General features: G+C 41.0%; 65 protein-coding genes and 3 non-coding genes across 68 annotated transcripts; 40 read left to right on the top strand and 28 right to left on the bottom strand.

Moving 5' to 3' along the window:
• Positions 1-30209: 30209 nt before the first annotated feature.
• BDB00DRAFT_784433 (uncharacterized protein) lies at positions 30210-31408 on the bottom strand (the record flags this gene model as incomplete). The annotated part of the gene is made up of 2 exons (XM_053120462.1): positions 30210-30450; positions 31335-31408. 2 exons carry the CDS (start codon positions 31406-31408, stop codon positions 30210-30212), a joined length of 315 nt encoding a protein of 104 aa, XP_052984199.1.
• A 12497-nt stretch (positions 31409-43905) lies between these two features.
• On the top strand, positions 43906-44711 carry BDB00DRAFT_802665 (40S ribosomal protein S20). Its single transcript, XM_053121966.1, has 3 exons — positions 43906-44033; positions 44145-44250; positions 44331-44711. The coding sequence occupies exons 1-3, from the start codon at positions 44022-44024 to the stop codon at positions 44579-44581; spliced, it is 369 nt and encodes a 122-aa protein (XP_052984198.1). The 5' UTR covers positions 43906-44021; the 3' UTR covers positions 44582-44711.
• A 221-nt stretch (positions 44712-44932) lies between these two features.
• On the top strand, positions 44933-48318 carry BDB00DRAFT_868059 (uncharacterized protein; the record flags this gene model as incomplete). Its single annotated transcript, XM_053126416.1, has 14 exons — positions 44933-44937; positions 45009-45108; positions 45180-45257; positions 45356-45685; positions 45787-45903; positions 45995-46118; positions 46196-46292; positions 46387-46878; positions 46969-47140; positions 47238-47423; positions 47495-47587; positions 47650-47793; positions 47881-48024; positions 48106-48318. The coding sequence occupies 14 exons, from the start codon at positions 44933-44935 to the stop codon at positions 48316-48318; spliced, it is 2295 nt and encodes a 764-aa protein (XP_052984197.1).
• A 310-nt stretch (positions 48319-48628) lies between these two features.
• BDB00DRAFT_916628 (tRNA synthetases class I (C) catalytic domain-containing protein) lies at positions 48629-52102 on the top strand (the record flags this gene model as incomplete). Its single annotated transcript, XM_053128708.1, has 12 exons — positions 48629-48739; positions 48828-48916; positions 49008-49104; positions 49172-49423; positions 49515-49640; positions 49723-49812; positions 49902-50579; positions 50662-50789; positions 50852-51032; positions 51105-51155; positions 51221-51383; positions 51459-52102. 12 exons carry the CDS (start codon positions 48629-48631, stop codon positions 51809-51811), a joined length of 2319 nt encoding a protein of 772 aa, XP_052984196.1. The 3' UTR covers positions 51812-52102.
• Positions 52103-52699: 597 nt separating this feature from the next.
• BDB00DRAFT_755863 (uncharacterized protein) lies at positions 52700-53665 on the bottom strand (the record flags this gene model as incomplete). Its single annotated transcript, XM_053118862.1, has 3 exons — positions 52700-52822; positions 53048-53322; positions 53539-53665. Coding segments are annotated over 3 exons (525 nt in total), but the record flags the coding sequence as incomplete, so codon positions are not given.
• Positions 53666-55159: 1494 nt separating this feature from the next.
• On the top strand, positions 55160-57910 carry BDB00DRAFT_802639 (acetyl-coenzyme A transporter 1-domain-containing protein). Its single transcript, XM_053121965.1, has 7 exons — positions 55160-55771; positions 55854-56443; positions 56592-56670; positions 56763-56962; positions 57050-57265; positions 57360-57471; positions 57574-57910. The coding sequence occupies exons 1-7, from the start codon at positions 55417-55419 to the stop codon at positions 57768-57770; spliced, it is 1749 nt and encodes a 582-aa protein (XP_052984194.1). The 5' UTR covers positions 55160-55416; the 3' UTR covers positions 57771-57910.
• Positions 57911-60722: 2812 nt separating this feature from the next.
• On the top strand, positions 60723-62894 carry BDB00DRAFT_925603 (uncharacterized protein). Its single transcript, XM_053128810.1, has 2 exons — positions 60723-62504; positions 62595-62894. The coding sequence occupies exons 1-2, from the start codon at positions 60755-60757 to the stop codon at positions 62600-62602; spliced, it is 1758 nt and encodes a 585-aa protein (XP_052984193.1). The 5' UTR covers positions 60723-60754; the 3' UTR covers positions 62603-62894.
• BDB00DRAFT_802633 (uncharacterized protein) lies at positions 62692-63170 on the bottom strand (the record flags this gene model as incomplete). Its single annotated transcript, XM_053121964.1, has 3 exons — positions 62692-62758; positions 62781-62884; positions 63012-63170. The coding sequence occupies 3 exons, from the start codon at positions 63168-63170 to the stop codon at positions 62692-62694; spliced, it is 330 nt and encodes a 109-aa protein (XP_052984192.1).
• Positions 62976-63877, top strand: BDB00DRAFT_802628 (uncharacterized protein). The gene is given in 2 exon segments (XM_053121963.1): positions 62976-63329; positions 63342-63877. 1 exon segment carries the CDS (start codon positions 63437-63439, stop codon positions 63794-63796), a length of 360 nt encoding a protein of 119 aa, XP_052984191.1. The 5' UTR covers positions 62976-63329; positions 63342-63436; the 3' UTR covers positions 63797-63877.
• A 1461-nt stretch (positions 63878-65338) lies between these two features.
• On the top strand, positions 65339-65867 carry BDB00DRAFT_868053 (uncharacterized protein; the record flags this gene model as incomplete). Its single annotated transcript, XM_053126415.1, has 2 exons — positions 65339-65480; positions 65728-65867. The coding sequence occupies 2 exons, from the start codon at positions 65339-65341 to the stop codon at positions 65865-65867; spliced, it is 282 nt and encodes a 93-aa protein (XP_052984190.1).
• A 2787-nt stretch (positions 65868-68654) lies between these two features.
• Positions 68655-69497, top strand: BDB00DRAFT_546572 (uncharacterized protein). Its single transcript, XM_053117806.1, has 3 exons — positions 68655-68931; positions 69032-69143; positions 69211-69497. The coding sequence occupies exons 1-3, from the start codon at positions 68775-68777 to the stop codon at positions 69326-69328; spliced, it is 387 nt and encodes a 128-aa protein (XP_052984189.1). The 5' UTR covers positions 68655-68774; the 3' UTR covers positions 69329-69497.
• Positions 69498-70083: 586 nt separating this feature from the next.
• On the bottom strand, positions 70084-70347 carry BDB00DRAFT_755933 (Bromodomain-containing protein; the record flags this gene model as incomplete). Its single annotated transcript, XM_053118870.1, has 1 exon — positions 70084-70347. A coding segment is annotated over one exon (264 nt), but the record flags the coding sequence as incomplete, so codon positions are not given.
• An 854-nt stretch (positions 70348-71201) lies between these two features.
• BDB00DRAFT_755757 (uncharacterized protein) lies at positions 71202-71351 on the top strand (the record flags this gene model as incomplete). The annotated part of the gene is made up of 1 exon (XM_053118854.1): positions 71202-71351. A coding segment is annotated over one exon (150 nt), but the record flags the coding sequence as incomplete, so codon positions are not given.
• A 4845-nt stretch (positions 71352-76196) lies between these two features.
• Positions 76197-76269, top strand: BDB00DRAFT_t11. The gene has a single exon. It is a non-coding gene; the product is annotated as a tRNA-Thr (tRNA).
• A 3509-nt stretch (positions 76270-79778) lies between these two features.
• BDB00DRAFT_802586 (uncharacterized protein) lies at positions 79779-80179 on the top strand. Its single transcript, XM_053121962.1, has 3 exons — positions 79779-79877; positions 79935-79937; positions 80061-80179. Exons 1-3 carry the CDS (start codon positions 79827-79829, stop codon positions 80172-80174), a joined length of 168 nt encoding a protein of 55 aa, XP_052984186.1. The 5' UTR covers positions 79779-79826; the 3' UTR covers positions 80175-80179.
• An 18301-nt stretch (positions 80180-98480) lies between these two features.
• Positions 98481-100488, bottom strand: BDB00DRAFT_802552 (argininosuccinate synthase). Its single transcript, XM_053121961.1, has 3 exons — positions 100188-100488; positions 99767-100025; positions 98481-99650 (listed from the first exon to the last, which is right to left on the bottom strand). The coding sequence occupies exons 1-3, from the start codon at positions 100374-100376 to the stop codon at positions 98860-98862; spliced, it is 1239 nt and encodes a 412-aa protein (XP_052984185.1). The 5' UTR covers positions 100377-100488; the 3' UTR covers positions 98481-98859.
• Positions 100326-102186, top strand: BDB00DRAFT_802548 (uncharacterized protein). Its single transcript, XM_053121960.1, has 7 exons — positions 100326-100434; positions 100537-100773; positions 100851-100958; positions 101031-101275; positions 101351-101428; positions 101498-101782; positions 101873-102186. The coding sequence occupies exons 2-6, from the start codon at positions 100707-100709 to the stop codon at positions 101735-101737; spliced, it is 738 nt and encodes a 245-aa protein (XP_052984184.1). The 5' UTR covers positions 100326-100434; positions 100537-100706; the 3' UTR covers positions 101738-101782; positions 101873-102186.
• Positions 102187-102190: 4 nt separating this feature from the next.
• BDB00DRAFT_546158 (putative ubiquitin-conjugating enzyme E2-16 kDa) lies at positions 102191-103839 on the top strand. The gene is made up of 7 exons (XM_053117805.1): positions 102191-102469; positions 102821-102916; positions 103002-103079; positions 103155-103260; positions 103338-103472; positions 103554-103613; positions 103709-103839. Exons 1-6 carry the CDS (start codon positions 102446-102448, stop codon positions 103556-103558), a joined length of 444 nt encoding a protein of 147 aa, XP_052984183.1. The 5' UTR covers positions 102191-102445; the 3' UTR covers positions 103559-103613; positions 103709-103839.
• A 186-nt stretch (positions 103840-104025) lies between these two features.
• BDB00DRAFT_868044 (uncharacterized protein) lies at positions 104026-105351 on the bottom strand (the record flags this gene model as incomplete). Its single annotated transcript, XM_053126414.1, has 4 exons — positions 104026-104841; positions 104904-105073; positions 105133-105216; positions 105297-105351. 4 exons carry the CDS (start codon positions 105349-105351, stop codon positions 104026-104028), a joined length of 1125 nt encoding a protein of 374 aa, XP_052984182.1.
• A 610-nt stretch (positions 105352-105961) lies between these two features.
• BDB00DRAFT_868043 (PMCA-type calcium-translocating P-type ATPase) lies at positions 105962-109355 on the top strand (the record flags this gene model as incomplete). Its single annotated transcript, XM_053126413.1, has 3 exons — positions 105962-106250; positions 106321-106414; positions 106520-109355. The coding sequence occupies 3 exons, from the start codon at positions 105962-105964 to the stop codon at positions 109353-109355; spliced, it is 3219 nt and encodes a 1072-aa protein (XP_052984181.1).
• Positions 109356-109724: 369 nt separating this feature from the next.
• BDB00DRAFT_925596 (uncharacterized protein) lies at positions 109725-111360 on the bottom strand. The gene is made up of 3 exons (XM_053128809.1): positions 111240-111360; positions 110645-111159; positions 109725-110561 (listed from the first exon to the last, which is right to left on the bottom strand). The coding sequence occupies exons 1-3, from the start codon at positions 111295-111297 to the stop codon at positions 109899-109901; spliced, it is 1236 nt and encodes a 411-aa protein (XP_052984180.1). The 5' UTR covers positions 111298-111360; the 3' UTR covers positions 109725-109898.
• A 414-nt stretch (positions 111361-111774) lies between these two features.
• BDB00DRAFT_802537 (uncharacterized protein) lies at positions 111775-112630 on the top strand. Its single transcript, XM_053121959.1, has one exon. It carries the CDS (start codon positions 111819-111821, stop codon positions 112479-112481), a length of 663 nt encoding a protein of 220 aa, XP_052984179.1. The 5' UTR covers positions 111775-111818; the 3' UTR covers positions 112482-112630.
• A 49-nt stretch (positions 112631-112679) lies between these two features.
• BDB00DRAFT_868040 (Dolichyl-diphosphooligosaccharide--protein glycosyltransferase subunit Swp1) lies at positions 112680-113199 on the top strand (the record flags this gene model as incomplete). Its single annotated transcript, XM_053126412.1, has 2 exons — positions 112680-112868; positions 112945-113199. The coding sequence occupies 2 exons, from the start codon at positions 112680-112682 to the stop codon at positions 113197-113199; spliced, it is 444 nt and encodes a 147-aa protein (XP_052984178.1).
• A 51-nt stretch (positions 113200-113250) lies between these two features.
• On the bottom strand, positions 113251-118426 carry BDB00DRAFT_802533 (uncharacterized protein). Its single transcript, XM_053121958.1, has 22 exons — positions 118096-118426; positions 118008-118029; positions 117670-117908; positions 117421-117523; positions 117228-117341; positions 116849-117140; positions 116580-116781; positions 116374-116478; positions 116326-116329; positions 116140-116237; positions 116012-116049; positions 115914-115934; positions 115792-115833; positions 115306-115716; positions 114994-115219; positions 114862-114891; positions 114637-114789; positions 114376-114578; positions 114215-114294; positions 114010-114125; positions 113672-113926; positions 113251-113549 (listed from the first exon to the last, which is right to left on the bottom strand). The coding sequence occupies exons 1-22, from the start codon at positions 118354-118356 to the stop codon at positions 113406-113408; spliced, it is 3159 nt and encodes a 1052-aa protein (XP_052984177.1). The 5' UTR covers positions 118357-118426; the 3' UTR covers positions 113251-113405.
• An 859-nt stretch (positions 118427-119285) lies between these two features.
• BDB00DRAFT_756069 (glycine cleavage system H protein) lies at positions 119286-119931 on the bottom strand (the record flags this gene model as incomplete). Its single annotated transcript, XM_053118878.1, has 4 exons — positions 119286-119386; positions 119458-119589; positions 119703-119763; positions 119851-119931. Coding segments are annotated over 4 exons (375 nt in total), but the record flags the coding sequence as incomplete, so codon positions are not given.
• Positions 119932-121209: 1278 nt separating this feature from the next.
• Positions 121210-124414, bottom strand: BDB00DRAFT_802503 (uncharacterized protein). Its single transcript, XM_053121957.1, has 12 exons — positions 124090-124414; positions 123812-123970; positions 123664-123738; positions 123320-123559; positions 123047-123205; positions 122804-122857; positions 122533-122694; positions 122346-122414; positions 122037-122207; positions 121860-121919; positions 121544-121783; positions 121210-121433 (listed from the first exon to the last, which is right to left on the bottom strand). Exons 1-12 carry the CDS (start codon positions 124277-124279, stop codon positions 121306-121308), a joined length of 1707 nt encoding a protein of 568 aa, XP_052984175.1. The 5' UTR covers positions 124280-124414; the 3' UTR covers positions 121210-121305.
• Positions 124415-127210: 2796 nt separating this feature from the next.
• Positions 127211-128077, top strand: BDB00DRAFT_545621 (uncharacterized protein). The gene is made up of 4 exons (XM_053117804.1): positions 127211-127319; positions 127383-127558; positions 127763-127892; positions 127981-128077. The coding sequence occupies exons 2-3, from the start codon at positions 127398-127400 to the stop codon at positions 127860-127862; spliced, it is 261 nt and encodes an 86-aa protein (XP_052984174.1). The 5' UTR covers positions 127211-127319; positions 127383-127397; the 3' UTR covers positions 127863-127892; positions 127981-128077.
• A 171-nt stretch (positions 128078-128248) lies between these two features.
• BDB00DRAFT_802491 (uncharacterized protein) lies at positions 128249-129116 on the bottom strand. The gene is made up of 4 exons (XM_053121956.1): positions 128901-129116; positions 128723-128783; positions 128493-128644; positions 128249-128406 (listed from the first exon to the last, which is right to left on the bottom strand). Exons 1-3 carry the CDS (start codon positions 129000-129002, stop codon positions 128574-128576), a joined length of 234 nt encoding a protein of 77 aa, XP_052984173.1. The 5' UTR covers positions 129003-129116; the 3' UTR covers positions 128249-128406; positions 128493-128573.
• A 4237-nt stretch (positions 129117-133353) lies between these two features.
• BDB00DRAFT_935960 (uncharacterized protein) lies at positions 133354-134703 on the bottom strand (the record flags this gene model as incomplete). Its single annotated transcript, XM_053129211.1, has 5 exons — positions 134428-134703; positions 133898-133918; positions 133762-133828; positions 133560-133671; positions 133354-133423 (listed from the first exon to the last, which is right to left on the bottom strand). The coding sequence occupies exons 1-5, from the start codon at positions 134533-134535 to the stop codon at positions 133354-133356; spliced, it is 378 nt and encodes a 125-aa protein (XP_052984172.1). The 5' UTR covers positions 134536-134703.
• A 5579-nt stretch (positions 134704-140282) lies between these two features.
• BDB00DRAFT_t12 lies at positions 140283-140364 on the top strand. Its single transcript has one exon. It is a non-coding gene; the product is annotated as a tRNA-Ser (tRNA).
• A 2473-nt stretch (positions 140365-142837) lies between these two features.
• BDB00DRAFT_756003 (uncharacterized protein) lies at positions 142838-143244 on the top strand (the record flags this gene model as incomplete). Its single annotated transcript, XM_053118873.1, has 2 exons — positions 142838-142950; positions 143115-143244. 2 exons carry the CDS (start codon positions 142838-142840, stop codon positions 143242-143244), a joined length of 243 nt encoding a protein of 80 aa, XP_052984171.1.
• Positions 143245-143642: 398 nt separating this feature from the next.
• Positions 143643-144557, bottom strand: BDB00DRAFT_755754 (CDK-activating kinase assembly factor MAT1-domain-containing protein; the record flags this gene model as incomplete). Its single annotated transcript, XM_053118853.1, has 4 exons — positions 143643-143769; positions 143849-144096; positions 144210-144350; positions 144441-144557. 4 exons carry the CDS (start codon positions 144555-144557, stop codon positions 143643-143645), a joined length of 633 nt encoding a protein of 210 aa, XP_052984170.1.
• BDB00DRAFT_802454 (uncharacterized protein) lies at positions 144440-145410 on the bottom strand. The gene is made up of 4 exons (XM_053121955.1): positions 145188-145410; positions 145005-145093; positions 144655-144921; positions 144440-144563 (listed from the first exon to the last, which is right to left on the bottom strand). The coding sequence occupies exons 1-3, from the start codon at positions 145260-145262 to the stop codon at positions 144729-144731; spliced, it is 357 nt and encodes a 118-aa protein (XP_052984169.1). The 5' UTR covers positions 145263-145410; the 3' UTR covers positions 144440-144563; positions 144655-144728.
• Positions 145411-150617: 5207 nt separating this feature from the next.
• BDB00DRAFT_868029 (C2H2 type zinc-finger-domain-containing protein) lies at positions 150618-152376 on the bottom strand (the record flags this gene model as incomplete). The annotated part of the gene is made up of 6 exons (XM_053126411.1): positions 150618-150884; positions 150954-151154; positions 151301-151736; positions 151875-151941; positions 152032-152111; positions 152246-152376. 6 exons carry the CDS (start codon positions 152374-152376, stop codon positions 150618-150620), a joined length of 1182 nt encoding a protein of 393 aa, XP_052984168.1.
• On the top strand, positions 152252-153300 carry BDB00DRAFT_545082 (uncharacterized protein). Its single transcript, XM_053117802.1, has 3 exons — positions 152252-152299; positions 152365-153054; positions 153170-153300. Exons 2-3 carry the CDS (start codon positions 152428-152430, stop codon positions 153200-153202), a joined length of 660 nt encoding a protein of 219 aa, XP_052984167.1. The 5' UTR covers positions 152252-152299; positions 152365-152427; the 3' UTR covers positions 153203-153300.
• A 1184-nt stretch (positions 153301-154484) lies between these two features.
• On the top strand, positions 154485-155225 carry BDB00DRAFT_802419 (uncharacterized protein). The gene has a single exon (XM_053121954.1). The coding sequence runs from the start codon at positions 154776-154778 to the stop codon at positions 155178-155180; it is 405 nt and encodes a 134-aa protein (XP_052984166.1). The 5' UTR covers positions 154485-154775; the 3' UTR covers positions 155181-155225.
• Positions 155226-155601: 376 nt separating this feature from the next.
• On the top strand, positions 155602-161295 carry BDB00DRAFT_802417 (armadillo-type protein). The gene is made up of 13 exons (XM_053121953.1): positions 155602-155904; positions 156008-156145; positions 156260-156438; positions 156563-156833; positions 156912-157195; positions 157281-157471; positions 157558-157762; positions 157841-158341; positions 158413-158908; positions 159020-160212; positions 160325-160537; positions 160645-160885; positions 160964-161295. Exons 1-13 carry the CDS (start codon positions 155775-155777, stop codon positions 161200-161202), a joined length of 4281 nt encoding a protein of 1426 aa, XP_052984165.1. The 5' UTR covers positions 155602-155774; the 3' UTR covers positions 161203-161295.
• A 1486-nt stretch (positions 161296-162781) lies between these two features.
• On the top strand, positions 162782-163578 carry BDB00DRAFT_802413 (uncharacterized protein). The gene has a single exon (XM_053121952.1). It carries the CDS (start codon positions 162926-162928, stop codon positions 163391-163393), a length of 468 nt encoding a protein of 155 aa, XP_052984164.1. The 5' UTR covers positions 162782-162925; the 3' UTR covers positions 163394-163578.
• Positions 163579-163667: 89 nt separating this feature from the next.
• Positions 163668-165254, top strand: BDB00DRAFT_802410 (uncharacterized protein). Its single transcript, XM_053121951.1, has 2 exons — positions 163668-164050; positions 164178-165254. The coding sequence occupies exons 1-2, from the start codon at positions 163690-163692 to the stop codon at positions 164825-164827; spliced, it is 1011 nt and encodes a 336-aa protein (XP_052984163.1). The 5' UTR covers positions 163668-163689; the 3' UTR covers positions 164828-165254.
• Positions 165255-166386: 1132 nt separating this feature from the next.
• On the bottom strand, positions 166387-168480 carry BDB00DRAFT_544875 (uncharacterized protein). Its single transcript, XM_053117801.1, has 4 exons — positions 168303-168480; positions 168159-168209; positions 167931-168084; positions 166387-167858 (listed from the first exon to the last, which is right to left on the bottom strand). Exons 1-4 carry the CDS (start codon positions 168312-168314, stop codon positions 166861-166863), a joined length of 1215 nt encoding a protein of 404 aa, XP_052984162.1. The 5' UTR covers positions 168315-168480; the 3' UTR covers positions 166387-166860.
• On the bottom strand, positions 168477-171297 carry BDB00DRAFT_755999 (white collar one B; the record flags this gene model as incomplete). Its single annotated transcript, XM_053118872.1, has 6 exons — positions 168477-168620; positions 168692-169890; positions 170027-170092; positions 170244-170367; positions 170443-170743; positions 170942-171297. 6 exons carry the CDS (start codon positions 171295-171297, stop codon positions 168477-168479), a joined length of 2190 nt encoding a protein of 729 aa, XP_052984161.1.
• Positions 171298-173398: 2101 nt separating this feature from the next.
• Positions 173399-173794, top strand: BDB00DRAFT_752036 (Sec62/63 complex, subunit Sec66; the record flags this gene model as incomplete). Its single annotated transcript, XM_053118636.1, has 1 exon — positions 173399-173794. A coding segment is annotated over one exon (396 nt), but the record flags the coding sequence as incomplete, so codon positions are not given.
• BDB00DRAFT_544871 (uncharacterized protein) lies at positions 173574-174351 on the top strand. The gene has a single exon (XM_053117800.1). It carries the CDS (start codon positions 173808-173810, stop codon positions 174270-174272), a length of 465 nt encoding a protein of 154 aa, XP_052984159.1. The 5' UTR covers positions 173574-173807; the 3' UTR covers positions 174273-174351.
• Positions 174352-174789: 438 nt separating this feature from the next.
• Positions 174790-176290, top strand: BDB00DRAFT_755909 (uncharacterized protein; the record flags this gene model as incomplete). Its single annotated transcript, XM_053118866.1, has 6 exons — positions 174790-175057; positions 175155-175233; positions 175327-175522; positions 175614-175625; positions 175713-175940; positions 176027-176290. The coding sequence occupies 6 exons, from the start codon at positions 174790-174792 to the stop codon at positions 176288-176290; spliced, it is 1047 nt and encodes a 348-aa protein (XP_052984158.1).
• Positions 176291-180181: 3891 nt separating this feature from the next.
• Positions 180182-181691, bottom strand: BDB00DRAFT_925577 (uncharacterized protein). Its single transcript, XM_053128808.1, has 4 exons — positions 181473-181691; positions 181258-181394; positions 180799-181051; positions 180182-180732 (listed from the first exon to the last, which is right to left on the bottom strand). Exons 1-4 carry the CDS (start codon positions 181588-181590, stop codon positions 180569-180571), a joined length of 672 nt encoding a protein of 223 aa, XP_052984157.1. The 5' UTR covers positions 181591-181691; the 3' UTR covers positions 180182-180568.
• A 9002-nt stretch (positions 181692-190693) lies between these two features.
• BDB00DRAFT_544737 (uncharacterized protein) lies at positions 190694-192229 on the top strand. Its single transcript, XM_053117799.1, has one exon. The coding sequence runs from the start codon at positions 190794-190796 to the stop codon at positions 192174-192176; it is 1383 nt and encodes a 460-aa protein (XP_052984156.1). The 5' UTR covers positions 190694-190793; the 3' UTR covers positions 192177-192229.
• Positions 192230-195026: 2797 nt separating this feature from the next.
• On the top strand, positions 195027-195108 carry BDB00DRAFT_t13. The gene has a single exon. It is a non-coding gene; the product is annotated as a tRNA-Ser (tRNA).
• A 1041-nt stretch (positions 195109-196149) lies between these two features.
• On the bottom strand, positions 196150-201381 carry BDB00DRAFT_755731 (uncharacterized protein; the record flags this gene model as incomplete). Its single annotated transcript, XM_053118849.1, has 19 exons — positions 196150-196300; positions 196364-196545; positions 196613-196729; positions 196791-196859; positions 196937-197271; positions 197337-197444; positions 197513-197762; positions 197844-197999; positions 198074-198231; positions 198316-198429; positions 198509-198620; positions 198684-198856; positions 198922-198950; positions 199032-199315; positions 199400-200455; positions 200536-200738; positions 200808-200967; positions 201085-201204; positions 201286-201381. The coding sequence occupies 19 exons, from the start codon at positions 201379-201381 to the stop codon at positions 196150-196152; spliced, it is 3873 nt and encodes a 1290-aa protein (XP_052984155.1).
• A 772-nt stretch (positions 201382-202153) lies between these two features.
• On the bottom strand, positions 202154-203695 carry BDB00DRAFT_925573 (uncharacterized protein; the record flags this gene model as incomplete). The annotated part of the gene is made up of 2 exons (XM_053128807.1): positions 202154-203191; positions 203288-203695. 2 exons carry the CDS (start codon positions 203693-203695, stop codon positions 202154-202156), a joined length of 1446 nt encoding a protein of 481 aa, XP_052984154.1.
• A 529-nt stretch (positions 203696-204224) lies between these two features.
• On the top strand, positions 204225-208126 carry BDB00DRAFT_802379 (P-loop containing nucleoside triphosphate hydrolase protein). The gene is made up of 8 exons (XM_053121950.1): positions 204225-205057; positions 205138-205347; positions 205429-206525; positions 206586-206928; positions 207015-207343; positions 207410-207676; positions 207745-207923; positions 208004-208126. Exons 1-8 carry the CDS (start codon positions 204330-204332, stop codon positions 208064-208066), a joined length of 3216 nt encoding a protein of 1071 aa, XP_052984153.1. The 5' UTR covers positions 204225-204329; the 3' UTR covers positions 208067-208126.
• On the bottom strand, positions 208127-210798 carry BDB00DRAFT_950921 (isomerising glucosamine-fructose-6-phosphate aminotransferase). The gene is made up of 8 exons (XM_053129580.1): positions 210758-210798; positions 210593-210690; positions 210396-210529; positions 209827-210259; positions 209556-209765; positions 209205-209491; positions 208754-209130; positions 208127-208679 (listed from the first exon to the last, which is right to left on the bottom strand). Exons 1-8 carry the CDS (start codon positions 210772-210774, stop codon positions 208160-208162), a joined length of 2076 nt encoding a protein of 691 aa, XP_052984152.1. The 5' UTR covers positions 210775-210798; the 3' UTR covers positions 208127-208159.
• Positions 210799-212199: 1401 nt separating this feature from the next.
• BDB00DRAFT_802371 (uncharacterized protein) lies at positions 212200-215756 on the top strand. Its single transcript, XM_053121949.1, has 10 exons — positions 212200-212985; positions 213064-213148; positions 213218-213264; positions 213345-213352; positions 213420-213768; positions 213846-213945; positions 214009-214164; positions 214228-214306; positions 214366-215280; positions 215391-215756. The coding sequence occupies exons 1-10, from the start codon at positions 212361-212363 to the stop codon at positions 215625-215627; spliced, it is 2601 nt and encodes an 866-aa protein (XP_052984151.1). The 5' UTR covers positions 212200-212360; the 3' UTR covers positions 215628-215756.
• A 1148-nt stretch (positions 215757-216904) lies between these two features.
• Positions 216905-218751, bottom strand: BDB00DRAFT_802369 (transmembrane amino acid transporter protein-domain-containing protein). The gene is made up of 3 exons (XM_053121948.1): positions 218494-218751; positions 217871-218397; positions 216905-217772 (listed from the first exon to the last, which is right to left on the bottom strand). Exons 1-3 carry the CDS (start codon positions 218694-218696, stop codon positions 217162-217164), a joined length of 1341 nt encoding a protein of 446 aa, XP_052984150.1. The 5' UTR covers positions 218697-218751; the 3' UTR covers positions 216905-217161.
• Positions 218752-219294: 543 nt separating this feature from the next.
• Positions 219295-222776, top strand: BDB00DRAFT_868009 (histidine kinase-like ATPase; the record flags this gene model as incomplete). Its single annotated transcript, XM_053126410.1, has 16 exons — positions 219295-219344; positions 219420-219472; positions 219566-219688; positions 219757-219858; positions 219947-220032; positions 220119-220199; positions 220262-220405; positions 220536-220589; positions 220664-220744; positions 220839-220854; positions 220933-220979; positions 221138-221162; positions 221228-221322; positions 221427-221626; positions 221747-222613; positions 222695-222776. The coding sequence occupies 16 exons, from the start codon at positions 219295-219297 to the stop codon at positions 222774-222776; spliced, it is 2106 nt and encodes a 701-aa protein (XP_052984149.1).
• A 1292-nt stretch (positions 222777-224068) lies between these two features.
• Positions 224069-227246, bottom strand: BDB00DRAFT_755929 (glycine dehydrogenase; the record flags this gene model as incomplete). The annotated part of the gene is made up of 3 exons (XM_053118868.1): positions 224069-226303; positions 226413-226739; positions 226878-227246. 3 exons carry the CDS (start codon positions 227244-227246, stop codon positions 224069-224071), a joined length of 2931 nt encoding a protein of 976 aa, XP_052984148.1.
• A 505-nt stretch (positions 227247-227751) lies between these two features.
• BDB00DRAFT_802346 (uncharacterized protein) lies at positions 227752-228156 on the top strand. The gene has a single exon (XM_053121947.1). The coding sequence runs from the start codon at positions 227780-227782 to the stop codon at positions 227948-227950; it is 171 nt and encodes a 56-aa protein (XP_052984147.1). The 5' UTR covers positions 227752-227779; the 3' UTR covers positions 227951-228156.
• A 4016-nt stretch (positions 228157-232172) lies between these two features.
• Positions 232173-234190, top strand: BDB00DRAFT_969480 (uncharacterized protein). The gene is made up of 6 exons (XM_053129835.1): positions 232173-232382; positions 232468-232657; positions 232753-232790; positions 232894-233131; positions 233234-233404; positions 233503-234190. Exons 1-6 carry the CDS (start codon positions 232202-232204, stop codon positions 234179-234181), a joined length of 1497 nt encoding a protein of 498 aa, XP_052984146.1. The 5' UTR covers positions 232173-232201; the 3' UTR covers positions 234182-234190.
• Positions 234191-236139: 1949 nt separating this feature from the next.
• Positions 236140-238485, top strand: BDB00DRAFT_784395 (cytochrome P450; the record flags this gene model as incomplete). The annotated part of the gene is made up of 9 exons (XM_053120461.1): positions 236140-236283; positions 236364-236473; positions 236639-236790; positions 236880-236935; positions 237016-237294; positions 237374-237463; positions 237546-237974; positions 238077-238186; positions 238290-238485. 9 exons carry the CDS (start codon positions 236140-236142, stop codon positions 238483-238485), a joined length of 1566 nt encoding a protein of 521 aa, XP_052984145.1.
• Positions 238486-238611: 126 nt separating this feature from the next.
• On the top strand, positions 238612-241006 carry BDB00DRAFT_802333 (uncharacterized protein). Its single transcript, XM_053121946.1, has 4 exons — positions 238612-239460; positions 239550-239804; positions 239868-240576; positions 240645-241006. Exons 1-4 carry the CDS (start codon positions 239098-239100, stop codon positions 240974-240976), a joined length of 1659 nt encoding a protein of 552 aa, XP_052984144.1. The 5' UTR covers positions 238612-239097; the 3' UTR covers positions 240977-241006.
• On the bottom strand, positions 241007-241696 carry BDB00DRAFT_802328 (NifU-like N terminal domain-containing protein). The gene is made up of 3 exons (XM_053121945.1): positions 241603-241696; positions 241169-241475; positions 241007-241085 (listed from the first exon to the last, which is right to left on the bottom strand). The coding sequence occupies exons 1-3, from the start codon at positions 241660-241662 to the stop codon at positions 241024-241026; spliced, it is 429 nt and encodes a 142-aa protein (XP_052984143.1). The 5' UTR covers positions 241663-241696; the 3' UTR covers positions 241007-241023.
• A 562-nt stretch (positions 241697-242258) lies between these two features.
• Positions 242259-244444, bottom strand: BDB00DRAFT_784392 (uncharacterized protein; the record flags this gene model as incomplete). Its single annotated transcript, XM_053120460.1, has 4 exons — positions 242259-242335; positions 242687-242970; positions 243243-243856; positions 244103-244444. 4 exons carry the CDS (start codon positions 244442-244444, stop codon positions 242259-242261), a joined length of 1317 nt encoding a protein of 438 aa, XP_052984142.1.
• Positions 244445-244875: 431 nt separating this feature from the next.
• Positions 244876-245679, top strand: BDB00DRAFT_802323 (uncharacterized protein). The gene is made up of 2 exons (XM_053121944.1): positions 244876-245398; positions 245534-245679. The coding sequence occupies exon 1, from the start codon at positions 244952-244954 to the stop codon at positions 245252-245254; it is 303 nt and encodes a 100-aa protein (XP_052984141.1). The 5' UTR covers positions 244876-244951; the 3' UTR covers positions 245255-245398; positions 245534-245679.
• A 4111-nt stretch (positions 245680-249790) lies between these two features.
• Positions 249791-251438, bottom strand: BDB00DRAFT_784391 (uncharacterized protein; the record flags this gene model as incomplete). The annotated part of the gene is made up of 5 exons (XM_053120459.1): positions 249791-250443; positions 250529-250627; positions 250718-250937; positions 251054-251143; positions 251430-251438. The coding sequence occupies 5 exons, from the start codon at positions 251436-251438 to the stop codon at positions 249791-249793; spliced, it is 1071 nt and encodes a 356-aa protein (XP_052984140.1).
• A 628-nt stretch (positions 251439-252066) lies between these two features.
• Positions 252067-252950, top strand: BDB00DRAFT_543799 (uncharacterized protein). Its single transcript, XM_053117798.1, has one exon. It carries the CDS (start codon positions 252177-252179, stop codon positions 252630-252632), a length of 456 nt encoding a protein of 151 aa, XP_052984139.1. The 5' UTR covers positions 252067-252176; the 3' UTR covers positions 252633-252950.
• A 365-nt stretch (positions 252951-253315) lies between these two features.
• Positions 253316-253713, bottom strand: BDB00DRAFT_751860 (RlpA-like double-psi beta-barrel-protein domain-containing protein-containing protein; the record flags this gene model as incomplete). Its single annotated transcript, XM_053118634.1, has 2 exons — positions 253316-253424; positions 253520-253713. Coding segments are annotated over 2 exons (303 nt in total), but the record flags the coding sequence as incomplete, so codon positions are not given.
• A 935-nt stretch (positions 253714-254648) lies between these two features.
• BDB00DRAFT_802312 (uncharacterized protein) lies at positions 254649-255263 on the bottom strand. The gene has a single exon (XM_053121943.1). The coding sequence runs from the start codon at positions 255218-255220 to the stop codon at positions 254798-254800; it is 423 nt and encodes a 140-aa protein (XP_052984137.1). The 5' UTR covers positions 255221-255263; the 3' UTR covers positions 254649-254797.
• Positions 255264-259528: 4265 nt separating this feature from the next.
• On the top strand, positions 259529-260420 carry BDB00DRAFT_755665 (snare associated Golgi protein-domain-containing protein; the record flags this gene model as incomplete). The annotated part of the gene is made up of 3 exons (XM_053118848.1): positions 259529-259798; positions 259862-259906; positions 259971-260420. 3 exons carry the CDS (start codon positions 259529-259531, stop codon positions 260418-260420), a joined length of 765 nt encoding a protein of 254 aa, XP_052984136.1.
• A 176-nt stretch (positions 260421-260596) lies between these two features.
• Positions 260597-264335, top strand: BDB00DRAFT_867998 (uncharacterized protein; the record flags this gene model as incomplete). Its single annotated transcript, XM_053126409.1, has 10 exons — positions 260597-260692; positions 260772-260873; positions 260968-261009; positions 261092-261377; positions 261462-261862; positions 261932-262592; positions 262665-263438; positions 263498-263836; positions 263899-263975; positions 264045-264335. The coding sequence occupies 10 exons, from the start codon at positions 260597-260599 to the stop codon at positions 264333-264335; spliced, it is 3069 nt and encodes a 1022-aa protein (XP_052984135.1).
• Positions 264336-268782: the final 4447 nt, after the last annotated feature.

Below are 268782 nucleotides of genomic sequence, written 5' to 3'. Positions count from 1 at the left end.
AAGATCAGCATACATTTATCCGTTATGCACATAATAGTGGTCAGGATGATATTAAAAAATATACACCGATGGATAAAACAGTAGAGGAACTACAAGAATTAGCTGATACATAAGAATATATGAAGAAACAAGAAGAAAAACATAATAGTAATAATACACAGAACAATAAACAACATAAACCGCCTCAACAAAATAATAGAGGATGGTCAACTGTAAAGGTACCACCATCAGTAGATTGTAGGCATTGGGAAGATGTGTTTAATGATATAAAATGTGATGATGTTGTAAATGATACTACTGATTGGGAAAACTACCAGAAGATATAGAGAAACATAAATACATAGATGTAAGTACATTTGAATCAGAGAAAAGCAGTGACTGCAACATACCAAATAATGTACCAAAACGTAAAAAGAAAAGAAGACACATTAAAAACAAACGGAGAAACCAGCAAATAGTAGAAGAAATACAGCCAAAAGAATATTTTAAAAAGCATAAGGATATAAAACAGGCTATAATAGATGATCTAGATATAACAAAAGAAACTGACGTCAAAAATAAATCAACAGATACTAATATAAGTATAAGTATAACTAGGGATCCGCACGGTTCGGTTCGGTTCGGTTCTTGAAGGGAACCGAACCGAATCGTCTAAAGCAAGAACCGAACCGACTAGAGCCGACTAGAACCGACTAGAACCGACGAGAACCGTAGAACCGAAGAATCGAACCGAAGAGCCAAACCCTTCATATATATAAAAAAGGCAAGATCCGGTATCTTTAAATGAAAGCTGATGTGTGTGTTCAAATGTCGCGGTATACTTGAATACTGCAGTAAAAAAGAATAGTTTATTATTGTACATTGAACAGCGATCTCAAAATGAATAAGAGAAACAGAATGTAAACATTCTTATACGATGTGGGTCATTGCATGGTTAAAAGATTGAAGCACAGTTTTTACAAAAAAAAGTGGAGCTTATAGTACTTACTTAGAGCGACTTAGTATTACTAGTACAATATGTTATCGTAACATTGGAGGAATTGAACCACAACCGGCAGTACATACAGCTGCTGTGTCTCTACGTGTGTATAGTGTATAGTGTCTCATAAAAGGCAAAGGGTGAATGGGTAAGATAATTCTGTTATGAGCCCCAGAATGCGCAATCTCAAACGGAATGCACAAACTTGATAAAACTGATCGAGAAGCCATGATAAATCTAGTAAAGTAGTACGTCATAGAGAAAAATGCATTGTGGGTAGCAAAGTAGAGGAACAAGTAATGATGTGCGTCATGGACGGAGAAAGCAAGCTGCCGTCAGAAGAAGTGTTTTTTAATTTTTTTCTCTTCTCTTCTTTACTATTTTTCACTCCCTACTGCTTTTGCAGGTTTCAATAAAGTATGGCTTGCAAATACACTACTTCGTGGTCTTTTCGAAATAACATTGTTCGTAACTTCCATTATAGCCTACTTTATACTAATTACCAAAATCGCTGATTGCAATCTTCTGCCTCTCGGTTCTTCGGTTCTAAGTATACAGAACCGGTTCGGTTCCGGTTCGGTTCTTGGTAGATACCGAACCGTATTTTCTCGGTTTCGGTTCGGTTCGGTTCCGGTTCTACGGTTCTGATACGGATCCCTAAGTATAACTAATGAATGCATAAAACATAAATATAATTGGGCAAGTAAACGAAAGGTTGATGCGGTCAGTTTCAATATGAGATTTTTTAATAAGCAAATAAGTAAGATATTAATTTAGAGCTGAATACCATGTGTGGCTATATATTCATGTAGCATTTCCTGGGATTAAACTTATCAACTGTTAACCAACTATTATCCTTTACACTATATCTAACCTACTTAACCTCAAATATGTACTTATTATCAGTATACACATGTCCTATAATCTTCTCAATTTCATATGAATTACTATGTTCTATATTTCTCTGTTCTCTTTGATTTTTTCTCTTGCGTTTAGATGTATTATTTTCAGTTTCGTCCTCACTATCTATAGTCATATCTATTGATTGATTAATGTTAAGCTGTAGAAATTTCTGCTGCCATGTCAACCATTTCGTTATATTCAGTATTCACTTTTTGCTCATTTGAAAATACTAAGTCAAGTTTGTTTTTCTTACTTGGGAATTCAAAATCTTTTCCATACCATAATTTATGATGTGGTTGTACCTCTATATTATACTTATTTACAAATCGCCATATATTAGTAAGAATACAAGCAACATGAAACTGAATATTATAATATCTTATATCGGTTATTTGCAATGCTGCACGATTATTATTAAGTCGTTCAAATTTAGAGCCTAACATAGAGAACTGTGCTTCTATTGCTGAGTGAAATGATCCAAACTTGTTATTAAAGTATGTCTCATTGATTGTTAACTTTTGTCCTGGTTCTTTTCTTATGGGATGTAAAAAATTACGATCATAAAAACTATATACAGCATCTGTCGCATTATCTTTAAACTTTTGTATAAATAAGTTATATCCACCATCCATTCCTAAACAATCTGCCTCACTTAATTTTTTATATAGTTTCATATAATAAACATAGTACCATCATTTCTGATAGCACATTTTTCAGATACTGAAACATGTGTAATTATTTCATTCATATCCTGTATAACTTGTGTACGTACAGCTGGCCTTTTTAATATATATGAATATAATTGTGAATGTGACTCATTTGGTTTATTATACTTTATTTTACTATCATGTCCATCAATAAATAGTGTAACATTCTTAAAACCATCTGGATTGTTTATTATTGTTGATAGAATGCGAATACGTGGTGATGAGAACATACTATCTAGATCTTGTTTTACCTTTTTATTCAATTCATTATAGTTAGTAATCCAGAACCGCTTATATAAATCATAAAATGTTGCATATGGCATAACAGTATGCATATCCTTTCCTGATATACCTGATACCATATGATATAATAATGCAAGTCCTTTTTCAATCTTGCGGTATGGCCCTGGATATTCAATATTTCCATATAAAACTGTAAGAAAATAAAATACAGGTATAAATCCAAATCTATTAAGTAATACATCCTTTATATCATTTATTGTATTATTCTTCATATCTTTAATAGCTGTTCTATGATTAAATCTATGTTGCATTTCAGGCCAAGATTTATCAAGAAAAGTCCATTTATTATCAATTAAATTTTTAATTTCAATATCGAGTTGTTCAGTGTGTTGTGTTATGTTCATTTTTATTTGTTGTTATATACTTTAAACAATCACTCTTTTTTTCTCATGGGAGGCTACCGATATAAATAAAAAAATTCAATTTTTATTATTTTTATTGTAAATCATTAATTAATTCAGCCACTGATGGTTATACCGGTCATAGCAATTTATTATCTATATTACAGCTAGTAGATTATAATTGCTTAGACAACTAATAGTAGGACGCCACAATAGCAGACGTCAAACTACTAAGACAAAACTCAAATCAAGGAAAAGGAAACCTGAGCTGGGGGAAGTTGCTGTGGCAATTCTTAGCGCGCACAGAACGCGAGTAAGCAGCTCCACCACTACTCCTACTACCTCCTTTGCCGCCGCCGCAAGCTCCACTACTACTTCGACCTCATCCGCAGATATTCCAGAAAAACTGAGCGTAGAGGATAAGAAGAAAGTCGCAGATCTGTACGCGTCTTTCCAGAAGAACAAGATGTGGAAGTTGAAGAGTGGGAAGTTTGTTGATGAGCAAATGGCGAAGTTGGTAATGAAAGCCGAATTCGAACAGTAAGTCTACACGGCAATCAATGACTGTACACCGGATTGATATTAATCTCTGTCTTGTATGTCCTTTGAAAGTCCTGTTCACTCAGTGATCTTTGATCCTTCGGACATCGCGTAGAAAGAATATTTTGACGACGATGAACTCAAGGAAATCCGCGGATTTCGTGCTCCAAAGGTGCCATCTCTGAGCATTGTTGAACCTTAAAAAAATTCGTAAGTTCTTAACTTACGAAGTGCTTCTTTTTATGGTTCTTTTCAAAGAAGAAAAAGGTTATGAATTCTCAACCAAAATTTTAATTTTGGGTATTGCAGAATTCACAGATAATTGTTTTTCCATAATAAAATTTTCTAATTTTTTGTCTTGGCAAAAACTATTATCCAAAAAAAATGATTATTTTTTTCAAAGAAATTAAAAATCAATTAATTAATTTTAATTTCGAAATGATATATCTTTTTAAAAAATTAACTTTAAAGATTTTTATTTATTAATGATGCTCTCTACCTGCAGAACTTGAAGAATTCGCTGTATCATTTAGAGAAAAAGTGAGGAAATTTTGTCACAGTACCCCGAATCAGAATATTGAATTAACCTTTTTCCTTTTCTCTTGCTTTTGCTAGAACAACTTGCGTGATATTTACGATTATGCCAACTCGTACAAAGTCGACTTACAGCAGGCAGACCTTTGTTGGATACGGTTATCAATAATGCTGTCCGTGCGTTTACTGTTCCACAAATATTTTGACAAAGAGCATTCAGAGTCTGATCTCCTGAAGTGTGCATGGGAGTTTTTAGACAGCTGCTTTGATGCATCTGAGTTTATTACTGCTATCAGGTATATATAAAAACATCTGGACTAAAAATAATCAGGAAGACATATTCAAAACAATCAATAGTGGGGGAAAGGCCAGCAAAGCGACATCAAAAGCTCAGAACCAAGAGCACTTAATTGTTTCCGTGGAAGCCACTTCACGTAAAAAAAGTTGGCACAAAAGTTGACCTTTTGTACAAAGCACCGCTGATGGAGTTGGGCGCCATCGAAGTTGGTGCATTTAATGATCGAAGCAGCACTAAATCAATTATGGAGTTGGGCATGAAATGCCTGGAAAACATTGAAGGATATACTAGTCGATCTTGAGTGCACCAACTTCACTCAGCTACGTAACATGTGGACTTGTGGCTACATCCTTTCTGGCGCATATGCATTACCAACTGTTTTTATATAAAAACTATTGGTAATAAATTTTTTGTTGGTAACAAAAATTTAAAATGGTTATAAATTAAATTTTATCTTAAATAAGAAATAAACCTATCAATAATGAATTCAGAATATATAAATAATTTAAATGTAATAATGTTGCAGAGTTATCACCATTAGTATTTGCTAATAAATAAATTTCAAACTCAATTACTTTTTTTTATAAAATTGAATTTTATTTTTATATAAAAATAGATTATTCAAAAGAAAAAGAAAATGGTTGCATTAAATGAATATCTTCCTATCAACCACATTAATCTTAGAATCAATTTATGTAACGAAATTGATACATTTATTGATTCAGAATTCAATCATTTTGTTGAAGAAAATATTTTTAAAAAAATTCAAAAAAATTTAAAAAATAAAATAAAATCTCTTTTTTCAAATGATCACTTCTTAGATTTGTCTATGAATCATGGTTTTTGTAGCCATAAATTTAAAAAAGGAAAACGTAATGGACAGTTTTGTGGGAAGAAAATCAAGACAAATTTACCTGATGGTAAAAAGGATTTTCGTTGCTGTTAACATAGTAAGCTACATATTCCAAAAAAAAAGCTATTAGTAGTTAATGATAGTGTTAAAAATATAGAGATAAAAGAGCTGTATATAAAGCCTGAAAAAAAACAGAAAAAAAATTAAAAAAAAAGAAAACCTATAAAAATTACTATTAGTAATCCTTTATTCTTATGCTTTAATAATATTCTTCCACAATTTTTTTATATAATTTTAATATATATTATGTTCTTATTATAGTATGCCTAGACTATTCCTTTCAATATATGCATTTACTAATTCTTTTTGGTTAAACATATTAATAGATAACCAGCTATTATCATTATTACTATATCCAACCCATTTTACCTGAAATAAATATACATTCTTTTCTTTTTTATGTCCAATAATACTTTCTATTTCATATGATACAGTTGAACGCTGTTTTCCTTTTACATTTCTTCTTCTTTTTCTAGTACGTTCATTAAAATTAGGAATATCATTATCATTTTCACTATTTTCTAAATCATCTAATTCACTATTATTATCATCTATAACCATTTCATTATTATTTGATAATGTCATATTTGATAAATTATTTTGTAGTTGTACCATTCTATCAAGCTTATCCTTATTTTGTTTATTATTACTAACAACTATGTCAATTAATTTTTTTTCAATAGGAAAATCAAAATCAGGACTATGCCATATTTTATGATGTGGTAAAATAGGTATATTAAATACTTCTACAAACTTTGTAATATTTTTTAATAAACAGGCAACATGGAACTGAAGATTATAATATTTAATATTATCCATCTTTACAATTGATTTATTATTATTAAAACAATAAAATTTATTTCCAATTTTAGAAAATTGATCTCCGATTTTACTTCTAAAGCTTCCAAATGTATTATTAAAATGTTCTTCAGTAATAGTTAAATTTTCATTTATATTTTTACGAATTGGATATACAAAGTTATCATTACTAAAATCATATCCTTTTTCTGTAGCAAGTTCAGTAAACTGTGTTATGAACAAAGTATATCTACCATCAATAGCTAAAGTATCATTTTGATTCATTTTATTATAAAGTTTCATATTTAAAAACATGCTACCATCAGAACTATCTACATAGAACTCACTTTTTGATATAAAAATTATCATATCATTAATATCAGCTACAAATTGTGTGTGTACACCATTCTTTTTAAATTTATATGAATATAAACTTGATCTATCTAAATCCGTATCTGTATAATTAATTCATGAATCATGACTATCCAAAATAAGTGTTACATGTTTAAATAAATCTGGATTATATTTTCTTGCAGACAAAACACGTAATTTTATATTTGAAAACATATACATTAATGAATCATTTACTATTTTATTAATTCTTTTATAATTCTCTTCATTCATCCAAAATTTTTTATAAAATGTATGAAATGTACTTTGAGGTAAATATTTTTCAATTTCATCTCTAGAAATACCAGAAACTAAATGATATAATAAAAATAAGCCCTTTTTTAATTCAAAATAAGGAGCTGGATACTCTTTATTTGTGTATAGTACAACTAAGAAAAAAAATATAGCTGTATAACCTAATGTTTTTAATAATATATCTTTAATTTTTCAAATAAATTTAATATGTTTTATTTGTGTTCTATGTTTGAATTTATTATGCACAATAGGCCAATTCCATTCAAGAAATGTCCAATAATTAGTAATAATAGTATTTACTTCCTCTGTAATTAATGTTGTATAATCTATTTGCTCCATTTTTTATTTATATTATAAAATTCAATTTAGATATAACAAATTAATAGTTCTTTAATAAAACAAATATTAATTTATAACCAATAAGGTAATGCAGTACCCACTCTGGTAGGTACAAACTAGTAGTGTAGCGAAATTCAAATAAGGTAGTTAAGGTCTGTTGCCTAGTTTGTTGGATAATATACTTACATACATCTCTTCGAAACAAAATTGATAGGCCTGTATATGCAGTTTCTAATTGCCGATTGTCCAGAAGGATATGTATGCAGACTGACCAAGCTTGAGGACTGGGCACCATAGAGGCTCAATCACTGGGTGTGTAGGCTATTATCAAGTGGTCAAAAACAGCTTGATAATAGCTTGATAATAGCTTGCTATGTAGTTATCACGTTGTTTTTGAACAGCTTGATAATTATGCAGAAACAGCTTCGATTGTTATTATCAAGCTGTTTTTCACCACTTGATAATTTGCTCATGCATGTACGCGGAAATGGGGGTTTTTGATATTATGTATGCAGTAGTGGTTGGGTTCTATATCACATTACATATGAATTGGGTACTAGGTTCAGTCAAATTCGCAACAGAGTTCTGCATCGCATATTTTAATGTACTTCTTTACATGCATACTGATCAGAGTAGCAAGGCAATTGGTTGTATAATTATTTTTTGGATCGTGAAATTACGTGTTATGGTTGCTCGAAACCAGTTTTATTATTAAAAATTGATTGACGATTTTTATAAATAAAAACATGCTATGGAGATGAAAGTAAGCAAAAATTTCTATTCTAAAGGGAAGTGCTATATTGGTTGGTGTGCTGGGGCAGCATTGGCACGGCAACAAAGAATTGCTAATCTACAGCAAGGCGATTCGCAAAATTAGAGGGCCAAATCGTAAGAGGAGAACTCAGTAGCAATGTCTAAGAGGCGAGATACATAAAGAAAAAAAAAGTAGTTGTTAAACCGGTGAAATCAGCAGTAGAAAAGAAACGAAGATAGAAAGAAAGCATACTTACAGATAGCGCTACTTGTGTGGCAACAGTCAGGTGCAAACAAAGACTCTGAATAAGAAGATATAAATGCTAACAGCTTCAGACAATTGAAAGCGTGGGCAAATATAATATAAGAGACTATTAGTATCTGAACCTCTCAACCATCAGAAAAGACTGTAAAAAGAGGAGAGAGAGCTTACACCGTTTCCTTGTAACTCAGTGATGATGTCTTGAGATTCATAAAGAATGCAGTTAGTGATTGAAAGAACATCATCGGTACAAAGTTGAAAGTATGTGAAAGATAGAAAATGACCATGTTATATAGATTCTTACCATAGAAAAAGAAGATTCATGGTTGGTGATAAAATACGACGTGGAAGTATGAAAAGAAGAAAAAAGGGAAAAGAAGAGACAAAATAACCAAATTATGCAGTCAGGGAAAATATATCAATTTAAAAAAAAAGTCATTTAGGCAAGTTCCTGCTGTTCACAACTCCATCATCACCACCCTGCATAGGATCATTGTGTATCCCTATAAAAACGTCCCCCAATAAATTAATCCCAATAGAACTTACCTTATCCACACCTTCAATCCGCACTACTACATAGTAAGCGTAATTAAGTAGCGTTGACCATATAGTTATTGAGTGCCGTATACTGAAATACTGTGTAGATGCCCATAATAGGAGAACGCAATGCTGCCAGACAGCAACGCATCGAAGAACGTCGGGTTGCTGTTGAGCGGGAAAATTCCGCCAATGCCATGTTGGCCATGGAAGATCGTATAAGAACGCTGGAGGCACATAGCGCCACGCAAGAGCACCAACTGCAGGCTATGGCAAACGTAGTTGCTCGACAGGCGCAGGTGCAACAACAAGCAGCAACACAAGTTGCGGATAGCCTAGCTGTGGTCAGTACTCATGGCCAAGGCGCGCAAATGACCCGTGCACCGCAGGTTTCTGTAAGAAAGTTAATAACATCTTTTTAATATGGAAGTAATTAGCATGATATCCTGATATAATCATATAAAGGATGCGATACGCCATCATCACAACGTTTTGAAACAGGAAGGCTTTCGTTGGAACGAAGGTTTTCGAAGCACCCATAACCGTAGCGTTCGTGCCAGTATCATCGAGTACGTACTAGGCCTCGGCCAGTTTGAAATCACGTATGATGAACTGGCCAAAAAGGTGTACACATACTTTGACAATGCGCGCACGTGTAATCGTCAGTCAGCTGAGCGTGCAGCACGAAGAAAGGTGATCAACCGCCGCAATGGTCGTCGTCATATGGTAATAGATATAGTATGTATGCTGCTAGTATTTGTCTCATGATATATGTTGAGTAGAAGTTCAAGCGACGTCTCGCAGTCTTCCGACGGCATCAGGTCCAGTTGGAGGCGTCCTACGCAGGAGGGGAGGCATTACTCCAAGTTGAGTTTATGTCTGAAGAAGAGACGGACGGTGAATACACTGGTGAAGTAGGGAAGCGCGTTGTGGTCCGTAAGCAGCAATGGCGCAATGAAAGGGTATGTATTTTGGAATGGTTCGTCGTGGCTTCTTTGACAGAGATCTTGACAAACTGTTTGCAGGCCAATTTGTTTTTACAGCATCTCGATGCGAACAGTCCTGCTACTGAGGCCAACAAGTTGACGAGAGTGGACGGTGTTGATCCTGTTGCCTTGCCTGACAGCGCTCGTGAGAAGCTGGCCGGTTGGGTAAAAGATGTTTAAAAAAATAAAAAGAATAAAATGGTCGCATGGCTGTATGCCGTGTGGGTTTGGGGTGGGCACAAACACAGTGATTTTGCAATTGGGGGTAAGCAAAGAAACGCGGGACAGATTGGTTGGGGTACTGATGGTACACTTATTTTTCAGCCACTTCGAAAAAAAAAAACAGGGTTTCCCTTTTCACCTTTCATATTATCCACGCGTTGTTTTCTTACACTTACTCACATTCGCACCATCAAACTGATCACTTGCAAATGCTGGTAAAAAGGCTACTTGCTCTTCCCATCCGCAGCCCCTGGAAACAGATCATAGTCGTACTTTGTATGGAAAGCGTATGTCAAGAAGAATTTTTAAAACGAAAAAGATGAGAAATAGAGAAAAAGCAGTGAGTGAGATGATTACGCTAACATTTTCTTTGGCAAAGGGATAACAACTGTTCTTGCGTTTGCGCTTGACTGTGCGCCGAGTTTTACGACAGCGATTTGTCCATACAAACGATGAACCGGTAGAATGCAATCCCACGCTGGAGCTCGAAACCGACTACGCCAAGTTTCAATAAAAGAGTCTGAGAATCGTTGGCCGTCGTTGTCTCCGTGGATGCCGTACCAACGGACGTACGCAAAAATATGCTCGGTCTGCTGACCGTGAACTAGCTGCTTATGGCGAAAGAAAAACTGGATTTCGCAAGGCCAAGCCATTACTTCCCCACGGTCGTCAGCATGGAAGAGAACCTGCGCATATGCACCCCATCGCGATCGCGCCTCGGTACTGCGGTAAGTCTGTCCCATCATTGTTATCGTCTTGATTTTCCAGTATTGATCACTGACAAAACCTTGCCCATCACCAGCTTGGTTATGACGACGGAAAGGCACACCATATGCTACTTGGTAGAATTCGAACAAGAAATCATACAGTTGAGCAGGCATATATGCTATCCGTCCGTAATCCAAAGGATATGCGTCTGGCGGTAGCGGCTCGCTTCCTGTGACAGAAGTGACTCTAACATCGGTAGACAAAGCCAGAAACGCATGGACATCGAACTGATGCTGCATAACATTGACGGCTTGTGGGATCGGCTGCACAAGGTCCAGAAAAGCATTCAAAAAGCTGAAATGGTGTTGGCGATTTTCGAAGAGGGCTTCAAACGATCGGACAAAATCGCGAGCTCCGGTCTTCTGCAAGAACTTCTTCATGAACGTCACCTCAAAAGCATCCTTCTGGTTGGTATCAATCTCCTTTAGATACCCGTTGTACCGTTCAAAAGAAAAGAGCCAGTAAGCATACAAGGGTCCAAAATCTTCAATCGTTGCGTCCAAATGCATGTGGAGGTGCATGTTAGGTGTGACTTCCTCCGCGCCGTACAGTCGCTCAAAACCGGTGCAAAACTGCTGGAGCAGAGTGCTTGCTTTTGCAATTTCGTCCATAGTTATTGACGGCTTAACCAACAAACGACATGCGTCCACGAATATCAACCAGTTTTGCAGATACATACGCGGGAGATGGCCATCGAGCACCAAAGGCGAGTACACGATGCACCACGATTTCCAATCGTCGGCGGTCATGAACGAGAATTCACTTTCGATTTTACGCTTCAAGGTAACATAATCGGGCGGGAGGACGATGCCGTTTGCGAGCACTTGCATTTGCTCCAAGTCGGCTCTTGTGAGCAGTTCTCGATCGATCCATATTTTGGTCATCCGCTTTGTCGTGCCAAGGAACAGATTGTGCATTGGATCGATGATCGTGCAACGGACTGGATCAAAGTAGTGAAGTCGGTGAAGCTCGGACCATCGTGTACCATTCTCACGTTCAAGCGACCGCCTTGCCGTCATCGTCGGCGCAGCACGCCACTGCTCAGCACAGGCTCTATTTCCCTCGTACGTCCTCAATGCCCAGTTGTCGACGTCGAATCCCGAGTAATCGATGTTGGTCGTGGCCGGAAAAACATTGAATCGACGATCGCATTTATGGCAGGCACAAAGGCTGGCATGAGACGTGAAGCCGCTTGTTTTCCGTGCAGCAGGGATATCACAAGCATTGATGAGCAAGGCCAAGCGGACCAATGTCCCTTGTCGGTGCTCACACGTCCTGATCAATTTGCCATTGTACCATTCCAACAATTCATCAACTAATGGACGGAGAAAATGATTCATGTCAGATGTACTTGCTTCTCGTGGGCCCGGCATAACACCAACGAGAATGGCGTTTTCAGTTTTGAAGCGCTCGGACCGGGGAAGATTGTTGACAGATAAGTAAATGGCACCGCATGAGTATGTTGAGTTTAGGAATGGGCCGAACCAGTCTACATTCAACGTCAACAACAGGGAGTGAAGCTGCTCAACAAACGGTCTGCCATCACCGTCTCGAAACTCTCGCCACATATCACCATCAAAGATGTCAAAAAATGTGTCTGCAACTCGTCTGCGGTTTCGCCATTCCTCGATCTTTGCTTCAAATCCTGGTCGCATAAAAAGCCTCTCGATACTCGCAGATAAGGGCTGGTACGCATACACCTTTATGGGAACCCTTCGATTGCCACTGATCTTGAACAATGCATTGCCGCACAAATTACCATAACGGATGTCATCGTTGGTGCATGTTGTCGGGCAGTCAGGGTCAGATAAAAGGTACAGGCTATGACAACGAGAGCAGCACACATAAATGCGTAATCGGTGGGTCAGCGCAGAGAAGCCAGTAAGGCGACAGAGAGTTGCAAGTGAGCCAGGAATGGAAACATTGGGTTGCAGATCACCAAGAAGTAGAATACAAAAGTCAATGATCGTGCACGACAGATGCTCCGAGACGAAGTGTAATTGGAACAACACAAGGAAAAGAATGACAAAGATGAACGGATGCGGATAAGTATGAAGCTGAGGGACGGTAGGAGGAGGAGGAGGAGGATCAAGGTAAGTGTCTTTTTTTCGGAAAAAAAGCATTAATTTCTGTCATTTCGTACAATAAAACCGTTCTTTGCAAAACCAACCTTGTTCGATATTGCCATTTCCAATGTTGGCTTCATCATCGCCATACTCAACATCGTCAGCATTGACAACAAGATCTTCGTCGAGATCTCTCTCGGAATCGTCTGTTTCTTCAAGCGAGAACACATTGTCCTCGGCAGAAAAAGGTGTGAAACGGCGGCCTGCAACGGTATCTATTTACTCAAAGATAGTAAATCGTCTATCCCCATGTTTATTGCATTTACACATCATCGTCATACCAGGGGAGGAGGGAGAATCATCGATCATGTCTATATCCATATCGAGATTGTCACCTAGAGGTGATGAGGATGACGATGGATTTTCTTGCGGTAAAGTGCTCTCAATATCGGCAACGATAGCACTCACTGTATATACAGCACATAATAATGAGACTTATGACATTTCAATACTATGAGACGATTCTGTTAAAGTACCATTGTGCGAGTGCCTGTCTCTGGCTTGGTCAAAATCGCGGTTTCGGTGATATTCGCGTATTCTGCGGCTCACCATTAGATAGCCTCCACCAGCCGAAGAACACCGCGTGCAAAGACACGCAACAAAAGGTTCGTTGCGATCACGCTGCATTATGAAAAAAAATGAAATGAAGACAAATGAGCGAGGAGCCAGTACCAGCACTGAACCGCTTATATTCTTTCAAGTGCACCCTTAAGTTTTTCCCTAGTATTTTTTCTAGTTGTTACTATAGTCATTGTCCTGCACTTTTCCCCCATGTGGGTTTGCTATCTTTGACATTATGCACCGACAATAATGCATCAGGGGATCTAGTTGCTTTTTTGCTTTTGTTTTCTGCTGTCTCCATAGTTTGTGTATATGCAAAAAATTAAGGAGATAGATTAAAATCATATATGGTCATTGCATAGCCGCGTAGTATTGATGCATGGCAATCCTCATCCCCCAGAAAAAGGATGATGAAGGGACTGTGTATGAAGAAATATTTTTGAGGGGGACTATCTTTTTGAGGGGGACTATCTTGAGGAAGCTAATGCCTTCATAAAGGATGCAGTGACATTCACTATATGATTTTATGCATCAACTTTTTTTTTCCCAATTGCATATCAGGTTGCTTTGTAAACTTTTGCACAGAACTACCGAATGTGGCAGCTGCAGGTGCCATAAGGTACATATCTGTTTTTTTATTTAATCTTGCCCCTTGCCAGATAATTATCAAGCTGTTTTTGAAGAACTTGATAATTCGTTTTTCGCGCAGTGAATCCATAACAATTAATTTTACTATAAACAGTAAATAAATTTTAGTTATTCCTTTCACAGTCAAGCTAAGCTGTGTCCAGGTGTTCCTTGCTTAGAGGAGGGATTTGCTCACTATCGTTGCGCTACTTAGAGTGATTTAGACTTAATGATTGAGAATAATCATCTTAGCTAAGAATTATTTAGGGTTTGAGAAATTAACCAGCCTCTAATCTGTTTCAAACTCAACCTGGGTAAAATGAAATGAGGGGAAACGCTCAGGCCCTGTTCCCACAGCAGCAAAATAGGCTTATGTACACAGTGAGTTTCTGCCGCACCCTTGCTATTTCCTGTACATTAGCCTACAAGCTTCTTGTCACGAGTGAAACAGCCATACTACTACATCTTGACATTGGCTTTGTACTGCTTAACTTCTATTATGTCTTGACTTGAATTGAAAATCTTAAGTACTCAAATATTCTGCTCTGCTACACTTAATATATTATCTACTTCAACTTTTATTATATCTTAGTTGACTAAAACTATGTCCAGGTTGACTGTTATTATGTCCAGGTTGTCTATTATTCATGTTTAGATTGATTATTATTCTTGTCCAGAATAATTTTCATTCATGTATAGATCGATTTTTATTTTGTCCAGATTGATTTTACTCATGTCCAGATCGATTTATATTCATGTCCAGGTCGATTTATATTCATGTCTAGATCGTTTTATATTCATGTCCAGATCGATCTTTATTCATGTCTAGGGGGGATAACTCTTAGAGTTATGATTTTAGTGAAATTATAAATATGTAAAAAATTATAAGTAATATAATTTTTAAGTGTTTATAATAAATCATGAAATTAATTTTTTTTAATTAAAAAAATAATTTCTTAAACACTATAAGATTTTCAACCAATAGGGTTAATCTTAACCATTATGTTTAAAACACTCTAAGTGGTGCAACGGTAGTGAGCAAACCCCCCTCTTCTAGGCTAGAACTTTAGTTCGACGCCCGGAGTGAATGAAATGAACGGAGCTTGACTAGAATAGAATAATAATATCATAAAATTTGTTATTCATAACAAAATTTATAGATATTGTTCATTCGCCCAGCTCGATTTTTATTCATGTCCAGCTTGATTTTCATTCATGTCTAGATCGATTTTCATTCATGTCCAGCCCAATTTTCATTCATGTCCAGCTCGATTTTCATTCATGTCCAGATCATTTATTATTCATGTCTAGATTAACTTTTATTCATGTCCACTTAGATTAACATTCATGTCCACTCTGCCTAAAATTAAATCCCTTCTGCCTAAATAAAAGTTCAAACGTCCGCTAGGAGATGAAAAATCCTGTATAATATTTCAATATGTACAGAAAACCTATGTATGGCTTTATCTGTAACTGTTGCGGGTTGATCGTCAAGGGTGAGTTCGCTATCGACTTTTCTTTTTTTCGCGTTCGTCTTTTTGGTATGGTAGAAGGAATGGCTTAGAATTGGTTGGATGGTTGATGGATGAAACGATCCGTGCTATCGGTTTGTCTTTGTTACTGCAGCAACTCTAGTTTCTTCCATTATACTTTTGTGGGCCCACGCTAATTCCAGCAAATAAAAAAAGTCACAAACAAAATTCTCTCCGCAAGTGGGGTATGGTGCCCAGTTCTCAAGCTTGGTCAGTCTGCATACATATCCTTCTGGACAATCGGCAATTAGAAACTGCATATAAAGGCCTATCAATTTTGTTTCGAAGAGATGTATGTAAGCATATTATCCAACAAACTAGGCAACAGACCTTAACCACCTTATTTGAATTTCACTACACCACTAGTTTGTACCTACCAGAAAGGATGTAGCCACAAGTCCACATGTTACGTAGCTGAGTGAAGTCGGTGCACTCAAGATCGACCAGTATATCCTTCAATGTTTTCCAGGCATTTCATACCCAACTCCATAATTGATTTAGTGCTGCTTCGATCATTAAACGCACCAACTTCGATGGCGCCCAACTCCATCAGCGGTGCTTTGTACAAAAGGTCAACTTTTGTGCCAACTTTTTTACGTGAAGTGGCTTCCACGGAACCAATTAAGTGCTCTTGGTTCTGAGCTTTTGATGTCGCTTTGCTGGCCTTTCCCCCACTATTGATTGTTTTGAATATGTCTTCCTGATTATTTTTAGTCCAGATGTTTTTATATATACCTGATAGCAGTAATAAACTCAGATGCATCAAAGCAGCTGTCTAAAAACTCCCATGCACACTTCAGGAGATCAGACTCTGAATGCTCTTTGTCAAAATATTTGTGGAACAGTAAACACATGGACAGCATTATTGATAACCGTATCCAACAAAGGTCTGCCTGCTGTAAGTCGACTTTGTACGAGTTGGCATGATCGTAAATATCACACAAGTTGTTCTAGCAAAAGCAAGAGAAAAGGAAAAAGGTTAATTCAATATTCTGATTCAGGGTACTGTGACAAAATTTCCTCACTTTTTCTCCAAATAATACAGCGAATTCTTCAAGTTCTGCAGGTAGAGAGCATCATTAATAAATAAAAATCTTTAAAGTTAATTTTTTAAAAAGATATATCATTTCGAAATTAAAATTAATTAATTAATTTATAATTTCTTTGAAAAAAATAATTATTTTTTTCGGATAATAGTTTTTGCCAAGATAAAAAATTAAAGATTTTTTTATGGAAAAACAATTATCTGTGAATTCTGCAATACCTAAAATTAAAATTTTGGTTGAGAATTCAGAACCTTTTTCTTCTTTGAAAAAGAACCATAAAAAGAAGCACTTCGTAAGTTAAGAACTTACGAATTTTTTAAAGGTTCAACAATGCTCAGAGATGGCACCTTTGGAGCACGAAATCCGCGGATTTCCTTGAGTTCATTGTCGTCAAAATATTCTTTCTACGCGATGTCCGAGGGATCAAAGATTACTAAGTGAATAGGACTTTCAAAGGACATACAAGACAGAGATTAATATCAATCCGGTGTACAATCATTGATCGTCGTGTAGACTTACTGTTCGAATTCAGCTTTCGTTACCAACTTCGCCATTTGCTCCTCGACAAACTTCCCACTCTTCAACTTCCACATCTTGTTCTTCTGGATAGACGCGTACAGATCTGCGACTTTCTTCTTATCCTCTACACTCAGTTTTTCTGGAATATCTGCGGATGAGGTCGAAGTAGTAGTGGAGCTTGTGGCAGCGGCAAAGGAGGTAGTAGGAGTAGTGGTGGAGCTGCTTACTCGCGTTCTATGCGCGCTAAGAATTGCCACAGCAACTTCCCCCCAGCTCAGGTTTCCTTTTCACTTGATTTGAGTTTTGTATTAGTAGTTTGGCGTCCTACTATTAGTTGTCTAACCAATTATAATCTACTAGCTGTAATATAGATAATAGAATTACTATGATCGGTATAACCATCAGTGGCTGAATTAATTATTGATTTACAATAAAAATAATAAAAATTGAATTTTTTTATTTATATTGGTAGCCTCCCACAAGAAAAAAAAGAGCGATTGTTTAAAGTATATAACAACAAATAAAAATGAAGATGGATATTCTTAATTGAGCAAATAAAAAATAAATGAAATATTTTTTTTCATCCATAAATATAATATTGGTTTCTTGATGTTACATATATTTATAATCATAACAAAAAATTTAAAATAACTATAAATATGTAAAAAAGTTTTGGATAAACAAATATCCCAAAATATCCGTCGAACATAATACAACACAACACACTAAACAACTCGATATTGAAATTAAAAATTTAATTGATAATAAATGGACTTTTCTTGATAAATCTTGGCCTGAAATGCAACATAGATTTAATCATAGAACAGCTATTAAAGATATGAAGAGTAATACAATAAATGATATAAAGGATGTATTACTTAATAGATTTGGATTTATACCTGTATTTTATTTTCTTACAGTTTTATATGGAAATATTGAATATCCAGGGCCATACCGCGAGATTGAAAAAGGACTTGCATTATTATATCATATAGTATCAGGTGTATCAGGAAAGGATATGCATACTATTATGCCATATGCAACATTTTATGACTTATATAAGCGGTTCTGGATTACTAACTATAATGAATTGAATAAAAAGGTAAAATAAGATCTAGATAGTATGTTCTCATCACCACGTATTCGCATTCTATCAGCAATAATAAACAATCCAGATGGTTTTAAGCATGTTACACTATTTATTGATGAACATGATAGTAAAATAAAGTATAATAAACCAAATGAGTCACATTCACAATTATATTCATATAAATTAAAAAGGCCAGCTAGACGTACACAAGTTATACAGGATATGAATGAAATAATTACACATGTTTCAGTATCTGAAAAATGGGCTATCAGAAATGATGGTACTATGTTTATTAATATGAAACTATATAAAAAAATAAGTGAGGCAGATTGTTTAGGAATGGATGGTAGATATAGATTATTTATACAAAAGTTTAAAGATAATACGACAGATGCTGTATATAGTTTTTATGATCGTAATTTTTTACATCCCATAAGAAAAGAACCAGGACAAAAGTTAACAATCAATGAGACATACGTTATAACAAGTTTGGATCATTTCGCTCAGCAATAGAAGTACAGTTCTCTATGTTAGGCTCTAAATTTGAACGATTTAATAATAATCGTGCAGCACTGCAAATAACTGATATAAGATATTATAGTATTCAGTTTCGTGTTGCTTGTATTCTTACTAATATATGGCGATTTGTAAATAAGTATAATATAGAGGTACAACCACATCATAAATTATGGTATGGAAAAGATTGTGAATTCCTAAGTAAGAAAAACAAACTTGACTTAGTATTTTCAGATGAGCAAAAAGTGAATACTGAATATAACGAAATGGTTGACATGCAGCAGAAATTTCTACAGCTTAACATTAATCAATCAATAGATATGGCTATAGATAGTGAGGACGAAACTGAAAATAATACATCTAAACGCAAGAGAAAAAATCAAAGAGAACAGAGAAATATAGAACATAGTAATTCATATGAAATTGAGAAGATTGTAGGACATGTGTATACTGATAATAAGTATATATTTGAGGTTAAGTAGGTTGGATATAGTGTAAAGGATAATAGTTGGTTAACAGTTGAAAAGTTTAATTCCAGAGATTGAGAGGGACGTTGAAAGCACAAAGTTTGCCCTTCTAGGTATGCATCAATAACCACTTGGGAGATCAAGCGGCATTTATCCACAAGAGAGCCCCCTTAGAGGACTGAAAGATAGATGAAAAAGAGTAAACGGCACACAGGCAAAGAGTTGCAAGAAAATGGTTTCACTGACTGCATATGTAAACCACATTGCGTCAAATCACGTTTGTAACGTGTGACTGCGAAGCGTCATAAATAGTAAAAATCAAATTACGATCCAAACACGCAGCATTGTTCACAGACACCATTGGTAACTAACAGCAACAGTGACATCACCATGGAAACAGCAAATCCTCTGCTTCAAAGTAAGCGTATTCGGGCCTTAGCATTCCTACTCAACTAATCCATTTGTAAAGATGCACTGAATTACTTAGAAGCGAACACCAATGCTACACTACAGTCCTATGTTAAACAGAACTGCTCGTTTATTGCCGAGTACAGTGATATTGAAGAGGACTATCAGAGCAAATGGAGCAATTGCTTTCGACAAGCCTGCGAATAAAAAACGTTGAGTTTGTGAGTAAAAGCTCGCGTTCCTTACAACAAACAAAGGGGACCGGCCATAGTTATGATGATTTTAATGCAATCTAGTAACCCTAGATAGCTTATTAGCTAAGATATGTCAGGATAGCCAAATTAATTTTTATTGAAATAATTCATGCACGAATGTCTTGGCATGCATATATTTAAATTTTTGAAAAAAATAAAAATTGAATTTTTTGTAAATATAAAAATAATACCACAGAATATAAAGCAAAATATATTTGTTATATTTCTTATCTTTATTACTTCAACAATCGACATGAACCAACTCAACCTTCTCGCATTCTTAGCCATTATGGCTGAATTTGTTCCTATTTTAGGAGTTATATTGACGCTCTTAATTGAAAGAGCAGAACACCTTGCTGAAAACCATCAGCATATTGAGTATGAGCCTCTTGTCACACAACTGAGGTCAGAACTCGAAAAAGACCTTACACAGGCTAAAGTAGATAAAAAACTAAAGATAATGCACGCAATAAAATAATTAGAAGAATCCGAGAATATGTGAGTTCCTCAAATCCTCAAATCCTCAAATCCTCAAATCCTCAATTTTCCGATGCAATGTTAGAGGGTAACACCTCTGGTGTAGATTCCTTGCAGGGCGGCAAAGAATTCCGATTCCAAAATACTAAAGGCTGTTCACATATATTTATAAGGACTTCCATTTAACAAAAGAGCAAATCATGGAATGCTTTATAAAACATGAACGTATTGGTTATCGAATTGAAAAGGCAATTGCATGTGATGAAATTGCACCAGAAACCAATGAGAAACATGTACACATATGGATACAAATGGATGAGCGGTTCGACACAAAAACAGCACGTAAATTCTTTACTATTGATGGTGTTAGTCCAAATATTAAACCAGGTGGTAATCCACAAAAGTCTATTAGCTATTGTATGAAAGGAAAAGATTATATTTGTTATGATATGGATCTAAATTATGAAATTAGAACCAGAAAAATGCACCAACAGTTACTTGGATATCAGTTAATTACTAAGCAGCTTAATATGTGGAAGGCTACTGAAATATATCCAGAATTGCTATAGAAATATGATACTGTAAAATCAAATTTAAATTCTTACTTTCATGATGCAGATATGGAAAATAACCCTGGAAATAAATTACATATGTGGTCTATGTTTGGTATTGAAACAATGTTTGGTGGTAAAAATAAGATACCACAATACTGGATTGTAGGTCCATCAAATGTAGGTAAGACATATAACATTGATGTATTAGAACAAGGTGGTCATCGAGCATATCTAATGAATAAAGAAAATGATTAGTCAGATTATAAGGATGATGATTATGATTTTATGTATAATGAAGAAACAGAAACCAAATGTTAGAAGGAACACAGTTAAAACTTAATGGCAAATTCACAAAGTCAATAACTAAAAAGAAAAATATGCCAATAATACTGAATAGTAACTATATGCCGCACATGTTATACAAAAACAAATCAGTATATGAGTTAGAGCCAACGCTCAATCGTTTATATATTATCTATGTTGATAAGAACCGTAAAGGTCATATAATATGGAATCCATACACAATGAAGGTGAAGGATTATGAAAATAAATTCATGTATTATGAAAACATGGATATATATGAGGACTTATACAAAGGTGAATTCGAAACGAATACCAAGATCAGCATACATTTATCCGTTATGCACATAATAGTGGTCAGGATGATATTAAAAAATATACACCGATGGATAAAACAGTAGAGGAACTATAAGAATTAGCTGATACAGAAGAATATATGAAGGAACAAGAAGAAAAACATAATAGTAATAATACACAGAACAATAAACAACATAAACCGCCTCAACAAAATAATAGAGGATGGTCAACTGTAAAGGTACCACCATCAGCAGATTGTAGGCATTGGTAAGATGTGTTTAATGATATAAAATGTGATGATGTTGAAAATGATACTACTGATTGGGAAAACCCACCAGGAGATATAGAGAAACATAAATATATAGATGTAAGTACATTTGAATCAGAGAAAAGCAGTGACTGCAACATACCAAATAATATACCAAAACGTAAAAAGAAAAGAAGACACATTAAAAACAAATGGAGAAACCAGCAATTGGTAGAAGAAATACAGCCAAAAGAATATTTTAAAAAGCATAAGAATATAAAACAGGCTATGATAGATGATATAGATATAACAAAAGAAACTGACGTCAAAAATAAATCAACACATACTAATATAAGTACAAGTATAACTAATGAATGCATAAAACATAAATATAATTGGGCAAGTAAACGAAAGGTTTGATGCGGTCAGTTTCAATATGAGATTTTTTAATAAGCAAATAAGTAAGATATTAGTTTAGAGCTGAATACCATGTGTGGCCATATATTCATGTAGCATTTCTGGGGAATTAAACTTTTCAACTGTTAACCAACTATTATCCTTTACACTATATCCAACCTACTTAACCTCAAATATATACTTATTATCAGTATACACATGTCCTACAATCTTCTCAATTTCATATGAATTACTATGTTCTATATTTCTCTGTTCTCTTTGATTTTTTCTCTTGCGTTTAGATGTATTATTTTCAGTTTCGTCCTCACTATCTATAGCCATATCTATTGATTGATTAATGTTAAGCTGTAGAAATTTCTGCTGCATGTCAACCATTTCGTTATATTCAGTATTCACTTTTTGCTCATCTGAAAATACTAAGTCAAGTTTGTTTTTCTTACTTGGGAATTCACAATCTTTTCCATACCATAATTTATGATGTGGTTGTACCTCTATATTATACTTATTTACAAATCGCCATATATTAGTAAGAATACAAGCAACACGAAACTGAATACTATAATATCTTATATCGGTTATTTGCAGTGCTGCACGATTATTATTAAATCGTTCAAATTTAGAGCCTAACATAGAGAACTGTGCTTCTATTGCTGAGCGAAATGATCCAAACTTGTTATAACGTATGTCTCATTGATTGTTAACTTTTGTCCTGGTTCTTTTCTTATAGGATGTAAAAAATTACGATCATAAAAACTATATACAGCATCTGTCGCATTATCTTTAAACTTTTGTATAAATAATTTATATCTACCATCCATTCCTAAACAATCTGCCTCACTTATTTTTTTATATAGTTTCATATTAATAAACATAGTACCATCATTTCTGATAGCCCATTTTTCAGATACTGAAACATGTGTAATTATTTCATTCATATCCTGTATAAGTTGTGTACGTCTAGCTGGCCTTTTTAATTTATATGAATATAATTGTGAATGTGACTCATTTGGTTTATTATACTTTATTTTACTATCATGTTCATCAATAAATAGTGTAACATGCTTAAAACCATCTGGATTGTTTATTATTGCTGATAGAATGCGAATACGTGGTGATGAGAACATACTATCTAGATCTTATTTTACCTTTTTATTCAATTCATTATAGTTAGTAATCCAGAACCGCTTATATAAGTCATAAAATGTTGCATATGGCATAATAGTATGCATATCCTTTCCTGATACACCTGATACTATATGATATAATAATGCAAGTCCTTTTTCAATCTCGCGGTATGGCCCTGGATATTCAATATTTCCATATAAAACTGTAAGAAAATAAAATACAGGTATAAATCCAAATCTATTAAGTAATACATCCTTTATATCATTTATTGTATTACTCTTCATATCTTTAATAGCTGTTCTATGATTAAATCTATGTTGCATTTCAGGCCAAGATTTATCAAGAAAAGTCCATTTATTATCAATTAAATTTTTAATTTCAATATCGAGTTGTTTAGTGTGTTGTGTTGTATTATGTTCGACGGATATTTTGGGATATTTGTTTATCCAAAACTTTTTTACATATTTATAGTTATTTTAAATTTTTTGTTATGATTATAAATATATGTAACATCAAGAAACCAATATTATATTTATGGATGAAAAAAAATATTTCATTTATTTTTTATTTGCTCAATTAAGAATATCCATCTTCATTTTTATTTGTTGTTATATACTTTAAACAATCGCTCTTTTTTTTCTTGTGGGAGGCTACCAATATAAATAAAAAAATTCAATTTTTATTATTTTTATTGTAAATCAATAATTAATTCAGCCACTGATGGTTATACCGATCATAGTAATTCTATTATCTATATTACAGCTAGTAGATTATAATTGGTTAGACAACTAATAGTAGGACGCCAAACTACTAATACAAAACTCAAATCAAGTGAAAAGGAAACCTGAGCTGGGGGGAAGTTGCTGTGGCAATTCTTAGCGCGCATAGAACGCGAGTAAGCAGCTCCACCACTACTCCTACTACCTCCTTTGCCGCTGCCACAAGCTCCACTACTACTTCGACCTCATCCGCAGATATTCCAGAAAAACTGAGTGTAGAGGATAAGAAGAAAGTCGCAGATCTGTACGCGTCTATCCAGAAGAACAAGATGTGGAAGTTGAAGAGTGGGAAGTTTGTCGAGGAGCAAATGGCGAAGTTGGTAACGAAAGCTGAATTCGAACAGTAAGTCTACACGACGATCAATGATTGTACACCGGATTGATATTAATCTCTGTCTTGTATGTCCTTTGAAAGTCCTATTCACTTAGTAATCTTTGATCCCTCGGACATCGCGTAGAAAGAATATTTTGACGACAATGAACTCAAGGAAATCCGCGGATTTCGTGCTCCAAAGGTGCCATCTCTGAGCATTGTTGAACCTTTAAAAAATTCGTAAGTTCTTAACTTACGAAGTGCTTCTTTTTATGGTTCTTTTTCAAAGAAGAAAAAGGTTCTGAATTCTCAACTAAAATTTTAATTTTAGGTATTGCAGAATTCACAGATAATTGTTTTTCCATAAAAAAATCTTTAATTTTTTGTCTTGGCAAAAACTATTATCCAAAAAAAATGATTATTTTTTTCAAAGAAATTAAAAATCAATTAATTAATTTTAATTTCGAAATGATATATCTTTTTAAAAAATTAACTTTAAAGATTTTTATTTATTAATGATGCTCTCTACCTGCAGAACTTGAAGAATTCGCTGTATCATTTGGAGAAAAAGTGAGGAAATTTTGTCACAGTACCCCGAATCAGAATATTGAATTAACCTTTTTCCTTTTCTCTTGCTTTTGCTAGAACAACTTACGTGATATTTACGATTATGCCAACTCGTACAAAGTCGACTTACAGCAGGCAGACCTTTGTTGGATACGGTTATCAATAATGCTGTCCGTGCATTTACTGTTCCACAAATATTTTGACAAAGAGCATTCAGAGTCTGATCTCCTGAAGTGTGCATGGGAGTTTTTAGACAGCTGCTTTGATGCATCTGAGTTTATTACTGCTATCAGGTATATATAAAAACATCTGGACTAAAAATAATCAGGAAGACATATTCAAAACAATCAATAGTGGGGGAAAGGCCAGCAAAGCGACATCAAAAGCTCAGAACAAGAGCACTTAATTGGTTCCGTGGAAGCCACTTCACGTAAAAAAGTTGGCACAAAAGTTGACCTTTTGTACAAAGCACGCTGATGGAGTTGGGCGCCATCGAAGTTGGTGCTTTAATGATCGAAGCAGCACTAAATCAATTATGGAGTTGGGCATGAAATGCCTGGAAAACATTGAAGGATAACTGGTCGATCTTGAGTGCACCAACTTCACTCAGCTACGTAACATGTGGACTTATGGCTACATCCTTTCTGGCGCATATGCATTACCAACTGTTTTTATATAAAAACTATTGGTAATAAATTTTTTGTTGTAACAAAAATTTAAAATGGTTATAAATTAAATTTTATCTTAAAAAGAAATAAACCTATCAATAATGAATTCAGAATATATAAATAATTTAAATGTAATAATGTTGCAGAGTTATCACCATTAGTATTTGCTAATAAATAAATTTCAAACTCAATTACTTTTTTTTATAAAATTGAATTTTATTTTTATATAAAAATAGATCATTCAAAAGAAAAAGAAAATGGTTGCGTTAAATGAATATCTTCCTATCAACCACATTAATCTTAGAATCAACTTATGTAACGAAATTGATACATTTATTGATTCAGAATTCAATCATTTTGTTGAAGAAAATATTTTAAAAAAATTCAAAAAAATTTAAAAAATAAAATAAAATCTCTTTTTTCAAATGATCACTTCTTAGATTTGTCTATGAATCATGGTTTTTGTAGCTATAAATTTAAAAAAGGAAAACGTAATGGACAGTTTTGTGGGAAGAAAATCAAGACAAATTTACCTGATGGTAAAAAGGATTTTCGTTGCTGTCAATATAGTAAGCTACATATTCCAAAAAAAAAGCTATTAGTAGTTAATGATAGTGTTAAAAATATAGAGATAAAAGAGCTGTATATAAAGCCTGAAAAAAAACAGAAAAAAAAATTAAAAAAAAAGAAAACCTATAAAAATTACTATTAGTAATCCTTTATTCTTATGCTTTAATAATATTCTTCCACAATTTTTTTATATAATTTTAATATATATTATGTTCTTATTATAGTATGCCTAGACTATTCCTTTCAATATATGCATTTACTAATTCTTTTTGGTTAAACATATTAATAGATAACCAGCTATTATCATTATTACTATATCCAACCCATTTTACCTGAAATAAATATACATTCTTTTCTTTTTTATGTCCAATAATACTTTCTATGTCATATGATACAGTTGAACGCTGTTTTCCTTTTACATTTCTTCTTCTTTTTCTAGTACGTTCATTAAAATTAGGAATATCATTATCATTTTCACTATTTTCTAAATCATCTAATTCACTATTATTATCATCTATAACCATTTCATTATTATTTGATAATGTCATATTTGATAAATTATTTTGTAGTTGTACCATTCTATCAAGCTTATCCTTATTTTGTTTATTATTACTAACAACTATGTCAATTAATTTTTTTTCAATAGGAAAATCAAAATCAGGACTATGCCATATTTTATGATATGGTGAAATAGGTATATTAAATACTTCTACAAACTTTGTAATATTTTTTAATAAACAGGCAACATGGAACTGAAGATTATAATATTTAATATTATCCATCTTTACAATTGATTTATTATTATTAAAACAATAAAATTTATTTCCAATTTTAGAAAATTGATTTCCGATTTTATTTCTAAAGCTTCTAAATGTATTATTAAAATGTTCTTCAGTAATAGTTAAATCTTTATTTATATTTTTACGAATTGGATATACAAAGTTATCATTACTAAAATCATATCCTTTTTCTGTAGCAAGTTCAGTAAACTGTGTTATGAACAAAGTATATCTACCATCAATAGCTAAAGTATCATTTTGATTCATTTTATTATAAAGTTTCATATTTAAAAACATGCTACCATCAGAACTATCTACACAGAATTCACTTTTTGATATAAAAATTATCATATCATTAATATCAGCTACAAATTGTGTGTGTACACCATTCTTTTTAAATTTATATGAATATAAACTTGATCTATCTAAATCCGTATCTGTATAATTAATTCGTGAATCATGACTATCCAAAATAAGTGTTACATATTTAAATAAATCTGGATTATATTTTCTTGTAGACAAAACACGTAATTTTATATTTGAAAACATATATATTAATGAATCATTTACTATTTTATTAATTCTTTTATAATTCTCTTCATTCATCCAAAATTTTTTATAAAATGTATGACATATACTTTGAGGTAAATATTTTTCAATTTCATCTCTAGAAATACCCGAAACTAAATGATATAATAAAAATAAGCCTTTTTTTAATTCAAAATAAGGAGCTGGATACTCTTTATTTGTGTATAGTACAACTAAGAAAAAAATACAGCTGTATAACCTAATTTTTTTAATAATATATCTTTAATTTTTCAAATAAATTTAATATGTTTTATTTGTGTTCTATGTTTGAATTTATTATGCATAATAGGCCAATTCCATTCAAGAAATGTCCAATAATTAGTAATAATAGTATTTACTTCCTCTGTAATTAATGTTGTATAATCTATTTGCTCCATTTTTTATTTATATTATAAAATTCAATTTAGATATAAAAAATTAATAGTTCTTTAATAAAACAAATATTAATTTATAACCAATAAGGTAATGCAGTACCCACTCTGGTAGGTACAAACTAGTAGTGTAGCGAAATTCAAATAAGGTAGTTAAGGTCTGTTGCCTAGTTTGTTGGATAATATACTTACATACATCTCTTCGAAACAAAATTGATAGGCCTGTATATGCAGTTTCTAATTGCCGATTGTCCAGAAGGATATGTATGCAGACTGACCAAGCTTGAGGACTGGGCACCATAGAGGCTCAATCCATAACAATTAATTTTACTATAAACAGTAAATAAATTTTAGTTATTCCTTTCATAGTCAAGCTAAGCTGTGTCCAGGTGTTCCTTGCTTAGAGGAGGGATTTGCTCACTATTGTTGCGCTACTTAGAGTGATTTAGACTTAATGATTGAGAATAATCATCTTAGCTAAGAATTATTTAGGGTTTGAGAAATTAACCAGCCTCTAATCTGTTTCAAACTCAACCTGGGTAAAAGAAATGAGGGGAAACGCTCAGGCCCTGTTCCCACAGCAGCAAAATAGGCTTATGTGCACAGTGAGTTTCTGCCGCACCCTTGCTATTTCCTGTACATCAGCCTACAAGCTTCTTGTCACGAGTGAAACAGCCATACTACTACATCTTGACATTGGCTTTGTACTGCTTAACTTCTATTATGTCTTGACTTGAATTGAAAATCTTAAGTACTCAAATATTCTGCTCTGCTACACTTAATATATTATCTACTTCAACTTTTATTATATCTTAGTTGACTAAAACTATGTCTAGGTTGACTGTTATTATGTCCAGGTTGTCTATTATTCATGTTTAGATTGATTATTATTCTTGTCCAGAATAATTTTCATTCATGTATAGATCGATTTTTATTTTGTCCAGATTGATTTTACTCATGTCCAGATCGATTTATATTCATGTCCAGGTCGATTTATATTCATATCTAGATCGTTTTATATTCATGTCCAGATCGATCTTTATTCATGTCTAGGGGGGATAACTCTTAGAGTTATGATTTTAGTGAAATTATAAATATGTAAAAAATTATAAGTAATATAATTTTTAAGTGTTTATAATAAATCATGAAATTAATTTTTTTTAATTAAAAAAATAATTTCTTAAACACTATAAGATTTTCAACCAATAGGGTTAATCTTAACCATTATGTTTAAAACACTCTAAGTGGTGCAACGGTAGTGAGCAAACCCCCCTCTTCTAGGCTAGAACTTTAGTTCGACGCCCGGAGTAATGAAATGAACGGAGCTTGACTAGAATAGAATAATATCATAAAATTTGTTATTCATAACAAAATTTATAGATATTGTTCATTCGCCCAGCTCGATTTTTATTCATGTCCAGCTTGATTTTCATTCATGTCTAGATCGATTTTCATTCATGTCCAGCCCAATTTTCACTCATGTCCAGCTCGATTTTCATTCATGTCCAGATCATTTATTATTCATGTCTAGATTAACTTTTATTCATGTCTACTTAGATTAACATTCATGTCCACTCTGCCTAAAATTAAATCCCTTCTGCCTAAATAAAAGTTCAAACGTCCGCTAGGAGATGAAAAATCCTGTATAATATTCAATATGTACAGAAAACCATGTATGGCTTTATCTGTAACTGTTGCGGGTTGATCGTCAAGGGTGAGTTCGCTATCGACTTTTCTTTTTTTCGCGTTCGTCTTTTTGGTATGGTAGAAGGAATGGCTTAGAATTGGTTGGATGGTTGATGGATGAAACGATCCGTGCTTTCGGTTTGTCTTTGTTACTGCAGCAACTCTAGTTTCTTCCATTATACTTTTGCGGGCCCACGCTAATTCCAGCAAATAAAAAAAGTCACAAACAAAATTCTTTCCGCAAGTGGGGTATGGTGCCCAGTTCTCAAGCTTGGTCAGTCTGCATACATATCCTTCTGGACAATCGGCAATTAGAAACTGCATATAAAGGCCTATCAATTTTGTTTCGAAGAGATGTATGTAAGCATATTATCCAACAAACTAGGCAACAGACCTTAACCACCTTATTTGAATTTCACTACACCACTAGTTTGTACCTACCAGAAAGGATGTAGCCACAAGTCCACATGTTATGTAGCTGAGTGAAGTTGGTGCACTCAAGATCGACCAGTATATCCTTCAATGTTTTCCAGGCATTTCATGCCCAACTCCATAATTGATTTAGTGCTGCTTCGATCATTAAACGCACCAACTTCGATGGCGCCCAACTCCATCAGCGGTGCTTTGTACAAAAGGTCAACTTTTGTGCCAACTTTTTTACGTGAAGTGGCTTCCACGGAACCAATTAAGTGCTCTTGGTTCTGAGCTTTTGATGTCGCTTTGCTGGCCTTTCCCCCACTATTGATTGTTTTGAATATGTCTTCCTGATTATTTTTAGTCCAGATGTTTTTATATATACCTGATAGCAGTAATAAACTCAGATGCATCAAAGCAGCTGTCTAAAAACTCCCATGCACACTTCAGGAGATCAGACTCTGAATGCTCTTTGTCAAAATATTTGTGGAACAGTAAACGCATGGACAGCATTATTGATAACCGTATCCAACAAAGGTCTGCCTGCTATAAGTCGACTTTGTACGAGTTGGCATGATCGTAAATATCACACAAGTTGTTCTAGCAAAAGCAAGAGAAAAGGAAAAAGGTTAATTCAATATTCTGATTCAGGGTACTGTGACAAAATTTCCTCACTTTTTCTCCAAATAATACAGCGAATTCTTCAAGTTCTGCAGGTAGAGAGCATCATTAATAAATAAAAATCTTTAAAGTTAATTTTTTAAAAAGATATATCATTTCGAAATTAAAATTAATTAATTAATTTTAATTTCTTTGAAAAAAATAATCATTTTTTTCGGATAATAGTTTTTGCCAAGACAAAAAATTAAAAATTTTTTATGGAAAAACAATTATCTGTGAATTCTGCAATACCAAAATTAAAATTTTGGTTGAGAATTCATAACCTTTTTCTTCTTTGAAAAGAACCATAAAAAGAAGCACTTCGTAAGTTAAGAACTTACGAATTTTTTAAGGTTCAACAATGCTCAGAGATGGCACCTTTGGAGCACGAAATCCGCGGATTTCCTTGAGTTCATCGTCGTCAAAATATTCTTTCTACGCGATGTCCGAGGGATCAAAGATTACAAGTGAACAGGACTTTCAAAGGACATACAAGACAGAGATTAATATCAATCTGGTGTACATCATTGATTGCCGTGTAGACTTACTGTTCGAATTCGGCTTTCGTTACCAACTTCGCCATTTGCTCCTCGACAAACTTCCCACTCTTCAACTTCCACATCTTGTTCTTCTGGAAAGACGCGTACAGATCTGCGACTTTCTTCTTATCCTCTACGCTCAGTTTTTCTGGAATATCTGCGGATGAGGTTGAAGTAGTAGTGGAGCTTGCGGCGCGGCAAAGGAGGTAGTAGGAGTAGTGGTGGAGCTGCTTACTCGCGTTCTGTGCACGCTAAGAATTGCCACAGCAACTTCCCCCAGCTCAGGTTTCCTTTTGCTTGATTTGAGTTTTGTATTAGTAGTTTGGCGTCCTACTATTAGTTGTCTAACCAATTATAATCTACTAGCTGTAATGTAGATAATAGAATTACTATGATCGGTATAACCATCAGTGGCTGAATTAATTATGATTTACAATAAAAATAATAAAAATTGAATTTTTTTATTTATATCGGTAGCCTCCCATGAGAAAAAAAAGAGCGATTGTTTAAAGTATATAACAAAAATAAAAATGAAGATGGATATTCTTAATTGAGCAAATAAAAAATAAATGAAATATTTTTTTTCATCCATAAATATAATATTGGTTTCTTGATGTTACATATATTTATAATCATAACAAAAAATTTAAAATAACTATAAATATGTAAAAAAGTTTTGGATAAACAAATATCCCAAAATATCCGTCGAACATAATACAACACAACACACTAAACAACTCGATATTGAAATTAAAAATTTAATTGATAATAAATGGACTTTTCTTGATAAATCTTGGCCTGAAATGCAACATAGATTTAATCATAGAACAGCTATTAAAGATATGAAGAGTAATACAATAAATGATATAAAGGATGTATTACTTAATAGATTTGGATTTATACCTGTATTTTATTTTCTTACAGTTTTATATGGAAATATTGAATATCCAGGGCCATACCGCGAGATTGAAAAAGGACTTGCATTATTATATCATATAGTATCAGGTGTATCAGGAAAGGATATGCATACTATTATGCCATATGCAACATTTTATGACTTATATAAGCGGTTCTGGATTACTAACTATAATGAATTGAATAAAAAGGTAAAATAAGATCTAGATAGTATGTTCTCATCACCACGTATTCGCATTCTATCAGCAATAATAAACAATCCAGATGGTTTTAAGCATGTTACACTATTTATTGATGAACATGATAGTAAAATAAAGTATAATAAACCAAATGAGTCACATTCACAATTATATTCATATAAATTAAAAAGGCCAGCTAGACGTACACAACTTATACAGGATATGAATGAAATAATTACACATGTTTCAGTATCTGAAAAATGGGCTATCAGAAATGATGGTACTATGTTTATTAATATGAAACTATATAAAAAAATAAGTGAGGCAGATTGTTTAGGAATGGATGGTAGATATAAATTATTTATACAAAAGTTTAAAGATAATGCGACAGATGCTGTATATAGTTTTTATGATCGTAATTTTTTACATCCTATAAGAAAAGAACCAGGACAAAAGTTAACAATCAATGAGACATACGTTATAACAAGTTTGGATCATTTCGCTCAGCAATAGAAGCACAGTTCTCTATGTTAGGCTCTAAATTTGAACGATTTAATAATAATCGTGCAGCACTGCAAATAACTGATATAAGATATTATAGTATTCAGTTTCGTGTTGCTTGTATTCTTACTAATATATGGCGATTTGTAAATAAGTATAATATAGAGGTACAACCACATCATAAATTATGGTATGGAAAAGATTGTGAATTCCCAAGTAAGAAAAACAAACTTGACTTAGTATTTTCAGATGAGCAAAAAGTGAATACTGAATATAACGAAATGGTTGACATGCAGCAGAAATTTCTACAGCTTAACATTAATCAATCAATAGATATGGCTATAGATAGTGAGGACGAAACTGAAAATAATACATCTAAACGCAAGAGAAAAAATCAAAGAGAACAGAGAAATATAGAACATAGTAATTCATATGAAATTGAGAAGATTGTAGGACATGTGTATACTGATAATAAGTATATATTTGAGGTTAAGTAGGTTGGATATAGTGTAAAGGATAATAGTTGGTTAACAGTTGAAAAGTTTAATTCCAGAGATTGAGAGGGACGTTGAAAGCACAAAGTTTGCCCTTCTAGGTATGCATCAATAACCACTTGGGAGATCAAGCGGCATTTATCCACAAGAGAGCCCCCTTAGAGGACTGAAAGATAGATGAAAAAGAGTAAACGGCACACAGGCAAAGAGTTACAAGAAAATGGTTTCACTGACTGCATATGTAAACCACATTGCGTCAAATCACGTTTGTAACGTGTGACTGCGAAGCGTCATAAATAGTAAAAATCAAATTACGATCCAAACACGCAGCATTGTTCACAGACACCATTGGTAACTAACAGCAACAGTGACATCACCATGGAAACAGCAAATCCTCTGCTTCAAAGTAAGCGTATTCGGGCCTTAGCATTCCTACTCAACTAATCCATTTGTAAAGATGCACTGAATTACTTAGAAGCGAACACCAATGCTACACTACAGTCCTATGTTAAACAGAACTGCTCGTTTATTGCCGAGTACAGTGATATTGAAGAGGACTATCAGAGCAAATGGAGCAATTGCTTTCGACAAGCCTGCAGAATGAAAAAACGTTGAGTTTGTGAGTAAAAGCTCGCGTTCCTTACAACAAACAAAGGGGACCGGCCATAGTTATGATGATTTTAATGCAATCTAGTAACCCTAGATAGCTTATTAGCTAAGATATGTCAGGATAGCCAAATTAATTTTTATTGAAATAATTCATGCACGAATGTCTTGGCATGCATATATTTAAATTTTTGAAAAAAATAAAAATTGAATTTTTTGTAAATATAAAAATAACACCACAGAATATAAAGCAAAATATATTTGTTATATTTCTTATCTTTATTACTTCAACAATCGACATGAACCAACTCAACCTTCTCGCATTCTTAGCCATTATGGCTGAATTTGTTCCTATTTTAGGAGTTATATTGACGCTCTTAATTGAAAGAGCAGAACACCTTGCTGAAAACCATCAGCATATTGAGTATGAGCCTCTTGTCACACAACTGAGGTCAGAACTCGAAAAAGACCTTACACAGGCTAAAGTAGATAAAAAAACTAAAGATAATGCACGCAATAAAATAATTAGAAGAATCCGAGAATATGTGAGTTCCTCAAATCCTCAAATCCTCAAATCCTCAAATCCTCAAATCCTCAATTTTCCGATGCAATGTTAGAGGGTAACACCTCTGGTGTAGATTCCTTGCAGGGCGGCAAAGAATTCCGATTCCAAAATACTAAAGGGCTGTTCACATATATTTATAAGGACTTCCATTTAACAAAAGAGCAAATCATGGAATGCTTTATAAAACATGAACGTATTGGTTATCGAATTGAAAAGGCAATTGCATGTGATGAAATTGCACCAGAAACCAATGAGAAACATGTACACATATGGATACAAATGGATGAGCGGTTCGACACAAAAACAGCACGTAAATTCTTTACTATTGATGGTGTTAGTCCAAATATTAAACCAGGTGGTAATCCACAAAAGTCTATTAGCTATTGTATGAAAGGAAAAGATTATATTTGTTATGATATGGATCAAATTATGAAATTAGAACCAGAAAAATGCACCAACAGTTACTTGGATATCAGTTAATTACTAAGCAGCTTAATATGTGGAAGGCTACTGAAATATATCCAGAATTGCTATGGAAATATGATACTGTAAAATCAAATTTAAATTCTTACTTTCATGATGCAGATATGGAAAATAACCCTGGAAATAAATTACATATGTGGTCTATGTTTGGTATTGAAACAATGTTTGGTGGTAAAAATAAGATACCACAATACTGGATTGTAGGTCCATCAAATGTAGGTAAGACATATAACATTGATGTATTAGAACAAGGTGGTCATCGAGCATATCTAATGAATAAAGAAAATGATTAGTCAGATTATAAGGATGATGATTATGATTTTATGTATAATGAAGAAACAGAAACCAAATGTTAGAAGGAACACAGTTAAAACTTAATGGCAAATTCACAAAGTCAATAACTAAAAAGAAAAATATGCCAATAATACTGAATAGTAACTATATGCCGCACATGTTATACAAAAACAAATCAGTATATGAGTTAGAGCCAACGCTCAATCGTTTATATATTATCTATGTTGATAAGAACCGTAAAGGTCATATAATATGGAATCCATACACAATGAAGGTGAAGGATTATGAAAATAAATTCATGTATTATGAAAACATGGATATATATGAGGACTTATACAAAGGTGAATTCGAAACGAATACCAAGATCAGCATACATTTATCCGTTATGCACATAATAGTGGTCAGGATGATATTAAAAAATATACACCGATGGATAAAACAGTAGAGGAACTATAAGAATTAGCTGATACAGAAGAATATATGAAGGAACAAGAAGAAAAACATAATAGTAATAATACACAGAACAATAAACAACATAAACCGCCTCAACAAAATAATAGAGGATGGTCAACTGTAAAGGTACCACCATCAGCAGATTGTAGGCATTGGTAAGATGTGTTTAATGATATAAAATGTGATGATGTTGAAAATGATACTACTGATTGGGAAAACCCACCAGGAGATATAGAGAAACATAAATATATAGATGTAAGTACATTTGAATCAGAGAAAAGCAGTGACTGCAACATACCAAATAATATACCAAAACGTAAAAAGAAAAGAAGACACATTAAAAACAAATGGAGAAACCAGCAAATAGTAGAAGAAATACAGCCAAAAGAATATTTTAAAAAGCATAAGAATATAAAACAGGCTATGATAGATGATATAGATATAACAAAAGAAACTGACGTCAAAAATAAATCAACACATACTAATATAAGTACAAGTATAACTAATGAATGCATAAAACATAAATATAATTGGGCAAGTAAACGAAAGGTTGATGCGGTCAGTTTCAATATGAGATTTTTTAATAAGCAAATAAGTAAGATATTAGTTTAGAGCTGAATACCATGTGTGGCCATATATTCATGTAGCATTTCTGGGGAATTAACCTTATCAACTGATAACCAACTATTATCCTTTACACTATATCTAACCCACTTAACCTCAAATATGTACTTATTATCAGTATACATATATCCTACAATCTTCTCAATTTCATATGAATTACTATGTTCTATATTTCTCTGTTCTCTTTGATTTTTTCTCTTGCGTTTAGATTTATTATTTTCAGTTTCGTCCTCACTATCTATAGCCATATCTATTGATTGATTAATGTTAAGCTGTAGATATTTCTGCTGCCATGTCAACCATTTTGTTATATTCAGTATTTACTTTTTGCTCATTTGAAAATACTAAGTCAAGTTTATTTTTCTTACTTAGGAATTCAAAATCTTTTCCATACCATAATTTATGATGTGGTTGTACCTCTATATTATACTTATTTACAAATCGCCATATATTAGTAAGAATACAAGCAACATGAAACTGAATATTATAATATCTTATATCGGTTATTTGCAATGCTGCACGATTATTATTAAATCGTTCAAATTTAGAGCCTAACATAGAGAACTGTGCTTCTATTGCTGAACGAAATGATCCAAACTTGTTATTAAAGTATGTCTCATTGATTGTTAACTTTTGTCCTGGTTCTTTTCTTATGGGATGTAAAAAATTACAATCATAAAAACTATATCCAGCATCTGTCGCATTATCTTTAAACTTTTGTATAAATAAGTTATATCCACCATCCATTCCTAAACAATCTGCCTCACTTATTTTTTTATATAGTTTCATATAATAAACATAGTACCATCATTTCTGATAGCCCATTTTTCAGATACTGAAACATGTGTAATTATTTCATTCATATCCTGTATAAGTTGTGTACGTACAGCTGGCCTTTTTAATTTATATGAATATAATTATGAATGTGACTCATTTGGTTTATTATACTTTATTTTACTATCATGTTCATCAATAAATAGTGTAACATTCTTAAAACCATCTGGATTGTTTATTATTGCTGATAGAATGCGAATACGTGGTGATGAGAACATACTATCAAGATCTTGTTTTACCTTTTTATTCAATTCATTATAGTTAGTAATCCAGAACCGCTTATATAAATCATAAAATGTTGCATATGGCATAACAGTATACATATCCTTTCCTGATACACCTGATACCATATGATATAATAATGCAAGTCCTTTTTCAATCTTGCGGTATGGCCCTGGATATTCAATATTTCCATATAAAACTGTAAGAAAATAAAATACAGGTATAAATCCAAATCTATTAAGTAATACATCCTTTATATCATTTATTGTATCATTCTTCATATCTTTAATAGCTGTTCTATGATTAAATCTATGTTGCATTTCAGGCTAAGATTTATCAAGAAAAGTCCATTTAATATCAATTAAATTTTTAATTTCAATATCGAGTTGTTCAGTGTGTTGTGTTGTATTGTGTTCATTTTTATTTGTTGTTATATACTTTAAACAATCGCTCTTTTTTTTCTTGTGGGAGGCTACCAATATAAATAAAAAAATTCAATTTTTATTATTTTTATTGTAAATCAATAATTAATTCGGCCACTGATGGTTATACCGATCATAGTAATTCTATTATCTATATTACAGCTAGTAGATTATAATTAGTTAGATAACTAATAGCAGGACGCCAAAATACTATTACAAAACTCAAATCAAGCGAAAAGGAAACCCGAGCTGGGGGGAAGTTGCTGTGGCAATTCTTAGTGCGCACAGAACGCGAGCAAGTAGCTCCACTACTACTCCTACTACCTCCTTTGCCGCCGCCGCAAGCTCCACTACTACTTCGACCTCATCCGCAGATATTCCAAAAAAACTAAGTGTAGAGGATAAGAAGAAAGTCGCAGATCTGTACGCGTCTATCCAGAAGAACAAGATGTGGAAGTTGAAGAGTGGGAAGTTTGTCGAGGAGCAAATGGCGAAGTTGGTAACGAAAGCCGAATTCGAACAGTAAGTCTACACAACGATCAATGATTGTACACCGGATTGATATTAATCTCTGTCTTGTATGTCCTTTGAAAGTCCTGTTCACTCGGTGATCTTTGATCCCTCGGACATCGCGTGGAAAGAATATTTTGACAACGATGAACTCAAGGAAATCCGCAGATTTTGTGCTCCAAAGGTGCCATCTCTGAGCATTGTTGAACCTTAAAAAAATTCGTAAGTTCTTAACTTACGAAGTGCTTCTTTTTATGGTTCTTTTTTAAAGAAGAAAAAGGTTCTGAATTCTCAACCAAAATTTTAATTTTGGGTATTGCAGAATTCACAGATAATTGTTTTTCCATAAAAAATTTTTTAATTTTTTGTCTATCCGAAAAAAATAATTATTTTTTTCAAAGAAATTAAAAATTAATTAATCAATTTTTAATTTCGAAATGATATATCTTTTTAAAAAATTAAGTTTAAAGATTTTTATTTATTAATGATGCTCTCTACCTGCAGAACTTGAAGAATTCGCTGTATCATTTGGAGAAAAAGTGAGGAAATTTTGTCACAGTACCCCGAATCAGAATATTGAATTAACCTTTTTCCTTTTCTCTTGCTTTTACTAGAACAACTTATGTGATATTTACGATTATGCCAACTCGTACAAAGTCGACTTACAGCAGGCAGACCTTTGTTAGATACGGTTATCAACAATACTGTCCGTGCGTTTACTGTTCCACAAATATTTTGACAAAGAGCATTCAGAGTCTGATCTCCTGAAGTGTGCATGGGAGTTTTTAGACAGCTGCTTTGACACATCTGAGTTTATTACTGCTATCAGGTATATATAAAAACATCTGGACTAAAAATAAATAGGAAGACGTATTCAAAACAATCAATAGTGGGGGAAACGCCAGCAAAGCGACATCAGAAGCTCAGAACCAAGAGCGCTCAATTGGTTCCGTGGAAGCCACTTCACATAAAAAAGTTGGCACAAAAGTTGACCTTTTGTACAAAGCACCGCTGATGGAGTTGGGCGCCATCGAAGCTGGTGCGTTTAATGATCGAAGCAGCACTAAATCAATTATGGAGTTGGGCATGAAATGCCTGAAAACATTGAAGGATATGCTGGTCGATCTTGAGCGCGCCAACTTCACTCAGCTACGTAACATGAGGACTTGTGGCTACATCCTTTCTGGTAGGTACAAACTAGTGGTGTAGCGAAACTCAAATAAGGTGGTTAAGGTCTGTTGCCTAGTTTGTTGGATAATATGCTTACATACATCTCTTCGAAACAAAATTGATAGGCCTTTATATGCAGTTTCTAATTGCTGATTGTCCAGAAGGATATGTATGCAGACTGACCAAGCTTGAGGACTGGGCACCATACCCCACTTGCAGAGAGAATTTTGTTTGCGACTTTTTTTATTTGCTGGAATTAGCGTGGGCCCGCAAAAGTATAAAGGAAGAAACTAGAGTTGCTGCAGTAACAAAGACAAACTGAAAGCACGCATCGTTTCATCCATCAACCATCCAACCAATTCTAAGCCATTCCTTCTACCATACCAAAAAGACGAACGCGAAAAAAAGAAAAGTCGATAGCGAACTCACCCTTGACGATCAACCCGCAACAGTTACAGATTAAGCCATACATAGGTTTTCTGTACATATTGAAATATTATATAATAACTGTATAGCGTATATCTGTGTCAAATCCTAACCCCAATTAGCATCAAAGTACCTCAAAATGATATTCCATAAAATTTTAGTAATAATGTTTAGCTCATGCAATATGCACTCATTTGGCTATACTCATATCTACAGTTGATTCTGCAAATTATGGATGATGCACAGCAGCCAGCCTTTTTTACATATCGTTTATGAGCACTTGCTGCAAAGTGAATAAGGTGTGTGTGATGAAAATGATATTCTCCTTCAAAGAACGATAATTATACGTCGGAAAGTCCTAGACCTAGTATAGGTATTGTGATGAAGCACTTCACATACAGAACTAGCTAAATACTATCCCCCGTTTGATGCGCCAATAAAACGAAAATGTACGGAACCCATAATATTACAAAACAATATATCTGCTGTTATATCACAGACGTCGGACCTGACATTGGGTAGCTACATACATTGTACAGTACTTATTCTCTCTCTTTATATATATATAATTACAAGATACTTGGCAGATCAGGCACTGAAGATAGCGTTACAACGTGTCTGTAACTTATTGTATGAGTGTGATGTATGTATCCTGCATGCATACGCTTGACAGCGCTTACTACTAGAAGTGCAGTTAAATTCCCGCCTTTTTTTAAGCTACATATGCATGCAGCGTCTTATCCGCGATACTGTAAGTTTATCGGCCACAGTTGTCCCCCGTTTTTGCAGTACTGTAGTGGTCTTCCATAAGAGAGTCTGCAAAAAGTGAGGACCTGCAAAAGACGAGGACGGCTTTAAGTGTGTTTAACTAAGTTTACCAGCAACGGGATTGCTTCCAAAAAAGCTGCAAAAAGTGTGGATGAAAATAAAGAAACAGGATTGACTGTATAATAAGTATACATTTGCCACTGTTTGCAGTAAGCTCACGTTTCTCACATCAAACTTTGGCATGTGCGGATCAGCTGCATTTGCAAGTAAGAGAAAGAAAAATCCAAAATCATAAACATAGAAACTACAAAGCACAGGTGCAAAGGATCCATTGTTTTCGTTTATTATTTACTAAGAGCATGGCGTCATGCCTTTTTCCCAAATACAAAATGCTTTTTATAGAAAGGAATGTTACCTTATGTCTTGTGTCTTCTAGCTATGAGTTCTCCAATTGATTTCGACACGCAACTACACAATTGCATTCGTCTCGCTCGTCCCAGCTAGGACATCCTCAAAAAAAGTGCTTGATAGTCACAAAGAGAAGCATACTGCCAAACGGGACTTACAACTTCTCTTCTCCAACCAGCACATTTAGTATATCTAAACCCCAGCAAACATCCACCTTAGTAACAATTTGTTTATCCCCAAACTGCTTCCTACTTCTCAAGAAGGCCTCAGCGTTACGTTGATGGTTGCCATAGAAAATACTCTGTCAGCCTTGACAATATGTGGAGCGGATCCACGATTTCCAAGACATCCTTGGAGTACTTGATACGTGTCTTGGTGCGGCTGCACTTGGTATGAGGCACGATGTATGACACATATTTCTTTCAGCAATGGGAAAAGGCGAAAGGCAAGAGGATGAGGAGGGTGACCACAATTTCGAAGAAAGTGCCAAATATAAGTAAGAACGACGTTGAAGGTCAACATGTTAAGGAAAGCCATACAATCCATGATTGATACCGGGGATGCAAGGAAATGACGTACTACTTATGTATCGGTAGCGCATAGCCGGAACGAGACAATAAGTGTGCTAAAGGGATTCAGGCTTGTATTAGACGTCTACATGCTTTCAATCAATCTTAAAATCCCTTGAATACGAGGTATGCGACATTGTTTCTTCATTCTCTTTATTGGTTTAAATCGACCGGCTTGCCTTACCTTATTCAAATTTGCAACATGTAGAGAAGCAAGAGGCAGTTAAAAGATATTTGCATGGCTCGAATACGAGTGGCAAATAATTATATCTACTTATTATATCGTGGTGTCAACAATATGATAGCAGCAACAGCTAGTGTTATCTACCCAGTTTTCATGCTACAGATGCTTTGGATGATCTATGCGGGGGACGAGAACAAGACGAAATGCGGACAATGTCAGTATCCCTGATGACGAGGATTACGCATACAAGACTGAATAAGCAGAAGCTATAAGTAGAACAAGGAGAAAAAGGAAGAACACCAACCGCGACAAAAAGTTGGAGTTCGCCAAGTATCGAATCAACTCGACAAAAGATTTAATAATGGTGTGCCTAGCGCTTGATATTGTTACTACTGTACACGTAATAAATTGTTTCATGTCTGTCCTAGCCGTTCTGAAGGCAGTCCTTCAATTCATTTATGCTAATCGCTGCAGCCTAGTTACAAAGGAGCGAGTAATAGATATATCGCAAGCAAAAAACCTCCAGGAGGACGGAATCGAAATAATACAAGGTACTGTTATCGTATACATTGAACTTGGGTAATACAACTTTATCGTGAAACTCAACCCCATTGGTTTAGCTAACTCTATACTAGGATCGGTCGGATACAAGGATTCTATTCGAGAGACATGCCCATCAAGTACTTGCTATACAGCTCAGTCCACCATCAATATGCGAGATACTTACGCGACACAAAAGCTGGTGCGCTTCTGATCCCTACACGGTTACTCATGTCGGACGTGAAGAAACCATCAGTTAAACAGGAACATGTGCCCGCCCAATTTGCGTACGAGGAGACCAAAAAGAAATGGTGGAAGCAACAGTAAGCAAGTAACAATCCAAAAATGACCTTCAAATGGAGAATGCGACTGCAAAGCTTAAGCTCAAAGGAGTTGAAGAAGAGCTATCGACACTAAAAGCCAAGTTGGCAGCGCAAAAGAAAGCTTATCAACAAGCAAGTAGTCGCCGAAAACGTGCAAAAAAGAAGTTTCCGTCAAGCCATGGCGAAGACAAGTTAATTGTTGAAGCACCGTGTCCATATGAGGAGGCAAAGTGTCCATGCTTTGCATTAACTCAGACGATACCGTACCAATTTCTTTTGTTTTTTTATAATGCTTTTGTAAGCTTTTTAGACGCTTTCGAAGGCTTCAATTAGCATCAATTACAATCTGGGGTTTTTGACGCTACAAGTATCGATTACAAAGTGCACATACGAGTTTTGATGAAGATGTCATCATAATCTTGGTTCCTAGCAAAACGTTTCTGATATACAGTTGCTCATCGCCTCAATGAAGCGAATTCAAAAACGTAAAATCTGTCAGCTCGAGGAAGCCAGAGTCTACTAACAGCGCCGAGCTTAGCTCGACTAGTAAGCACGATAGTATTATCGGGCCCGGTGCCACCGCCCTCACTACCTACGACATAGCATTTCACATACACCTGCGCAATTTGTAGCAGCACCGACAGCATAAGGACGCACTGTCGAGTGCCTCATGATTTTCCACGGACCAAAGTGTAAACATACAGACGACGACGAGAGCGGTGCGAAAATTGAAGAGTAGGGACATTCTTTCACTGAGCTCAAATAGCACCATCATGCTCTAAGTAAGATAACATTTATATCGATCTACTCACGTCGATATATTGTTGCTAAAGAATTCAGCTCTAATCGTACAAAAGAAACAATTTGATAGGTTGTATGCTATAAACATGTGATCCCATAGTATTTGGATGTTGATAACGACGAATGAGTCAAAGATATACTTGGAGATGACAAAAATTCATGCAAACTGAACAGTGAGGCATCCTTCTGCCAACCAAGAACGGGCCGATTCCGGGTGGCTTGGTAGAAAAATTTCTTTTGATATAGGTTCCCAGCGTGCACCATCTTTAAAACCTTCTCCTTCTTTGCTGCTTGACTTAGTCACCGCTGGTACGTTGCATTAAAGAAAACAAATGCTCAATGCAAGCTTTACGAACAGCAATTAACTAAGATTACTAAACCGTTCTTAGGGATATTTACGAAACAATGTCTTACGTCGTAAGTTTTGATGGCCGTCAACAATTTGCATATTAAAAAAAATGATGGCACCTCTACGTCGAAAACCGGCATTCTGACATATATGTATATACGCGATTTAATTGGCAATAGGCTAAGAACTCTACTCAGAAACCTGGCCTTGAGGAACAGGCTCAGCCCAAGATCCACCGTATCCGTATTACGTTGACCTCGCGCAACGTCAAGAACTTGGAAAAGGGTAAGGAATTTAAAGACAAGACAGACTGGGATCTGTTTACTAGAACTGTTGACTAATCTGCATTTTTGCTCGATCGTTAGTGTCGGCTGACCTGATCCAACGCGCCAAGGACAAGCAGCTCAAGGTCAAGGGACCTGTCCGTCTTCCCACCAAGGTCCTCCGTATCACCACCCGCAAGTCTCCTTGTGGTAACGGTTCGGAGACCTTCGACAAGTTCGAAATGAGAATCCACAAGCGCTTGATCGACTTGCACTCGCCCTCCGAGATTGTCAAGCAGATCACTTCCATCTCCATTGAACCTGGTGTGGAGGTTGAGGTCACCATTGCCTAAATACTTTTTTTTTGTGCTTTAGCCCTCAGCGAGTATGTGCCATACGCGTACCCCTCTTTTTCTTTTTTTTGTAATAAAATTGAATACGGGTGCTGTTTGCCCTCATTCTCTACTTGTCAAACAAAACAAATACTGTGTTTTGAATGTGTAAATGTGCGTCTACATATTAGCTTCTACGCTGATAATAACTGGAAAGCGTGAGAAGACCACACTGTGCTAGACAGTAATGGCGGTGGCATTGAATTAATGCTCACAGATGATGGCGGCGGACATTTTTGAATGCCAAGTAAACTGGTCGCTCGTAGATTCCCGCAGCACATACACACTCTTTTCTCTCACCTCTTTCAAACTATGATGTACAGTGTTGATTCCCGTCTGATCCCGTCGATCGTATACTCGCTGTGCTAACAACATGCTCCTTGAACAGATTCAATATCGATGATCTCGTAGTGCACTTTCCCTATGACAAGATCTATCCCGAACAATACCAGTACATGTGCGATCTAAAGAAGGCGCTTGATGCGCAGGTACGCAGACTTTAACGACCAATATTGATCCCATTCGACTTAAAATCAAATACTTTGTAATTGTTATATAGGGTCACTGTGTGCTTGAAATGCCTTCTGGTACTGGTAAAACAGTATCACTTTTGTCGCTCATTGTAGCCTACCAAATGGTAAGATTTGGGGTCTTGGACGAAGGCAATCGCATAATCTCTCTTTGGATATACAGAAAAAGAAAGACGAGTTAAATCTCTTTTTTGCTTATTCTTAGCAACACCCGGAAGATCATCGTAAACTAGTATACTGTTCACGAACTGTTCCAGAAATTGAAAAGGCTTTGGCAGAGTTACGACAGTTGATGAAATACCGTAAAGAACAGGGACTTGAAGACGATTATTTTGGCGTTGGATTGACAAGTCGGAAAAACCTGTGCTTGCATCCTGTCGTATCGAGAGAGCGAAAAGGAAAAGTGGTGGACTCGAAATGCAGAAATATGACAGCTAGTTGGGTACGGGCAAAGGCAGGCAAAGGAAAAGGCGCCAACACCAATCCACAAGATTTGGAAATCGATTCTAATGTGGAACTATGCGACTTTTACGAGGTAAATAAATTCCGGTGTGAAGAGGCCAAGCAATGGAAAGAAGAAGATTCCCTTATAATAATAATAATATGTGGATGTGTATGAACTTTCGTGACTATTAGCAATTGGATGCCATGAATTCTCCAAACCCTATTCCCAAAGGCATTTATACACTTGCTGACTTGAAGGCGTATTGCGAGAAAATGAAATTCTGCCCTTACTATTTGGTTCGACGAGCAGTAAGTCATTTCTTTCTATGTGTTATTAGCAATTAAACAATATATCTTGTAGGGTATTCTCATGCTAATCATAAGGTGCTTGTATAAATAGATTCCGTTTGCAAACATCGTCATTTATTCATACCACTATATGCTTGATCCAAAAGTTGCTGAACTTGTGTCAAAAGAATTATCAAAAGATGCTATTGTTGTGTTTGATGAAGCCCACAATATTGGTAAATCTACTTTTAAATGGTCATGTTAAACATTTGATAAGTGTATGTGGTTGGCTAATAAAAATGTATGGTTTTAGACAATGTGTGTATTGAAGCACTCAGTATCGATTTAACGCGACCGATGCTTGACGCTGGTGCAAGAAGTATTACGATGCTGGCGGATAGAATCCAAGAGTACGTAGTGAAATATGCGTGATGATCTATCATTCAGCCAGGAGCAGCGACCTATACTTGACGGTGATAATGATGATTTCTTTTGCCTCGTTAGAATCAAAGAAACGGACGCAGAACGATTACGAAACGAATATTCAAAACTTGTGGAAGGTTTACGGGACGCAAGTGCAGCACGCGATGAAGACACATTTATGGCGAGTCCAGTACTCCCAGACGACTTGTTAAAAGAAGCAGTACCGGGAAACATTCGACGAGCGGAACACTTTGTAGCGTTTCTGCGAAGGTTCATTGAATATCTCAAAACCCGTATGCGCGTCATGCACGTTGTTGCGGAAACACCTGTCTCGTTTTTACAGCATCTAAAAGATGTAACCTATATCGAACGCAAGCCATTACGATTCTGTGCAGAGCGGCTTACGAGTCTTGTCCGTACGCTTGAATTGACCGATTTGGAGCATTATTCGAGTTTACAAAAGATCGCCTCGTTTGCAACCCTTGTTGCCACGTATGATAAAGGATTCATGTTGATCCTTGAGCCGTTTGAGACGGAAACAGCTACGATTCCCAATCCAGTCTTTCATTTCACGTAAGTGGGAGAAAAGTTATGTGGACTACCACGCTTCCTTTTTTTCCGAACTGACAACACATCTTTTCTGGGGTTGATTGATACTATTAGTTGCTTGGATGCGTCTATAGCTATTAAGCCGGTGTTTGAACGGTTTGGTACAGTGGTCATTACATCTGGAACATTATCACCGCTGGAAATGTACCCTAAGATGTTGAATTTCCAAGCTGTCGTTCAAGAAAGTTATGCCATGACGCTGACGCGAAACTGTTTCTTACCCATGGTGCGTATAACAATTACTGCCTACCATTCGATAATGCTCGTTGTTGCGAAGGAATAAAGAACAACTTTGAGTTTCTCTAATTTATCATTTTAATCAGGTTATCACTCGTGGCTCGGATCAAGTCGCTGTAAGCTCCAAATTTGAGGTTCGAAACGATCCAGCCGTTGTTCGCAACTTTGGTCAAATTATGGTGGAGTTTTCTAAAATTGTACCTGATGGTGTCGTTTGCTTCTTCCCAAGTTATTTGTACATGGAGCAAATTGTATCAATGTGGAATGATATGGTAATGCGATATTCTATGTCGTAGTAGGGTGTAGCTGTAGTAGTAGTAAATAACAAGACAAAATATTTTAGGGTATTCTAAACGAAGCATGGAAGCATAAGCTCATCTTTGTGGAGACTCCCGATGCCGCAGAGACTTCCATGGCACTTGCTAACTACAGAAAGGTAAGATAAACCAGCGTCATTGATTTCTTGTCACTAACTGTTTGTGGCAATGCTTATTCAAGGCCTGTGATAACGGACGTGGGGCTATTTTGCTGTCGGTGGCTCGTGGTAAGGTCTCTGAAGGTATCGATTTCGATCACAATTATGGCCGTGCTGTACTTATGTTTGGTATCCCATATCAATACACCGAGTCGAGAATCCTTAAGGTTGGTTAGAGCTCTGTTGTCGAATTTGAACAAGAGAAAGGAAAAGGATTAAAATAGGGTATGCACGACCGGATTACGGTACATTAGGCACGATTGGAATATTTACGGGATAACCATCACATCCGAGAAAACGATTTCTTGACCTTTGATGCCATGCGCCATGCAGCCCAGTGTGCTGGACGTGTATTACGAGGAAAGACGGATTATGGATTGATGGTGTTTGCAGATAAGGTATGGATACTTTCCAATGATGGATCCTTGCTCATAATATTTAAACAGTAAGACTCACTCTTTTGTCCTGATGAAAAATAGCGATTTGCCAGAGCAGATAAGCGATCCAAGTTACCCAAATGGATCAATCAATATGTTACGGATGCTTCTACCAATTTGTCAACGGATATGGCCCTTGTCATTGCCAAAAAGTTTCTAAGAACTATGGCGCAGCCTTTTGAAATGAACCAGTCAGGTGTATCTTTATGGACATTAAAAGACATCGAGGCACGACAAAAGACTACTGCGGCATAATGGTCATTGAAGACTGGTCAGGAAAACGCAATAGTTTTCGTTCATCTCCTTAATCATAGTTATAAAAGCAGTAAAAACACAATAACCAAAATAAAGTGAGTCATTTGGCGCAGCAGTAACGAAAATTAAGCGTGTAACCATCGCATCTCATGATTTCAGCCCAGAGCCCTTCACGCGAGGGCGGGGTGGTCGCCACGACCACCACCTGCAAAAGCCACTGACACGGGTCAGTCTGATCTTTTTGATGCGCCTGGTGTCTTTAAGTCTTCGCATCTCTGTTCGCAAGTACCCCTTACGCTCTTTTTGTAGAATGGCCAGTTCCTCTTCCCGGGTGCAGCCGAATTGGCATGCTCCATCTTCTGCTGAGAACAATTCTAATAAACCTGTTTTAAAATTATACAATTCGTTGACCAAAACCAAGGTATTGAAGACCCAGAGAAAGAAAGATCCTGCTCGAAGGTCAAATTGATCCTATGGAAAGACTAACCTTCTTCACGCTCTAAATTCAGACTGAATTCGTACCTAAACGTCCAGGTCACGTTAGCTGGTACAACTGCGGCCCTACCGTCTACGATGCAGCTCATATGGGTCACGCTAGGTAAAAGAAGGTGCAGCGACGACAACCGTTCAGTCGCATCTACAGAAGCAAAGAAAAAATATCTGACGGACTATTATCTATGTGTTATCAGAACTTACTTGAGTATGGATATTATCCGACGTGTCATGGAGTCATATTTTGGATATCAAGTTCAATTTGTCCAAAACGTTACAGATATTGATGATAAGGTAAAAAAGAACAAACTTAGCATATAACCAGCAGCGATATCTAATTCAAAAAAAAATTACATATTAGATCATTTTGCGAGCACGCCAACAATATTTGTTCAACAACCTTAAAAACTCGACGGAAAGCCTAAACAACGAACTTATTGAGAGAGTCGAGAAGTACTGGAACGACTATGCAACATCCAAACTCTCTGCCGTGAAAGGCGCTGCTTCTGAGGCGACATCCGATTGGACAGCTTTCGTTGCAATGATGACTCCCGAGGCATTGGCTAAGGCTGTCTTGGTCGATGAGAAGTTCAAAATGCATTTCACTGCTCTTGTAAGTCCTTGCGCTATGCGACCTAAGCTGTTATAGTGGTACATATACATACAGCTGCTAATGATCATTAATCACTATCACCCTATGTTAGCAAGCGTCTCGGGCTGCCATTGATGTTGCAAAGTGTGCATTAGCTCAGGGTAACAACGCCAAGCAGAGCGCAGAGGTTCTGTTGGATACGTCACAGGATATTGTCTCGTTAGCGTTGGATAAGACTGTACGTTATTACTCTAAGTATTGAACAATATTGCCACCAATTTAATCAAGCAATTGCTGATGAAATCGAGAAACTTTATCAGGAAGGAGAAGCAGTGACTGACTCCAAGATCTTCCGTGAACTGTCGTCGTATTGGGAAGATATGTACTTTAAGGATATGAAGGCATTGAATGTAAGTTAGAGCTAATTAAGAATGACAACAGATCCGAAGAAACCGAAAAGGAAACGATAAAGAGCCTTACAGATACTTTCTTCTAAAAGGTTCTTTCACCAAGTGTGAAAACACGTGTAAGCGAATTCGTTCCTGAAATTGTCACCTACGTCAAAAAGATCATTGCAAACGGATACGCATACGAAGCAGACGGCTCAGTTTATTTTGATACCGCACGCTTTGACGGACACGAAGGACACCACTATGCTAAACTCGAACCAAAGTCCAAGGGTGATATTGCTCTGATCGAAGATGGTGAGGGTTCGCTGGGCACTAAACTTCAAGGCAAGCGAAGCCAGAACGATTTTGCATTGTGGAAAGCATCTAAACCCGGAGAGCCCGTGTGGGATTCACCTTGGGGTAAGGGTCGACCTGGCTGGCATATTGAGTGCTCTGTCATGGCAAGCGCTGTGCTTGGCGACAATATGGATATCCACTCTGGCGGTGTCGATTTGGCATTCCCTCATCATGACAACGAATTGGCACAGTCGGAGGCGCATTACAACTGCCCACAATGGGTCAATTACTTCTTGCACGCCGGCCATTTGCATGTCGAAGGACAAAAGATGAGCAAGAGTCTGAAGAACTTTATCACAATTCAAGAAGCACTAAAGACATATTCGCCCCGCCAATTGCGTATCTTTTTCTTGGCCCACCAGTGGAACACCAAAATGGATTTCAAACAGTCGGGTATGCAGGAAGCTGTCGGCATGGAAACCACTATGAAGGTATGTTTTTCTCAATCTAGTATGTGGTTTGTATGTGCAAATGGATATAAAACTAATTGACTTTGGTGGTTCGTCTTCAAAGAATTTGTTTGATAATGTGGCTGCATTGAGCGACCGTATTCGATCTGATGGATCCCGTGGCTCTACAATTTTGCCCAACGGTGACATTTCTCACCGCTGGAGAGATGATGAGAACGAACTCAGCACCTTGTAAGTTGAATTTTGCTACATAATGCGTAACACAAACTCTAAATTATTATCGCCGTCATTAGCTTCCAAGAACGTGTCGATGGTGTTCATTTTGCACTTTGCGACTCAATCAACACGCCTGTTGCCATGGATGAAATAATGTCTTTGATCAACCAGACCAACAAGTACCTTGTTAAGGGTGCTGCCTATGTAAACATTGATTTACTGGAAGATATTACTAGCTGGATTAGCCGAATGATGGAGGTATTTTGTCGCGTCTTCTCTATTATGGTAGAAAAAGCAAAATGTATTGAACTAGATTCTTGGCTAAAATAGATTTTTGGTGTCGAAATGGGTGACAATGCCAAATCCAACGCTGGTGCAGACGTAAGTATTCTCCTTCTACTTCTTCACAGGTGATTGAATCGCTGACATTAGCCGGACATATATAGAAAGAATTTTTAATGCAATGCCTGCGTACGCTATCATCATTCCGAGACAAGGTCCGACAACTTGCCCTCGACAAGAAAGATCCCAAGGAATATCTCAAACTCTCCGACGAACTTCGGGATGTCCAACTGGCAGAGCTTGGTGTTGCTTTAGACGATCAAAAAGGTAAAGAATCGTTCATCCTACGAACAGGATTATGGATATCCACAGTGGCTAACTAAATGCCTTATATAACCGTAGATGGCACTGCACTGGTAAAAATACTGACACCTGAAGAAGTCAAGAAGGCCCGTGACGAAAAGTTGGCTCAGCAAGCTGCTAAAGCTGCTCAGGCTGCTGCTGCCAAGGCCCAGCGACTGCAGAAAGGATGGGATCGATTGCAGAAGGGTAAAAAGTCCCCAGAGGACATTGAAAAGGAACGAAAACAGGAGAATCCTGAAATGTCCAAGAATCAAGTGAAAAAACTTGCCAAGGAGATGGATGTCCAGAAGGGACTGCATAGTGAATACCAAAAATACGAAGCATTCCTGAAAGAGTCTGGTGAGCCGGACAGTCTCGAAGGATACGAAGCATATCTCAAACACACGAAATAAAAACGGATGAATCTTTTTTGTAAATTACTTCAATGATAGAAAGAGGGAGAGAGAGAGAGAGACTATATATATTATACTATTTGTTTTCAAATTTACAAAAAAAGACAGGGTACTATTAGGAACTGAGTCTTTGTTACGAGTGAGTGAGGGAGGGAGTGGAGAGACAGATGATGTACTAAGGTATGGGACAAGAGTAAGGGAAAACTTAGTAGGAGAGAGAGAGAGAATGCGGATGATGCTTGAGTGTGATGATGTGTGGTATAAGTGAATCATCGAGATCGCCACTGGCTCGGTAAGGAACCAGCGATACGGCCTCTAAGTCCAGAAGGTACTGGCTGATGTGCTTGTGGTGGAGGTGGTGGTGGTAAGGTTTCTAAATTGATATTGTTGTTGTTGCTTTCGGAATTTCCTGTCATCCTTGCTGGAAGCTCGATAGCAGGGTCATTATCACCACGCTGTGCTGCTGCTGCTGCTGCTTCGTTGACTTGACGACGCATACTCCGTGGTAAACTTCGAGCCATCCATGATCGACTAAACTCTTCCGCTTGATCGGCTCGAATAGTTGGTCCAAACATGGTTCTAGGTGTGTGTGGTGACGGCGATGGGGTCGATGAAGTGCTGCTGCTGCCATTACCACCGAAAAAGCGTAGAGAAAAAGGCGAATTCGTACGGGATGGTAAAGACAAATGATCGGCTCCTATTTCGCGAGAAGAAGCTGTGTCCATTTCGATATCCGAAGTTGCTTTTGGGATGTCGAGTGAACAGTCGTATTTGCATAACGGACATGACGCGGACTTTATCGTAAGCCAAGGATCTAGCATACAGTAACGATTAAGTACTCTAGTTCTAGACAGACGTATCGAAACAGATGTGATACACGAGAAAGAACTACAGATTACCTATACACTCGCAGTGATACTCATGACCGCATGGCAGCTTGCGCACAGAGTCACCGGAAGAAAACCCATCCAAGCAGATAACACAAGAATCATCGTCGACATGGGCGAGGTGCTCCGAAAGATCTGTCGAAGGACACGTCCGCTGGTGTTGTGGAGCTTGTGGTGTTGGTATTGGGGATGACGGCGTTGGAAAAGTGCTACCTTCTGCAATGGATTCCTGATGTTGTTGTGGTTGTTCAAACGATATTATTGTAGCATCGTTCGTAGTCTTTTGATCGACTGATGTTGCAAGAGCCGCTGCGTTTCGTAGCGCTTTGCCAGAACGAGTAGAACGTACAGATTGGGAGGAATTCCGCCGCTGAGTAGCAACAGCGATGGGTGAATCTGGTTGTATGCTGTTGTTGTTGTTGTTGTTGTTGTTGTCATTGTTAATATTGATATCGGTTGTGGCTCCAATGGTACGTGTTGGAAACAAGGTTAGCATGGATGCGTCGATCACCTTCTTTTCTGAATTGACTTGGAACGCTTGCGGAAACGGGGGTGGCAATAGTCCGTTTTCATACAAGAGTCGTTGTCGACGACGAATACGCCATAAATGATAATGCATGCCCACTAGATAGTGATAAATTAAATGGGTGGGAGTTAAGTTTTTTTTTTCAAGTTGGATTGACCCTGCATAATATGCAAGGTAATTATAACAATAACGATGGTTTGTTTCTTTGTTGCCGGTCTCCTATGTATGTATCATTTCCTCCTTTTTTTGAACACCTTCAAAGCACCCGCGCACCCATTTTTCACTCTCCATAAAAAAAGGACTAGTCCTCTTACCAGATGCTAAGAAGCTTACTGCAAGTAAAGCAACGACTACAATAAGTGTAAATTCCCATGCGCTCGGAAACCCGCCTACTGCAGGATACAACACGACTTTGATCGCCTTCTGATACGATACATTATTAGCGCCATCCTGGTTGACATGTACCTCTTGTTGTAGTTTGCGCAATAAATCAACACCTATATCCAGGTCGACATAGTAAGCGACGATGCTAATATTTCCGGGCGGAATGTTCTATATCGAAAAGCGACAAAATTTGAGTTTTCTGGAAAACACATTATATTCTTGTGTAGTACTTGGCGCTCAGCTCTATCCACTCTCAAAAGCGCATGCCCAGCGTAAACCACGACAGATATCGTGGGAGTCTGTGCATTCTTGGAAGAGGTCCATCTACTTGGAGCTATAAAGTGGTGTTCACTATTACCATGATGCCCGCCCGAGGATCCTTTTCAAAAGGTATCTGGTCGTAAATGATGACCCCTACTGCGCCATCCATTTGCGAATATATAACTTTATCTGCAAAAGAGCAATTGCCGCGTCGAACAAGGGCGATTTTTCGTTGGTCGGTCAACAATGGTGGTGCAGGCGTATCCGAGCTATTTTCGAGTTCACAGGATAGACCACGATCGTATAATATGCCCTATTATTGCCATTTCAATAAGATCATATTAGACTGCATATCATAGGAAGGAGGAAGAGCGCAGCGAGCTGCATATCAATCGCATTGAGTATTTCAGATAATAAGAAACAACAGAACGAAAAAACGTTACTGAGAGTCCAGACGAGTCGGGTTGGGTCAGGTTCGTATTAGGCACAATGTTTTGTTTGTAATTTTGTGGTTCAATGGCAGAATCAACTGCGTCAATGGATGAGGTGTTGGAGAACAGCGTGACAGAAGCTACAAGGTTGATTGGGAGATAGTTGGTATAAGCATTTTTTTGTTCCAGGTACCTCATGGTTTTTGCGCATGTCCCTTCCGCTATTTATCCTTTTCTTCCATGTTCTCGCTGATAGCTGAGAAAGGAGCGAGCGATATAGCAACAAAGTACCTGCAGAAATGTACGGATTACTGCTGGAAAAGAGACTGGCATGGACTGTACAAAGGCATTGTAACAAGCAGATCAGCCGAAGAAGCATTATCAACGACGGCGACGGGATAAAAGAGGACGGGAAGAGAGAAGTGCTTGCTGTTTCGGACTGAACTCGGCAGCCGAAAAAATATATATAAAAAAAAGGACGCCCATTATGGTCAATTTTATTTTTGCTTTGGGCGACTACTACTGCTCGCACATTGTTCACTGCATACAACAAGGAAGGAGGAGCAGATAGTGATGCAACAAGTGATCATCCTTGCTTTTCAACTATGGTGCAGGAATAAAGAGGCCGCCTTTAAAACCAGGCTTTTATCTTGCAGGCACGCTAATTGTGCTACATGTGCGTACACTGATTAAGCCTTGCTGCGTCTGTTGCTATTGCCAATAGCAATAATTACTGGATCATGACAACTTCTCACTGGGCTTTTCCTTTTCCGTTTGAAGTCATTTACCTGTCAGCCTTTCATGATTGTGCCTGAAAGCACAAGCTCGTGTAGGGACGCCCATCCCACTGCCGCCTTCACTTGCAGTAGGGACGGATCAACATGAAAAACGCTTCTTTGTCTTTCGGCCTGGAACACAACCCCATTGTGCATCAAAAAAAGAACCGTTGTGTGTAACACAAGCCCTGTTTTTTTGAAATACAGCGAGACCATCTTATTTTTAAGCAAGCGACGTGGCAGATACTCAAGGACGCGTGCATAAGAGAAAGAAGGAAAAAGAGAACAGGCCGCTTGCGTTTTTCTTTTTTTTGAATTTTTCTGTTGCCATTGGAATCGAATGCCAGCAGCATATGTCTATCCAACCTTGGACGACGAACCGCTCGTACCCATAACCACGACGAGTGAAAATAGTAGACACACTACTGTCAGCACTGATCATCCAGGAACTGCCTTCTCCACATCTGTCATGGATCCTTCAATTACTGCTGCCACTACCCAACGGCGGAAAGAAGTACCTCTTGCCGACGATGAAAAGGAAGAGCTCGAGCTTGACTCGCTTGGCAAAAACAAAGAGTCAAATACCAACGAAAATTACAATGACGACGCGACAACTGCAACGACGACGACAACAAGTCAGCCAGAAACACTCCACAAAGAAGATCTCGGCAACTTCATCCTACTTGTCATTTTATGTATGTGCTCTCCCTGGTTTGCTATCTTTAACAAAAAAATTCTCTTAACGCGAAACATTTCTCTGTGTGCTGGGGAAGATAGATCTACTTCAAGGTGTACCTGTGGGTCTCTCATTCGGATCGATTCCATTTCTCCTCAAGGAGCAAATGTCATACTCGCAGATCGCCGTGTTTTCTTTATCGTCGTGGCCATACTCCTTGAAATTCCTATGGTCACCAATCGTAGATGCACTTTACTCACCCACCGTGGGACGCCGAAAATCATGGATCATACCTATCCAAATCATGACCGGCTTTCTTTTCTTGTTGCTCGGTCAGAACATTGATGCCTTAATGGAAGCCGAGCATATCCCGATCTACTATCTCACCTGTGCATTTTTTATCACGATCTTTTTCTGTGCTACTCAGGATATTGCTGTCGATGGCTGGGCTTTGACGCTTCTGTCTAAAGACAGCCTTTCTTATGCGTCCACCGCTCAAACCATTGGTCTCAACACAGGCTACTTTCTATCGTTTACGGTGTTTCTGGCTTTAAGCTCGCCCGAATTTAGCAACAAGTATATTTGGTCCGAGCCCCAGCAGTATGGAATTTTAAGATTGGGTGCCTACATGAAGTTCTGGGCGTTCATGTACTTTGCTGTGACCGCTTGGCTTATTTTTATGAAAAAAGAGGTAATGGATATAACGAGGCACTGATGATTTTGAGTAAAAAAGAACACACAGAGAGAGAGAGAAACGAAAGGAGACTATGTCTTTATTATACCTATACCTTGCACATACCGTATCTATCTATTGACTAGATTCCTATTTCTTCAACTAGACACCTTCTCATACCGATGAAGACCAGCTGGGTATCAGAGGAGTATATACGACAATCTGGAAAATATGCAAACTGCCACGTAAGTTCAACTACATTGAAGAGACCCAAACTTTAATACAACATGAGACGACAAGGGTTATGCTTACAAATCGTTCTTGTGTGCATCTGCAGACCTGCGATCGTTCATCTTGGTGCTATTGACAGCAAAAATTGGGTTCATCTGTCATGAGGCGGTGACGTCTCTGAAGCTTCTTGAAAAGGGATTTTCCAAGGAAGATTTGGCCTTATCAGTTCTACTGGATTTTCCTCTCCAGATCTTTTTTGGTTATTATGCAGCAAAGTGGTCAAACGGACCCCGACCATTAAAGCCGGTAAGCCTTGATATTACTTGATTTCTGTTTTGCCCTATTACCGCACTGGCGTGTCTCAGTAACTTACTCTCTTGTATATCTTGCAAGTGGTTATATGCATTCTATGGGCGCCTCCTGTTTTCAGCAGTAGGGATGCTGGTTGTCGCTTGCTATCCACAGGAGAAAGACATTGGCTACTTTTATTTTGGCGTTATTATGGGCTCGACGGTCTTGGGCTCATTCATGTCCACAGTTCAGTTTGTCAGCATTTCTGCCTTCATGACCAGTATTGCCGATCCGCTCATTGGTGGAACATACATGACGGTAAGAGAAACAAGCTTCTTCTATCTTTCCAACCTGCAAACCATATCAACAGTGTATACTTTTAAAATTAACTCCCGTCCTTTTTTCCTTTCAGCTCCTCAACACATTTAGTAACTTTGGTGGAACGTGGCCCAAATTTTTTGTACTGGAGGCAGTTGATCATTTCACAGAAGCTACCTGCTCTATACCAAACGCTGGTGGACAAGGTAATGTATTATATATCCTCTCAAGCGATGTTAGTCGAAAAAGGCTGCTTTGTTGGAACTAGCTGGGTGCTCATTGAATTCTCTGCTTTACATTATATTCAGAATTTTCATGTGTGGAAGAGAGTGGTGCTTCACTATGCAAGGAGCTTAATGGAACATGCGCAATCCAAAAGGATGGATATTATACTGTCGGTATAATTTGTGTTGCTATAGGGTTTGTGCTTCTTGTCGGTTATATTCGACCAATAATTCATCGTCTAGAAGGATTATCGAAACGAGCATGGAGAATTAGTCGGTAGTAATAGTTGATCGTTTAGTGGTTGGCATTTTAAATATATTCTTTTCTCTTCCTTTCATCCTCAACATCCTTTCTACTCCATTTCAATTCCGGACCTTGTTCTTATCAATACATTAAATATCTTAGTTATATCTGATAGAGAAGTAAGCCTTTAAACGCCATCTCTTAAGCTTTAAGACTTTGTGGTATTACTTTTCATTGCTATAATCCGAGTGTGGTTGTTCTCGTATGTTCATCAAATGACTTACCGATGACTGATGGGCACATAGGATAAGTAGCTAAAAACTGTCTATAGATCGCGACTGATTTGACATTATTACGTTTCACGTCAGTTTTTTTATGCATTTTATTAAGTGGCAAATACATATCAACAAATCACTCTCGTGTATGGGATCTACTACGTTGTGTCTCTTATAGTGACATCAGGATAAGTTTGTGTGGTTTTTTCATAATCCGTATGCATTGTTTGATACCATACACTGCAAATCATCCTCGCAGCAGCAATATAGCGCTATTCGCTACGATATACGCTTACTTGTAATATTCTTCTAAATTCAGGTACTTTAACACCATAAATCATTATTGAATTACACTGGAGCTGAAAGTATTCCAGACATTGTATCCAGTACGGACTACCATTAACATATTATGAAAAGGAGCGCATATCAATGAGATAGCTATCATCCGCGTATTTCAACAATAAAATGAACTTGCGTGGACGGACACTTTTTCTTATACTGATACTTAGCATTATTTCAAGTAGCGGGATTCTTAGCTGCATGTACTCCTTTTTTCAACATGCCAAGACGCACCAAAAATCTCACCAATGAGTTGACTACATAGAACGCGTTTATCATTCGTCAAGCGGTACTCACAAACTTTGATTTGCATCGCGGTACACGTAGATTCTGATACCATCGCCAATGTCAATTTAGAAGCGAACAACCATTAAGACAATCCACGTCAAAAAGCGCACGCAACAGCGATCCTTTACTACTACAACAGCTACATTTGGTGTTGGTTTGAAGGATGGAGGAAGTCGCAAACAATGTAGAGGACTAAAGTCGCTATTGCCACAGTGTCTCTTACGATAATTGAAAGAAAAGTTGACAATATAACTGTCTAGATGGACAACTAATCATGCTTAATAAAGAAAACTGAAAGTTTATGTGAGCTGGCGCGCACGCAATAAAAAAGGTTTAAATGACAACAGCATATGATCTTCTACTGTGCTCGAGTAGCGATGAGAGGTGACTTGTATCTACGGAAGTATATATAGCATAAAAGATTCTCTACCTAGTAAATAGCTTGACAAGTCGTGACTAATGTTCTTCTCATCTTGATTTTCATAGGCGGTCACCGTCTTCAACGTTCTTGTCGATAGGGACTTGTTGAAGAAGGTCTATCGAAGTGTCTTGTCGCTAGTGCCATGTCTACAAAGAAAAATCCTAAACCAATGTTCGGTATCGAAGAGCTACGGTTGACAATCCGGACAGCATCACGCAACATCGACGAGCATTAATCTCTATATGCACTGCAGATGTGCGCTCTTCAGCCGATTATTCTTTAATCGGGTGAATGAGTAAAAAGGCATCATTATATGCTGCATATCATTGTTATGTGTGCCTAAGTGACAACCTCTGCAACATTAAAATAAATGTTGACGTAGCAACGTAATCATCATTAAGGGTGCAAAGAGCAAATTGTACCTGTAGCTGCTTGTGAGTATTCACCTATGCACAATAAGGATGAGGTTATTGATTCCCTGTCTCGCATGAGGTTCTTCTCCTCTCTGCTGTCTGAAGACGTATAGTTCAACGCCCCTTTTTAAGTCAACATTGTATCGGGCATGCTGCAAGGTATGAGATCAATGCGCAACCGTGGTTCGATGGTCGGTCATGGCTATTGCACGTCAGAAAGTAGCATACGAATGCTCCTATAACGTTCCGGCTCCCGGATCGGTAAGCGGCAACTGCCTAACAGTAATGAAGAAAAGTAACAGAAGAATACTATATACTAACATGCATATTTATACAGCAGACGGCACTCGAGTGCCAATAACCGATGACATCTGGCTCTTCTGCGCGCCGAACGAACAAGAGCATGTGTATCAAAGCTGGTTTCCTTCGTATGTGAATGAATTATACTCACTTGCTTTAGCATTACTATAATGATGAATTGCGTAAGAGTCTCTGACTTGTTTTATGTACCACTCCTAGTACCATACTGCTACGTAGAGCATCTGCAACGTCGACATCAGAAAGTGTTGCGCGAAGAAGCAACCGAGATCATACGACATCGAGCTGATACAAGCAGCTTGTACAACAGCTATTACAGGGCGGGGAAGGATATGAACCTTCAATTTTGGCTCGACGCAGCGTTGTTGTTCGCGAAAATGACAACGAGAAACCATCGGCCTGTATAAGCCCGTTCGCATTTAGTGCCTGAGAGTTTCAACATGAGGGTTGATTCAGACGGAGTGCCAAACTGCTTACGCGAAGGACTGATAGCAACACTAGCCATTTGTTAATGTACTTGAGTATGATCATCTATGACGCAACGCTTGGATCAGCGACATCAAATCTTGGTTTTCTATAACCTGCTGTTGCCATTGCAACCGCGGACTTGATCCTCTTGTAGTAGGCGCACTGACCATCAGATAAAACTTTTTTGACATTGACACGGTGTCTGGAAAATCAAGCGGAGCAGCCGCATATGTGAAACATACACGCACAACCAGACACACAGGGACGACGCACGCGCATAACGACTACAACGGCCGTTTCCATAGTACTTGTACTTCTTCAGCTCCCCATTCTTCCTGTATTCCTTTGCTTTATTACGCTCAGAACAAGCAGAATAGCGACAGAAAAATTACAACGTCACGCGTCTGGCGGAAATTCAATTTTCACTTGTTTATCAAAAAAAACTGTTTTTCTTCTTTTTTTTTCTTCTTCACCAGCGTATTCAAAATCCAAGTCTAACATGGTTACCATCATTTACACTGAAGAACCTTTTTACTCACCATACGACTACAGGGACTACCATTATAGTACGTCCTGTTACTACGAACCTCCCACCTTCTCGCTCCTTTGGGAATCACATCCCTATAAAACCTTCTTTATTGCCATTACCGCCATTTTGGTGTGTATCGATTGCATTCCCTTCTGCTGGCCGGCTCGTCCGATTGCTGCCGCATTGATCAAGTTCCTGTTCGCCCTGTTCGTACTTGTTATCATGGCAATTGTTCAATTTTTCTTCCCGCCCCCGCCTGCAGAGTACTGCCTTGTGGGCTTGCAACCGTCGCCCCCGTCTCATGCCTCTACCTCTCGTCCTCGCTTCCATTCCTCTCCGGGTTTGTGCCCTGCCGTCTTTTGCTCCGGCAATGACGAAGAGCGTGATGCTGCTGAAGCATTGGAGAGAATGCTACGTGCTGATGTTGAAGCTGTTGCCGCTGTCGCCGTTGCTAAAGAGCACGCGCAAAAAGAAGAAGTTGTTGCCGCTGTCGCCGTTGCCAAAGAGCACGCGCAAAAAGAAGTTGTTGCCGCTGTCGCCGTTGCTAAAGAGCACGCGCAAAAAGAAGAAGTTGTTGCCGCTGTCGCCGTTGCCAGAGAGCACGCGCAAAAAGAAGTTGTTGCCGCTGTCGCCGTTGCTAGAGAACACGCGCAAAAAGAAGTTGTTGCCGCTGTCGCCGTTGCCAAAGTGCACGTGCAAGAAGTTGTTGTCGCCGCCGCCGTCGCCCCTGTGCACGCGCAAGAAGCCGAAGAAGAAGAAGAAGAAGTTGTTGTCGCTGTCTCCGCTGCCCCCGTGCACGAGCAAGAAGAAGACGAAGAGGAGGAAGAAGAAAAGGATGTAGAAATGGATGAGGTACAAGACGACGAGAAAGAAGAAGACGAAGTAGAAGAGGACGTTGAAGTCGCGTTCATTACGCCTGCCACCGCCACCGCCACAGTTCACCACCACCAACTTCGCCGTCACCAACCTTCTCATGATCCGCCCACCACTGCCGTTCCTTTCACCATCACCGCCTCCCGCCGTCATCCTCACTTCCGCCGCCGCACCCATTCCATTCTTTTCTGCCCTTATCCTCGCGCTCCTCGTCATTACCGCCGCCGCCACTCTTCCGTCTACCTTTCACTTCGCTCTCTTATTGCCGCCTCCCGCCAACGTTCTTCTTCCTCGCCAATCACCAGCGCCGCTCACTGTCATCATCAGCAACATCATCGTCATCGCGTACACACCGCCAACCGTTACGCTCCTTACCACCACCGATTGCATCGTCGTCATCGCCGTTCTTCTTCCTCCCTCCTGTCTCTCCGCTCCCTTATTGTCGCTTACAACCACCAACAACTGTCTTCTTCTCCGCTTGCAACCACCGAGTCCACCATTACTACCACCGCCGCCACCACATTCCCATCCGCGTCGTTCGATTTCACCTTTGCTCCGCCTACTCGTCCACGTCTAATGCCGCCCATTTTGTTCCCCGCTCCGCCTGCTGCGCGCGACAGTATTGCTTCGTCTTCTTTCTCGCCTCCTGCCGCCACTACCACTTCCGCACCACCACCACAGACCGACGCAGAGGAGCTCATGGAGTTGTTGGTGGTTGATATTGCAAACACCTCCAAGTACGACGCGCAGCTGCTGGAGATCCTTGCGCTGGAGGATTCTCAAGAGGTGTTAAACCGGTTGATCGCGCTTGTCCATCAGGACAGCGATCTTCGCGGCTTGTACGAGGGTAAGTAACAGCCAAAATGTCAATTCTTTCCCGTCTGAAATGGGTTACGTGTTATAAGTTAGATACTGATAGAAATGCTTTTTTAAACAGGCGTTTAAGCCCAGTCCGTTCCTTCCTGTCCTCTCCCCTGGTGTTGTCGTCTTCTTTTTTTCCGCGTCTGTGCCGTCATTTTCCTTTCACCCGCCATTTATGCCCGTCTATGCCTCCTATGCCCGTCTATATCGTCTATGCCTCCTATGTCGTCGTTTGCTGTTCTGTTTCGTGCTGCGTAGTGACCTTATTCGGTCATCGTTTCTTTTTCTATCTGGTGGGTTTGAGCTCATCGTTGTCGGGCGATCGTTTCTTTGTCCGTGCCTGTCGTTTGGGCGCGTTCTAGGGCTCTTGGTGAAGGTAACGTATCATGTATTTGTGAAAGCTTCCTAGTTTGGATGAAATGCTCATGATTAAATTTCATATCCTGTAGAGCGTATGTCTGGTTTCTCGGGCTTTGGTGGTCGTCTCGGCCACGGTGCTTTGGTGTGTCTGGCGGTCGCCGCCTTCGTCAGGCGATGGGGTGCGGCCCGGACATCTCAGTGGATGGTTTCTTGAGGTAAAGGCGGTTGGGGTTGGCATTGGCGCCGACACTGGCTGCAGCCACCGGGGGTGAAGGGGTTGGGGGGGGCACATGGGGACAACTCCAGTTGAGCCGGTGGTGGGGAGGTGAGCAACGCTCTGGTTGTGTAGGCAGCAGGAATCCACCATCGAGGCACATGTACAGCGGCGGTTCTTGACAGCAAATGACAACCCAAGGTGTCATGCTTGTATGATTACGGTACGTACTATGCTTTCTTTTATACCTACGGCCATTCTGATAAGAAGAGGCTTGCTAACTGATATATACTTTTTCCTTTCCTTCTTTCCTTCTTCCCTTCTTCGTATCGCATTCAACACGGATGTGGTGTGAAGAAGGCGAAGAGGAGCCAAATATTAAGAATTTATTCCTTTCCCAAGGTTGTCATCCCAGTCAGTTCCAGCTCATGTGGATGGTGTTCCTGCGTAAGCCCTGGCAACCAGGGCAATGTTGCTCACCCAATCCCTGCCACCGAAGGCTCAACCGGAGTTGTCCTCGCCCTTTCCATACCCTGGATCCTCCACCGGTTGTAGTCAGTGTCACAGCCATGTTAGTCCAGCCTCAGCCCTCACCTTTGCCTCCGGATTCCGTGAAGCTGGGGTGTCCGGGTTGGGGTGTTCGGCCAGCGGTGTGGGTGGTACGCCGCGATGGAGAGCGTCGGCTTTCCAGGCTAGCCGAGTAAAAATTCGGGGTGTTGTGCGAATCCCGTCTTTGGCTTGATCACGTCGTCTCTTAAGGTCTTGGTGGATGATTCATGATGGTTATGCTGCTACAGGTGGCGTCATATTTCCAGGCTAGCCGAGTAAAAAACTCCGGGACTTGCGAGAATCCCGTCTTTGGCTTGATCAGTCTCCTTGACAACAGACTATCACGGTTCACCTACATTATCCAATATTCGTATACCGGTTTCTCATTATCTGATCCGTTCGTCGGTGGAAACTAATGGCGACGACAAACGGGCCCTCTTCCAAATTGGCCTACAAACAAGAACACGCGATACTCAATGAAACATGGATTGAAAATTCCAGGTAAAGCAGCAAATTTATGGTCTGTTGGCGGCGCTGTGGCGGCAAACTGATGAGGATATCTGTATTACTCAAACAGATCACGGGGATTACAGCATATGCATACAACACAGTACATAGACGAAGCAGCTGCAAGGCCTAGCGAGCAGGTTACTTTGGCATGACTCATTCGAGGTGAACATTATATCGGTGGCAAACACAGGCGACATGACCTTTTCGCGGATTATTTATATGCGGCATAATCTCAAGCTGTTCAAGGACTCAAGCTATGGACAGATAGCAACGGGCGGATGGACCGCGTCACTGTCATATTCGGCTTTTACTGTGTTAGCAAGGCGGCAGAAAACATGTGGCAAATTCAAATCAAGGATACAATCAATCTTATTTATCCCTGCATTGTGGCGAAAACAAAAAGCAAGAGCGACGGGCGGACAGCGACAAAAGTGAAGGCGGCGCTTACGATTGTTCAATACTATCAAACGCATCGAGCCTAGCCAAAAGACTAGGACTTGTGCGAGACAACCTTAACCCAACAAATAAGCAATGTCAGCAATGTCAATTTCCGATATGATGGCAACAAAGCTGGGGCACACCACAACTATTGGAGCATATCAGCATCAAATCAATGAGATGGCAAAAAAAACCGGATCTACTGTCTGCTCATGGCAACAAAGCAACAGGGGCTTGCCGCAACAACAACGCTCGATCAACAAAGGTGGTAACTTCAAATGGTGGCAATAGAGTACAAAAGGGCACATCATGGACGTTTGGCGACAGCACACATGACGGTTTGTCCGACGAATCAACACCATTCAACAAGACGACTACTTCTACGTATCGCTGCTTCTGGGGACAAAAAAAAACCAAAGAATCAAGGGAACAGTTTTCAATCAACGAAGGGAGCTGATTTATTATCTCCATATACGACTTGAACGTGATAATAATCAAACACAAGCGCAAGAGCGGCAAGAAACTATGACGACATACAGCTCATTTGACAACATTTGCAGCGGTCATGATACGGGGCAGCACCATTCGACTGGTTGAGTACATGAAATACGCAAATCGCCACTACGGTAACTCCGTCCTATCCGTTATTACGTTGCGGTGACAAGAAACTAAGCGACAATTTCAGCCCACAATCAATCATCAACTATTTTATTGTGATGGCAAAAAAAAACAAGTGGCAACAAGATGCAATGGGCAACAAATTTCAGATCGCACACATGGACGGATCGGCCCGCAGCAACTACGAGCGACAACAGGGCGCGATTGACACAAAAATGCGGGCTTGGCAACAACATAACAAGGGGCAGCAAAAACAAACCTTGACGACGTCTCGTAGATACTACAATTCCAATTTCGCATACAATCATTTGTCCGGGGCATATTCACCTTCACGCGTAGGCATAAGGCGAAATCATGGAGCGATGGCCTCTTCAGTGATTAAAGATGCGAGAGCAATGAACTATTGAAAGAGGCAGTTCCGAAAATGCAGCAAGCACACCTGGCTATTCGATTGGACAATGTTAAATTAGCAAGGCGACGGTAGCCATATCAATCTCTTCTTCTTTTTGGGACGGCAAAGGTGGCGCGACAACTTTCAACTCAAAATGGAGCGTCATTCCAATGGCGGCAAGAACCATCAAGGACGACGAGTTCAACTGCTCAAACGAATCTGCAACGAATGCTCTTGGTGCTGAGGCAATTATCATGGCGGAAGATTAGCTTGCACTAGCCGCAATAAGTTATTGATGAGAGTCCTTACAGGTAAATACGTGATATCAAGCTAAAATATGAAAATTATGAAGGAATCAACAACACTTGGATCATGCGTACTTAACAAATTCTCTCTTAGTTAGGACGGTTGCACACGTTACTATGCGACGGTACCTTGAATATAGGCACATGGCGAGATACGATACTTGCTACTCGGCGGTAACAAGAAAAACTTTTCCCCAGAGCTGTAGACAGTGGCTATCCACATCGAAATTGCAGTGGAATCGAGATAACGCCAAGCGTAGCAAACAGATCGTAGTATCTGTATTATGGTAAGAAGCAGTCTAAAGAATTGTAATTGCTACATTCAAATCATAACTAAGTAAAATTTCACTTAATTACAGTGTAGTAAACTATCTACGAAAACTTTCTTACAACGAAGCCCTGCTTCCCGGAAGTCCCGTACAAGTCTCCTCCGACAAATGATTGGTAAGTTAATGTCTAGGTAATGATAGCTCCCACAAACATGACAGAAAAAAAAAAGAGAAGAAAAAAAATACAAGCAACAAATGGCACAAGATCGGAAATTGAGGCGGAATCCATGCAACGAACCATACCATTGCCAAAACAAAGAAACACTATCTATGGTGCGAGACGCTTCAGTACTACATCAAAAGCCTACAGTAGCAGTGCTTTGAAGGAAGTTTACGACGAACATTATAAATCGGCATCTACACTACAGCAACACAACCCATCTTACAAAAATGACGCAATTGCGCAAGTAATACAAGACGAACATCCAATCACGAATTCAAAAAAGCGTTGCATTCAAAAGTAAAAAAAACAATACTCGATATCCAACTGAACACCAGGCTCAATGTAATCATCAAAGAAGTCAACGGTAAGTAGAAGCAAAGACGATGCCGTGTTCAATCTTAACGACGAGATCATCTATAGCCAATATTAAAACACATCTATATATCTAGTCTAAACGAAAGTGAATCAAATAACGAACTCACAATAATCAAGAATCATTATTAAAACAAATCTAATCGGGATCGAAGGCAGTATCATCTCAAGAACGAGCGGTGCATGGATCCTACCATAATGCACCGACTCAGTGATCCAAAGCAACATAAACATGTCACGCCTCACGAAATGAAGATATGGAAGAGCACCGAAACTGAAAGATTTAAAAAGTTTAAAAAAAAGAAAAAAAAGAACAAGGGGCTATCATTACCGCAGATAAGAACTGACTAACATTTGTAGGACTGGAGATGAGTACATACTATTTCGTAGCAGTGGTCATTTATTTCTACTAGTGTATAGAAACATTTATAATCCGTATTACTTTGTACAATAAATTATATGTTTTCAATTAAATCGCACATCAAAATTAAAAGTGACATGCAAACAAGAGCATCTGCTACGTAGAGAGGCTCACTAATAGATTACATCAATGGGCGCGCCGAATTCCCATCATACCAGATCAAGATATACATACGTACTTGCGGAAAAGGTATTAGTGTAACGTGGTTATCATAACCTTCAAACTACGCAATAAGTCACATGCTCCATCAAATGGATAGAGGGATTCAACCAAGACCACTGAGATAATTAAGGGCAGGAGAGACGGTAAAAAAGATAAAGTAAGGACGTTTGATGAGATTACATACATTTTAATACATAAGGTGTGCCTAAATGATATTATAACAGCATAGTCCTGCGATATACATAGTATATTTACATTGTGTGGAGTTTTATTCTGTCAGTCTCGCATTTGCGATGCAACTAACGGTCGTTATGTGTATAGCTCTCATTAGGTAGTAGTATCATTACCAGCAACTCTAAGTTAAATAATATGTGTGCCGTAGCTTCTCCTAGAAGCTGGATTTCAGTACGGATATCATAGCCAACAGTTTTGTACTTTTTGACCGAGAAATCGTGTAGTAAAGAACAATAGAGTATAAATGGACTGAACAACTCTCGATACAAAAATTCTATTTATACTTGCCTTGCTGAGAGAGATCAGTATATGGCGATGCTATCAGCACATTTATAACAGCTAAGCCGACGTTTTGGTAAATAATTCATGCAATATATATATAAAATCTACATTTGTCAAGCCAACGTTGTTCGCGTTAGATAACTTACAGCGTGACCCGTATTCGATCTCACATTCCCTGAGCCAAAAAGGGCACACGATCTTTTTACGCGCCATCGCCGGTATAGTCTATATTGTATATATGCTGATGCCATTATTCAGAACGGACATAGTGGCGCCGTGCAACGCTGCATTTACTAAGCCGTAAACTCTAGAAGACCGATTTACACGTATTCGATGCTGTTTATTGGTGAAGCAAAAACTTATGTAGCATTATGTCTCAGAGGTATTCTACTTTTCATAGCTGTGAGTGCGCTGATGGATTGTATGATGTAGACTGGTGGTACTGCAGCAGCTGATATTTGGTTAGCTCTTGAAAGCACTTTTTTAACGCAGGGTCGTGATGACCATTTATTGAACATGAGGACTGTGTGTGCAATCATCGAGCCTTTCACGCGCCCTGGAATACCTAGCAAAAGGGATCTGTAAAAATTGTGGCACATAGCACCTGCTGCTGACACTTTTCACATGTGCGACTACTGACTCTGTTCAGTGGGTTTTTTTTCGTTCGCTCCCAGATTTGTGAAACGTTAACGACATTAGTGAAACCGACTCTAATTTTTGCTATTGTATACTTTTCTGAATAGTGTGTCTGTACAACATCATCCGATTAGCGACTGTTGGCCTCTATGTATTAAGTTTACAACGTTGAAATTACTGCGGTGATCAAAATTACATAAACACACGTTAATGTCCATTCTTCAGGGCGCATCCCAACTTTTGAAGCTTCTTTCGGATCCATACACAAACAAATGATTGCCCATCGCATAAAAAACGATTACCGAGCATTACTAAAAGCTGGTTATGCAGCTGTAAAACATGAACGGAAAAACAAGATACAGATCCGTCAACGCATTCGTAACCGCTTCGAGGATTCATCATCTTCGTTGGCTGTCAATGACCAGAAAAGTAATAATAAACTATTCAGGACGATCTCCACCATTTTCATACCGCAGTGGGCTACAAACGCGTCTCCATACTAAGTTGGGATGTGTCTTTTTTCGTATAGTACAAAACACAATTGAATTTTTAAAGACGGCGGCAAAACGACGAGGATTAGAGCATGATATTGTGCGCAATATATGCAATCTGGATCGATATCGCGCCGAATACGACATCAGGTCTGTGAAGACAACTGTTTTATAGCATTTATCAAATCAATTGATTTTAGGTTTTTTGTATATGTAGGCCACCGATGTATAGTAAAAAGTTTTCAAAGGAGGTTCGGCAACTTCATCAAAGCAGTTACGAAGAATTGGATTTGTTGATAAAGATGCTAAATGACGACCTACAGATCTGTCTATGAGAAGGTACTGCTATAAATCCTCTACGATTGGCTAATCAATCACACCGGGACAATATAGCAATAGATACACACACACACACCCTTCGGGTCTTCCTTCTCTCCATGATAATATACCCAACCACCACATACAGATGTTCACACCCTCAAGTGTACTACAAAAGAAGAAAGAAAAATTGGGGTATTGTCTGATGTGCTCGCAATTATAAGAAAAAAGAAAAAGTGTATTTTAGATATGCTTGTGGGTTGTCGTCGTACAAGAAAGAGAGAAAAAGACAAAGGGGAAAAAGAGACATTTTATTAGCAAAGGGATGAGAGAGAGGGAAGAAAAATTTATATACAGCCCTCTTCTTGACTTTTTGTTAGCTTTTCATCTCTCTTTTCTCGTGTGTGTGTGTTATCAGGTTAATTCATTCATCGTATTCGTCGTCATCGTCTTCTGGCTCATCGTCCTCCTCCGGTTCCTCCTCTTCATCGTAATCTGTTGTCGCTGCTGCATGCTGTTTTCGCTGTTGTTGGGCTTTGTGGGTCTTAAAGTTTTTGGCTGTAGGCATCGTACTTGAGCTCATGGTAGAATGAGTTGCAGCATGAATAGGTACGTTGGTATTATGACTGTTGTTCGTTTTATACACTCCGGGCATCTGTGCGGCGACGGTAGTGGAGGTAGCTGACCGTAAGGACAGAGTTTGGCAAGTTTGGCATCGAAAATTTTCTATTATCATAAAGGTTAAACGCCGTGTTCATGTGTAACGCAGTTCCTATTTCTTAAACATCTCTTCCTGCCACAAACAAGTGCAACCATTTGTTTTTACCTGCATTTCGTCTGCATTCTCGTATACGATCGAACCTTCCTCGTTGCACGTCCTTGCATTGTCAAATATCAGGTGGAAATCATTCCGGTAATACGGAAAATGGATTCGCTTTTTGATCATTTTCATTGCGATAGGGCGCTTGGTCATGGTATAGTAGATAGGATAGTCGCGCTTGCTGACAAGATCCATAAACAGCGCGCATCGTTTACGGTAGGTCCTAAAATGATGTCATCCTAGTTTTAAAATGTGTCCCTACATCCTTCACATTTCCCCATGAAAAATCCATATTACTCTTCATCCTCCTCGGTCGATTCCTCGACTGCCTTGTAACATGCGTCAAATATCCGAGTAAGTTGTTGTCTGAGTGGTGGTGACAAAGGATCAGAAGCAGATTTGTCGTCCCTCTTTTGCCGACTTTTCTTCTTGCTACTGCTGCTGCTGCTGTAATCTGGTTCTCCCTTCTTTGGCCGACCCCGTTTCTTGTTTAATGACGCTGAATCTTCCAAAGGAGGCAACCCAGCCGCTTTACGTCGCCGTGCTTCCTGTCTAGCAATCAGGTCATCCAAGTCGATATTTTCATCCTCGAGCGCATTCACCCATTGTTCTTCGGTCAATCCATCATCATAACGAACTGTGTCTCGGACACGTTGACCACGACCATATTCAAGTAATGGCGAGACGTCTTCAGCGAAAGCATCTTCATAACAATACACTTCTGGTAATTCGTCTTCCTGTATTGAACGATCGTGTTTGCGACCACGACGACCTTTTTGTCGATAATAGTCGGCTTCAGCTCGTTCGCGCTCCGCATCGATTCGATTAAAGATGACTAGTTCTTAGTCAGACAGCTTCAGCTTTTCGTTCAGTTCTTCGTCGTCATGTTCGTCACTTTTATCTTCCAGTAAAGTCCGCTATACTATATATGAGATGCATGATCAGTTAAGCATCACAGACCACTGTATCTTCACAATAGCTGTATATTTACATACCAAGATGGAGGACGAGAATGACGATCCGCATCTTACTGAGCAAGCTCCTACTACTTTGCTTCCCCTTATCCTGCTCTAGTCGACGCCCTTCCAGGGATGGCTAAGGACTTTTTTCGTAACTCTATGTACGAGGATACTCGCCGCAGCTTTCTACATGAGTGTCCACGCAACACCGATCGTCAGTATGCTCCACCACCACTTAACGACATTGAAATTAGTGCTTAGGGTCAATACATTGACCGTCAACATCGCGATATTTAATATCGCTTATCAGGACTCACTCGACTAATAGATCTTATCATTCACGACACAATATGCAACAATCAGGTGAACGTCGCCGCCGCGTTGCGTTTCGCCAATACTATCTACAACCTGGTTTCAGATGTGGCATCCTTTATCAGTCATACTCGCAGTGATAATATTTGTCGTGACACTGGCCTCAAAAACGCCCCAAACAACGTCCCTGAGTCGCTTCCCAAGGCTCCACTTTGGATGCTGGCAAGGTCTTGGAATATACACAACTGTCCCAAGCTCTTCGTAAGGCTGCCTCTAATAGACCACGCAGAAGGACAGTGGAAAATCTGGAGGCCGGCAACAACAACAACAAAAGTCATATGACCCTCGTAATACCAAACAATCAGATGATTCGTCAGGTAACAAACGACGTGTTTACTCTGGCTACTCTGGCAACCAATCAGGTTTTCAGAAAGGCAAATAGAAACCAGGCAAGAAACGCGACTTCGGCAGCAACAACAACAACGCTAAAAGCCAGTAGGTGGGCGCTTGAGCTCTTTTGTCTCTGCTTCATCACACCACCTTAGTTGTACTGCCAGCTCGTCTTTACACTCGTCAAATGATTGCTTGGCGCAACTGGATGCTAGCCAGCGGGCTCACATGGAGCTTGCAGATTCAGCTCTTAGCATTAGTACGGCAGGAGCTTCAATGGTGGATCGACCACCTCCAGCATTAGAACAGGCAGAGTTTCATCCCTTCTACCCCTCAGATGGAAGTCTTCACAGATTCCTCAGATCATGGATGGGGCCTGGTATTCAACAACCAGTTGATCGCCGGGCTTTGGAGCCAGCAACAGCATCACATCAACTTCAAAGAACTTTTGACAATTCAACAAGCAATACAGCATCTGACACTTCGGTTCAAAGTTCTACGTCTTTATTGCGACAACACAACTACGATCGCATATGTCAATCATTTCGGTGGGACTCAATCCCATGCTCTGATGACACTAGCGATGAACATCTAGCAAGAATGTTTTAAGACCAACACTGGCATACAGTTGATGTATGTACCGAGTCAGTTCGACCCTGCTGATCCGCCATCCCGCCAACTTCAACGCCAACTCGAATGGAGCATCATTCCACAGTACTTCCTCAAACCGGACCATGCTTGGGGATTCCATCATCTGGATACTGGATTGCTTTGCATTCCACCAGAATGCGAAGCTCGCAACCTATATGAGCTGGAAACCAGATCGACAAGCGATTGCAACAGACGCTTTACTACACCCGTAGTCACCATATCGCCGAGTTCATAGCTGTCCTCCATGGAATCCTCCTTCAGCGCAGCATCCAGAAGATTCAACAAGAATGGGTGACAGCAATGGTAATCACCCCACAGTGGCCGAGCGCGATTCGGTACCTAACATTGCAACAGCTCAGCGTTTCGAAGCCGAAGCTCATACCACGCCATGCAATTTAAGCAGCGCCTGGCGACGATCAATCTCTTCTACAGAAGAACCGCCACTGGTCTATGATTGCTTAGAACATAAACGACGCCGCTTAGCAGCTTTGGGTCTCAGCACAGATGCAACAACGATCATACTCATTCAGTATATACTCAACAATGCAATTCCAACTACTAACCTATCCAACGCCGTTTTATCAACTGGACTAAACAGCAGCACGATATTGACCCATTTGTAGCCAACCCAACACAGCTGGTCAAACTTCCTGGCCCATGGTCGGGTTCATCTCAGTTGGGCTACCAGTACATGTGCTATGGGAGTGGTCCAGATATTTTAACTTTTTAAGAATTCTTAAAAAAGTTAAATATTCTTAGAGCCTTTAATTATTTCTATTTTATTTTATCTAGCCGAGGAATACTTGGACGAAGGCTACTAGTGACATATTTTCTGATGAAATACAAAAAATAGTACACGCTTGACAGATATATAAATAGTTAATAATTTTATTGTTTACAATAAAAATTATAACTATGAATATATCTTCCTAATTACCGATCTGCCATTCTCGACTTAGATGACAACACATCATCTTTTGCAAACGATTCACACTACAAAGAATTTTTTATCGCTCTCAACAATCAAACTATTCGCTCCTTCGATCGACCACGTTATGATATATAACTAGTCATCCACAACATTGTCGTACTTGGCAACAATATCACTATACACACAATCGACCTCACCTACAAGCTCTGCTTTCTGATGGCCATTGTGGGGTTCCTTCGCCCATCTGACATCGAATGCATTGACGACAGTCGCACTGAGGTATCAGACCATCACTTATGCCTAGTGATTGCTTGTCCCAAGGAAAAGCGCTATCAACAACGCATTGAAAAAGTCATTCATATCCACTGATACCAGACTTCCATGCTTTGTCTGGCTCAGATGTACGTTGATTACCACTCACGCTTTTGTCAAACATCTTGTCACCATTCATACCCTTTCGACAATGGCCTACGGCAATACATTTACAAGCTTATTCAGGTAGTACACAACAACAACACAGCTATTGGTGCTGAGTGCATCAGCAATCACATTAAGCACTTTTTAGATATGATCCCCAGACCTGAGGGTACTACTCGTCCTAAGGCCTAAGCTCTCGGTTCCATAGCAGCAGTACAAGCAGGGGCGTCTCTAGATGACGTCTTGACCTATAGTTCCTAGCTCTCCTCCTCTGTTTTTGATACTTTCCACTACATCTCTCGGGAGATGGCTACTGATATCACTCAAATGGCTGTTCCGATGGTTGCTTCTCTGGATTCACAATCTGAGTCAGTACCAGCTGAAGAATAATAGACTTCACAGCTGAGGTTAAGGATCAATAGCTTACTATTATTATTCGAGGCATAAGCACTGATTCAGACTGTCCCTCCCTCCACTCCCTTTGTTTGTTTGCTCCCCATTCACTTGTAAATGATACAGCTATAACATATATATGTTTTTATGTATTTTATTTCTTTGGACTTTCAACCAATAAAGGAAAAAATGGTAACACAATCTTCATCAGTACCAGCTGAAAAATAATTATTTAAAGACTAAGGTAGATATATATATATATATATATATATATATATATCTTTTAATATAGAATTTAATGATGTGAAAAACAGAATGATTGATATTAAGGTCGATAAGTCGAATATGATGAATGATATTGATACTTAGGGATTTGAAATTATATGAACATTGAGGTAGAGGAATATTCATAACAAGTATTTCCTCTTAGGGAATTAATCCTTATATATAGAATAAACCTTTATATGATTGACTTTATAGAAATTATAGTTTTATATCATTTAACTAATGAATTTTTTAATAAATTACAACTCTTAATGATCAATAGATGTATCTTTTATTAATTGAAAATCCCCTGTAGTGGTAACAAGGATTCTATATTACAGTAGTAACTTGCTCCCTCCTCAACATACACAAGATTTATCTTATGTATACGACCCTTTTATGGTTCTTTTCTCTAGAGAAAAGGTTCTCAAATTATAATAAAAAACATTTATGTTTTTGTCCTCGTACAATTCTAAATGTATATCTTATTATCGTTAAATCATTATATATAATACATTTAAATAATCTATCATTAATGATTATTCTTCTTAGTAGTGAGGATATCAAGGAGAACGTTTATTAAATTTATATATATGAACGTTTGAATCAGGGACTAGTGGTATATGGGGTGTGCTCCATATATTTCTAGGAATTTTATGAAAATGTGCAAAGGTATAAATAAAGAGAATTTATAGAGCAAAGGGGGTTTGTTTGGATAAAATGATAAAAAAAACTAGAATCAAATATGTCCTACTTATGCTTAATGTTTCAACAGACTGACATGTGAGGTGTTTGGAAAAGGACAAAAGGTAGTATATAAAAAGGGGAAAAGGTAGAAAGGGTTTAGAAGAATAGGGTTGATATGCAGTAAAATACAAATAGACAGAATTCAGAAAATAAAAAGGAATCAAAGGTATGATGAACGCGAAATACAAATACACAGATACACAATTACAATAACGGCAAGTTCCACTTCTGGTGTCAATTGTCAATCCACGAATATATGTCTGAAAACACTTGATCTTTATTTTATCACAGGGTTAATCCCCTTTTATACACCTTGTCAACTAGGCGCACTCGGCCGAGAACGACGCCAGATACAGAGGACGATGATCTCTATTGGGTAGTTTGGACGGAGTAGAAGACGGAAAAATAGGGAAATGGATATACCAATGTCTATACGACAGATGGAAACATAAGAGAGGGAGTACGACGGAAAATAAGAGGGGACATGAAATTACAGGGTCATGGTAACAAGGTAGGGTAACGAGGGAAAAGGACAATAGAGAATAATATAAACTGCGTAGGGTAGGTAGCATGAGTATATAAGAGAGTATAATACGGAAAATAAGGATGGATAGAAATATAAGGGACGGGTCCCATTAAAAGAAGCATAAAGGAGAAATAATATTCGGTGCCTATGGCCAGCACAATTTAGAGTTGAAGGAACGTAAAATGATGCGAGAGGAAATGACAGAATTATTTACAGAAAAAGAGCTAAGGGAAATAAGAAAAATAAAGGGAACTAACAGAAAGGGAAAAAGAAATATGATAATCCCCGGATGGGGGGTACGAGAAGAATTGTGGGGAGTTGGGGGGGAACCTGTGGATCGGATGACCATCGCCGGCAGAAAGATCCGCCACTGAAATCGCCCATGATTGGCCGAAGCCACAATTCGTTCGTCGTCGTCGTCGTCGGAAATGAATAAGGCGGAGAAGGCCCACACATTTTGTGTCACAGATATCTAGCCTTCTTGGCTCAGTTGGCAGAGCGTCTGCCTAGTAAGCAGAAGGTCAACAGTTCGATTCTGTTAGAAGGCATGTAATATATCAAATTCTACTTTTTGCTATCTGTCGAAGTCTTTTTGGCAGATCAATTGTTGAGTCGCTTTTTGGCGGGTGGATCTGTAGCCAATGAGAAAGGATAGGAACAAAGGGTAATCAGAGAATAGAGGGTTGTTAAAAGATACTTTTTATTGCTTGTGATCGCGTGGCTATTTATAATCTTTTTCTCTAATAAAGTGCCTCGGCACTAGGGTTCTGCACGAGACGATTCCTACCGGTTCTTTGAGGGAATCGAATCGGTATCGTCTAAGTGAGGAATCGAATCGAATCGTCTCGGTAAGAATCGGTAGAATCGAAGAATCGAATCGGGTATATCATATGAAAGAGGAAAAAAATCTGTATCTTCGATTATAGTCAAAATGTAGCTAAATATAATAATAAATATGAACGCGATTTGGAAAGAATGAAGATTTCAATGCTTGATACAAATAGTAAGCTCAAAAAGCAATATATAAACTACTTCTAAAGAGCTGTAACATTCCACTATCAAAGAATCATACTGTATTTCAAAATTAAAGGGAAGGATAGTACTTAGAGTAATATATCGTTTTTTAAGTGTAGGAAAAAATACTACAACCCGTCTTATGTATGGCTGCACATGCGCGTGCATTTTATGTCTGATAGAAGGCAAGGGAGGAAGCGAATTTAAGAAATGCACCATGCTCGAATTATGCAAACTTAGTCGATGGGTCAATTGAAAATGGCAATATAAATCTCATAGTAGTACTTCATGAATGAGCAGTGTAATGAGTAGCAAGGCATAATACGTTATGATGAAAAAGCGCTGTGAGTGGTGACGAACGATGAAACAATTATATCATATTATATTGGAGGAATTGAACCACAACCGGTAGTACACACAGTTACTGTGTCTCTACGCGTGTATAGTGTCTCATGAAAGGCAAAGGGTGAATGAGTAAGATAATTCTTTTAACGGCTCCTAATTGCACAATCTCAGATGGAATGCACAATCTTGATCCAACTGGTCGAGAAGCCACATTAAATCTAGTAAAGTAGTACGTCATAGAGAAAAATGCATTGTGAGTAGCATTGTAGGGGAAGAAGTAATGATGCGCGTCATAGTTACTTCAACGCCATCCAGACACTGCTTCTCACAGAACCGCCTCTTGCTCCCCCATACCCGTAATCTATTGAAGCCAGAGTCAATTCAAAGGCTAATGCTTCTGCATTCATGGATCTTTTTTGATTTCGGCGTTTAGAATAGCATTTTGTCTCTTTTCTTCTGTTCCCCTGTTATCCTTTTTCTTTTTGCACTGTTTTCTCTTTGTTTCTCGTCCCCTTCCTTTCACATATTATTTGGTATAAATGAAAACACGACTTAAGTTTGGAAGTCGCCTTTAAAGAAAGGAACTAGTTTCAGCTGTATTTTAGCGATATATAAATAAATGTTCTACATTATACAAATTACTGAAATCATAGAATATAGAAAAGGACCGATTCTTCGATTCTATGCAACCAAAGCCGAGACGATTCCGAGACGATTCTTAGTCGGAATCGTCTCAGGTTTTGACGACTCCGATTCGATTCGATTCCGATTCTTCGATTCTGATGTGGATCCCTACTCGGCACTTGCCATATAATACAATACAAACGATGCTGTCGCATCCCGCCTTCTACTCGTTGTTTGTGTGTTCGTTTGTATGTTGTCAACGTATTTTAGCGCGGCGGAATTCTGTTGTAATTATTTGCTGCCTGGCAAAAGTGTTGCGCTGCCAAAACGGAATAATTATAGGCCAGTCATTTTTACTACGACACATGTGTCGTCGTTTTGTAAAATGATATCACGGATAATAGAGACGACCCACGAAGAATAATCACTAAGATAGAACTACACCGAAATGACCACGAAGAGGGATACGACCACAAAGAAATAGAAAAACTGAAGGATGATATTTTATTCAATAAAGATGACCCATATTTATACTGTTTGCTAAAACTGAAAATATACAAATGATGCTGCGTGATCGTGGTAATGACAAAGGTGATGATGTTGATGATTGATGTTGCGCAGCAAGGAAGTACAAGAGTAAGTAGCTGCGCATTACGTCAGGGACGACTTAGCGACCGCTGTAAAAGAAGTATCTACGGTTATTAATATAACCGGATATTGTACAAGGATTTATGTTAATATAGCCGTCCTCTTTTTCCTTCCTTTTCAAATAAACTGACTATGTTCTTCATTCAGCATAGAAAGATTCATGCAGAGCAGAGCCGTGGCTATAGAATGATACCAATATTGATACATTTCTCGAATAATAAACGACGACACTATAGCTACTAATGTAGAATGGTCAATGAAAACGATCGTTTTTCTGCTGCACTGTTGACTGAAACATGCATCGTGCTCTTCCTTAGTGTTAATCTCATCGCCTATATGCTCGTTTGGCTATTGGACAACAGGTAAATCACGCAATTGCCAAGAATCTAATCGATTGTTCCATTTCTTCCCAACAAATTTCATATTAAAGGTACGCGTTCCCACCCATCCATAGTTCTTTGGCTTCTTCTCTTCCGCTTCTTTCTCCTTCTCCTTTCTCCTCGTCATCAACTATACGTATAACTCTTGGGAAACGGGATCCATTGCATGAACGTGCGTGTGGTGGTGTGCATGTCTGTCAAGAAGTATCACGACGACTCACGATCAAATCTCTTGCTTTCTTTCATTTCTATAGCCGTCTCTCCTCGGTCTCGCCCGCCACTTTTTCTTTTTTAAAAGAACAACAATGTAAGTGTTACTGCTTTAAAAGAGGAGAGAAGCAAAAGTGTACATAGTGTGTGTCAAAGATGATGATGACTGTAGTATTGATTACTCACGATCGAGCCTCTTCTTTTTTTTTGATAGCTCTCTTGCTCTCTCTGTCTTTCTCTTGCTCTCTCTTGCTTTCTCTTGCTCTCTCTTGCTTTCTCTTGCTCTCTCTTGCTCTCTCTTGCTCTCTTGCTCTCTCTTGCTCTCTGTACACGACGTAAGTATTCTTTTTTCTATGCTACACACATGATGCTTTCTCTCTCCATTACCCGCCGCTATCTATCGCGATGTTGTTATTAAGGATTTTTCCCGCTACTATATCCTACAAAGGCGCCTTGCCCCAACCACAAGCCTAGCCATATGCGCTAGAGTATTTGTTCCGCCACAGCGGACATGGATTTGGTAAGACTTTCACCTCCGTTTGTACAGAGTTATTATCCTTTCCTAATAATCATTGTGTGGTGCTCTATGTAGTCTAGCTGTGGCTGTCTCCCCAATGTGGCGTAGTACCTAGTGGGCTGCCCGCCAACTGTAAGTAAAAATATGATTTTCTTTTTGTTTTCGACGGTTATAGGGAAGAGTGTCTCTTGAAAGAAGGGGGGAAAGGATCTTTTAAGTATGATACTGACATGCGTGTTCACTCTGTTTATATTATTACATTATAGGTGGTACGCCTTTTTTTTACTATGCTTTGTGGCCTCTTCTTCACCATCATGTGTCATCAAGTAGTATTGAAGATATGACTACTTACTAGAAGTTAATCATCATGTATGTTGCCCGACGTCTGGTCATCCTTTGTTCCATTACTCAATCCTTGGTGAGTTATATCTTGAATCTCTTTCACACTGTCCACCGGTATACATTGTTTATTAGCCTACTAACTGATGGTGTACTAATTCTTTCTTTTCCTGTATGTTGCCCTTTCCTTGACCTCTCATTCTCCTTATTTCGCACACCCTTTTCTTTATCGTCATTTATTTCTGTGTACACTCCAAAACTTGTAATTTATATCTCTTCATTTTTCAATCCACGCACAATCACCCCTCCTTGTTATATACTCTCATGCAAAAATCATATTTTGTTTCATGTCTTGAATATTAAGACTCAACAATAAAGTACCGTTATGGAAGCTTTTGTGATGTCGAAGATGAGGTTGGAAGAGTTCGTGGCAGATAATTTTGGCAGATGATGACCCAAGTCAGAATACGAATTACATGCTCGACAGAGAGAAAAGAGCGATTTTTGTTGAGTCATTGATGTCGTATAAACGGTCCTTTCCTCCAACGCCCAAAAAATCAAGTGCGAGCTTTATATAACGTGTGATCAGGCTTTCTGCTGCATAAGAAGCATACTATTTTATCTGAGCCTTTGAGTTCGAGTTATGTTCAAAGGGCCGATTCGTTGTTTTCTTTGTCGTTGCTTTTTACAGTGGCGGCTGGATAAAATCGCTGCACATTGCGTATGCATTATTCACTTTATAGTTCAAGCAATTTTTTTTATCTGTAGTACCGAATAGCCACGCGTAAATAGGTATAATGACTGGCTAGTTGTGGCTCGTAGATGAAATGCTACGAGAGAGTTCTTGCTGGTTGATATTTTTTCGAGTTATCGTCCTTATGACACCCTGATGAGCAGTTAGAGAGAGAGAGAGAGAGGAACTTGATAGGGGATCTAGTGGACTCAGCACGGAAACACGACAGCCAGCAACGATTGATACTTCTCATTCGGCAGCGGCATCAAAGCTCTTGATCGTTTTGCTGATAAGGTCGAAACTCGAACCATCGCAGTGGCGGGGGCAAGGCGCGATATAACCAACTTGGTTGGGGTCTAGGCGGCTATTACCCATATAAGTGAGTAAAAGGTCAAGCCAATATATTTACATTATACCAGCGGTCCTTCCTCACTTCGCTCGGATAATTGAGCCTCTGCTTCGCTCCGTGTCATTCAACCGAAACGCGTCGCAAGGGGGTTCCCCCGTGTGGAGCGAGGTTGCATCAATGTTTTGGTATAAAATGCTTATTGTCTGTTTTCAAAAACAAAAGCAAGATCATTGTGCAGTGAGAAGTAGTCTATCATAGGAAGTCGCTAAAGTTTGATACTTAACTACCTACAGTTAAAGATGCAATGCAAAAAGAAGTGTAGAAAAAGATGATACAGTGATATTGATAAGAAGGTAAAAAAAGGGATAGGCGGAAAAAAAATTATAGAAGAACTTCACGGAAAACAACATTTCGGGCGTTTTGACCTTGCTGACCTGCGATACTTGAGTTCTCATATCTAACAGGATTCTAATGGATGAAGGGGTGCGGACGCGCGACATGGCTATATAGAGTAGACCATGGGTGAAAGGAGGTTCAGGCAAGTAGAGACATAAAGTGTTTATAGTTTGACCCTGTGCCTTATTATTGATCATCGCAAATGCCAGGCGAACAGGGGAATTGTGTGCGTTTAAACAGAATGGGGGAGCGTGTTTGTGAAGGCGTGAGTGTTATTCCGGGGGATCAAGACGATGTTGCCCGCATGAGGTCTAGTGAGCTATTTCAGCTTCAAGCAGATATCGTTGAAAAGAGCGTACAATCAACCGTGTCCCGTTGCAGAGACCACTTTGAGTGTGCAATTTTCTCAAATGCGTGATTGGGCAACCGACTTAAAGTTTTAGCAAGTGTGGAGGGAGGTCGGATGGATCAAGGAATTGAGCAGCTCTGATGGGTATGTCATTTGATATTCTGAATCATCCACCTGAGGAAGTCGTTAAAAGCCTCATCTTATTCTTGCGTGTTATTGATGCTTTTTCTTATGTGTATTATTCTTATTGCGTTCTTTGTATATTTTATTCCCCACCCCTCCTCCCCTTGCTCTGACCCAGGAAGTCGTTAAAAGCGTCTATTGCGTTCTTAGTATAGTTTTATCCCCCTCCCTTCCCCTCCCTTCCCTTGCACAATTCGTATCGCCTAGTAGCCGCTGTTCCGTATCCATCTTCGGATGTTGCATCGATTCTTTATGTCTAATTAAGGTGGTCGTGTGTGTTTGCATCTCTGTTTCATAGTTGTGGACTACTTCAAAGGTTCTTTTGCGTTTTTCACCAAATTGAGGCATTTTTTGTTAGATAATAGCAGAGGGGCGGGTACAGATCTTCTGGCGGCAACTGCTACAATAGCAAGTGCTGGTGCATAATATTGTATATCCCCCATGGTTGCGGTTTTTGCGGTCGCTTGCGGATTTTGTATCGAGCAGTTCCTCGATAATACCACACATAAAAATTCGACTATGATAGGACGCGTCGAAGTCTTTGCGCCGTTATTTACGCTACGCTTATCTATTTTAATAACTCTTTCTTATAACCCAATATGGAGAACTTAACAATAGATACAGTAATTATTTTTCGAACCCCGCCTTTGTTAACCTTTTTACTCAGGGTTGTTAACCTTTGTTAACCTTTGTCACCGCGCGAAAAGTCCAATATGAAGGGCTTTTAAAAGACCTTGATATTTGTATATAAAGAGACAAGGTGGACCTCCACAGAAGTTGGGGTTTTTTAGAGATTGGATGCGGTAGTTATGCATGAAGTATTCTGTTTGTGTATGTAAATTTACTATATTGGTACAAAAAGTTCCCAGTATATGCAATAGCTGCAAGAACAGAACTTCATGTTAGTTACTCAACTACTACATCGGATGAAGCACTCCGAGTGTATGCTTTGGCTACAAAGAGAAGTCTTTTATGAGTTTTCTTTCACATACACCAGTATGCACCATTCGATGTATCTAAAAAATGACAGGTCTCGCACTACCACTGTTCTGCATCATCTTCATAATCCCCCTACAAACCATTGCATCAAAAGATCATATGTACTTTCTATAGTGCTATCTTACAAACATATACAGAGTAGCCAAAAATGCCGCTCTTGTATACATAATTGATATCATGCTGAAACCAATTGGATCTAAAAAAGGATGTTATGATGCATTTTATATATACAAATATTCTCATCGCGTATTACAAGGCAGCACATGTTTTACGATGCTTATTGAATGTGTTTATTTTTCATACTGTTTTAAATGACGATTGCGATCAAGATGAGGTTCATAAAAGTAAAAGTATGGTAATAAAGTTGCACAATATAGAATGCGTTGAGGGAGTAATCAATGGTCTCAGTTGATCCTCTTTTCTGCATATATACTTAGACTGCTCATGCATTATTTCTTACACTTCCTTTTTTTCTGCATGGCCTGTTACTTTTCACTATGGTCATGGCTTTTGCACAGGCCACTACTTTCTACAACGCTTTAATATTCAGTACTAAGGGAACGCCAAGTGGATACAGCTTCGTCATGCCTTCATAACCTCAGGTGTAAGGTGGTAGGTAAAGTTGGTGTACAGAAAGATGGATGGAGTATCAGTCAGTGGAATTGACGTGCTACTTGCATAATCTGTTACAAATGTTTCTATCGGATTTTGTGAGTATGCATGTGATGAGTACTTTTTGAAGGTTTTTTTCTTTGATTCACTCCCTTTCTCTTCCTCCTCCTTCTTCGATTTTTATTTACGGTCCTGTTGGAAGGTGATCCTCTTGGCTTTTATCCTTTCCTTACATTTCCTACGACCTATATTTCTATACTAGTGCACGCCTTCACTATACCATTTCCTACAACAAAGTTCGTACTTTATGCCTTTTGAAGCTGCCGTCGCTGCCAAATGTTATATACTAGCTAGAAGAGTGTAAGTTTCTCTTTTTTTTATTATAACTATATATACCATTTATCCATAACCCTGACTAACTACAATGTACCATTCCTCTCACCGTGCCGTGTATACACTACGAACTTATTCATGCTTTGCTAATGTTTCCTAACGTGATGAAATGGAGTGCTACTATTATGGGTGACTCATATAGACGGTAAGGATCAAGGCCACATAGGTATGTATATCTTTGTTAGTACTTTTTTCTTATGACATATAACGAGCTTCGTTATCTCCACACTATTGGTATATATCAAACTTCTCCTTTCGCGGCTGGTCTTAACTCCTTCATCCTGTGAATAATGCATTCTGGATTCTTCACTAACAATCTTCAATGTATCTTCGAGGTATGTCATCTTCAAAATCGTCTATGAACATCTCCTTCTGCGCTGTTTTTGTTTTCACTTAAAAATTGACTCAACATGCATCTTTCCATAGTAGGATCGCTGTCCTTTGCACTAGCTCTTTTCAACTACAGCCTTCCTTTTAAAATCATCACATAACGTAGACTTACATTTGATGACGTTCTTTAATGTTCTATAAAGCATAATATAATACTCGATTTTTTATACAAATATAATAATAAAGACGGTTGTGAACACCCATAATGATATATATATTAGACCATTAATATAAAAACCAATAGCATGCTTTGTCCGTTTACTATATGTGTAATATAAAGAACGAAAATATGCAATGTGTAATCCTTTTTACGAACCTACTACAGAAGGCACCTGGTCTATATGCAATGTATGGTAAGACCGTTATAGACATCTACATGTATGATGTAATCAAATCATAAGCTTGGGGGACTATATGCACATAAAAATATTAAGGTGTAAAAAGACCTTGATATTTACTCGAAAAGCTGAATATCAAGGTGTTTGAAAACATCTTGATATTTTATAATAAAGCTATATATCAAGATAATATCAAGCTTTTTTCTACCCTTGATATTCCCCTGCAAGCCCAGTGTGTTAATCTTTGTTAATCTTTGTTAATCTTTGTTAACCTTTGTTAATCTTTGTTAACCTTTGTTAATCGTTTTACTCTGTACAGCACAATGTCGGAAGGTAAAAATATGGAGGTTTTGACTCACAGTCTTTTATGCACAAATAACAATAGAGACACCCGATCTTCTTTCATACAATGTTCCATATCATTCAAGACCTGGCACGGACTTCATGAGCCGTCAACTGTTAAATATGAACTTTGTTTAAAACCTTATACTACCGGTAATAGTTGGTGAGTTGGTTCATTATAGAATTTTGTTTCTTTTTCTTATGTGGTAGTAAAGTTACAGTTGTTTTTGGATGCCTAATCAACTTGATAGACAATTGTGACACTACAATGTATGAGCCAGGCCCAATACAATGGCAGAATCATAGTACATCGGACATAGTCTATCACCCTATGAGCGAGGAGTTTCCTCCAGTAGTAGTAGAGGTGCAGCATAGAGGACTAATCGGTTTATTACTATATAACTTGCTATCACCAAATTTTTAATTATCAGCTAAATTTTAAAAATCGAAAAAACAAAATTGAATTTTTTTTATAATATAAAAATATAATCATAATAATATAAGCTGATAAAAAATAGTTATCCTTAATACAGAGATTCTTGTTTACAAACAATCTATGGTTAAATCTATTGAATATCTTATGGATCAAGTTATGGAGAAATATTTTGATGATGAGATTCTTGTAGACACAATTGAGAAGAAAAAAGAAGTTATGAAAAATAAAATAAAAGAAAAAATCAATTATGTTAAAGATAAATAATTTTGGTATTTAAATTCAAGTCCTAATGTATGTACATATATATATAAGAGAGGTAAAAAGGAGGGAAATATGTGTCATCGTAAAATAAGAACTAATCTGAATGAACAAGAACCTGATTTTCTGTGTAGTATACATAGCAAAAAGCACATAATTAAAAAAAGAAAGAATAAGTAATTAATGAAGATTTTATTATTAAAAATTTGATTATAAAAGAAAAAAAGGTAAAAAAAAGATTTCAAAAAACAAAGTTAAAACAAAAAAAATATATGTCTGTAATGCAGGTATATTAGATTTAAAAAAGATTATCAATGATATATTAAACTAATACAAAAAAAAATAGAAGATCAAAAACATATATAAATTTTTTTATAGGTACTGTATATCATTTTATCTTATCCTACCATTTAGGTGATACAAATTCTTTATATTATTCCTAACTTAAACTTTTATTTATGGATAACAAATAATATGGCTATTAGGAAAAATAAAAATAAATCATTATAGTTATTTGTTTCTGATGAAATTATTCCTTGAAAATATTTATCTTTTTGCTAATAGACATTGTTTTTACCAAAATAGGTATTAAATAAATAAGTTATAATAATTCCTAAAAAGTATAGTAAATATGAAGATATTTTTCCTGATATTAAAGGATTTTATCAATGTAACTTAAAATGTTTTTATGATAATATAAGAACTTTATTTAATTAGTAAATATAAATACTTTTATTAAAGTTTTATAATTATAAATTGGAAAAGATTTATAGAAAATTTAGGATTATTCTTATTTTTATAGCTTTTAATTAATTATTCCAAACATTTTATCTTTAATATTACTTTTACAAATATTATATTAGAAACTTTAAAAATTTAAATACATTAAGAAAATAAAATATAATTAAATACAATTAATAAAAAACATCATGAGTTGGCAATAAAAGATTTATACAAAAAAAGAAAAACTATTTGCAATTTATAAATTTTATGTATTCATTACTATTTATATTTTTAGGTTTTTAATAAAAACAATATTATTATATTTTTAAGGTAAATTTTAATTATCAAAATCTTTTTTTCTCTAAAAATTCTAAATATAATTATTTCTAGATTTTGATATAAAATATTTACATTTTTTTCAAAATTAAGATATAGGATTTTTCATCTCCTAGTGGACGTTTGAACTTTTATTTAGGCAGAGTGGACATGAACATTAATCTAAGTGGACATGAATAAAAGTTAATCTAGACATGAATAATAATTGATCTAGACATGAATGAAAATCGAGCTGGGCATAAATGAAATTGGGCTGGATATACATGAAAATCGATCCAGACATGAATGAAAATCAAGCTGGACATGAATGAAAATCGAGCTGGACATGAATATAAATCGAGCTGGACATAAATATAAATCGATCTGGATATGAGTAAAATCAATCCGGACAAAATAAAAATCAATCTATACATGAATGAAAATCATTCTGGATAAGAATAATAATCAATCTAAACATGAATAATAGACAACCTAGACATAATAACAGTCAACCTGGATATAGTTTTAGTCAACTAAGACATAATAAAAGTTGAAGTAGATAATATATTAAGTGTAGCAGAGCAGAATATTTGAGTACTTAAGATTCAAGTCAAGACATAATAGAAGTTAAGCAGTACAAAGCCAATGTCAAGATGTAGTAGTATGGCTGTTTCACTCGTGACAAGAAGCTTGTAGGCTAATGTACAGGAAATGGCAAGGGTGCGTCAGAGACTCACTGTATGCATAAACCTATTTTACTACTGTGGGAGCAGGGCCTGAGCGTTTCCCCTTATTTCATTTTACCCGGGTTGAGTTTGAAACAGATTGGAGGCTGGTGGCTGAGGTAGGTGGAAAGTGTGGGGTTTGTTAGCAGCAGCAGGGAGGAAAAATACAACCTTTTTTTTTTCTCATTACCATTCGCCATGGCAAATCAACAGCTGCAACGCACACTTGTAAATGGCTCCTACTCTTTTCACGATGAACAAAAAACAAGGAAAACAAAACGGCACAAGCCACGGATTTATTGAAAAACGAAATGAAGGTAACTGTTTTCTTAAAAAAAGCATGTACTCAAGATTTATAAGGAGTAGACCGCTGTTACTGCTGCTTAAAAAAAACGCTGGGTAAGTGAACAAGGGAAGGAAAAGGTTATCGGTTGTGCTTGGGGTATAGCTTTAGTGGACATATGCCCATTCAGAATTACTGCTTCTTTCTCTTTTTCTCTGTATATACGTGATGCACCATCTTGCACCAATCCAACGTCAAATGTACGTGCGTAATACAACATCGTCCTCTACCTGCACAAACGATTCGTACTCACAACAAGAACGACGCAACAATCTTCTTCTCCATTACTCAAACACAATCATATACAACATGACGCTGATCCGCCATTGGCTTGCAAAATATACAGCCTGACGTATTCACCTTTCACTATCATGTACGCCCATATTACACGATGACGACTATGACGCCGGTCTTTTGTTTTAATACTTGTACGCTCAAGCACATCATCATCGTAATGACGGTCATCTCTTTCTTTGCTGTTTGTATACACATCAACGCGATGATAATTATATTCTTATGATGCATACACACCACCACAACTATAATCCTCCTCTGCAATTCGCTGTACTCGCACACACACGATGGCAACGACGATTACCTTTCTTTTTGCATATGCCAACACAACATTGCCGGTCTTGATGGATAAGGTAGTTATATATGCTGACGGGTGGAATGTAGGGTTTTATTATTGTTACTGTAGATGTTATGGTTGGGATAAAATAATTAAAGTAAAAGATCATACATTATGTAGTCATTATGTTTCAATTGTTTGCATAAACGGGTGTGAGATGGGATTGCATGTTATTACAAATGCTTCATGGATATAGCTCTGAGCGGTGTTAATAATATGGCAGGGACAAAGAAGAAAAGGCGTTTGTTGTTATAAAGGAGGAAGTTTCTTTGCTATTACAACAGCAACTTTATTTGTTGTTAATAACAACAACTATGAACAACCGACAAGTTACTACCCTTGACGACATTCGCTACGCTCTCTCTCACTCGACTGTACGTGGAGTTCTTGCACTCTTTCCAAATGAAATCGTGTGCGTTCCTGCTGCTCGATGGCAGATCTTCAAGGATCGCATCTCGGAATTGTGTGGCTACAAATGGGTTCACAAACGCGAGACCGTGCATGGCACCAGACGCTCTGCCACGCAATATCAATAATTACAATAACCATCCTTCACCACGAAACAACATCCTTCGCACTTGTATAACTCTTGTGGAACCTTCTTCGTTGTCTTTCTTATATAACGGTCAACATACTTTATTTTCATCCAATCCACAGCAACACAAAAAGGAAAGAAACCCGTCAGTTATCCTTCCTGCTATCTACAGCTCATTTATCCATAAAGACCGGCGATGTTAACGTTGGTATATGCAAAAGGTAAAAAGTATTCGCGTCAGGCTGTATGTTTTGCAAGCCAATGGCGGATCAGAGCCATGTTGTATATAATTGTGTATGAGTAATGGAGAAGATGGTTTGTGCAGGTAGAGGACGATGTTGTATTACGCACGTAAGTTTGACGTTGAAATGGTACAAGATGGTGCATAAGTATATACATAGAAAAAGAGAAAGAAGCAGTAATTCTGAATGGGCATATCTCCACTAAAGCTATACCTCAAGCACAACCGATTACCTTTCCCTTCCCTTGTTTACTTACCCAGCGTTTTTTTAAGCAGCAGTAACGGCGGCCTACTCCTTATAAATCTTGAGCACATACTTTTTTAAGAAAACAGTTACCTTCATTTCGTTTTTCAATGAATCCGTGGATTGTGCCGTTATATTTTCTTTGTTTTTATTCATCGTGAAGAGAGTAGGAGCCATTTACAAGTGTACATCACAGCTGTTGATTTGCCATGGCGAATGGTAATGAGAAAAAAAAAAGGTTGTATTTTTCCTCCCTGCTGCTGCTAATAAACCCCACACTTTCCACCTACCTCAGCCACCAGTCTCCAATTTGTTTCAAACTCAACCCGGGTAAAATGAAATGAGGGGAAACGCTCAGGCCCTGTTCCCACAGCAGCAAAATAGGCTTATGCGCACAGTGAGTCTCTGATGCACCCTTGCCATTTCCTGTACATTAGCCTACAAGCTTCTTGTCACGAGTGAAACAGCCATACTACTACATCTTGACATTGGCTTTGTACTGCTTAACTTCTATTATGTCTTGACTTGAATTGGTAATCTTAAGTACTCAAATATTCTGCTCTGCTACACTTAATATATTATCTACTTCAACTTTTATTATGTCTTAGTTGACTAAAACTATGTCCAGGTTGACTGTTATTATGTCTAGGTTGTCTATTATTCATGTTTAGATTGATTATTATTCTTGTCCAGAATGATTTTCATTCATGTACAGATTGATTTTTATTTTGTCCAGATTGATTTTACTCATGTCCAGATCGATTTATATTCATGTCCAGGTCATGTCCAGCTCGATTTTCATTCATGTCCAGCTTGATTTTCATTCATGTCTAGATCGATTTTCATTCATGTCCAGCTCAATTTTCATTCATGTCCAGCTCGATTTTCATTCATGTCCAGATCATTTATTATTCATGTCTAAATTAACTTTTATTCATGTCCACTTAGATTAACATTCATGTCCACTCTGCCTAAAATTAAATCCCTTCTGCCTAAATAAAAGTTCAAACGTCTGCTAGGAGATGAAAAATCCTGTAGTTATAGTTTATAATATTATTAATATTTAACAAATATATTTTATAATTATATTATAATTTAAGATTGTATCTCTTTATCAAGGTTTATTAGGTTATTAGTAGATAATAATGAAAACGAAACGATTCTGACTTATCCCCATACTGTCAATCGAGATTTCTATTTACGAATGATTGGCTACAGTAGTGAGGCATCTCGCAAGTTTTCCAAGCCGCCCATCTTTCTCACTATTGCTATATCCAAAATATCAAAAGAAGTCGACGATCATATTAAACTATCCCGCTCGCCCTTTTTGCTTGAAGCAAAAAATTGTAATCCATGGGCGACACAATGCTTGTTCGCTTCCAGTAGCACTATTGAACATGTGAAACCACCACTCCACCCATTTGCCACCGTGATATCTTTTCTGACATACCAACATCGATCACTTGCTGCTCATCCTTACTCATATGATGAAACAATCCAAGAACTGTACAGAATCACCAGAAATATGTGCCATGACCAGGGGGGACATCCAACTCTAATTAGATATTAGATAATACTATTGGCTGTAAGAAATCTATTGGCTGTAAAAATCCAAATTGTACAAAAAATTGAATTTTGTGTATATATAAAAAGTATATATAAAAATAATTAGTAAGAAAGGAATGCTAGGTATGAATTCACATTATATTATATACCAGTTGAAGAAAATATTGTAAATAGTAGAGTATGCAATTTTATAATATACCAAGATTATGCTTATTGATATATTCCTTCAATAAATCCTTTTGATTAAATTTATCAATTAATAACCAACTGTTATCATCAGCACTATATCCAACCCATTTTACCTCAAACAAATATTACCATTTTCAGTTTTATACCTAATAATCTCTTCTATTTCATATGATGCCATTGCTTGTTGTTTCCCTTTATTTTGCTTTCTTTTTTTACTACGCTCATTAAATCTTGGAACATCATCATTATCACTATTACTCTGATTTGAATTATTATCAGATTCATTATCAACAATCATTTCTTCATTTGATATAGCCATATTAAGTAGGTCATTTTACAATCTAATCATTTTATCCAGTTTATCTTTATTTTGTTTATCATTGCTGACCACTATATCAATTAGTTTATGCTCTACTGGAAAATTAAAATCATTACTGTGCCATAGTTTATGGTGTGGTAAAATAGGAATATTGAACATTTCTACAAATTTTGTAATATTTTTTAATAAATAAGCTACACGAAATTTCAGATTATAGTATTTTATGTCATCCATTTTAACAACTGACTTGTTATTATTGAATCGGCAGAATTTATTCCCAATTTCTGAGAATTGATTCTCAACTTTTGTCCTAAAACTTCCAAATGTCTTATTAAAATGATCCTCAGTAATCGTTAAGGGCTCATTTACATTTTTACGTATAGGGTATACAAAATTATCATGGCTAAAGTTATATCCTTTTTCATTAGCAAGCTCTGTAAATTGTGTGATAAACAAAGTATATTCACCATCAACTGCCATTATGTCATTCTCATACATATATTTAAATAATTTCATGTTTAAAAACATACTACCATCTGAGCTATCAGAACAAAAGTCACTTTAGAAGTATAAATAATCATATCATTCATATCACTAACAAATTAAGTATGTATTCCATTCTTCTTAAATTTATAAGAATACATTCTTTGAAAGTAGTCAATTTCAGTATCTACATAGTTAATTCTTGAAGCATGACCATCCAATACAAGTGTTATATGTTTAAATAAGTCGGGATTATGCTTTCTAGCAGATAGAATACGTAATTTGATAGATGAAAACATGTTATTCATTGAATCATTTACTATTTTGTTGATTCGTTTGTAGTTGTCCTCACCCAATAAAACTTCATATAAAATGTATGAAATGTGCTATGTGGTAAGTATTTTTCAAATTTTTCACCACATACCCCAGAGACTAAATGATATAATAAAAACAATCCTTTTTCAATTTCAAAGTAAGGTCCGGGATATTCCTTGTTTGTATATAAAACTACTAGAAAATCAAATACAGCAACATAACCTAATTTACATAACAATTCATCCTTAATTTTTTCTATGAATTTAATATGTTTCAAATCAGTTCTATGTTTATATTTATTATGTACAGTAGGCCAATTCCATTCTAGAATTTGCCAATAATTTGCAATAATTGAGTTTACTTCATTTGTAATCAGTGGTGTATAGTTTGTTGTATCCATTGGGTCGTTCTTTGTTTATATTATGAATTTTCAATTTTTATAATCATTGAATATATGATTTTGGTCACATGATGTCATAAAATTGATAAAATATCAAAATGGATGATATAATTTAATATAGCAGCAAGCAATTTATTAGATTTATCAAAAACTATTGTAAATTTATAGCCAATTTGGTACTGCACATCCCACCAGCAGATTAGACTACTAATAGACGATTTATTGCTTGTTTGCACGGAAACAAGGGCAAAAGCAAAACGAGGAATATTGGTATTGCAGTCTGATTCCAAGGATGAGGCCAAGGAATTTCTGGATGAAATCATTGAATTGAACGAATCATTCTACCACAAGTACACGTCTTCACCCGACAACTATGAGCCGAATCCAGGACCACCACTTGAGCAACAGTCGCATGACAGTTCAGCACAACCTTCAACTGTGACAATACGACCTTCGACTAATAATATACCATATATTGAGAGACGAATGAACGAGCTCAAGAATCCACCACGAATCCCATGGAGAATCATCTATGACGAAGGAAGGAAAGAAGGCTATTTTGCGCATATTACCCTGAATTCATTGAAAGCAGCATGGGCTCGATACAAGAAACAAAAGTTAAATAACAAATAGTTCAAATGTAGTATATTTTTATATATAATAACCAATCATGTAAATACATAGCAGAATATTTCAGAAGGAATGAAAAAGACTGTGAAATGAATTGAATGATAACGTTGTTTAGGCCATAGGCTTTATATATAGAATACAGTATTGATTTTTAGGTGATGTTTTACAGCAGAAGACAGTGATTATTATATATAAGATTGCCCAGCGAAGCAAAAGCAATAGTCCCACTGCCCGAGGGCGAGGAGAGTGAGTTGAGGTGTAATAATGGGCACAGATAGCGTGGGTAGGGCTATGGCGTCCTGCTATTGGTTGTCTAGCTGTTAGTTGTTTATTGATTTTGTTATAGTTAATAAGCCTGTCCTAACCGGTATAGCTATTAATGGCCGATATAATTTTAATCAGAATCATTACTATCTTCATCTTCACTTCTATTTTCATATATATATATCTGACTATATTCAATGATTAACTTCTGCATTTGCTCTTGACATATTTGCATAATATCATCCCTATTTGTTTCTTTTGCTTTTATTAAATCAATATAATATCTAAAGTATGAATCAAAGAACCTTTTATACTTATATTTTTCCTTTTCAAGTTTTAAAATAAGTTCATCAATAAAACTACAATTATAAGTATCATTTAATTTATCCATATAGGGCTTACATGCAATCATACACATATATTCACCCCCACCTGATTCACATTCATCGTTATCTGAATCAGCCTGTAAGGAATCTGCACCAGAGGTGTTTTCTAACATAGCATCAGAAATATGAGGAATTGAGGATTACTGAGAATACAAATTTTCAGCAACTATTTCTTTTGGAGGTAATGTATCGGGATTTTCATAGTAATTCTCATATTTATGTGATTTTTCCTTTAGTTTTATATTTTTCTTTAATGTTTTCTCTTTACTTTTTTTAACAGAAATAATATCTCTTTCATTATTCGCTTTACTTAAATTATTTTTAGATGACTCTTTTTGTTTTTTTTAATGCTTTACGTTTTATTAATAATTTACTCTTTTTAATATTATAACTTATATCATATTTTTCATAAATCATTTCTTCAGTAAATTCTTTAATGTTTATATTATTATTATTTAAAATTATACTTAATTTATTGGTATCAAGGACGATTTTGTCATTGTTGAATGTGATTGTATTGTTCATGTTTATTATTATGAGGTGTTATTTTTATATAATAAAAAAAATTCAATTTTTATTTTTTCAAATTTTTTATGTATGCCAAGACATACATGTATAATTTAATTTTATGAGAATTATTTTGGTTACACCAACTTATTGTGGCTATTCGTCCAAATAGTACCAATAAACCAGAGCATAATCATTATAATCTCGACTGGTCCCCTATGGCAGCCAATAGGATAGAACACTGAATAGTTAAAATAAGGCCGAGCTTCTGAAGCTGTAGCCAATGAGAACAGGAAATAGTAACCAGCAGTGTTGGTGTAATAGTGCATAAGGATCATGCACGACGCGTTTCCTGAATAACGTTCCTTGTTTTATTTTTTATTTTTTCAAGGGTATTACTATAGGGACACTCCATTTCTCCTCAAATAAGCCAAATAGTTACACAAAGATGAACAGTTGCTCTATAAATATACTAACAAAGGACTATTAAAGGAAGAGGAGCATCTGGAGTGTTGCAATTGCCATGATGGCATTGTAGGCGTTTGGAGTGTCTGGAGTGTCTGGAGTGTTTGGAGAGTGTACCAACTGTTTATATTTGTGCAACTGTTTGGTTTATTTGAGGGAAAACACTAAGTAAAGTAACAAGAATTCTTGTGGATTCTTGTGAATTTAAAGTAGCGATAAAGCGGTCACGCGTTCACAAGAAAATCACAAAACGTTTTGTAGAATACCAAAGCGGTCACACGTTCACAAGAAAATCATAAAACATTTTTTGTGCAATATTCTTTATATAGATTTTAAAAAATAGCTTTATTCAATTACATGATACTAGTTAAGGTTTACTGATTGATGGAACACTGGTCGAGCGTAACAGATGAAAACCACCCCTTTCTCTCTCTATATATATCACATACACTCTCGCTATATACATACGTGTATATGTGTGTGTTTATACAATAATCAACTTTCTGATACTTTAACTTACCTTTTAATTATGTATATTTTTGTGGGGGGGAGCAGCTCCAAGCCGCTTTGTCGTACGGCGTCGTTTAGTAGACTGCGTGGACTGGGCAGGAGCAGGGACAGGAAGAAAAGCAGAAGCAGAAGCAGGAAGAAAAGCAGAAGCGGAAACAGGAAGAAAAGCAGAAGCAGGAAGAGAAGCAGAGACAGGAAGAGCAGAAGCCGGTTCTTGTTGTCTACCTGATAGTTAATATATATCTGATTGTGGTTGCTCTAGTGTAATAGTTATCATACCTAGAAACCGCTCTCGACTTGCTGGATCTGCCGTAGTTATGCCAGCATTCCTGGAGGATATGGCGAGCTGCCCACTGGCCCTGGCAGACAGCAAAATCAATGCCCTGATTTTTTGCCAGGTTCATGAAAAGGCTAATAGCCCAGTTGCCTATCTTTGCTTTGTAGCTTAGCAAAGTAGTGGGTCACGCTGTTGTCAGCACGATTCTGCAATCTTTTCACCAGATCGACCACAACACGTTCGCTAATGTGCTTGATGTCGGTCTGGGCTTTGATCAAGGCACCTCCTTCAAAATGGTGATAACCTTGAAGGAGAAGGCGCTCAACATCATCCTAGCTCGCTTTCTTTACCATCTTCCCCTTGGCATTTAGAGTCATTGGGTAGGGAATGAGGGAAACCGTCTCAGCAAGTTCTGCTTCATCGACAACTGGTACCTCGACTAGGGACTACACCGTTAGCAGTTGGTCGAGCTTCTCTAGAATGACTGCTTGATTTGTCTCTACATTAATAAGACGATGCTCCATACGAGTGAAGACTTAGGAGATCAAGGTTAGCGTTGGGAGGTGTTTGGTTAGTGTTTGGGAAGAAAAGAAAAAAAAACTTTTGCAGTAATATAAAAGTATTTGTCACCCTGGTTTACCAGGTGGTTATAACAAGAGAGTACTGTTTAATCACAAGAATCCACAAGAATCCATAAGAACCACCAAAAAAAATTGGCGACCAGAGGAGGCAGTGACAGACGTCACAAATTTACAAGAATTCACGAGAATGAGGCCGGCGGGGTCCAAATTCATAAAAACCACAAAAAAATTTGGCGACCCAGAGCAGGCAGTGACAGACGTCACAAATTTACAAGAAATTCATAAGAAATCCACAAGAACCTCAAGAATGAGGCCAGCGGGGGTCCAAATTCACAAGAACCACAAGAATTTTATTACAGTGAGTAATACCCTATAGCTAAAGTATAACTTGGTACATCCGCTATTTTGTAGCTAGAGGAGTAAGTAGCTTTTCAGTATAATCATCTGTTCGTGACTATTCCATATACTACTGTGCTGGTCATTAAACCTATTAGACGTTGTAATATTGTCAAAAAAAAAGCACTCTGGTACATAACATATGTAGTGGAGCTCCAAGTGGTATAAAGCAGTTGGCTATCTACCTTCGAGCTGGTATCAATAAACCAGGTCATGGTAATGATTACCTTGATCAGTCCTCTAAACGTGCTGAAGATGAAAAACCTTACCTTTGAAAGCTATGTATTGCAGCTAACGTACCTGTTGATCATCACGAGCAGCAAAACATAGTCGTTGACATAACTATCGACTACATATATCAAGAACTTCTCCATGGTTGCGCAATTGTACTATGGGACTGCTGGCGCTATTTGTATCTATCAAAAAAATATGCTTGCTATATCAGTACCCTTTTCTTTTGGTTAGAAAGTTTCGTTTCATCTAACGGAGTCTGCGCATGACTCCTTCGAATATGTCATTACATTTTCCGGGATACCGTTTAAAGCCTATAATTACAAGTATGATATGGCTTTAGATTATTTGTCTTGGAATCGATGGAATTTGTTGCAAGCGATTGATACTACGTGCATTATAAGAAATCCAGAACAACTCTTCTCTTGCTATAAACCTTCATGTACTAAGGAACTGACCTTACTTGAAGTTTATTGTTTAATAGCAAATATTAAACTAACTTGCATAGCATATTAAACATAATCGATGCTATACCAGTGTGTATTTCGTCCATAATTGTGGGGTAAGTAATCCAAATACGAGTGCTTAGAATTGTATTCTTGATTATTCTTTTCCTACTGGGCTACTAGTATGTTGTATCCCAGAACAGGAGATCACATGGCATCCTACACTAAGACAGCTACTTCTCGCTCTATAGCATGTGTAGCAGGGGTCTAGCTATTGTATGCATTACCAAGCCAGCCCACAGCGCATCAAAGACCATTCATTCCTCTGTCAATTGATTATTATTTCGCTCTTTTCTCCTTCTCTTCTTTCGATCACTTGGACATTAGACATAAAACAATGTTGGAGCTACTAAACAGATCTACACAAACTCTTCCGCCAAAGATCGATATTATTAATAATCGGTTGCTCGATAAACTAGGAGCACTCGCGATTGCTCATGCAAAGACAGCCAGTTTTCAGAAGGCGTAAAGTGATGATGCTTTAGCCGATATAGCCGGCATCTCGACATTGCAAAAGCTCTGTCTGCTTTTAAAAGAGCAACTTTTACTGATGAGGGGTCCTGGTTTTGCCTCATAATTATCACTGTGTTCTGCGCTACTAATAGCTAGCGATCCTTTGTGGTGACGACGCTGTATCTGATAAGCTACTAGAGATTTCTGGTAACTTTCCCAACCTCAGCCGGATTTCTCTCGCTTCAGTTCACGCAAATTGCTCAGAATACGCACTCGGTCAATCCTATTGAACACGAAAACTTGCTATTACCTTGAGCCTCAGTGACCTTTGGTGAATTATGCAAAGGCAAAAAGTGTTGATTTGCACATACGTCTCAAACATAATCCCAGTTTAGTTTTGTTCCATTTACTTCTTCCTGCTATTGGTGAGTTGCCCATCCCCAGATATCCCATCGATGTATTTAACGTATTCTTTATAGCCTATATACCTGGATGATATATGAGTTTCAAGGGGGTGGATGCTTGCCTATACAACAAAGTTTCGGATTTCGTACTCATTTTGCCACTCATTTTTTTGATCTGGCATATATGTGCTGAAACATATAACGCTCCATGAAGTAATCTCGATACATTTTCTTTTTGCAAAGATTATTACTGATTTCCATGAAGCTTCATCAGGCCACAACCTAGATGTTGACAATATATGTCAACATGTATACAATGCAAGAACCGATATTGGTAACTTCTTATAAAGGAGTTGGATGGATTCGCGTTGATCTTATCATTAAAATGACCACTAATAATGTAGCTTTTCGATAAAAAGGGTAACAGCCTCGAATCCACATAGCGTACTCCTCCTTATACCGACGGTGTCATCCTTCGATTTCTCACTGTGCAAAGCACGTAATTAGACATAAAAAAAGTATAAGAATGTTCCAAAAATACTCAATTTTTTTTACAAAAAAACATTCTAACTAGCCTTTTTTATGTACGGATTGTGTTTTTTATACAATGGTGGGATGGGAGGTGTTTATGAAAAATACGATATTTAGTTGGTGGCGCGAGTCCACTTCTTGAGACGGATGGAGTGGATCTTGATGAAGCCGTCGGCATCCTCAGGGTTGTAGCCGCCCTGTTCATCCATGGAGGATTCCTGCATGTTGTAAAGCTTGGCGCCATCACCACGAGCAACACGGCCCTCGATGACAGTGTTGCCCTTGTAAAGCTTGAGCTTGACATCACCAGTAACGTTGCGCTGAGTGAAAGCGATCGAGTTGTTCACGAACTCGCACTCAGGCGAGAAGTATAGACCGTTGTACAAGCAACGCGAGTAAGGACCGGTGATGTTCTGATCACGCTGGGCACGCAAGGCACCATCCAGGGTCAAGCCTTCCAAGTCTTTGTGGGCATTGCGCAAGATGGTACCACCGGGAGTTTCGTAGCAGCCACGCGACTTGACGCCAATGAAACGCGACTCAACAATGTCGATACGGCCAATACCGTTGCGGCGGGCAACAGTGTTCAAGTAAGTGAACAGTTCAACGGCCTCGGTGACTTCGGTGCCATCGTTGTGGTTGACAACCTTGACAGGAATACCCTTCTCGAAGGTGATGGTGATACGCTCGGGAGTGTTGGGAGCATCCTCGGGGTCAACGGTAAGCTTCCACATGTCCTTGGGAGGGGTGACGTTGGGGTCTTCAAGAATACCAGCTTCGTATGAGATGTGGAACAAGTTTTCATCGGTCGACCAGGGCTTGGCGGCAGTCTGAACGACGGGAATGCCCTTTTCAGCAGCGAAGGCCAAAAGATCCTTACGGCCAGCGAAGCGGTTGAAGAAGACTAGACATCATCCCCGCACGCGCAATATCTGATGAGTTCTCAAATTATAAAGAAAGAAAAATGTCGATCCTTCCCTCCCTCACATCTTCCAGCGACGAAAGCAAAAGAAACATTACCAGGCAATCTCCAGGGAGCGATGACTTCGATCTCGGGGTTCAAAGCGTAGTAAGCGAGTTCGAAACGGACCTGATCGTTACCCTTGCCAGTGCAGCCGTGAGAGACGAACTGGCAGCCCTCGCTAGCAGCGATTTCAATTTGGCGACGAGCAATAACGGGACGAGCCAAAGAGGTACCCAACAAGTAGATGGATTCGTAGATAGCGTTAGCTTGGATAGCAGGGAAGATCAACTCCTTGACAAATTCTTCCTTCAAGTCCTGTTTTATTTAAAAAAAATCAAAAAACATGTGCACACAGTTAGGCCATCGAGCACTACCTCTTTAACACTTCACTCCACAGATTCACATATAACCAAAGACTGATCCGAAGCAGTGGATCGTCGTCAAAAGCTAAAAATAGCGGGATGCTATGAAACTTGCCTCGACGAAAACCTTAGAAGCGCCAACCTCCAAAGCCTTGGCGCGAATAGCCTCAAAGTCTTCTTCCTGACCGACATCAGCAACGTAAGCCATAACTTCATAGCCTTCCTCAATGAGCCAGGCCAAAATACATGAGGTGTCGAGACCACCAGAGTATGCGAGCAAAACCTTTCCCTTTTCACCAGCCATTGCTGAAATTATGAGTTGAAAATAAAAAAAAAAGAAGTGGGGGAAAAAACAAGAACCGGTAAGTCGGCGGTGATAGATTTTATTATTTGAAAAAAAAAAGTTTTTTGACACACTCGGTGTCATAGCATGGGAGGCTTTTTTTTCACTAAACTACCAAAAGAAGTATATCGCACACTTAAACCCGGTTCTGTCCGCCTATTTGACCCGGTGAACTCGCGCGCCCGAACTTGTCAACCATTCCGCTGATTTGCGCGCGACTTATAGAAAAGACTCGCATTCAACTACTTTCTTGCAAACGAAACGCACCATGACAAGAGTGCTGCTTAAATAATGAAACAACTTTCTCCACAGAATATCCAACAGTTTCGTGATAGTGGCTATACAATTATCCGACATGGTAAACGTGGAGAGAACAAGCATTCTGCTTTCTGGTTCTGCCATTTGAAGCCTTCTGTACTCATAAAAGAATGCTAGCTTTATCAACAGAGAAGGTCGAACTTTTGCATGAGGAAGCGGATACGCTGACAAACTTTATACTAAACGAAGGCTATGATTTGACAGCTGTGCTTGGGTGTATCATAGGTCAGGCGGTGTGGGATCGGCAGGAAAATATGCGTTGAACAGAGAGTACTGAAAAATGGATTGAGTTAATAGAGCCTTTGACATGCGGGTATCTGGATCCCGCCGAGTCGGATGAGTACAAAACGGACAAACACGCATACATAGCACGACGTAATTCGGTTTTGGAGAACAGTGCGGTGTCCTCCATCGTCCTGGAAACGGTTGCCAGGTGGGCAGCAGTGTTGCTTGGCAATCCCGAGCAAGTCTTCCTTATGAACGAGCAATTTATTGTAAAACCGCCTCATTCAGCTGGTGCTTCAGAATTTGCATGGCATCAGGTATTTTCTCTTGTCAGTATGAATATAAGTTGTAATGCGTATGAACACCTGATATCGTATTAAACAACTTACAAGGACTCGGAGTATCTGGATCCACGGTTGCAAAGTCATTCAACAGTGGCATGTTGGATCGCACTTGATCCAGTTGATGAAGTGAGTTCTGTTTTAATCTCAATTGACCTGTACAACCAGTTATATTCAACTGTATTAACGAAGAGTCAGGTCAACGGTACAATCATGGTGTCTGATCTGAAGAATCCAGCAGCAGATCCTTTCGTGGTGAGAGTGCCTGCTGGTAGCATCGTCTTCATGTCGAATAAGTTACGGCACAAGAGCACTGGAAATGCCGGTCGTCTTTTTCGTCGTGTATTTATGCCGCAATATTCGCTTAACCCACTACTGTCACTAGAAGATGATGGTGATGCCAAGGCGATTGGTCTGGCAATCAAGTGTACATTTTGAATTACTCCCTCTGTATTCTGCAAGCAATCATATCACAATTAAAGGGCAGCTATATCCTCATCTTTAAAAAATGCTTCTGCTATATGAACAACATTGTAACTGTCAAGGGCTTTTTTCTTATGATCATATGACTAGTTTCATGTGCTGCTGTTGTACCCAGAAAGAGCTCACGTGAGCGCCGCGTGCGTGGCAACAACAACGAGGCACCAGACGAGAAAGGAGAAAAGGTGTTAAAAGCTGCGCATGCCGAGCTCTGACGAACCTCATGGAAAGCTGTTATGGCAGTAGCATCAATTGTCGATGGATACCTGGTGATTGATAATACAGCTGTTTCGGCAAGGATATGCTTTTTCCCGTGATTGTCTTCAGTAGATTTTCTATTTTGCTTCTAGAGAGAAATGCTTGAGCTTATAAAGAAACCTGCTTGGAATCTTTCAGAAGAAGTGGTAATGGCATTTAATTATTGGTAGATTTCACAAACATGTAATACACATCATACTACTGTATACTCTATATACGAGAAACGCTGAGCATTTATTGGTTTGGCTTATACTATCCGCAATATTATTGGCCAAGCTGGGCGAAATATCCCCCAGGCCCGCTGCCGGAAGGGGGTGATTTGAGCAAAGGGGAGGAGGAAAGCACCCAACCGGTTTTTTCTCTTTTTCTTCTTGACATTTTCTTTTAAAAAAAAGAACACATCAAGTTATGGCTTTGAAGCGTATCAACAAGGTATGTACCACTCCTTCTATACTGCTTCCTCTTTTCTTTCAATTGTTCTATACCATCTGGATTACCCAGCTTGGCGATTATTTCGTTCCCCCTTGCAATCATTGGAAGGAAAAAAACAGTAAAAAGTGTCTTATTGCCAGAAAAGGGGGACGACACAGAAGAGTGGATGCTTTTTATTCGGTGAAAAAAAGATTCTGTTCATTATGAAAGAGAAAGAGAAAGAGAGAGAGTGAGGAGGAGGGACATTTACCTGTTCTCGGATTGTTCTCCGATGGGGAGAATGAGACTTCAGAAACCTTCTTGAATTGGAAAAAGATTAACTCAAAAGCCGTTTGGTTTTTCTTACAATAGGAATTGAAAGATCTCGAACGTGATCCTCCCTCATCCTGCTCTGCAGGTCCCATTGGTGATGATCTTTTCCACTGGCAAGCTACTATCATGGGTCCAGTAAGTTTCTCTATTCATGCTTCTTGCTGCTGTGTGTGCGTGTGTGTATCTTGTACATATGATACTGATCATCCCTTATGTCCAGGAGGACAGCCCATACCAAGGTGGCGTCTTCTTCTTGTCCATTCACTTCCCAACGGACTATCCTTTCAAACCCCCAAAGGTAAAAAAAGATTGTAAAGAGAGAATTGGGAAAGAAGACCAAATACTCACACTGTGATATCTTTGTCTGTGTCAGATCAACTTCACCACCAAAATTTATCATCCTAATATTAACGGCAACGGAAGCATTTGCTTGGATATTCTCAAAGATCAGTGGTCACCTGCATTGACTATTTCCAAGGGTGAGTTCCCAGCGGGCTTTTTATACTTTTTGACAAGGATGTACCAGTGTTGACTCAACAGTGGCGTGTATTTACAGTTCTGCTCTCCGTGTGCTCATTGCTCACCGACCCTAACCCTGATGATCCGCTCGTTCCCGAGCTGGCTCACATCTACAAGACTGATCGTCCACGCTACGAATCTATGGCGAGAGATTGGACCAGAAAATATGCCAGTAAGTATATATATCACGATAAAAGCTCTGACTACGTTAATAGGTCAATGGTAGACAGACACTAACTGCTGTCCTTTTTAGTGTAAGATGGTAGTTTAGCATGTGTACCCTATGGAGGATCGAAGGAAATTTACATTAAAGGTGTGTGTTGGTTCCTTTGCGTAATATTTCGGGAGAAGCGTGACATTGCAAGCATGAATGTAATATACTGATTTTTGTCTTTTATGTTTCTATAGAAAAAAAAAAAAACTTTGCAACTTTAAATTTTTCTCTTGCTTTCAAATGTTTGTTCCTGAGCGTATTTCATAATAATCAATTTGTGAATTGTAATCAAGGATACCACATATATACACACATTATCACACACACATAAACACACACTCAAGCTTGTAGACAAGAATAACCATGAAGACACTTCTACCCCTCATGCACTCACACACTCTCGCAAAATCATATACAATCATCGCATATATGAGCATTTTTCTTTTTCTTTTCGCTAGAGGGTTTCCTATGCTTACAGAGAGCAAATAAGCAAAAAAGAGGAAAAAGGGTTCTATTGCTGTTGATGATCGCAGACAAGTATACCTCGTGCGTAGAGTCCTGATATCACCAGTTTTTGAGCGTCATGGTCAATGAATGCAGTCGACGATGTGGGATACAGCGTACCGTCATCCACAAACACATCGTCTACTTGCTTTGTGTGGGGATGCCATGCTACGACGCGGGAAGGTGGCCGTTTTGTTTTGCTGGCGTCCACATTACGAGCAAATTTCAAAAGATCAAGGCCAACGGGATGACCAGCAACAAGAACATTGCCCGTCTTTTCATCATAATGGGTGTTATCGACGACCATGGAAGGGACTTTGATGTGGTCAGTCTGTTGCAAACGCACCTGGGTTTCATCGACGACAATCTCGAATCGTTTGACGGTCATACGATAGGTCTCTGCAGCAAATAGCACACTTTTGTGATCACCAGCTAATCCGTTTGCAAATGAGAGGCCTTGGGCGACAGGATATACAGTGTGTGTGGGTGCATCGTAGAACATGATATTCGCAAGCGGTAAGCTGGCATAGTTTTCGATCTTTTTCATGATGCCCGTACGAAAGTAATGATCGTTGCTGAAAAAGAAAGATGGCGTGCCATCAGCAGCCGAACGCCCATCAAGGATGTGAATACTGTTTGGCGTATAGATCTGAGGATGCTCAAGTGTACGGATGTGTTTGGCATCTTGGAGGCTAAAGAGTTCAATAGCGGCATGGGCGTGATGGCGCAGATTGATAACCATCATCAAGGATGCGTCCACAATAGCCAAGCCGAGAGGATGGAAGTCGTCATCACCCAACGTCGCGAATCGTGTGGCTGTCCCCTGCAACAAATGCGTATCCTATGTCAGTATTTCAGCGCATATGCCTTTTTCTGAACTACTACCTGAACATAATCAACTCGCCAGATATCGCCAGGCTCTGGATGGGGCACAGGTCGATGAACGTCCATAACCATGTTTTTGTGATCACGCGCAGGATCGCATGCTGTATAAGCTATACCGGCTTCATGAGGCGACATGACAATGTCTTCACAATTACGAAAATCTTCTGGGCCTGCCAAATAATTTACTCTTTTAGTATTTTCTTAATCACAACATTAACGACCTTCATACTATACTTGCCTTCAATAGTGTGACACTGTTCGGTATTCAAAGGGTGTATAGTTTGAAATATGCCGCCAAGTTCCACCAAGTGGCCTAAGCGTGTAGTAACAGTAACAGTTCGTCGTTAGCTTTATGTTTCTGGCGCGGGCATTCCAATGTCCCTTCTGACTTACGAGCTTGATTCGCTAGTAAGGCAATGACGACAGCAGCAATCAAGTAGTTTTTCATTTAAGTTCGTGAAGGCTGACACAACTGGGGAAAAAGAAAAGCACGGCTATTGTGTAACTTTTCCGCTTGCCTGCTTATAACCTGTACGCCGTCAATGCATAACATAATATATGAGAAGAGAAATCGACTGATTCGGAAGCAAAAGTGTGCATTACTGCTGTAATAATCGGATTACTAGCGCTAGCGCTAAAGCACTGATAGTGTAAACAAAAAATTTGACTAAATCAGTTGTTATTATGGCATCATGGATACACATTGATTATTACCTTGTTGACAGCTTAAACAACATTTGACATACCGTACTGATATATCGTATTAGCTCAATAGATCACTCTGGATGACTTTAGTTATATATTATTAAGTCATAAGCAGCATCTTCAAAAAGGATGGATATGGACAGAGTAGGATGAGCAGATTCCTTTTTTTATTGTTTGAAACTTGAAACCGAAGCGCGTAATTTTTGCATGATTGGCGAAATTTTCCACCAACAAGCAATTCATTCACGGCAGCCCGCTTCTTACTTTCATTTCCCTCTTCTTCTCGCACACAACTTCTTTGTTTAAATCAAACCTTCTAGTGTCTTTCTATACATACCATCACCCAGCCAGTTATGCTTGATGACGAGGAGGAGCGAAGGCCGTTGCTAGGCTCCAATAGCTTGTTCAGTATCTCGCCCAGAAAATTAATGGAGCTTGTCGATCCAAAAAACCCGGCATTATTAAGAAAACTCGGTGGTATCGATGCTATTGCTAGTGCACTGCATGTAGACACATCGAACGGTATCTCTGACGATCTATATCAAGCACGACAAAGCGTTTTCGGGTACAATGATTTACCCAAAGCCAAATCCAAGAGTTTTTGGAGACTCATAGTTGCAGCTTATAATGATAAAACCATCAGTATGTCTTTTACACCACCATAAACAGTATCTACTCTTTGTTTTGGTATGACTAATGTGCACGCTTATAGTCATGCTGACAGTGGCGGCGATCGTATCCCTTGGTATCGGAATCGGAAAGGATTATTCAGCTGAACATCCACCAGGTCAACCACGAATAGGATGGTATAAAAACACCCCACTGTTCTTACCTGTAGGCATACACAAGAAATAAGGAAGTAAACGCTAATAATAACACCTTTGATGTTGCTTGATACAAATGTGGTATAGGGTAGAAGGCACGGCAATTTTAGTTGCAGTGCTTGCAGTCACTTTGACCAACGCTATCAACGATTATCAAAAAGAACGACAATTTCGAAAGCTGAACGCGAAAAAAGAAGACAAAAGAGTGACAGTACTACGGATGGGACGCGAACAACGCATCAACGCACATGATTTGGTTGTGGGTGATATCCTTATCATCGAACCTGGCGACGTGGTACTCGCCGATGGATTGTATGTCACTGGCTACAATTTGGTGTGTGATGAATCGTCAGCCACTGGCGAATCTGAAGCTGTCAAGAAACATCCAGCTGGCTGCACGTGCTCCAAAGATAATACGGCCAATAACAACATCGATGATGACAATAGCGACAGTTTTATTCTTTCCGGATCCAAAGTTTTAGAAGGTGTCGGTCGTGTATTGGTGATTGCGGTGGGTACCAACTCGTACTATGGCAAGACGATGATGGCGCTCCGGCATGATCCCAATACAAGTCAGCGACAAGAAAACACACCCTTGCAACTCAAACTCGATGTGCTTGCAGAACAAATAGCCAAATTCGGCATTGTTGCTTCTTTGACCATGCTAGTGACACTGACGATCAAGTATTATGTCACGGCCGACCATCCGAGCGGTACAGAAATCGCTTCCACCGTCGTCAACATTGTGATCCAGACAATCACCATTATCGTCGTTGCTGTGCCTGAAGGCCTTCCTATGGCCGTTACTATGGCTCTTGCTTTTGCTACGACGCAGATGCTCAAAGACAATAACCTGGTGCGCGTTCTAGCTGCGTGCGAAACCATGGGAAACTCGACAACAATCTGCACGGATAAAACGGGGACGCTGACGCAGAACCAAATGACAGTGGTTAAAGGAACGCTGGGGATGGAGCAATTCACAGAAGCGTCGGCTATTCAAGATTGGGCTCAACGCGTGGATGGAAAAATCATACAGCTCGTGGTAGAAGGCGCTGCAGTCAACTCGACAGCTTATGAAGATGTAGCGACTAACGACGACGGTAAAAAGCAATTTTTGGGATCCAAAACGGAAATTGCTTTGCTTGTCTTGGCTAACAAACTCGGTGGCGACTATGTGACTATCCGTCGACACGCACAAATTGCCAAGCTGTATCCGTTTGCATCCAAAAAGAAGACCATGACCACTATTATCCAGCTAGGCAGCACGTATCGCGCATACACAAAAGGTGCATCTGAAATAGTGCTTAGATCTTGCACACATTATATTGATGCCAAAGGCGAAACGTGCGAAATGGATACGGAAGCAAGGCAGCAGTGGGAACGGGTGATTGACAAGGATGCAAGCGAAGCACTTCGAACGCTCGCGCTTGCTTATATCGACATGGAACAAGACGAATACAGTGCCTTAAGGGACGAGGACGATTTTCCACTGGAGAATCTCGTGATGATTGGTGCTGTTGCCATTGAAGATCCACTCCGTCCAGGCGTGGTAGAATCTGTCGCAGCCTTTCGGCGTGCAGGTGTGTTTGTTCGCATGGTTACTGGTGACAATATCAAGACGGCCACTGCCATTGCACGCAACGCGGGTATCCTTACTAAGGGTGGTATTGTTTTAAGCGCATCCGAGCTACGTGAGATGTCGCCCGAGGAGCAAAGACAACGGGTACGGCGGATGCAAGTGTTGGCGCGATCCTCGCCAACAGACAAAACCACTGTGGTTGTCCGTTTGCAAGAACTGGATCAAGTCGTCGGCATGACTGGAGACGGCACCAATGATGGACCAGCACTTCGACTCGCAGATGTTGGATTCAGTATGGGTGTCACCGGAACCGAAGTCGCCAAAGAAGCATCGGATATTGTGCTTATGGATGACAATTTCAATTCGATCCTCAAAGCATTGTTATGGGGCCGAACGGTTAACGACGGTGTACGCAAATTCTTAACTTTCCAACTCACTGTCAACGTGGCTGCTGTAGTGATTTCGTTCGTTAGCGCAGTGACATCTAACAAGGCGGAAAGTGTGCTCTCTGCAGTTCAGCTTCTTTGGGTCAATTTGATCATGGATACCTTGGCAGCACTCGCACTCGCGACCGAGCGACCTACATCCGATTTATTGGACAGGAAGCCGGCATCCAAGTTTGCACACCTGATCAACTATCGAATGGTAAAAATGATCCTTGGTCAAGCCGTATTCCAAATCGCTGTCAACTTGGTAGCTGTCTATGCTGGCCCCCAGATATTCGGCATTTCGGATGAAGCGGTGTTACGGACAATGGTGTTCAATATCTTTGTGTTTCTCCAAGTCTTCAACGAGATCAACTGTCGGCGGATCGATGGTAGCTTAAACGTGTTTAAGAATATAACGCACGATTGGATATTTGTTGCAGTGCAGGCCGCTGTCGTTGTGTGCCAGGTGATAATTGTCACATTTGGTGGACTTGCATTTAGTACAGTTTCGCTGACTGCAGAGCAATGGCTTATCACCGTTGGTATTGGTGCATTATCACTTCCTGTGGGCGTCATCATACGGTTAATACCCGATTTTTGCGAAATTGAGCGTCGCTACAACGAGGATGCGACGCCATTGACAAGTTATTCAAGACTTAACTGGGAAGGTGCCATAGGCCAGATCCGAAATCAGCTACGGGTCTATTCAGCTTTACGCAAGTCATACCATACACCTGCAAGCACTACTGCTGCACCTGCCAACGATCATCATCAGCGACGATTCTTTTCAGCCCCTGTAAGCGATACAGCAAGTCTCAAACTTGGAGATGATACTCCTCATGATTATAGTAACAGCACACAAGAAGATTATGGAGCTACCCATGACTTTACTCCGTCAGCCAGTTCCTCCCCATAATAAAAATACCAGATAAACGCTATATGTCATCACCAAAAACAAAGAACTTTAAGGAGATGATGATAGCGGCTGTTATTTAGTTGCTTGTTTGAACTAGACAAGGTATCATTTTATTAGATTATAAGTGTATAGAGATTATGATATTTTCTATTACGTGGAAATTTTGGGACAAAACAATACTAATGGAAAGAACGAACAAGATCCCGGCAACGAAACAACACAGTTGTCTCTAGAATAACGGAAGGAGTGTGGACTGGGGGGTGGGATCGAACAGAAAAAGAAAACGAAACAAAGAAATATATGCTGTGAGGACGTAGTAGTAATGTGTGCTTAGACGTATGTTGAAATTTTGGCAAGACGGGAAGGGGAGAAAGGATGTGTGTGTGCATGTCACGGCATGCGTTTGCTGTTTTAAGTCGTTGTTGTTGTTACTGTTTGTGTTGTGTGGATTGTTATTGTTGTGGTGCGTGTGTGTGTGATTGCTGAAGTTATTGTGGGCGTTCTGAGATCAACTCGCCGTATAGGAACGTTGTATAGGTTGATTTAGAAGAGTAACCAAGCAGCAACACCAGCTAAACCAGCTACGGCAGAGCCAGCAATACGGAAATTGGAGCTAGCAGCCGACGAGTGTGTGCCAGTGGACGAAGCACCCGAAGAAGATCTGCTGCCAGAGGCTCTTGAGCTGGTTGTAGCAGAAGCTTGAGCGACACGGCTGCTTGGTCCAGCAGATCCAGTAGAAGCACCAGTGCCAGCGGCGGTTCCAGCAGCAGAGCCAGAAGCAGAGGGTGCGGCAGTTGGTACAGAGGCAGCAGAGGCAGCTTCCAACATGTCTTCATCAGCGGCAGCAGAGGAAGCGGATGCGGCGTGGAAGCCCTTCTTGTCCTTCCAGTCATCATCGTCTTCGTCGTCCCAGTCGCCACCTTTGCCGCCCTTCTTGCCGCCGCTCTTCCAGTCTTCGTCGTCCTCGTCGTCCCAATCGCCACCCTTCTTGCCGCCGCCGTACTTGCCCTTGCCGCCCTTGCCGCCCTTGCGGCCGCCCTTCCAGCCACCTTTGCCGCCGTGACCGCCTTCCCAGTCGTCATCGTCCTTGCCCCAGCCGCCCTTACCGCGGCCACTCTTCCAGTCACCCTTACCACCGTGGCCCCAGTCACCATCATCATGGCCCCAGTCGCCTTCGGGTTTGTAGCGGTGAGGAATAACCAAGCCCTAATGTAATTGTCATGTTTAGTAAGCTCTGCATAGCTGCCTTGTAAAGTGAGAAAAATATAAAAAGCAAGCGGCTCCTTTACCTCAGTGGGGAAGATAGGCTTTGTGTGAGTAGTAGTAACGGTGGTAACTACAACGACAGGAGGCTTATTGGTGACCGCAATGTTTTCAGCAGAAATAAAGGGAAGACCAGCATTGATTGCGGGACGGATCTTTTCAATATTGCCGTGCCAACCGTCGTCCTTCTTCTTCCAGTCCTTGTCATCGTCCCAGTCGCCGCCCTTGTCTTTCCAGCCACCTTTGCTGCCTTCCCAGTCATCGTCGCCCTTGCCTTTCCAGCCACCTTTGCTGCCTTCCCAGTCATCGTCGCCCTTGCCTTTCCAGCCACCTTTGCCGCCTTCCCAGTCATCGTCGCCCTTGCCTTTCCAGCCACCTTTGCTGCCTTCCCAGTCATCGTCATCCTTGCCTTTCCAGCCGCCTTTGCCGCCTTCCCAGTCATTGTCATCCTTGCCTTTCCAGCCGCCTTTGCCGCCTTCCCATTCACCAGCGCCTTTGCCACCGTCCCACTCGCCACCTTTGTGACCGCCTTCCCAATCGGCTAGATGAATAAAGCAGCTCACCGAATGAATAGATTGTTATCAGACAACTATGCAGATAATGGTGATGATAATTAATTACCGGCAAGAGCAGCGGAGGTCATTGCTGCAGAAACAGCGAGGATAGATGCAAATTTCATGTTATCTTTTTGTGTTGTGTAGTGTTGTTATTTAAAGAATGCAAGGGAATATTTATTAGAAAATTAGAAGAAGAAGCTGGATGAGCAAGGTCCGAAATGTGTGTTGCTTTTATATATAGAGCAATTCCCTTTACCCCAGGCAGATAGACGCAATGTTCTCCCAATGATATATTCCCGATAGTCGTGGGCAGGATCAAAAGTGAACCGGTATTGTCGTCTCTCTCTATACACATATGGTGCAATACACATACATGCTAGTAAACAAATTGGTCGTCGTTCAATGAACGTCTTTTGCTGATCCACAAAATGTCCCGAGTGTGTCTATGAGAGCTATCATTGCTGTACGCGTTGCGTTGTAGTCCGTACTATGTTATGATTTAGTGTGCTGTATGCACTTTTTACCCGACTACCCACTGCTGCTGCGGTCGCTGAAATTGAACACGACAAAGACGGACGACGACTCTTCTTTTTTATCCTTCCAACATAGATTACCAATAACTGCGCATCATACAACAGCAACAATGGGCCTACCAGTTCGCCAACAGCAAGACAATGATCGTGTTTCGTCTCTGGTCAAAGAAGCTCAGGCACTTGTAGCTAAAAAGGACGAAATCGAAGCTCAGTTACGTGAACTTGAAGAAGGTTTACGAATTCAAGGCGTCGGCATGGACCAACCCCTCATTGACCGATCTGGTTTCCCGCGATCGGACGTTGACGTGGCAGCAGCACGCACATCGCGCAATTTGGTTCATCGATTGCGTAACGACCATAAGGATGCTATGAAAGAAATTGAGCAAGTGCTGCATGCTGTCCATGAGGCTTCACGCAAAGTGGATCAAGAACGAAAGACAACGCCACCAACACAACAACAGGAACAGCAAGGTTCCTCTTCTTCTCATGTATCAGCACAGCCCACAACGCCGTTCGCACGTGTGAATGCAGTTGCGCCAGACTCGCCAGCAGATGCTAGTGGCTTACAAAGAAACGATAAAGTTGTCAAGTTTGGTCACGTTCATGCAGAAAACCACGACCGATTACAGGCCCTAAATCGACTCGTCGGCCAGAGTGAAAACAAGGCAATCAGTGTCCTAGTATTACGAGACAGTCAGTCCATTGACCTTACACTCACACCAAAGAAATGGTCTGGACGAGGGACCCTTGGCTGTCATATTGTTCCCCTGTAAAGTAAAGCATAATCCAAGCATAATGTATTGTGTACGTGTATATATTGTATCTCTGTCTTTTTCCCTCTCAAATAAACGCAAGTGTTGCACGCCAAGCTATAATCAACCAATGAAACCCAGCAAACGCAGCGAGAGAGAGAGAGAGCGCGGGCATTTCACTAATCTTCCATTTCTCTTTTAAAAGATACACACGAGACAATGATCACCACATTGATAGCCTTGTCATTAACTGCACTAGGTGCATACGCTGCAGGCGATGAAGATGTGTTTGAATGGCGACCCGAAATTCACCACGTATTTAGAGAAGCCGAAGCAATGCCGCCCACATGGTTCTCTCAACTTTTCACACTGATCGCGCTTTCACCTTGGCTCGTGCTCGTTATTGGGGTAAGGAAACTTGCATACTGTCTTGACCGCGGAATGAAAGAAAAGAAAAACTTATTTTCATATGGTGTGTGTGTAGTGGCTCGGTCTGGGTGTCACGCCTGTCAAAGTCTTGGGAGAACTCGCTTCGGGACCTAGCATGCGACCTATTTCGATTATTGGGTTCCTGGGATCGCTTGTCGCTGTCGAATACCTGTTCTACCTCTACTGGATGCGTCTCAATATCTTCGAAACCCTCAGCTACCTTGCTCTTTTACTCCCTGTCGTGTTCGTCTTTGGTCAACAGGCCCTCGGTCAAGTGCAAGCAAGAAGAAGAAAGGTTTTCATTAAATAAACTGCATCGAAGCAACAACAATAAAGTTACCACATATCATTCATTTTATAAAAACAGCGCAGTTTTATTATGCATGATGTACGAAGGGAAGAAGAGGAACAAGAAGGAGCGAGTTGGAAAGGAAGAAGTGTGCATGTGTAAATGTGGAGAGGTTGGCATATGATCAGGCTCGGTCGAACACTATGTATGCAAGTAGGAAACATGAACTATCGATCATTACGAACATTGACAGGTCGATCACTGTATAACGTCACAGTAAACTCGCCAGCAATGTCTTTTTCATGCGTTGCAAGTACAATGATATATCCTGTTTGGTTCTGGCTCAAAACGACATCATTTGTTGCGACGCCCTAAAGCAAATTGAGGAAACAATAAATAATGACATAGTAGGAAGAGTAAAACATTAGAAATGGGTGTTTTTACCAGAAAGAAAGAAAAGGGAGAAAGTTTGTTTATATAACATTTTACTTACTTGGATGACATTTGTATATGGACCCGATGTCGCAACTTCACGACCAAACAATTCAGTCGGATGTTTTTCATAGATGGTAACGTTGGTGGACGGTATAGGATTAATTCTATCTGCTTGTAGTCTGACTTTGACCGTGGTCAATTCTCGGATCTCTAAAAGATACCGAGGATTGTTGCCATAGTGGCCGTAACTAGGGCAACCCATGGCATTGTAGCCCCGCACCCATTCTCCATGAAGTACTTTACGGAACATACCCTGAAAGTGATTTGTAAGTTGTTTTTTTGTTTTACTAGACACAGCCTGAATACAGCAAGTGACAAAAGAAAAGGGGACTTTACCGCGCCTTCGGATGGAATAGGATCGGCATGAACCTTGACGTTACTTGCAACAGTGAGAATGAACTGACCAAGTAGATCTGGCTCAAATGTAGAAGCAACTATAGTATAACTGCCAGCTACATTGGGGTAAAATACTTGTGTTAATAACAACATGGACAACATGTACACATATGCATATGTTCCGATATAGATATATATCACATACGGGTAATATGCGGCAGTTCACAATAACAAAAGCCATGACGATAAGGTCCAGATTCTGCTAGAATATCCCTCATCGAAACACTGAATAGTATGGCAGTTTAGCATTTTTTCTTCGCTAAGAGCATGATATAGAAAAAGCGACAACCAACAAAGATATAATACCTAGAAGCTCGTTTTCCACCTTCCACGAGCATCAAGTGCACAGCATAAGATTTGGGAGCCTCTAGCATAAGCAGTAGGCCAGCATCATTCTTATTATCTCCTGGACTGGGCGGCGGTACTTGGATCTTCCACTGTGGATTGTTGAGATACGAAGCTTTGGAAGCATTACCCCCTGCTGTTTGTTCAGTCCATTGCCCAATAATCTTAAATTGAACATCGGTTAATATTTCTCTGTGTTTACTTTTTGTGTCTCATTATCACCTTTTGTTCAATAGAGTATCGTAACGGTACTTCGGTAAGTTTAAAGGGTGCAAGTGACCATGCACGCAACGAGAAGTACAAGGATTGGGCTTTTTCGTGCTGAGACGCTACGATGGTATAGTCGCTTGTACCAGGCGGAGCATTGAATCGAACCTGTTAAAACACAAAAGAGGGGAGAGTTTATAAATTCTCCTAACTCTTTCTATCTTCAAAAGTTGTTCTTACCAAGATGTGTGGACTATTGACATAGGTTCCCTGCAGTTTGTGTAATTACTTGTTAACTCTTCTTATATATGTGCGTCTGTATTTCCCGTTCATCCCTCCCTTTGTGATTTATGATTTATCTGTGTCTTATACCTCTTTAAAAGGATCTCCAGGATAATATATTCTTTGGCCGCTCGTGTTGCTGTAAACGTGGAGGGTAATGTAGTCGGTATTCTCTTCAGTAATCATCACATGCTTTGACAGCAGTAGCCATACAGCTGCAGGTTTTTTATCCGGCACAGTAACTTGAAGACTGAACTGTGGATTGTATCCCAAATTGTACACATCCTTTTTTGGGCCAACGTGCTCCGGCCAGATGCTATCAAATTATAATTTATGCGTGGGTAAAGGGTAAATAGAAGCGAAAAAAACATCTCATATGTAATAAGATAAGACCAAACTTACGTATGCAAGACCCAACGATGTGTAAACGGCTCCGGGTTCCAGTTGAGATGAATTGATGTAAAGTGGCTACAGACAGACTCGAAATCAATCCAGAATATACCATCGTCGTTCTGCTCTGCCACGTATGGATCATAATTCAATGCGTTCTTTAGCTCTATTGTCCAGTTTGCTGTATCCATATGGCTATACGGCCCTCGCCATCGTTTGTGACTCCATGGGTTCTTCACTTGCATAAATCGCTTGCCCAGCACCGTTTTTATGTCAATCACAGCATACGCGTGAGTGGGAACCAGACCCAAACGATCAGCATCAACTTCTGTCAACTCGCCCGTTGCAATGGTCACAAGAACATCGCCGTATTTTGAGCCTTCCAAGATCCTGTCCCATACTTTATCAGCAACGAAATGTTTACTACATCAAAGAAATATATCAAGAGACAAAATGAGTAATCATAATAATCTTTAGCCCTAAAGGAGAAAAACTTACTCGTATATGAAGATGTGTTCGGGGATCCATCCAGTTAGTGAACTATGTAATTACATAATAATAACACACCATCCGTCAGTTAGAGGCTCGAAAAGCAAGCTGAGCGTATCATGAATACTTGCTATAAATCAATTCCAGAATTCCTATAATCATAAGTCAATATGATTAGAATATAGATAATAAAAGAGGAAGCAGTACAGCATCTATCAGGTACACTTACGATCCCGGGAAATCATATCCGCCCATCAATTTCATATACTTAATAGATATTTTAGGACTGTCAGCAGCAATAATAATCGAGCGTACATATTATATATTATATGTTTCAAATCATTCTATTACACTTACAGCTTTTTCGATAATGCTTGCCCATAACTCCTCTTTATGCGTAGAGAAAGTGCACATCAATGTACCGTCTCGTGAAACAGGTAGTAAATCGTCCACAACTGATGTGCAAAACAGGTGAGTTTGTGCTTATCCTTGCATTAAACTTGGTTAAAGCTCTTACCAATCTAATGATATAAATATTAATACAAATAGTAAGCACTAACTTCTTTGTTGAAACGACTGTTGTTTCATTACCTTTCGTTGAATGCCATTATGTACAAGTTTGATGACATATTTTCCATTGGGATTATAGCACGGTTGGCCTCGTGCATCTTGGGGATATATACATGTTGTGATAAGCTATTCTTATCCTTGTTAGAGTAAAGAAATTGGAAGAAATAGAAAAGAGCGTTTGTAGATATATTTTATCACATATAAGAAAAAATACCAAATTCACTAACCTGCTTTTTGAATTTTCGTTCATAAGCAGCAGCGACGCATAAAGAAGCTACAAAGGAACAATCCGTAACGACATCTTGCACGATACTTGTGCTAGATATGAGATGAATCAATTTCGGATTCTTCATGAACTCGGTGGGTCGCTTCCATCCACCGAACTTTGCCATCTGCTTTTCTGACAGACGAAGAGATCCGTCTGGATCACTAAGAGATATCCTTTAGTATTATGTTTTATGCTGTCATTAACATTGAAATTAGAGTAATCATTTACATGAAACGAGTTGGAAATGAAAACTTTTCTTTCAGATCCGTATCGTCTATCCACGGTAAAAACACATTGTCGTTGACGTTGGATGTATATTTGAGCACCTCAAGCTCAGCACTTGATAAGCGTTGTGTCATCAGATCGTCACCGGGATAGATGTCCGATTTGCCGTTCGTCGTTTCATCAACCGTGCGGATTGAAATATTTGAGCGTGTTGATGAAGTAGATGATGCTCGATGTCGACCAATAACTGGTCGACCATTGCCAGTAGTAGCATAGTTCTTGTCGTTTTTGACAGCTACACAAAGAGAGATCATGCCATTCATTATATATTCACTTCTATGATGCTTCCTCCAATCATCATTTATCGATAAAAAAGGGCTACCTAATAGCTGATTTTTCTGGTGCATGGTCTGAGCTTTCATTTCTTCAGCCTTGTCCACTGCTTGCAAACAGAGATTTCGGGCCAACGCGCGTTTTCGCGGATCGTATGCAAGGGCTATCATTCCCTGCCCGGTCGGCATTAACTTAACAATTGTTCCTTTGATTTCATTCTTATAGAATGATCTTTTGTTTACCTTCATAAGCTTTCTTGGACCAATCTGCTGCATCTAAATAATATTCCAATGCCTCTTCTATATACTTTTTGGTATCATTAAGCTCGCCCTGGGTCAGCGAAAACTACCAACCATACGGCAAAGATATAGATGTTAGCCAAATTTGATATACCGGCTTCGACAATAGTTCCCCGCAACACTCCCTTCTTTTTTTTTGCGTGATCGAAATCGCGTAAAGTAGCAGAAAAAAGAACACAACAGCAAACTTACTTGAGCTTTTTGCAAATGCCAACGGATCTCTGTTGTTTCTTCATCGTCGTCTTCGTCGTCTTCGTCTGAACTATTATCCACAGTATCGGGCGCATCGTACAAACGATGCTTTTTCGCATCGGGATGAGCAGCTGCTGGAGCCATGACTCCGGTACTGTACCGTTCGAGTTGTCCTCGTCGATGCACGTATTCGTTCAATTTCTGTATCAATTGGCCACGCTCTGCCCTATGGTCTCTTACTATATAATTATACAGATATATCAGCTTCTTGCCTTATTGCTGTTTGTGCAGCAAAATATAAACCACTTGTTGCTACTGCTTCTGCAGGTTGGTCTTACGTTGTTGCAATTTTTTTAGTGCCTATAGAAAATCACAAAACCAATAAGCTTTATGCGTGTGGGTGAGAATGATAAAAAAAGTGCAAACCTCGATAAGTCGTTTATAGGCATCAAGTGCCTCGCTACTTTTACCAAGACGATCGAGTTTGACAGCAAGACATGCAGCTCTGTATGCCTCGGTATACAGGTCGCCCTGTTGCTGCTGCTGCTGCTGCTGCTGGCATGGGTGGTTGTCATGGGTTATGAATTCCGATGCATCGGATGGTGGTGGAGAAATAGATAACGTAATTAAGCGAGCAGTTTCGGTAGGTAAGCTGGCAGAGCCTGCAGATCGCCGTTTATTACTCATGAACGCATGTAAGCGCGGTTTTCAGGCGAACAGGTGGTAGAAAAAAAAGAGTTGGTACAAAAAAAAAAGGGAGAGGACACACGCTCATTGCTACATCGTTGCGTTAACTCAGCAACGCTTACTGCTGTCGACCGGATTTAAGCGGGTATCCGTGATCCGAAGTTGTAGCTGTCGGATTTGATGGCATGGATGCTTTCAACACTTTTACAGTCTCCTTCTTTATATGTTTAGGGCTACCACTACATACTACTGTCTACCAGCTATAATTGATAGTTTACAGAGAGCTATGCACTAGAACGTTCGCAAAGCTATAATTCTGCTGTATTGCATGAGCGCTCTTATATCTCGACGAGTTAGCGTTGTCGTTTGTTAAAAATAGCAAATAGAAAAGGCTAACGATGCTTGCAGTGAGTCAGGTCAACTTATCGGGCTATCCATTGATTGGGGAGCGACAGAAAGAGAAATGTTCTCACAGACATACTTTCATGCATATAATTTGCAATAGTAAATATATGCGAAATATAGATCGAAGCGACCGGGGTTCTCTATAATCGCTTAGAATATGGCCCGTAAGGTAGCATCATTATGTATCAATGCCAATATTCCAGTAAACCAATCTCCTGCTTCTTTAGACTGATTTGTAAGAAAAAAAAGTTCACTTTGTAAATAGTTGCTGTTTGTGGCAACAGAGGACGCGTGTCGAATGTTTATTTTTTCCGTTGAAGAAATAAAATGCTTTAATAAGAAAGGAGAGCGAAAAATAATGGATGCGTAGGACGTAAAACAAAGAGAAAGAAAAAAGAAGGATGGGGATAATTACAATAGAGTGGGTTGAGGCGCTCTACTACTACTATACAAAAGAACAAAATTGAAAGATAATGAGGACGACTCCTTTATACCGTTTTACTTATAAAAAATGATAAGCAAGCTTAGTGGTCTTCTTCAGCAGCACAGAGATCAGCATAAGCTTTCTCGTCCATGAGACCCTCGAGTTCTTCAGGGTTCGACAACTTGATCTTGGCCAACCAGCCTATTCCGCAAAGTATCGTTCAGTATTCCATCTCTACCATAAGAAAAGTCTTCAAACTTTCTCAAGCTTACCATCTTCTTCAGGGCTGGTGTTGATCAAGGAGGGTTCGTCGGCCAAAGCCTCGTTGACATTGACAACCTCGCCAGTGATAGGCGTGTAGATATCGCTGGCAGCTTTGACGGACTCAACAGCACCAATTTGATCTACATTGTGGAATTTTGATGGGATCAGATTTGACGCGTTTCCCACATGTTTTTTTTTTCTTTAGTCGCCACACCACTCTCTCCCCTCTTTATTTCCCTTATCACAAACAAACCTTTCTTTTCAACAGCATCGCCGACAGCGGGAGTTTCGACGAAGACAACATCACCCAAGGCCTGCGGGGAAGTGAGAACAAATATTCATGGATGAGCTTTTTTCTTTTACCTTCCAACTTTTGAAACCACCCTATGCAATAGACATACCTTTTGAGCATAATCAGTGATACCGATGGTACCAACGTCACCTTCGATGGAAATCCACTCGTGGTCATCAGTGTACTTCTTGGCTATGCAAGTTGAGCGAAAAAAAGCGTGGTTAGAAGATACGTTCCTTACTTTTTCTCACACGCTCAGTCAGACACTCGTAAACGCTCACACGTGCACAGAGAGAATAAGCCAAAAAGGGATGATATCGAGATATCATATACACTCACTGGCATAGGTGCGGAAAGCAGCAAAGGTGGCGGACTTGCGCAACACAGGGACGTAAGGACGCACAACACGCGAAGTGAACTGTCTGAGAGCCATTTGGGAAATGTGGTTTTTTGGGGATGCAAAAAAGTAGATGAGAGAGAGGAAAGGTGAAGAAGAAAAAAAGTGGGTCCCCACACAACAAGAATTTTTTTTATATTTTTTTTCCTCTTCTGTCACCGAGTCAAGTTGGCCTTGAAGCTTCTTAAAGAAAACTTCCCATAAGAGGTGCTTGATGAAGACTGCTACTCCACCGAGTGCGATTTTTTTTGGATTGGCGACCGATTGGTGCCGATAGTGTCGTGCATCTTCCTATAAACATACATTCAGCACTCACGCTCGACCGAAACAAATAAGAAAAATACCCAGCAAGGGTTGGATGCAGTTGTAGCAGCAGGCAGCATAGTGGTGGTCATTGGCGATGACAGCTAGTAGCGGTGCTCTTTTCCCTATGGTCGTTGTTGCACCTGTTTCTTATTTGCATTAATGATCTGTGATAGCTACATGAGTGCGTGTGGAGTGTAGAGGATCTCATTTTCGCCACACACCCAGGCATACACATATCACATGCTGAATTTGAACATAGCTGGTTTTATTCGTTTCCGCGGTATACACCAATTAGAACGCCTTTCTGGGCAGAAAGGGGCTAATTTGAAGGCCACTTAGGTCAAATGGACTTTGAGAAAGGTACAAAGTGTTGGGACTCTGGCGCTGGAATGCGCTTTGTGATGCATAACATCTCATAGTCTAGGAGAAACTAATCCATTGTGGCTGTCAGCAGCAGCGTCGCTCGTTAATGGGTTTCTTAAGGTACCTTGCGTATCATAGTAACAAAGCTTAAATATTGTTGCCTGGAGATATGTTGCTAGGCAACTACAGTGGAGACACCACTAACGGTGTTGACAACGACTTTGTTCTATTTGGGGGCGGGGTTATTGCTAGTATATTATTTACTCTCGGATACCGTGCATGCCTAAATGCGGCATTCAGCAACGGCGTGTAGTAGTAATAGCAGTAGCGCTTTTTAAACAAATGAGGATACACCAGTATCACTAAGTTGGAAACAAAGTTCGAGCAAGATAACTACCTGCCCATAACTCGAGTAACAGTGCATTCCTTTTAACGAGATTTTAAAGGGAATATGCAGTAGTAGCAGCAGCTTTATGTGGTCATAAAAGATATACATGTTTACAAGTTGTTTGCGTGTGCCTGTCCCTGTGCCCTTTTACGTATGTACTTTTCCAACTCTCCGCGGTACATAGTTGTGAGTCCCACTAAAAGATCTTGACCGGCAGCCAGTAAATTCTTGTCCACTTCTAAATTTGGAGATGATATATAATCGTATCAATAAATCAAACACTTTGTGGTTATGAGAAAATTAAGTGAGGGTCTACAGTTATGATTAGTGTTTTAATTTTTCTCTTACCATCCACAGCTCCTTCTGGCCCAGTTGTCAAAACATATTTTAATCCATTGTACTGGGCTGGATCCACTCTTTTAAGGTGAACGTATATTTCCTCTTCTTCTTTTTCTTCAACCTCTTCTTGTCCTTCTGCCTCTTCGATCGGCTCATCTGCTGGTGCCACTTCCACGCCTTTTTCTTGCTCTCCTCCTTCCATTCTATCTGTAGCTGAGACGTTTTGCTGGGGATAAATTGATTCTGATACTATTGGGTTACAGCAATGCACTAAGGTAAGAAGATTTTTCAAGATTGAGCACAAGCGATGCTTATTCGTACTTACCATCTGTGCGACCTACAAGTAAAAGCGGCTCATTTTCTTCAAGTAAATCAATGCAGCTCACTATATGAATGTTGTAATATATCAGTACTACTGCTGTTTACGAGAAAGAAATTTGTAGATAAATCTGCTATTTTACATATACAAATCGCTCTTCACAAAAAACATTGACACACTTACTGCTGAAATTTACAACCCTTCCATAAAGTGTTTCGTAAGGAAGCGTCCATCGACCCTTTCCCATACTTCTTAACTTTGGGAAATGAGCTTCGCGAATATGACAATACAGCTGATGGCGGACATTGTACGTCTTTTGGCATCGTTTGTACGGACAATGTAAATACAGCGTCTCTATCCAACAATAACAATATCAACAAAAATTTATCAAACTTTCATTCGTCAGATCCATATATATAGTGAGAGTTATTCAGGTATGGAGTATACAAGCATTCCAATAAACTGTCGAAAATAAGCTCTTTGCATACTGACCACGTGTTCTTCTGTCAATCTTTTTCACTTCAATCTTATCAATATCCTTCAATGAGTTTTTGGATCTTTCTTAAAACAGAATGATTTTAGTATACAATATCACGGTGAATGAGCGAGACAAATGTTGCACCGTGAGTATAACTTTCTTTATCAAGATGCCCCTTCGTGTTGTGCTGTTGGTTCTTACCATTGAAATATATAATCTCTCCTGAGGGTGTCGAGAAACAATATGTTGACATGCTGCATATATTGGGTAAGTATGGATCATGCTCGAGTTGAATATGATTGTAAATCATTTTTTCCTCGACTTCTGTCACGAGACAATTTTCGTATGGGCAGCAATATGCATCTATTCGTAGATAACAAAAGGGAGTGAATAATGGTATTTTGTATATATAAGTCAAAGACGTCTACTAATAGCACACGCTAATCTTTCTTCTCCAGCACTTTTGAGTCACCTGCTCTTTCGGAAACCACCTTCTCATGTTCATCCAACGCATTACGTGAGCTATCTGTCAATATTATATGAATACACGTATTTTAGATGTATGCTTTTCGCTTATTTGCATAGATCGGTTCCTGGTATAATACCGTGCTGTCCTTCTTTCCTCTTCTCTTTCTTTCCCAGATAAATGTTATGCTGAAGTTTTCAGGGAAACTAATGCCCTCTTCTTATCCTGTACCATCGACGACATACTTACCATCAAAGCTGATGATCTTCCCAGAGCTGGTTTTGAAGAAATTCATATGTTTGCAAAGCGGGAAATTTGCATTGTGGCGTTTGCGGATGTGCGTCAAGATGATATGCCGTTGATCTTCTCCTTTTGCACAATTTTTGTATGGGCAATAAAACCGAAACACTGTAGCATGGCAACAGAAACATAAATAAAATGATTATTATCCATAGGCAAAGTAATTAACAAGCCATAGAAATTCGGGAGACAAAACGAGTCGCAATCTTTCTTCATCCAAACCTTTTGTTGGTTCTTCTTGCGCCTCTTCAGTTTTAGCGTTTACAGCTTCTTTCGCTTCTCTTGCCTTTCTGGCTTCTTCTGCCTTTTCACCCTCTACGGCCTTTTTAATCTCTCTGTTCCTTCTAGCTTCTTTTGCCTTATTAGCGTCTAAAGCTTTTTCGACGTCTTCAGCTTCTTGTTTGTTTTTAGATTTGGCTCTTTTGCGCTTTGGTGATATTCTTTCTTCATGATGATGTAATTCTATGTGTGGCAAATGTATAAAACAGAAAAGAAGAACATACGACATATTGAGGGTTAAAATACGTTTGGAATAGCAGAAACTCGTACAAATGAACAACACTTGCCATTGTATTTTGAATTTCCGTCACTATAATCATCGTTTGCGCGAGCACGTTTCTTTGATACATCGGATCGTGCTTCTATTTGAAAGCGTTTGTGATAAGTTCTCATAGCCCCCTATATAAGCCGATGATTTAAAGAAACAACACATACTACTTTTATTTCTGATGCTTTCTTTGCTATTCCAGTTAGTCGTCGTCGTCCCTGATTTTGTGGGTAGTTTCTTGCGTGGCCCAGCTTCTGACAAGCTTGTCTGCGATCCAGATCGTTGGCTCGTCAAATTTTCTTGCATTTGCGTAGAATCGTTATAAGCTGCAATCAGTTGAGTCATTCTATTTTTTCTTCTTGAAGCAAATGCTATGTAGTCATAGAGTTGAAGTAATATAAAGACAAGATTTCATAGTGAACCTATTAGTCGTTGTTTTTAATACCTTTATTTAAAGCAGCGGCAGAATGCGCAACACGTGTGCCTGTTAATTCTTCAGTTTTCTCATTGGCAAAGGGGGTGGCCGAATCAGGAGCAGAAGAAGGAGAAGCAGTAGAAGAAGAGGAGGAATGGGATTCAGCATTGAAATTGCGGTATAAAACTGCTGTTAATGCACGTTTAACAAATGACAGCATGGTCTCTGCGGTTTTTATTATTGGACAAAAAGAGGCAGGAATAGTACGTATGAGGCTGGGCGAGCCAATGAAATTAAACCTTAATATTTGAGTTCGCCGCTTTGACAAATTGTGTCATATGCTTTCTGAGTGCAGGCAATAACTTAAAAGAAAAAACATACCGAAGATACTCGTTCAGTAAATGAATGACAATGAAGCACATACAGGCACAAAGTTTTGAAACGTGCTTAATTGTCTTTATCTCACTCCCAGTACTATAATAACAGAAGACTTTTATTCATCCAAATTCATAGATTTTTGTGACAGGACTAATCTAACCCTTTTCACTTGTTGGTCTTGCTTGTTGGGTGTTCCTCTATTTGTTGGTAGCTGTTTTAAAAACAAGAGAAGCAGCTTTAGCTTAAAAGATTCTTTAACAAAATGGGCACGTCTTTCTTTGGACGTACGGGTCGATGGCCTGGAGCTGGTGGTATGTTGGAATCAACTGGCAAGCCATTTGTTTGTATTTCGACTGCTTGTGTAGCTGCTGTTGATGTCGCTTGGCTTCGCATTTTCAGGAAAAAACGTTTTAGATTATTATCGAAACCCCCGGTAATTAACAGTAGAAAACGAGTACCCCTTTCCATGCGATTGCTGATAAATGCAGTCGATGTGGTTCGTGTTCTGGGTTCCCCACGATTCGGATAATGCAGTGGCAGACAGTGCCGCAGTAGTCACTGATAAATATTTGCCTGAACTGCTCGTGTACCCTTCCTTGACCATGTTTTTGTAGCGTTCGCGACACTGTACTCCAGTCCTGCCTGGTATTGAGAGAGTAAATACCCCCCACGCAGAACTCTGGACGACATTACCCTCCTCCCACTCGCGAAGCTTTTTTTAAAATTGTTTCTTCTCTGTAACATTAAATTTCACCGATGTTAATCATCGTGCCTGGATCCACGTGGTGAAGATAATACTGTTCCGCATAATAAAAGAGATGTATGAGTGAGCACAAGTTTTTGTGGTTTCATTTTTCTTACTCGTACCTTATACCGTTGCTCCCAGGCGCGAGCCTTTTGCGACTTCCATGCAGTCACTTATTGATCAGCGAAAGGATCTTTGGTAGTTGACTTGGTCATCTGGGAAAAAAATACAGAGGGTTACTGTCTACTCTTTGGGAAGTCCTCATTTGCTTCTAGTGTAACTTACCATGCATTCTTTTCTGAGCAAAACGAAGCTGGCGTGCGGTGATTGGGAGAGAGTAAAGAGCAACACTCGGCATGACTTGCTATAAACTCGGATTGAAGTGAACCTATTTATCACTGAAAGAACAACAACTTATTCTTATTCTATTTGCATCACGGATAATAAAAGGCATTCGTAGAAGCTCATCACAGTGCGGATACATTCCTTCACTATTTGATCGTTTCCTGCCTTGACAGCCGAACCCCATGTGGATGACAATGAAGACACTTTGTGTAACAAATCATTTATACGCGCTGCACTGCCTGCTCCTGTGGTAAGCCCGACCAGGAATATTCAAAGCATGCCTCCGAGCTAAATCATCACGTTATATACATATACAATGGTCCCATGACAATGACATTTGCTTAACTTTACCTCACCGTATAAAAGCATCAGTTTCTTTTTCTTTCTTTCTATTTCGGCTCATTCCAAATCTCTCCCATTCTTATAAAACGCATGTCATCAGTTGTTGAAAGCCTCCACAGATACCTAAAGAACCCCCTCCTCCCGCTGTCCAAGAGCCTGTTCCCGTTATCCCAGAGCCGCTTGTAGAGTTCAACGGCTTTGACGAGAGAACGCGGGTCGTAACGCGACCTTGCTCGGTCAGAGCAATTTTTCACATGGCGAATACCACTTTTTTTGAGTACGTTCATTTTTAACTTCCTTAGCTTATTATTATCCTTCCTGAATGCTGAGGCTGATGATTGTACATCTTTTTTGTGGACGATTCTAAGACAAACATCAGAAATGGTTTCATTCCGAAAACGAGATGCTTACAATCTTGTATTTTTGCACCTCAGGCGTCACTTTGAGGGTTATTACCAGAATGCACCTCCATTGTTTTTGCAAGGCTTTGGGTCATTGCTTTCAAAGTGCTTTCGTACGGATTACACGACGAATTACCAGGATTCTTTTTTAACGTGAGTTCCTCCTATATGTTCAATATATATCTACATTTTTATTCCAAAACTCGTACTAACATCCGATAATCCAATAGCTACCATGGAAAGAAGACCTAATGCGCACAGCAGCAATCTTTGTCGCAGAAAGAACTAACCCACATAATACAGTACCCGCTCGTTAAACCGATCACCTCTGTTTTTCGAGAAAGGGATCGGTTTAACAAATGATCGGTTTAAAGATTGAGGGTCCACTATATGACATACATACTGCTTATCAAGCTGGTATTTTGGGGAAGTGATTGGTTTAACGAAATATCGGTTTAAAGGTGATCGGTTTAACGAGCGGGTACTGTAATGAACGTAAGTGATTGCAACATTTCAAATTAATAACTAACAGAGCAGGATATTGGTGGCTTCGGTAAACGGTTAATGTTGTTATATTTGATGCATGTGCACTGTATGATTTATTAGAATACTTCGAGCCAGAGGATATTACTCCTGGATCATTGAGAGATACGTTAGCAAACAATTTTGTTGTCATGGCGCTGCAAAGTATGGCTCAAGTACAGAATATAAGCACTATGAAACTAAGGAAAATGGATATGATAGCTCATCATTTCTATTTTATGTCAGATATGAGAGTGCATGCCCTAAATATCAAGTATTACATGAATCGAGTTTGGAAGGGTGCTTTACAACAACTCCTACACAACCGAGGTCAGGTGGAAAGAGCAGGTAGATATAATCCTACATATATATATTATTGTGTTTACTAATCAATATGGTACACATAGAAACTCATTGTCCTAACATTATGTCGGAACAGCATGAGTATTAACAAGTAACATTTTGAACCATGAAGCCGAATATCCCAATAATCTACTTCATAATCAATCATTGGGAAGACTGTATCGGTAAGCCTATATTAAACAGATAACAGTTTGCGATATGTTTGCTGATTCTTTATTGTGAACTAGTTGATAGCTTCATTCATGGTCGCTTTTAAGAGCTGCTCCATGACACAGACATACTCATTTGCGGTCTCGCGATGGGAGAAGATTTATGCATCTCCCTTCTGCATTTGTCGTACGACCTGCTTCAATTTTCCGAACGAACTTATCCACGAGCACGCCTTGGCCACTATTGCCATTAGGTTCCCATCAAACGGGGTTCTTTCGGTTGGATACTCGTACTCTGTATCAGTAGGTGAGAAGAGCACGGATGGTATATCGAAATGATCCGGTACCGCTCATATTGCTCGCAGAGGTATTGGTCAGCTTTTGTATCTTTGCTTCTCACATACAATATTGTTTACAGCTTTTTTATAATCTTACTCTTATATTTTGTGTGTGTGTAGGTCGGGTCACCGTTGTCGATTTCAAGATGCAGACAACTCGAAAGCAATCCGCTCTGGCGCCAGAAGCTATGGGAAACCGCTTTCGATATTGATCACATAAAACCAAACCGCCGCCGATACGGTCAAGAATGTAAGTGCTCTTAGTGGTGGCTAGCGAATAGTATTATACATTATATGAATATGTGCATCCTGATCGTTTTTATACGACTTTTTTACAGATCAAAACCCCTTAGCACACAACGCGCTATGCTTCAAGCATACCGCGACTACGGGTGGATGTATGGTACACGTCCAGTTCGCAAAGCCCATCGGGAATAGTCCAGGCAAGCATAAACCCTGCTCTAATGATTTGGAGTTTGTGAGCCAAAGCTGAATGTCACGCTGACGACAAAACAATACTATGTACACGTCATGAAGAATTATTTCCTAGTACACACGATGAAAGTAAACGCCTTCCTGAAGGTCAAGACTTAACAAATTGGAGCCATGGTGTATACAGACTCGAGTTGACGAAAAAGCAAGTCTATAAGACTCTATGATGGTTTATTGGGCAATTTTAACAAAAAAGAATCGTCCTTTTTCTATAAAATGGAGTGAAAATGATGTAAAGGAGAGAGAGAGATACTGTTTAGCCAGCCTTGTGGCTATAGATTTTTTTAAAAAAAGGATTAGTTTCCAAAATATCGTTTCGGTCACATCGCTTTCATATACCAGCGTATATTTCACTTACAATTGCCAGGCAGCGCCTAATCATCGATATATAAACCACCATAGCGAGAGAAAGTTAAAATCAGTTATCTCCAATTCTGTTCTACGTCCCCACCCAATCCGTTATAATTATCGCAGAGAACTTACCCAAGAAAGGAGCGGCGAAACCAAGACCTACACAATAATTAAATGTTAATTCTCGCTTTACTCAAAGTACGAGCAATATTTCTTTGTCTCATTTCTTATTCTTACCCAAAAAGGAGACCATCTTGAAAGCAAGACCGACACGGTTGGTGGTCTTGAAAGGAATGTTCTATAAGAAATACAATATGCACGATGTTAATCGATCTGTGTTTAACTGGAACTGTCGATACTGTCGCGGTTGCTAAAATTCTTTTTTATATGTGATGCCTTTGAAAGAAGTAATTACCTGGCCGTTGGAGTTCTCAAAGTGATACAAATCAGAGCGCATGACCTGACGGGCGGCGACGCGGGAGCGCATGGCGGAACGGGCAAGGACGTGAGCGTTCATTATATGTGTTGTGGATAAGGGAGTGAAAAACGGCTTAGCTGCCTAGCCCGACGACAAAATAATAATCCCCATTCAATATGATGATGTCATTCTCCGACAATCACAATCACGGTCGTTGGGTGCACTTCCTTCAACAGGAAAATCAGTACGTGCTTCTTCGTATCCACAGCCGCTTTTCCGATACAGCACCGCAATGCGACTACAATACTTACTTAAAAATGAGCTCTGAAAACAGATACTAGATATATAAACATCTATCTGAGCTTTAATGAATCTAAGCGATAGTGTAGATATACTAAATTATGACGTGTAATATGCAGGAACAGGTTGCATAAACGCAACTTTATAATTTTGAGGTCTGCACACACAGATACTCTTTACTCTTTTTGATAACTTCAGGATATGATAACTAAATATATGTGCCTCTGCTCATGTCTGCTAGAAATTTGTGATTTTCTCAAGAAAATTTTAGTATAACGCGTAAGCATTTAAACTTTCCAAAGGACTATATAGGCACTTCGGTCTCTTGTAGCGCAAAGAATTGCGTTACTTACTACATAAACATCAGTAATAAGAGCATCAATGAAAGCGCCTTGCTAAGAATATATAAGGAGATTGAAAAAATCATAGCCCCATCTGAGTAAATACAGCATGCTGTTATATCACATATTAAGATCAGCGTAATGTGCTTATGTATATTCGTGTTCTTGATGCGCTAGATCTTCATAGCACACCAAAGCCATACTGTCTTGTCCATGGCACACGCTCAATGCATGAATGCGATTAGAATTCTCGTCTTTACTTGCACACAGCTCTACACAAGCTATGTCCATTTAGAAACTTGATTCAAAATCATGATACAGCTCTATATGAGAGCGGTGAAACTTCGGTAATAACCAAGCAGAATAGCAATGATTGAATGTACCGGTCTGGTTATTCAAAGTTGAAAAAACAAAATGTAGCAAAGAGCAAAGCTACTTTAATTCTCTCATCTTTCGAAGAATCGGTAGTGTCACTACTGTACCATGGCCATCATTGCAGCTCATGCATCGATGATGTTATTTCCTCCAGCATCAGAGGTGGAAAGCTTTTAAAAGCCTTCGAAGGTCTTAAAAAGCATAAGATTGCAATTTCAAATTTCCGACGAAGCCGAACAGAGATATTTGCTTAGGCAGGAGTGCCTGCTGGGAGCAACATTTGAAAGGTTCAATATGCCGTTTGTAGCCTTTCAAAATCCTACTAAAATGGCTCTCCAAGGCCTTGTAAGGCCCAAAAAGGCCCTAACAGTTAGTCGAGATATTAGATGAACAGCAAGAGCACTAGAGGCACTGTAATCGTATAGTCAAACCTAGTATTACATTTTACCTATCTCTTTAAAAAACGCACTCAAATGCTGTATACCTTTCCATGTAACGCGAGAACAGGAAGGGAAGACGTGATAATTGAAACAATAGCACTTGTTCGGGAATGATGGAAGTAACAACAGTACGAGAGGCACTCAAGTATGTATAAAATACTTATCTTACAATGCTTCATATCACCTGTAAAGACGTACTTAATTACTGCCGAAAACTGTTTAAAACTACAGGCTTCTTTTTAAGTTGTCTATCACCTTTGACACGTCAATTCCAAGCACCCAGGCCATCCTACTCACCTACCAATGTTCGAGTCCCCTTTCTTACTATCTGTTACTTGTCCGCCGGACAAGATTAACCCAACCAGCATAAAGCGGAACCTGAAGTAGAAAGAAAAGAAGAATGACCATAAGCAGACTGTTCCAAAAATGCAGCTACTTTTGACACGTCATGGCATCAGCACCCCCAACAGACACTCGACTTCTCTCCAGCCCATGCTCACATTTCATTCCCTACCGTACTTACAGTTGTTGCGTGTGCTTAAGGGTGGGGTGCAAAAACAAAACGAACCAACCATTTCAAAAAGTCAGACTCCTACAGTAGTAGCAGAGAAGAAAGGAGGATAAAATTAGCAGCTGTATGCTGTACACACACTTCTTTAGACGTTGAAGTTCAGATCTTCTTTCGTATATCACATCCACGCGCAAAAACCTCAAAGTACACTTCACATTTTCCATATTGTACTTACACTTGCATTTGTGCTTTGAGAGCCAACGTGAGGGGGAGATGGACCAGGTTAAGACGAGAAGCAGGTTTGTGTCAAAAAAGAAAGAAAGTGAGATAACAGAACTTGGTATACTCACAAGCGGTTGCATACGCTCCTCTCACTCACAATTATAAACATTCACTCTTCGATCCTTTAATTCGTTCCAATGATACTCGCGTTGAATAGCTTTGGCTTAGAAAAGTTGACGAGGAGGCAGAAGAGCCCCATGATTGCTGCGGCCGCACGGTTATATTGTAGTAATGAACACGGCATTTGAGCCAGTTCAATCTATCCAATCAGATTGCTCTCTCACGTTTATGACGCGCCGAAATGTGTGGCTTCTCCAGATCAGAAAATTTGTTCTACATGAATGTATGACTATGTGAGTAGACGGGTATCGCATCGAGGAAAGACTCAAGGGGATAACCTTCATTAACACGAGATGAAGCTCATTTCACGTCCTTCATCATATGAGAAGTGTCATCGCTTTAAACACGCTGGACACAAGTATCAATACAAGTATCAACGTATACGTACAAGCGTATCCAAATCTCATGAGACATGACGATCCCGCGCTTGCCGATGTTCCATTTGGTGGAAAAATTATGGTCCTTGGTGTTGACTTCTGCCAGGTACACAACATTGTATCCTCTCTTCTACTTTGCATGTTTTTTACTATTAAGCGGTAGTACTCTGAGTAAAGTATATGGTAATAGGTCCTTCCAGTGATACCAAATGCGTCGCGCTCGCAGATCGTACAGCAGTGCTTAAATCGCTCATCGAAGCCATTTACGGCAGCCTTGACGCACCACACGTGGATGGCGATTACCTCATCAGTCGCTCCATTCTAACTCCAAAGAATGTCGACGTTTCAGCGTTCAACGATCTGATACTCGACCATTTCCCAGGCACCATCCACGTATTCCCGAGCGCAGATACTGTGGATGATCCAGAGAATCAGATCACATACCCACCAGAGCTGCTCAATTCCATGAATCCATCCGACCTCCCACCACACTTGCTAAAACTCAAAGTCGGTTGCCCAATTATGCTTTTGAGAAACTTGCACACCCAAAGTGGTCTCTGCAACGGGACACGGCTGATTGTACGCTCTTTTCAAAGATATGTATTTGAAGCTGAAATAGCCACTGGACCTCATGCCGGCAACATTGTCTTGATCCCTCGCATAAAACTCACACATTCACTAACACGCTCTCCCATTCTCTTCAAACGCACCCAATTCCCTGTTCGCCTGGCATTCACTATGACCCTCAATAAGGCACAGGTTCAAACTTTTAACACTGTCGGCCTCTACTTGCCTGAACCTCCGTTCACGCATGGTCTACTTTATGCAGCCATGTCACGCGTCCGCACCCCTTCATCCATCAGGATCATGTTAGATCCCGAGAACTCGAGTATCACGGGTCAGCAAGGTCAAAACATCCGAGATGTTGCTTTCCATGAAGTTCTTCTCTATTTCTTTTTGTCGCCTATTCTCTTTTATTATATCGCCTATTTTTCATTTGTTACCACCACCTATTCTCTATTTATCAATATTACTACACCATCTTTTTCCACACTTCTATTCGCTTTGCATTTGAACTGGAGATAGTAAGTATCCAACTTTGACGACTTCCTATGATAGAATACTTCTCACTGCACAGTAATTTTGCTTTTGTTTTTGAAAACAGACAATAAGTATCTAATACCACGGTATTGATCCAACCTCGCTCGACAGTGGGGTTTGGAGGTTAAGGGGGGAACCCCCTTGCGACGCGTTTCCGTTGAATGACACGGAGCGTAGCGGAGGGGCTCATTCATCCGAGCGAAGCGAGGAAGGACCGCTAGTATACATTAAAAAACCTAAAAAAACCTAAAACCTGAAAAAACCTGAGAAAACTCGAATATACCTTAATAATATCTGGTTTCTCTGATTCGTTTTATTGGTCGGCTGAAGTGTGGAATGCGTTCAACTGTGTTTATGATTGGGTAAATACATCGTATCTTATTGGTCGTTGTACGTATAGCTGTATCCGTTTGGGAGCATCATTGGATACTTCATCAGCTATTCACATTTCCTCATTGATCCTCTTTCATATTATGTATGCTAAAAAACTGATTTCGATTGGATGACAATATGTTTATTATTAAATTTTGCTTTCTATAATAATTCTTTGACAAATCATTTTTGCATTGTGTAGTACACAAGCAAATAAGTGTTCAATTCTATTTAGTTGCCAGCACGACCGCAACAGCGAACACCACGAGCATTACGAGCACCGACGCGAGCAACACTGGTGCTGTCAGTGAAGTCATTAGCAGACCCATCGCATGAACGGGCGCGTTTGCGTGATGTAGTCTCTCGTTTAATTAGGTTGGTATATCATGGATGCTCATTCTATGCCATGCAATATGGATTTTTGATCTACTGTTTACCTTGGCTTAAAGAGAGCAACACACTGGGCAGTTGCGACGCGTCTTCGTCTTCCGACTATTACACTAGGAGCCTTGAACAGTCGTCTGTGTTTGATGTCGACGGCAACGCAACCTCATGGTGTTGACGAACGCTGGTTGAGTACAACCAGTGTGTGTGCTATGAAGTACGTCAAATACATCAGCATTGGTAGAGTATATATACCTTTATTCTGAAAAAACACATGTTTCCTCTTGTGGAGCGCTTGATATTGTCTGATAGCGTTTAAAAACTGTAATATTTTAAGGTAAGAATTATATCATATATACCGGAAGCGCTAATACTCCTAGTATGTACTTACTGATTTTTGGTAGAAGCCGCCCTAGGCAACGCGTTTCTTGTAAGTTATTGCGCGATCCCCCGAAGTTGCAGGATTTTGTTTGTAGCTCAACTGTTCACGCACGCAGCCAAGGGTGCAGATCTTTAGCATGCGCTCTATAAATCTTGTTGCGCCTTCAAGGTCGTCTCTGGTATCGCTGACCAGCTCGTTCTAAGCAAATCAATATCAAATTTGCTGAGAATACCATCGACCATTATCCCAGATCGTCCCCATATGTTGTCCCTGATATTGACTTCGTCGCTGCGCGTGATATCCAATTGGTGCTCCCTGACAACGTCATGGCACAGACTGGGCAGCTCCTCCATTACAAACTTCGTCTGTGAGTCGACTTTGCGTTTGTAAGACCGTGTCAAGAGCATGCCGTCGAACAGCCCAGAAGAAAACGCTCTTGATACGGAGCTGGAAGATTCTACAGATGGACATGAAAGGACAGCACTGTACATCCCCAACTATAAGAGTTACTGATGTGGAAAGATCATCCAACGCCTTACTGTGACATCAACTTCCCTTGCCAAGGAGCCGACCGACCGTGCAAGTGCAAACATTGAATCGTTATTGTTTTTGATAGCGTTAAGAATTGCTAGGATTTGAGGATTCATGTTAAGTTGTTTCTGTGTGATGTTTTATTATTGCCGAAAGAGGAGAAGGAATAAGAAAAGGAACGATTTTTTTTTCAAACGGCAAGATGAAGCATACAAGGAGAGGCAAGGTCAAACAAATGAGGAGAAAAGGATCAACTTTGTTTTGATACAGCCTAAAATGGAAATCACCATAGATACCGCAGTTCACCAAGAAGTTCGTTGTCTCGTTTGTGACCTGCAAACGTAGTGACGCTTCGATGTACTTTCAATACTGCACACCAGCTGTTTGATATGCTTTACATTAACAACTCCATCGTGCGATACAGCCACGTGCCACTGTCAGTAGACTTTTCAGCGTCATATACTTTCACCAAGGCAAATAATCTGGCAGCGTCTACATCATAATGCTGAAAGTACACCATAACTTCACCAATACGTATAAGCCTGGACTGCTGAACGCGATTGTTACCGTGCCAGCTGTTGGTGTTAATGGTCAACCGCAGGCGGCATAAAATCATTCTTCCGTGATAGAGAAGGTGTTGACATATTGATGAGATGAAAAAAAAATGTGGTCAGGTGTGTCGGAAGTTTCATTTGGTACAACAACGATGGTCCTGGTTGAACTAAATTCAGGTTTATTCAGGTTTTTTAAGGTATATTAAGGTTCTTTTTCCTACAGTGGATCAATAATAGTAAAATATAATCGTATCAATCTGTTTTAAGCTGGATTCGTATGGGCATTTTTTACTTCTTCAGGAAATAATAGTCATAACATCCCTACCACTTTTAAACGAATCACGCTGTCAGTCATCCAGCTGCTAAATATCGTGGGACAGGAATCTCTAATTCATGTACCACTCTCATTATAATGAGCGTATGAGCAGCAACCCAAAAATCGTGTACATGACAAGCGAGATGTGCAGATAAGCTGGACATTTTTCATTTGTCGTGGAGCCTACCGAAAAAAGTTCTTGATAATACGAAGTGAGCTGCTTTACTAGTATTTCCTTAGCCTCTCACGGCAACGCTACTATTGCTTTAAGCAAGCGCAAGACCGTTTCCATCATGACTTTAATTAACATGTATAGCAGCCTTGTTTCCGGTAAGAATATCATAATGTTTCGCTAATGATTGCAATTATCAAATGCATATCAGTAATTCCCAACAGACCCCTTCATTCGTCCTCGCAACATACATTTCCATCAAGAAGACGTAGACATATCGACTTTATCCGTTTTTCACCTACCTCAAAAAGCCTTCAAATCGGCCACCGTGGTTCCCAGCCGCTTTATGTGAATCTGGCAAAGATCGCTGCGTTGCAATCGTCATCATTTGTTGCCAAAATGTTCGCAGTATAATGATGCGCATTCTTGCAGTATTAAGGATGATATCTCTATACACAAGCGTATCCTTATCAGAAACCATTCTTCACCGCCATACGTCTCGTAAGCATAATTTAATATATTTGCAAGTATTAAAGCCGTTCCATTATGAAAGTCTTGTAAATTGCTTGTGAGTACAATCAAGAGGAAAGTGTTGTCTACAATAGTAACACATTTATCATCAGTAATTAAAAAATAGGTATACTTCAGCTTCCTTTCTTGTTTCTCACATAACAAGCCTGACAGAAGCTGAGTTTCCCTTAGACTGTACTGTTATGGCGAAATAAAACAAAAGAAACGCGCGCTCGGAACATAAGTGTGGCAGTAAAACTCGGCGAGTTCAATCGTTGGACGATATCTCTTTGAGAACTATTCGCGGTGTATGAGTGAAACATACTCTATTTTATAACAAATTTGTTGTTGTATATGTATATGTCAGAATGTTACTGTTATAGACGTCCTCACACGTTACACTGTACTATATATATTATGTACACAGCAGGGCTGGATGTAAATCGAACAGTATTTGATTAGCTGCAAGGACCTTGACCCAAACAGTATCTTTGTAATGCCTATGAGGGATCGCAATTGGACGGGTCGGGTCGGGTCAAGGGTCTGACCCGTTGACCTACAGGTGAAGAAGACACTGACCCGACCCGACCTGTTCAACCCAATGGGTCAAAACTCGGGTTGACGTGTCAAGACTGATTTCGATATGGTGATGAAGGAAGTGTCAATCAACCTGAGCTTGAGCACTGGAAGTGTTTTATTCAACAAAAAATTTAAGCTCTTTTATATTCTAGCTATTAAGACGGCGATATCAATTCATCTGTCTAATGGATAAACTATGTGATAGAGGATGGATCAAGGACGTATCAGAACTTCTCATGAAGTCGTTATGTTAATCGGGCACATCTTTAAAACCGGCGTTATCTGATGTAATGGCTGAGGTACCTGTTGATAGGTTCATTGTCCTGTTCACGTAAGGTGGATCATCTGAGTAAGAGGCTTTATTCAATAGTGTTTAGCCAGAATGTCGTAGTGTTCATACATGTGTGCTATAACGTTTAACCGAATATCTTATTGTTGATATATTAAACAGTGTATTAATGTGGCTCACTACTAGTGTTCTGCAAGACCCGGATCGGATCGAGCTACTCGGATCCGATTCGGTCTAAGCATCAACGGATCAGATCGAGTGGGTAGGCGGATACGGATCCGATCCATGGATCCGACTTATATGCCGAGGAGATACACTGCAAAACGTCTCTTTATATAACAGAAAAGGTAATATAATAGAAAAGAACGAAATCAGTGCAAAAGTTCAGTGTATTGAGCATGGCTAAACAACTGCATTCTATATCGCATAGTGTACACGTATTATTATGGGGTATTACGAAATAGACATTGTTCTATAGTCGAAGCAGACCAAGCAGCCAGTTCCTTGCAGGCAGCAAAGGTGTAATAAATTATTTTCAAAACCGGGAAGATCTTTTCATCCAGCCGTCCTATCAGGGAGTCGGCCCTTGCCGGGTCCAGCTTCCTTGCTTTCCTATCTACACACAACGCTTCATTTCGCATCTGCACACGATTACAACGGCTGAAGGTAATGGAAGAGTTACAGCAATGCTCAGATATGGATCCGCTCCGTTGTGTCATACACGGAGCACTTTCTCTCTATAGCTTATCCTTATCACTTCATAATAACACCAACCTGCTGAAAACCGTAGCTACGCAACTTATCGATAGCAGATATGAAGATGACGGGGATTACTCGATTCAACGAATTTCGGCACAAAGATATTAGCAATGGGTACACGCCGCTCCCTATGCTAAATCTTCTAATACTATAATTCCTGTCAGTCTATCAGTCCCCATTCTTTGACTCCACTGTATTATTTTACTATCCCAAACGTTTTACACTATGATACTTCAGCATGGATGCACCGGTATGTGTTTGATTGTACATCCTTATCGTGTTTTACATCTAGTCTATAACTTTACACGAACAAATCGTCAAAAGTAAGTACTATTACTACGAATACACTTTTACTTAAAAGAGCACAGATCTAGGGTAAAAATAATGCGACTTTTTTTGTTACGTCCTTTGCGCCATAACTTCAATAGTAAAGCATACACTTTTAGCTTGTTTATGCTGTCATACCTTTCTTGTCAGGTCTTTATTCACAGCTTATGTAATAAACGTTTTGCTTCACAATTTATGCTGAGGAGAAGCCTTGGCTCTCCATCTTTATACACGCTGCTCTCTGATCTAATATCCTCCATCTAACAACCGGATGAGTAATTTATTTGCATCGTTACTCGCCGATTTTGCTCTCTACTCAACGACCTGCCAAAAAACCACGGTCCTCATCTCTAACTAATCTCCATATACCTTAATGAGGGCATTTCTACACAACCATTTATACTTTCTGTGCCCTCACAAAATCTTCTATTTATTATCACTTTGAGTACAAAACAGCTATAGGACGGAAAGTACAGCATTGTATAAAATATTTAATGCTCCTAATATCATTTCTAGGGGTCGCAATCTCACCCACGGTTCAAAACAGACCCGCGGGTTGAGGACAGGTCAACGGGTCAGGTTGATGCTTTTCTGACCCGTGGGTCAACCCGTCTAACCCTTGACCCGACCCGTTGACCCGTTGTGACCCATGTATACATATAATATGTATGAGGTACTTGCATTCAAGTAGTCAATCTTCTTATTGGGAAGCATCATTAAATTATAAGATATAGTTGTCAATATATCTGCTATAGAACTATAACATAAAGTGTACTTATATTCTTTTTATTGTGGGATTATATTTTATATTGAAGAGTAAAGGATAAGTAAGCTATAAGCGATATATACAAAAGGAGTAAAGGAGTAGCAATAGTACAATGATAATAGATAATAGAGTAGGGATCCATATCAGAACCGTAGAACCGGAACCGAACCGAACCGAAACCGAGAAAATACGGTTCGGTTCCTACTAAGAACCGAACCGGAACCGAACCGGTTTTGTATGCGTAGAACCGAAGAACTGAGAGGCAGAAGATTGCATTTGGCGATTTTGGTAATTAGTATAAAGTAGGCTATAATGGAAGTTACGAACAATGTTACTCCTTATTAAAGACCAAGAAGTAGTGTATTTGCAAGCCATACTTTATTCAAAAACTTAACAAAACCTGCAAAAGCAGAAGGGAGGGAAAAATAGTAAAGAAGAGAAGAACAAAAAAAAAACACTTCTTTTCATGGCAGCTTGCTTTCTCTGCCCATAACGCGCATCATTACTTGTTCCTCTACTTTGCTACATACAATGCATTTTCTCCATGACGTACTACTCTACTAGATTCAGCATGGCTTCTCGATCAGTTTTATCAAGTTTGTGCATTCTGTCTAAGATTACGCATCCTGGGGCCCATAACAAAGTTATCTTACCCATTGACACTTTGCCTTTTATGAGACACTTTACACGCGTAGAGACACAGTAGCTGTGTGTACTACCGGTTGTGGTTTGATTCCTCCAATGTTACAATAATGTATTGTACTAGTAATACTACATCGCTCTAGTACTATAAGCTCCACGCTTTTTTGTGAAAACTGTGCTTTAATCTTTTAACCATGCAATGACCCACATTGTATATTAAATGTTTACATTCTGTTTCTCTTATTCATTTTGAAATCGCTGTTCAATGTACAATAATAAACTATTCTTTTTTACTGCAGTATTCAAGTATACCGCGATATTTGAACACACATACATCAGCTTTCATTCAAAGATACTGGATTTTGCCTTTTTTATATACATGACGGGTTCGGTTCTTCGGTTCGATTTTTCGGTTCTACAGTTCTCATCGGTTTTAGTCGGTTCGGTTCTTGCTTTTGGATAGTTCGATTCGGTTCCCTTTAAGAACCGAACTGAACTAAACCGTGCGGATCCCTATTAGCTATTTGAATATAAGTACCTCATACATATTATATGTATACTACAACATAGGTCACAACGGGTCAACAGGTCGGTTCAAGGGTTAGACGGGCTGACCCGTGGGTCAGAAAAGCATCAACCTGACCTGTTGACCTGTCCTCAACCTACAGGTCGGTTTTGACCCATAGGTCAGATTGTGAACCCTATTTATTATTTAATTATATTTTTTGGAAAATTAAATAGCTAATCCTAGTAATAAAGCTCTAAGATCTCGAGTAAAAATAACTTAACTAAGCTATACATTTCTCTCAGCTTTATTATCTTACCCTTACATACATTGTTCATTGTTGTAAAAACCAGATTGAAAAAGAACCTATATATAAATGGTCACGTGGTGTCATTTCATTTTGTAGCTGCTTATTTATTTTTTGTTAGTTTATGTGTCAATGAAGACAACATGGCCGAGCGGTTAAGGCGTGAGACTCGAAATCTCATGGGCTCTGCCCGCGCAGGTTCGAATCCTGCTGTTGTCGCTTGATTGTAGCCGTAGGCTTCGATTTTTTAACTGCATTGTTGCCTTTTTGTGTAACTTCTAAATATATTATCACCGCCTTTGCACAAATCATCACTGACTCAAAACCTCTTTTGAGCAAACGAGCCGTGCTCGACTTTTAACTGAGACGCCCAAATCTTTGTAATTAGCAAGCGTCTCACTCATATATATGTACATGTCTGTGCTACATTCCTGGTACCACCTTGCTGTGCATTCTTTCTAGTTACAGAAAATGGATTTTTGTCGGTTACTGCGAGCCAATCTGTTCAATGAGTATGTTTTTCTTCTGTATTTATTTGGTATTAAGGTGTATAACTAAATTTATACACACAGAACTTGCGTGCCGTAGTAGTATTTGTCTTGTTTTGTTCCAAATATTTAACGTTCTACGCACATAACATTGGTATTGCAGCTTACAACTTCTTTTTGACACGTATTTTCTTTGATTATGCAGTGGCCTTACCCTTCGAGACTCTTCCTTAGCTTGCAGCATGTCCTTTTTTGTCTTTCATCTACATCCCTGGTCTCTTTTTTTTTTATTAAAGGTAAGTATCTCTGTTGCACTCATATGGGATGATCTCATATATAACGCTTCTACAAAACATCATCTGCACTGTTCATTCCAGAGTTACAGTCTTTATATTTGTCGCTGGTCCAGTTACATTTATATCGTTCTCTCTCTATTAAGTATTCGTTTTCGCACCCCAGCACCGCCATACATGTCATTAGAAGTATGTAAAGTTTACAGATGATTAACAAAGGTGGTGATGACGACGATCTAGATACCGCTGAATTTCTGGCTGTTGATCACAAAGTGCATACGCATGGGATGAAGGCAGCGATAAGAGTAAAAGAGTACTAGCCAGCCTGTAGACGGCAGCTCTGTCTCTGTTACAAGGAGTCCATTGTTTGAGGAGATATAGACATCCACCTTCAAATGTTTTTTTTGCTCTATTGTTCTCTTGTTTCTTTTGCCCGTTTATCTGACTTCGTCTCTTCCTCTGTATAGTCGTCTGCTTACCCTTTACGTATAATGAAATATACATTCTTAAACAGATTGTTCCAAACATCAAACGATAAATCTGGCTCAAGAAGACCCCTTAAAACACGTGTTAACTACTGTGAAGACGTCAAGTCCACTGTAAAGGAATTGAAACTCTTGAGATCGTTAAGAACATTAGCATTTGTATTACTCGCTATATTGAACACTGTTGCTTTTAAATGAAAAAGAAATACCATGTACCGATGACGATAAGTATCTCAGTAATATAAGCCTTTACAGAAAGTCTGTGCATGCTCCAATGACTATGTGTACTTTTACTCTAAAAAGAGAAACTAATTCAATTGCAAGGTCGGTATCTGCCATTGTTTAAAGATCTATGCATATTAGCAATACCTTCGTCAGTACATCTATAGATAAGTCAATTGTTTTTACCGAACATGAGGAGCTCATCACATTCAATCTATAGAAGCTACTGCTGTTTATTCAAAGCTGGGTGCTCGTGGTCCCAGAGTTATATCACTCACCAAGCCAGCCTTTTCGCGTCGTTGTTGTGGCTCATCAATTGATGTTCTTGTCACAAATAAAGGAAACTCCTGCACGCGAGATACCTATTGACCACATATCGGCTCTCAGTTGCAGAAGTTAATGTTGTAGTAGTAAAAGCAAGCATCATCATACCATTGCCTGGGTGTATGTACTTTTGTCCACACGTATACTTGTGTAAGAAAATAACGTTCTGAGCCAATGACAAACAATCTATCTATTGAGCGCTGTACCGTGATCAAGCTCCATCATACCATTGAAGGCTCTTATTAAGGTATAGTTACTCGAAAAGATGCGTACTTCTGGAAGCACAGCGAAAACCTTAATTTTTTTTGCTGCTTGCAAGCCATCATATATCAACATGCTATCAACTTTAAAAGACTATACAGCTGCTTAACAGCATAATTACGGATACAAAGAAAAAGAGAAACAAATAAGCTATTATACTGTGTGCATATATTGAAATAATATAGAGGGTTAGTGGTATTTATTTTAATGCCATATGTCGCTATGATGTGCTGGTTACTAATTTCGTTACTGTCGACAGAAAGTCAGAGGCAAACAACAGGTACGCACCTACACCTCTTTTTTCCTTTTCTTTTTTTCCCTTTTCTCCTTTTCGGTTTATCTTCCCTCGTTTTACTGTTCAGAATCTAAACACATGCATCCACCTCCTCCATTAACACCGGCTGCGAACAACCATCGTTACAACAACTGCTCTCCACAGCTACTACACGACACTGGTAACAGTGGACCAGCAGCGCATTCACCGCCGACACCTCTAGTGCACACTACTACTATCACACCTGGACAACACCGACAAACCTCTTTTTCGTTCGACACTCCTCCACGAGTCAATGATATGAAAATGACCACTGCCGAGCCTTCATCGTCTTCCGAGGCACCAATGACGGAGTATCCCCAAGAAGTTACTTGGCTGTTTTTCCGCGACAACCAATGGGTGCCCTTTCAGAGCGAGAATCATTTTAAAATTGAACAAGCGTTTACCATGGGCGGTAAGTGTTTCTTTGTATCTACGCAATACGGGCTGGTATATACCGAGGTAGTTTTCAAAGGGAAGTCTACTAACACTATGGGAATTCTGATATATAGGAATTTATGTTGATATCAAAGGCAAGTTTGACGACACACAAAAAAAGAAATACTTGATGCATTTATACGAGCTGGCAATATAAACACTTGGTGATAGATAATAACTTCCCCCAGTTGAAAAGCATACGTGTTTTTCCGGCGCGCTTCTACCTCTCCTACCTTGGAATGAAGTATCGGCTCAGTTGTGTTATTCAAGGCTGATCCCCTCTCTTTTTCTCTGTCTCTTGTCACATCCATTCTTCGTTCTCTTTCTTGCCCTTGCAGGAACTAATCAATCTCACCCTCCCTCTTTCTAGATCACGTTTTCTACTTGTTTAGCGCAACTGTTCTTGTTGACCTCACTCTTTCTCTCATGTTGTTTTACGCTTATCTTTTTCTCTTTTACCTTTTATTCCTTTTCTGTTATATATCCCATTCATAGGCATTCTCTCTATACTTGATTATTGTACAGTTTTCTTTCACTCTTATTCCCACTTTTCTTTTCGATTTCGCTCGCTATATTGCCGAAGAGCATGTACATCATTTACTTGAGTGTAATAAGTATACCACGACATCCTCGGATTTTTTTAATATATTAACAACACCTCTGTCTCTCTTACTCAATTGCCTTCCAACGGCATGCAAGCGATTCCTGTGAATGCATCGCTCAGCGCTCGGTCAAAAGCGTATTTTGCAACATATCCACCAGCACGTGCTCGTTTGTTACTGTGAAGATATTCGGTTGATCTATACAATAAAGATAAAAAAACACTCGCTCAGAGAACCTATCGCGGAACGTGGTATCCTTATCCATCCCTAGACTTACGGGTCATCGTAACTGTCACGAACTTCGAATCCGGTTGCAAATTCGTACTGATATTCAAACGGATCAAAGTCCTTTGCCTCAGAATCCCGCATCTCGGTATCGGTCTCCATCGCAGTTGTGATCCAGGAGGGCATGGCCAGTCTGGCCGGGCTGCTACTTTCAGACTGTTGTCGCAGAGCGGATGACCTCTTGAGTGTGATAGAATGACGTGTGGCGAGAACGGCCTGTGCTGATTTGTTTGATGTTGCCTATGTAACACATATAGCGTTAGGAACGGGCACTTGTCTTTCTAAACTCTCTCTCTTTTACCCCGCACACAGGTGAACGACACACCGCATGCGTATAAGCGGGGTCCCATTACCAGTTCTCTAATGATCTCTGCTTTTTCGTGTTCTTTCTGCCGACGTTCTTCTTCAAGCAGCATCAAATACTCTTCGCGTTTCTGTTCTCGTTGTTGCTTTTCAAGTTGGTCTTGATAGCTCATGTATCGCTGCTCATTAGCCTATAAAATCGGCCAGTAAAGAATAAAAAAGCTTAAATTTTCCTTGGGAGAGGGAAGCCACATGATCAGACCGCATGATATTTTCTTTACCATTCTAGCCTCATTTGCTGCTATACTGTCTTTGTTTTCCATCTCATATGCCGTGATTCTAGCCTCGGTCTCCGCAACATCCACCTCGTTCATCAAATTGAAAGCTGATTTAACCATACGTCAGTGTGTATTGATTCACAAGCAGCACCGTGCTCTTTTTCCTTTGTCCTTACTTACTTATATCTTCTACTTCTTCTAAAAAATCATTATATAGCCGTAAACTTGGGAAATCTTCTGGTCGTTTATTAAACCTGAAATATGTCTTGCTCTTGTTAAACGATAGCCTTTCTACAGATTAACATATACACACAATAAGAAAATTACATACACTTTGCTGACTCGTTTTCGTATCCGCACTTCTTTTTCAACTGCAAGATCCTCAAAGATCTGAGACATGAATTGATTCTTGCGCAGCACTTGCTGACAAATCGGACATGGCGCAGGACCCGCACTGAACAATCGATCGATACACGATTCACACCTAAGGTAAGAATACATGTAAGTCTTCCTGGTCAATTTCAAGACAAACACACTTTTGTGATGCAATCCCAAACAGGTACATACATTTTATGAAAACATGGTGAAACGAGAAGTTTGAGGTTGGGCGTGAGATACTTGTCACTTTTACAAACAGGGCATTGTGCATCTTCTTCCTAAAGTGAAAACCGATCGGATTGATCCCAAAGAATAAATCAACTTTTAAGCATGCTAAAATGGACTGACATAATGTGAGAGCTGCCGCCTTACTTGGTAAGAAACCACAGAAGAGCCCGATTTGCCAATCATTAAAGTTTGGTTTCGTAGTGTTCCTTTCATTGCCATGGTTGAGATCTTGGAGCGGAGAGAGAGAAAGCGTGCGGGCAAGCATGAACATTATCGTAGCTACTCATTTTATTGTTATTGGCTGGATATGATGCGGTTATCATCAAACTTTTCATAATCTCCTTAATGTGAGCAGCTACTGTTGAATAATATTATTCAATTAAAGAAAACGAGTCATGCCTTATTACATAATTCTTTTATTGCTAATCGTATACTTTGTATTTGTATCGAGTAACTTTGATGTATGAGGATCCTTATAAATCTTCGAGCACTATTGCCGCATGACAGATCAACATGCTTCCGACTTTAGCTATCGAACTATCAACGTACGAAGCATCACTGTGGACTTTCTAGGAAAAGACTTACATAATTCCCAGCAGCCCATACTGATTACTGTGGGAGCAAGCTACTACTGTACGGCTATCTCTCAGTGTGATGCACCAGAGAAAATATTATGGTAAATCGTTTTTGAGTACATGTCATCTTTGTTGCGTGGCTATGTTTTTAACGACGAGCAAGACTGCGAGGACGATAAGAAGAGAGCAAGTTGAGATCCTCCCCCGGCAAAGATTCAAGGACTTCTTTTCATATCTTATCGAGACAGACCATTCGACATTTTCAGTAAATAGTGGATATATACCTTCTTGGTCTTGGTTTAGCAAATTTCTGTTTCTTACAGAATTGCCCCTCATTCTAATTATAATATAAAAAACGACATGTTGTGGTGTATACGAGCTGTTCATCATGGAAAGGGGGCTATGGCTCTGATGAATTGACAAAGTATCTTTATTATTAAAATCTTTAAAAGTTAGCTGAAAAATCCAAAAAAGGAACCTCCGCTCTTTCCATATAATTCCACCCGCGCACGGAGAGTGAGAGAGAGAAAGCAAGTACTTACGCAAAGCATTCGCCAAATTCATGAGGGACCTCGGCCGCACTTTTGACCCGTGGTTGGGGTAAATGGTGAGTGCAAGACTTACGCCCGAAGGCTGCCTGGGGTGGGGAGTATGCCGTTCGCATGAGGCGATGCAACATCCGATGATAGATACGGAACAGCGGCTACTAGGCGATACAGATGCGCAAGAGAGAGAGAGAGGGGAGAGAGGGAAGGGGAGAGGATAGCAATAACGATATTATATACAAAGCAAAATAGAAACACACAGAAAAAGAAAAGATATTTATAAAAACGCAAGAAGAATATGAGGCTTTTAACGACTTCCTCAGGTTCAAGTCAAAGCAAAAGCATACGCCACCGTCCAGATGGATGGATAGATCTTGACCACAGCCGATGGACTACTTGACAGGTCGGATTCTAGGAGCGGAGCGGGATGACAGTGGAGCATCAATCTTGACTAGCGTGGATGTGTCTGTGCGCTATCGCCATTCCAAGAAACAAAAGAGACGAACAGTTAATGGGAAACTGTTAAACCACACACAAAAAAAATTCTATGGTGCTATACTTACCCATACTTCTACGATGAGACGCAGGAGAGCCGGACACACGGCCAGAGCAGAGCAGAGAATTTCAGCCAAGACAAAAACACCTCTTCTAGCTAGAAAAAAAAGATTCGTTGTAGGGCTGCACCCACTGTGCTATCTTTATTTTTGACACGGCATGGCCATCCTCCTCCATCCCAAGCTGGATCTAGCTACACTTACATTTGTTTTGTCGTTTTACAGCAAAGTTATAATAGAAAAAAGAAAACATCTATGAGCAGCTGCATACACTTTTTGACATGTCACGGCAGACTGGTTCTTCAAACACGCAAAGACAAACACAAGCACAAAATCCTTTCCAGCTACACTTACTATTATGACATCCTTGAGTTGGAGGAAGAGAGCCTTGAGTTAGAGAGCGGAAAAGCAAGAAGGGCACGACCAATTCTGAAAAAAAGAATAAGAGAAGAAAGGGGAGGAGAGAAAGAATTTTTTTTGAGAGACTGCCATACTGCACACGTCATGGTCAGGAACCCTTTCCCGTCACGCTGCTGCGCACACTACACACCCTTGGCACGTCATCCCAAGCACCCAGGCCATCCTACTCACCTACCAATGTTCAAGTCCCCTTTTGCTTATACTTACTATCTGTTACTTGTCCGCCGGACACGATTAAACCAACCAGCATAAAGCGGAACCTAAAGTAGAAAGAAAAGAAGAAAAATCATGAGCAGGCTGTTCTAAATATGCAACTATTCTTGACACGTCATGGCATCAGCACCCCCAACAGACACTCGACTTCTCTCCAGCTCATCCTCACATTTCATTCCCTACCGTACTTACGGTTGTTGCTTGTGTTTAAGGGTGGGGTGCAAACAACAAACCGAACCAACCATTTCAAAAAGTCAGAATTCTACAGTAGTAGCAGAGAAGAAAGGAGGATAATATTAGCGGCTGCATGCTGTACACACACTTCTTTAGACACGTCAAAATTCAGATCTTTCTTCGTATATCACATCCACATGCAAAACCTCAAAGTACACTTCACACTTTCCATATTGTACTTACTCTTGCATTTGTGCTTTGAGAGCCAACGTGAAGGGGAGAAGGACCAGGTTAAGACGAGAAGAAGGTCTGTGTCAAAAAAGAAAGAAAGTGAGATAAACGGATCTTAAAGAAATCACTGTATACTCACAACCGGTTGCATACACTCTTCTCACTCACCACCATAAACATACACTCTCCGATCCTCTGATCCGTTCCAATGACACTCACATTGAATAGCTTTGGTTTAGAAAAGTTGACGAAGAGGAAGAAGAGCGGCTATATAGTAGTAACGAACACACATGCTACGCGGCATTTAAGCCAGTTCAATCTATCCAATCATATTACTCTCTCACGTTTATGATGCGCCAAGGTGTGTGGCTCCTCCAGATCAGAAAATTATTCCACATGAATGTATGACTATGTGAGTAGACGGGTATCGCATTGAGGAAAGACTCGAGGGGATAAGCGTCCTTAACACGATATGAAGTTCACCTCAAATCCTTCATCATCTGAGAAGTGCCATCGCTTTAAACACGCTGAATACAAGTATCATCGTATTTAATACTGTATGTATACAGGAGTATCCAAAATCTCATGGAACATGACGATCCAGCGCTTGCCGATGTTCCGTTTGATAAGAAATCATGGTCTTTGGTGTTGCATTTCGCCAGGTATACAACATTGTATTCTCTCTTCTACTTTGCATCCTTTTACTATCGAGCGGTAGTACTTACATCAAAGTATCTGCATCAAACCTGTTGATAGGTCCTTCCTATGATATCATACCAAATGCATCGCGCTCGCAAATCGTACAGTAGCATCTAAATCGTTCATCAATTTGGCCCAGTGTCACCGTCCACCGCCTTGAAACCAACATGAGCGTCCAACAACCTGCCAACACCAATGACACAAACGAGCATGGACAGTTTATGCAATATTTACTCTGCATCGGTGATGGTGCTGAGCTGTCGGTGCTAACCACTGATGACAGAGTCCGGCTACCAGATCGGATGCTCATGCCACATTACAACACGTACGAGCTTATAGAAGCGATTTACGGCGACCTGAACGCGCCACGCGTGGATCTTGATCACCTCATCAGTCGCTCCATCTTGACTCCCAAGAATGTCTATGTTACAGCAATTGATAATTTGGTACTCGACCATTTCCCAGGCCAGAGCGCTGATACCGTGGATGATTCAGAGGATCAAATTACATAAACACCAGAGCTGCTCAACTCCATGAATCCATCCGACCTCCCACCACACTAGCTAAAACTCAATGTCGGTTGCCCAATCATGCTATTGAGAAACTTGCACACCCAAGTGGTCTCTGCAACGGGACACGGCTGATTGTACGATCTTTTCAACGATATGTGCTTGAAGCTGAAATAGCCAGTGGACCTCATGCCGATCCCCCGCATAACACTCACACCCTCTCCCATTCAATTTAAACGCACGCAATCCCCTGTTCGCCTGGCATTTGCAATGTCCATCACAAAGGCACAGGGTCAACACTGTTGGCCACTACTTCTTGCCTGAGCCTCCTTTCACGCATGGTCTACTCTATGTAGCCATGTCGCGCGTCCGCACCCCTTCATCCATCAGTATCATGTTAGATCTCGAGAACTCAAGTATCGCGGGTCATCAAGGCCAAAACACAAGAAATGTTGTTTTCCATGAAGTTCTTCACTAATTCTTTTTGTCGCCTATCCTCTTTTACCTTCTTATAAATATCACTACATTATCTTTTTCTACGCTTATTTTCGCGTTGCATTTAAGCTGGAGATAGTTAAGTATCCAACTTTGACGACTTTCTATGATACACTATTTCTCACTGCACAATGATCTTCCTTCTGTTTTTGAAAACAGACAATAAGCATCTGTTACCAAGACATTGATCTAACCTCGCTCCACAGGGGGGTTTGGGGGGAACCCCCTTGCGACGCGTTTCCGTTGAATGACACGGAGCGAAGCGGAGGGGCTCATTCATCCGAGCGAAGCGAGGAAGGACCGTTAGTAAGCATTAAATCAAATACTTTTCGGCATGCTTGAATATTGTAATCCTTGTTCAAACAAATCCATCAAATGTCAAGTTTTCACCAAGTTCTTTGCAGCTACTGTACTACAACTACTGACCCACTACGTTTGGCGAGCGCGGACAGCTAATAAATGACTTGACTGATTGGTTGTAGAGTAAGCTGCTTTACTTAGAACCTCCTACATATTACGAAAATATACCGGATAATGCAGCTGTCTAATCACATGCGTTAAATGAACAATGATGCTATTGTTCAGCTGGTTAGTAGGCAATATTAGCTCTGTGGACATACATGATGCGAACAGGGTGTTTTAAAAACTAAAACGGACCGTCCTTATCTTAACAGTTTTTCCGTTTTACGCTAGCGATGTACTTGGCCAAAACCCTGATTTGTACATGTTTTGGGGACACTATATAAGCGCTTCAAACTCAACTTTGTCATCATCATCGTATGATCTCATTGATTGTCCGGTTCAATATTTGATGATGACTGAAAGCTTGAAACACATTCTATCGTATTCCGCATAGGACATAATTTTTGGCAGCATAGAATCCCTGCCTCAAACCATGTTTTGTTGGACAAAAAATAAATAAGCGAAAACATGGTAGGATAATCATCCTATTGATATGCACACTACCGTTATAATGCAGAAGCATATTCACACTACTCTCTCATCCGTGGTAATGGTGATGTATAAGCCTAAATACAAAAATGTTGCTTTCTTCTCGGATTGCCCATGCACGAACGGACTTGAGCAATATATAAGGTAATACACAAGTATAAAGTAAGCGGGTAGTATATTAGGAGTGTCTATTAACAACAACAACAGTCTAGATAGGTACTTGGTTACGCAAACGCAACGTGGTCGCCATATTATGCTTAATACCGACATCCCGCTGGAAATCTCTTTTGACAGCAGCTTCCCGAATGCCTTCATATGTACTGGCGTTCTGGTCGCCGCCACCACTTTTCCGGCCATCCGTAATGGCCAACAGGTGCCGCCGCTCTCTTCGAGTTAATCCTTGCTCGCGTGCATATGCTTCCGCTTCTTCCAAACGCTTTGCTGAATTTGTTTCTTGTCCTTCTTCTTCCTCACGCTACAATATATAAGGATGTAAGTAAGCAATTTTATTAGAGAAGACGCAAAAGCAAGTGAAGAGACTTACGTTTCTACGTAACCGTTGTCTGAAGAATCTGACATTCTGTCTATGTCCCAAACGAGCTCCGTTTTCTAAAATCAGTTCTGTATCGTCGCTCGTTTTGGTAGCCGCTACACTTTCTTGAAGCGGTTCAAAATCGTAATAGTTCAACAAATCCTCAGGATCCTCGCTGTCGTCATAGGCCATCTTGCAATGACCTTTATCAAGCTGCGTGTAATACAAATAGAATAGCCACATGAGTCTCCAAGAAATTGTGCGGCTAGCAAATCCATTACACACACACACGATATATTTATAACATCATGTGCGCGTGTAAAAAGGTAATATACACAAGCAACTTGTTGGTTCTTTACCATATGGGTTCTTGCAGCTTGTGCACTTTTCCATTCTTTGCCTCGGCCATTGCAGTAAAGACACATATGCTCATGTTCAACCTTGTCTGCCAGATATCCCACCAGCCCTTTGCGATCGTGGAGATATTCAAGGTCTGGCAAGAAAAAGCCATGTGTGGTTGCCATGTGACCGATGTTGCCATCAAAATCGTTGCTTGGCAGCAAGCAGAATAGGCAAATCCGCAAAGGATCAAAAATCACAGCCATTGGCTCACCATCTTCGAGATCGGATTGATCCGACTGGTCAGAAAAGAGTGGAGCAAGCTGTTGTTGCTGTCGTCGTGACGACGGCTGTTGATGGAGAGCAGCGCCGAGAATCTCGCTCTTGATTTCCATCTCTCTGTGTTTCTTGGATTGCATGTGGTTATGATATCCGTTTTCAGAGTTGTACGATTTCCTAAGTCATTATGTCAATTTAACAGTTGCTTTGATTTTCTGCTGGCAGTGATAGTGCTAGAGGTGTTGGGGGTGAGTGGGCGACTGTGATATTATAATTGATGATGATGGTAATGGTAGTGATATAGATGATATATACCGGCATGTTGCACACTCGTAAATTAAGCCTTGCCGTTCCTCGGCTTCTCTATTTTGGGTCTGCTGCGCTACAAGATAGAAAAAAGATACACAGACAGAATGAACATGGGGATCCTTTTTCTTTGTTGATAACTGATAAGCAGAGTTACAATACATACCCAAAACCTTTTGAGCAAACTGTTCTGCATTGACAGGAGCGAGATCGGCAATCTTGCGTTTGAGATTGTACTTGTGCCAACTAATGTAAAAGATAAAAGGCGGAGCATTGCACCGACATATGGGTTACCCGATCTATATTGGTCTTTTGGGGGGGGGAGGAGAGAGAGAGGAGCTGTATTGAAGGGGAAGACAAAAAAAAGGTCGGAATCATACTCTGTTCGGCAATGATTACGCTGTCTTTCACTAGTTGGGAAGGCAATGCGACAAGTAATGCAAGTGAATGCAGCGTTTCTAGTAGGCATGGGTGGTTGTCTAACAAATGGTGTGGATAGTGCTGCGGACATGACGTCTTTGAAAACTATAGAGCGAGTGAGAGAAACAGAACCTAGCTACGGATGAAACGAGGACTAAGAAGACTGAGTCACACACACACGGCTGAGTGTGGATTTGGGTTGTTGAAACTCATGCGTAAAGAAAAAACGCATTTAAATAGGGCACACATTGCGCCCGTCGTTATGTACAAAAAAAAAAACCCATTCTTTTTTTTCCCTCTTTTTACTTTCTCTCCCATTCAAATGTCTCAGCAAAACCACGGACTGCTCTATCGACGATTCACTGCTCAGGCCGAATCATCACCGCCTGTTCTTCATGATGCTGCTGGCAACGACTTTAAACGACTCCTCGAAAAGGCTCGCAACAAAGACAATGCAACAGCAGCACCGTCAGCATCACCCTTACCATCACCACCCTCAACGACATCGACCACGGAAGCAGCCACTGCTGCTTCTGCTACTCGTATCCAGAAGCAACCAGTAGCATCTCCAATTCGAGCACACGGGTTCGCCGTAGGTGAGCCAATTATCCTTCCACTACCACCCAACTACAAACGACGGGCACCTGGCGTGCTCGACAAGGTCTACGACTGGCTGTTTGAGCACGAGGATCGATACTTCAATACGGATCGAAACGAGTTAAGCCAGGATATATTCCCGGTAACAGACCATCGAAATTCGGTCCAACGGGTAAGATGATGGAAAGGAATGGACAGAGAGGGGTGTGGTCGTGGGCTCAGACCTGTGAGAAAGTCTCGCGTGTAAGAAAAACAGAAACTTAGCACGCCCTATTTCTTCATGACAGACCGGTCGGAAAAAACTGTATTCTTCTCCATGAGAAACAACAAGCAAAACCCCTAACATGGTTTAGTCCCTGCCTTTTGCCAATTCTAACATAAGGACAACAAATAATAAACGTCACCTGTACCATATCGTCACATAACAATTACAACAGTAGCATCGCTGACGAACGGGGGTGGTAGTGGTGGTAGTGGTGAGAGGAGTATAATCAAATCCCTGCAGTGCGTTCCGAATTATACCTCAACTTTGTATTGAGCATATAATCCGAAAGTGCGTTCACACGCAAAAGAAAACAAAAAGAGCCCGTGACGGTGGCAGAAAAAAACAACAGCAAACAATGAAGAAAATGGACCTGTATTCCGTGCATCTGGCTTCTGCATTTCTGCTGTGTTGTATAAGCCCACAAGCCAGGAACTATGAGAGATATTCACATCTTTTCTGACGAACGGTCGCTTAGCAAATTGCATTGGAATGTTGGTGGGACCAGAGGCTAAATAGACTTTTCGGCATCCTATCATAGTAGTAAGCCCGTCTTGTGTTTTATGTTGTTTGTTGTTCTTGCTTCTGCTGCCACTAGATGGTGACCATGGCCTACGACGTCATACACCATTAATAAAAGCTGCTGCACCATGAACGCATCCCTTTGCTTGTCTGGTTCGAACAATGATGGCCGATGGGTGCCGATGCGGCAACACTATTGAATGCAAAATATGTTATACCTAAAGACATGGTATTACACAGTAATCATGCCCTTCTTCGTTAGTGTAACCACCCACATATTGTTTTCAATCACATGTCCCGTCATTGGATGGCGTATTACTTGTTGGGGATCCTGATTACATTCTCTAGAGTAGTACTAACTGGAGTGGGAGATGAGCTGGTAATATAAGAGATCAGTAGATCCTGTGCTGTATAACGATGGTTGCTGGACTGTTCGATCGAAAAAGAGTGCTATTGTAGGTGCTGCTCCACATGACCTTGTTCGATCATATGAAATCATGCCATGCAGCGGAAAGCGGGATGCAAGTGCGGCGGGAAGCCATCATCTGGCTTTTTACCCATATTCAAGAAAATATGTACTGTTATAGGCAAAATAAAGGGGGTTTTGGTGTCGGTGAAAATAGAAATGTTATTTCTCTCACGCATTATCTAGGACATAGCCTTGTCTTGAAAGGATGTCTGCGTATACACACATAGCAGGAGGATGTCGAAAGATCATCTTCCACAGTGCGACGGTAGCGGTCACCAGCATTTCTCAACAGACAATTAGGAATATTCCAACCGCCCCCCGGCTTTGTTATATATGATTTCCTCTTGTCGTTGGTTTAAAATCACACAAAGGAAAGGCAAAAATCTATAGCCTGTTTTGAAACAGGTTGTCCTGCTGGATCTGCAGGCATTTCCAGATGACTAGAAAACTGGATAGATCATTGCTTCCTCCCGTTTCCCGCATCGGGGGCAGATCCACCTTGTGGAGGTGGGGCGGCTTTAAGGGACAGCCTGGTCTTTGGATGCTCCGCTCTCTCAAAACCTCAATGTATTACATATTGGAGGCAAAAGACTACCATACTAGAGCCGTTCATTCTATTTCTTAAAGGTGGAATGCAAGTATGGATGATCTTCACCGGCGGCTTTGCGCTTCTCTGCCATTTCTTCTCGTTCTTTGTCCGTGGCTTGCTGGTCTGCTGCGCCTTGTGCCCGTCTCTTGTGCTGTTGGTCCGAGCCAGACTGGTCAGCAGAAGACTGGATGTTGGCAGCTTCTTGTTTGCTCATCGGCTTGTTTTCGTCGAGTTCACGTTGAATCTGAAATTGTGTCCTTTCAGTGTCAGCTGCCCCAATACCTCCTTTCATCACCAGACTCAGCAGATGCACGCAAAAAGGGAAAAAGTTTCTTGTTTACCTTGCTGTTGATGTTGGCGTCGCTGGACATATTCTTTAGTAATAGGTCTTGTGGAGCTTTGCGAATAACAGATACAAAGGAGGGTGGGACCCTGGTACTTATATTTTATTATTAAAGAGAATAGAAAACCCCTAAATTACCTCACCGTTACTGACGAAACCATGATGTTATTTTGATGAAACTCGGTCGTTTTTTTGACAGCGCACATGTCTGTTTCAGCTTTTCGATGGAACATCGATTGTGTTAGCTCGGGAACCATACCAAAAGAAAGCTATGAGTTTAGAGTAGGCAGCACTTGGGTCACTATCCCCTGCTTTGCTGCCTCGTCACTAACATCGAGCTCTAACGAACTTCAATCTTGCTTCATAATTATTAGATGAATACATGTTTTTCAAGTCAAGCAGCAGTTGCATATATCCTGCTATGGATGCTGATATGCTCTTGTATCCACACAGAGCAGCATGCACGATTAGAAAGTGCACTTGAATAATCGACATTTTGTAAGGATGAATGTAGGAGTAGCTTTTTCTGTTCGCGCGTTTGACCAGTAAAGTACGCGTAAAACAAAATCAACAGAGCGCGGAGGGCGACAACACGCGTCTTTGTCGTTGTCGTTGACGAGAAGGCATTTCCGGATTCTTCTCCGCTTTTACCCTTTTTTTATTGTACAGATTGAATTCTTTACCTTTTTTTCTTCTTCATTGATCGCATGTCCGGCTCTTTTGTACTGCACGATGAGCTCCTTCGGCTTCAGCAAGAAGAAAACCACACCTACTACATTCCAAATGAAGTGGCGGTTCAGGGCAAAACAAAAGGAGAATTGACACGATACCTATATGGTCAGTTTGTTTCTTTTCTCAAGGCACAACAACACACAGATAGACATGTAGAAAAAGCTCACCTTGAAATTCGGAAAAAAAACGAATTTCGAATTGACTGTAGATATCACGGACCGGATTGAAGTGGCATCAGACAACATTACAGATCCATTAGTGTTCGACAAGATCCGCAGCTTTTTAAAGAACTTTCAATACTTGACCAAAGAAGTTGCTTCAAAGTTGATGGACAGCCTTTTATCTGGTAAATGATGATGACAAGAAAGAATAAACGATAATGTGAAGGTTACTTATTTCTTATATTTACTGTATATGCTACGGCGAACGACGAAACAACGATTAATGAATGATGGAACAGCTTTCAGGGCAGAAATTAAAGCAACCTCCGATGATATTGACAACAATGAAAAAGATACGTTTGCTGGTCATCGACAAAGCCTCGAGCATTACGGCTTCTTAGTGCATTGGACCTTACTTGTATCAGACGAGGGATCAGCTACTTCAGCAGCAGCAGCATCTACTACCACTAAGCCCAAGGTAATTCATAATACGATGACGAAGGAGAAAATAAAGAACAGCACCATCCTTTTCACGCGCCTATGCGTGTATATATAGGCAGTGGATCTAATAGTGGCAAATATACACACGCACATATGTGTAGAAAGGAAAATCCCGAGCAACTTCATCAGAAGTAACGGACTATAGCGCACACAAAACTAAAGCATTCGACCTGATCGCACGACTCCTCGATATCAAAATATCCAAAATATGGACCCTGACACCCGAGCGACAAACATTCATTGGTCTCTTCACAAAACCAGCATTCCAAATTTTTGAAGATCCTGCAACCTCGAAATCACATACAAAGGAAATCAAGTTCCGTGCTTTTCGGATTCTGGGATTATGCATAAAGTATTATGGCTACATGTTTGGTAAGCTATTAATAAGAGGACGGATCGTTGCAAGAAGTATATATACATCTAAATGATGGACCTTGTATATGTTTACAGCTGCGCAAACAACAATCATGCAGGATTTACAGTATTGGGAGCATTCGGCAGAACCCATGGCCGAGCTATTAAAGTATCTGATTGAAAAACAAGACTATACCCAGCTTGCCGACGAGATCCTCCGTGAAATAAGTAACAAGGAGTTTAAGGATGTCTCATCCAAAGAAGTCAAGGACTCGCCCAATGCAAAGACATTTGCTGCTTTTCTCATCAAACTTGCTGAACTCTCACCAAAGACAATCCTAAAAAATCTGGGCTTACTTGTTCATCAACTTGGAAGCGAGGTATACTATCAGACTATCCATCTATCGGACCTCCCTCGTTCTTACCGGATTAAATGCTTTAAATTAACGTTCTCCAATTGATTAGTCATACACGATGCGCATGGCTATCATTGAGGCATTAGGCACGCTGATAATCGAATTAACAGCTCATATGGAGGACAACCCTTCTCAAAAAGAACAAATCAATGGATTCTTTGACATTTTGGAGGAGCGTATGCTCGATCCTATTGCCTTTGTTCGATCGAAAGTACTGCAAACATACCTGCGAATACTAGAGTAAGCCTTTTCCCCCATACTCCACATTAATACGTATACATCAGGCACGCCAAACGCTTTCCTGACTAAAATTCCAAATTATGTAGACTGAAAACAAAATTCCCTAAACGACGATATGCCTTATGTGTCTTATCCGTGCGACATCTGCAAGACAAGAGCAGTATTGTGCGAAAGTATGCCATTCGCGTCCTAACAAAGCTTACAATGACCCATCCCTTCAGCATGTATGGCGGCGAATTGGGCTTGGAAAGCTGGCAAGCCAAGCTTGACAAGATCAAAGAAGAATTGGCCGTAAGTTATGAGATCAAACAAACTGTGTAGAGCCTAACACATGATTTGATCTTTTTCTAATTGATTGCTATGCAACAGAGCGTAACAACTGAAGATGATATGCCGCCAATTGCTATCGGACCCATTACTGTGGTGGATAAACAAGAACAGGAACAAAACAACAAACAGGAGAAGGGGGAGGAAAAAGATGAAAACGAAGCAGATTCAGATGTCGAGATGGAGGATGTAACAAACGAACAGAATAAAGAAAAAGAAGGAGAAAACAACGACGATTCAGATGCCTCTTCTTCACAACAACAAAGGGGTGAGGAGCAAGAAAAAGAGAATCGACCGATACAATCACAAGAATCGATTTCAGAGCCACCAAAAGCTCCAAAACCAACTGTCATCTCACCTGAAAAAATGCAACAACTGACTCTTATGAGAGCGTTCCATACCGATGCTGTCAAATTCATCCAACAACTACACACAGCCATGCCTTTGATCTGCCAGCTTTTATCATCGAAATCCAAGCCAGAAGTACTAGAATCAATGGAGTTCCTTGTCACAGCATACGAATACAAAGTCAGCCCGGCAGCGGTAAAGTTTCCTCGGATATTACAGCGGGTTTAAAAAAAAATCAACAGTTGGCATTAAATGGTTTTATCTAGGACGGAATCCGCAAAATGCTTCACTTGATCTGGACTAAGGACACGAGCGATGAAGGCAAAGGCGTGAAAATGAAGCTCCTTGAGTGCTATCGCAAGCTCTACTTGGATCCGGACGCTCGCTTGAACCAGCGCGAAAACATCAACACCATTGCTCGCAATTTAATCCAACTCACGTTCAACACAACGCTCGCCGAACTTACTTCCCTCGAACAGCTTTTGAGCACTGTGATGGCTGAGGATTTGCTCGGTGAAACGGTGATTGACAAATTATGGAGTGTGTATGGCTTCACGGGCGGCAATATCCCCAAGGAACAGCGGCGTGGCGCTATCATCATCCTCGGCATGCTTGCAAAAGCCAGAACAGAAATCGTCAATGAAAAAGTGGACACGCTTTTACGGATTGGTCTTGGTCCCTTGGGTAAATCGGATTTGGCTTTGGCAAGATACACTTGTATTGCTCTTCAACGGCTAGCTGGCTCGAAAACTCCCGAGAAAGGTATATCAGGAGGGAAAAGTCTTCTTTCAGCTTTCTATAATAGAAATTCTCCTTACTAACCATACGAATACTGTCTGTGGGTGCATGCATTGGTATGATCGAATCAATTAGGAAGAAGTGCTCATGCTGGTATCCGACTACCCATGACACATCCTGTATTTGCTCGTCTTAAAGATATCATCGAGAGCCCCAACCAAGAGATGGAGTGGTTCAGTATGACGGAGCAGGCCATCAATGCAATCTATATGCTTGGTGAACATCCAGACGTACTGTGCGCTGAAATTATCCGTAACAGGACAGTCAAAGTATTTGGCGAACATGAACGCTCCGAAACGCCACTGTCAGCAACAGGATTGGCAATTGACGATGGATCAACAGCGAATAGCGAATCGATGAATATCGATTACGGCATGAGCGTATCACAACAAGCGCTACCATTCCCACAAAACCCAGTCCACCAAAGTGCCAAAGAGCTTAGTCAGCTACTGTTCATTGTCGGTCACGTCGCCCTAAAACAAATTGTTCACCTGGAAATCATTGAAGCAGCATGGAAAAAGAAAAAGACGAACGCAGATAACACCAAGAAGAACAACGGCGGTAGCGATAGTACTAGCGGAAACAATGCAGCAGATGAAGAACTGGAGCAAGTTGGAGGTACAGCCGAAGACGATATTGGCGACACCATCACACATATCCGTGAACGTGAAGTGTTGTTTGGGCCAAACTCGTTATTGGCACGCTTTGGTCCATTGCTGACCGAAGTCTGTGCGCGCAACAAGGTGTATACGGACCGAACGTTGCAAGTAATGGCCACCTTGGCGCTTGGCAAGTTCATGTGTGTCAGCTCAGATTACTGCGAAAAGAACCTACAGCTTCTTTTCACGATTCTGGAGAAATCCAAAGACGCGACGATCCGGAGCAACATTGTGATTGCATTGGGCGACATGGCCGTATGCTTCAACACGCTTATCGACGAAAACATTTCGTTCCTGTACAACCGACTGGGTGACGAAAACAGCATTGTGAAAAAGAACGCCGTGATGGTTTTGACACATCTTATCCTCAACGGCATGGTCAAGGTCAAGGGCCAGATTAGCGAGATGGCAAAGTGCTTAGAGGATCCAGATCAGCGCATCGCGGATTTAGCCAAGCTCTTCTTTACCGAACTGGCGACCAAAGACAATGCCATCTACAATAATCTTCCGGACATCATTAGCAATTTGACCAATTGTGAACCCAAGGTTGACGAAGAGATTTTCCGGCGAATCATGCGATTTGTTTTCTCTTTTGAATTTGCTGAAAAGGTAAACTCAGCGCTCATCGTCAGCACCAAGAAGATAATATAACCTCTGCCACCGCCATTGAGATGATCTTTGAAGTGCATTAATTAACAAAGTGAATCAATCGATGCTTTAGGAGAAACAAGCCGAAAACGTGGTGGATAAACTTTGTCAACGTTTTGTAAATACGGATGATGAAAGAATTTGGCGGGACATTGCATTCTGCTTATCGTTGCTTCCATTCAAGTCGGAGCGTAGTTTCAGGAAGTTGCTAGAAGGGTTACCGGCGTATCAAGACAAGCTGCACATTGAACCTGTGCACAAGAGTTTCCAAGAAATCATTTTGAAGGTAATGACAAAAAAAAATTATGCAAGCAGTAAAATAAAGAGAAGAGGGTTACACAATCGTTACCAATGGATCCTTTACTGAATGGTTTGCTATGTATGTGAATATAGGGTCGGTTACAGAAGACCGCCAAGCCTGAGCTCAAATCCCTTTTGGATGAATTGGAGCAAAAGTTAGCAAAGGAAAGCGGAGAAAAACAGGGCGATGGCGGGGACGAGTCAAATCAGGATGGAGAACAACAAGATCAACAGGAACAACCACAAGAAGAAGCCGGAACTTCAACAACAACAACAGCAACATCGTCATCATCCAAAGCTACCAAGGCACCTAAACGGAACTTAAGAAAACGAGGTAAATTTAATTAGAAATTGCGCGCGGAAATGAAAATAGCAGAACGCTTCTGACAGCTCGTATCTTATGAATTATTAGTACCACCACAATCAAGCAAGACATCTGCTCCTTCACGAACATCACAACGACCAAAGCAGGAACGGAAAAAACCTGCAGAGACCCCACGTAAGCGCAAGCGGCGTGTTGTTGATAGCAGTGATGAAGATGACGACGACGACGACGAAATGGAGCTGGAAGACGACGACGATGATGGCGATGACATAGGAGACGAGTCATCATCCTCGGATGAATTTATGGAAGAAATTGACGAGCGATAGTAACAATAACACGTAATAAAGCTGCAAGGCACCAGGGGTGCCACACCTTGCAATTTGACTGACCTCACTTATCTGTGATTTAGTCTCACGTCACCACGTGTGTATGTCACTCATGTATAGTATCGCTGTTATGGTGTGCTAGAGGGGCTTTTTAATAAGCTTGCACCAAGTGTATATGGGGCCACAGGGAACACTAGTAGTAGTGTAGTGGAAAAGGCCAAAGTGTGGAATACTTCCGACTAGCAGAATATGGTTCGGATTATAATGAAAAGTAGCCGATACAGGGCGTTGAAAAAGGTCCAAACAATGATCTCAATAGGTTTCGGGACATATAATATTTCATCCAGTTACAAATATCCCCCACCCTCCAAACCCCAACAACAAGACCAGCAACCGACAGATACTATTCCTCTCTTCCTCTTTCCTTCCTTCCTTTTTCTGAACCTGCACGGAGAATAATACTAGCAGCTATGAAGAGTTCGGCCGAGCCGCCAGAAATACAGTCTGTTGCCGGCGAATCGAGACGTGCTTCGCGCAGTGGCAAGCCAAAGTTGTTTCAATGTACGGGTTATGGTGATTGTCGCATGGTTTTCACTCGGAGCGAGCATCTGGCACGACACATGAGGTAGCCGTTTCCTGTAAATTAGAATACCTTTGAAGCTTAGTAACTAACTAGAATACAACAACAATCACCGACACACTAGGAAGCATACGGGCGAGGTAGTTTAATTCCCCTAGTTACTACTGTCAATTTGATGCCATTGCCTCGTCGATACGTGCTCACACCTTCTCCCCCTTATTCTATTCAATAATTCAATAGAAACCATTCAAATGCATTGTTCCCGGCTGCGACAGAATGTTTAGCCGTTTTGACAACATGATGCAACATACACAGACACACAACAAGAGCAAATCATCGAGACGAAGCAGTAAAGTCAGCACCAAGAAGAAATCCAGCGAACAGCAGCAACAGAATTACCCAGGGATGCCATCACCGCCACCATCCCGTCGCAGCTCTGTCCAGAGCAACCTCGCGAATCGACGCCGCTTCTCGGATGACGAAGAGGAAGACGACGATGGGTACAACGAGGCTGATGAAGACAGCGATGCGAGCTATCATCCGCCTACACATAAGCGTCGTCATAACGCAAAGGAACAACGTGCCATGATGGCCCAGCTTCGGCGACTTAGCCAAGACGAAGCCGCGATGAACTATGTTCCGCACCCACAGCATCCTTATGCACAACAACAACAACAGGCTCCATTTTACTATTCTACGTACAGTTCGCAAGGAGCAGTCTGGCCACCGCCACCGCCACCGCCGCCACACGGAGGTGCAGGAGCAGTACCACCACCCTATGTGGGGCATCATCACCCATTACATCCACATGCTCAACCAGGACTACCGCCTCCTCCTCATCCTCCTCCTTCAGCACAATTTCACTATGCTTCTTCAGCAGCAGCAGCAGCAGCAGCGGCAGCGGCAGGAATCCACGGCCAAGCACATCCTCATCATCCCGAATCACCACCTTCACCTACTGAATCAGCCGACATGACAGACTATTCTTCTTCATCCTCGTATTATAGACGACGAACCAGCAGTTCGTCCAACCGCATCACACCACAAGTACATTTCCATCCTTATCCACCAGCACGACGAGGATATTATGATAGCGACGATGACGACGACGAAGACGACGACGAAGAAGACGACGACGATGAAATGGACTACGAAAGCACTCATCAAAGCAGTAGTAGCCGTCGTCGCGGGTCACAGCAAGACTTTCTGGCAGGCCAAATGATCTTGCCGCGACTAGCGAGTTATCTCGTCAGGAATCCAGACGAGTCGCCCGAGAGCTACCTTTTGCATCATCAGCACAGTCAACAGCAACCTAGAATGAATAGCAGTAACAAGGACAATGATAATAATTACGACGACGAGGCTAATAATAACAACGACCCGTCTCCGCCACAACAAGAGCCATCGGCATCGCCAAAGACCCGACGATTATCGGTCCAGGACCTGTGTAACCCTATCGAGTCGCTCGAGCCCACAGCGACACCCGACCAGGAGAATGGCGTGGACTTGACTGAAGACGAATTCCAGGCACTGCAAGGTTTTGGCAGGTTCAGACTAGTGGCCATTGCTTCAGCAGACGGTCCTACCAGTAAAGCAGCAATAGCAGAATAATTTCACCCTTCTCTTTCCCTTCCCTCCATACATTTGTTTATCTGTCACTTTGCGAGTGCTCTGTGTGTGTGTGTGTGTGCGTGTAATTTGTCTTTGCCCTACTTGCTTTTTTTCTTCGTGCCAAGCTTCTACAAGAAAAAACTAAAAAAGACTTTTTTTTACTGAAACGTAATATCGTCGGAAAAAGCGGGCAAGCGGGCTGTTGCTGGTTGCTGACATAAAAATGATCAAGCGAGCGGCGATCTTTTTTTTTTTTTTTTTGCTTTTTTCCTCTTGTGGTGTTATTTCTCTTACGGATGCGTTGTTGGGTGCTGCTGCTTATAACGGCTCTATCCACCATCGTCAGAGGGTTGCCGACCACGACGACACGGACGACGACGGATAAACTACTCGAGAATACGGCAAACTCACAGCCACTACAACAATCTTCTTCCGAACTATTTGCCGTCGACGTATCTCGCTACGCTCAACTGCTTTCCACGCATCTCTTGCTTGATCATCTCGAGAATGCGTTTTATATGCTCTCAAGAAAGATCTCGGTACAATTCCGAGACTCCATTCATGTCAATGTCAACGTTTCACCTCAACACGATCCTTCGCTGTCTTCGCCTGTCGACGTCCACATATTGAAGGGTCAGCTGAAAGGCGCCGTTGGATGTAAAGTATCTTTCTCTTTCACTCTCTTCTCATACATCTTTCTTTGCTGGGAAGGTTAGGCTACGTATTTGAGCCGTATACCTAATACATGAAAGTAGATAGAATAACTCTAATATCAAACTTATAGCATTTATCGAAGACAAGTTTCCAGCTGTATGGGGTCGACATGCTGCTGCGCTCAACAAGGCATCGCTTCAGTCATATGTAGAACTCGTGGTCCAGAAGCTGTGCATTCCTGACGAACAACAAGGGCAACAGAGACAACAGTATGACGATAGCTATAACGAACGAGAAGATACATTGGTGATAACGACACCTACCACAGTTTCGAACGTTTGCCTCGAGGCGCACGCCCGACAGTTTCTATCTTCGGTCGACCGGTATCTTGGCAACCACGTTAAGCGGACGATAGCGGATATTGTGTCGTACGAACTTCCCGTTCTGTTTGATACGACGCGAGCCCAAGTCCAGGACATTGTCGAGCACTTTAACCAGCAGGTGCTGTCGGAACAGGACCATTTGGAACTCGTTCTAGAGGCGGACCATACAGAATGGTGGGTCCCGGCCGAGGTCAACGAGGTTCTCGAAACAGTTGTTCATTGGCAAACTCCGAACAACGAGCTGTTCTTACTGCAAAGCAATAATAACAATAATAATAATGATATTAACGGCAACGAACAAGCTGGTAAAAGACCAGCGGAAGATGCTCGTACCATGTTTGACGCCGTGCATCATTTTGCGACACTTGCACGTGTATCCCCAGAACAACAATTCTGAAATATCTTTATTATTGCCTTTTTCTATTATTTATTTTCATTCTCCTCCTCCTCTTCTTCCTCTTCTTCTTTCCCGTTTTTGCAACTCACATACACACTTCTTTTAAACATTCCCCTCTTTTTTAACAAAATGTATATACGAAAGCATGAACAGACACTATTTGTACATTCACTACTACTACTTCTACTACCACTGTCACTATCATAAAAAAGCATATCTCCTCTTCCCCCCTTGTAGCTCTGTTTTTACCGCCACCAATAAAAATCTCAAAAGATAGAACCTTTTCATTTGGCGTCACGACCTTCAAGTGCTACAGTTCTTGTCCCCGTTTGGTAAAAATGGTTAATTGAAGATGCGACACCAGGAAAAATTTCTACTATTATTATTATAAACCCTACTGTAAAAATAGAAAAGCTGTCAATTCTGTCGTACACCATATAACTTTTTATGCTTGTGCCACCCACACAATTTCTCGCACTACATTTGACACTTACTCTTGATTCATCTTTGATGAGACCCAAAGGTCATTGGCTCTCTCGCTTATTGCTTGCTTCTTACGAATCTACACTAGTTAGGAAGCCAATGCGTTTAACGAGGATGTCGGCGAAAACATGGTCATATCCATATCACATACAGCATAAAGCGCTCAAGTAGCAATCGTGAGCTCCACTAGTATCCATGCGACGAAGAATCTGGCATGATTCAATTGATCCTATATTTATGTCGCCAATTTCCTTATTTAACGAGTCAAGTACACAGTAATATTACTATATTAGATTGGTGTATTTGTGGAGTGGCTCTAGATGCTCAGCACATAAACAACCGTTTTAGCAATTTCAGAAAGAGATACTCATTGTTTTACTATACATGCTAATAATGTACCAAAACCTTACAAAAAAAGAGCAATTTAGAAGATTTGATGATACTAAACCAATAATAACGACATGCAGCGACGCTTCATCAATGTAGTGGGTAGCTACACCACGAGCTTCCTGGTGCGACTACCAAAAATACATGGTTTTCTCGTGTGTCGTCGCAATGATGGCAGTCGGTACAGCATGGACCCTTGTGCGGCAGCTGCCGTATGTGCTCATGGTAATAAGTAAGAGAAGATGTTAATACCAGTCTTCCTATCAAATGATGGGATTATCTTGCAGAAGTTAGTGTAATGATAAGACAGTGTAACTTATGTTTACAAGATAAGCATAGTTTCCAAGACGAGTCTTGAATTCAAGATTGACAAAAGGTAGAAAGTTAGCAGTAAAAGTGTTCAGAGATTGCAGCAGAAAGCAGACTAAACAGGACCTCATGCATTGTCTCCCACTACAATCAGTAATAGGAAAAGAAACATTTTGATTCGCTCATGATAGTGCTTCTTTTTTTTGGAATTTCTATGCGTTGTATATTTCACTATAGTACATGAAAAGGACACTAACTACAACTTACTGTTCGATAAGAACATGCTTTTGGGTCGTCTTGACATCTGGTGTTTGCCGTTAATGTTTATCCCAGGAAGTCAAATGACGCGACTGGCAGCAGTTGCAACCATAAACAAGTTCGCTTTATGATGATGAAGTGGTACTTTTAAGCGGGTTCACACACCGTAGAAAATTCAGATACCTTATGACATATGTGCTTTTAAAACAATTGCTAACGATATTGTATATAGACACGCACAATCATTTGTTGATGCAGAGTACGCCACTATGCATCAATCTTTGAGTCCTCATATTTCACTAGGCTAGCCGTCATAAAGTTTACAGTATCTACGATGCATACAGGGTTAGACACTATTGACAACCTATATACCTTGAAGCAGGAACAAACTGGTTTTGCTGGAATCTACAATGAACCCCATCCCTTTATACCAGAGTTGCCCAATAGATATCCCGAACATATCATCACCATCCATTCTTTGTACGGTCAAAACCAAGATTGGGGAATTGATATAAGAACTTTGTACAAATGACTTTATTGTTTTTATTTGTTGACGAGAGAGATTGCGAGTAGGGTCGGGAGATAACGCGATGTGTTTATTTGAAGACCTTGCCGTCGGCGCAGTCATCGAGTTCCCAAGCCATGTACTTGAAGATTTCATCCTTCTTCTCCTCGTACTGCGAAGGCTCGATCTTGGTGAAGGTGTACGAGTCGTAGTCAGCAGCATCGTAGATTTCGAAGGGCACTTCCTGGCCACGGATGACAAAGTAGCCAGAGATGCTGTTGTTGTTGTTGGTACCACGGACGAGCATCGAGGCGAAAGCGTACTTGTGGGCACGCTCCAGACGGGCGAAGAAACCGCCAATCAAGTTGTTGGACATGAAGACCTGGGTCAATTCGTCGTTGTACTTGTAGTCGACGCGCCAGATGGAGAAACCTTCGGAATCAAAGTTCTCCCAGAACCAAGGCATGACGTCCTTGGTGTCGTTGTTAGAGTATTGACGCTTCCAGTCGTCCAACTTGAAGTTGGAGGGAGGCAACAAGTCCAAAGCAGACTTGGGCTTGGGAGCAGGCTTGGGAGCCTCCTCAGCGGCGGCGGCTTCCTTCTTGGGTTGCTCCTTCTTCTTGGGCTCTTCCTTCTTTTCCTTCTTTTCCTTCTTGGGAGGAGTGTACTTCAAGGGAGTCTCGCACAAGGCAACCTCACCCAAAGCGGCCTTGAAGTGCTTCTTGGCAACAATGGTGTTGAAGTAACGGGTGACGTTCTTGAACTCGGAACGGAAAGCCTTGTCAAAAACAGTCTTATAACCGAGGACCAACGAGGTCACAACGGCAATATCGGCAAAGGTGACTTCGTCACCGACAAGGTAGGTCTTGGTCAAAAGAATCTTGTCCAAGGCACCCAAGGCACGCTTGACCTTTTCAGTACCAGCATCAACGCTGGGCTTCATATAGGGCACGAAGCCCAACAAGGGGTAGACCCAGGTGCCGAGGTTGTTGCTGATTTCGTTCTCAGAGAAAAGGATCCACTGGAGGATCAAGGCCTTTTCGACAGCGTTCGAGCCCAAAAGAGGGGAGTTCTCCTGCTGGGCAGCAGCTAATTAACAACAACAACACGTTAGCTTTCTGATTTCTAATGAGAAAAAAACCGCGCGTGCTTTCAAATTACCATAGTAAGCGATAGCAGTGGATTCAAACAAATCAACCTTGTCGCTGGAGAAGGCAGGAATCTTGCCCAAGGGGAACTTGGCCAAGAATTCGGGAGTCTTGTCTTTGGCAAAGTCGAAGCCTTCGACGTTAACAGAGACACCGCTGTAGGCAGCCTACATAAAATAGACGATTCAGAATTGAGCTTTTCTTTTTGCTGAGGTGTCAGATGCATCAACATGTAACTTACGGCAATCTGGGCCTTAGCAACACGGGGGTTATCAGGGTACGACTGGATTGTCTGTTAGAATTAGGGCAATTGGATTAGCATTCTTTTTCTCTGTTCGGGAGCATATGGATGGATGGATGGATGCGTTTATATGTGTATACGTACGCCGATGGACATGATGGTTCAATGGGTAAAGAGGGCCAAATCGCAGGCGGAGCGTAGCATTTTATATGTGTCGGACTCCTTATTTTACCCCGTAGCAGCCCTGATCATGGAAGGGCATTTTCATGCTTTATACTATCATTATTTTATTGCGATTGTTTTAAAACCGATGATATACTACACGCCATCTGACGAACGTCGCAGAATACAAGTGTTACAGAGCAAAGGTTGATCCTGTGATCTACACTCGATAAATTCTTGGTATCCTCCCAGCCTCCGTAAGCAGCCTTGACAAATGGCATCTACTGGCGTTCTCGATACCTAGAGATAGAATGTTTGGTATAAAATATGGATATATTATAACAAAGAACTGCCCATGGTGCTACTTTTACCTCTTTCTGTTTCTTTAAGGCCTCATTCAAGCTCTCTCTAAGCTTATTGTTACTTATTCGCAGCTGATGTAATTCGTATTGCCAGTTTGTCTCGTGCTTAATGTCAAGTTCCTTTATCATCTTTTCTGGTTCAACGGTGGATTGTTGTTGTTGTGATCCGTCAATACTGTTGTTGCTACTACTGTTGCTGTCTGTATTATTATTTGATCTGTCCTTTTTCTTGACATCGAGATCGAGAGATATCAACATTGGTTCTTGATCCGGTTGGGTATCGGCTGCCATCCTGATATGCATTAAAACAAAGCCTGGATCCTCCGAAAAACACGTTGTTGATCCGTCGGGATAAAACGTGGAAGCGACGGATATCTCGATACCAGCACTATTAAGAAGTGTGTGCTGAAGGTGAACGATTTTCCCTTCTTTGGTTTCAGCCAATGTTCGAGTTAAATCGGTTGTGCGATTACTCTTGAGAAACTGATACATGGAATGACCAGTGATTTCTTTTGGAGGATATCCTAGAATGTTGGCGCAGGACCAGCTCGCGTAGAGCAACAGACCGTCTGTGCTCAACTTGCACCACACTTCATGATCATCTGCACTCCTGTTATCGCTCGATGATGGTGACGATGCTGATCCCGAACCTCCTTGTATCTTGCGTCCAAGAGAAGCAGCATGTGTCGTCAACTGATATACTGGTCTCTCTCGCCCTGAAAGAACGATATACTTCCGCCCCCGTCCGTCCTCGTTGTGTAACCGTCCCACGCATTTAATCCACATATAATTGCCGTTTTTTTGTCGTATCCGGTAGATGAGGTAGACCCGCTCGCTTGGTCCGTTGGATGATTGCTTCAGCTCGCGTAAGACAGTCGTCATGTCTGACGGATGGCACACTGTGCTGATCGATTTACCCTCCAGCTCGTTTGGCTCGTAGCCAAGTATGCTACGTATTGAATCAGAACAGTAAAGAAAAATCCCCTTGATCGTCAATACGTGCATGAAGTCGGGGCTTTCTTCCAAAAGCAGTTCTTCCCAGCATCGTTTGTATTTGCCATTATCTCGACTGGCTTCCGCAATCAGCTGTTCGATATCCACAGGTTCTTCAGCAGCCTCTGTCACTGGAGGTGGACTAGAAGCCGGTTTTGGTGATGGCGGTCTCGTCCATTCTTGTGCAGGCACAACTTGTTGGCCATCTTGTTGTGCTTGTGCATCTAATGTTTGTTTGTGTTCAAGTAAGAAAAGTGACGTCCCGGTTAGGCCCTGTAGCCCCCAATTTGCGGGTAACACCATGCATGAAGGACAGCAACATCAACAAACAAGGAACTCTTCTTTACTTACTTGATGATGATAGTGGTATATACGGTGGAATCATTACGTTCCTATAGTTGACTGTATAGGTGGCATCTAAAGGAATACATACATGCTAAATTAGCTAAAGCTGGTCCATCCGGAGCATAGGCAAAATTATAGCATGACAGAGAAACAAGAAACAACTTCTAGCATTATTGTCGTTCTGCCCTACGCTCCAGCAGTACAAAAAAAATACCTTATCTACCCTTCATGCTTTGAATGATCAAATTCGGTTGTTCTACAAGATCAACCTGCAACCCGACAAAATAGTCAATTTCCTCTTCTGCTTCGTAAGATACTGGAATTACTGTCAAAAGGTTGACAAATGGCTGGAATAGGACAGAAAAATTACTATTTGAAACCAAAGAGTTCGTGTTGTTGATCTCGAAAAAAAAAGTATTCACCTGGCCCGACTTTTTATAGTTAATAATGCTGGCTTGTGATTCTTTGCCCTGAACCAAATGTGTTTTGATGTGACAGACTGTGCTGTTGTCCGTGTACCGTCGTCTGGATCCCATTGCGACACAACCATCTGGCGCTTGTAAAAACCTGCAGTTGCGGCCAATGACTTCATAGGGAGCGTAGCCTGTGAGACGCTCAAACATAGGAGATGCATATATAATAGGAAAGTCATACTGTCGTGCATCCACTACAACTATGGAGCTGGATAGATCGACAGGCCCCAAATTGATCTGGGGGTTTGGTCTGTATTTTTGGTTATAGAGTGAATGTGCAAGCGGGAAGACATCAGTGGATCGAGTAATTGTTTTAAAATTGGGTTATCTTCATCCTTTTCTTTTTCTCAGTGGAAGAGACAAGAGAGAGAGAGGAAGAAAATACAGCAGCAGCAAGCTCCTTGCCATCATATCCCCACTTCATTACGTACTATAAAAGATTTATTACCTATTGACAACGCGTGACAGGACGGACAGAATGTCAAATCCCGTAGAAGCATACATTCCAGAATAACGTTCCCCTATACTCGTTCCAGCGGAAGTTGGCGCTGCTGATGACACTGATGCTGCCATTATTCCAGAATTCGCTGGAAGAGGAGGTTGTGCAGGTGGGATTGAATGTTGAGGCTGGTGGTGTTGTTTAAGCGACATGACAGCGGAGGGTCCCGACGGACCTGCTTGATTACTAGTCATGAGACCAGCGGTGTATCCGCTGTAAGAGTATAAGCGATCTGCAGGCTGTGGAATATTGTTACTTCCATAGCGCTGTGGATTAAAGGGTGCACCATTGAATAAAGGCTCCATTGTCAAAAAGAAAAAGAATAGTATGGAAAGAAAGGAGACTACTTTGCCAAGTTGGTGTGTGTGTGTGAGTGTGGAACACAAAGCTACTTTCGGCTTCATGCATATTTTTTAATGACCGAATACTTTATAGAGCGATCAGAAGGTTGTTGCTCTCGCTTCCAACTTCTTCTACCATTACTACCCTTTCATGAACTATAGAAAGTGATGACAGCAGTTAGGGCAAAGCGAGCTACTAGCTCATCGCAAGAGCAGAAAAAGGGTTATTGTACATTGCTATATTCACAGAATATCTTTTTGCTCCTCAAAAGGAAAATAGAACATCTCTGTTGAGAAGGCAAACAGGAAAGTCCATCCGTAGCAAAGGCTATCTGTAGTAGAGGTATCCCAATCAATTATTCGTTTAGATCTAAGCGTGAATACTCAAAATTTCGACATTGCACAGAAGTGGTAAGCATCTACTTTACGCACTTTTCAAGTAGAAGTTCAACCACGTCGTTCCTCTACACATAAATTGCTTTTTTCCGCTGTGGGATGCAGCATGAAGAAACGCATCAGTACAAACTACTTCATCGTTATCAACGAGCACTATTAAACAACCTAACGTTATTCAATAGTCTCTGCCATATTACCAACATAGCGTCAACCGTACTAGTCCTACTACTAGTATGTGAGTAGATACTAACGAAATGTATGCCTTTTATGAAAATGAATGCTTCATTTACCCCTGCCATCTTCTTCGCACTGTTCTTCATTTTAAGGGTGTCACAGAAGGTCTACTATAGAAAACCATTAACATTGCAGAAGCACTGAGAGACATAACACGACTGTGAGGGTTTTAAAAGCAAAGGTTCGTTCGCTGCCCTGAGTTAATCACTGAAGAACTCAGTGACGCCAACTCAGCTGATGTTGTGGTCAATGAGGAGACTGCAAGCATGTTACGATATTCTACTCTTCCGTTTCACTAATCGTTTTCTTTGCTACATAGTAGGCTCGATACAGGCCGCGATATAGACTTAATACAGAGTTACGAGTCATACACAGCAGCAGCAGAAATTTTTCTATGTTTAGCTAGATATCAAACATTGAAGAATTTAATCGAGGGCAGTAAGACAGGCACCACACTGGTCAGTTGCATACTAAGGGTTTTTACAGAACAATGACGTTCCCTACTGAGAGCTAACGGCGGTACTGCTTAAATGATGAGCCAGTTTTAGCCTCCCTTCCATTGTTGTTCTTTCTCTTTATTTATATACAATTCGATTTTGTGAGTAGCAATACTAATGATATCAATATGTTGTTCTTGTTGGTGTTGTCCAAAGCCCTGCGTTGTGCTGCTGCAGATAATACTTAAGGTGACACTGCTGTTGTGCTGAAACGATCAATCACTTAGTTGTGCCCTGGATCACTTGTTGCCTCTTTGACGTATCTGATGTTTCGTCCACGTGAAACTCGTACTTTTAGCGCGGATGTCAAAAGGCAGACATCATTGATATAGTTTCGCTACGCGAAAACGTACATTTTTACTCAAAGAAAGTTGTGTACATGGTGTAAATTGAAACTCGAGGCTTAGTGCTGCTTAGTTGTATTGTTTATTGAAAACATAGGCAACGGTGCTAAATTTCTCGCATAAAGAATTCTGGCATGTGTCATCAGCTCAACAGCGCACACGCACATTTGCTTCGGGACCTGAAGTGAACCAATCGAATAATACCACAGCAAACCAACAGAGGTGGACACACCTTTTTAGTTCTTTAACCCAAAACGCGATTATGAATTCATTGGCTCTGCCAGCCCTCTATCTCGGCGGCTGCATTGCCGCCATGAGCGTCTTCTCCTTCGTTTACCGTCGGGTCACAGGTAACAAACCTATTTTAGGATTGCAATCTTTCAAAAGGAGAAGGGTGTAAAGCGATTCCTTGAGAAAAAAAGCAGGTTGTCACTCACTATTACATCACAATTATTGTTGCGTGTATACAAAGGTTTTCAATCAGTTGAACCTTGGTTCTCTGAAAATCGCGAAAAAGAACAATACATTGCACTGCTAAATACCGAAAAGCCTGTACCTGAACAGCACTTACGCGCGGCACTTTTACGACGAGCCATGGAAGCTGTACGTCGATTGGTGCAAATACAGCAAGAAAAGCCAGCCTTGCAACAACTGATGAGAATGGGCAGCATTGGGGATGACTTGTGGCGGGATTTCTCAGTAGCCGAACAACAAACCATGATGGAGCTGCAAGAAGTGAGTCAGGAAGCCAACACGTACAAACAGAATTGGGGACAAACGATATTTTCGACTGCGGCACAAATGCTGGAGCATGAAAAGCAAAAGGTGTTGCAAGCAGAAATGAAGACCATGAAAGAGGCTGAGGAAAAGCGTAAAATCATGCAGGAAAAGGAGCTGAAGATTGCTGAAGAACGCGAACAGGAAAGGAGACTCGAAGAAGCCAAGCAGGCTGAAAAGGATTTGCTCAAGATGGAAGAGGAGGAGCAACAGCAAAAGAACAAGAATGGTGGTTCTTCGAAGAGTAAGAAGGGTGGCAAGAAATAGTCTTGTGGACAAAGAAAAAACAATAGCAAGCTTCTTGCTCTATCCGCACACACTCTCTTGTCTCTTTTCTCTTATCCCCCACACACACTGGCATAAAGCACACTATCCGCACATATTACAACATATTATACACACACACACACACACTTACTCACATCCTACCTCCTTGAACCCACCTAAAGAAAGCCCACTACCGTATCTGCTTCTTACAACAGCATTTATTCCGTGTATAACTAAAAACATCCTACATCCACTTTGTTTCTCTTCAAAATACTACTCCCTGCAAGTATGCAACAACCAACCCAAAGGCGTTAAGGATCCTGTACACACAGACAGTCCCAATGTGGTTTCCATACTGCGTGACTCTTTTATACTGGTTGTTGTTCTTGATGCCCCTGTTTCCATGCTAGTTGAAGCAACATAATGGCAAATGTGTAAGAGACCCAGCACAGGGAAAGAGAGAGCAAGGGAACGACCCTACTTGACAGGCAGGGATTGACATCCGGAATCTTGTTGTACTTGTACTTGTACTTGGCTTTTTCCTTCTTCTTCTTCTCTTATACATGGTCTATTAACTCAGAGATGAAATGGTGTCACACAAACACATATGCCCATCGCGTGTGTGCATTTAAGACTCGCAGATCAGGGAGCGAGCCAGACACACTAACACCTGCTCCTGTTTCCCGGAAAAAGAGGTTATCAACACACTCGACTTTGGGAAATTTGGGGGAAGATTTAGCCCATAAGAATGGATGCAGAGAAAAAAGCCTACTTCTTGTCAAAGCCCATTTATCAAAAAGAGGATCCCCTTAAATTTGCCGCTTTATGTTAAAAACCTGCCATTTGTTTTTGTTAAACCTCAAGTTTTCTTCCTTTCTATTCAGAAGCATCATCCCACACTATAGTCATTAATACCACTTTTCTACTAAATTTGAATTCGAATGTCAACAGCAACTATCACCACTGCAGCTGCTGCCGTTGCCGCAGAACCCACTTATGATTTCGCTGATATCAACCCTGATCCGCTTGAAATCGGTTCCGAGATTATCTCTTTGGCTTGCATCACCGTGCTAGCATGCGCGTTAGGTGTAAAGACTGATGGCGAAAAGCTCAAATCTTTAAACTATGGCCGTGCTTTGGTTATTATGCTTTACTTTTTGTCCTGGGCTTTCTCGGTTACTTCTATCATGGTCGTTTCTACTAACAACCGTAAGTTAAGAACAAAAGCCATTGAAAAGAAGAGCTATGAAGATGAAGCTCATTCACTGTGCGAAGAAACTAAAATGAACCTGTTCGTTACTACTAGATAACATCGTTTCTTGTACTTTGGGTATGCTTTCTTGCGACGTCTTCTATGCTGGTAGTAAAATTGCTATTTATGCTTGGTATGTATTCGCCATCAATATGACCATACAATGACAGTACATAAATCATCGTCAAGTGGCAACTGATTGATCTGTTTCTTGCAATTAAAACAGGCTGATTGAACGTGTACACATGGTTACTGCTGTCAAGACAACCCGAATGAAGACATGCCAGTACAAGTTCCACATTGTTCTACTTTGCCCCTACATTATCATCTTTGTCCTCATGGTTACCTTCCGAAACATCTACTTGGAAGAAGATGGCACATGTACAATTGGTTTGCAGCCAATTGCCAGTATTCCACTCTTGGTAAGCTCATCATCATCGATCTGTAATGATACACAGCTTTAAACGACTAGTACTAACTTGTGCCTTGTTTCCAATTCATAACCTTCGCTAGATCTATGACTTTGTAAGCTTAAAACCGACAATATTATGCAGTGTATATGTACCAGAAGCAATGTGTTAACAACATCACGTGCGGATTCTACGATTATAGATCTTCAACTTATATCTTACATGGCTGTTTATGCATCCACTGATGAATGTTGGAAGGAATACCCGAACCGACTGGAAGAGCACCAAACTGTATCGATTGGCCCGTAAGACACTTGTGGCATCCCTTGTATGTTTGCTTATTTCCTTCCTCAATGTGCTTGTGGTTGTATTGACATCGGGTCATGAACGTGGTTTGGTATGCTTGACCATGTGCACAGTCGATGTAACGGTAATTATATTTAAATATCTATTAGCAAAGTAATGATGCACAATTCGCCACCATAGTTACTAATACAAGTGACACTGTCTTATTAGATCAACGTAATTACTGTCCACTGGGTCACTACAAGCGGTAGCAAGAAGAATGGTCACACTGACACACGCGCCAAGAACCTTCAAACGACTGATCACATTACCGGTGAAATGACATTTGATGGTGATGCTACCGCTACTGCTCACCATGAACGATCCATGAAACATGACTTGCCTGTTGTTCATCCTACTTCCAGAGAAGATGATACTGACAGCGCAACGTCAGCTGAATTGACAGGATCTTCAAAGCACATTAACAAATACTAGTAATGATATTTTTATTAACCCGTAGCATTATAATCATTCCTCCTCACTCTCCTCATTCCCACAGCATTATTCGTCTTTTTCCTTCTACTGTAGTAGTTTTTTTTTCAAATTTTTATTACGCATTACATATTATTGTTCTCTTAAAAAATATACACATTAGTATCTTTTACTGAACCGCTTTAGGAGTGTTGATCTATTTTAGTGGCAACTGAATACTTTTCTTTATGTTGGCAAAAAGTTGGCTCAATGTTTGATTGTTTTGAAGGGGTTCGAAATACTGTAACACCCTTTTTCATAAGAAATCTGGCTTTACATGAGTGTCATGACAACAGTAGAGCTTTTTACGCGACTAAAAAGCTGACATTATGCATGTCTTTGCAGCAATGGCGTTGCCTCCTTACGAAATAATGTGGTGCTGCATTCCGTAATGTTGTGGGACTCACTTAACAAAAGGTGTAAACGCATTTAATAGCTCTGTCACCGGGATGTACGGAATTACGTTTCTTATTACGTTTACTGTCGTAACATAGCGATACAGGAATTTACCATAACCGCTGTACGAATGTTAATATACATTGAAGGCTCATTATATGTGAATGGAGACTACTGCTATATGTACTTCTAGCGGTAAATAGCAAAGAGAACCCTATAATGCGTGTGTATGGCGCGTACACAGCGAAACTTATAACTCTCTTCTTTATAATAAGTAGTGGATGACAAAATTGGCTGGTGCAGTAAGATTTATATTGAGGAAAAAACAACTACTTGCCAGCTCCATCCCCTTTTTGCCAGCTTCCGGTTGTTAGACGCACTTTTATTCTCCCCCTATATGTACATAGTCACCGGCTGGTCAAGTTTAGCGCATCACTAGTATAAAAATGAAAAAAAGAACGGGCTGGACTTGTCAGTGGGAGGAACAGAAAATGCCTGTTTATTCTTCTTTTGTGCTAGTGTTCTTTTTTCGCATATATAGAATGATGTATGTGTGTTCGTGTAAGAAGCAGATGATATACATTCATTAGTGCTACCCATTGTGTGCATATCAGTTGCATTTGGTAAGTGTCAACAGCGAGTTGTTTCTTGTACTACATCAACAAGGAGAAAATGAAGACTGGGCTTACTCATGCAGGCGGTATTACGAACATATCTGTAGCCGGAAAGGTCCACAGTATAAGTATCAATGAGCTTGTAAGGCCACATTAATAGTTTTTATTGCCGGGTGCTTCCCTTTCGTCATTAGTAAAGAAAAGATATGATGTAATAACGAATGCAGGATTTACATTCTTCGCGAGCCTAGTACTTGGCTTCTATGTATCTAGATTGAGTTATACTTTGTATTTAATGTTTCTAACTTTTGACGAGGGAAATTGACTAATAAGGGAAGTTTACAGTATGTATACATAGTGCATACCAGGCTTATGTTGCTCGTACCATCACAACGAATGAGCTGGAGAAAGGAGAAGATATTGTGCACCATTGCTAAACATCATAGAGGGAGGATGAGGATCCTCATGGACTAAGCATTATCAGTTCTCTAAAAGTCTGCAGCAACAAAGCTTATTTTGCCCCCTATGAACGACAATGAGTTAACCCAACCTAAAGCGAGTATAATGGCCAGAAAAGTTGAAACTGACCTAAGTCCACAAATGTAACAATGGGTGGTAAGTCAAAAGAAATAACCGCATTCACTCTACTTTATGCATTCTGTTGCCCATGTTGTTCACACAATACACTGTCGTCCTTCCTTCTCGCTATCCCTCTTTAGCAGACAGCAGCACTCCAGCTTTCAAAGAAAACTACTTATTAGCGATTGTAGTGTATAAAAATAACAATTCTTCAGGCAAGGTACAAGTACATCTAACTTGTGTCTATATTCCAATTCAGTCCAAAGTGGAAAATAGACTTCCAAGGCTGGCGGTTGCTGTATCACTCATCAAAAGCAAAATATATTACGTCCATGGAAAAGCGAGCAATTTTATTTGTTCAGTACGTTTCTCTTATGATGAGAACTCCTGAATCGTGTCACTCGAAAGTGAGTATCACATTGCATTTATATAAATGGAGATACAAGGTCACTTTATGTGCTCTCAAATAAAGATGCATACATTTCGCGTGATCGTCTGATACACGAAGGCGATGTTTATCACGTACATTGTCATAGAAAGAAGCTCTTGTATTTAATAAGCAAGCTTGGCGTGTAGCTGTAAAATTGATAGCGAACTTAGCTCGAGCGAGATTTGATACTTCATATACGTGCAGTGCCACCGTTTAACGGGTCTCATTTTTATCGACTTGTCCACTACGGCTGGAGATAGAACTGTCAAAATAGAGTGCACGAGGCTTATTCGAAACGGTTGGGGGGAAAGCATCCCAGTGACTGTGCGATTACGGTCAAAGCAATGCCACAATCCTTTGTATGTGTTGGTGCTTGAAAGCGACGAGAACCGTATTTTGTAACACTTGAAGTCCACAAACTGGTATTTAAGCTATTTAATGAGCAACATTTATAGTTCGGGGGAATTAACAATACTGCCTGGAGTTTATTCAGTATAGTCGATGCGAGCCGACAATATGACTAAGTGCGGACTCGCCAGACCAACAGGAAGAGATTTTTTGAGAGCTGTGAAAGAAGTCCAAGCTCCTGCATTTCCCGACCTCAATGACGTGGGTCGAATCGTTGCTCACAACCTGTAGTGCTACGATTTGGCGCCTTTCTCATTGGCATCGTTGCGACAGCATCAGCATCAAGCAGAGATGGCTTAGTCGCTACAATTAAAATTTGGCCCATACATCGCACGAGAGCTCTTGATGTATCACTTTGATGTTGTTCTGCCTTGGGTTGGCAACAATCGGTCCACAGTTGGCTTCGCTTGACAAGTCTGGTCGCTGCTAAACAGAGCCTTTATATAAACAAAAAACGCGTTTAAAGGTGAGATGTATCAAATCTCAATCAATATTTGGAGAGACCGATCCTTTGTACTCCTTTTGCATCACCCAAATGAGCGTCCCTCTGACTAGTAAGGGGCCTGGGAATGCAGATCAAGCGTTCTCCATACCACACAATGTTAAAGCACGTTCATTACATATGTACGTTAATCTGAAGTCTGGTAAATAGCAAGCCGTGCTACTCTTTACAATTTAAAAAAGAGAGTATAATTAGACCTACATGCACATGTTACTGTTGATTTGTCTGGCCGGGTACTGAAATGGTTTGTGAATTTGCTTGTGAATAAAAAAACGAAGTCGGATATAAGCGGCCAGTTGCTTTTTCTTTTGTCTCTTGATGGTGTTAGTTTTACTGTTGCGATTACTGTCTCTTCAATGTGTCAATCAAAAGTTGCGTAAGTGTATTGGTGTTTGGTGGGATGTGGGTTGCTTTAGGCTTTAGAAGAGAAAGAAAGAAAAGTGCTCTCTTTTTGGAAGCTGAGAGCGGTACGTGTCAAAATTACTCTCAATTTTGAAAGTGCTATAAATAATATGATATCTCTGTTGTTATTGTTATCAATCGAGAAGATTTTTCTTCAATCATAATCTAGAACCTACATTTAAAATTCGTAAGTGCTTTTAGAAGAAAGTAAGTGACAGAATGACGGCGTGTGTAGTAAACTGTAGCATTTTATTATTTCCAGGTCCAGCCATAGCCTGCGCCTTAATGTGATTGAAAAACCATGAAAGCCAAAATATACTTTTTATTAATTAACTTTGTAAAACCAACCTCTACAGCGTTGTTGAATAGATTATATGAGGAGCGCTGGATTTTAGCAGCGCAATAATGTAGAGCTGGAAGCATTTGGTATTTCAAAAAAACATATTTTAATATGTCGTAGACTTGCGATTGGTATGCGTATTTGTATTGAAGCTTCGAAGAGGTAGACATCGAGACAACTTGTCCGAGGTATAACTGGTTTAATAAGTTTATTAGTGAGATTTTCTATGGGGCCGCGCTCTATGGAGCATATGACCGTACCAAAGTTCAGGTTGAAGAGAGATATAGAAATAATTCACCAGAGAGAGCAGAATGAACAACCCTTATATGACAAGGGAAAAAGGTAAAATGGACAGTTGTGAGGGGACAAAAGAGGTAATACAAAGAAAATTAAACTTTCAAACGTCAAGCCTCATCGGTGGTCTGTGCGTAAAATAGAAGAGCGGAGCTGTTAGTGACATGAAACAGATTTTAGGTTTTTAATATAGATTACGTTAGGGGGTGGGAATAGTATTTACAAAAGAGAGTGGAGAGAGAGAGAGAAATAGAGATTGAATGAGGTCACCGGCAGCCTATAATGCTGTGTTAAGTAATGTAGACGTGGCAGCGAGTGCTGGAGGCAATATTGGAGGAGGCGCTGTTAACCAGCCCACAAATAATTGTAGACCTAGTTCCGGATCATCAGGTATATCATCATTCAAATCTGGATGAAATATCTTATCAAGTTGTTCGAGCGCTAACATTGATTTTGGTCATTGCTGTTGCCAAAACCAAATGGCTTGTGGATTATTTGGTGGGTTACGAGGAAGTTTGTTAAAGAGGTGGTCGATTGGATTTGGTGCTGCATCAGATGGTAAGTCCAGTTGATACGCGATATCGAGACATTCAATGAGATGGTGGTGACTGGTGTGGTTATTGTTACAATTGGTACATTGGATCCGTTCTACGGATAGCCAACCCATCCGCCAGCGGAGTAGGTGGTTACGTTTTCTGAATGTCATGGTGATATACGAAAGATTCACTTGACCGAACATGCCTGTGTTACAACTTTGGTACTAATGGCATACAATGATAATGGCTTTAAAAGCTTTCGTTCCTGAGCAAATGGGTAAGTGACAATTATGTCATATTTGAATACAGTAATAGAAAAAAAGCGGTTGAAAGAGTGTCGGGGGAGAGAACCGAAACGAACGAGAGCGGATTACAAATCGTCAGAAATTTTTAAAATTGGTCTGCTGACCAGCATGGAAATTCTCCTTACCATATCAATGGCTAGGAAGAAGGTGGGACCAAGCTCAAGTGAGCGACGACAAGCGGACATAAGGACACCTGTATTAGGGCCTTCTTGTAACTTACGAAGGTTGGTGGCGCGATATGTGCGTACACTGGATTTTAGATCTCGTGGTGATGACAGTGATTTCCATATTGCGTTGAACGTTTGAAGCTTGTTTCATTGATGGCGCTGATCCCGTAGACATGTTCGTAATTGGGTCAATAATGCATCGTCAGGTAAGTCACAAGCACGAGTCAGATAACAGTGATGAGGAATTTGAGTGGCCGCCAAAGATGTAGCGAAGGCATCGGTCTTGTCCATGATGTTGCAATTGCTGATCCATATTCGAAAATGGGGTCGGGTAAACTGCTTGTAAATTTTAACGGCGAGATGGCGAGGAAAGCCGTGCGGCGGATTACAACCAATAGTGCGCAGTGTACGCATAGCAGTGAGAGTAGAGGCGATGTGCGTTGGATGAGATGTTGGTGTGGATCATACCACTAGCATTGTAAGGTATACCGAGGTAAACGAAGTTGGATGCTGTGGGGAGTGGCTGATTATATAAGTGGAGTGGCGGAAGGGGATTGGTTCTTTGGCTAGTTGGTTGTTGCAGTACGACACATTTACTTGGATTCCAGCGATATCCAAGTTTATATGAGTGTTCTTTGGCGCGGTTCAGTAATTGTTGAATGCTGAATCTACTGCCAATCAAAACACAACATTGTCAACGTTTAACAGTGCATTGAACCATTTACCACAAACCAGAAGATGAGGACATTGACGCGGTGAAAGTATAGAGCCGATCTCAAAATCTGAGTCGGAATCAGAGAAATCAGGGTAGAGGGAAGCAGGGGAACGAAGGAATTGAGGTAAAGAATTGATATAGATAAAATACAAGTGAGGTGACAGAATGGATCCTTCAGAACCCCAGTGGCGGGCCAAAAAGTTCTTGATGTGGTACCAGATAACGATACTTGCATAAATACGTCTTCAAAAAGGCTTTGTAGCAATCCTAAGAGAGGAGAGGCAGCCGTTGGTTCCAGCGCACGCCATATAATGGCGCGATCCACTGTATCATAGGCGGATTTGATATCCAAGAAGGCAAGGACCGGGCTTGTGTTATTATGATCTGGACGATGGCGGAAACAGAACTCGTGTAGGCAAAGAGCTTGATCCAATGCGCCACGCTGGGTACGAAAACCTCTTAGACAAAATTTATCGGTAGGGAGGAGGAATGTAGCGCATCTTGTAGGTACTTTACGTATTACTGAAACAGGAATATCGTCGATAATATCGGGATCTATTGGACGAGGTGGCGAGTTGGCTCTTACTCTAGGTAACGCATTGCTAGCAAACGTGCGTGCTAGTTGTCGTGACATTTTGTTAACAGCGGCTTCTGGTCCAGCCATATCCGCAACAGTTGAATTAACTACCCGATTTTGCCTAATTCTTTTAATAGTTGCCGTTGTGTTAGATAAATCGTCATGAGCTTCTTTGAGACAAATATTCCGCCAGGCTTGTCTTTTTCGTTTTTGGACTCAGAAATCAAATTTCTTTGATGCTTCGCGATGGTTAACAGTACATTTTCCGCGTTATAGTCCTATTGCTTTTATCTTTCGTTGATAACAGAGTTCTCGCTATTGGAAGGCTATCTTAAGCTCATCATTCCAAACCATTTTACCCTGAGGCAGGTGTAGAGTCCTACGGCCTATTGATTGATCTACTGGCATGTGGATGCAATGTGTTAGTTGGTCGGTTAGATGGTCAATATCAGACTCAATAGCATCGTTGTCAATGGCGATTTAGGTCTGGGAATCGATATCTTTTACTTTTTCTGTGAATAGGTTCTTAGACTTCTTTCGAGGTTCATCATTGTATAATTTGTTGAGGTGCCACAACTGACGTGGACAGGTTTCACGTGCTGCTAGTGGTTGTCAGATGAGATTAGTAGAGGATGGATAGGGATGATATTTGGCTTGCGAAGGTGTGAGTCCACTTGGTGGGAAGTATAAGCAGTGGATAGTAAAGTTTGCGATCTTGCAAGAGAGGATATGATGCGAAATAGTAGGGAGTACATGTACGGAATAGGGAAAGGATGGATTATTAGTAAGTAGTGTTATTTATACTACCCATTTTATCAAGATGGGAGTTATCTATAGAAACAGTGTAATTATGGTGTTGAAACCACTTAGTAGGTATCAACTTGCTAATAGAAGCTAAGTTCCTCAAGAACCTTAGTGAGTCTGATAGACTGCTAAGCTAGTAGGTCAGCACCTATTTAGTTTTATTAAAGTTCAGCTCAAGTACTTTGAAGCTCTATTTTTAAACTAGTATTTTCTCTAATAATTAGGGACATTCCAGAAAGTTTTTTTCTTATTTAGTTCAGTAAGGACTGATGTTTATATAGATAGGAATGTTGCTTGAAATAGGATATACCAATGACGATTACTCAGGAGATATATTCATAGTTACAATTTTTTTTTGTAAACAACAAAATTGTTAACTATATATATATCTAGTCGAGCTCAGAATCTTCGATTCTTCGGGCGTCGACCTAAAGGTCTAGCCTGGTTACTCATTAATTTATTATATCACTGGGTGTGTAGGCTATTATCAAGTAGTCAAAAACAGCTTGATAATAGCTTGATAATAGCTTGCTATGTAGTTATCACGTTGTTTTTGAACAGCTTGATAATTATGCAGAAACAGCTTCGATTGTTATTATCAAGCTGTTTTTCACCACTTGATAATTTGCTCATGCATGTACGCGGAAATGGGGGTTTTTGATATTATGTATGCAGTAGTGGTTGGGTTCTATATCACATTACATATGAATTGGGTACTAGGTTCAGTCAAATTCGCAACAGAGTTCTGCATCGCATATTTTAATGTACTTCTTTACATGCATACTGATCAGAGTAGCAAGGCAATTGGTTGTATAATTATTTTTTGGATCGTGAAATTACGTGTTATGGTTGCTCGAAACCGGTTTTATTATTAAAAATTGATTGACGATTATTACAAATAAAAACATGCTATGGAGATGAAAGTAAGCAAAAATTTCTATTCTAAAGGGAAGTGCTATATTGGTTGGTGTGCTGGGGCGGCATTGGCACGGCAACAAAGAATTGCTAATCTACAGCAAGGCGATTCGCAAAATTAGAGGGCCAAATCGTAAGAGGAGAACTCAGTAGCAATGTCTAAGAGGCGAGATACATAAAGAAAAAAAAAGTAGTTGTTAAACCGGTGAAATCAGCAGTAGAAAAGAAACGAAGATAGAAAGAAAGCATACTTACAGATAGCGCTACTTGTGTGGCAACAGTCAGGTGCAAACAAAGACTCTGAATAAGAAGATATAAATGCTAACAGCTTCAGACAATTGAAAGCGTGGGCAAATATAATATAAGAGACTATTAGTATCTGAACCTCTCAACCATCAGAAAAGACTGTAAAAAGAGGAGAGAGAGCTTACACCGTTTCCTTGTAACTCAGTGATGATGTCTTGAGATTCATAAAGAATGCAGTTAGTGATTGAAAGAACATCATCGGTACAAAGTTGAAAGTATGTGAAAGATAGAAAATGACCATGTTATATAGATTCTTACCATAGAAAAAGAAGATTCATGGTTGGTGATAAAATACGACGTGGAAGTATGAAAAGAAGAAAAAAGGGAAAAGAAGAGACAAAATAACCAAATCATGCAGTCAGGGAAAATATATCAATCTAAAAAAAAAGTCATTTAGGCAAGTTCCTGCTGTCCACAACTCCATCATCACCACCCTGCATAGGATCATTGTGTATCCCTATAAAAACGTCCCCCAATTAATTAATCCCAATAGAACTTACCTTATCCACACCTTCAATCCACACTACTACATAGTAAGCGTAATAAGTAGCGTTGACCATATAGTTATTGAGTGCCGTATACTGAAATACTGTGTAGATGCCCACAATAGGAGAACGCAATGCTGCCAGACAGCAACGCATCGAAGAACGTCGGGTTGCTGTTGAGCGGGAAAATTCCGCCAATGCCATGTTGGCCATGGAAGATCGTATAAGAACGCTGGAGGCACATAGCGCCACGCAAGAGCACCAACTGCAGGCTATGGCAAACGTAGTTGCTCGACAGGCGCAGGTGCAACAACAAGCAGCAACACAAGTTGCGGATAGCCTAGCTGTGGTCAGTACTCATGGCCAAGGCGCGCAAATGACCCGTGCACCGCAGGTTTCTGTAAGAAAGTTAATAACATCTTTTTAATATGGAAGTAATTAGCATGATATCCTGATATAATCATATAAAGGATGCGATACGCCATCATCACAACGTTTTGAAACAGGAAGGCTTTCGTTGGAACGAAGGTTTTCGAAGCACCCATAACCGTAGCGTTCGTGCCAGTATCATCGAGTACGTACTAGGCCTCGGCCAGTTTGAAATCACGTATGATGAACTGGCCAAAAAGGTGTACACATACTTTGACAATGCGCGCACGTGTAATCGTCAGTCAGCTGAGCGTGCAGCACGAAGAAAGGTGATCAACCGCCGCAATGGTCGTCGTCATATGGTAATAGATATAGTATGTATGCTGTTAGTATTTGTCTCATGATATATGTTGAGTAGAAGTTCAAGCGACGTCTCGCAGTCTTCCGACGGCATCAGGTCCAGTTGGAGGCGTCCTACGCAGGAGGGGAGGCATTACTCCAAGTTGAGTTTATGTCTGAAGAAGAGACGGACGGTGAATACACTGGTGAAGTAGGGAAGCGCGTTGTGGTCCGTAAGCAGCAATGGCGCAATGAAAGGGTATGTATTTTGGAATGGTTCGTCGTGGCTTCTTTGACAGAGATCTTGACAAACTGTTTGCAGGCCAATTTGTTTTTACAGCATCTCGATGCGAACAGTCCTGCTACTGAGGCCAACAAGTTGACGAGAGTGGACGGTGTTGATCCTGTTGCCTTGCCTGACAGCGCTCGTGAGAAGCTGGCCGGTTGGGTAAAAGATGTTTAAAAAAATAAAAAGAATAAAATGGTCGCATGGCTGTATGCCGTGTGGGTTTGGGGTGGGCACAAACACAGTGATTTTGCAATTGGGGGTAAGCAAAGAAACGCGGGACAGATTGGTTGGGGTACTGATGGTACACTTATTTTTCAGCCACTTCGAAAAAAAAAACGGGGTTTCCCTTTTCACCTTTCATATTATCCACGCGTTGTTTTCTTACACTTACTCACATTCGCACCATCAAACTGATCACTTGCAAATGCTGGTAAAAAGGCTACTTGCTCTTCCCATCCGCAGCCCCTGGAAACAGATCATAGTCGTACTTTGTATGGAAAGCGTATGTCAAGAAGAATTTTTAAAACGAAAAAGATGAGAAATAGAGGAAAAGCAGTGAGTGAGATGATTACGCTAACATTTTCTTTGGCAAAGGGATAACAACTGTTCTTGCGTTTGCGCTTGACTGTGCGCCGAGTTTCACAACAGCGATTTGCCCATACAAACGATGAACAGGTAGAATGCAATCCCACGCTGGAGCTCGAAACCGACTACGCCAAGTTTCAATGAAAGGGTCTGAGAATCGTTGGCCGTCGTTGTCTCCGTGGATGCCGTACCAACGGACGTACGCAAAAATATGCTCAGTTTGCTGACCGTGAACAAGCTGCATATGGCGAAAGAAAAATTGGATTTCGCAAGGCCAAGCCATTACTTCCCCACGGTCGTCAGCATGGAAGAGAACCTGCGCATATGCACCCCGTCGCGATCTCGCTTCGGTACTGCGGTAGGTCTGTCCCATCATTGTTATTGTCTTGATTTTCCAGTATTGATCACTGACAAAACCTTGCCCATCACCAGCTTGGTTATGACGACGGAAAGGCACACCATATGCTACTTGGTAGAATTCGAACAAGAAATCATACAGTTGAGCAGGCATATATGCTATCCGTCCGTAATCCAAAGGATATGCGTCTGGCGGTAGCGGCTCGCTTCCTGTGACAGAAGTGACTCTAACATCGGTAGACAAAGCCAGAAACGCATGGACATCGAACTGATGCTGCATAACATTGACGGCTTGTGGGATCGGCTGCACAAGGTCCAGAAAAGCATTCAGAAAGCTGAAATGGTGTTGGCGATTTTCGAAGAGGGCTTCAAACGATCGGACAAAATCGCGAGCTCCGGTCTTCTGCAAGAACTTCTTCATGAACGTCACCTCAAAAGCATCCTTCTGGTTGGTATCAATCTCCTTTAGATACCCGTTGTACCGTTCAAAAGAAAAGAGCCAGTAAGCATACAAGGGTCCAAAATCTTCAATCGTTGCGTCCAAATGCATGTGGAGGTGCATGTTAGGTGTGACTTCCTCCGCGCCGTACAGTCGCTCAAAACCGGTGCAAAACTGCTGGAGCAGAGTGCTTGCTTTTGCAATTTCGTCCATAGTTATTGACGGCTTAACCAACAAACGACATGCGTCCACGAATATCAACCAGTTTTGTAGATACATACGCGGGAGATGGCCATCGAGCACCAAAGGCGAGTACACGATGCACCACGATTTCCAATCGTCGGCGGTCATGAACGAGAATCCACTTTCGATTTTACGCTTCAAGGTAACATAATCGGGCGGGAGGACGATGCCGTTTGCGAGCACTTGCATTTGCTCCAAGTCGGCTCTTGTGAGCAGTTCTCGATCGATCCATATTTTGGTCATCCGCTTTGTCGTGCCAAGGAACAGATTGTGCATTGGATCGATGATCGTGCAACGGACTGGATCAAAGTAGTGAAGTCGGTGAAGCTCGGACCATCGTGTACCATTCTCACGTTCAAGCGACCGCCTTGCCGTCATCGTCGGCGCAGCACGCCACTGCTCAGCACAGGCTCTATTTCCCTCGTACGTCCTCAATGCCCAGTTGTCGACGTCGAATCCCGAGTAATCGATGTTGGTCGTGGCCGGAAAAACATTGAATCGACGATCGCATTTATGGCAGGCACAAAGGCTGGCATGAGACGTGAAGCCGCTTGTTTTCCGTGCAGCAGGGATATCACAAGCATTGATGAGCAAGGCCAAGCGGACCAATGTCCCTTGTCGGTGCTCACACGTCCTGATCAATTTGCCATTGTACCATTCCAACAATTCATCAACTAATGGACGGAGAAAATGATTCATGTCAGATGTACTTGCTTCTCGTGGGCCCGGCATAACACCAACGAGAATGACGTTTTCAGTTTTGAAGCGCTCGGACCGGGGAAGATTGTTGACAGATAAGTAAATGGCACCGCATGAGTATGTTGAGTTTAGGAATGGGCCGAACCAGTCTACATTCAACGTCAACAACAGGGAGCGAAGCTGCTCAACAAACGGTCTGCCATCACCGTCTCGAAACTCTCGCCACATATCACCATCAAAGATGTCAAAAAATGTGTCTGCAACTCGTCTGCGGTTTCGCCATTCCTCGATCTTTGCTTCAAATCCTGGTCGCATAAAAAGCCTCTCGATACTCGCAGATAAGGGCTGGTACGCATACACCTTTATGGGAACCCTTCGATTGCCACTGATCTTGAACAATGCATTGCCGCACAAATTACCATAACGGATGTCATCGTTGGTGCATGTTGTTGGGCAGACAGGGTCAGATAAAAGGTACAGGCTATGACAACGAGAGCAGCACACATAAATGCGTAGTCGGTCGGTCAGCGCAGAGAAGCCAGTAAGGCGACGGAGAGTTGCAAGTGAGCCAGGAATGGAAACATTGGGTTGCAGATCACCAAGAAGTAAAATACAAAAGTCAATGATCGTGCACGACAGATGCTCCGAGACGAAGTGTAATTGGAACAACACAAGGAAAAGAATGACAAAGATGAACGGATGCGGATAAGTATGGAGCTGAGGGACGGTAGGAGGAGGAGGAGGAGGAGGATGATCAAGGTAAGTGTCTTTTTTTCGGGAAAAAAAAGCATTAATTTCTGTCATTTCGTACAATAAAACCGTTCTTTGCAAAACCAACCTTGTTCGATATTGCCATTTCCAATGTTGGCTTCATCATCGCCATACTCAACATCGTCAGCATTTACAACAAGATCATCGTCGAGATCTCTCTCGGAATCGTCTGTTTCTTCAAGCGAGAACACATTGTCCTCGGCAGAAAAAGGTGTGAAACGGCGGCCTGCAACAGTATCTATTTACTCAATGATAGTGAATCGTCTATTCCCATGTTTATTGCATTTACAAATCATCGTCATACCAGGGGAGGAGGGAGGATCATCGATCATGTCTATATCCATATCCAAATTGTCACCTAAAGGTGATGGGGATGGCGATGGATTTTCTTGCAGTAAAGTACTCTCAATATCGGCAACGATAGCACTCACTGTATATACAGCACATAATAATGAGACTTATGACATTTCAATACTATGAGACGATTCTGTAAAAGTACCATTGTGCGAGTGCCTGTCTCTGGCTTGGTCAAAATCGCGGTTTCGGTGATATTCGCGTATTCTGCGGCTCACCATTTGATAGCCTCCACCAGCCGAAGAACACCGCGTGCAAAGACACGCAACTAAAGGCTCGTTGCGATCATGCTGCATTATGAAAAAAAAAAAAAAACGAAATGAAGACAAATGAGCGAGCAGCCAGCACCAGCACTAAACCGCTTATATTCTCTCAAGTGCACCCTTAAGTTTTTCCCTGGTATTTTTTCTAGTTGCTACTATAGTTATTGTCCTGCACTTTTCCGTATGTGAGTTTGCTATCTTTGACATTATGCACCGACAATAATGCATCAGGGGATCTAGTTGCTTTTTTGCTTTTCTTTTCTGTCTCCATAGTTTGTGTATATGCAAAAAATTAAGGAGATAAATTAAAATCATATATGGTCATTGCATAGCCGCGTAGTATTGATGCATGGCAATCCTCATCCCCCAGAAAAAGGATGATGAGGGGACTGTGTATGAAGAAATATTTTTGAGGGGGACTATCTTGAGGAAGCTAATGCCTTCATAAAGGATGCAGTGACATTCACTATATGATTTTATGCATCAACTTTTTTTTTCCCAATTGCATATCAGGTTGCTTTGTAAACTTTTGCACAGAACTACCAAATGTGGCAGCTGCAGGTGCCATAAGGTACATATCTGTTTTTTTATTTAATCTTGCCCCTTGCCAGATAATTATCAAGCTGTTTTTGAAGAACTTGATAATTCGTTTTTCGCGCAGTGTATACAAATAAATTTAATAGTAACAAATATTTAATTTGTATACAAATTTAAATATTTAAAAAAAAAGTAAACTTTTTTTACATGCTAATATAATTATTTTTAAAAACTTAACAGTATTTTTAAAAATTAATTATTATTAGTCTTCGTTCCTAACCCAATCCTTGTTGCCTCCGCTTCATCATCTGATGTGGTGGTAATAGCTCTTCTAGCTGCGCTTTATTCTCAGCAATTATATATAAAAAGTTTTTTCCTCTCTTCTGATACAATCTAGTTCTTTCTAAGCCGCGCAGACGTGGTAAATGAGTAACAACCAAGAGGTAAATGAATACACACAAAGGATCCAACAATTGGAGGAATTGGCCACCAGACTACAAACAAGACTGGATGAAAGAGATAGAAAGGAACAAGACAAGTTCGATCACCCGGAATTGCCACCAGAAATCTGGCAAGATTTGGAAGCATCTTCCCTCGCTGAACTCGAAGAAAGCTTCAAGATATTTAGACGCGATCTCGTCAAGTATCACGGGGACTCGTGGACAAGACCAGGCGCAGTCAACAAACAGTTTATCGGCGAGCTCAAGAGGAAGACAGTGGAAGCCTATACGGCCGTTCAAGGCAAATATAAAGATGCAGAACGGACCAGAAACACAGCGAGGGCATCAACAGAACTTTTTCAAGGCATCCAGCACATCATCGAACGAGGCGGCAGCACAGATGATGAACGAGATCTCCAAACCATTATGGAAAAAGCAAGAAGACTCGCCATTTGTGGATTTGCCACTAGCAAGCAGCAAGAACAAGAAGCAAGAACAACAATATCGAAAGCACTCAGGCTACCAGCCAATGTTAGATATATCGAAGAAGAAGAAGACACCACCAAAGATTTGGCATTCGATTCGACAATGGTCCAAAGAATTGAGAAAGCAAGATATGAGTAAAGATTTATACAAGCAGCCCTTAATCCAAGACGAGGAGGATATCATAATGGAGGATTCCGAGGTCGAGGTAGTTCCTTCTGAGGCGGTTTCAACAACGGCTCCACTTTCAGACAAAAAACTTTTTTTGGCAGGGGCTGGGGCCAAACAATGGTTCCGACCAACTCGACATCCAGCGCCGAACAAAATTAAAACAAATTTGCAAACCGAAAGCAGACCAGCCACACTACACCAATCCGGAGTATGGCATAGCACTTGGGGGCCAGTTAGGTCATTCTGTGAACTATTGGCGACAAACGACACACCATACATGGCCAATATCTGTAGTTCAGGAGGGTTACAGACTACAATTCAACAAATTACCAACGCCATGGTACACGAGGCAGAGCTGCAGGACGAGCCAGGATCACATGTTAGTGGATCAAGCAGTACGTCGGTTTCTACAAGCAAAGGTGATAGAGGTCTCACCGTCACAAGAGCGGGGGTTTTTATCAACGTTTTTCACGATCCAAGAACCGTCAAAGGTCCGCCCAATATTGAATTGTCAGAAGATCAATCAGTTTTTACAAGTACAACATTTCAAAATGGAAGGCATACCAGCGTTACGCGATTTGATAGAGGACAACGATTTGATTTGCAAGATCGATTTGAAAGACGCATATACAGTGGTGCCGATCCATTCAGAGTCCCAGAAGTACTTGTCTTTCGAGCACAACAACTTGATCTATCAATACGCGTCTTTGCCATTTGGTGCCGCAATCTCACCTAGGGTATTCTCGAAAATGTTTCGTTACGCCATCGAACCATTGAGACGAGAAGGGATGCGATGTGTCTATTACTTAGACGATTGTGCTATATTAGCCAAGTCAGTCAAGGAGATGCAAGAACACACTGACAGATTAACGGAGCATTTGACGAAGCTGGGTTTTATTATCAATTGGAAGAAGAGTGACATCAAACCCAAGACGGTCCAAGAATTTTTGGGTTTCCAGTTCAACACCACTACAGGCATCATCAAGGTACCACAAGACAAGATGAAAAAACTGATGAAACGCATCAAACAAGTTCAAGATCAGACATTCTCCTGCCGCTGGGTGGCAGGCATGCTAGGAAAGATGACAGCGATGCTTCCAGCGATAGGCGACGCACTATTACATATCCGCCATATTCAGCGAGATTTGACAAAGATTCTACACAAGAGCAGGCAGAACTGGGAAGCAGCATGTCCGTTGTCACGGTTAGCCAAGGAGGATCTAACCTGGTGGCAAAACATAGCAGAAAGCCGGAATTGATTACCAATTCGAAGAGCACCCGAGCGACCTCCATACGCAACAATACATGTCGACGCATCACTATCTGGCTGGGGCGTGGCATCCGAACTAGGAGAATATGTGGGGTATTGGCGGACAGCAGACCAAGCGGAATCAACAAACGTAAGAGAATTGTCGGTCATCAAGATTGCACTAGAAATACGTGCCAAGACTTGCATGGACAAGACATTGCATATACACACAGACAACATCACAGCTTTAAAATATGCAAGCAAACAGGGAGGCACAGCATCAGAAAAACTACAACAGCTAGCATTACAAATCCAAGACTTATGTATCCGTCACAACCTGACAGTCAAGTATTCTCATATACCCGGAGTCAAGAACGAGACAGCGGATCGTTTAAGCAGAAGGTCCAAGCCAATATACGAATAGACATTATCGCGGATGAAGTTCAACCAGATTCAGCGGCAGTGGGGACCTCTCAAGATAGATGCCTTCGCGGCGTGGCACAACCATAGACTAGCGAATTATTAGACACTCCATCCAGATGGGAAGGCAATGGCGATAGATGCCTTCCAACAACGATGGCCCAGCAAGGGTCTATATTCACATCCACCTTGGCGACTGATCCCCAAGGTTATACACAAGTTCAAGAAGGATCGGGTATATCAAGCAGTACTAGTGACACCGATGTGGCAGACACAGTATTGGTGGCCAATGATCCTACAACACACATGAGAACTGCCGATACTCTTCCAGATCAACAAGAATATAACGCTGACTGCATAGAGACTATGGCGCGTGCGTGGAAGGCACAAGGCGTGAATTTGAAGACAGCTGAATATTTGGCGAGGGCAACTCGTAGTTCAACAAGGCGTGCTTACAATCGTTATTGGCTACGATATGCAAGATGGTGTACCTGCCAAGAACCGCCTATAGACCCAGAAGGTTATAATCCAAAAGCATTGTCTGAATTTCTAGTAGAACATGAAAGTCTGTCTTATGACTACCTTAATGGCATAAGGTCAGCAGTTGTGTCGGTCTACAAGGTGACACACCCATGGAAACCACCCATTACAGAACATCAGCTTATCAAGCAGTTTTTTACCAGTAAGAAACGAGCCACATATAAGCAACCAAATGTTAGTCAAGAGATTTGGGATATTCAGTTGGTACTGGACAAATTGCGGTCATGGGGACCACCTGTAGTATTACCACTAGATAAACTACAAAGGGAAATCGATAATGTTACTTTGTTTGGCGACTCTTTGGCGTACAAGATCGGACATAGGAAGACTCAAGAAGAAAGACGTTATGTTACACTACGAGGGTGTTCGATGCACGGGCGTTACATTAATAGTCTGGGAACCGAAGGAATCGCAAAGCAAGGTGTCTCAGTTGGGAACAATTGACGATCAAGAGATGTGCCCAGTGAAGACGTTAGAAATGTGGCTCCAAAAATTGATAACACTCCGCGACAAGCTGCCCGTAGATCACACATTGTTCTTAGCGAATATTCAAAAAACACCATGATCGATTAGTCCAATAACAGTAGCCAAATAGGTGAAAAAGATAATGTATGGGTCTAGCATGGATACGTCTATCTTCAAGGCCCATTCAACTAGATTGGCAGCTAGCACAAAAGCGGTCGAACGAGGAATTCCAGTGGAACTCATCAAGGAATATGGGCATTGGAGCACACGCAGTTCAACTTTCGAGTCTTACTATTATCGTCCTCGAAATCAACATGATCGCGGTAGACAGATTACAACAAGCATTTTTTCGTGTACGGACAACAATACCACCATATCAGAGGATGAAGCAGAGGCAACAAGGATTAGGTTAGGAACGAAGACTAATACAACAGTTGCTGTAGAGGAATCCGAAGATGTAGTGGGTGCCCACCCATGGTACCAACATCTTGCTTGGCCCTTCCCTTAATTACAAACACGAAAAAATTGTTTAACTTAGCTTAGAAAGAACTAGATTGTATCAGAATAGAGGAAAAAACTTTTTATATATAATTGCTGAGAATAAAGCGCAGCTAGAAGAGCTATTACCACCACATCTTCGGATTCCTCTATAGCAACTGTCGTATTGCATCACCCACTCATTTACTACTGAGATTTCGACGGTTACTCGCTCTAGAGATGTTTCCAAGTGTCCTAGTATTTCTGGTATATTTTTTCAATTTTTTGTGGTATTTTAAGAGTGTTTTTGATTAAAAAAGGGGATGTAGGAGGAGGCCTAGGAGGAGGAGGAGGCACGAGGAGTAAGGAGGAGGAGGAGGAGGATTATTGTTTATTTTACCTTGAGTATTACTGCAAAGAAGAGCAAAAAGAGATGACAACTTGTCCGAGTGGTTAAGGAGTGAGACTAGAAATCTCATGGGCTCTGCCCGCGCAGGTTCAAATCCTGCAGTTGTCGATTCATTAGCCTTTCAAAAGGGTTCTTCTTTTTGGTTTTTTTTGCTGCTCGTCGTCATATTCATTTTCGTCTACATATTTTTGGTGCTGCTTCTTCGCTGTTGTTGCTACAGTAGCAGTGCTTGTTAATTCAACTTCTTCTCTTCAAAGACCACGGCTACAGCAGTATATATATATATTGATTTATTTATTAGCCTTTCATAATTAAGCGGTTGGGAAAGAATGTTACGCTTAGTATGCACTTCCCACAATTAGCAAGCAGTAACTGAAAGCCAAACCCTTAAATGAATAGAAGCCATCATTCAGAACTTTGAGCAACTCTGCAAGTAAATGCTGTTTATTAGTTTCAATGATTTTACAGTATCTTGTGCATATCTACAGTAGTGTAGATCATAAGATCTTATCACGACCATAAAAGAAGCATCAATGTATTCATAGTCTATACTATCTTACAGAATATATTTTTCTCTTCACAGAACATTTTTTAAATGACTTATAGAATGGCAATGAAACATACTACCAGCCTAGAATTATGTGGTTGCGCTTATGGTATGTGTCGAGGTAAACAACTGAATATTGTTATTTTATCAGCAATGATTCACACAAGGAAGTTACTGTAACCGTATAATGCAGTGCATCGTATGAAATACCTTTTTCGTTTTAAAACCGAAAACAGTAAATATATGTTTACAATTATTACTAAAATGAATGTGCTTGAAATTTATTTTACATTGATGAATTATTATTAGATATGCAACAAGAAGACTATGAATAGAACAACAGCTCTCTTGGCTTGGGAAGCTTGGGCTTTGAAGACTCCTGTACAAGTTTGAAGATACCAGTGCCAATGGAAATTGGAATACCCATGATAATTTGCTCTGACACGCCCACAACGTTATCCTTTTTACTATATAGTGCCGCATCGAACAAGTGATCTGACGTTTTTTCGAACGATGCGATACTGAGAACACTGTCTCTCATCTTGGAAATACCGAAACGAGTGATACCGAGAATTTCACCCTTTAAAAGTACACGATAAAAATTAGCAATGTACAGGTGATTCGAGCAGGAAGTAGTAATTCAAAGTGCATACCTTGCTCGTCATGATATCACCCAACAAGAAGACGTGTCGATGATCGATAGTCATACCGTGACTCTCCATGGTCATTTGAATTTCATTAATGATCGTATTTCTAGAAACAGCATTGTTTAATACGCAAGAATATAGAGGAAGAGTACGAACGAAATTATAATACCTTGCAGCTTCAATACCCAGAACCTCACAAATTTCCATAATATGGTTGGACGTGGTCTTTTCACCAATGATACCATCCGTGGTCATGACCTTTAACAAACCATAGCCTTCCACAAGTAACTGCTTCGTACCTTGTTTGCCTTCCTTTTCACTAATAACTGCACGAACGACAGTTGGGAGACCCTAATTCACCAAATATATCAGTCAAAAAGTTCAACTCGAGAAAAGAACTTATGTAAGGGCAACATACAGTAATGATGACGCTTGGTAGGATACGTTTAATCGCTTTGATGTTATAGTAGACAGATTCATCTTGTTTGCTGTGAACGTAGACGCGAATAAGATCAGGTCGGCTCGTTTGGACATCCTAAAAAATCACTGTGAGTAAATAGACACCAAATAGCACGCATCATAATCTAAGTCTTTACCAAATGGGACATCTTCAGCTTAGGGAAAGTTTGGATGGCATTGGCAATCTCGTAAAGGTTGGTTTCCAACTAGATACCAAAATGAAGAACTGTTAGTTACAAGCTAGATATCAGCATTTCCATTAATTTTAGAATGCTTTCCATACCTGAAGTTTGTTGATTGCATCCAAATCCAAACGGATTAAGATATATGTCTCGTCTCGATCATATACTTCTTCCATGTACATGGCAACATCACCAAGGAGAGTCCTTTCGACACGGCCCTTGACAACACGAGCAGCACGTACATCCTTGTCAGCGTGCAGCGCACAAGTAATAATAGGCGTAGAGATGATCTTGGCAGCGTTGATAATTTCCTTGATACGGGGCACACCCAATGTTACGTTCATACTAGCGACACCAGCAAAATGGAAAGTCTTCAAAGTCATCTGTGTACCAGGTTCACCAATGGACTGAGCACCAATGGCACCCACAGCAGTACCTATATTGCATAAACTTTGTTAGAGAAAATCCTTCGACATTGTGATCCTTCCTACTATGTTATACCAGGTTCAATCTTGGCCTTCAGATATTTGGACAGACAGACTTCTAGATAATGGCGAAGCTGTGTTTCCGTCATAACAAACATATTTCGGACAGCAATCTTGGTGTCATCTAAAGAAAAAAGAAAAGGTTACCATATACTCTTACCACCAATTGTTTTTGTTGCTTTCAGAACTTACCTTCAACATCCTCATCAATATCGATATCCATGAAATCTTCGTCAGGAACAGCCAAACCAGGAAGCATGTCGTTTTTCTTACGAATATTTGCCAGTTTCCTTGCGATTTTTTCAGTGACAAACTTTCGAGTCATCTCGATAAAGGCAGGAGTACAGTTCTGTGTCCAAATAGGCTTTTCCATTTCAGCTTCAGAAATCGTGAGGATTTGCCAAGGCAAAAGACCAGGTTCATCGTTAGCAGACACCGTGAGCTATAGGAAACCAATACCAAACTTAGTATATAAATATTATAGCAAACGTGAATCTTCGAGAAACGAAAGCGTAATACGTACTCGGACATGTTTCAAATTACGCTCAAACTCGACTGGAACACCATCACCTTCAATGGTCATAGGATCGAGACCATCAGCACCGTACAAGAATTGTAGGATGGCACCTTCTGAGTTACGGACAGACAAATCATAATGTGCCGTGAGATCTTCAAAGGCCTGGAAAAATGGTATTAGTTTAACTTTTTCTTTACGTAAAGCACGTTTTGAGCCAAATATGCAAATTGTCTTACCTTTGTCAAACGACGCTGCATGTAACCGGTTTCAGCAGTTTTGACAGCTGTATCAACCAGGCCTTCACGACCCGACATAGCGTGGAACAAGAATTCAGTAGGTGTCAAGCCAGTAAAGAAACTGTTTCGTACGAAACCCTTTGCAGGGGGACTTCTCGCTATTTCAAATATTAAATAGAGAAGGAATTGTAAGCATATATATTGAAATATGAGTGCATGATCCTGTATTTACTTTTACTTACAATGCTTCACAAAGTGAGGAAGCGAACGATCCTGGAAACCGTTGGCAACACGGCTACCGCTGATAATTTGCTGACCGACACAAGCAACCATCTGAGACACGTTAATCTGCGAACCTAAAAGCATGTATATCAAGAATGTATTACATAGCTGTTCAAGTATGCCATTTTTCAACTATCCTTTTGCCCTTCTTACCCTTAGAACCACACCGAGCCATGATACTGGGAGAATTGTACATGTTCAGTTCAGTCATACAGACTTTACCGAGATCACCACGAACACCAGACAAGATACCGGAGACAATAGACTACACATAAAGCTATCAGTGAACATTGATTCCAATTGATGCAAAAGTTGTATCTTTTCTTACCTCCATAGTTTGCTCTTCGTTACAACCAGGCATAGTTTCCAGTTGGCCCGCCTTGAACTTTGCGATAACTTCATCGCACTTTTTGTATGCATCTGCTACTTCTTCATCCTTGATCTCTCGTAGACGCTTTCCGGGAGTAACATCGCTGATGCCAATGGAGAAACCTTGGTTGGCTATAAATATAGACAATGTTAAGATATAGTACCATCGTACTTGGATTATAGTTTTATCAACATACCAAGCCATCTAGCACAGAGTTTTGCAAGTCTACAAATATAATAGTTTAGTAAACAAGCTTCTCCCTTTTATCCTCTTTGTTCTAAAATCAAGAATGAGCTGATAGATTACCTATTCATACACTTGGCTGCTTCAACTGCTCCATAATCACGCAAAATTACATAGAATACCGAGTTCTTGTTGCCATCACCAACAACAGCTTTGTCAACCAAGCCGCACATGATTTCACTATTTTGCACGACCAACCAACCGTCATTCGGACAAAGATCAGGGCAACGGCCTTCTTCCTTTACGAACGATTTCGTCTTGGCTTCCACATTCACCAACACTTGACTCTTCTTGTTTGGCTTGAACAAAACATTGAAGATTTGCTTGCCAGTCCAAAGACGTTGAGGCTAAACACGTAAAGGGAAAAAGATATTTCTTCTAAGCATATTGCTCTATAAATTCCCAGCACCAATTATACTGCTATAAATTACCTTCCAAATGACCGGTGGTGGAATATCGATGTGTGTATTGGCGTCAAACATGTAAGTGCAAATATGCGTGAACATTGCGCGGGTATAAAATGTGTCTTTGTGAGAGAGCAAATAGGATGCAGTAATGAAATCTTGAGTAGCAGCAACGAGTGGTTCACCGTTACGAGGTGTTACTAGGTTGTTTTTGACACCCATCAATTCGATAGCTTCTGCTTTAGCTTCTTGTGTTTGCGGCAAGTGCATGTTCATTTCGTCACCGTCAAAATCGGCGTTGTATGGTGAGCAGACACATTCGTTGAAACGGAACGTTCGCCAGGGCATGACCTTGGCAAAATGCGCCATGATAGACAGTCTGTGAAGCGAGGGCTGACGATTGAAAAGCACGACGTCATTATCCGACAAATGACGTTCGACAAGATCGCCAATCTTAAGTTCCGAGGCAGTTCTTGCTCTGTCACCGAACTTTAATGACTTTTTGAATCCACCGTTAGCGTATTGGACATAGTTGGCACCTGGATGAACCAACGGGCCATTGATGATGCACTGGCGAAGCTTGTGGATGTTGTGCTGGTTGACGCGTTCAGGGAAAGTCAAGATCTTTGCGACACGATCAGGGACGGCGACTTGGTCGATACGCATGTTGGGATCGGGCGAAATAACGGTACGTCCAGAGAAATCCACACGTTTACCGGACAAATTACCACGGAAACGACCTTGTTTACCCTTCAAACGCTGACTGAGACCACGACTAGGTTTACCTTGAGCAGCGTTGGGAATACCAGGCAGTTCACTGTTGATATACATGGCAGCAGCCAGTTGCAAAAATTCCCACTGCTCCATCAGATTCATGACTGTGATGCCCTTCTCCAAGCCAGCTCGGATGATAGCGTTCGTAAATACAATTTCAGTCAATTTAGCTGTCAAATCATCCTCATTACTCGTGTTGTCGTCCTGCATAACGGATGGTCGAATACATGCTGGTGGGACAGGAAGATATTGCCAAATATACCACTCGGGGCGACCGTGTTCTTCGCTGAGACCAAGCAATTCGCAATCCTGCCGGTCATTATCGATAGGCGCATTAACGTCATGTGGCATATATTTGATAAATATCACTTCTTTTAAGCCATACATACCTCTGGTGTTACTCGCTGGAATAATCGCAGCACTTTAAGTGGATTCAAGTCATCTTGAGCCTTAGCGATGTGCGTTTTTATTTCTGGCATCGTATTTGCCGCAGCGTTGAATGATTTTCGAAATTCTTCAGCTTCATTAGCTACTCGCTTCAAGCGGTATTTGTCGTGGGTTATTTTCATCGGACCAACTTTCTTGACGACGCCTAAAAAACCAAACATTAAGTTTAGAGACTGTCCCAATATAATTTCTCCTCAATGTTAATTCAACGAACCATTCACACTACTGCAATGAGGACAATAGCTAATTTTCTTGCACCTTTCGTTAATCATCTTGACAATCTTCATACGTTGCAGGTTATCCAATCCTGGCGCACGTAGTCGTCGCAAAAAACTTCGTCGCTCCGGTTCTTCGAGCATAACACGACTACAGGTCTTATGTACGGTAAGAGTATATTATTGAGTATACACAATCATATCATCTTCAATATCGTTCTTCTCTGCAGTGTATCTCAAACTTACCTTGCATATTTCCTGCAGAATGTTGATTACTGCTCTAAAGTAACCAATATGAAAAATAGGCAAGACCAGTTTAAGGTAACCCCAGTGACCAACACATTCTTGCATTTTCTTGCCACACGTATCGCATACTGCTTCTTTATTCGAGGTACCCTAGATATACAAACGCAATTAACTCAATAACGAATCATGTGTATCATACACCTAATAATATATATATATATATGGCTGTACCATTCGCAAATCAAGTACACCACCCTTGACAGGAACTCGACTTTCAGGCATGTATAGATCTCGTTGCGTAACTTCCAATTCACCGATTTTGACCATGTTCTGTGGTGACATTACACCAAACTGAATGTGGCGACTGGTAATTAAAACATGGTTGACAATAAATTAGAAACTAAGAGGATCAACGCGAATCAATTAAGTAGCGCTTACATTTTTTTCGGCGTGTTGTCATAAACTTGTTCTTTCATGATTGCAAGCTACAAAACGTCGAAGAATGGGTCCGAAATCGAACGGATCGTGCGCAGGAAAAAGGCTCAATGTAGTTACAATTGGATTCTTTTTTTCTTTAGCAGCAAAGAAAAGAAAGGCAGAGCTTTTTTGTGACTCAGATTTTTTTTTTTGGGAAATTGTCGTTTTTGACAGGTCGTGCTTCGCTGATGAATACTATGGCATTGTAACTCAAAAGAGTGTGACCTAATTTCTACTGCTATACATTCATTGTAGACTGTATCATGGCCTCGTAAATATGCTTAAAGCTTTATTACACTCTGCCAACGTCAGCGAAGCGTACTTGAACCAAAGAATCTTTATTCGAAAAATAGACACAACCAAAAAAAAAGAACACTGCTACTACCACTTCTTGTTACAGTACCTGTGTTGTTGCAAATGTTATCAGTCGACTTTGTCGGCTTGAAGCATGACATATAGCGTTATTCTCAAAATGTGATAGCCTTAGCATCTGTTTTTTCTAGATATTCACGCGTAAGCTTTATTTGATCATATACAATTTTAAAGCAAGAAGGTTAAATTTTATTAGTGGAAGTGGTGAGCCATTAGTGTTAATTGATAATGTAGCTACGAATGATATGTTTTACGGTATATAATGAAAGTCGATATGGGAATGCTTATTCAGTTCTGCAATAGCGTCGTGCATTACTCCGTAACAGCTCTCGAATACCAGCACTTGAAGCAGAGTAAGACGATCAGAACAAAGGAACTCCAAAAGTTTATGATTGATACGTAGATTCTCCAATTGAATGTAGTGCAAACGCGGAGCTCGTGCAAAGAACGCAATCAGCTGTGTTGTAAAATTAATAGAAACAGATACCGGCGGTTGCTGTTGCTGTTCTCGTTGATAAAAGCTGCCAATGAACCTTTGCAAGCGAGGAAATCCAGCTGTTGATAAGACTTCCAGATGCTCTTGTCTTAAATGAGTCAGATCAATGACTTCTAACGTGTTGTGGTATGCTGGGATCACACAAAGCAAATAGTGCATGGTATCCTTGGTCCCAGCACCACAGAGCTGGAAACATTTCAATGTGCTGTTCGTCGCACTCAGTAAGTTCGACAGCTCAGCGGTTGCAAAGTGTTTCGTATGCGTATGTTCGATAGATTCAGAAAACAAGGTATATCCCTCGTCATTCTCGAATGTGCAGCTGTATCTAAGTGTCTGGATTGCTGTACAGTAGCTGATCAAGTACCTGTAGAACTTTCTCGCCAAAGCTCCACCCCATCCGCACGACCTGAAGTTGATACTTTGTAAATTCGGTAAAACTTGAAGTATATATTCGGGAAATGGAAGGGCAATATCTTGATTAGAAACGTCGAGGCATATGCTGGAGAGGTTCATGTGCTGGTGTTGCTTCAGAATTGAGGAGTCGTTGGCACCAGCAGCTTCTAATTCTCCAAATAATAACCGGCGCATTTGATGCGACAGTGAAATGGAAGGGCGGATTAACCAATCGCCTCCATTCCTCATCTTTAGACTGAAATGCGATAAATTCGGAAACTGATTAATCACGAAAGCCGGTATTGGATAGATGGTGTCTTCTGGAAAAGCATCCCACAGCAAAGTCAGCCGGTTCAAACTAGAGCAGGTAACCGCTTGGAACTTCTCGAACCATTGCATCTTATAACAAGATAAAGTGAAGGTCGCTAATAGCAGTTTATACCGAGAAAAAAGTTCTCAATGTCACGTTAAAAAAGCTGCCATGGTCAACTTGACCACTAGTTCTTGCTTAAAGTCTGACTGCAACCGACCTTCTTTAATGCAGCGACAGTCCCAGACTGTAAGCAAATCCATGGTGTTTTTCAAGTCCTCGGTAGCGGCAAGCATGCCATTGTAGGTACAGTTAGGATCCAAAGATAAATCGACAACACGGATAGTAGAGCTCGTTGGAATCAATGCCTGATAGGTGGTTAGGACGCGATGTAACTTGTAATTACAGGATCCGTTCGATAGGGTATGCCACATATTCGGATCAGCAAGCACCACCGATCGCCACTTTTTGCTGACGACAGAGCATTGAATACGCTCTTTCAATGTCAAGAATGAAAGCACGACTCTTTGTACTTCCATGGACAGACAAAGCATATAGTCCAAAGGAGTACTGTGCATCTGTGAACGCGACATAGTGACAGGGATGTAAGCTTTGTAACCTCGCTTTGTCTGTGATGTATACTGTAGCGACAACCTTACGAGTAGATACCCAGTGGAAACGCATAGGATTGATGAAACAAAGGAAGAAAAGCATCGGTTGAGGCTAACAGAACCCACTTATATATTTTTGATGCATATGTCTGTTACTGCTGTTGGTACTGCTGGTAAGCGTTAAAACAGTGTGATGAAAATATAAATACAAAGAGTTTGCGTTGAAAAAGGCAATGATAGCAACAGCCTAGCACTAGTACATAGTAGGCTCGTACGTCATATAGCACAAAAAATAGATAGGATTGTACCATAAATGTTAAAGGCGTCCAACGATTAAGTGACGATTGTAATATTAGAGCTTTCGCTGTTAATAATTGAAACCAAATTCTCACAACGAAGTCTTGACTGCGACTGCGGAAGTGGCCACCTGTGTACTGCGGTAACGTGGCTGCTGCGGCACAATCCTGCGAATTTGCCTGCAACTCCGAGAAAGCTTTAAGAGGCTTTCAAAAAAAAAGTTGCTTTGGTTGCTGCGACATTCTGTATATTAGTGTATTCTATTTTTTGTCTTCGTTCTCTCTCCATTCTTTATCCTTCAAATTTATATTGTCTCACCATGCCAGCCATTACACCAACACAACTCTCAGCGCTACAAAAGAATCTGAAGAATATCCGCAACATCTGTATATTAGCCCATGTTGATCACGGCAAGACCACGTTATCCGATTCACTCCTAGCAACAAACGGCATTATCTCGTCTAAAATGGCGGGCAAAGTGCGTTACCTCGATTCACGAGAAGACGAACAAGAACGCGGCATTACAATGGAATCAAGTGCCATTAGCTTGTATTTCAAGCTTGTACGTGCATCAACTGAAGGCGAAGGTAATGTGGCCAGCGAGTTCTTGATCAACTTGATCGATTCACCCGGTCACGTCGATTTTTCGTCCGAAGTATCCACAGCGTCTCGACTCTGCGATGGTGGTTTGGTATTGGTTGATGTGGTCGAGGGTGTGTGCACACAAACGATTTCGGTGCTGCGACAGGCATGGATTGACAAGGTCAAACCAATCCTTGTATTCAACAAGATGGATCGGTTGATTGTGGAACTCAAGCTGACGCCTCAAGAGGCCTATCTTCACCTGATTCGTATTCTTGAACAAGTAAATGCAATTATGGCAACGTTCTTTACGGGCGATTTGATGGAAGATGAAGCACGAAAAGTCGAAGCAGAAAAGCAGAATGAGGATTGGCATGGCGAAGAGCGCGATGACTCGGATATCTATTTCGATCCAAGCAAAGGGAATGTCATTTTCGCGAGTGCTGTCGATGGCTGGGCTTTTCGGTAAGATTTAAAATAGGAGGTTCTTCTTAATTAAGAATGAACATGGTCATGGCTTGCATTAACATGCCTCCGTTTTTTAGTATCCAGCAATTTGCAAGCATCTATTTCAAAAAGCTTGGTTTCAAGGAATCTGTTCTGCAGCAGTGCTTATGGGGAGACTACTATTTTGATGCAAAAGCCAAGCGTGTGATCCAACACAAGCACCTCAAGGGCCGTAATATGAAGCCCATGTTTGTTCAGTTCGTTTTGGATAATATCTGGGCTGTCTATGATAGCGTTGTTGTTCAACAGTAAGTTCAGTTTCAACCCAACTGTCTGTGGTCAAGCCGAATATATTTATATACAAAGGCAACTGACAATTCCTGTATCAGGAATCGCGAACGAACCGAAAAAATCGTCAACTCGCTCAATATCAAGGTGCTTCCGCGGGATCTTCGGTCTCGCGACACACAAACCTTATTGACAGCTATTTTCTCACAATGGTTACCACTGTCAACATGTGTTCTGCTCGCTATTATTGGTCAATTGCCACCACCCGTCGAGGCACAACGCATCCGCATTCCCAAAATGTTATACCCGGATGTACAACAAAACGACAACGAGCCATTAAAGCCAACCAACGACGTTGAAACGGCGCTTTACGCATGTGACGCGTCGGAAAATGCACCTGTGGTTGCTTATGTCAGCAAAATGTTTGCTGTTCCTGCCGACCTGTTACCAGAAAACCGACGCAAGCAAATGACGGCAGAAGAAATGCGCGAACGAGGCCGACGTCAGCGAGCTTTGCGTGCTGCGTTGGAGGACAAGACTAATAATGAGGATAACGGCGTACCTTTGGATTCTGAAACCATCGCTCAACTCCAAGCTGAAGCAGACAGAGAAAAGGAAGAAGAAGAACGGAAGGCCAAGGAAGAGATCAAGGGAGAGCGAATCATTGGCTTTTCGAGATTGTACTCTGGTACGATCCGTGTTGGCCAAAAGCTCTATGTGTTGGGACCCAAGTATGATTCTCGGTATCCCGACCAGCATTGCAGCGAAATCAAGGTCGAAAGCTTGTACTTAATTATGGGACGTGAGCTTGAGGCATTGCCCGAAGTATCTGCAGGCAATGTGTTCGGTATTGGCGGTTTGGAAGGACATATTCTCAAGAACGGTACTCTTGTGAGCACCAAGGAACATGTGAGCAATATGGCAGGCGTGCGCATGGAGGCATCACCCATTGTCCGTGTAGCCCTGGAGCCTGCCGATGCAGCTGATATGGACAGGCTTGTAGAAGGATTGCGTCTGTTGAACCAGGCTGATCCATGTGTTGAAGTGCTACTTCAAGAGACTGGTGAACACGTTATCCTGACTGCCGGCGAATTGCATCTTGAACGGTGCTTGCGCGACCTCAAGGAACGATTTGCCAAGATCGATATTCATGTGTCGCCTCCTATTGTACCTTTCCGAGAATGCATTGTTGGTGCAGGTAAAGCGAATAAATTCTAGTAGCTATAGCGATTCTCATACTGATATCGCATGGAAACAGATTTGCCACCTGCGAAGGACACCGAGAACGGCCAAATACCCCGTGGTATGCAGGAGATTCAGTCGTCGTCAAAGAACATTACCTTGAAGGTTCGCACTGTTCCACTTCCAGAGCTTGTCACCGAGTTCTTGAATCAGCATACGTCAACCATCAAGTCCATTGTCGAACAAAAGTCGGTTAAGAAAGCAGTAGACGAGGATGATTTGCTGCAGCAAGTGACATTGGATGCAGGTGAAAAAGTACTCTCACCCGAGGAATTCCAGTCTATCCTGCGTGAAAAGTTTTCCGAAGCGCAGAAGCAAGGCGGACCATTGGCACCGCTGTGGGAAAACATTGTCGATCAGTACGTTGTTTTATTTTGTCTGAGGGAAAAGAAGGCTATCAATGTAAGGGAGAACGACTTACTAAACACCCGCATTTATTGCATAGAATCTGGTCTTTTGGTCCACGACGAATTGGTCCTAACATTTTGGTCAACCGTATTCCAGGCTATATCCGCAAGCCCTTTTTTCAAATCGAAAAGACTGGAAACAAGAGTGAAAGTGATGTTCGAGATGACCATGCGGACGAGGTGCTGGAAGTACAGCAACAAAATGATAGCGAGGAGGCATTGGGTATTCTAGATGTCGATTTCCCTGTTCACACAGGCTTTCAGCTGTCCACTTTGGCGGGTCCATTGTGTGCCGAGCCTGTACAAGGCGTTTGCTACATCGTGCATGGCCTGGAAATTCATCAGGAAGAGTCAGATAGTGCCGATGGTGAGTTGTATAACTATGTCTGTTGCCTTGGGATGAATGGTATGTACTGATTCTTGAGTATATTAGTGCGCTCAAAGCTAGCGCTTATTCAGGGTAAGGTCATTTCAGCTATGAAGGAGGCATGTCGACAAGGCTTCTTGGACTGGTCCCCACGGTTATTCTTGGCCATGTACAAATGTGATATCCAAGCTTCTGCCGAGGTGCTTGGAAGAGTGTATGGCGTCATTTCCAAACGCAAGGGCAAGATCGTGTCCGAAGATTTGAAGGATGGCACACCATTCTGGCAAATTCATGCCCTTTTACCAGTGATTGAAAGTTTCGGTTTCTCCGATGGTAGGTCTTTCATCTTGGGCGTAAGAAAGAAAATGTAGGGGCTGATTACTTGTTCTTTGATACTCTAGAAATTCGTAAGCGAACATCTGGTGCTGCAAGTCCACAGCTAGTATTTAGTGGCTTCGAGATGCTGGATGAAGATCCATTCTGGGTACCCACGACTGAGGAAGAGTTGGAGGATTTGGGCGAAAAGGCAGACAAAGAAAACCTTGCAAAGAAATACATGGACACTGTGCGCAAGCGAAAGGTAAGGAAATGGAACGATCCCAGAATTTCCTAAAGATGAAACGAGTCTTATATTCTTTGTATCTCGTTATTTGTGTATAGGGCATGTTTGTGGAGAAGAAGTTGATTGAGCACGCAGAAAAGCAACGTACTTTGAAAAAGTAATTAGAATCATGGAAAACAAAATGGGTAATAGAAGAACATTTTTATTATATGCACCAAGCATGTGCGTTCCCGTGTGCGTATGTTCCTTTTCCTTTACTCGACTGTGACAGACTTGGCCAGATTTCGAGGGAAATCAACATCGACACCTTGCAAAATAGCAAGGTGATACGACAAAATTTGAAGAGGGACAATGTTGACAAGTCCCTGCAAGCAATCGACAGTCTGTGGCACACGGATAGTCTTGTAGTCCTTGATCAAACTATCGTCACTGCTGTTACAGATAATGATGGGCTGACCCTTGCGAGCAGTAACCTGCTGCAGAGCGCTTTGGACCTTGGGGTAAAGGGAATCCTTGGTCATGACCAGGATGACAGGCATATTTTCATCGACCAACGCAAGTGGACCGTGCTTAAGTTCACCAGCCAAGATACCCTCACTATGCATGTAAGAGATTTCCTTAATCTTGAGTGCACCCTCCAAACAGGTAGCGTTCTGATAGCCACGACCCATGATCAGCAAGCTGCGTTCCTTGGATAAGGTGTCACGTGCCAAACTTTGCAAGTTGGCGTCTTCGGCAAGAACTTCCTTGATGTGACCAGGCAAACGGTACAATCTAGTATGCATTAATATGTGTTAGCTTTTGTGCCACCTTGCGCAAGACGAAGAACGGCCGGAGAAACGACGAACCCATCAATGATTTCCTGTCGTCGCTCAGACATGCAGTTACGATCTTCAGAGAGCTGGATAGCCATCATGACCAAAGCAATATACTGCGACGTGTAGGCTTTGGTACTGGCAACACCGATCTCAGGACCGGCGTTAATGTGGACACCACAGTGAGTTTCGCGTGAGATGGAGCTACCGACAGTGTTGGTGACGCCGACGCAGACGGCGCCGCGTTCCAAGCAGTAGCGCATAGCTAGGATGGTGTCGGCAGTCTCACCGGATTGAGAAACAAACACGCAGACATCATCACGGAAAATGGGCGTGCGTCGGTCCAAAAAGTCGGATGCCAGTTCCGTTTGGCCCGGAATCTCGGTCAGCTGTTCGAAAATCGCGCGCGTCTAATGATATGACAAAGCTATTAGTCTTGAGCACACATGCATGAGCAGACAGCGTTACTTTATGAGTCACTTACCGCCATACAGCTGTGATAGGAGGTGCCACAAGCGATGAATACGATACGACGAGCACGGCGCATGATCGGAAGGTAGCCGCGGAGACCACCCAATGTGACCTTGTGGTTCTCAAAGTTGACACGGCCACGCATCGTGTTTACCACAGATTCAGGCTGCTCATAGATTTCCTTTTGCATAAAGTGATCGAATGCACCCTTCATAATTTCTGCAAGTTCCATTTCCAGCGTCTGGATCGACCGTGTGCACGAATCACCATCCTCGCGTCGCAAACGGTGCACATGGAGTTCTAGAACAAATTTCCTGCAATGAGTCTCCAAAAAAGGCACTAAGATATCATTCGAATACACTACCTCCTTCGGCGATATGGGCAATGTCATCGTCTTCAAGATACAGCACACGCTTGGTGTGTTCGATGATGGCCGATGCATCGGATGCGAGGAAGAACTCTATAGGTTGTGGTAGACCATCCTCGCTCAAGAAAGCACGCGATTGGCTGCGCTGCAGCTGGGGATGTGCAGCGCCAACCGGCGAAAGGAAGCTGTTGGATTCCTTGGCCGAAACTACACCACAAAGAAGCCTTAGTATTCTGTTCTGTAAAGCAAACGGCACACAGATGCATACCTGCTTCGCTCTCTGTCGTGGGATTGCCGAACTCAACGTCGACAAAATCAACCTTGAGCTTCTTTGCAGTCTTGACGCCGACAAGAAGGGGCGAGCCTCTGCGGGTAGCCACGACTTCGTCGGGAAAATGGCAGCTCTTGAAGATGAACGCAAAACTGCCTTCCAACTCCTTGGCTACAGCCTTGACGAGCGTTGTCAAGGTGATGTTGCTATCCTTTTGCGAGTCGTATATGTACTTGGTGAGCTTGGCAACACATTCGGTGTCGGTTTCGGTCTCAAAGCTGATGCCCTTCTTCTCAAGCAGTGTCTTGATTTCCTTGTAGTTTGTGATGATACCGTTGTGGACAATCGTGAATTCATTATTGGGATCAGAGCGGTGCGGGTGTGAGTTTAGTGGCGAAGGCTGGCCATGAGTAGCCCAGCGGGTATGTGCCTGCATGTGTGTACGCGCATGTACGTAATGTGAGTTTTTGTTTGTGAATGAACTTTACACTACACCACTGCCTCCTCTGTTATCGTACATCCAACCGAAATGGATAACTATTAGTTTTGTTTTTGCTATCACTTACCATGCCGCAATGGCTGACGAATGCCTTGGAAAAATCAATGTCTTGTTCATTCACAAGCTTCTTGAGAGCTGCTACTTTGCCGACTTGTTTGATGATCACTGTCTCCTTTTTTTTGTCGCCATCCACGGCAAGACCTGTGTATACACCATCCCCATTAGAGCTATTCTTTATAATCATCCGCTATGAATATTCATTACCAGCAGAGTCGTAGCCTCTGTACTCTAAACGCGACAAGCCATTGACAAGTGTATCCAGAATGAATCGGCGGTCTCTTTCGATGAGATAGTTAAAGTAGCTAATGCATCACATAATCAGTCTCTCTTCTTCCATATTATACTTCTTGTCAGCTTTGCTTGACATACCCAAAGATGCCGCACATGGTATAATGGAGTTGTCAAAAGTTACCGAAAAAAAGAAGAAAAAAGCTGGTCCGGCTGGTTCCGTCCGATTTCATTTTATTCTAGTCGGAGTCTTTTGTGTTACCTGACCCGCGGAAGCGATCTGGGGTTGAGAAAAGCTTTCTTTATGTTTTGTTGACATGCAAAACGACGTTACATACATACACAAAACCTCACGTGCATTAATTTTCATAGCACCATGCATTGCCACCTATCATTCATTTCGCTGAAACAAGCGGGTCAGCGGCAGCTCTCAAATCCTAATCAGTGATCCATACACCAAGCAAAACAGATGCTAGTAGATATGTCTTTAAAGCATTCAAATGTCTGGATTTCTACGTTACACTCCTACGAAGCAGCTGCACAATAGCTGTACAGCTATATTGATTTTCTAGAGTCGATAGCAATCTCATTGGTATCGCCTACAAAATTTCATAGACAACCGTTGTGGAACTGCTATCAGTGGTCTGTGCGTAAGCACTCACAGAAACATATGCAGCTTCTAGATTTACAACATAGTTGAGAGTTGACAAATTTCGAGTCACAGTAGCAAGCAGCTAAGACTTGAAGCCACGAAAAGCTAATAGTAGTATGCTTCATTAGCTAGGCGATAGTTATTCATTATATGATTGTAAAAGATAATAAAGCGTTTGATGATAAGATGTAGGGTTGCGGACGGCATGATGTCCAAAGAAAGACACGTACTTGGAACAACGATTGAACAGATTTATTGTTTGCAATGCTCCCCCTTAAAAGTCTTTATCATCACCGCTGGCGCCAGAAGCGTGTCTAGTCAGATATACCATCAGCCAAATCAACCGTAGTTCTCATTCGAAACTTTCGACGTCTAATGGCTTCGCATGTCATGCGACTCTGTTGGAAAGCGAAAGACAATAAATTTGTATATGCCTTCATTGTGTTCCTCCCGGCCAACATCATGCAGACGTATACCTTATATCTTTATCATTATTGGATACACACCAATAGCATCGACAGTTTGCTCTGGACATTGTGGCGTCCCCGAAGGTGATTTAAGACATTGTTTGTGTAACGTCATGGAAGAGCGCACAATATAAAGGAGCCTCTTTTTTGGGGGTAATCTGTTGTGTGCAAGATGTATTATCCTGTTATTGGAAGGCGTACTAATAGCATATCGAAAATAGATGTTCCCTGTGTTTTCATGAGCAAAGGATATCACCCGTGTATAGGTCTCTCATACTCTCTCCTACAGCGATTGCCAAGGCTAGTTTAGTCATTCCTTGCCTGCAACTCCTGTTGGAGACAATCTCCACCGTAACGAGTGACAAGTTATGTCCCCCATGGAAGCAGGGCCAGTGCAATTTATAACGAGAGAAAAAAAGCCTATTGGTATTACCGTTCACAGAAGAGCCAAGAAAGATCCCATATTTTTAAAAAGCATGTGGGAGTTTGCACGTGAGTATTCGCTTTTTAGCTTTGTTTGCCAGGAGTAAGGAAAAGGGCGAATAGCCCGGAAAGAGAAAGTTACGCGCCCTTTTTTGTTCTGTGTGTCAACTTTCTATTTTACCCCTAATAACCTCATTCAACCATGAATGGAATTTCACCATCCTCATCACCACCACTAGCCCCATCTAATCAAGAGGATCAAGTTGCCAAGTTACAGGTGTCGGAGTCAACGGTGTCTACACAAGCAACACCAGCGGAGCCGTCGTCGCACATGACACGCCATGCCATGACCGATGATATTTCGACGGGCAGTGAAAGCAGTGATGAGAACAACGAGGATAACGTACCTCGACAAGAGCTAGAGCTGGTCATTAATGCACTTCAGACCACCGTCCTGAAATCGACACCCCCACCCGAAGAAGCGCCTTCATCAACTCGTGATCGCGACGGTAGTCATCATAGCGCGGATGAATTGCATAGTGGCGACGAATTCCACGAGAGCAGCAGCAGCACGAGCAGCGAGTATGATTATTCGACACAACAGCAGCAGCAACAACAACAACAACATTCTGGTATTAAGAGTGACGAAATTGTTCCACCAACACCAGGATCACCGCCACCCAACTTTGAGCCACCTGTGCGTCTGAGTACCGAGGAGGATATGCCGGATGTAGAGTCGTTTAGCGCAAACTTGATCGCTCTTCACGATATTAACTTGAAGGAAGTGAAAGCAAATAACTCAAGTCCACGAGAGCAGGAAAGGAAAGGTATATATATTGAGGGGTGAGCGTTGTGCATATGTGTGTACGTGTGTTTTTACCTGTTTCAACGATATCCATGTGTAGATGAACCTGTATTAAGAGCAATGCGCCATCTATTCAATAATCGATTTATGAAAGCAAAGCGACTGTTTGAGCGAGAGGCAAAGACGTGAGTAGTGCAGGATTAAAGGAGAGACTCGACAAGCATTATCGTACTCAAAAAGCGAGATAATTCTAGTGATCCGCTGCACGCGTTGGGTCTGGGATCCATGGCATTTCTTAAAGGTATGATCTTAATGAAGCATGCGGGGCTCGATGGATTGTTTATGTTAATACTATGCTGCTATTTTTTTCCCTATAATTAGCTGTTATGGTAAGATCAACGAAACGTAGCTGTCATCTAGTGAGGGAGCGCTTAAAAAAACGAGAATTACATATAGACGGCCGACAACGAAGCAACCGATAGAGCTATTGACGTTTTAATGGTGACATACAGTTTGGCCACAGCACAGATTGATGCTGCGACAAAAAAGAATGTGGGAGACTCTGTTGTGCAATACTTTACATCCTACTACAACCATATCAAATACTCGCGAACGAACGGTCTCCCAGCGAGCCCAAAGCCAGCAACGCCACAAGCGATCAAAAAGCAGAAAATCACTTTTGTACCTAATGGAATTTTGCGTGCCCATGTCGCTAAAGCCGAGTGCTGCTTACAAATAGCGATACTTCAGTTGCTGCAGGAAAGCGTTGTTGGATATATCAAGTGCGGTCTAAACTTGCGACGAGGTAAAGTAGTTGTGTGTGGGAGCTAGCGAGTTTCAGTCTCTGTTAAAGCTTATTGTTGTCTTTGGCCAATTATGTAGCTTATACGAGTTATAGTCTTGTATGGCAGGAGTACAAACGTATGGGACAATCTTTTAACGATTTTATTGATCAAGACACCGTTTCCGGCATTCAATTCGGGTAAAGTGTCGCTCATATGGATGGCAGAAAGAAACCGACGACTAAAATAATAAAACGATTTAGTATTGGTACAGTGCACTTGGTCTTATCGTCATTACCACAAAAGGTACTACGCGTGGTCTCAGCATTTGGATGGAAAGCAGATAAGCATTTAGGTTTCGCTCTATTGAAGCTATGTCTGGAAGGCCGCCGAATCAGATCGCCGACTGCTTCTCTTATGTACGGTCTATTTTTTTTCTAACCATTCAAAGGAGTCCATTTACTGACAAATGTAAAAAAAAGGTTACTCGCCTATTATACTGTTTTGACTTCACTATGTCCCCAAATACTTACGAGCGAGTACACACAGCCTGCTATTGAGGTAATCATGTGGATATTGAATGATGACCAACATGTATTGATAGGAGTGTATGATTATAGACACTGTTGGATGCACAGCGCACATACCCTAATTCCGCGTTTTTCCTGTACTTTGCCGGTCGTACTTCACGACTGGCACGCAACCTCATCCTCTCGACACAATCGTTTATGTATGCCATCGAGATTAGCAAGAACGAATGGGCCGAAGTGGAAGTATTACACCTCTGCAGTTATGAGATTGGCTTTAATTACATGATGCAGCACAACTGGGGAGGTGCTGCCAAGATATTCGAGAACCTCTATAAAGAACGTTATTGGTCACCAGCCATATTCCGATATCTCCATGGTGCATGTCTGGATATGATGGGCGAGCGTACCGACGCAATCCTTGCATTTGCCGAAGTGCCTGAGCTTGTTAATGGCAAGACACCATCTAGCAGCAGCAGCAGCAGCAGCAGCACAGCAGCTATGATGGAGCGTTACGTCTTACGCAAAGTCAACGCGTACCAGGCAACGGGGTACCAAGATATGGACATGAACTTGTGTGCGCTCGAGTATTTATGCATCTTTAATGCATTTGACTTTATGGATACGGCGCTTCTGGAACGTAGTTTGGCAGTTGCTGATGGAGCACTGAATCGTATCCTGGAAGCTGAGCGAATGGAGTATGGGATCCGAACAAGAGAACTATTGCCTGAAACGCCACCACCGCAATACTACGATCAGCGCGGTACCCTATTATTAATTAAAGCGTCGTTACAAAACGCCATGGGTCACTATCGTGATGCGATCATACACCTCAATTGGATCATTGATCACAAGGATAAGATTGCCAGCGACAAGTGGGTGGTACCATTTGCTTTTTGGCAAGCAGGCGTGACATCTTGGGGATTGGATTACAAGACACGCGCACGTTCGTTCTGGGAGACAGCGTCCAAATACACCAAGTTTGATTTCGAGTATCGTTTAGCCATGGTAAAGTAACGGGAACTGATGGGCAAAAAAAGTAAAACCACGGACTTTCAGTTTGTGTTTGCTTGAACTTTTCTGTCAAATCTAATCTCTCGTGTTATCTCGATAAATAGACGATTAATTTGGCAATTACCAGGGCCGACGAACTCAACGTGCCAAAACCAGAGCAGCGCAAAAGCAAGTTGGCGGGAAAGACTGATGCCCCGCGGGAACAGCAGCAGCCGCCGCCGCCACAATCATCTTCATCGGACACGACCACTCCGACCACACCAATCGAAGAAGTTGCAGCGACAACATCGGTCTGTCCTACTGCCGATGAAACGAAAGAAAGTTCTAAATCTGCCGATTAAGTTGTTGAGTTGATGGTCTAAATGCCTTATTGTTTGGATTACTATGTCAGCAGTTAAATGTATATCAGTTATGAAGAATAAACAAAAGCCATTGAATGAGATACGAGAACGTATCAATTATTCCACAAACAACGACGTCTCCGTTGTGTAAACAAAGAATGCTGACGACGTTGTGTTGACGACTGGTCGAGCTACTATTCATTAGTGATAGCAAAATGATGCTTTCCACCGTGAATGCTTTCTGTTACAGACCAATTTCAAAAACCTAACAGACAATTCACGTTACATATCAAACTTGGCCTTTTTGGATTCACTTAGTGACTACAGCAGATAAAGTATACGAGTTCACTAATGCCAATGTCGTATAATAACTAATATAGCAATGTAAAGATGGCGAGGCTTACTACATCAGTAAGATGTAACTAGCAAAGCATCTGAAAATCGGTTGCGTATCACAGTCAAAATTGGTAGACAATTATCTTTTCAGCTTGAAAGGATAAACGTGTTTAAAGTGCTACGGTAGTTATCGATCTTCCCAGATGAAACGCACTTTTAGTGAATGTAGTGTCACGGAAGACTGTCAACAGGAACAGTTGCATACATTGACTTCTACTATAGCAGTGCGCACGCGTAGTCTATATCAAGTTGGTATCCATCGCACTTGACAACTTTGACGTTCACTCAAAGCCTACTCGCACGCTATTTACAAAGTACAGTAACTGACGTAAGTCTACGTTTACTTGCTACTTTCCATGTAGCAACACCTTTGTATAAACAAAATGCCACTTCTAAGCGAGATCATTACACTCTTTAAAACTGTGGAAAAATTGTGATACGTTGTAAGGTACTAGTATTGTACTTCTTCAGAGAAGGACGGTGTATCTACAAAAATTATGCCGCACCGGTACGTTTCAACACATCGACTAGAGTATGATCACAAGCAGCAGAGTCAGCGCGCACATGTATGGAGATGTACTAGGTAAAAGCTTTTTATTTTTACATCCATGGTTATATAGCCAAATAAGAAAAATACGGAGTTTGTCAATCTGGCAAATCTGAACGTTATCTCTTGTAGTACGATAAATCGGCGATACAGACGCCGAGACGGATGAGTTTTTACCGTGCCCAAGATCCTAGACAGCGAGGACGGTTTTATCAACTATTATTCCGCCGACAACGGCCACTCCGACCACGTAGCCAGCATCCAATGGCAGTGATACACCACATCATCGCCAGGTCCAAGAGAGGGAAGTTCAGCCCTGCCGATAAGTTTTACATTTTTACGGATCAACCACTAGATTTTCTGGTTTATTATTTCAGTAATAAAGGAATGTGTGTACATCAAATACGGGGAATACAAATAGACCACTTTTGGGGAGATACAGAGAATACAAACAAAACACTAAGAGGATAGATATATATGTACATGGCTGTCGATCTACGAACAGCCCTAAAAAAATATGTCGAATTATGAGACTATTGGTGAAAAAAGTTGGAGGAGAAGATGTGTGGGTGTTGAGGCGAGAGAAAAAAATTAGTAGTTCATGGGACTGCATACGTGAGCAGCGGAAGGAGAAGGATCGATCCACGATGAGATGTTGACGTACAAGGTATACACAATGATACCAGCACCCCAGCACATCAACAGCACGTTGAGGAGACGCAGATAGATGTTCTTGCACAACTTAAAGTGGAACAAGCCAGGGAAGATGAAGCACAAGGGCATACAGGCAACAATACCGACGAGCGAAACGAACTTGTCGAGATTGTCGGCACCGACACCGAAACTGACAGCAGCACTGACACAAGGAATGATCGAGCGAACCAAGTTCTTGGAGAGCTTCCACTTGAGTGCGACACGGCCGCTGCGCTTGCTGCCAAAGATGCCACGCTCAATGATGGTGAGAGGGGGCCACAACATAAAGGGCGAAGTGAGAATCATGGCAATTGAATAAAGGAGTTGGACGGTGACGGACAAGGCTTCGGTACGGAAGTTTGCGACAATCGATGCTTCGATGTTTTCACCATAGGCAATGTAACCGATGGCACCAATGAGAATGAAGATTGTGGTGATGATGAGCATACCAATGTTCAGGACCATAGGGAACTTTTCGGGCTTCTTCATACTTTCAATGATGGAAACAACTGTTTGTTCAAACAACACAAGAAGGTTAGTCACTGTGCGGTGGTCCTATGGAAACATCGAAAGACTGTTTCTGTGGAAACATAAAGAGAAAACGTACCCATGCCAATGCCTTCAAAGGAGAAGACGGCGGTACCAATCATAAGACCAAAGTCGCGCTGGTTGACAGAAGCAATGTTGGGACCAACACCGTTTTCTTGGATGTGAGAGCCAGTGTAGTAGAGACAGCAAATGATGCCAAAGAGAATGAAGACATCAGCAATGATTGCGCACCATGAGAGACGAGCAAGCTTGCGCACCCAGCAGATGGGGATGACGAAAGCAACAGCAATCCAGATCCAGTATTTGCTCTCGAAAGGAGGATCACAGTTAGATAAGGCTTCAGCAATCAGGTTGATATTTTGCGAGACGAACATCAAATAGGAGGCGACGAAGCCCATTTGCGAAATGACCAAGAAGAACTGCACAAAGTAGCGGCAGACACGACCATACAGCTTGCCAGCCATGTCGCCATAGGAGCCACCAATACGGGCGTGGACCCAGACGAGAAGTTGGAAAGCATACAAACAGATGATGGCAAGTATCACCATCAGACCAATAGAGAGACCTAGACCACCGTTCTTAAACCTAGAGCAGAAAGTATACATATACAGATTTAATTCTCCTATTTTGAACAGAAATGCAGCACAAGCTTTGTGTGTGTGTGTGTGTGTGTGTACTTACGAGCCAGGTAAAAAGATGACACCAGTGCCGACGAAGGCTTTCAACAACATGAAAAGGGCTTTGGTTGGCGAAGCAGTGCCTTCGGGCACGTGCTCGATTTGGATCTCATGTACGGATTTCTCAAAGTCGACCGAGGCTTGATCTTCGCGATGGCCAGCCTCCACCTGGTATTTGTTCGTTACCTCGTAGTCTGGGGTTGACATTTGCTATAACAATAGAATAAAGAAAAAGGGAGAGCTGGGTAGAGAAGGCTAGAACCGAACCTTTTCTTTTTGTGGAGAAGGCGGCTAGTATTTATAACTGAGAGACAATCTCCAACGCAAGTTACAGACCGGGGTGGGCGGTCTTTTTTCGATTGGAGTTACTGACCATCACTAGACACTTGCTGCGAAAATAAGAAAAGGTACGTAACCAATAGAACGGCCTGTTTGATCTCCGCTATCTGACACCCAATCTCTGAATTTCTCTTTTCAAAGCCGTGAGAAAAACGTAGCCGGGGAAAGTAAGGGACTTGCCTTTCTCGGCGCAATGACATCGTCCTTCATCTCGCTTGCCGAAACTTTATCGTATTTTACGAGTCCAAGCACCACCCGTGCTTACGCTTCTTACTTTTCCTACTGACCGAAAAGGCGAAAATAAATGGGAGCAATTTAGCAGCAAACAAGCAAAAATGGATTTTTGTATCTCGCCGAAAAGACGCTACTACTAGCTCATAGCAGAAATCTAAGTGGTTCGAGATTTGCGGCGCCGCCTTTTTTTAATTTTTAATTTTCCATTTTTCTTCTTTCGAAACCATAGAGAATGGCTTATATTGCTGCATTGCCGCCGCAAGTCATTCGCCAATTGCGAGCGTATGTCTAAATTACGTGTTTTTCTCTCGGGTTTTAAATAAAAAATAAACATATTTACACTCTACCGATCTGTAGATCAGTAAACATTACGAATGTACAGCAATGTGTGGAGGAGCTTGTAACAAATGGTGCGAGACACAGGGCAGTTCTATGAGCGTTGGGATGACGCGTTACGGTTGGACGGCTGGCTTTAATAAATGCTCCTTATCTTTTTCCCTTAGCCTTGGACGCCGACGCTTCCCAAATCGACGTTGCATTTGATGCGGAGAAATTCACAGTTCGAGTGGATGACGATGGAACTGGTATTGAAGCAAGCGAGCTGACGCAGCTGGCTAAACGACACGGTCTGTGCAAATCACAAACATCATCTCTTTTAGTTGTCTTTTTGCTTTTTTGGGATGTTTTGCCAAAGCTTATCTTGAAAGCTTATCTGCCTTTTCATCTGCAGCAACGTCAAAGTGTAAAACGCTGGACGATCTTGGCCATGTTCGTACGTTTGGTTATCGAGGACAAGGTAACACATCACATTTGAAGTGTTCTCTGAAATCTTGAACTGCTACTAAAACCTTCCGTCATATCTGGGCGGGAGGTAAATCGTACAGCCTTGGCTAGTCTGGCAGACATCGCAATAGTCCAAATTATTTCAAGGCACCGCCGGTGTGACGAAGCCCAAATGGGGATATGGAAGGTAATTCTCAGAAATAAATGCTGCACTAGTACTTCGCGTATGGTTGATGAGGTAATCATGATGAACTACATCCTCGTTAAACAAAGGATGGAAGATTGGTTGAAACATCGCCCACCCAGCCACGGCAACCGGGCACGACGGTGGTTGTGCGAGATTTGTTCTACAAGGTAAATATTGCTGCCTGTCTAAAGGAAAAGTTCTACCATGGAAACTTACGCCGTTTCCATAGTTTCCTGTTCGACGACGATTCCTCAGCTCGGGCGACCGCACCAGCGAATCCATCAAACGATGGATCCTCACTATGGCATTGGCCTTTCCCCATGTTGGGTTTACCTTGCGGGAGCGTGACACAAAGCTACTGGCCACGAAAAAGGTTTCCTTCTCTTCTTTGAAAATAATAATATACCTCTTGTCGGGGTGGGGGGGGGAAAGTGGAGGTTGAGGATCACACGACACCATTAACCTGTAATTTCTTCCAAATCTGGCTATTTCCTCAAACCTAGCACTCTTCGGACTTGAATGTCTTGCATCGTCTCTATGGCCATGAGTTTGCGCAGGTAACACACTTCCTCGCCGGAGAAATTGGCGGGCGACTGACTTGTTGGGGTTCTTTTGTGCAACAACCATGTAGAATATGAGATCGTTTGAGTACAATGACGACACCGACATCAAGCTGCAAGGCCTTTTCGGGATCGCTCCTTGTCCGAGCAAGGTATATTGATGTCTTATTATGGCAGAAAAAGAAAGGAAGAAACCTTTTTATCTTTTCTCACACGATACATGTGGTCATTCCATTTATTACCCAGAACCAACAATTTATCTGTATGCAGCCATTATATACCGTTTTGGTCCGAAGGCACTCGGGCACGAATTAACTCCTTCTTTCTTTGTGTTTGACAGATATCAATCAACATCCCATCGACCTCGGCCATGACTTGTATCGCACGGTTAGTGAAACTTTTGCGGGGTGTTCCATCATGGTAAAAGTTCTTTTCTGCTTTGCGAACGTGGCTTCACATGTAGCGCGGCATTCGGCTAAACTCAAATGTGCGGCACATTAAAAAAAACAATTAACAAACCACACCCCACAACCGATTTTACTCAGACGGAGCAATCCAAAAAGGGAAAAGGTACAAAGAAGTGCTTCCAATCTCTTTGGTGACCTCGCGCTCACAATACGCGTCTCCTCTACTAGGCGTAGTCGAAAAGCATCCTGCCTTTGTCATACATGTTGAAGATCCAAACATCAGCTCGCATGATATCTCACTCTATCTTCTTGATGAACACAAGGTAAGGTTAGCACATGTCCCCATTTGCAAAAGTACCAATATGTAATCTGAAATAAAGACAAAGTTCGTAATGTTCCACTTATTATTTACCTTTTACGTAACAAGATTCATCCCAGATTACACGGTCTCGTGCGTCAGCTTGCTGCCAACTTTCTACGTGCACATAATTTCATAACGAGTGCAGCTTACAAGCAACTTGTTCATATCAACGAAGTTGATGACTCCACATCAAGGAAAAGTCGGAAAACATCTTCATCCCATGTAGTGGCATCGAGTTCTTGGCTGTACAACAACGAAGTGCGTCGGTATGTGTATGCAATATGACCTGCTTTTTCATTTATTTCTGCCCGGAAAAAAGAATAAGATTTCTAAACTCGGGTCGTGCATGGCTGCAGAAGCACAAGCGCGATAAGCTTCATTGATAGATCGAGGTTGCGTAAGACACATCCATCTATGGGCTTATCTCCTAGTAACACAGCAAGAACGATAACATCAACGACGCCGTCGTCATTGGAAACAACAACAGCAGCAGCGCAGCACGAGGGACCAGCTATCAGACTCAACAAGGAACAATTGAAAGGCGCCAAGGTGCTTGGTCAGGTCGACAACAAATTTATTCTAATCAAACTAAATGCTGGCCAATTATTGCTTGTGGACCAACATGCTGCCGATGAGCGCGTTCAACTAGAGCGTATGTTGTGGTCGCTCAAGGATACAGCAGAAGCAACACAGCTTGACCCATCGATAGCGATTGATTTGTCATCCACAGAATGTGCATTGGCGCAAAAATATGCCACTCAATTAGGTCGCTGGGGATTTCGTCTGTCAACGTCTTCGTCGGCAACAGCTTTAACTGCGGTCCCGGCTCCATCCGAAGAAGAAGGAGATGCAGAGACGACCAAAATTTTGCGCTACTCCAAACACTTTTCCACTCGCGCCGCATCACCGCACTTTGAAAAGAAAAAGAAGGGCCAGGTTCTCGTCACACGTTTACCGCGCCTCATTGCAGACCGATGTATGGTGAACCGGGACATGCTTCGTGACCTTATTCGTGAACATCTACACTCGCTGGACCGTGTAAAACAGTTTCAGGAGGCTGATAATGATAATGACCAAGAAGTCAAATCTTTTACATACCTACACGGTTGTCCTCGTGGCATGATGCGTATCCTACGGTCAAAAGCATGTCGTGGTGCAATCATGTTTAATGATAGTCTAACTTTAGAGCAATGTCGCTGGCTTATTCAAGCTTTATCCAGTTGTCGATTTCCTTTTCAGTGCGTCCATGGAAGGTAAAGAGGTGCAAATCACTAGTTTTTTGCACCAACTAGTAGCGTGGTATACTAAATTAATTTTCTTGCGTTTCAATCAAGACCATCCATGATTCCTTTGGTTACAATTGACGGCAACAGACCAAGGCGACACCGGATCAATTGGGATCGGTTTTATACATAGATCTCTATTCATCCTATCTATTTTCAACATGGATGCATATACCCCATTTTACTCATGTTAGTAAGCTGCTATCTCATGTTATTTCGACTTGTCTATTCGTTTCTTTTGTTTCTTTTGAGTAGAAGCTGCCTTTGGTCGCCACAAAGTTAATAATGACAAAAGCCTTTTAACCTCGATTTTTACATGAACTCAATCACTTCATTTCAGACCGGTTATAAATCCTGCTTCAGCTCCAGATAGACCACAGCTTTCCTCAAAGAAAGTTAACAATCGGATCAATGAGATACAGTACCCATGGTGGAGAGGCGCTGGATTTATACTCATATCACTATTGAGTGGATTTGTAACGGCGTGTATTTATTCTTTACATTTGTAACGGATTCTGGGTTACCGCTAACGTTAGTACTGGGAAACGACTAATCTCATCTGAGGAATTGTTATTGTTGTTGAATACTGCAGAAATCCATGAAACGACTGACAAGAGATAGGGTCAAATTAAATTGGGTCGTCAGAAGATGCCATCGATGTAGTAAGGTATACTATCTTGCATTTAAGCAAACGTGTTCTTTTTATCTAAAAGAGAATCTTAGATAGCATAAGTAAAAATTGGGTTGAAAGATATTGCGAGGCGTACAATATGAAGTTATACATAAATCGCGGCGAACAATGCATGAATTGAACATGCTTAGCCGATCCGCGAGCAGTTTCCACTCCTTAACATAAAGGGCAGATATTAGACGCCTCCTCCAGCTCTTGTTACGATTATACGACCTGCAACAACGAAAGCGGTCGATATAAAAGTACCAAAATGCCAGAGTCTTACGGACATAGCGGCAAGAGAAGCTTTAAAAACTGTGGATATCATAAATATTGCTTTTCAATGCTAATGGATGCAAAAATAGTAAAAAAGTAGTGGTATATCCAGATGAACAGAGCTATTTGTATATCTTGTACTATTTCAGATTTTTTTTGGAGTCGACTGTTCGTGGTTCGCGCTCTCAGAAGACATGGTATACAGGGACATGTAAGTAGTATCGTAAGTTTAAAAGTCAGTCCTGACGCCCATCCCATAGATCTTAGAGCGCAGGCTCGCACTGTCAACACCTTCTGAACTTCTCAATGCAAAATACACCGAAACAAAACAAAAATAAAAGACATATGTTTGCATTGTTGAAATCGATTTTGTAGGTAATGTTATTATGTTGAAATGATAAAAAGTATATACAGTCTAATGCAAATAGTGGGGAACAAAAAGAAATTAAGCACAAGGGAACTAGAGATAAAGTAGTAAATTACTCGTCGAGGTATTCTTCAGGCGATGGGCAAGTGCACATCAAGTTACGATCACCATAGGCATCGTCAACACGCGAGACCGAAGGCCAGAACTTGTTGCTGCGGAGGTGAGGCATAGGGAAGGCGGCCGACTCGCGGCTGTAAGGCTTATCCCACTTGTCGCTCATCATGATTTCGAGAGAGTGAGGGGCATTTTTGAGCACGTTGTTGTCCTTGGGCACAGCGCCTTCAATCACTTGTTCGATTTCCTTGCGAATGGCAATCATGGCGTCACAGAAGCGGTCGAGCTCAGCTTTGCTTTCAGATTCGGTAGGCTCAATCATGAGCGTGTTGGTGACAGGGAAGGACATGGTTGGGCTGTGGAAACCGTAGTCCTGCAGACGCTTGGCAACATCGATAGCTTCAATACCCTTGGGAACGAAGGGACGGATGTCGACAATGAACTCGTGACCACACATGCCGTTCTCGTTGGTATACACGACATCGTAGTGGGACGACAAACGGCTAAGCATGTAGTTGGCGTTGAGCAAGGCAGCCTTGGTAGCGTCAGTCATACCATCACGACCCATCAACTTGACATACGACCACGAAATAGGCAAGATCGAAGCGGAGCCATAGGGAGCAGCCGAGACAGGACCAATTGCGTTTTGACCACCAGTTGCAACGACGGGGTGACCAGGCAAGTAAGGCGCAAGATGAGACTTGCAGGCAATCGGGCCCATACCAGGACCACCACCACCGTGGGGTATACAGAAAGTCTTGTGCAAGTTCATGTGGCACACATCAGCACCAATCTCGGCGGGCTTGGTCAAGCCAATCTGGGCATTCAAATTGGCACCGTCCATGTAAACCTGACCACCGTGCTGGTGGACAAGGTTGCAGGCCTCGACAACGCCGGGTTCAAAGATACCAAAGGTCGAGGGGTAAGTGATCATAATAGCAGCCAACTTGTCCTTGTTCTTTTCAACCTTGGCCTTCAAATCAGCGATATCCAAGTTACCCTTGTCGTCGCACTTGACAATGACAACGTCCATACCGGCCATGGCAGCAGAGGCAGGGTTGGTACCGTGAGCCGAGATGGGGATTAAGCAAACATTGCGGTGAGCCTCTCCACGAGCAGCGTGGTAGGCACCAATGGCACGCAGTCCAGCATATTCACCCTGAGCACCAGAGTTGGGCTGCAACGAGGCAGCATCAAAGCCAGTAATCTCTTCCAAATCCTTTTCCAATTCCTCCAACATGATGCGGTAACCTTCGGTCTGATCGGTGGGTGCGAATGGATGGATGTTGGCAAACTCGCTCCAGGTGACGGGGACCATTTCGGTGGTGGCATTGAGCTTCATGGTGCAGCTTCCAAGAGGAATCATTGAGTGGACGAGCGACAAATCCTTGCTCTCAAGGTGGTGGATGTAACGGACCATCTCGGTTTCCGAGTGGTGAGTGTTGAAGACGGGGTGGGTCAAGTAGGCGGAGGTACGCTTGAGCTGAACAGGGATCATGGATTCAGACGAGGCGGCGGCGTTGGCGACAACCTGCTCCAGATTGACGGGTGCGTTTCCCTTGGCAAAGACACTCAACAAGTCAACAATGTCCTTTTGGCCCACAGTTTCATCCAAGGTTATGGAGACAGTTTGGGCGTTGAGGGCGCGCAAGTTGATTTGCTTGTCGAGACCCTTTTGGACAATGGCTGCGGCGCTGTCGACCTTGATGGAGAGGGTATCGAAGAATGCACCGTCGTTTTCAATGACATAGCCAGATTCACGGACGCCCTGAGCTAAGACTGAGGTCATGCCGTGGATGCGTTCGGCAATGGACTTGATACCTTCGGGACCGTGATAGACGGCGTACATGGCAGACATGTTGGCAAGAAGAGCCTGAGCAGTGCAAATGTTGCTAGTGGCCTTTTCACGGCGAATGTGCTGCTCACGGGTTTGCAAAGCAAGACGGAGGGCGGGCTTGCCATTGGCATCCTTGGATACACCAATGATACGACCAGGCATGCGACGCTTCTGGTCTTCCTTGCATGCAAAGAATGCGGCGTGGGGACCACCAAAGCCAAGTGGGACACCGAAACGCTGACTGTTACCCAAAGCCATATCAGCACCAAACTCTCCAGGAGCCTTGAGCATGGCCAATGACATCAGGTCGGTTGCCACGGCGACTTGACCGCCGGCAGCATGCACGGTGGACGTCAATGCCTCGTAGTCATGTACAGTGCCACGTGTGTTGGGATACTGCATTCACGTAAGTACAGATACCGTGTTGATCGTTAGCGTCATGTGAGAGTCTTAGGAACATGATCGGGATGTCAAATTGAGATTGACGTGATAGATAATTAATTACCTGCAGCAACACACCGCACAGTTCCTTTTTGTGCTCATCAAACTTGAAGTTGAACACATCAGCAACGACAACGTTGATCTTGAATGATTCAGCACGGGTCTTCAGACAGGCGATCGTCTGTGGGTGGCAGTTCTCATCGACAATAAACGTGTTCTTGTTGCGGCGGCCCGTTTGCCAGCACATAAGCATGGCTTCAGCTGCAGCTGTGCCTTCGTCCAGCAGGGATGCATTGGCGATCGGCAAGCCTGTCATATCCGATACCATAGTCTGGAAGTTCAACAACGACTCCAAACGACCCTGTGAGATTTCTGGCTGATAAGGCGTATACTACAAAAATGGACAGATAGATGCAGAAGACCACCGCCGTCAGTTATATATACCCCACGTGTACTAGGCTATAAGCAAAAGCCCCCCCTTGAATCATCGTCGTCCTCCAGTTCTTTGTATTATCCTTCCATTCCTTACCTGTGTGTACCATGCAGGGTTCTCCAACACATTACGGAGGATAACGTTAGGAACAACAGTATCCGTGTAGCCCATACCGAGATACGAACGATAGACCTTGTTCTTGGAAGCAATAGACTTGAGACGCTTCAACAATTCGCGTTCAGGCATGCCCTCACTCAAGGCCAAAGGCTTGGGAGATCGAATGGAAGGAGGGATGGCCTTGGCCAACAATTCGTCGATATCCTTAGCGCCAACCTGCTTCAACATGGCGTCGGCTTCGCTAGCATCGGGGCCGATGTGACGACGAGGGAATGTGTCCAAAGGCTTGAAGACCTGAGCAGAGACAGGCTTGGAGGTGTGCTGCAGACGAACGAAAGGACGAGTCATGCGGGGAGTGGCAACAGCAAGACGGCGGGTAGTGGTGGCGGTTGCGGTTGCGCGCAAAATAGCACGAGCACCAAGAGCACGAGACAACATGGTGCAATAAGAGAAGTTCTCCAATGAGGTGGCGAAGAGAGCGAGAGAGGGGAGGAGTAGAAGAACAGAAGCAGAGAATGGCCTTGTCCATCTGGAATTTATACGGGCTACTCCAGGGCAAGGGCAAAACTATTGGAGAGAAGGCGGTTTGATTTCTTACCATTAGAGGTGATCTACCTGCCATTAGAGGGTGACCAGAGATACCAAGCGGTCCCGGGCAAGTCCACTGAGTCGCCTTTTTTTTTTTTTTTGGATTTTCGACAAGCTGCTATATTGTCGAATTTTCAAGGACAGTCACCTTTTTTTTTCTTTCTCCACTATATTTCTTGCTGCTGATGTCCAATCCAAACCCTCGGTGGAGTTCATTTCATTTTTCCATGTGAAGCCGGAATTTATAAGCTGCCTGAGACTCCCTATGCTATCCAGCTAGCGAAAAGTAGAGAATGGTGCGTGTGGTGCCATGGTCATCCTGTGTAAGTAGCCGTTTGTGTGTGTGTGCGTGTGTGCGTGTGTGTAGCAAACAAAGAAAGTGGTCAATGGCACCAGGGGTATTTTCGGAAGGAAAGCTACACACATTCATGTGCCCCCTCCCCCCCTTTCCGCGGGTCCGATGATCCTGAACGGTGGGTCGTGGTGATTGTGGGGTCTTGTCTATATTTCATATATATCCCTCTCTTCTTCGTCACTATGCACGACCTTCTAATATACGGTGGCTGCCGTTGCCTTTACAAATATACGTGTAGCATCTCCCACTTGCAACGAAGTGTGCTACTGTGCTTTCGCAGAGGAACCCTGTTTCTATCGATCATCAGCTTTGTTTTATGCCACTTTTCCCTTTTTCAATGCGTGGCAGGACAATGGAATGTTTGGAAGGCGTGAGTCTCAGTTCGCTTCATACCAGAGGATCCCTTTTCGAACAATAATACTACATCACAGTACGTTATTGTTTCTTATGCGACCGATGATACCCGCCACAAATATATGTATTTTGAAGATGTTTTACAGAACTTGATCCGAAAAATAGCCATTCTAACTAATTGATTTGTCGGACTGGACTGCTGTTTCTATACTCGCTACACATGGCTCGTATTCATAGCAGAAGACGAAGATGTCTAAATGTGAACACGGAACTCCAGATCGATAAACGTCGCTCTCAGTTCCCACATTGATCAGTAATGGTCGCACTCTTTAGCTTCTGTGACATGCTGGGAAACAAGAGCATCCCAGTGAGTCGGCAAGAAGGTAAAAGAATAATCTATAAATTCCGGTTGGAAGCTTGGTTTTATATTCTCGTATACAATTATACTAGCATAAGTAGAAATGGGAACGAGGCTGTTGAGATCGAGACGGCTTGTATGTTGACTGTGCTAATTGTTGTGGAAGCAAAGATACTATATGCTTGGTGCTAAAAAGCGGTTGTTTCATCCTAGAAAGGAACCTGTGTCGTCATGTGCCTGGTTTGTGTAGCACGAAACCAATTTAGACGTAAAGGGCAGAATATGGGAAGCAATACTGGACTTTGATACGAAAGCATTCACACAGCGGACAAGCCTAGTTTTGGTACTATTATCGAGTCGTGGAGCCATTTGCAAGACTATATGAGTGTGATTATCACTATGTGCCTCAGCAAGAGCGTTGATTTGGACACAAAAACTTGCTGGTAGCTTCGCTTTGATTTGGTAGTATTAGCTCTTATTGTATCTTGAATAACAAGCACTATATAATGGATATAAGAAAATGCTTATGCGGTTACACTCAACAAGAATTCAAGACAGCGATCAAAGTCTGTTATTTCTTTGCGCGCATAATAGTGAATCACATCATATCGTATTGCAATTAGCTGGCATGAAGACTTGATCTTGCTGAAAGTCATTTAATAAATTTGCCATCATTAAAATTTGAGATATAACCGCTGTATGTTTTTTTTTAAAAAGTTAACGAAAAGGGAAGAGTTGCACAAAAGCGGTATAATGAACTCCGATAGTGCACGGACGTCGGCATGGTTTAGATGGTTTTCGGTATAGCGAGAAGTGTACTGATACAAGATCTATGAATTACACTTCTGCTTTATAAACTAGAATTCTCTTTACCCACTATCATGTCTAAATAAACTTGGCGATAATATGAAATGTGTATATACTTCACGCTCTAACTAAATCACGACTCTTCTGATTCTGTTTGTCGCAGTTTCTGATTATGTATAGCAGAAAAGTATGTAATTTATTGTAAAAAAACTCATAGACCTTTGTCCTCATATAGGGATTATTGGTCACTTCCTAGCGGCACGTATGTTTAGACACATAAGCGTGGTCTGGAGCCATGTCCGAAACCCCTATTGGAGAAAAGACAGGCCTGTATAATAGCAATGGATATACAAAAAGCAAAGAACCCCATGTAGTGATTATGCCATAAGGGTGGTGCGCTGCCGTGTGGGGTATCTTCGGAGCTGGTTCGTCAACATCGCAGTAGACTTCATCTTTATGGCGCAGCTGGTCGATCTTCCGAAGAACATGCAGCAGTACTGGTCATGTCTTGTTCCTTTTCCCACGGGTCAGACCAGCGTGGGAACGTGGAAGGTTGTTCTGACTATGTACATACAGCAAATTGAAATTGTAAATAAAACCATGTTTCTTTTCTGCAGCATGTGTTGTAGTATACTAACATCGCTGCAGTATTTAAACACGATCTTACTGTATGATACAGAGGGTAGAAGCATGCACATGTTACACAACACAACACCAAGCCAGCAAGAGTATAGAAAATGCGCACATGGTAATACGATGATCGTGGCATAGTGAGTCTCATTTGTATTATACATATACTGTCTGAAACCCATTTGATTGTTGCGGCTTACATAGCTAGTAAGTAACGAGATGTTAGACTCGTTTGAAAGCAGAAATAGCCAACACTGGATGTCTTTTTCTTATTTTCTCGTAATATAAGGAGTCCCATATCGCTCATATTAAGATCCAACAGGAATTGGCAAGCAGAAAATAGTGGTGTTGTTTGCCATCATTCGTCACAAATGTGTAACTGCTAAGGAGCAACAGCAGTAAAGGATGGTAGCAGCGCCGCACTTCTTAAATATGTAGATAGCCTACAACCCGTAGGGCTTAGGCCCATTCTTGCTCTTTAATGAGAAACTAGCTTGTAAGTGCAGAGTTATACGAAATCGCATCATTGAGCTTGTTTGTCAGCCCTGGGAAAGATAACACACTATCAGTCCAAAAAAGTAAAGTGATCGCTGACATTATTCTGTATGGGGTGTTTTGATCTGTCAGAAACACCCGGCTGTACAACTGAAAATACTAAAGTGAGCTGTAGTGTGTGAGATAACTGACTTATACCGCTTCTTTCTTTATTCTCTAACTTCCTCTAACCTATTATGTACTTATACGGTCATGCATGTGCTTACTTGTACGGTAGGATAAAGATTACAAAGAAAGATAGGAGAGCTATAATGTATACGTGTAATCTTATCATGACAAAGCAAAACGCGCCAAACTCTACTAAGGGAGCTAAAAACTCGCAAATATAATCCGGAGAGTGCCTAAATCGAGCATTTATGTGTTTAAATTTTTAAGGATGTGGGTAATCATGGTCCAATTTGCGGATGTGTATATAGATGTCTGCATCACTAGCATGCACAAAATGCTGAAATCGCGTTTTTATATGACATCAATGTTCTTTGACAATTGAGTATGCGATATCTATTACAAACATCATGATTGATGCGTTTCGACGCCTATATATTTAATCTCGCATTTAGGTGTCACAATGAAATAAATGACATTCTTAGCTCAGCGTTTTCGATGAAACAAGAGTTGAATAGCTTTATTAAAGACTGTCCCTTTTCTAAAACTTTCCCAATCATTTTAAATGATTATCAATGAACAGAATGAAGCTTACAATGGGGCATCATAACCTTAGATAGCCCAATAAATAGAGAAGTGACATCAGGGGCATCATGGCGTTTTTCGGATGTTCCTTGTGCATTCAACAGATACTAGCAGCGAAAAAACAGTGCGCAAGCGGTACATGCTGGTTTCTTGGGCATGATCAAACTGCTCCTTTCGTGGCCGGTCTTTTACTCCTTCATCCTGTGAATTATGCATTCTGAATATCTTTACTAACAATCTTCAATGTGTCTTCTAAATATGTCATCTCCGCAATCGTCTACGCACATCTCCTTCCGCGCTGCTTTTGCTTTCAGTTACCATTTATCTCAATCAGTAGTATCTTTTTAACTACAGTCCTTTTCTTAGAATCATCACATAACATAGACTTGCATTTGATGACATTTCTAATATATTATAAAGCATAATCTTGTGATTGAGCTTATATACACTATATAATAAAAACGGTTGTGGACACCCATGACAATATATAAGTTACACATGAGCATGAGTATATAACCAAAAGCATGCTTTGTCCGTTTTCTACATGTGTAACGAAAACATGCAATGCACAATCCTTCTTTTTACGAACCTCCTGCATAAGGAACCCAGTTCATATGCAATGTATAGTAAGACCGTTTTATAGGCATCTACATGCATGATGTAACTGAATAGTGTGCTTGGCGGACTACATGCATATAATAATATCAAGGTCTTTTCTACCCCTCAATATTCTCCTGCAAGCCCAGTGATGGTGCATACGAAGTTATAAGCTTCATAATTCACAGTGTATCAAAAGTAACCAATTTATGCATTTTTAACAGCAATTGAGAGAATAGGAATTTTTCGCATTACACAAAAGCGATTTTATATACACCGAGTCCGAGCAGAATATATAAAAAGGAGTCGTATTCTCTTGATTGGCGCACTGCTTCTGATCTTTTGTACTTGTTACTTTGATACACTTAAATGCGAATTTGTTATACAGTAGCAGCAGCTGCTGCTCTACTTCCTTTGGCCATTGCCAGAACAATCCACACCAAAGTAGCCATTATGGGTGGTGGAGTCAGCGGCATTAGCGCTGCACGTAATCTGACAGCTGGTGGTGTGGACGATTTCCTGATCATTGAGGCGCGAGACGAACTCGGTGGTAAGTATTTTACAGAAACTTTTGCCTGTTGCTGTCGGCCCAGTGAATACTCAAATGGCACCCTTCTCTGTCTTAATAAAATCAGGTCGAGCACAAAACACCGACTTTGCAAATATCAAGGTCGAGGTAGGGTGCAACTGGGTGCAAGGGTTGGGCACTAATCCGATCAATATACTGCGCAAGAAGTATGGACTGGAAACTGCCGCCAACGATGGTGCCAATGTTGTCTTTTATGACGACACTGGCCCAGTAAACTATACCGAAGCTTTCAACACGTAAGAAAACGTACCTGAAAACAAGCTCCTTCCTCAACTCGCTTTACTAACGCACATGGTCGTCGATTATTCTGCTATTACGGGTTCATTATTAGCTATGGAGATGCATATGATCGCATGTCGGAACTTGCTGGTATGTTTTTGTACTACTACAACAACAACCACTATCTTGGAAAAGCATATCATCCATTTCCCTTATCCAGCCACATCGCTATTTTATACTCATATTACTGTAGATAAACGCGTGGAGAATGGTCAGGTCGACATTTCAGCCCGTGTTGGACTCGATTTAGCCGGATGGTATCCGCTTACGCCATTGGAGCGGGCGGTTGAATACTATAACTTTGACTGGGAATACGGCGAAAACCCTGAAGTCAGCAGCTTGTTGCATGGCATTGAAAACGATGAAAACAGCTATGGCAACACTGCTTTTGGTGAAGATAGCGACGGCGACTTGTTTGTTGTTGATCAACGGTATGATATGGTCTCCGCTTTCTGCTGTTTTTTTTTTGGTTTCTACTACCCTCTTCATACCGTAGTAATATATACTTACACCAAGGTTATCAATGTTTCTAGAGGTTTCAAACACATCTTTTTAGAAGCAGCCAACGAGTTCTTGGAGAAAAATGATTCGCGTGTTCTTCTAAGTACCAAGATTACCAAGGTCGCTTATGATGTAAATGGTGTTACAATTTACACAGACTCGGATGTTACAATAAAAGCTGCTTATGCTATCAGCACATTCTCGTAAGTTTGGGAAAAATCCATATCCTTGAGAGTAATAAGCGCGCGTGTGCATAGATTCTTAGTACTAAAAAGTCATCGTGTACGCATATTTTTCAAAGTGTTGGTGTATTGCAGCACCGCGATGTCGAATTTAGTCCACGTCTCCCTGATTGGAAAATGGAAGGCATTTACGGTTTTAATATGGCGACGTACACCAAGATCTTTCTCAATTTTCCTTATCAGTTCTGGGATGACAACCAGTACACCATGTACGTCGATCCTGACCGTCGCGGCTATTTCGCAGCATGGCAGAACCTGAATGCTCCCGGCTTCTTTCCCAAGAACACATCGACCAACGTCTTTTTCGTAACTGTCACCCAAGATTATTCGTACCAGGTGGATTCCATGGCAGATGAAGAAGTTAAAGCCGAGGCTATGAAGGTGTTGCGTTCCATGTATGGATCAGATATTCCTGAAGCAACGGATATCCTCGTACCTCGCTGGCACAGCAACCCGTTGTACCGTGGCAGCTATTCTAACTGGCCCATTGGTGAATTGGATCAGCATCACGTCAACATGAAGGCACCAGTGCAGAACAGACTGTTCTTTGCGGGAGAGGCAATGTCTAAGTCTTTTTATGGATTCCTCCAGGGAGCTTGGTACAGTGGAGCGGAAACAGCATCTCAGATTTTGCAATGCATTGACTCAGGATGCGTTGAAATAGAGTATTATCCTCTAATTTTAAAGTCCAAAACGTACATGAAGAAGCGTGGCCTTGTAAAAGCCAGTCTAAATTAACTATATGCGATAGTAATAATAAATAAGAAACTGCTATATCTTTTATGATCTTGGTTGACGTTGCACCTGTAGGGTTGTGGTATTCTTTGTTCCACTGCCGTAGACGCAGCAGACGACTATATCTGTTCTGCTATCAAAGGTGTCTCACCAACATCATTGTTTTTGCATCTAGCTCGCCCCAGTAGCTTCTGTAGAGAACATCAGTAGTTGTCGCTTATAAGTTTACGCAATCATATAATAACATAGAAAATGCAAAGTGTGAAAATTACGATAGTCGTTGCACAATCTTTTGCCGTGCGGAAAAAGGGATTGGAATTAGTCCAATTAAGGATAATTTAATCGAGCGAATGATCAGCAGTCGAACCATTTTAAGAAAACGGTCAGTTTTATACCTTCTCCAGAGATTACAACCTCGGCTGTTGGGAAAAGGCACAGTGTCATCTCCATATATCGCTAACGCTTTGCTAAGATAAAGCAAGCATTGCTCTTTGCTTAGTGTGCTTCTGGTGGTCGCTGAAGATGGTTTGGAGTATATAATACACTTTCACCCAGGAAGTCTTGGGATCTTTCCGAAATAATAATGAAGAAGAAGCATTTTTCTGCGCGTTCGCTATAAAGACAGAAAAATGATAGCTGTCTACGGTATGTAACTCATAAAAAGTACAGTAAGAAAAGAGCTTATACTCTAATACTTCCTATCATTTCATCGAGCTTTTATCTCAGCTTTTAATTGGTTCAGCATATTTCTACAAGGTGTTTTGCTACATCAACCCAAAGCTTGCTCCATTCTTCTTGTAGAGCGACTTTTAACTCTCCTGTAAATTTTGATGGGCGTTTTGCGATATTTTTTATGGCCTTTCTAAACTTACCCTAAAAATGCTCATCGGATTTAGATTAGGGCTTTGAGGTGGCCAAAAACTAAAATTCTTGATCTGATACCGTTGGCAGCTAGCCCCATCTTCTGCAAAAATGAACTCGTGCCCTATTTCTTCGTTAATTGATTCGTGATCTAGAAGGAAGTGGCGCGACAAACAGTTGAAATACGCGTTTTGGTCGACATTGCCATCCATAACAACTAGTGATCCCAAGTCTTCTGCCCAAAAGCAGCCCAAGACCATGCAAAATTCCTTTCCAAATCAGTGCATTTTAAGTATACGCCTACTCAGGAGGCGTTCCCCATCATGGCGTATCACTCTTGCACGTCCGTCGTTTTTAACCACATGAAATCGTGCCTCGCCAGACCGAATCACATTGCTCCACTGATCTAGTGTCCAATCCTTGTATTTACTTGTCAATAACAGTCGCTTGGCTATTTGTGCCTTAAGTGCTGGCTTACGTGACAGTACTTAATCACTGTGTTTCGAGAGATCGCAGGCCTGCATTTACAATACTAGCTGGTGAAACCGGTAAGGCAAATGGGGGTCACGGCATACACAATGGTAGAGAGTGCTTAGGTCCCTCTTCGAGACCTCAAGTGGTCGTTCACTTCTTTGTTTGCCACAGAGCCCCTTTCTTTCCATTTGTTGATAACGTTGTAAGCAGTGTTACGTGCCGAGTTGTACTCCTTCAGCATCGATCTGGAGAAATTTATTATTCCCCTTATAGAGCCCGATAATTTCATGATTGTTGTTTTCTGGCTATTCTTCACGTCATTTGTGAGAGGAATTGGCGTTATTGGTTATGTTGTTCAATTGTAATGTGTTAGAAAGAGGAAGAGGTAAAAAGCATCCAAATTTAATGTATATCACTGCTTTGCTTTTTTATTAAATCCAATTTTGGGGAATTCTCAAAGACTTTTTGGGTCGAGTATAGTATATGCAAGTGTATTATGTAGTACTATATGTAGGAGGACTACTGCTAATTTTGGGGGGCATTGGATTTCAAATTCATATAAAAGTTGAACAGACCTTGCCTAGAAGGCAGCATCCTTTTAGTCTACGGTTTTATTTTCGTTAATCATGGATACGACATCCTTCACTCAACATCTGGAGGCTTCAGCTAGCGCCATATTCAAAAAAATCTCTTCATCAACGGATCAGAAAACTGTCGCAAATTTTGGAAGGGCTGCTGCAATCACTTGGGCTATGTATATCGTTGCTTCGGTACGTGATAGTTTCTTATAGTTGTCTTCTTTATATATATTAGTCATATCTGCTTACACACAATATATTGAATGGTATAGAAATTGTATAGCGCATTTTTGGGACCTTTGAGTAGTATTCCTGGTCCACTGGGCCTCAAATTTTATGGTGTGCGCTTCACACCCGGTATCGAAGATCCACCTGGAACATCGTAAGTTGGCATGACATCATGAGGAGCTTAGAGAGGTAGGGCTGGGAAGACGAGATGATTGTGTACAATAAAATTATCAATGCATTCCTAAATTTATATTCTGTATTAACACACTCTGTTTCTTTTTCTCCTCTTTGATTTTCTTGTTTGACTGACGTAAAATAGTTATAAGAAGCTTAAAGCATGGCACGCCAAGTATGGTTCCATTGTGCGTCTAGGACCCAACTGCATTAACATTGCGGATAAGCGCATGCTTCAAGAGATCTTTCGCAATGACGAAGTGTATCTGAAAGGGCCGATGTATATTCGACTTCAGAGTAAGTATTACTGCATGATTTGTTACTTTGTTACTGACTTAAGAGAAGAAATGTATTTTACTTGGCATACGTCTTATCCTATCTTATAGAACGCTCCCCTCCAGATCTGTTAAGTACCATTGACAGGGCCAAGCACAAGCAACGTGTAAGTTCAAGAACTTAATATTTTAGGATAAGCCTGTCTAGCAAAAGTAGATGAGAGAGAATTAAACGGTTGAATTTCAGAGACGCGTTCTTTCACCAGCGTTTGCGGTCAAGTACCTAAACTCGCTCGAAACGTATATGCTAAAAACAACCCAAGCATTCTTCGATCGGATTGACAGAGATATTGCAAAGACCAGCAACGAACAAGGTTACGGTCAGGTTGATATTTGGATCCTCGTTCACTATTTAGCATTGGATATCATTGGTGAAGCTGCATTCGGAAAAACCTTCAACATGTTGGAAGGCAACGATCATCTTGTTCCCCGTACCATAACCAAAAATATGAAAATGCTGCATTATGTAATGTCGAGGAAATGTTTGATAATGTGTTTACCCGATTTGATAACACTTGTGGCTCATCTTTTATCACTTTCTGCAGCTTGTCACTCATCCCATTTCAGGCCCTCTAAAATTGATGCTTCCCGCAAGCAGTCGTGGTATTTTAAAAGCTAACAGTGAACTAAAGGAGGTCTGTACATATAGTAGCACTGTATGCTCTGACATCATCGGGTCTATAAAATGACTGTCTAACATTTATCCTTACTCTCTAGTTTATGAAAGAAGTTATTATGGAACGATTGGTAGGAGGCGAAAAGGCCCGTCGCAACGATATCCTTCAAATCCTTATTGATACTCAACATGCCAGCAACAGCGAAGATCGACTGACAGCTTCCGCGATTGCTCAAGAAACGGTACTGTTCCTGACTGCTGGATCGGAAACAACGAGCAACAGCATGGGCTTTGTGGTTGTTGAGCTGATGACGAACCCACAAGCACTCGTCAAATTGCGTCAAGAAGTTGATGCTATCGACTTTAAACCGGGCCATAAGCTGTTGCTACATGAACAAGTGAAACATCTGCCGTACTTGAACGCCGTTATCAACGAGACTTTGAGATTGGATGCTGTCGTCGTAGGAGCCCTAGAGCGTGTGCCAACACGTGATGTTGTGATAGACGGTCGCTTGTTCGTTCCCAAAGGCGTAAGTCGTTGCGACGGTTCCAGAATTTATTATTTATTCAATGTTAATTAACAAACGCATACTATATAGACTACTCTCAATTGTACTATGTATCATTCACAGATGGATCCAGCATACTGGCCCGAGCCAGAAAAATGGATTCCTGAGCGTTGGGTTCCTGGTTCTGGTGCACCTCCAGCAGATACTGAAGCGTTCCTTCCCTTCAGCACTGGGTAAGTAATGTTTCTGGCTGCTCTACCTTTCCATTATGTTTAACATCGTTCACTGAATCGTATATTTGTTAATGTCGTAAAACACATCAACTTCTTTACTTAGCCCAAGAAACTGTGTTGGAAAGACGTTTGCGGAACAAGAGATGCGACTATCGATTGCCAATCTGATCAAGTTGTACGATTTCCAGGCTATTCCTGAAGAAGTTGCTGCATCAAAGGATAGATGTGCATTCCTTACGTTAACTGTCAAAAAGAATAGCTATAAGGTTTTGGTTAAGCGTAGAGTTTCAGGAATCTAATAAGCTTTGATTCCACTCACTCTGATATGTTGCTATGAAAGATCATAAAAGACAAAAACATGACAGTCTTGCCCATGTGCACATTTTCAACTTGGTATATGCTATCAGTTTTACGAATGAGAGGGTAGCCAAGACTTAATTGCATTATATTTAGATAAAAATCAGCTTTTCTAAGGTATGCGCTTGTACAGAATAATAACGGAAGTATAACACTACGTTGCCAGCATCAGCAACTCTTGGTTTCACTGGTCATCTAATTGAAAGGTGATTTTTACCAGACTCAAACTTGAGAAGATCATTATAAGACCTGCAATTTTTAACTTCGCTACAATTATCTGTATGGTATATACAGGCACTCTTGCGTATGTGTTTACTAGAAAATGTACTGAGCTACATAAGCAGCGAATAAGTAGTGGCGTAAAGATATAAATGTGGTAACAGTGGAAAAATGGAAAAACAGAAGAAAATGATCGCTGTGCCATCTTTAAGCTTTTCTCTATTTACCTTTTGCGCTATAAATCAACGCCGACAACACATACCGTATCTACACCACCCCACACTCACCTCGTATTAAGATAACAATAAGGGCGCCGGCGCTCAGTAGTAGGGCATATGGGAAAAAAGCGTTCACTTATCAAAAGCTTTCTTTTCTCACATCACCGTCGCTCATCCCACGATGAAGTTAAATTGACCGAAGAGCAAACAGCTGCGCTGGCATCACTGACCCACTATGCCGAACGCCACTCGTCCATCAGTTCGCTTAATCATTCTGCACTTTACGACATTCTTGAAGCAAGTGCATGGGACAGGCAAGCAGCTTTCAATGAACTTGACGATTTTTATGAGGCAGACAGTGGATTGTTGTGGCCACCACCTCGGATCGAGACGAATACTGTGCTGTTCGGTAGCGAAAACGACGCATATACGAGCTGTTATATCGACGCACTCCTCTTTGCCATGTTTATTGGGCTAAGTGTAAAGTATCCGAATTCTCCTACATGTGTGTGGCAAAAGGTCGTAAGGAATTGAAAGGGAAGAAGACATCATTGATTTGATATTTGTAGTCGTTTGATCCGCTTCTGACATATGATATTTCGGATGAATTCGAATCAAAGCAACGGCTGCAAACACTACTCCGGTTTTTTGTCAACAAAATGCGTAAAGGTCATTTGATCAAATCCGAAACGGTTCGAGGCTTGCGAAAGACACTTCAGGGAGCCCAATGGCGAGGGTGTGACGAGGATGGCAACTGGATGCAAGAAGATGCGAGTGAACTGTTCATGTTTTTAACAGAAACGTTCGATCTGCCTTATCTACCGGTAAATGTCTTACTGTGGAATGGGATATCGACACTTGCGTTCTAACACCGGGTATTATGATAGTTTCAAATACGACTATTTCATGGAGCTGACCGGGACATGGACGATGATCGTGTCATGACCGACCGTATCCTCTCGATCGCCGTACCGCATGACCGTTCTGCAAAGCTCGAGAATTTATTGCTGGATCACTTTTATGACAACATCATTACTGGGATTAAGCGTCAAGTGGGCGATAGTGGTAATGGTAATGGTGGTGCTGGTGGTGCTGGTGGTGAAAACAGGTCACCATCCGACGACGACAATGGGATGAGCGACGACGAGTTATCCATCACCAAAGGGGCCGAGCATTCCGAGGGTCAGGTCGAGGTGACAGCATGGCAAGTGCTGGAACTACTTCCGTTTTACAGCGGCATGAACGAACAAGGGAACTCGATCGAGACCCAGGCACCACAAAACTTTCCGGACTGGCATTTGATTTTACCCATTGTTTTAAACCGGTACCGCTATGATCAGCGGGGGAATTCTCACAAGATCAAGACCATCATCGATATCCCGCCACAAATTGAGTTCAACCGTTTTGTGAATCGTAACACGGATTACCCAATCTGTAGGACATGTGGCCAGAAAGTGGAATGCGTTATGCGGCTACAGAGTGCAGTCTGTCATAAAGGAAGCTCAGTCCATGCGGGTCACTATGTTGCTTATGCAAGAGCGAGTAATTGTGTTGGCGCTGCAAATGACCAAGACGACGAGATATGGCTCAAACTAGGTAAATAACTGAGTGGAAACCCCTTCGCATCTTGTTCAAGATAATCTGATAGACAATTCATCGAACAGATGACTTGGATACGTCAAAACGTGTGCGTACCATTGCCGGACGACATAGCACTGTGCAAGCAGAACTTTCGAGAGACGCATATGTTTTATTTTACGAACTTGTCAAGCTATGTAACCACGACGTTGACACTCCACACATCATCAATAAGCAGCCACAGGACGTTGATTTCGATGAAACTATACCATCTCCCGAAGATGACAAGACATCAGATACCCGAGCAACGGCATCAAGCACTGACATTCATACTCACAAAAATAATACAACCGCAGCATTATCATCTTCATCATCATCCTCTCCAAGTACAGGCAAACTTCCTTGTAAAATTTTATAAATAACAGTAAAAAAGTAATAATAGTAATGTTCCCCCCTTTTCATGCTTTATTGACGACGTTTGGAACCATAGTCCTTAATAGCTGCTTGGATGGCATCTTCTGCTAGCACTATAGTAGCATCCAGTTTTTCGCATAGATTTTGAATGAGTACATAGACATTTTTACCAAATGATATTGTGTGCTACACTTACTTGAGCAGTGAAGTTTTACCGGTGGAAGCGATAATTCTTGAGCAATCTCTCGATTCGTCACCTGGCCAGCCTCGTCAAGCGACAATCCGCGCACCTTTTCAGCGACATAACTGCTACTAGCAATTGCAGAGCCACAACCGAAAGTTTTAAACTTTGCATCAGTGATCTTGCCCGTTGTTTCGTCGACAGCGATATCGAGTTTTAGAACGTCACCGCAAGCAGGAGCACCTACTAGACCACTGCCGACTTGACGGCTCTTTTTATCCAGAGAACCAACATTCTCGCGACGTGTAAAGTGCTCGATCACCTGGTTCAGTATAAAAAAGTTATTATAGCCGGTTTTGGATAAGCATTATCATACTCGTATACACAAGCATATCAATCGGGTGTGTGAATCTTTAATGTAATAAATATATGCAGTTTTTTGTGTTTACCTTGTTATGATAGCTACGCACTTGGGTTTTCATAATATTTTGCAACATTTTGGGAGGCATTGTGCAATTAAAGTAAGAATCGGGGAAAAAAATGCAGACATAACACGCACCAGGTGCCTCTTTTATATATCCTTTTACATGTTAGAATGGATCGGTGTGATGTAATGCTTAAATTATTTAGTGTCGTTTCGGTTTGGGCTCAGAAAACCCAACCAGGCATTATTGATGATGGAAGTCAGCATCATTTAGAAACTAAACGAAAAAAAAAAACGCTACTACTAGCGTTGCATTACTGCGAGAACCCACACACACACACACACCATAGTCACATTTCACAGTTCACACGACGCAACTCATGGAAAATAAGAGAATAAATCTGGAAATAGGCAAGGACAAAAGAAAGGTACATGTACAGAAGAAGAAGGATATAGAGAGAAAAATAGGAAAATGGAAAGGAAAAGAAACAGTAAGAAACAGGAGGGGTGCCGTGTTGTTGAAAAGTTGCTGTTCTTTGCAGCCGATGCGCTGATTGTGAGCGTGTAATAATTGTGGATGCTTGTTCTTGTTGGGAAAAAGAATAAAGGGGAAGGGGTTGGGGTGATGATGATGATGATAATATAGGATAAACGGTTTTTGCTCTTGCTCAGGCCCCTCTACTAATCAATCTCCATCAAATCACGCATATTAATGCCGTTGCTATCTGCTACATCAGCCTCTACCTCCGTAGACGAGCCTGATGGCACACTGTGCGTAGAACGCGAGTTTCGTCGTCGAGTATGCATATGTTCTCGTCTGGATTGCTGGTCGCCCAAGATAGTGGGCGTTGGCGTTGTACTGCTGCTGCTACTGCTATGGGTATTGTTGTTGTTATTGTCATTTTCTGCATTGTCAATGTCCGAAGCGCCATGGTCATTCAGGGACAGGCGAGGTCCTGTTCCTTGGTTACTACTGCTGAGGCTGTTGCTATGAGTGTTGTTTGCCGTAGTCCTGTTGACATCTACTGCAGTAGTAGCTGCAGTAGTCGTAGTAGTGGTAGTAGCGGCGACTGTACCGTCGGCGGTGGTGGCAGTGGTGTTGTTGGTACCTCCCCCTCCTTCATCAGTTTGTGAAATGTCGCTCTGACGCTCGTCAATGGGAATCGGCATGACCTCCGGTGTCGTGCCATGGGCAGCAAGCGGCATGACCTGATCTGTTTGAGGAGTGGGTTGCGGTGCACCGGCCACCACGGCAGCAGCGGCAGCGGCAGTGGTACTGGATGTCGTTGTGGCGGGCGGGTGTGTGGCGTGATGGCGTTCAACGCACCACCATCGATGGCCTTCAGCCCATGCCTTGGATTGGCATGTTTTGGAACAATACTTTGCTTTGCGGCTAAAACAAGGGGAAACAGGTAAGAAAAAAGAACGGGGTCAAGAAAGAATCAGGTAGGGTGATGATGACGACGTCCACAGACGGGTGATGATGATGATCACAGTAGTGGCAGCATTGGTAGTGGAGTAGTAGAGAGAGATTGAAAAGGGGTTAAAAAAAGTTGTTGTTTGTGAGTAAACATGAACTCGGCCTAGTCTGCCATCTTCTTTGACTCTTTCTATCCTCTTTCATATCCACGAAGTCTCCCCATTGTTTAAATGATCGTTACTTACCATCGACGACATTTAGCGAACTCGCGCGGATATCGTTCCCATTTGCCGCAATGCATGTATGCACATTGCCGTATCCCACCTCGCTGCTCGTCCTTCCTGCACGCATTACGCATGATGACTCCTGCCCAATAGATGATGGTGGCAGGATGGAGCCGGTGCGTGAATTTCTCGACGACAGAGAAAACATTGCGGCGGTGGTTCTTGTGGAAAGATTCACGGATGTGTGGGTATTTGGACAGGTAAGCGAGTAGCTGCAACGACAGCAGCACGTCCTCTTCGCGATGGAGAATCGCCTCGGATGATAGGCTGTTCAGCAGTGGTATTGAGGATAGTGATGGATCGACAGGTTTTGCTTTGGCTTTAGGAGTGCGCGTGAGAAACGTGCGTCTCTTGGGCGCTGAGAACAGACTGCTGTCGCTTGACGACATGGATTGCTGTTGCTGTAGTTGCTGGTGATGATGGTGTTCAAGCGTAGAAGCAGTATTAGTAGCATTTGTAGGTGTAGGTGTAGTCGTGGTGGTGGTTGCTGTGGTAGTGTTCGTTGTCGATGATAAAGGACCGAAAAATCTCCGTGAAGGAGTGATAGGTGTAGGTGTCGACCGAGATTGTGTCGGCTGCAAAGGTACCGTCGGCAAAGATAGTGCTGTTGGGGGTAATTGTTGCTGTTGCTGTTGTTGATGGTGATGATGTTGAAGTTGAGTTTGTTGCTGCTGATGATGCTGTTGCTGGTTTTGCTGCTGTTGTTGCTGCTGCTGCTGCTGCTGCTGTTGTTGTTGTTGTTGTTGCTTGCGTTCATGGTCTTTGCTATCGGCTCTGGCCTGGTCCAGTGCCCTAGTAAAGTTTTCGAGGATTGCCAGTACAACATGGACTGCTCCCGTTTCGACCACACGGCTCCGTATCTCTTCGGTACCACGCACTCCCACATTAACCATGCACTGGAATGCGAGGGACCATTTCCACAACGAATGGCGGTCTGTGTGCTGACAGGTGGCGAGAATCTTAACAAGTCGCTCCAGGCCGCCATCAGCAGCCAAGATTTCTCGTATACGGGGTGATGTGGATGTCATGTACGCAAGGTGAGTAAGCGAATTGACGAGCGGTAATGTAGCGGTACAATCGAGAGCTCTTCGATCGTATAAAGCAGATGTGATGACGATTGCTGCTCTGTTTTGTGCCGGATGGCTAAAATTGGGTTCACGCATCGTTGCTTGTGTTGGTGGTGTTGTTGTTGTTGATACTTATATATATGGTATGATATCGTTTTTTTTTTCTTTCTTTTTTTTTTGTTATATTCTTATGTGTACGAAAGAAAAGTGTGTAGAGGAAAGCCGTTCTTTTCTTTCTGAGGAGAGGGGAGGGGCTGCTCTTTCTATACACAAAGGGTCAGAGAGAAAAAAAAGCAGCAGAAAAAAGAAAAAAGTGAAAAAGAGAGAGAAGAGAGGAAAGGAGTATCAGTGCACCACGGCACATACACACACACACACGACCACACACCACCACTCTCTGGAACCCACCTCCATCAACTCCGTTCTCTGAGAGACTTCGGTGTACCCACTGAACGCTTGCTCTTTCAATTGCCGAAAGCGTAGAAATTGGCTCACAGTGCCACAAATGGGGTCACCTTTGTTTTTCCTTTTTTCTCTTGCCATTTGTTTGGATGATGTGCACACCTGGAAACAACAAACAGATGCGTCTTTTCTGTATACTCGATGCACTTCGTTTTTTCACGAGGCCATAGTACCGTAACCAACGAAGCTCAAACCGTCAAAAAGATGGAGTGGCAACGCAAACAAACTTTCTATCTGGGAGCTGTATGTTTTCCGCATGGTTTTTTTTTTATTTCGTCAAACCTCCATTGTGTGTATGGTGGCGGCCTATTATACATCAACGCCAAAAGTATCTTTATGCACTTATTTATGTATCTTTTGAACCCGCCTACATCATCTGTCTTGGGCAATTACAATATGAGCAGGAAAAGAAGTTGCATAATTTTTATTTTTACCGGTCGATGAATAAGTATTAGACATACGACGGCAGTAAAGCAGAACATGAAAAGCTACTGTTTCCATCGAACAAACAAAGAATGGTCGAGAGCTCATCAAGCAGTACGGTATCATATACACGAGTCGAATTTTATATTGCGCCACCATTACTAGGTATGATTTTTGCTAGTTAAATGCGATAGCAGCACAATTTCTCTGATTGCGAAGGGTTGGATTCCCTCTCGATATTTTTCCTTGTGTATATATGCTGCAAATTGACAGTAGTGACTGATGTATGTTATACTGTAGCACGTAAATTTGGTATCAACTTGCTTATATCAGCCGTATTATTTTTCTCATTTGAAGTATCTACTGCCCATATATATATATATGTATATATATATATTGCAAGAACAAGATGAGAAGCTTATTACTAGTATGAGGTGCCAAATGGCTGGCCTGGACGACTTACTTGCTAAAAACAGGCATCAAGATTGTGATAGACGTCCCAATATTCTTCTTTCTATTTTGCCTGCCTATAGCAGTTTCTGTCACTCAATGACGACATCCTGGATCTTCCGCATTACAATCTGCTGCTGTATCTTAAAAATAAATCACGATGCACATTCGTACATATATTTTATCTTTTTGCACTCTCTTTTTCCAAGGCATTGCAGACTTGGCTGTCTGTATATATATTTATATGATTTGCCCCTGAGAATATATCAGCCAATATGGCATGGTAGCGCAGAGCATGCACGAAGCAGCAAGCAGTGCAGCAACATTTCGTCCTTCCCCGTCATCAAGGTATTGAAAACCTTTTATTCGTGAGATACAGAAAAAGCTACTACGAACAGCAGCGCACTATTATCACTTACCATTTCATTTTATCATATACGGCGCTTTTATATACGTACTCGAAAAGATACCTATTATATTTGAAGATGTGTTATTGTCGTGGGCTCGCTATAAATAAGATCGTTTGCGAAGCTTTCCTTCATCGTCTAGGGTGAGCATTTGTCTTGTTAATATAATCTCTTATTCACATATTGACGCTGTTTTCTTTAAGAAGAAGAAGAACAGACACTCTGCACATGGCGTACTCCTTTAGGATATGTGCGACCTAGCAAATAGACGAGTAACAAGAGATATAACTTGTTTGGACGTCGTAGCCTTGTTGACGAAGTTGGTAAGAAGGACAATAAGGTCGACTTTCCTCGTTTGGCGATGTAACATTGTGTGCCCTGATTATAAACATTGTTGTGTGCAAAGGGAATAGCGCATATATTGTGACATCCTTCGATAAAAGCTTGCTATGACAATAAAAAATCGTGACAAGAAGCCCGCTCATTGCAGCTGGTTAAAAATGGAGTGCCACAACGAATATCGCAAAGACATACCGTAGTCACGGAGCACTACAAGGTACAGAATATAATTGCAACCAACACATATCAAAGCTGCGCCCTCTTCTGCACAAAAACAGAAGATCTGACAATACAGAAATCACCATGTACATACTTTGACGACAATATTTGTGATAAACGAAATGTACATCAAGTGCAACGCACTAGCTTACGAGAAGCTCCTTTGAACGACAATTTGTGGCTCCACATACATCATTTTTTTCTCAAAGGGCAGATGGCGAGATAGCATATCATACAACAGTCGAAGGCTAGAAAGACTAATCGCCACATGCATTCCGGTTCGCCCAAAGTTCTTGTTATAGGTTATAGACAACTATAATACGAGAAAGTTTGGTATACAACATGGCAAAAATGTAGAAAATTGACTACAACAAGAAATACGTCAAGCAAATAGTCATGGACAGAAATTAATATATGCTATTATTGAATCTTTTTTACATAAAGTGTTCAAGAAGTACACATAATCAGATCGCGCTTATTCGCCAATCCGACAATTTCTGCAATTGTAACCGCTGCGAGTCTTTACACTGAGGGAGCCAATCACCACCTGCTACGCAGAAGGCGTCTTCATGGCATATCACGATTAACCTCGAGGGCATTACTTGTTAATACGACAAAGATAACTAACCGCTTACAACTTTTTTCTTGCGTGAAACCCTCTTCTCACGATACACTGATATATTGCTTAAACTTGTAAATATCTAGCATCGACGTAAAGCGCCAAAAAAGCACATTCAGGATTGTGACCAGTACGTTCTCTTCCTTTCACGAAACCAAGCACATGCTCAGGGCAACTCGGAGTGAAATTGAAAACGTGGAGGGATCTCCTTGGAAACGCTTTGACGCGAGTTCGGAATGTAACGTATTGACACTGTAAACGAGACTGACGGTGGAATTAGCACGATGCTTCCCAAAAAGGTGATCTCATACACCATTAGCATTTCACGCCTGCGAGAAGAAGGTATTGCACACAGACATGTTATGATTCAAAGGGCTATCGATCATCCAACCGATATACCCGTAGCGGATGACCAAGAGGCTGAAGTCGATGATTAGCAAGTTCCGGAAGAATGTGAAGAAATGGTAGATGCTGCAAACGGTGACCGGATGGAGATCGACGACGACGGCAGTCTGGTGCACGTAGACTACAAGAGAGGAGGAAGGACGACTGGCAAAAATGCTTTGTATCAGTTAGTAACCTATGCCCACTTTGTTGCTTGCTTCTTCTCTATAATGTAAAACTGATGGTAGGCAATGCGTGCCTGCAAACAGAGCCATGGTAAACCGGGGTCCTCCGTTGTTAGCCCACTACAACTACAGCTATTAATATACAGCTAATACATCCAGTGAGCATGACGATAGCTACATGCTCAATTAGACGAAACGGAAAATCTTATCTTACAACTTTTTTCAGACGCTATCCAACGCTTAACGGTCCGCCAGGCGACCATTTCTACTCACATAACAAAGAAACAGACATCCTTTATAAATCCTTAAGAGATGGAACCCACAAAATATCAATTAAAGGCACCTGCTGTGTGTTCAATCCAATTCCTGGGAGCATATGATTTCTGAACTTGTACACGCGCTAGTATCGGTCCGAACTCACTTTATTTCTGCCCATTTTTGTAGACACTCTCTAAACAGTACAAGCTCATCAAATGCCGCGTGAAACCAGATAAAGCTAATGTGTGCAATCATCTAAGAATCAGCTGTCGCAGATACCATATGGCTCACCTATACAAATCATTGCATTTCATATCATCTAATCTTTCCAGCGCTATTCTCAACTTGAACATGATAACAAACTCTGTTTTGCGTCTGTTATTTATCAAATAATCAATCTTTTCTCGGTAGCCAAGTCTTTATCTACGGCAACACAAATGGCAGGCAGTACAAAGTGGAAAAGAAAATATATCGAATCGGCGGCCCCTGAGGGTGCCCTAAATACACAAAGTTTCATGGATCACTCTTTGCAGTTAAGCACCTTCATTCGCGACCGGGTAAATGTCTATCTTGCATGAAAATCAGATAATTCTTGTAATTATCTAAGGGCACGATTATCAAAGAAAAGGTGATGTTGTCACAGAGTAGAGTAACTGGGCCGCATCTTATTGCAAGTCGTAGCTAACGAATAGTATTGACGTATTGAAATATGTCAAACATAATGGTGCTGCATGTAAATTCTTTGACCATAGCTAGAGCTAGCTTGAGCAAAAATCTCCTGACATGTTTTTCTATACGGCTTATCTGTTATTGCTAATCGTATACTCGACCTATCGACCAGAACGACAAAGAAAAATAAATAGATAGATCAATGAAGATAACCGAGAGAAAGTGGTCATTCCCACGTCTCTTTTTCCCCACAGATGTTTCTTCATCAATCCAGTATGTCATCGCTCTGCATCAGGCTGCTCATAAAGGTATCAACCGTAACCGATGCCGATCAAGCCTACGAAAGTCTGTTGATACTCAGACTTTAAAAGCAGCATGCAATAATACAATACCTTGTTTGTGTGCTTACCGTTTCTCGAGCATATCAGCGCAACAACAGAAACCCCGATCTCATGGATTCCGAGATGGGAATCAAGACCTACCTATCAGTCGCATATTCTGGCACCAACCCACAAACCACACAAGATACAATACCAGGAAAAGCATTGATCAAATGGCTCGCTTCTGCTCGTATAGCAGAGTAGGTACACCCCCAATTTCTTCTATATAGTCAACTACCCCTTCTATGTATACTCCACAATTACGTATGTGCTCCCTATCTACATCCCATTCTATCTGTATAAGCATTTAACAGTGTCAGATACGCGAATGCTCTCTCTTACGACGAATATCTAGCTTACTATGCTTCAGCCGTCAAAATTCAATGACGATCGTATAGCATGCTGCTGCACGACGAAAAGTTTAAGGAATATTATAGTAAATGGTAAACAGCTGATTAATAGTTTCCTCATATAGGATCATCACAGCGGAATGTTCTGTCCGTTCGTCAGCCGCCTGCCACATGACGGATTATGTAGCACTTTCCCTACAACAGCAAGATTTTTTTTCCATAAAAGATGATGAAGAGAATAGGAGGAAATAATACGTGTATGGCAAAAATATTTTTTATGGAAATTTATTTATGGATCTAATTTGTGGAGTATGCAGGAGGTTGGTCGTGTTCATCATATGCTGCTGCTGTCATAAAAGATGATCCATCATTCTGATGATGATTATGAGACGAATAAGCTGGTAGTTGCGATGCGCTATTACTGCCACTACTGTTGTTGTCGAGATGGTTTGTATGCGGCTGTTGTTGTCGTTGTTGCGAGGACGATGATTCGCCATGTTGGTCTGCCATCATAGCGTCACGGTATCGTTGATCTGTTGTTATTCCGTCGTCAATATTCCCTTCTCCTCCATCCTCCGAATATACAGGCAAAGGTCCATTCCGTTCTACTTCAGCTGTTGATGAATCGACTTCAAGAACATCATCTACTGTGACACGACCACTTGCTTCTGCTGCGACGGCTATCATGGCCGCATTTGATCCCATACGTAAAACACCCATTTCACGATCTAGGCTGACATTCTTTAATGCGCCGTTCTCTCGCAAAACGCGTTCTAGCATGGTGATTTGTTTGTCGACCCATTCGATTGTCTTTTGCTCAAAGTGTATACGCGACATGGCAATCTGGCTTTGGAGTTGGCTGTAGCGAGGGTTGATTTTCGTTCGTAACAATGTTTCAATTTGCATCTTGCAGTCGCGGTAAGCGCTTAAAGCACTGGCCACATTGTCATCTAATATCAGTGATAGATTCAAAAACACATATGAAAGAGTTAAAAGAGAAAACATTGGAAACTAGGGTTGCTTTTATACAAGTACCTTTGCCAAAAGATGGAATCGTCAAAAGTGGTACCTGATCACAAGAGTCAGATGCATGGATTAAATGTTCATTGGCGTCTTGGGCAAGTTTTGTTGCATCTACGTGTAATGTGATTTCAGTGTTCTTTGTTCAAAGCTTTTAATCATCTTCATCGCCCTATACAAAGTGCACATGCTGTTACTTTGTACCTTGGGTGGCGGCAACTGAGGGGTCTAGGGCCATTTTGGAGGGGTAAAGTCCATCCAAAGTTTCGCTGCTGCTACTGCTGTTCATGCCGTAACTGACCATAGTCTGTCTATTGACAAATGCGGAAGCACCCGGTAACAACATCATGGCTTTCGCTATGGATTCTCGAGCATCGTGCAATTCTTTTTGTGCAATAAGGTATCTGTCGATATCTGCTTCAATCTAGATGTGCCTTTTTTAGTCATCTGGTGAAATGGAGGACTGTGCACCCCTCCTGCCTTTCCAGCTAATTTTATGAAAATGACATTTATGGTGAAAAGAAAAGAACAGCTATTTACCTGTGGTATACTTTGCTGAAGATGATACACTTCACGTTTCAGGGTCTGTTCATCATCAAACCCGGGATTGTCGGATATTGCCGGGACCACCTGCAGTAATTGTAAGATAGATACAATGGATGCGCAAGCACAGAAGAAGGGGATGATATCATAAAACCGGTTGTTTTAAGTTTAAAATGAATTAATGGCGGTGATTGCGGTATTGCTAATACGAGCTTTAAAAAACGAACCTCGTCATATAACATGTGTAGTTCATCACATAACCTATCGAGCCGCCGTTTATTCATCAACAGATCCGTCAACTAATAAGTCATCCCACGTAGCATCATCAGTGATCAGAAAAGGTTCCATTTTCCATGATGTGATTATTTCTTACTATTACCATTTTCTCGGCATCCCTCAGTTGCTCTTCAATACTACCTAGTTTTGTTTGGGACTCTTGTACCCGGCTTCTCAAGCTTTCTACTAGCGCGTGGTCATGACTGTCGTAGTCGTTTCCATGGTCACGTTCACCATAGCTGCTGTTGCTAAGCAGCGTATGTCTACAGGAAAGAAGAAATGACAATATCAAAGATTGAGTTATTGATCTCCTTTTTTTTCACTCCAGTTGCATATATATAGAATGGTGAGCTTGAACTGTAAATGACGACAACGTACGTACAACTGTTTTTCTAGACCTGCTTTGATATTCTCCTCCTTTTTTTGTCGTTTCTGCAAGCCTTCATGGTGCTTCGAATGTGACGAGAACGATTCGCGTACCCATTGCAGTTGGGATATATCGCGAAAAAGGCGAAGGAATGAGTCCTGGTAGGACAACGAGGACGATGACGCATTACTCGAGTCGGCACATTGAACAGGTGCGCCTTCTTGTTGCTCTTCGTAGTAGTGGTTGTGGGCGGACATAATACTTTGTTCTCTCTTTTCTTTCGCAACGCATAAAAATGTAAAATAAGGAGACGGGGTCCTCGCGGGGATTTGTCATGGTCCTCTCTCTCTCTTTGTCTCTCTCTTTACCTGTATGAATGTGTGTGACGCGTGTATATTTCAATAGGTAAATTATGATGCTGCCAGGTGATTACTGATGGCTCAAAAGTGATTGTTCAGAAAGTATATATAAGCGCTCATGATAGATGTGCTGAAGTATTCTCCCTTCATCCAAGCCAACAGCCATACTGTCCCGTCCTCCGCCCCGTCTCCTGCCATCCTAAGAATACCCCAACACCCGTATTGCCTTCCGAAACCCCGATTGTTAATTATGATAACCGAGAATAATAGCAATCTGGTGCTGATCAAGATCGCGTGGCTGTTTATGCTGCTATTAGTAACTGCCACGTTTGCACAACAACTGCAGCCAGACGATAATGACGGGGCGACGACCTCGACGAGCTCAGAACCTTCCGCGGTTTCTTCATCGTCGTTGTCTTCATTTGCCGAGCCGCTCTCCCATGTTCCAGAACCAAACTCGGGATTTGGACAGGATTTTCAAAAGGCCAAGCTCGGGTTCGATGCTCTCAAGGTTGGCAAACAGCACGCGGACCGGCTCGAAGACAAGCTTCCCAAAGTGGCCTACTCGGGCTAGTATAATTAGATTTATCCCATTTCTCACGTCATTTTCTTTTTTTACTTTTTTTGTACCTACTAAAGACTCGGCCATCGTCGGATGGCAATGTTAAGCAGTGGCAGCAATAGTGATGTTATTTGGCTGTTACTGTTATTATCATGTCATTACATACTGTTGATTCCATGCTGTTGTCAAAAGAGAAGCGAGAGTCTAGATCTAATATTATTTTGTGTTCCGGTGCCTCCCCCAACCCGTCTTTTCCAAAGACACGATGACGCTAAACGCCCACCCCCAATGTTGATTTTGCCGTTGTATATAGTAGCCACTCCAATGTTTACACAACATCAATAATGACAGGAAACATTACTGCATCTACTAGTATAACAAGAAGATTTATAGTATCTGGTTTTTTCTCTTTATGTGGGGTTGACGTGGAGTATATAGGTGAGGGCTCTGTTAAAGAGTGGGTGTGTGAGTGAAGCTACGACAAAGTACAAGATGGGTTTTTAAATGATGATGATAATGATGATGACGGTGATGGGAGGTATATGGGGGAAAAGAAAGCAACGTAACGTTGCTAGGATACAGTAACAAGAAGTCTTTTTAATATGTAGTGGATGCGATTCCACATGTGGACTGGGAACATCTCTTTCTCCTTTATGTGTGCACTCTGATTCAAAGAGAAAAAGAAAAGAGCTTCTTTATGCCCAAGACCAGGAAATATCGACTCTTCCGTCGTCAAAGTCAGCAATCTTGCCGAATGCTGCTGGGCTCAGATCGAGATCACCTTTCTTGCACGGAGGGCAAGTGCTAAAGATGGTAACAAAGCAATTTAGTGAGATCTGCCTGATGAAGGAGTAATAATGCTACTATTACTACTACTGGTAAGTAATGTTCCTACTTACTCGACGATTTTCACAGTAACCGAGCCTTTGGGGCCCTTCACCCGCGCCTTACGTCCACAGTTTTTGTTGTTGTTTGGGTTTGCGCTATAGCCCATTTGAGGCGCGTTCAAAGCAGCTACGAGATCGCTGTTGCTGTCGTCGGTGCCGCATGATCCAAGGCCGACGGTATAAAACGTGCCATCACCTTTGTAGGATTCGCCTCGCTTGATAGGTGCAGCCAGTGCACTAAGGAAAAACGAAGTCAAGAGCAATGCGATGCAGAAAAGCTTGTGAGATGCTGTCATTGCTGTGCTGTATTTGGTGGTTGAGTTGGTGGCAGTAGAGGTAGTAGTAGTAGTAATAGAGATGAATGTGAGGGGAACGGCCGGCGTCAGAGAGAGAAAGTTGGGTGATAGGGGTTGGTTGATACAGGAAAGAAAGGAAGGGGAGAGTAAGTGAGTGGGTTGGTGTTGCTGCTATATGAGCAAAGAAAGAGAGAGAGAGAAGAAATACACAGAAAAGATAGGGGAAGAAGAAAGAAAGAAAGAAAGAAAGAAAGCCGGGTCCTTTTATACGCTATACTGCTGCTAAGGTCTGGATGACCGACACACACTCCCTCGGGTTTTGCTCCTTGAACAATATACTTGCGTTGCCAAATACGAGTTAGTCGGGTGGCGCATGTCACCAACCAGTGATATCGTATCGATTAACAGCACAATAATATTACATGACGCTTCTCTTAGCTTTTTTACAAGGCCGCGCGGGTAGCCTTTTAGGAGAATGAAGATTGGTGCGAAGGTCCCTCAAGAACGTGCTCCCTGAAACTCCACATTTTGCCGGGACTCTTTATTCTCTTTCTGCCATCCACCTCATTATAACAGTCCACACGCACACACCCTTTCATTATCACCATTCCCAGTAGTGTACTTGCTTTCTTTCTCTCGTTCCAAGTAGACACTTGGGGAGACCGCTTGGCATGAACAATGAAAAGCCATGCATATCTCATCTTCTGGAAAAGAAAACACGCGCTACATACGAACGAACAAACGATATATAATGGATATATTAATCTAGAAGCAAGGGGGGATTGGTTCGTGCTCTTGTGTCTCTACTTACTTGGGGGGCAGTAGGTGGGGGTGTGGAGAGACGGAATGAAGAGAGAGAGAGAGAGAATGAAAACGGTGAGAAACACAACAACACGAACAGCAAGGATGCACGCACGGATAGAAGAGACGCACACAAAGAAAGAGTGGGAATGGCTAGGGAGAACGAGAGGAAGTTGTGTGTGGTTTTTTTACTCTACTGAGGAGGGTTACTGTACAAAGAGCTGACCCGCTTGCTCTGGTGTTTTAGTTCCATTACCGAAAGCTGATTGCCAGCTGCTCCAACGGGCTGTTGCTGTAGTTGTTGTTGCTGCTGCTGCTGTACTGCGAGTGGATCGGTCGCGGTCGGAGTAGGCGGCGGCGAAATACAATGCTTAGGGAACACACCACGTTGTTGACCTGTTGTCAAGTTGGCGCCCAGACACCATCCATCGTCGTACTCCACAAACATCTGCACTTGATCGCCCGGCCGAACTTGTATTTCATCGCTCAAAGCCGGCATGTAGCCTGCTACCACCGTGAATATACCAATCGCTTGGTAATCACCCGCTCCGCCTGCTGCCGCTGCTGCTTGCTCTTGCTGCTGCTGTTGTTGTTGTTGTTGCAGTTCCTGTATCATTGGCTGATCCTGCTGAATAGGCTGCTGCTGCTGCTGCTGAATAGGTTGCTGCTGCTGCTGAATAGGTTGCTGCTGCTGGATAGGTTGCTGCTGCGGTTGTTGTTGTTGTTGTTGAGTTGCAACAGCTGCTCCGCCAACAGCTGCACCCGCCGCAAGAACCGAAGCAGCCATTGACTCTTGCATGGGCAAGGGAGGAGAGGCCATAGTACCAGCTTGTGGCGACATCATCGATTGTTGTTGTAGTGGCGGTTGAGCCAATTGGGGCGAGTATTGTTGATGGACTGGCTGTGGGTTATTGTAGTAATCCATGGCAGGGGCGGTGTTATTGTAATCCATCACAGGCGGTGCCATTGGGTTATTGTAGCCAGCAGTAGCAGTATGTGGTGGTGGGGCATTGTTAAAACTGCTCATAGGAGGAGCTGCTACTGCTGCTGCTGTGGCTGCTGCTGCTGCTCCACCATAGGCTGCTCCTGCTGTGGCTGCTGTAGTGGCAGCATTGTATGAAGCAAACGGATCCGCATAGTTGTTATTAGCTGTATTATTCGACATGGCCGTGCTGTAACCGTAGGATGTGTTGTCGCCCGTTGTCGCGTTATACGTAGGGCCCATCGAGAACCGGGTCAAGCGGTTATTCATCGCTGCCTTTTTCTTTTGTCGTCGTTTCATAAAGAAGAAAGCAATCACACCCAGGATGATAATGCACACGATTGCAACAATGGCGCCAATGGCACTGCTCGACAAGGTTTCCGAATTGCTGTTTTGCGTGTCGCTTGCTACAGTCGGTGTCGATGTTTCAACACCGGACGTTTCAGCACCGGGATGCGAAATGGTGGGAATCGAGGTAGCCGCATGGTCGTTTGGTTTCTTTTCTGATGAAGAAGTAGGGGTTGCTTTAGCTGATGATTCTTCGGCTTTGGAGGTGGTGGCCGGTTTGTCCTCTGCTTTGCTCGTTTCTTTAGGGAATTCAACCGATTGCGAGTTGCCATTGGCAAAAGGAGTGTCGCTTGACTTTGCTGGAGCGGGCGACTCTTTTTATTTTGTTTTGTTCGTATATGTGATGAAGATACAGTCGTAAGATATTGATTATGTGCGTTGATATGTGAATTAATTTGTTAGTTCTACTGGCCTTAGAAATAACATATCTCGTAATGATCCCTCTCTCCTTACTTTCTGCCTCAGTCTTAGCAGGTGCAGCGACAGACCCTGCTGCCGACTGCTCTTCTTCGTCCGCACGTTTGTACATCAGGACGGCGGCAGCGGCACTGCTAGGTGCGTGCGCAGAGTCAAGAGAACGCCTGATCATTGGAAGGATTGGGTTGTGTTTCTCGCTGTACTGTTTGAAAGGAAAGGGAAGGGGAGGGCGGGGAGAGAAAAGAAGGGAACGAGAAGGGGTGTGTATATGTGTGGTGGTGGTGGCAGCTAAAATGAAGGAATTGGAACAGAAAGAGAGGCAAGAAAGGTTTCCTACACAGAGTTGCAATAAAAATTGAAAACGAACTTGTGTTACATTCAAAAGTAATATAACATCTCTCTCTCTATATTCTCATTTGAAAAAGCGATATCCGGGTGGCCTAATAAAAAAAACTTTTTTTTTCCAAAGTGCAGTCTCTTCTCCCTTTTTGCTTCTAACCAGCACCTTAACTATTGTGGAGAGGGAAGGAGGGAGATGATCACATGAAGCAAACAGACAAGACTTCAAAGCGAGTGTCTCGCCCTTGCACTACCAACCAATATGCTAGCTTAAAATCAACCGTTTGTTGATCCGCAAATATAAAATCAAAATGGCCCTTATTTATTGTACACACGAGATCATTAACCTGCTTTATGCTTTCCCGGGACATCTCTAACTACAATTGCTACCGTTTAATCTTGACAATACTTGCTATCTCTATTTTACATTATACCGTAAATTCGACTACTGCAGTTGAATTACTCCTAGAATTTGGTAAAGGCAAAAGGGAACACCATATATTTATGAGCTTTGGTATCTATGTCTTACACACAAGATAATTACATTCAAGACGATTTTGTGTAATGGTAATTTTTCTATGCTTACTCAGACCATCTGAGCTACTACTGCTATTGAGGCCCTTGGATTTGTGTGTTCTAGATGATATGGAGTAAATCGGTTAATGACGACGTTACCTATAAAAGGATCGACCGGGTAAACTGCATCCGAATTCCAGTTCATGTATAAATAGAGAAGTCTTAAACCTAGATCCAGGCCGTTGGTAAGGGCTTAGCAGGATCCACTTGAGTAGAGTAAGCGAGCGTTACAGGTATAGCTAGCAAAGGCACTCATTGCTCAAAATGACCTACTATTGAGCTGGTGTATGTACTGCTAAGCAATGCGTATAGTACAAAGTAGTAACAATTAATACCGCTACTTGTCAAACATCATATACTGTTTTACTTTGCTGCCGTGAATCTAATTACTTTTGTGGCATCTTTTCGGTTAATAAACACAGATTTCTCTTTGTCTTAGCAGGAACAACGCCATATGTTCTACTACCAAAAGGACTAATCTTTGACAAGCTACAACGTCGTGGATCTTCTCTTTCTCTTCTCGAATAGCGTCATGTACACGCGCGTCCGAGATGGTAGAGATTACATCAAGTATCATCCCCACGATTCAAACAGCCCCTGATTTTTCAACAATATGTGAATGATACGTTGTCGGCATTTATCAACGTCCGAAACTAAATCCTTTGACATTTAATCATTTTTAAAGTTTGTATTTGGCTTTGTATTAATTAGCGCCGCCGAGTGCTCGAATTGAGCAAGGGAAATGTGAGCACCTCACCTGGAACTGGGTCAAACACTTGCCGACCAAACGGGGCCTTTCATTTTGCTCTCCTAATGGCGCGTTTATAAAACTCAAAGTACATCTTTTATGTCTATTATACTACCTACTTAAGCTTCTTGTTGGTATTGGTAGGGCGGTTATTTCGGTTACTCGCTCATGACAGCTCATTTCTATAAACAGCTGGATAAATGAATTATCCCATTAATAGGCTTGATACATTGTAATCAAAGTTGGGGAACGTGCTCGAGTTTCTGACTTTGACATAATCAGTTTCAAATAGATAGATAGAATAATACACAGACAAAAAGATGGCTCAAGGTAATGGTAGCCATCGGCCTCCAACTTATTCACAACAGACATGATGTAGCTCACTCACCCACGTCAGTAGAGGAAGATTTGCTGCAACTACTCCATCACTTAGCTAGTCATACAATCTTCATCCGAAGTGATGAAGATTGTAAACCCAGCTGCCCGTTTCTGATATTAGTCCTACTTGGTGCTTAATTCCTTATTGCGAAAGGCGTCTTTCGCATGATCAACATGAGATAGCTTATCAATACAGTATATAACTCCTGCTTCTGCGATCTTTGTATGCTGTTGAGTATAAAACTTGACAGCTTCAGAAACCTATACTACTAAACAATACAAAATCAAAGGTTCATTGCCTGATTAGGCGAGAATAACATATAATCATCTGGTTTACGGTCAAAGCATCGTCCGAATCCTGCTGTACGTGTGTGTGTTGTTGTTGTAAGGTGTTCAGTCTAACCGAAACGTGCGTTTTAGAGATAGGGCGGGTAAAAATACTGCAGGAAACAGACTAAAAGGGGGCAAATCCGTGATTCTCTTTTTTTTATCCTCTAAAAAGCAGCACCTCCTTTTAACTTTTTACCGTTTATTATGGACCGAAGGTAAGAGTTTTGACAAATAGGACCACGCTGTATATTTTTTGGGACGACGAACAACTGAGCTCATTCTGTATGTTTGAAGCAAACTGCCGCCAGACGCTCAGCAACGAGTCGGAGCGATCGCTTTGGCAGGGGATTCGCATCTCTTAGCAACGCCCAATGGTAAATGGATTTTTCTTGGTGCTTCGGATCGTCTCTATATAATCGTATAGAAGAAGGAAAAGGTTGAAAAAAAAAGTTGTTGATCGATTGCGGGACGATTTGGGGTGGGTCTTAACAGAAAACGGCAGCATATATGAAATGAGCACAGAACAAGACCATGACGTTCGCAATGAACCGGTATCCACAAACGCCACCAACGTCACCAACGTAGGCGAGCGGATATACTGGTTTCCAGCTGGAGGGAGTCAAAGAGGGGAGCGCATTGCCCGGATACGCCAAGCATTAACGCGTGAACGGATATGGGAATTCGCCAAGCGATGGAAGTTGTTCTTGGCGGCGTTAGTAGCTATCAACTTTGCCATGCTCATCGCATACATCTATCGGCGCGAATTGGTCACCGCATTGGAGCAGCTTAGCCAGACTGTCAAGGGAATGGGCGCAAGTGGATACATTTTGCTGGGGTTTCTAATCTTTCTAAGTGGATTTCCTCCCATGGTGGGGTATGGACTGTACCTCACGCTATCTGGCTTCACATTTGGATTTGCCGCTGGATTTCCATTGTCCTATTTCAGCGCATTGGCTGGTGCCGTTGCCTGTTTTGTTGTTTCCCGGCTATGGTTAAAAGATCGGGTTCAGAGGTTCATGTTGAGACACCCAAACCTCCATGCTGTGGTCCGTGCAGTCGAAAAATCCGGGTTTAAGGTAATGCGAGACGATGATGATGTGGAAGTTTTGGTTGATAAGTATATTAACACCTATAAATAGATGTTTCTTTTGATACGACTCTCTCCGTACCCTTTTAACATCCTGGTATGCAATTCCTCATCCTGACTGCAGAATATGTACATCCTCTGTTACTGATGATATGTTGTAGAATGTCTTGTTCTCGGCAACCGATATTTCGCTCAGGGACTTTACCCTTGGCACTGCAATATCCTTAACCAAAATTGGCATCCATATATACATTGGCAGCAGTTTTACATCATTTTCTAAGCGAATACTGGGTGACGATGATGACATGACTGACGACGAGCGCACTGCAGATAACATACGCATTGCTGCAACGGTAATTGGATCTTTTCTCTCGTTTGGCGTGATGGCGTATATTTATGCCGTCACAAAACGTGCTGTAGCACAAGCCAACAATGAAGAGAATGACGTCGAATCCATGGCATTCTTGAACCGCAATGATACAGACAATGGTTCTTTAGTGGATTGGACGGAATGGCACGACGATGAGGAAGAAGAAGAAGACGAGGATAGTTATGCAAGATCTCGTCCACAGCGACGGGCTTCCACGGATTTAGAGCGCTCGGCATCATGATCCATTGTTACATACATACTTGCATATATCTATATATTATTTAATGATAACAAACACCAGGCAAGGTGGTAGTACAATAGTCGGATTAACTAAAGTTCCCGAATCCGTACACGCTTTTTTACGGTCTTTTACTCTACGACTTTTACAACCAAGCACACAAGGAACAAAAAAAAGGCATGAGAACGATTTCTTTAGTCAATCGGCTAAAATGGTCGTTCTCGGGCAATATGAATCCACATGCTCTTGTACTTGGCGACGTTGACAATGACGGTGTAAAAACTGATTGATTCTTTCATTAAAAAACGCGCTCATTTACGTTTCACTGACATGACTCTGCCCTTTCCTCTCTAGGAAAATGAATTTGTCACTGGCAACCTTAGTGGCGATCTAGCAGTATTCAAAGGAGAATGTGCTCATGGCCTGCCGACATTTGTTTGTCACGGTCTAGGCACTGTAAGTTCTTTACCATTCGACGTTTACAAAAAAATAAAGGACCAAGACTTGTTATATCTATTATCTGACTTAAAACATGCGCGTAAACGTACAGATTACCTGTATCGCTATTGGCGACGTACGCAACTGTGGAAAGGTACGTACAGAGAAATACTACATGCATGTTGACGATGCAATATATATCTCAATGTTGCAGATCTTTTTGTTTTTTAAAAAAGAACTCGGTTGTGTGCATAAATGCTGAAGGACAAGCTCATATTTTCGACATACCTCGCCTTGCCGCCGATCATCCGCTCATGTCAGTTGATGAATACTTAAAACACGGGCGACGTGCTTCGGATACGTCCAGTATTCAAGCTTTTCGACGCATGATGGAGCAAAGTGCAGAAGACGGACAACACTACAAGGGCACATCCGACAAACCGCACATCCACAACCTACAAAAACCAAATTTGTCGCTAAACGTACCTGTCAATGTCAACCGCATCCTTATTGCCGATGTTGGTAAATTCACTATGCGTACTCTTTTTCCTTTTGTTATTCCACGATTTGATATGTATAAAAACTAAGCATGAATCAAAAAAACAGATGGCGATTCGTTGAATGAACTTGTACTCGCACGCACGGACCGAATACTTCACGCGTTCCAGCTTCAATCGACCGCCGACCAGCCACTACCGAAAAATATTGAAGCACCAGCATCAACAAGCAACCTATCATCCCATTATATTCCTACGTCTATTCAGTCATCGCTTTCCGTGCTATCGTCCAGTAAAGAGCGAGGGAAACTGCTGGCAAATCGAAGCGTCATGTCGGATCCTAAAGAACGACCTTCTGCGAGCGTACTACGAAAAGGAATGGGATGGAGCAAAACATCGAGGTCAGCCAAAGACGCGGATCTAGCTCAACCTAAGCACTACACGACTCTGCCAAATCCAGATGGAAAAGTTGAACTGTTGATCAAAGATGTTTGGGTTTTCGACGGTCAGGTAAGAAAAGCATTTATAACAAAACTTACCTTCTTCTCTTGTTGAAGCGTATATTTTATTGCGGACTAGATTACTTCACTGGCAACAACAGTCCACCCAGAAAGGCCCAATGAGCCTATTCTACTTGTTGCGCAGCCTGGCAACACGTTTACCATTATCGATTGTCATGGCAACCGATACAACCGCGATTTCACCCCACAATACTCTCCTCGCACGTTTTACGGACGATATCATGGCCTCCAAAAACGCACATCGTATGCATCATCTCAGCAATCCGATCAGCAAAAAGCAGACGATAGTGCACGAGTAAAGAGCAAAGGAAGCGAGGAAAGTTTAGCAACAACACCAAAAGCGAGCGAAGGACCATTATCCAGAGCGACGCGTACAATTCGCACGCTTTTACAACGAGGCAGTAGTACGAAAGATACACATATCCCTGCAGGAATAGAGACGGAGAACATCATTATGAACTGTGAAGGCAAAATCCAGGACGTGGCAGGTGACGAGATTAAGCGATCCAGCTACATTGTCCAAAATTGGCCGGATATTGACGGTGACGATATCATGGGTGAAGAAGAGAGTGGTGCCGTTGCTACAGAAATTGTTGTGGGAAAACGGCTGCACGATATAATGCACGCACTAGATAATCATAAAGGAGGGGAAGTAGATGATGACGACGGCGAGGACGATCCAGATGATGGAAACCAAATTGGCATGCTTAGCATGGACGGTAGATAATTTCTGATTTTGGGATAAAGGAAGCCAGGTAATTGCGATTACTGATGATGGTAAATATGTTTAGGCAAGTTTACGATCTACAACCTTCGAACAAAAGAAGTTTCACCGCATGACCTATTCGTTACGCACAAACTTTTCAGTCTGGCCACATTGGATATATCATCATCGTCGAATTTGGATCACACACCTCCGCCTTCGTTTTTGAGACAATACCCTTCATTTCAAAGTTCAGCCAGCTCTCCACAACTGCGATTCCCTTCGCCCTCTGTCCCAGGCGAATCATATTCATCCAACAATGGCAGCACCAAAGCTGAAAACGTATCAAATGCAGCCTCGCCAGCGTTCAGCTCATCTTCCAGACTATCTCGTATACCCACTAATGAACGACAAAATTCGAGCAATAGCAACAATAACAACAAAGATCATGATTTGGCAAGGACTTCCTCCAGCGCTACGGGTAGGTCGTCGACGGATGAGCAACAGCCAGTCAACAGCGGTGCAATTGAAGCGCACGACGTCGAATCCGCCATCACTAAAGCTGTCGCGGACGCTGTCAGCGATTCGACAGCGGCCGACTCGCCATCACGACGAGGGAGTAGAGCTAGCACTAACACGAGTTCCTATTACAAGGAAAATGGTGATTGGAGCGAAGCCGAAGACGAAGACGAGAACGAGGAGCAGATGCCTGGTGCTGAACTCTTTGTAGCCTGCGCATGGAACGGTGTAACTTATCTAATAGACTGGAGCCAACGAACAGAGGATGAAGAAGGGCAATCCAAGGTCAAATTCCAGCTGGTCAAATTTGCATTTGAAGGACGCGTGTGTGCATTTACTGCAGGTAACTTGATCATATCTACGGCAAAATTGTAACACCACTAAAGACATCATAATTTACAGGTCTATATGCTGTTGCCCCTGGCCGTAATGTACCGTGCCTGTTTTACGTTGACTTTGAGGATCAGATATATGTTTACTATGATGTACATGTCTCCCCTGGACCTGTTACTGGCTTTATTGACGCAATCGACGATGACATTGAAGAAGCTCTTGAGCGTGTCGTCGATATTGAAAACAGTATCAAAACTTTAAAAAATAACTCGCTTAAAAATGAGGACCCAGAAGAAGGACCCTTAATTGATCTTGGTGACGGCTGGAAAGGCATAGCAGAAAGTAAGATTACACTGGATCAGGATAGTGGAGATGGACATGACACTTGTTCATCCGAAGAGCATCTAGGTATGGCATTTTTACACGCGTGTTTTCGTAGGCCCTCTGGCTAATGATTTTTCTATGTATAGATATAACAGACTATATCCATGAATGCATGTATGGTTTTGGCGATATGAAGGATCGGCTGGAGGAGCAAGTGTCTACAGTAAGCTCCTTTCTTGAAACTATTTGCTGTTTATTGAATGACGGATTACTGATGATAATTTGTATACAGTTGGAACAGCGGCGGCGCAACCATCATTTGCCAGCTGGAGTGGACATTCGTCGCCTTTCAGATCTCAACATCACGATCGAACCACACCTAGATCGAGATACTGAATCAGAGGAAGAAACTCAACGTCGACAAAGTAGGAGCAGCCGGGGGAAATCGAGCCTGGCAGAGTCGTTTGCTGAAGCTGAGGATGATGATGATGATTCTGCATGGCTATCGGATGCTCTACTAGATTCACCTTTATTTAAAGATAATAATAATTATCATCGCCACCATCAACACGGGCCTATGTAATTAATATCAAAGAACCTTTTTGCTGTAAATATATACTTTCCTTTTTTTATTTTGACAACTAGGTTTTGTATACACAAGGGCAAGTGCCCAGTAATTGTGGGATGAATAGCATCTGGAGCTATCGCAGTAAACTTTTTGAATTACCACCAAGAAAATTTTCGTCAACAGAGATATATTCCACTGCTGGTATGCTTCGCGTTGTTCTTTTCTCATCCTACTAATCACCAGCTGTCGGTGATGTCACATCAATTTAAGTACAGTAAGTGATGAGCGAAAACTTGGGTTTTGAATATCTCATTAGATTAGGTTGGTCCAACAATATTCTGCCTATGTTGTTCTGCAGTATTTTTCCGCAATATCTAGGATCTCCTGTCGAGCTATATACTCCAAATTATTTACTTACTTGCTACAATATCGAGCAAAAAGTGTATGGAATTGAGTAGCATACACATACTTACCAATGATGATTTAATAAGAACACAACAGGCTCTTCAACGACGAAACCATTCTAGTAGTATGACTCGACGACAGCAACGCACTACTAGTAAGGTTACACATCAGGGGCTTACAAAAATGGTGTAAGTCACAAACAGCATATGGAAGGCAGAAGGAAAACCATGCAACTAGACGATAATAAGCCTTCAAATCGTAACCGGAGGTGCTTTAGAAGTGGAATCCTAGTAGATATGTTGTAGACAAAAAAGTTTAATTTGAATAATAACGACGGAATAAACACTGCGTCCAAAGGGACATGCTTGCTTGCTTCTTCAGATCTTGGAGGGTTTATCGGTCTATAACAACCCTAGCTAGGCAGCAGAGAAAAATGGCAGAGGGAGCATACATTTATAATGTAGTACAGCTCTTATGCCACAATGGCTCACTTGGTAGACGCATAGCGCCTTGATGATGCAGTTTCATTCTTTACGTTATAAACGTATCTGTAAAAGTTGTGTACATAGATATAATTAATTCTTTTTTATAATCTTATAGATAGTTACTTTGAGGCTATATACATCTTACTTTTTAAACATGGCTTGGTAGTTTGTCTACAACATGGCTGGTATTTGTCTGCATGGCTGGTGGTTTGTCACCATGGCTGATAGTTTGTCTAAATGGTTGGCGATTTGTCTACATGGCTGGCAATTTGTCTGCATGGCTGATAGTTTGTCTACATGGTTGGTAGTTTGTCTACATCACTTGGTAGTTTGTCTGCATGGCTGATGGTTTGTCTACATGGCTTGGTAGTTTGTCTACATGACGTGGTGGTTTGTCTACATTACATAGTAGTTTGTCTACATCACTTGGTAGTTTGTCTACATGGCTGGTAGTTTGTCTACATGGCTAGGGGTCGCAATCTGACCCGCAGGTAGGCCTGCAGGTTGAGGACGGGTCAACGTGTCAGGTTGATGCTTTTTTGACCTATGGGTCAACCCATCTAACCCTTGACCTGACCCGTTTACCTGTTGTGACCCGTGTATACATATAATATGTATAAGGTATTTGTATTCAAGTAGTCAATCTTCTTGTTGGGAAGCATCATTATAGGATGTAGTTATCAATATGTCTGCTATAGAACTATAACATAAATGTACTTATATTCTTTTTATTGTGGGATTATATTTGTGATGATAGAGCTTTAATAAAGATAATAAGGGACAAGATTAAGTATCTTTGAGATTATAAGTTGTACGACTTCGGTGACTTCAGATGGCCAATCTACACCATACTGTCTTGCTAGTACTGGGTAGATCTTTTCGCGGATCGAAGGTGGCAAAGACGAAATGAAATCGAACGTCAAGTCACGACCGCTGGCTCTTCCTGCCTCGTGCGCTAGTGACATCCATCGTTCGGCATAGACACGAATCGCTTCATTGGCTTGGGGACGAGCGACAAAAAGCTCATGGCGCTTGAGATACGTTTGACACGGATTGCCGTATTCCTTCTTGATTTCGGCGCAAGCTTGTCTCCATTTTAACTGGCGGTCAGCAACGTCGCGGCGAAACCAAGTCATTTGGTTATCATCCAGGCATAACCAGAAAAGACGTTCCCAATTGCCATCAAGGTCAATGCTATGGCTGCGCAATTGGATTTCGAAGGCGGAAATGAAAGCAGAGACGGAATTGTGCACTGGCTTTGACGAATCTCGGACAGGACCTCCTTGTACTTGTAGTATCGGTAGGTTTTTTTGGGACCACGCAGCTTGCCTTTCGATCTTCGAACTGTTCAGACATGCTGAGTGCTTGCTGAGTAGCTTGGTAGATGTTGAATGCATCAAGTGCTTCTTTGTGTGCCTGTTTTAGCTTTAGTAGGTCATCTGGTGAAGCATCTTGCGCCTGCAAATATTCTTCGATGGCTTTTGCTAAGCGTGCCTTGAGGATAGCTCCCGTGTTAGACGTGTCAGCTTTCTTTGTTCCAGGTAGGTACTCGGTGTAATTAGTTCCTGGCCGTGGTTTCAGTACTACTTTCATTGCTAGTTTCAGCGCCATTTTTGGACGCCGAATCTGAGTCCACCATTTCGACATCGTTGCTTGAGACCTCGACCGTTCCTGGAGTTACCACGTTGGCTTGATCAACCGTTTCGTTAACGTTTGTAGCTTGATTGTTATCGGAGGACATGATGTAAGATATAAGGAAAAATCAAGGTTTTCAAAGATAAAAATGTGATGATAGAGCTTTAATAAAAATAATAAGGGACAAGATTAAGTATCTTTGAGATGATGTTTTATTCCAACAAAAGATAAAGCTCTTTTATATTCTAGCTATTAAGACGGCGATATCTATTCATCCGACTGATGGATAAACATGTGATAGAGGATGGATCAAGGACGTATCAGAACTTCTCTTGAAGTCGCTATGTTAATCGGGCACATCTTTGAAACCGGCGTTAGCTGATGTAATGGCCGAGGTACTTGTTGATAGGTTCATTGTCCTGTTCACGTAAGGTGAATCATCCGAGTAAGATTCAATAGTGCTTAGCCGGAATGCCGTAGTGTTCATACGTGGAGGCCGGAAAGCCCCACACACTTCGTGTCAAGACATCTCGGCCTTCTTGGCTCAGGTGAAAAAGTATATGTTTTATTATGTGGAAGACTAAGTGATCCTCGCCATTGGGCATTTTGATCGCTCCCTTGCGGTGCGTGAATGATTTTTGACAGATTAAATATATAGAAAAATAGAGTTGGTGACACAAGCTGAAAAAACCCAACGTGGGGAAAAAGCTTGGCCTGAATGAGACAAAAGAGAGCGTGGAATAGGAGAGGATATACATATAGAGTATATGGTCTGTGCAGGAACGTAGGAGATAAGATATAAGAATATGAGAGAGCGGTGATGTTGAAAATACAGGAGGGGTTTCTATCTAGCTAAGGGTGTTATAAGATACAATAAAGACGGGATAGAAAGAAAATAGAGGATGTGTGTGTATATCGTGGTGAAAAAAGTGTGTGGGTGAGCGGCAAGATGTGCTACGCTATTGTTGTTGTGTTGTTGTTGCTGCCTCAGGCCGTGATGGCAAGCTGAGGGCTTCTTCTGGTGGCGGTTCTAATGCAAAGTCGCCATCAGGGTGACAAAGACAGTCAACTTCACGTAGAAAATAGATCAGCGCGGGCCAAGCTGATCGCCATTTGCCTATATGAAGGCCAGCTTCGGAACGTGGTAGTGAATTCAAGATGTGGTCGACGATATGCTGATCCAGAGGAAGAGCAGGGATCGGACCAAAAGCATCTTTGAGCGCAGTGAGTTGCTCTTAAATAAACGGACAGGAAGCAAAATGGTCGCGCTTAACCTGTGTCTCTCCACACCTACAGGATGGCTCAGGAAAGGGAGGCAGCCAGAACATGCGCCGCTTTACCAGTCGATGTCGATCTTGGCTATGTGCTGGCAAATAGAGAATCGGAGATGACCGGAGCACCCGGACCGTTTTCTTGGTTTCCCGGCGGACAACCAATTCCTCGTCTCTTTTTTCTCGGATTGCGCGGCCTACTGGATTTTCCTCGTTTCTTTCGTTTTTCAACCTTTTGTACAATTGGTACAGCGGGTTCCACGATGTCAGCGATAACCATTGCTTGTCAGGGTGTGTGTGTCGCAAATGTGTCAGCTCAACACACCGTAACATTGCTGTGGTTGGCAGTTCTTGGAGACGGGCTGCAAACTTGAGCTGCAACGTACGAATACGAATACGCATCGACGGCAGGTCAGCCAACACCATAGGCACGATCGTTGGTATTTGTCGCGTTGCTTTGCGGTTAAGCGCCATCTTGATACAGCTTTTTTGTGCTGTCTCGATTTTCTCGATTTCCGCAGCGTTGACACCGGCTATGGCCAGGCCATATTCGAGCACTGGTCTTGCAAAGTGCGGTACGAGCGTAGAGCTGCCCAGATACCAAGCGCATATTGGTGAACACCGAGACTTTGCAGGGTAGCCATAGCACCTGTGGCTAATTGCGTC

Source organism: Zychaea mexicana, assembly GCF_025766255.1.
Source record: "Zychaea mexicana strain RSA 1403 chromosome Unknown BDB00scaffold_7, whole genome shotgun sequence".
Lineage (NCBI taxonomy): Eukaryota > Fungi > Mucoromycota > Mucoromycetes > Mucorales > Lichtheimiaceae > Zychaea > Zychaea mexicana.
The sequence above is the reverse complement of the archived record's forward strand: the minus strand, read 5'-3'. Positions and strand labels throughout refer to the sequence as shown.

Coding starts and splice junctions, on each gene's coding strand:
- BDB00DRAFT_925596 (XM_053128809.1), bottom strand. CDS start 111,297: ATGAAATTTGCATCTATCCTCGCTGTTTCTGCAGCAATGACCTCCGCT. Junction 111,160..111,239: donor GACCTCCGCTGCTCTTGCCG/GTAATTAATTAT, acceptor TTATTCATCTAG/CCGATTGGGAAGGCGGTCAC. Junction 110,562..110,644: donor AGCCTATCTTCCCCACTGAG/GTAAAGGAGCCG, acceptor CAATTACATTAG/GGCTTGGTTATTCCTCACCG.
- BDB00DRAFT_802417 (XM_053121953.1), top strand. CDS start 155,775: ATGTCCGGCTCTTTTGTACTGCACGATGAGCTCCTTCGGCTTCAGCAA. Junction 156,146..156,259: donor GATGGACAGCCTTTTATCTG/GTAAATGATGAT, acceptor ATGATGGAACAG/CTTTCAGGGCAGAAATTAAA. Junction 160,538..160,644: donor TCCAAGAAATCATTTTGAAG/GTAATGACAAAA, acceptor ATGTGAATATAG/GGTCGGTTACAGAAGACCGC.
- BDB00DRAFT_545621 (XM_053117804.1), top strand. CDS start 127,398: ATGGTCGCTTTTAAGAGCTGCTCCATGACACAGACATACTCATTTGCG. Junction 127,559..127,762: donor TTGGCCACTATTGCCATTAG/GTTCCCATCAAA, acceptor GTGTGTGTGTAG/GTCGGGTCACCGTTGTCGAT.
- BDB00DRAFT_802491 (XM_053121956.1), bottom strand. CDS start 129,002: ATGAACGCTCACGTCCTTGCCCGTTCCGCCATGCGCTCCCGCGTCGCC. Junction 128,784..128,900: donor TTGAGAACTCCAACGGCCAG/GTAATTACTTCT, acceptor TATTTCTTATAG/AACATTCCTTTCAAGACCAC. Junction 128,645..128,722: donor CAAGATGGTCTCCTTTTTGG/GTAAGAATAAGA, acceptor ATTATTGTGTAG/GTCTTGGTTTCGCCGCTCCT.
- BDB00DRAFT_802665 (XM_053121966.1), top strand. Junction 44,251..44,330: donor CGTCAAGAACTTGGAAAAGG/GTAAGGAATTTA, acceptor CTCGATCGTTAG/TGTCGGCTGACCTGATCCAA.
- BDB00DRAFT_802552 (XM_053121961.1), bottom strand. CDS start 100,376: ATGGCTGGTGAAAAGGGAAAGGTTTTGCTCGCATACTCTGGTGGTCTC. Junction 100,026..100,187: donor CTTCTAAGGTTTTCGTCGAG/GCAAGTTTCATA, acceptor TAAATAAAACAG/GACTTGAAGGAAGAATTTGT. Junction 99,651..99,766: donor CGCTCCCTGGAGATTGCCTG/GTAATGTTTCTT, acceptor GATGATGTCTAG/TCTTCTTCAACCGCTTCGCT.
- BDB00DRAFT_802328 (XM_053121945.1), bottom strand. CDS start 241,662: ATGCCTCCCAAAATGTTGCAAAATATTATGAAAACCCAAGTGCGTAGC. Junction 241,476..241,602: donor TGCGTAGCTATCATAACAAG/GTAAACACAAAA, acceptor ATACTGAACCAG/GTGATCGAGCACTTTACACG. Junction 241,086..241,168: donor GGTAAAACTTCACTGCTCAA/GTAAGTGTAGCA, acceptor ATGCTACTATAG/TGCTAGCAGAAGATGCCATC.
- BDB00DRAFT_544871 (XM_053117800.1), top strand. CDS start 173,808: ATGGTGGTTCTTCGAAGAGTAAGAAGGGTGGCAAGAAATAGTCTTGTG.
- BDB00DRAFT_802413 (XM_053121952.1), top strand. CDS start 162,926: ATGGACTACGAAAGCACTCATCAAAGCAGTAGTAGCCGTCGTCGCGGG.
- BDB00DRAFT_802419 (XM_053121954.1), top strand. CDS start 154,776: ATGGATGATCTTCACCGGCGGCTTTGCGCTTCTCTGCCATTTCTTCTC.
- BDB00DRAFT_802548 (XM_053121960.1), top strand. CDS start 100,707: ATGAAACAACTTTCTCCACAGAATATCCAACAGTTTCGTGATAGTGGC. Junction 100,959..101,030: donor TGTGCTTGGGTGTATCATAG/GTCAGGCGGTGT, acceptor TTGAGTTAATAG/AGCCTTTGACATGCGGGTAT. Junction 101,429..101,497: donor CACTTGATCCAGTTGATGAA/GTGAGTTCTGTT, acceptor ACGAAGAGTCAG/GTCAACGGTACAATCATGGT.
- BDB00DRAFT_544875 (XM_053117801.1), bottom strand. Junction 168,085..168,158: donor TTGCTAAGGCCCAGATTGCC/GTAAGTTACATG, acceptor TATTTTATGTAG/GCTGCCTACAGCGGTGTCTC. Junction 167,859..167,930: donor CACTGCTATCGCTTACTATG/GTAATTTGAAAG, acceptor GTTGTTAATTAG/CTGCTGCCCAGCAGGAGAAC.
- BDB00DRAFT_802371 (XM_053121949.1), top strand. CDS start 212,361: ATGAATGGAATTTCACCATCCTCATCACCACCACTAGCCCCATCTAAT. Junction 213,149..213,217: donor TTTGAGCGAGAGGCAAAGAC/GTGAGTAGTGCA, acceptor AGATAATTCTAG/TGATCCGCTGCACGCGTTGG. Junction 213,769..213,845: donor CGGTCTAAACTTGCGACGAG/GTAAAGTAGTTG, acceptor CCAATTATGTAG/CTTATACGAGTTATAGTCTT.
- BDB00DRAFT_802628 (XM_053121963.1), top strand. CDS start 63,437: ATGTGGTGTGAAGAAGGCGAAGAGGAGCCAAATATTAAGAATTTATTC.
- BDB00DRAFT_925577 (XM_053128808.1), bottom strand. CDS start 181,590: ATGGACAAGACCGATGCCTTCGCTACATCTTTGGCGGCCACTCAAATT. Junction 181,052..181,257: donor TCTTCCTAGCCATTGATATG/GTAAGGAGAATT, acceptor GTATGCCATTAG/TACCAAAGTTGTAACACAGG. Junction 180,733..180,798: donor CCTCTTTAACAAACTTCCTC/GTAACCCACCAA, acceptor AATCAATGTTAG/CGCTCGAACAACTTGATAAG.
- BDB00DRAFT_802333 (XM_053121946.1), top strand. CDS start 239,098: ATGGGAAAAAAGCGTTCACTTATCAAAAGCTTTCTTTTCTCACATCAC. Junction 239,461..239,549: donor CCATGTTTATTGGGCTAAGT/GTAAAGTATCCG, acceptor TGATATTTGTAG/TCGTTTGATCCGCTTCTGAC. Junction 240,577..240,644: donor CGAGATATGGCTCAAACTAG/GTAAATAACTGA, acceptor TTCATCGAACAG/ATGACTTGGATACGTCAAAA.
- BDB00DRAFT_802410 (XM_053121951.1), top strand. CDS start 163,690: ATGCGTTGTTGGGTGCTGCTGCTTATAACGGCTCTATCCACCATCGTC. Junction 164,051..164,177: donor GCTGAAAGGCGCCGTTGGAT/GTAAAGTATCTT, acceptor TCAAACTTATAG/CATTTATCGAAGACAAGTTT.
- BDB00DRAFT_546158 (XM_053117805.1), top strand. CDS start 102,446: ATGGCTTTGAAGCGTATCAACAAG. Junction 102,470..102,820: donor CTTTGAAGCGTATCAACAAG/GTATGTACCACT, acceptor TTCTTACAATAG/GAATTGAAAGATCTCGAACG. Junction 102,917..103,001: donor AAGCTACTATCATGGGTCCA/GTAAGTTTCTCT, acceptor CCTTATGTCCAG/GAGGACAGCCCATACCAAGG.
- BDB00DRAFT_543799 (XM_053117798.1), top strand. CDS start 252,177: ATGATAGATGTGCTGAAGTATTCTCCCTTCATCCAAGCCAACAGCCAT.
- BDB00DRAFT_925603 (XM_053128810.1), top strand. CDS start 60,755: ATGGTTACCATCATTTACACTGAAGAACCTTTTTACTCACCATACGAC.
- BDB00DRAFT_802312 (XM_053121943.1), bottom strand. CDS start 255,220: ATGATACAGGAACTGCAACAACAACAACAACAGCAGCAGCAAGAGCAA.
- BDB00DRAFT_802503 (XM_053121957.1), bottom strand. CDS start 124,279: ATGCTGTCATTTGTTAAACGTGCATTAACAGCAGTTTTATACCGCAAT. Junction 123,206..123,319: donor GCAAGAAGAACCAACAAAAG/GTTTGGATGAAG, acceptor GCCATGCTACAG/TGTTTCGGTTTTATTGCCCA. Junction 122,695..122,803: donor GGTGGTTTCCGAAAGAGCAG/GTGACTCAAAAG, acceptor ATCTACGAATAG/ATGCATATTGCTGCCCATAC.
- BDB00DRAFT_802639 (XM_053121965.1), top strand. CDS start 55,417: ATGCCAGCAGCATATGTCTATCCAACCTTGGACGACGAACCGCTCGTA. Junction 55,772..55,853: donor CATCCTACTTGTCATTTTAT/GTATGTGCTCTC, acceptor TGGGGAAGATAG/ATCTACTTCAAGGTGTACCT. Junction 56,444..56,591: donor TTATTTTTATGAAAAAAGAG/GTAATGGATATA, acceptor TTCTTCAACTAG/ACACCTTCTCATACCGATGA.
- BDB00DRAFT_802369 (XM_053121948.1), bottom strand. CDS start 218,696: ATGTCAACCCCAGACTACGAGGTAACGAACAAATACCAGGTGGAGGCT. Junction 218,398..218,493: donor GTCATCTTTTTACCTGGCTC/GTAAGTACACAC, acceptor TTTCTGCTCTAG/GTTTAAGAACGGTGGTCTAG. Junction 217,773..217,870: donor CTTTGAAGGCATTGGCATGG/GTACGTTTTCTC, acceptor TTGAACAAACAG/TTGTTTCCATCATTGAAAGT.
- BDB00DRAFT_802346 (XM_053121947.1), top strand. CDS start 227,780: ATGGTGCGTGTGGTGCCATGGTCATCCTGTGTAAGTAGCCGTTTGTGT.
- BDB00DRAFT_544737 (XM_053117799.1), top strand. CDS start 190,794: ATGAATACACACAAAGGATCCAACAATTGGAGGAATTGGCCACCAGAC.
- BDB00DRAFT_802323 (XM_053121944.1), top strand. CDS start 244,952: ATGCACTTCGTTTTTTCACGAGGCCATAGTACCGTAACCAACGAAGCT.
- BDB00DRAFT_802379 (XM_053121950.1), top strand. CDS start 204,330: ATGCCAGCCATTACACCAACACAACTCTCAGCGCTACAAAAGAATCTG. Junction 207,677..207,744: donor AAGTTTCGGTTTCTCCGATG/GTAGGTCTTTCA, acceptor TTGATACTCTAG/AAATTCGTAAGCGAACATCT. Junction 207,924..208,003: donor ACACTGTGCGCAAGCGAAAG/GTAAGGAAATGG, acceptor ATTTGTGTATAG/GGCATGTTTGTGGAGAAGAA.
- BDB00DRAFT_802586 (XM_053121962.1), top strand. CDS start 79,827: ATGTATGTTGCCCGACGTCTGGTCATCCTTTGTTCCATTACTCAATCC.
- BDB00DRAFT_802537 (XM_053121959.1), top strand. CDS start 111,819: ATGGGCCTACCAGTTCGCCAACAGCAAGACAATGATCGTGTTTCGTCT.
- BDB00DRAFT_546572 (XM_053117806.1), top strand. CDS start 68,775: ATGATTGCCCATCGCATAAAAAACGATTACCGAGCATTACTAAAAGCT. Junction 68,932..69,031: donor GGCTGTCAATGACCAGAAAA/GTAATAATAAAC, acceptor TTTTTCGTATAG/TACAAAACACAATTGAATTT. Junction 69,144..69,210: donor CGCGCCGAATACGACATCAG/GTCTGTGAAGAC, acceptor TTGTATATGTAG/GCCACCGATGTATAGTAAAA.
- BDB00DRAFT_545082 (XM_053117802.1), top strand. CDS start 152,428: ATGAAACGAGGACTAAGAAGACTGAGTCACACACACACGGCTGAGTGT. Junction 153,055..153,169: donor ATCGAAATTCGGTCCAACGG/GTAAGATGATGG, acceptor TCTTCATGACAG/ACCGGTCGGAAAAAACTGTA.
- BDB00DRAFT_802454 (XM_053121955.1), bottom strand. CDS start 145,262: ATGGCAATGAAAGGAACACTACGAAACCAAACTTTAATGATTGGCAAA. Junction 145,094..145,187: donor CTTCTGTGGTTTCTTACCAA/GTAAGGCGGCAG, acceptor TTTTCACTTTAG/GAAGAAGATGCACAATGCCC. Junction 144,922..145,004: donor TCACCATGTTTTCATAAAAT/GTATGTACCTGT, acceptor TTCTTACCTTAG/GTGTGAATCGTGTATCGATC.
- BDB00DRAFT_969480 (XM_053129835.1), top strand. CDS start 232,202: ATGCGAATTTGTTATACAGTAGCAGCAGCTGCTGCTCTACTTCCTTTG. Junction 232,383..232,467: donor GGCGCGAGACGAACTCGGTG/GTAAGTATTTTA, acceptor TAATAAAATCAG/GTCGAGCACAAAACACCGAC. Junction 233,405..233,502: donor TATGCTATCAGCACATTCTC/GTAAGTTTGGGA, acceptor TATTTTTCAAAG/TGTTGGTGTATTGCAGCACC.
- BDB00DRAFT_802533 (XM_053121958.1), bottom strand. CDS start 118,356: ATGAGTAATAAACGGCGATCTGCAGGCTCTGCCAGCTTACCTACCGAA. Junction 117,342..117,420: donor GTCCAAGAAAGCTTATGAAG/GTAAACAAAAGA, acceptor AGGGAATGATAG/CCCTTGCATACGATCCGCGA. Junction 114,579..114,636: donor GATACTCTATTGAACAAAAG/GTGATAATGAGA, acceptor GTTCAATTTAAG/ATTATTGGGCAATGGACTGA.
- BDB00DRAFT_950921 (XM_053129580.1), bottom strand. Junction 209,766..209,826: donor CACGACAGAGAGCGAAGCAG/GTATGCATCTGT, acceptor TTTGTGGTGTAG/TTTCGGCCAAGGAATCCAAC. Junction 208,680..208,753: donor CGACAGGAAATCATTGATGG/GTTCGTCGTTTC, acceptor AATGCATACTAG/ATTGTACCGTTTGCCTGGTC.